The sequence below is a fragment of the Macrotis lagotis genome, chromosome 2 (assembly GCF_037893015.1).
Source record: "Macrotis lagotis isolate mMagLag1 chromosome 2, bilby.v1.9.chrom.fasta, whole genome shotgun sequence".
Lineage (NCBI taxonomy): Eukaryota > Metazoa > Chordata > Mammalia > Peramelemorphia > Peramelidae > Macrotis > Macrotis lagotis.
This window is the reverse complement of record NC_133659.1, coordinates 203,381,137-203,596,180: the sequence shown is the minus strand read 5'-3', so window position 1 is coordinate 203,596,180 and position 215,044 is coordinate 203,381,137. Positions and strand designations below refer to the sequence as shown.

At 40.8% G+C, this 215,044-nt stretch overlaps 6 protein-coding genes and 1 pseudogene across 17 annotated transcripts; 3 read left to right on the top strand and 4 right to left on the bottom strand.

Moving 5' to 3' along the window:
- Nucleotides 1-1,728: 1,728 nt before the first annotated feature.
- CDK3 (cyclin dependent kinase 3) lies at nucleotides 1,729-8,555 on the top strand. 2 transcript variants are annotated; one of them, XM_074224527.1, is made up of 8 exons: nucleotides 1,729-1,801; nucleotides 1,914-2,038; nucleotides 2,322-2,399; nucleotides 2,512-2,632; nucleotides 2,723-2,893; nucleotides 2,997-3,098; nucleotides 3,367-3,570; nucleotides 8,330-8,555. In XM_074224527.1, exons 2-8 carry the CDS (start codon nucleotides 1,923-1,925, stop codon nucleotides 8,453-8,455), a joined length of 918 nt encoding a protein of 305 aa, XP_074080628.1. In that variant the 5' UTR covers nucleotides 1,729-1,801; nucleotides 1,914-1,922; the 3' UTR covers nucleotides 8,456-8,555. The 2 variants fall into 2 exon arrangements, with proteins under 2 accessions (XP_074080628.1, XP_074080629.1); XM_074224528.1 differs by lacking the exon at nucleotides 8,330-8,555 and adding an exon at nucleotides 4,071-5,414.
- A 240-nt stretch (nucleotides 8,556-8,795) lies between these two features.
- EVPL (envoplakin) lies at nucleotides 8,796-50,549 on the bottom strand. The gene is made up of 22 exons (XM_074224526.1): nucleotides 50,299-50,549; nucleotides 46,522-46,621; nucleotides 44,051-44,205; nucleotides 43,754-43,880; nucleotides 33,015-33,140; nucleotides 32,247-32,285; nucleotides 31,828-31,989; nucleotides 30,968-31,075; nucleotides 26,995-27,090; nucleotides 25,411-25,536; nucleotides 24,082-24,228; nucleotides 23,070-23,224; nucleotides 22,526-22,623; nucleotides 20,640-20,812; nucleotides 17,292-17,470; nucleotides 17,004-17,142; nucleotides 16,555-16,748; nucleotides 16,148-16,298; nucleotides 14,676-14,759; nucleotides 14,433-14,543; nucleotides 14,219-14,311; nucleotides 8,796-13,419 (listed from the first exon to the last, which is right to left on the bottom strand). The coding sequence occupies exons 1-22, from the start codon at nucleotides 50,379-50,381 to the stop codon at nucleotides 9,967-9,969; spliced, it is 6,099 nt and encodes a 2,032-aa protein (XP_074080627.1). The 5' UTR covers nucleotides 50,382-50,549; the 3' UTR covers nucleotides 8,796-9,966.
- On the bottom strand, nucleotides 27,106-30,022 carry LOC141510865 (small ribosomal subunit protein uS13-like; annotated as a pseudogene).
- Nucleotides 50,550-56,077: 5,528 nt separating the features above from the next.
- SRP68 (signal recognition particle 68) lies at nucleotides 56,078-133,194 on the bottom strand. The gene is made up of 16 exons (XM_074224525.1): nucleotides 133,020-133,194; nucleotides 125,886-125,952; nucleotides 124,377-124,490; nucleotides 114,729-114,924; nucleotides 112,534-112,616; nucleotides 111,772-111,881; nucleotides 110,917-110,999; nucleotides 110,539-110,679; nucleotides 91,343-91,441; nucleotides 82,674-82,738; nucleotides 82,268-82,427; nucleotides 75,133-75,227; nucleotides 73,975-74,104; nucleotides 72,380-72,455; nucleotides 70,673-70,725; nucleotides 56,078-68,891 (listed from the first exon to the last, which is right to left on the bottom strand). The coding sequence occupies exons 1-16, from the start codon at nucleotides 133,156-133,158 to the stop codon at nucleotides 68,664-68,666; spliced, it is 1,839 nt and encodes a 612-aa protein (XP_074080626.1). The 5' UTR covers nucleotides 133,159-133,194; the 3' UTR covers nucleotides 56,078-68,663.
- Nucleotides 133,195-150,833: 17,639 nt separating this feature from the next.
- Nucleotides 150,834-153,625, top strand: GALR2 (galanin receptor 2). The gene is made up of 2 exons (XM_074224524.1): nucleotides 150,834-151,240; nucleotides 152,469-153,625. Exons 1-2 carry the CDS (start codon nucleotides 150,834-150,836, stop codon nucleotides 153,235-153,237), a joined length of 1,176 nt encoding a protein of 391 aa, XP_074080625.1. The 3' UTR covers nucleotides 153,238-153,625.
- Nucleotides 153,626-154,637: 1,012 nt separating this feature from the next.
- On the top strand, nucleotides 154,638-159,915 carry ZACN (zinc activated ion channel). 3 transcript variants are annotated; one of them, XM_074224521.1, is made up of 10 exons: nucleotides 154,638-154,730; nucleotides 155,092-155,157; nucleotides 155,361-155,482; nucleotides 155,574-155,618; nucleotides 155,838-155,944; nucleotides 156,237-156,406; nucleotides 157,643-157,767; nucleotides 157,973-158,183; nucleotides 158,824-158,988; nucleotides 159,559-159,915. In XM_074224521.1, exons 1-10 carry the CDS (start codon nucleotides 154,691-154,693, stop codon nucleotides 159,747-159,749), a joined length of 1,242 nt encoding a protein of 413 aa, XP_074080622.1. In that variant the 5' UTR covers nucleotides 154,638-154,690; the 3' UTR covers nucleotides 159,750-159,915. The 3 variants fall into 3 exon arrangements, with proteins under 3 accessions (XP_074080622.1, XP_074080624.1, XP_074080623.1); XM_074224523.1 differs by having other exon boundaries at nucleotides 158,824-159,605; XM_074224522.1 differs by having other exon boundaries at nucleotides 154,658-155,157.
- A 1,077-nt stretch (nucleotides 159,916-160,992) lies between these two features.
- Nucleotides 160,993-181,556, bottom strand: EXOC7 (exocyst complex component 7). Of its 9 annotated transcripts, XM_074224512.1 has the most exons (21): nucleotides 181,367-181,555; nucleotides 181,085-181,150; nucleotides 178,674-178,858; nucleotides 178,320-178,425; nucleotides 176,159-176,381; nucleotides 175,796-175,963; nucleotides 172,554-172,646; nucleotides 171,312-171,380; nucleotides 170,037-170,182; nucleotides 169,577-169,729; nucleotides 168,203-168,301; nucleotides 167,708-167,770; nucleotides 167,118-167,184; nucleotides 166,240-166,278; nucleotides 165,561-165,626; nucleotides 165,125-165,245; nucleotides 164,697-164,792; nucleotides 163,700-163,763; nucleotides 161,683-161,724; nucleotides 161,440-161,573; nucleotides 160,993-161,179 (listed from the first exon to the last, which is right to left on the bottom strand). In XM_074224512.1, the coding sequence occupies exons 1-21, from the start codon at nucleotides 181,424-181,426 to the stop codon at nucleotides 161,077-161,079; spliced, it is 2,163 nt and encodes a 720-aa protein (XP_074080613.1). In that variant the 5' UTR covers nucleotides 181,427-181,555; the 3' UTR covers nucleotides 160,993-161,076. The 9 variants fall into 9 exon arrangements, with proteins under 9 accessions (XP_074080613.1, XP_074080615.1, XP_074080616.1 ...); XM_074224514.1 differs by lacking the exon at nucleotides 181,085-181,150 and having other exon boundaries at nucleotides 181,367-181,556; XM_074224515.1 differs by lacking the exon at nucleotides 171,312-171,380.
- Nucleotides 181,557-215,044: the final 33,488 nt, after the last annotated feature.

Here is a 215,044-nt window from a genome sequence, read left to right as displayed (position 1 = left end):
TTGATGGATGTTTCTGGGATAGAGGCCTAGCAGTGGTATTGCTGAATCAAAGGATATGTAGTTTTATAGCCCTTTGGGTATAATTCCAATATAGCTTTTCTTTTTAACAGTAATTAATTTTTTCTGAACTTCACAAACACCAAATACAATGAACATTTCCATATACAAAGTAGAACAGAAAAAAAAGGCTATTAAACATATGGCTCAGGTATAGTTGATGATGGTTATATCTATCAGGTTTAGAACAACCTTTATTTGACTCTATACAGAACAGGTGTAACTCTCAAGGGACTAAGGAGCTACATGAACAAATAAAGAAATAAATAAGACAGTTGGTCAATTTGAATCTCCCAGGCTATCAGACACTATGGGTTGACCCATAGTGTATATTCTGGACATGCACTGTTAGAGTAACTCAGCAAAAACAGGAAGGCATGGGCAAGGACCAGATTTTGGGGAGACCTATCCCTTTTGAAATGTATTCTAGCCCTCCAGCTGCAGGAATCATGTCGATATTCCTCAACCTTCTCTGTGGAGCATTCTGTGGAGGAACTCTTCCTCTGGGAGCTCAAAACACAGGAATTTTCAAATTTGAGTATTTTCAAACTTGGAATTACACATGAAATAACCCCAAGGCTAGCAAAGTACTCCCAAGAACTCTCATTGGTTTGGAAATGAGGACCCTTCTGCAGTGACAATTTTCTGCTCTTGGGGTTATCCGGGAGGGAGACATCATCTGTTCTGGAAATCCAAGGTAAAGAAAATGACCCCCTCCTCTCCAGAGTTTTGTTCTTCTTATCACTTCCCATGGCAGGGAAATGGTTTTTGCAGCATCTAGTCCCCCTGAGTAATTGAATTTGAGACTGATTGGCAGCAGTCACTGGCATCCACTCAAGGGCTTCTCATGCCCCAAAGGCAGGGGTGTGTGTGTGTGTGTGTGTGTGTGTGTGTGTGTGTGTGTGTGTCTGTGTGTCTGTGTGTCTGTGTGTCTGTGTGTCTGTGTCTGTGTGTGTGTCTGTGTGTCTGTGTGTGTGTGTGTGTGTGAAGGGGGAGGGGAAGAAGAGAGGGCACAGCAGGTCAAGTGGATTAACTTTCCCCTTTTTCATGGAGGTTTTTCTCAGTTGACCTTGGTAAGGGATATTCCCCCAGAATCAAGAGCTCCACAATGCAGGGCTGGGGTGCTCGTTGCCCCTTCCTCTGCCAATGCGGCTTCCCACAAGCCAGGATGTGGCGCCTGCCCCCAAGGCAGCCATACGGAATACTTATTTTTAGTTTGTTTTTTTTTGCAAGGCAGTAGGGTTTAAGTGGCTTGCCCAAGGCCGCACGGCTAGGTCATTATTAAGTGAGATGGATTTGAACTCAGATCCTTCTGGCTTCTGGGCCGGTGCTCTATCCACTGCGCCACCTAGCCGCCCCCAAAAGGTATAGATTTTGGAGTATTTTTTAGTTTTTTGCAAGGCGATGGGGTTCAGCAGCCTGCCCAAGGCCACACAGCTCGGTCATGATTAGGTGCCTGAGGCCACATTTGAACTCAGGTCCTCCCAGAGCCGGTGCTCTCTCCCCAAGGCCCAAGGGGAAGGGGCCCAGGCAGGCGAGGAGCTGGAGGGGGTGGGTAGGCCCTCGGGCCGGGCTCCTGGGCCTGCTGGGGTCGGGGGTCAGGCTCAGAGCCTGGGCCGCCCCTCCCCCGGCCAGCTGCCTCCAGGCACAGAGGGCGGCCTTTGACCTCTGACCTCTGAGGTTGTTCCCAGCTGCCCCAGGGGCAGGCCCGGAGGCAGAGGGAGTGCAGGAGGCCACGGCTCTGGTAGGGGCGGGCAGGGCAGGGCGGGCAGGGCCAGGGGAGCCCGACAGGAGGGGGCAGGGTGGGCGGGGGCAGCCCCTCTGGGCAGGGATGCTCAGGCAGGCCCTCTCCCCAGGCGCCCGCCATGGACGTGTTCCAGAAGGTGGAGAAGATTGGCGAGGGCACCTACGGGGTGGTGTACAAGGCCAGGAACAAGCAGACCGGGCAGCTGGTGGCCCTGAAGAAGATCCGCCTGGACTCGTGAGTGGGGCCTTCCCACGGGGCGCTGCTCCCCAGGGCCGGCCAGCTCCTCCCTCGGGGCCCCCTGGGCCTCCACCCCAGACTTCTACCTCCCTCTGGGCTTCCCTGCGCCTAGGTCTGAGCCCCACTGCAGACCCATACCCAGGGTCGGGGGCCACGGGGGAAGGAGGCCCTTCAGATAAAGAGGACCGCCGGGCAAGGCCCTCGGACCCGAAGCTGCCCCCTGGGTTCCTACCCTTCCCCTCGTCCGGTCTCATCCCCTGCAATTCATCCCTTACTGCAGGGAAACTGAGGGCGTCCCCAGCACTGCCATTCGGGAGATCTCCCTTCTCAAAGAGCTTAAGCACCCCAATATTGTCAGGTAAGTTGGAGGGAAGAAGCCCAAGAGACTGGATGGGAGGGCCGAGCTGCAGGGCCCCCCTGACCCGCCTCCCCCCGGCTGGAAGGAAATGTGACTAGAGTCTTCCCACCAGGCTACTAGATGTGGTTCATAGCGAGAAAAAGTTGTACCTGGTATTTGAGTTCCTCAGCCAGGACCTGAAGAAATACATGGACTCGGCTGCAGCCGCAGAACTACCTCTGCACCTTGTCAAGGTACCTTTCGATGGGGACCCCCTCCCACCCATCCAGACGCAGCCATGCTGCCACTAATAATTCAGCGACCTTGTTGCCCTTGTGTCCTAGAGCTACCTGTTCCAGCTGCTCCAAGGGGTCAATTTCTGCCATTCTCATCGGGTCATCCACCGTGATCTCAAGCCCCAGAATCTTCTCATCAATGAGCTAGGTGCCATCAAGCTGGCTGATTTTGGGTTGGCCCGGGCCTTTGGCGTGCCCCTACGTACCTACACCCATGAGGTACTATGGGGTTAGGGAACAGAGCTCTTTTTGTATGTGGGCTGGACTGCTGCTTGACCATCAGAGCTGCCCAGAGTGGCACTGGCTTCTTCTGCCCCTACAGGTGGTTACCCTCTGGTATCGCGCCCCTGAGATTCTCCTGGGCTGCAAGTTCTACTCAACAGCTGTGGATGTCTGGAGCATTGGTTGCATCTTTGCGGAGATGGTAAAGGGGAACAAAGGAGGATCTTCAGGAGGGTGTGTTGAACTAGGCTCAGTCCTCTGGTCAGCCTGCTGGAGGGTTGAGCAAACTAGATGTACCTCACAGCTACTGAATCCCCCACCATAATCCTGGCAATGGGTTAGCTGAGAAGGTTCACATTGTGATCTTCCCCAAGTCCTAAAAGCTTACTCTGTTGAATTCTGCTTGGAGGGGTTGGGAGTAGAGAAAGTTGGCCCTGGGGGTGATAAGGAGTCCTCTTCCCTCCCTTCAGGTGACACGCAGGGCCCTGTTTCCTGGGGATTCTGAGATTGATCAGCTGTTTCGAATTTTTCGGACCCTGGGTACACCCAGTGAGGCCATGTGGCCAGGGGTCACCCAGCTGCCAGACTATAAGGGCAGTTTCCCTAAGTGGACCAGGAAGTCGATAGAGGAGATTGTGCCTAGTCTTGACCCAGAAGGCAAGGACCTGCTCATGGTAGGTGAATGAAGGGTGGAAAAGAAGGTGTTTGTTTCCAGCTATTCCTCCAGAATATGGTCCAGATAGGATGAGGGGGTTGTTCTGCTTTGGCAGGAGCCTATCCAGTCAGCTTAAGCTGATTCTTTGTCTTCTGCAGTTAACTTGCTCTTTCCTGCCTTATCAATTAGAGCCATTCCCCCTCTACAACATAGCTAATTTTTGAATGACACTTCAAAGTTTGCCAGGCTTTATGATTGATGCTCATAATGATCCTTTTAAAGGATTATTATTCCCCATTTTACTGATGAGAAAACTGATACTCAGAGCTGTCAAGTGATTTGTCTGGGGTCAAACAGCATGTAAATATATGAGTCAAGATTTGAACCCCATATTCCTTTTTTAAAAATTTTTTTTCTATTTCTTTATTTTTCCAACTATATGTAATGATAGCTTTCAACAATCTTTTTTTTTTCATTTTTCTCCCCCTCCCTCCCTTCCCTCTCCCCTTTCCCTGACAGAAAGCAAGGTAATATAGACTCTGTATCTGTAATCTTATTAAACATGGATCCATATTAATCCTGTTGTAAAAGAAGAATCACATCTAAATGGAAGAGGAAAAAAAATGACATAATTCATAAGATGACTTTTTTTTTTTAATTGAAGATAATAAGATTTGGTCTTATTTAAACTCCACAGTTTCTTCTCTGGATGTGAATGGTATTCTCCATCACAAGTCTTTTAGTATTATTTTTGATTATTGTAATGCAGAAATTGTCAAGTCCATCATTAGTTAATCATCACCCCCATGTTGTTAGCGTGTATAATGTTCTGGTTTTTTTCCTCACTTCACTCACTATCAGTTCATGCAAATCTTTCCATGCTCTTCTGAAATTCTGTCCCTCATAATTTCTTATAGAACAATAGTTGAATCCCATATTTCTTGGCACCAGATCCACTATGTTGAACCTTATTCCAATTCTCACATTTAAAATCTCTTGTAGAAAGACTTCCCTAGTCCCACATGTTCCAAAATATTTGCAGCAGCTTTTTTTGTAGTGGTAAAGAATCGGAAATTAAGAGAATGCCCATCAACTGGGGAAAAGACTGCACAAGTTGTAGTATATGAATATTATGGAATACTAGAATGAATTACAGGAACTGAGGCTGAGTGAAGGGACAATCAACCTTGATGGATGCAGTTCAGGGACTAACAAAGGATAATGTTATCCCATTCAGAAAAAACAAAATAAGATTTAAAAAAAAACACCTTCAGAATCTGAATATAAGGGGAGACTAGATGGAACAGTGGATAAAGCACTGGCCCTGGAGTCAGGAGTACCTGGGTTCAAATTTGATCTCAGACACTTAATAATTACCTAGCTGTGTGGCCTTGGGCAATCCACTTAACCCCATTTGCCTTGCAAAAAAACCTAAAAAAAAATCTGAAGGTACACTACATTCACTTTTGTTTGTTTGGGTTTTTACAAAGCAATGGGATTAAGTGACTTGCCTAAGGCCACACAACTAGGTAATTATTAAGTTTCTGAGGGTAGATTTGAACTCAGGTCCTCCCGATTCCAGCCACCTAGCTGCCCCACTACATTCACTTTTTAAAAATTTCTCTTATGTATTTCTTTCTTATCTCATGGTTTTCTTTCTTTTCCCTTAGTCCTAATTCCTCATGCTGAAAATGACTAATCTGTAAATATGTTAAACACAACAAATGTGTATGTGCAATATTTACCTGACTGTTCACTGCTGAGGGGAGTGGGGTGGAAAGGGAGGGTGGAAGGAAATTATGTAATATAAAAATATGCATATGCATGTGGATGAATGTTGAAAAACTATCATAACATGTATTTGGAAAAAGAAAATAAAATATCAATTAAAAAAAAGAAAAAAAGAAAGACTTCCCTAATTAGCAACATTGCACTCTGATCCTTGTCTGGAGCACATATGCCCTTGAGTTACACAATTAGCAATCTACATATGTTTATTAGTTACCAAGTCATTTTGCACTTCAATCAAGTACTTTGTGAACCTTAAAAGTACCATATAAATGTCAACTCCAATCATGTTGATGCATGCAGTTTCTTATCTTCTCAACTTAATAATTCCTTAAGTGTAGAGATCACATTTCCTTCCTCTGTATAAAAATGGATAACTCATATTTATACAGAATTTTAAGATCTTTAAAGCCTATATATATATATATATATATATATTATTTATATATACATAATATACATCTATATGTATATTAGAGACTGGATATGGATTTGAATCCTGACTTTGGCACTTATTACCTATGTGACCTTTAGGCAAATAGCTTAACCTTTCTGAATTTTGATTGTTCAAATCATTTAGTAGTGGCCAACTCTTAATGACCCATTTTTCTTGGCAAAGGTTACTAGAGTGCTTTGCCATATTCTTCTCTGGTGGATTAAGGCAAACAGAGTTTAAGTGACTTGCCCAGGGACATACAGCTAGTGAGTCTGTGAGACTGAATTTGAACTCATCTCTTTCTGACTCCAGGCCTAGGGCTCTTTCCCTTGAGCCACATTGTTGCCTTTATCTCAGTTTACTCATCTGTAAAATGGTGATAACAATAGTAATTATCTCACAGATTTAGATTTGGAAAGAACCTTAGAAATCTTCTGGTTTTAACCCCCTTATATATTTTTATGATGAACCATTCTGAACTTCAGTTTCCTCATCTGTGAAATAAGAACACTAAAGGTATTAACAGTGTATGTAAAGTACTGGGCAAACTTTAAAGTATTATCCATTTGATAAATGTTATTATTAATGGTTTCTAAGGTCCATGCTAGCTGCCCAAAAGTCCCAAAGAATTAAGCCTGAGGGAAGCTCTTTCTATATCAGTAATGTAAAACTCTAGGGAAACTGAAGCAGAAACTGGTTGGACCTGGTGTAAGCCACAAGAGCCACCCTCAAGGCCCTGCCTTCCCTTTTGGACCTTCAGACTCCACAGGTTCACCATCATATTTCTGGAGACAATGACATTTAAAAAAATTTATTTTTCTTTTTTTGAATTTTATAATTTTCCCCCATCTCACTTCCCCCCCCACAGAAAGCAGTCTGATAGTCTTTATATTGTTTCCATGCTACACACTGATCAAAATTGAATATGTTGAGAGAAAAATCATATCCTTTTTTTTTGTTAGGTTTTTGTAAGACAATGGGGTTAAGTGGCTTGGCCAAGGCCACACAGTTAGGTAATTATTAAGTGTTTGAGGTCAGATTTGAACTCAGTACTCCTGACTCCAGGGCCTGTGCTCTATTCACTGCGCCACCTAGCCGCCCTCTATATCCTTTTTTTAAAGAAATATTTTATTTATTTTGATTTTTTACAATTTTCCCCCTATTCTTGCTTCCTTCCCCCCACCCCCACAAAAGGCAATCTGTTAGTCTTTACATTGTTTCCATGGTATACATTGATCTAAGTTGAATGTGATGAGAGAGAAATCATATCCTTAAGGAAGAAAAATAAAGTATAAGAGACAGCAAAACTACATAATAAGATAATGGTTTTCCCCCCTAAATTGAAGGTAATAGTCTTTGGTCTTTGTTCAAACTCCACAATTCTTTCTATGGATACAGATGGTATTTTCCATCACTGATACCCCAAAATTGTCCCTGATTGTTGCACTGATAGAATGAGTAAGTCCATCAAGGACTTACATTGCTGTTAGGATGTACAATGTTTTCCTGGTTCTGCTCATCTTGCTCAGCATCAGTCCATGCAAATCCCTCCAGGCTTCCCTGAATTCCCATCCCTCCTGGTTTCTAATAGAACAATAGTGTTCCATGACATACATATACCACAGTTTGCTAAGCCATTCCCCAATTGAAGGATATTTACTTGATTTTCAATTCTTTGCCACCACAAACAGGGCTGCTATAAGTATTTTTGTACAATTGATGTTTTTACCCTTTTTCATCATATCTTCAGGGTATAGACCCACTAGTGGTATTGCTGGATCCAAGGATATGCACATTTTTGTTGCCCTTGGGGCATAATTCCAAATTTCTCTCCAGAAAGGTTGGATGAGTTCATAGCTCCACCAGCAATGTATTAGTGTCCCACCATTTGTCAATTGGGGAATGGCTTCTTGTTTTTTATTTTTTATAGATTTAATTCAGTTCTCTATTTTAGAAATGAATCCTTTATCAGAAATACTAGTTGTAGAAATTGTTTCCCAATTTACTATATTTCTTTTGATCTTGGTTACAGTGGTTTTATTTGTGCAAAAGCTTTTTAATTTAATGTAATTGAAATCATCTAATTGGTTTAATGTAATCAAAACTATCTAGTTTGTTTTTAATCATGTTCTCCATCTCTTCCTTGACAATGACCTTTATCTTAAGAAGAGCCTGTCCCAGCTTGAACTGGGTGGGGAGCAGGAAAACTCTTTGAGGAAGGGGAGAGGTTGGTTGACTCACCCATAGCTGTTGGGAAGAGACTTAGGATAGCTCAAAAGAATGGAGAGAAGTCTCTCTATAGGTTTCAACATTTCTCATTCCCAAGTTGGGTCATATCCTAATTATTCCTTGCAGATTAATTTCTATTCGATGTTCCCCCCACACAGCTTCCCTCCAAAATAAATCCTGAGATTAATTGGGATGGCCTTCTATGAATTTTCTGGATCTAGGCCCATGCATCCTGCTTTCTGCTCTCATCATCCTCACCACAATCCTAGGATTGGGGAAGTAGGCAGAAAGGGGCCATTAACATGCATATCTCTTTCCTTTACAGCAACTGCTGCAGTATGACCCAAACAGACGCATCTCAGCCAAGGCAGCTCTGACACATCACTATTTCTCTACCTGCAAGTCATGCTCAGCCCCACGCCAGTGCATGCTGGAGCATTTTTGTCATTGAAGGGGATGGGCATCCAGTTTCTACCCTCTTCCCTCTCCTTCTCAGACCCAGTACCCAAAGTCCCTTCTGCAGCTGCAGCTCTACCTATCTTTCCCTAAGGCTGGGGAGGAATTAGGGGCAGGATGGATTTTTATGGTCACCTGTGGCCTAGGGACTGTGAGGGGCTAGGTTTGGATTAGTCCCTCTACCAGGTTAGTGAGAATTCCCATGTTCTTTGTTGGGTTTGACAGAGTCACTTCAGAGAGGAAGACACAGCTGCTTCATAAGGGAGGGAGAGGTGAGAGAGCAGCTCCCTTGTACCTACAGACACTGATGGGTGGTGCTCTGAGAAAGGCCATTTTTTTTATCCACTTTTCTGCTCCTTAGAAATTGATCTTTTGACAATCATTGACCTAGCCCAAACTCTGCCTTCAAGTCAAGAATTCTGCTCCTGCACCCCATCCAACCCCCTTCCTGTTCTTTTGGGGTTTAAACTGTTTTAAAAAAGTTTAATTCCATTTAGAAGAGTTGGAGGAGAGGGGAGCTTTTCCATAGATGGTCAGTAGCAAGTATGTGTGTGAGATTAGATGTGTTTTCAACAGTTAACTGTTTCCCTATGATATAATTGTATTTATTTGTCCTGGATTTAAGAATAAGAAATAAAAATGACATTTCTGAGCTTTGTGATGTCTGTCACTTCAGTGTAAAGGGTCCATAGGGAAAGGAAAAGCCAGCATGACTCACTAGAGGACTAAAAGTAGTCCCTTGGTCAGGGATTCTTGAGTTCTGTGAATTTTTAAAAAAAATATATATTTTGATAGCTTATTTCAATGTTATTAGTTTTCTTTATTGTTCTAAACATTTTAACTTACACATTTAAAAATGTTTTTTTCCAAGAAGGGAGCACAAAAACAATTAAGATTGAGATGTATGAGGAGGAGATATTCAGGGAAGGTAGGAGGTCACCATTATTTCAATTTGCAGAGAGGAGCAGCAGGTCTGACCTTGGGCTTTTCCAGCAACAGACCATGGCTTCCTTGTAACTTAGCCATTCTTTGGAGATAGTGTCAATCAATTTGAGTTTGTGTTCCCTCTTCTGGATCTAATCCCAGACAACTCATCTTAGGCCCAGAATCAGAGACAACAGAGCCTCTCCCATCTACTGAGCTGGGAGAAGTTTTCTCAATTCTCAGCAGGTATCCCCCCACACCCTTCCAGATAACTCTATCCCATGTTTCAAGTAATGACAGCCCAGTCACTGTGACAAGGAGGGGTTTATTACATGCATTGGGGTGGAGAGTGCAGACAAATCACACCAAGCTCTGGGGCTAGGGAAATGTGGTCAGTTACCCAAGGAAAGGGAGTTCAGATACAGAGACCTCTCTTCATGAGAAAACTTTTGAACATAGAGCAGGGATCTGGCTGACTTTAGAAAAGAAAAGAAATAAATTTTATTTATCTAAAAAAAAAGATATATGATCTTTAACACACACTTTCCTGCCTTCTTGGCATGTATGAAGTGTGCGCTTTTGTTAGCACAGAGAGCGTGGCAGCCGAGAAGGAGAGGCTGTGCGGTAAGAACAGTAGTTCTCTTGGGTCGCAGGGAGGAGTAGTAGCCCAGACATTGGGTCTTTCCGGCATCGGGCCATTGCTTCCTTGTAACTTAGCCGCTCTTTGGAGATGGGGTCGATCAATTCTTTTTCATAACTGGATTCATCCTGGAGAAGCTGAGCTAGCTCTTCATTGATCATGCCAGCCAGCAAGGCCTGGGGAACAGGAATACGGCCCGTCCTCTTGGGGTCAATGAGTCCTCCAGTGAGATGTTGAACCTGCAAGTGAGTCAGGGCACTATCTCGGGGCATCCAACCCTTCTGGATAGCCTCACCCACTGACAGCCTCTTTCTTGTGACAGGGTCTTCAATGCCAGTGAAGGCCTTCTGAGCATTGAGCAGCCTCTGAGTAGAAGTGTTCTCGATCAGCCCCCTGTCAATGGCCTTGTGGATGGAGTAGCGTTCCCGTGTCAGGAGGTCCACAATACCTCCTGTGGCTGCCTGGGCCTCAAGCAATTTCTGCCCAGTTATGGGGTCCAGCATTTTCTTGACCACAGCAGTCTTGATGTTGCACTTGTTGTCAGTAGTTGTGTCATAGATACCTGCGATGGGAAAGGTGTCATCACTGAGTCCGAGTGAGGAACCAGGGGAGAATATGCTAGTAGTTTGGTAAGTCAAAGCTGGAGAGGAAAGGGGTGATTTGGAGATGATAGAGCCAATGGAGAGTGGGGAAGTTTTGGTCTCTCCAGCCACCAGGAGAGCAAACTCAGAAATAGGAAGTTGACCATCCTTATAGAGATGGTACTCCTCCTTGGTGATCCTTCTGCAGCGGAGGGCATCTTCAATGGAGTATTGTTTCCCACTCTTCTTGTCAAGAAGAACAGAATCCTCTCCACAAGGGGTCATAGTGGTGATCTCTTCCCAGTCACATTCCAGTTCCTGCAGCTGGATATACTGTCCCCGATCTATGATACCTCTTTTATAGGCTTCATATGGTGACATGTCTTTCCCTGTCTCTGGGTCTAAGATGGAGATTTTAGTGGAAAGGTTAGTTTCTCTCAGTTGGGTGTCCTGATTCATCTCTTCTTGTTTAACTTTTACCTGGAGGTCCCTTAGGCTCCTCTCCTTCTCATAGATCTGATCCTTCTCACGGAGAATAGCTGCCTCCAGATCAGAGAGCTCCTGGCCTCGTCGGACTCTTTTCTGCCGCTCACTTTCAGTCTTCTGGCTGAGCAATTTGGACTCCTCATGTAAGCACAGCACCCTCTCCTGCTTCTGCCTCTCAAGCTCCCTCATTTCCTTCTCAAGCTTTGTTCGCTCCTGGCTGGCCTGGCTCAGGGTTTTCTGAAGGTCTGCCTCTTCCCGGGACCAGGTTCTTTTCAATGCCTCAGCCCTCTCCATCCTCTCTTTGAGTCTCCTCACATCCTCCTCCCTGTTTTGTCTTGCAGTACGGTCTTTATTGAGCAGCTCCCAGACATGGGACCTCTCATTTTCTAAGACTTGGTCCTTTTCCACCCGGATAACTTCCTTGTAGATGGTCTTTTCTTGAGACTTGGTCTTCTGGAGGACGTCAATTTTAGCCTGCAAGTTCTTGCACTCCCGGTGTAACTCCATTACCTGGTTCTTCTCACTGTCTAGATCCCGCCTCAGGGCCTCTGTAGACTTCTCCAGATCTGGGTCCTTCTCCAACTTGACCACTTCCTCCATGATGATTTTCTGTTGCACTGCAAGAGGCCGCTGCTCCAGCTCCTGGATCCTTAGGCTCAGTTGCCGCATCTCCTTCTCAATTGCTAGCTTTTTGTCACGGTCCTCTTGGAAACTGAGGAGGTTCTCCTTCTCTTCCACCATGGCCTGGAACTGCTGCACCTCACGTTCCAGCTTCCGCCTGTTGGCCACTTCCTCATCTAGGCTACGGCTGAGGCGACTATGGTCCTCATGGAGCTTTGGGTCCATCTGAGTAACTACCACTTCCTTGACTACCACCTTCTCCTCAGGTTTCCTCCTCTCCAACAGCAGGTACTTGTTCTGAAGCTCATAGACCACATCTTCTGTTGCTCTCCTCTTCTGGACCGCATCTCGCACCTCCCTCCGGAGACGTTCTGCTTCTTTTTCCAGCACTGGGTCATTCTCATAACGTATCACTTCTTTGTTCACCATCTTGGTCTCCACCTTAGATCTCTCTCTCTTCCACTCATCTCGCTCCCCCTTCAGTCGAATGAGTTGCTCCTGAGACCGGCCATTGGTGTTGACCAGATCATTGAGCTGGGCCTTCAGTTGATCAATTTCCCTGAGGATCTCTGGGCTCTTTTCATGTTTTACCACCTCTTGGATCACTTCCTTGTATTCAACAGTTGGCTTCTGGGCCCGGAGGATGGTCAGCTCTGGTAGGGTTCCCTCCACCTCCTTCTCAACAGCACTTCTTTTGTTTATGGTGTCCTGAAGTTCAGCCCTGATCCGAGTAATCTCCTTCTCTGTCTCCGGATCCACTTGGAAGATCTCATTGACTCTCTCCTTGAATTCTACCTTTGGCTTCTGCTTTTCTACCATGCTGTACTTGCTGTGCAGGTCCTTCAGCTCCTTGTTCAGCATCATGTTCTTCTTCTTCTCCTCCTCAATGAGGTTTCTTAGTTTGACAGACTCTTTAAGGAGGCCAGGGTCCTGCTCCACTTTCTTAACCTCTTTCACAATGATTTTGGGCTCCATAGAACTAATATGCTGCTCCAGCTCCAGGACATGGGCCTGCAACTTTACCACTGCTTCCTCTGCCACCTTCCTGCTGCCAGCATCCTCTTCAATCTGCCGCTTCAGAGCCCAGGATGCCTTGACCATTTCGGGGTCTTTCTCCAACTTGACCACCTCCTTCACTACGACCTTTTCCTTCACCTTTGCCTCCTTCTGTTCTAGAGTCATCAGTTCTCTCTTTAGCTGCTCCAGCTGGGCAGAGATAGTGGCATTGTCTACCCTAAAATGTTCAATCTCAGCATTGATCTGGGCGGCCTGGCTGTCCAGGGTGGGATCCCTCTTGATCTGGGTAACTTCCTTGGTCAGCAGATGGGGCTGAATGCTCTTCTTTTCCTTTTCCAGCTGGGCTATCTGTTGGTTTACCAGTTCCAGGTCAGCCTTCATGCTGGCCCACTTCTTGCCTTCCTCTTCCACCTGGTGTTTCATTTTGGAAACGCTGCTCTCGAGTTTAGGGTCCCGGTAGTACTCTACTATTTCTTTTTCCTCCAGTCTCTCTATAGGCTTCTGGGTTTTCAGAAGCAGCAGTTGCCTCCTCTGCTCCTCAAGTTCCTGCTGCACTTGGGCCACTCGCTTCCTCTCCTCCTCCAGCTGTGACTTCAGTGCCTGAGTCTCTGACTCTCTGCTCATCTGGGTCTGGTTCTCAGAACCCTGCTTGGGATGATGAGCCAGCTGGATAGTCTCATTGATTTCCTTCTGCAGAGCAAGAGGGGGAAAAAATGTATATACACACATACATACATATATATGGAGAGGAAGAGCATGAAGGATCAGGGAGAAGAATCTTCCCTTCCCTTCCTCACTCACCCCAACATATCCTCTCCCTGTTGCCTTAGGTAAAGTATACCTAAAGCCCTTAAACATTGAGAAATCAGCAAATTAGAGAAAATTGAGGCCAGGTGGAATACTCTCCAAACAGGCTGGGCAAATGCTCATGATACCAACCAAGCAGAGCACTCCCATCCAACTTTCCAAAAAATATAAACCCTAACTTATCCCCCCCCATATTATTCATTCTTTATGTAGAGAAGTCTTAAATTGATTGGTCATAATAGGAAAAGAGAGTTCTATGTTGTACTTTTAAATGACAAGTTTTCCTGTCCCTCTTCAGCTCCACACCCCCCCCCCCCCCCCACACACACACACCTTGGGCAGTGTGAGTCTTTTCTGGGATAGATTGGGTTTTCTGTGGGGAAAGAGGCCTGATCCCCCATAGGAGGAGAGCCTATAGATATAGGGGAGTACCTGTAGATTGACACATTCAAATCTACCTCTTGTGGGAGCAGCAGGCCAAGAAGGGGAATATGTTTCTGTGAAGTGCCATCAGTAGGGAGCTCCACCTCATTTCTCAGCCTATCTGTATCCCAGCTGTAGGGGTTGGGAGACAGGACCACTGAGTGGTCAGGAAGCACCCTGAATTGACAGGGGAGGCCATCACATGAATGGGTACATTATCTCTGTGCCAGTAAAGGGACCCTAAGGAACATCTTGGTACCTTTTCCAACACCTTCTTGGCAAACTCCAGTTGACTCAACTGCTGTTGTTTTTTAGCAGCAACCTCAGTGTAGCGCTTTGTTAGTTCCTTCTCCTAAAGTTGGGGAGGGAAGAAAACAGGATGGAGTCAGTTCTTTGAGTGGCCATTCAAAAGCCTTACAAATCAATGGAGAAACAGAAGAAGCAAAGTCATGGAGACTGGGACCCATCCTTACCTGGGCCTGGATGCTGTCTTGCAAAGGAGAGATCCGAGGTCTCTTGGGAGCAGATGCAGCCAGTGTGGGGTCCAGGAAACAACGATACTTATCTCCCTGAAGATCATAATCCTGTAAGGGAGGAGAAGGGGAAAGCAAAAAGTCAGATAAGGGGAAGGGGAGGGCATCTTTCAAAGGAGAGAGAGAGGCTTATGGATGGAGGAGGGAGGGAGAGAAGGAACAAAATTGAGGAAATACACTTACTTGAAGAGCAGCTTGCAGGTCCTGAGATAGGTGGAATACTGTGTTTTTGTCTTTCTCTTTATTTTGAATTTCCTGTACCAGACGCTAGGAAAGAAAATAGAAAAGTCAGCAAAATCTCAGGGCTGGAAGGGATTTGCCTCCTGAGCCAAGAAGAATCTCTTTCCTTTCTTCTCCTCCTCTACAGAACCCCTGGAGCAATGAGCAAAGGGAACAAGGTCCTATAGCTGGCAAAGACATAATGTTCTTTCCCCTTCATTCTTCCATCATCCCACCAGTGGTATCACTGTATGGATAATGACTGGAAACACTTCATATACCTCCTATGGAACTCTATCTAAGCATCATGGAACCAGAGAATAATAGATTTAGAGATTATCAAATGTAACCCCACCTTTTACAGATGAGGAAACAGAGATCCAGAAGTTAAGTGACTTGCCCAAGGTGGCCACAGAGCAAGGATTAGAACCCAGATCTTCTGTCTCAGAGTCTAGAATTCTTTCTAATTCAATAGCTGAAAACTGGCACTAGCCTTCTCCCAGACCTTAGACTACATAAATTTATAGATTCAGAGTTGAAAGGGCCTTTAAAGATTATGGAGTCCAACTCTCTCATTTTACAGAGAGAATAAGTGATTTGTCCAGGGTCACATAGCTTATAAGTATTTAATGCAAGATTTGAACTCAGATATTCTTGAGTCTAAGTCCAACACTGTCCATTGTACCATTGTGGTGTCTCAGACAGGCTTGAATCCCCTGGAGGGCACTAGAGCACTTTCCTGGTAGTCTGTGGCTTAATCTATATCTCAAGGTTGGGAGTGAGGAAAGGAGAGAAGGAAAAAGAGGAGACATGAATTGGAAACTTTGGCATACACTAGGAATTTGCTCAGTCTGTGGAAGCTGTCCAGCCTTGGAAGATAGACAAGACCCTTCTCCACCTCCAGTCAGAGCTGGACCTTGGAGAGGTCTCTTTCTTCATTGACCGACTATCTTGCAAGAGTTGGACCGGGCCATGTCCAGTTATGGACACTAGGGGGCAGCATGTACACACATACAGAAACTTGGCTCAGGTTCATAGATAAGTTCGACAGAAATTTAACCCTTTTTATTTCTCCCTTCTCTCCATCCTCATCCCCCCTTCATTTTATAGAGAGAGAACTGAAAAGCAAAGGAGTCAAGTGATTTGTTCAAGGTCCACAGAGCCAGGATTCAAACCTGGGTCTCTTACTCCAAACTCTTTTCATTGCTCATTCTGCCTCTTACTGACTTCATCCAGACTTTGGGAGCATGGAAGAAGCCCTGCCTCTGTACAGGATTGGCCAACGGAGGTAGTGCCAGATAGCCTGTACTTGAAGACTTTCACCTCCTTGCAGAGCGCAAGGTGCATAGCTATGAAGCTCCAGCCCAATGTTGTAGCCACTCCACCTATGTCCATCTTTCATTGAAGAGCATCATATCACCTTAGTCCCCTCTCACCTTCTGAGCTTGCAGCTTATAGTTGATTTGACTGGGCCCATCTGTGGGCCCCAGTTCGTTGCGGGGCAGGTGCTCCATCCAGGAGTGAAGGTTTTCACTGTAATTCTTGAACTGTTGGTAGATGAGGCTGATATCTTGCACTGCCTTCTCTCTGGGGAATGGGGACAGGAGAAAAGACAAGCTCAAAATAGATAAGGAGAATGAATCAGGTGGTCTTTACCTTCCTACCCAAAGGAATAAGCTAGGTTCAGCTTCCTGGAGCAGATGGGACACTTGCCCATCCCTTCAGACTGGGTTTAGGGAGTATCCTGAGTGCTAGGGGTAACAGAAACTTTCAGACTAAGGCAGTAGAAGAACATATAGCTAGTCTCTTCCTTCTTATACATCACCCAGCCCCTATTTCTCACCGAAGGTCCAGCTGGTCGGCTACAGCATGGTAGCGGTCAGTGAGCTCCTGCACCTGCCGCCTCTGGCGGGGCAAGTCTTGGCAGAATTCTCGAAAGTTGTTCTGTAATGCCCCACAGCCATGTTCTGTTGCCTTCAGCTCCCGGTGCAGGCTAAGGACGCAGGACTGTTGGTCCAGCAACTCCCGTCTTTGCCACTAAAGGAGCAGGAGCAGGTTCAGACCCCACATGCTTCCACACTGCATAAGCCTGGGTCCCACTGGCCTCCTGTTGGCCTCCATCCCAACATACTTTTGCCATCCACCCCCACACAATCAAAACAGGCTGTTTTTTTGCTAACCACTCCCACACAACCAAGGCAACCTTTTGCCAACCACTCCCAAATAACAAAGCTAGGCTGCTTCCCCCAGTCTCATTTCTATACTTTATATTGCCCACCCAGACCCCCTCACCTGCAGCTGACTGATTTGCTCCTGCAGTGCTCCAGGGCTGGCTGCAATGGGGGCCTCCTGGACCAGGTGAGACTCAAAACCATGAATCACCCTATCTGATGCCTGGATCTGTTGTTCTAGAGCACGGGCTGCTTTTGCCCTGGGAGAGAAGAGGGGGAGAAGGTAAAACTCATAAGTGGACACTAAATGCTTCTTCCCAGGGATCCTTACTAGCCTTACCTCCCCTTCCCTCTTCACCCCCCCCCCCACCTTGTCTTTTCCAGGCCAGTTCCTCATTAGGATACTCACTTTTCCCCATAGAGACTGCAGAGGACTTGCACATCATTGTATTTGTTCTTGACATTGTTAAGAGTCACTGGAAGATGAAGCACAGTGGGTCCAGCTGGCTTAGAGGACAGGAAAGACTCACATTCCTTCTGGGTGGCCTCTTTTTTGGTTTCTAGGCTCTGCAGCCTCCGGGTGGTATTCTGCAGAGAGAGGGATGAATGTTTACTGTGGCCTCAAGAATTCTTAAATCTGTAGCATAATTATCATTTACAGCTTCACCATTCAGAGCCCCATTGGCACTGGAATTCTCCTCCCCCCCCAGCCATTTTACCCAGGATAATCAGACATTTCCCCAGAGAGCTGGTGGGAGGGGGAGTAACCAGACATTTAAGAGAGCTAGGAAAGAAGTTGCAGGCCTAGGCACCAATTAATTCTGCTTCAGAACACCTCAGACCTCATTTGGAGCATTGGGGCTCAATCTTATGTTCCAGAATGACATGAATAAGCTAAAGAGTGTCACTGAGAAGGGCAACCAGAGCATCAACCCCGCCCTATCTCCCTCATTCTCAACAAATGACTTCACCTCCTATTTTACTGAGAAGATACAACTTGCCTGTTTGAATGCTTTCAGACCCAACTTTCAGCTGCCACTCTCTCCTCAAACTTCCCTTCTCAAGTTGGAATGGCTCCATGGATACCCCTCTCAAATTTGGTTGGCATTTCTCCTCTGCCAAAAAGACTAAAGTATTTTTAAATGGAACTTAAGGTATCATTTTAAGCTATTATGACCTTGGAATGTTCTTTATAAGTCTAACTATAATAAACATTTTCCTGGTAGCCTGCCAAGTTCCAGGAAGATGATATAGTATTTGATTCTGCTGACTATGATCTCTTTCTTTCCCCCTCCCTTGACTTTCATGGCATCAAAGTTGGAACTAAGATGGGGCTGCTGGGATTTTGTTTCAGATCCCAACATTGTGGGAGGGGAGGTGTACTTTCTCCACTATCCACTCCTGGAGAAACTGTCCAACTCCCACGGTCCCTTTCTCATTCCCCCAGATTTCCACTGGAGTGGATTGTCCTTGATATGCTATCTGATTTAGGAATCCATGCTATGTAGCATTCCTGGAATCATCAGGGGACCAGTCACAGGGATAAGTGGCAAAAAGGTGATGTACTTGACTGCCAACACTTTGTCTTTCCTTACTTTTTTCCTTTCTCTTTTTCCTTTCTTCCTCCCTCCCTCTCTTCCTTTCTCCCTTTGTTCTTTCTTTCTTCCCCTCCTTCCATTCCTTCCTTCTTTCCTCCCTCCCTTCCTTTCTTCTTTTCTTAATCCCTTCATTTTTTCCTTCCTCCTTTTCTTTCTTCTCTCCTTCCTCTCCCTTCCTCCCTCCTTTTCTTCCTTCTTACCTTCCTTTCTTTTTTTTCCTTCTCCCTCTCTTCCTTTGTTCTTTCCTTCTTCCCTCCTTCTCTCCTACCTTCCCTTCTTATGATTACTCCCATGACACTCTGGGACAGGAGGTAAAATCGATCTACACCCTGCTTCCCCCCTCTACTTTCTGAATCTTCCTCTGCCACCATCACTCCATCCTATCCAGATCTTTATTGCTCTCTTTCATGGACTCCCAGGTCATCCTTTCTCCTCCCCAGGAAGTTTAGTATCTGACAAACAGTCTTTCCCACCCCAGCCTCTGTCCTTGTCAAATCTATGGCCTCGTAGTTCTTCAACACCATTAACTCCCACAGTCTATAGCTACACATTCTTCTTCACTCCTACACAGTAATGGGCCTGCCTTAGAAACTCCATTCTCATTCTTGTTTTACTGAATTTCACCCAGGGGTAAAATGTCTAGTTACAGCATTGCATGACACTTCAGTCTTCTGATTCCTCTGTTTCTCTGACAGTCCCTTCCTTTGGCTTTTCTTCCTCCCACTCCTAAATGTAGGCTCTGCCCTCAGTCTTTGTCCTTTCTCTTCCTCTGTTCTCTGTCACAGTTCTCTCTCATCGGATTACTTGCCTTCAACTAATACTTGATCCAAACAGCCTCACCCCACTTTCCCCTTTGGATTTTAGAACCTCAGCCAGCCTTCCTTCTAAGCTCTAATTCCACTTTTCACCTCTACCTGGATAACCCTCTATCACAAGTGTTCTTAATGTGGGATTAAGATTTTAGTGGATCTGTGGACTTGGATGAGGAAAAAATAATCACACCATTATTTTCATTAACCTTTGGTTTCCTTTGTCATCTTTTGTATTTTATGCATTTAAAAATGTTTCCCCAGAGAGTTCATGTTGGGGTGTTGGTAAATGCTTAACAACCAATTCTCTCAAATACTTTTAAATTTAATGTGCTTTACTATTAACATTCTTTCTCTCACTTTCTTAGGTCTAAGAACTATCAAAATAATAAATCATGCCCCTAAATTTAACAATTATCTCTTTCAATCCAGTTCAAACTGACTTCAACACAAAACTGGGTCCTTGTTACAAAAAAAGGTTAAGACACCTTGCTCTGGCACTTCCTGAAGCAAAACTCATCTGCTGCCATCAAGCAAATTTTTCCTCCAAATCTTCCCATTTCTATTAACACCAGTCATACCAACCTGAAATCTGGTTGACTAATTCAACTGCTCTTCTCTCCTCCCTATCTCCAAACAGGCACCAAATCTTGCCAATTGTATCTCTAAAAATTTTTTGGCATTGGCTCCCTCCTTCCATTCCTTTCTCATTGCCACCACTGTAGCTCTGATCTTCCTTATATCTCCTATTGTAATAACAGGAGGACTCCCCAACTCCAATGTATCCTATATAAAGCATTGGCAAAATAGCATTCCTCAGCTGCCATTTCCAAATTCCCGAGGCTGGCATTCAATGTCTCAAACAACCTTTCTGACCTTATCTTCTTTTACCCACCAAATGGACTACTTACTTTTTGTGCTCATACTGAATTTGCTTTGCATTTATTCACCTCTGAACATGCCTTTATTGATTGCCTGAAATCCCTCTCCTTATTGTCTTCGTATAGAAATCCTATTCATTTTTCAAGATCTCATTCAAATGCCACCAACTTCATGAAGTCTTCTCTGATTCACCCAATCAGATATAATTTCTCCCTCTATTCAATTCTCATAATACTTTTTAGTACTTCATTTATGGCACATTTCATCTTTAAATGTAGTTTGTATATGTGCCATCTCTTCTGCTTGACTGTGAACTTTGTGAGAAAACAAACTATGTCTTATTTATCTCCCCACAGAACCTAGCATAATGTCTTTCACCAAGGAAGCATTCAGTAGACATTGGTGGAATGAATGACTGCTTTCCATCACCCAGTCCTTCCAGGATAGAATTCCCATAGCTTCACTTACCTCCTGATTTTGGATACGAGTGTTGAGGTCATCCAGGGGGGCACTGTGGTTCAGGGGGGCACGGACCCAGCCCAGAATTTCATGTTCTATCTGGTTCAGGTCACTATCCAACTGAGTCAGCCGGGTCATCAGCTTCTGGGCATGGGGGTTGACTGAGGCAGAACTTGAGGGTGCTGGTAGAGGGGATTAGGATGGAGGAGTTTGGGTGAGTGAGAGCTTAACTCTCAGAACCCCCTTCTTTCCTAATCCCTACCCCCCCACTTTATTCTCAAGGAACAGTCACACCCTGTGCAAAGGTAGGAACAGAACCCCATACTTGGAATAATAAAGCATGGAAGGGATAAAGGAGAAGAGTCTCTGGGGAGATAGGAATATGGTCCTGTATCTGCATGGATGGGAGCAACAAGCACAGGAAACACCAGACTATACAAATCAGTCTGTGGGGGAATAAAGTAGATGAGGGAAAAAATCCTAGTGTGATTTTCCGAAGTGGTCACTGTGGAAATTTGTTTTACCTGACTACAGTTGTTCCCAGAGTTTTGTTTTTCTTTTTCTTTTTTGAAATGGGACAAGAGTGGCACAGTAGCAAAAGCAAGAAAAGGAAAAAAAAAGAGGGTTGCTGAAGACACTTTTAAAAAAAATTTAGAGAAGACCAGAAAGAAGCACAGCTCTGAAAACTACAGCAGAACTTAATGTTAGACTTGATTTAAAACAAGCTATACTTAGTAGATATCTAAAGTGTCATGTACAAATCTCTTTTTCTATTCTGTTGTGTATATAGAAAATGTCCATTTTATTTGGTGATCATTAGGGTAGAATAAAAATAAATAAAAATGAAAAGGCATCTAGGTGGCACAGCTTCAATATGTTGGTAAATGTTTAACAACCAGTTCTCTGGGAAAATAATGCCACAACACACTTTGAAGTCTAATCTGCATTATAATATTTTCTCCATCTCTAAGTCTAGATAATCAAGAAACAATAAATCAAGCTCTGATTTGTAGTGTTTGCCAATTTCTGAGATGTAAATGCTTACAATGAAAATTTAACAATGGGCTCTCAAGCTCATGGGAGCTGGCTTTCAGGTGGATCACTTAACCTAGAATTAGGAAATTGTTATTGAGTCATTTAGCCTTGTTTGACTCTATGTGACCCCCATGGACCATAGCATGCCAATGCTGTCCATGGAATTTTCTTGGTAAAAAATACTGAGGGTTTTGCCATTTCCTTCTCCAGTAAATTAAGGCAAACTAAAGTTAAGTGACTTGCCCAGGGTCACACAATTCATAAGTATCTGAGATCACATTAGATTTCAGGTCTTCCTGACTCTGGGCCCAAGTTCTATCCACTGACCCACCTAGCTGCCTACAGAGTCAGGAAGATCTGAGTTTAAATCAGATTACAGTAGCTGTGGAACCATGGGCAAGTTACTTCTATTTATCTCAGTTTCCTCATTTCTCAAAATAAAAATAAAAAATAAAATGGGGATAATAATAGCTCCTGTATCCAGGGTGGTTGCAAAGATAAAATGTAATAATATTTATAAAAAATACTTCATAAAATTTAAAATGCTCTAGAAATTCTAGAAACAAAAGAGTTACAGTATGCTTGTAGTCAGGTAAGATAAGTCTAAAGGAAGTCAAGATGCAATTTAATGGAGAATTGTGAGTAGTTTTCACCTAGAGAGTCAAGGGTGGAGCTGGAGGCTCTCAGAAATGATATACCTGAGTGTCCATAACCTTTGCCTCCTTCCTCTGCCAGAAAGCGGACCTAGTCAGTCCCCTTCTATCAAGCTCCCCTCATGTCTTATGTATCCCACTGAAGAACCCACTCCCTACATGTGCTCCACACGCTAGACAGCACCACCATCCCCTGGGCCCCCATACCCTGTTTGTTGGGCCGCACTAGCTCGCTGGCACTGCTCATCAGACTGCGTTGGAGGTCCTTACATTTTTGTTTCTGTGTCTGCAGCTCAGACTCTAGACTGGGATGGAAAGGTAGATGAGAACTCCCCTCTTTCCCACCCTTTCTTCCCTCCCTCCTTCCTCAGTGCCCTTGGGGGGCAGCTGGCAGGGCGCCCCTTCTTTTCCCCAGTGCTGATAAAACCATATCCTGATCCAGACAAACTCAAAGGAAGATGAAGAGAACTGGGAAAGTGTACTAGAGTAGAAAGCCTTCAGACATCAAGAAGACTTTGGCTCGAGCTTAGTTTTCTGGGTCTGGAAAATAGTGCGCCCACCTGGTTGACCAAAGGGAAGGGGCAGGGGCGGGAAATAACTTGAGGTGCTGAGAGATTATCGGACTTTGGCCACAAGACCCCACATTTTGAGGGGTGGGGGGGGAAATGTTAAAAGGTGGAGAGGTCAGAGAGCTGAGGAGATTAAAATCTGCACATCCCAAGAAGTTACCCCAATGAGGACCACCCCATACCTGCTGAGCCTAGCCATGCCATCCAGGTCCGGTGGTGGGATGCAGAAGCAGGCAGCTGGGGCTCTCTTGGACTCCCCACAAGGGCCCTCCACCACCCAGGTGTGGGGGTCACTGTTATCCTTCAGGGTGTAATTCTCTCCCCTAAATAGTTGCACCTAGATGAGGAAGAGATGTTTTTGTCTGTTTTAAACAGGAATATGGAGCCCAGTTTCCTCAAATAGGACACTATGGTTTTCACCTCCAAGTCCTAGTGCTGGCTCTACTACCCTCTCACCTTTTCCCTTTATTTTTTCCTGCTGAGACTCTGTTCAAACCCAGCTATATGCAGGAGGCCTTTCCTGGTCCCCCTAGCTGCTGCTGTCTTCCCTCTCAGATCATTTGTCCTCTCCTTGTTCTGTAGCTTGTATATAGCTCTTTTTTTCACAGCTGTCTCTCTCATTAGACGTGAGGTCCTTGAAGGTTGGAATGATATTTTTGCCTGTTTTTCAAAGTATAGATACTTATTAACTGACTGACCCAAGGCTGTTTCACTGTGCTAGGTCAACCCCGGAACCTGCTCTAAGTGGTGAAGGGAGTCCTTGATGGAAGCTTCTATGGATCTATTTGGACAGAGTCAAACACTAGGCAGAGCCCCTTGAACACAGTGCCCAGTGCCTTCCTAAAGCTTCTGAAAATTCCTGGGCCAGTTCTTTGGGGGGGACCTTACCCTCCAATCACTAAAGCTAGGGGTAGTAAGGGTCCCAGGCATTCTGGGGACTTCTATAGGAAGCTTTTCTCAATTCCTCTTAATTCCAGTATCTTTCCTCTGTTGATTATTTTCTCTTTGTGTGTTGTATAGACTGTACTGATTTGTTTGCATATTGCCCCCCCCCACTGGATTATGAGCTCCCTGAGAGCAGGGACTATCTTTTGCCTTTCTAGTATTTCACCCAGTGCCTGGACACTTAATAAATGCTTATTGACTGACTAATTGGCCGACAGGGTGTAGGTACCCCAGCACCATTGCCCTTACACTGCCAGCTTCCCAGTCACAGATGCTCTCCACCTGGAGGGGCTTCGTGAGATGGGTTCTTCGAAGAGGGAGGGGGGCAATCTCCTGGCTTTGTTTCTTCAGGTCCTTGATGGTCTTCTCCAACATATTTAGCTGCCTTTCTTCACCCTATTGGAACAGGGAAGGGGAAGGAAAGCTGAAAGTCTCAACTTCCCCAACCTGGGAAGACTTGGATTAAAAACCTTCAAATTTGGAGTTGGCCTCCCTAGGACAAAGAAGGTTAAAGGCTGTTCCTGGGAGAGAGTCTTCTTTCTCCATTTTCTTTGCTAATTCATCATCTATAGTATCTTGGGAACCTTCCAAGAGTCAGTCTTTTGTCTCTATAATCTCTCATTTGATGCTCTTCCCAGAACTTGCTGGGGTCTATTTCCTTGGCTCTGCCAATAATTCCCAGCCTCTCTCCTGAGCTCCGGCCCCATATTATAAATGACCCATTGGATATCTTTAACTGGATGCTCCTAGACATTAATCTTTTTTTCTCTGATTCACCCTTTATACACCTGACAGAGTGATTTTTCCTAAAACTGAGCTTTGACCATGCCACCCTCCTTCTCCCTTCCCTCTCCAATAAACATTAATGGATCTTTCTTAGCTCTAGGATCAAGTATAAAATCTTATGTTTGGTATTTACATCTTTTCACAACCAGGCCCCCCCCCCCCACCTTTCTAGTCTTTATACATTATTCCCCTACACACAGGGGACAATTAGGTAGCATAGTAGACAGTGTGCCTGGCCTGTAGTCAGGAAGATTTGAGTCCAGATCAGACCTCAGATTAACTGTGTGACCCTGGGCAAGTCACTTAACCCTGATTGCCTCAGTTTCCTCATTTATAAAATGAGCTGAAGAAGGAAACAGCGAACCCTACAGTATCTTTGCCAAAAAAAAAATCTCAAATGGAGTCAGGAAATGACTGAATGCCCCCAAGAACAACTCCTCCCTATTCTCTGTGATCCAAAAGACCTTCCTTGCTCTTCCTCACCCAATTCTCCATTTCCTATCTCTGAGCCTTTGTTATCAGCTATCCCACATGCCTGACACATCTCATTCCCTTCTTAATTCTACCTTTTGTAATTCATGGTTTTTTTATTCTATATGATGGTTAGGCAAAGACAATTTTGACTTTGGATGAATAAATCCCTTCCCTTCTTTGGGCCTCGGCTTTCTCTTATATAAAATAAGGGGAATTGGTTAGTTTATCTCTGTTATTGCAGATATCCTCTGACTATATGACCTTAGAGCTTCACCCTGGGGAGCTAATGGGATGTAACTGGGGGACTGACTGTCTTACCTCCAAAAGCCCAAGCAGGTCAGACAGTGCTCCAGGAGGATCTCCATGAGTAGGGTGGTACTTAGTGTTCAGGTCTGAGCTCAGTTTCTTCAGTGACTGGTTGACAGCATCTAAGTTATCTTGAAACTGAGGGTTGCCCAGAAGATTGTCAACTTCTAGTCTTTGGGATTCTTCCCAACACCACCCACAAAAGACTATAATCTTTCTGGAGAATTTAATACCAACCAGAGCTAGGAGGAATAGACAACTCCCCACCAGAAAAAAAGTCCAACAAAATATTTTTTCTCTTCATATCCTAGCTAGTTAGCTTATAAAACTATTCCCCTAAACCCCAATTCATGGGATCCCTCAAAAATGAATTCTATTTAATTAAATATTCTTGACTAACTGAAAGTCAATCAAAAGTTGCTTTGTGTTTCAACCTCATTGAGAACCTTTCAGAAGTATATGAGGAACAACATAAAAAGAGAATCCTCAAAATCAAAGAGAAACAAAACTGAAAAAAATGCACAAGAATAGTTTTGCTACAATCCTCAATTGAAGATTGGTGACAAGCAACTAGAAGCAGATAGATAGTTTAGTGGATAGAGCACCAAGGCTGGGATCAGGAAGACCTGAGTTCAAATTCAGCCTCAGACACACCAGCTGTGTGACCCTAGGTAAATCACTTAACCTCTGGCTCAATTTCCTCAGCTGTAAAATGGGGATCATAATAGTCCCTACCTCCTAGGGCTGTTGAGAGGACCAGCTGTGATAATGTTTGCCAAGCAGCCAACCCAAAACCCAGCTTCATTTAAAAACAGTTTAATAGATGCTTGTTTCTTCCCCCAATCTAAACCAAGTTACAGTTGGAACTTTTTATGGTTCTAATTCAGGCATGAAATCTTCCAACTATCCTTGATGACCTATGAAAAATGACTTCACCTAATGACCTCACCTCAGGTTCATCACTCTGACGATCTTTGTCACAAACCTCTGACTTGCATGCATATTAGCCTCCAAGATACACTCTGAAAGGATCTTTGTTTTGGAGTAGGAAGAAGAGGAGAAGCATCCACACCTGTGCTTTCATCTTCATAGGGAGCTTGCACTTTGGAAAATCCCTCCTTTCCTACAGACTAACTACTCTGGTGCCCTGAGAGGTTGGATGTCTTGCCAATGACATAATCAGTATTGGTCAGAGAAAAGAACTGAATAAAGGTCTTTCTGTTTATCAAGTTCAGCCTTTCATCCACTAAGCTGCAAGATCTCCTTGGAAACTTGCTTTAAAAAAAAATCAATAACCCCCTTATTTTGTTTTCTTGTGTCTTCTGCAGTCTCAGAGGGTAAGGCAGCAAACAAAAAAAATTGTAAAACTGAGGACATTCATCAGATGACTTCTCCTTAACTGTGGTTTTATCTTTACTTCATGCCATCTAATTTTTGACTTGAGAATTTAAAAAGATTATAACTTGAAAAATTTAAAATTCCATGGTCATGTTCACATTAATTCTTTAAAAATTCTCAATTTGGGGGTTTCTTTTCAATGACCAACTATGTTCTCCAGTTATCTCTTTGCTACCCTCCCAAAACCGGGGCACTTACCCTGCGGTATTCTTCCACACATTGCAGCTGGCTCTCCTGACAAATGCATAGGTTCAGGAAATTCTGCCATTCAGTCTTTAAGGCCTCCTGGTGAGCCTGGGGACACACAATGAGCCTTTAGAACCCTATGACTGCACCTCAACTCTAACTCTGCCTCTCTCAAACAGAGGTTCTTTTTATTTTTAAATAAATATTTATTTAATAAGCTAATTAATAAGTAAAATTAAGTTAATAAGGTAAATAAGAATTTTTTTCTAATTAAATGTAATGAAAAATTTTAATCTTCACTTAAAAATTTCCTCCTTCTCTTCTCCCTTCCCTAAGTAAGCAGTTTGCCAGAAGTTATAGAGTGCAGTCTTGTAAAATATTTCCAGCTTGGTCATGGTTCATGAAAAAAGAAACAGACCAAAGGGGAAAAAACTACAAAAAAATTAAAAATAGTATGTAAAGCAGTACTTCATAACCTTTTCTTGCTTTGTTGATATTATGAAGCCCCTTGACAGTCTGGTGCCAAACTTACAAACCCCTTTCAGAAGGGGTCTAAATAAGTGAAGGAAATGTTAAATTTCAGTTAAAGATGAGTGAAAATAAAGATGCAATATTTTTTCATTCAAGTTCACAAATTCTCTGAAATCTATCTATAGACCCATTAGAGGTCCCTGGATCTCAGGAGAACCCCTAAAATAGAGCTTTTTGTGTCCTTTTTTCTACTTCCACCTTTGTCTATCTGTCCTTTCCGCATATTTAATAAATTCCAATTAGTCCAAATTCTTTCAGTCGGCATTCAAGATTTCTTATGATGTAGCTACATTCTCCTTCATTTCCCTCTTTATTATAGCTAATAAATAATACCATGAATTTTCCATGGTCTTTTGAAATGCATTCCAGACCTTCCTATGTTTTTTATTGTTCTGTTCTCCATTTTTTTATATAAACTATTTATTAATAGACAAGGCCAGTGAAGATGTTTACTTCTTCTTGGACACATACCCACAGTGTGACCCCTGCAGCCTGTAGTCTTGGTGTGCTGGCCTGGGACCCTGAGACCCCAGAAGTGTCGAAGCCCCTGATGTGCCCAAAGCTTCTTCAGTTGCTCCAGATCTTCATGCAGCTTATTGTCCAGACCGTTGGTCAGAACCTGGCCATATTTTCTATCCTTTACATCCTTCTGCCTGTTGAGGAACCAGTCTGGAATCTTGTATTGCTGTGGATTCTTGCATGATGGTGATCACACGCCCCACCTCATCTTCAGTGAGCTCACCAGTCCTCTTGGTGAGGTCTGCTTTCCTCAGTCCTACATGAGCATATCTTTGACCCACACCCTTGATGGCTGTGATGGCAAAAGCTATTTTCTGTTTTCCATCAATGTTAGTGTTGAGCACTCTCAAAATGTGCTGGAACTTCTCAGGGATTACAAAGAGACATGGCTGCAATGGTGGCTTGAGAGCCTTCTCTGGAAGATCTGTTCTCCATTTTTAGAAAGCTCTCCATCCGCATTCCATCCATTGATATCTTACTCTTTCAGTGCCCATTTGGGCAGAAGGTACCAAAAAAGGTGAATTTAGGCTTGACATCAGTCAAAATTTCCAAAGTATTAGAGCTGGCTGCCCCAAGAGCTGGTATGTTATAAGAGGGATTCCTTTGTGTATGGATTGGAATAGATGACTACTGAGGTCCCTTCTTAATCTTAAATTCTGTGATTCTATGTTGGATCAAAGACCACATTCATGATGGTGCCTCCAACCCACCCCAACACACACCCCACCACTTCTGCTCCCTCTTAAGTCTGCAAATAGTACTTGATAGTACTCTATCTATGTAGCTCCATTCACCTAAGGTTTTAGAGCAAGATGGAAATCACCAGGCTATTCTGATTCAAGACCTTTGGGGATTTGAGGCAGCTCTGGAATAATATAATTTCCCCTTCTCTTTTAGGAACAACATGGTAGCAGAGTGGATAGATCTCTGGGCTAGGGGCTAGGAGGACCTGAGTTCAAAGCTGACCTCAGACACTAGCTGTGTGATCTTGGGCAAGCCACTTACCCCTATTTGCCTCAGTTTCCTCCTCTGTAAAATGAGTTAGAGAAGGAAGTGGCAAACCACTCTAGTATCTTTGCCAAAAAAACTCAAATGGGGTCACAAAGAATCAGACAAGACTGAATCAACTGAACAACAACAAACCCTTTCATACTGAAGGATGGATTCTTACAAGAGAGAAAAGTAGCTATCTCTTATACTTTATTTTTCTTCCTTAAGGATATGATTTCTCTCTCATCACATTCAACTTAGATCAATGTATATACCATGGAAACAATGGAAAGACTAAGAGACTGCCTTCTGTGGGAGGTGAGGAGGGAAGCAAAAATAGGGGGGGAAATTGTAAAACTCAAAATTAATAAAATCTTTCTAGACAGAGAGAGAGAGAGAGAGAGAGAGAGAGAGAGAGAGAGAGAGAGAGAGAGAGAGAGAAGAGGGGTAGGAAATCATAATGAAAGGTAGTCAAGGATTTGAAGACCTTGGCAGTAAAGAAGAGAGATAATAGCCACAAAGGTGTATGGAGACACTGTTTCTACACCTAAGCAGTTTCTATCAGGATGTCACAGCTTCCCTACCAAGTGACTTCAATTCACTGTCTCAGCCTTTGACAGCCCCTGGAATCACAGCCCCAGTAATGTCTGAATCAGAATACCCTAATGATTGACATCTTGGACATCTCTCTCATCTCTACTCATACTCTTTGGGTAAAGGGTCTGCACTAATGCAACTATCATTTTTTTTTATATTTTCTTTTATAGTGATTTAGGTTCATATTTGCAGGGCAGCTAGGTGGCACAGCAGTTATAGAGGATAGGACCTAGAGTTAGGAAAATTCCTCTTATTGAGTTCAAATCCAAATTCAGTCACTTCCTAGATGTGTGTGATCTTGGGCAAGTCATTTAACACGGTTTGCCTCAATTTCCTCATTTACAAAATGAACTCGAGAAGGAAATGGCAAACATTTCCAGTACCTTTGTTACTCATACTCCATATGGGTAACAAAATAAAAAATGACTGAAAAACAGCTGAACAATAACAGTGTTCATATTTTTTCTCCAGGATTAGATTGTTGCTTCCCCCTTAAGATGGAGAGTTCTTTATAGGCAAGGGCTATTTTGTTTTTCCAATATCCTCATGAATATACAATTATGATACACATATTTTATATATATATGTATTTGTGAATGTGTATGTTTGTCTGGATATGCGCGCACACACACACACATACATATCCCCACTACTTAACATGCACATTGTAAGGGTTTAATAAATGCTTGTTGTAAGGACAACCCTGACAGATCTGCTATGGACAATGCCATCCATATCCAGAAGAAAAACCATGGAGTCTGAATGCAGTTCAGACTGCAAATAAGTTCATTTATTTAAAACTTCTTATATGTTTTTCTTTCCTTTCTCATAGTTTTTTCCTTTCCTCTTAGTTCTAATTCCACTTTCACAAAATGACTAATATGCAAATATGCTAAACAGAAATACATGTACAACTTTTACCAGACTGCTGTCATGGGGAGGGGGGAGGGAAAAGAGGGTAGTAGAAAAATGTGAAACTCATAAATTTGCAAATGAATGAATGGAAAATAAAATAAAATTTCAATAAAAAAAGAAAAGAAAAATAAATGATTGTTGATTGATTGATTGATTGATTTTAAACTTAAACAGATCTAGTTTTATTTTATCGTTGTGACTCCTCTATTGCCTCACATAGCCTTTTGCATGCAGTTGGCACTTATGAAATATCTGTTGGTCTCTGTCTCTCTCATTCATCCATTTATTCATTCCCACCCTCAATTCTTCTCTAATTTCTCCTTTTGGGAAGCCATGGTGAGTCTCCTTAACACTAACCCCAATGGAACTTGGAGATAAAGAGGTAAAGGATGGAAAGTTTTTTTCCTTGGGGTCCATGAGACGTCCTTCCTACCTGGATGGGCCCCACAGCTGGATGCTTGAGCTCCACCATTCGCTCCCCATCATCTTCTAGCTGGTTGATGCACTGCTCCTGGATCAGCAGCTCCTGGTTCTTGAAATGCTGGGAGACAGACAAGGGTAGATATGAGGAAAGGGGTTGGGGGAAGACCTTGGAGATCTTGGCAGCAAAGAAGAGAGATAACAGCTACAAACATGTGTGGAGACACTGTGTGTGTGTGGAGAATCAATTATCAAGGTTGAATCTCCCTAAAATAGGGAATAGAACACTACCCTAAAAACCCTTTCTCCTCTAACAATTTCTGTCCTTACCTCTATCCAAATCCAAATTTCCCAAATCCAGTGATGACTCCTTGACCCATAATTATAACTAGGGTGAGGTGAATGGACCTCTGTCCTAGAGTCCTAAAATCTAAGGGATGCCAAAATCATTTTTGGTCCTTTCAGCTTCACAGAAACAACTGATATGAGCATGATAAATTCCTTGAGGACAGGGACTGATTTCTTTTTATATCTCAACACCCAAGATAGAACTTGGCAGCTAGTAAGTGATTAATAAATGTACTGAGATTGATCAATAGAACTGAATTAGAAAGATAGTTAAAATGAAAATTATCAGATGGTAGCTACTTCTTCTAAGGTATCAGGTAAGCTCTTTTCTAGCCAACCCCCAATCTCCCACCCTACCAAGGAGGCTATCACTTCATAGTATCCTGGGTTCCTGAAGGTATCCTTGGGAATGTCTGTCCCTCTGTTCTCAAATGAATTGAGCTCTCCTTTTGCGTAGCTCACCCCAAGTTTGTTTTGTAACAAATTCCTAGGTGTAAAAACTGCTAGTTATGACTTGCACCTGACCTCATATTCTTGGCGTACTCCAACAGGGTCAGCCATGTTGTCACTCCAGTCCTGCTGAAGGATGCGACGCTGCTGATCAGCCAGAGAATTGAGCTGCCGAGTACAGTTCTGCAGGTGGGTGTAGAGGCTGCCTAGACTCTGCCCTCGCCATGTGGCTGCCTTCTGTGCTCAGAAGGAAAAAATTCCCACCAAGGACAAAAAAGAGGAGATTCACAAAGACAAAGATAGAAACACTTAAAAACGTGTCAGGTTTGGGACCCCCTTCATCTATTACCCCACAATCCCTTTTGATTCCCAGGAGAGATCAGTTGCCTATGGACCAGCTCAGTCCCTTGTCCTACCCCGTCTCAAGAGTGACTCCTGCCCCCAGAGCTATCCCTCCCTTCCCCACTAGGCCTTGTTCTGTTCACCAGTCTCACCAGTAGGTCTCGATATTGGTTCTTGATGGCTGCAGCATCCTGAGGTTACCAGGGTGAAGAAAGAAAGAAATAAAGGAAATTATTGAAAAGCTAGCCCTGGGACAGCAAGGATGGGGATCAAGGTGTCATCTGCTTGAGTCTCTCTCTGTGACCTGATCTACCTGAGAAGTAGGATCTCCTGTTCTTATCCACGTAGTGATATGTATACCCTTAAGAAGACACCTCCCAGTTTTCTAGAACTTTACCATGTGAGATCTCAACCTGGAGGGAGCAGCTAGCTGGCACAATGGCTAAAGCACTGGCCATGGACTGAGAAGGACCTCAGATAACTGACACTTACAACTGTGTGACCCTGGGCAAGTCACTTAATCCTCATTACCTTAAAAGTCTGATACTCAGAGAACTCAGGATCATAGAGCTAGAGTCTAAAGGGACATAAAGGCATCAAATTCAATCCTCTTATTTTTACAGATGAGGAAACTGAGGCACATAGAGATTAAATGACTGCCCAGGAACACACAGTTCACAGATACTGAGATAGATTGTGAATCTTTGTTCACTATGGGGTCATCTCTAAGTAGAAGGAAAATGGCACAGGGGAAGAAGGGACCACACTTTCAATTGTCCCAGAATGGCATTACCTCATTTAAGTAGGGGTCCCGTCATGGGCAGGGAAGGTGGATAGTGGGTGCAGGGGGAGATGGGGTGAGACCCTGAAGGTTGGACCAGAAGCTGGAGGGAGGGTTCTGGAAAGACAGGCTCACCCACCGGGCCACTGAAGCAGCGAAGCTGTTGTCCATAAGCTTCAATCTCCCTTTGCAAAATGTTGTGTTCAGCGATTTGCTGCTCCAGTTCTGGCATCCCTGAACCATATTGCCCCTCGCAGATCTGTTTCTAGAGACAGAAGCAGGGGCTGGGATTCAGAGAGGGTCCAAGGAAGAGCTGTCTGTAAAGTGCCTTCCAGCCCTAGCTTCTCTTTCCCTCCTGGGGGTCTTGGGGTTTAGATTCCCAGATCATCTAAAACTCTCTCTTCTTTGATTTCAACTACCATTACTCACTTGAGGATGATAACAGTAAAAATGGGCTAGACTTGAACATTGCAGCAGTGTTGCAGGAAGAAAACAAAAATAATAACAAACTGGCAATAATGAGGCTTGGAGAAAAGATTGGCCACATTTGGTCACTGGGAAGGTGGAGGCGGGACTGGGTAAACTGGGTTGTTGTCGAGAGCAGGGTGATCTCCCGTCTCTGCCAAAGGCACCAGAGTTCTTCCAGTCAACCAGATGGGAAGGCTTGGCTTGTTGGCAAAGAATTGGAAGGTACCTTAGAGATGATCAATTCCAGATCTCATTTTACAGATGTGGAAACTGAGGCCCAAAGGAGTTAAATGACTTGGAAACTTAAGCAGGAGATAGGAGAGCCAGAATTCAAACCCAAACCTTTTGATTCATCCTTGCCTATCTTTTTTCTTCACCTATCTCCAATTAGTAACTCCTACAAAATGAGATGTTTGTCTAGTGCTTAGCTGAGCCTCCAAAAAACTGGAAATAATATTTGAACTGCTCATGTCACAGGGCTATTGTGAAGAAGTATTTTGTAAATCTTAAAGTGCTATTTAAATTGTGAGTTATTATAATAACAGTAGAAGTTGTACTTTAGAATGCTGGAACCTGGAACCCTGAAATCCAATCAACTGGTGTGTTTATACAGTTCTATGGTAGCAAATCTATACTTCCTGCTCCCTTAGGTCCCTTTTCCTAAGTCGAGGACCTCTTTTCCCTTCTCTGTTTCACAGGATCATAGGAGCCTAGATTTAGAGCTGGAAGGGACATTAGAAGCCAACAAGTCCAAGCCCTTCATTTTATAGATGAGGAAACTGAGGCACAGAGAAGTAAAGTCATTTGTCAAAACCAGTACAAGTCTAAGGCAGGGTTTGAACCTGTCTTCCTGATTCTAAGCCCAGTGCACTACCATGGTACCACTTTAATTTCCTGTCTTCCCCGTGTACTTATATCAATTCATCTCAGCCAGACTACCTCCACTTCCTTTCCCTCTCTGCTCTACTTTTAGACACTCTTTCCTGGTGCTTGCAGAAATTTGGTTCTCTGGAATTCATTCTTTCTCTAGGGCTCTGAGACACAAAATGACCAGGAGGAGTTGTTATATTCCTTCCTGTCCATTCCAGAATCTCTCCTTGTCCCATCCCTCTGCAGATACTTCCTCATGGTTCATTTACTTCAGCCACCTTTATCCTCCAGTTCAAGTCTTAATTAGTATAATCCACCAGCCTCCAGATCATTACACTCTCCTTTTTCAAGGAGTTGAGTCTTTTTTTCTCCATTCCAGTTCCTTTCCTCACACTTGAGGACTTCAATATACATGTACCTTGTCTTCCCAGTTCATCAGTCTCCTTGACTTCTATCATCTATGTCTTCATATCACCTCGTTCACCCACAATGCAGCTAGGTGGTGCAATAGATAGAGCACCAGCCCTGGAGTCAGGAGGACTTGAGTTCAAATTCAGCCCCAGACACTTGGTTCTTACTAGCTGTGTGAACCTGGGCATGTCACTTAACTCTGATTGCCTCACATCCAGGGCTGTCTCCAGTCATCCTGATTCATATCTGACCACTAGATCCAGTTGACTCCAGAGGAGAAATTAAGACTGATGACTTAGCATAGCACCCCCCTCACTCCAATCGAATTCACTAGCTTGTTATGGCATCACTGCCCTGATGTCATGGTCTTCTTTGAGAATGAAGGACAAACAACGTTACTCACAAAGATAGTTATACCATAGATCTCAAAATTAGAACTATTTTCCCTCCATGATTTTGACCTCTGAAGCTTCCTTTTTCTCCTCATACTTTATGGATCTTCCATTTCTTCCCTCTGCTTCATGCCTCCTAACCCTATTCTTTGTTTTTTTTTTAAAGATTTTATTTATTTTGAGTTTTACAATTTCCCCCCATTCTTGCTTCTCTCCCCATCCCCCAAAGAAGGCATTGTGTTAATCATTACATTGTTTCCATATAACCCTATTCTTTGAAATCACTCTAACCCTCCTTTCTTCCAGTTCCACCAATTTAGGGTTTAGCCTCTTTTTTCTTCTATTAATAGCACTGACTCTATTGGTTTTTTTTTTTTTGTTTAGACTTTTATTTTTATTTTTTAAATTTATTTAATTAGTATTTTATTTTTCCCTGGTTACATGTAAAAACAGTTTTAAACATTTATTTTTAAAACTCTGAATTCCAAATTCTCTCCCTTCCCATTCCCCCACCCCCCTACTCACATTGAAAAAGCAAACAATTTGATATAGGGTATAAATGTGTAGGCATTGATTATATTGTTAAACAATCCAACCCTATGCTGCCTTCTGTTTTTGATTCCATAGTCCCAATGTTTTGCAAAGCCTCAGTTTTGGATTAGTGTGTTGTTTTTAATTAAGTTATGTCCTCCTCTTCAACACAGTGAGAGTAACCTCAAAAAAACCCCTCAAAAAACCCAATTGGGGTTTTCTTGGCAAAGATACTGAAGTGATTTACCATTTTCTTTTCTTCTTCAGTTCATTTTGCAGATGAGGAAACTAAGGCAAACAGGGTAAGTGTCTGAAACCAGATAAGAACTCAGGAAGATGAGTCTTCCACACTCCAGGCTCAGCACTCTACCCACATCACCTAACTGAATTAGCATACCTATCCAACTACCCACACCCCTACATACTTTAGGATCATAGCTTTTTAGATCTAAACGGGCTTTACTCAATCATGGGTTTAAATGAAGAAACCAAGGTTGGAGAGTTCAAAAAGGTAGCAAAAGAAAGGGTTTTAGAACCCAGGTTTTCTGACTCCAAATCCATTACACTCTACTTCCCATTACATTCCACTGTTTCCTCATTTAACAGTTTGGGTGACTGTTCAGCAGTTATGAGTATACTCAGCTGTACCATCTACATTCCTCCATTTTGTCCATATAGATATCTTGAGTAGCTTCACCAAATACCATGCTAAATTCAAATTAAATGGTGAACTTGGCACAACATATTCTTAGTGAACCCATGCTTGGTTCTTTTAATCACCTTTGTTTTCTAAAGACTCAGAAACTATACGTTTAATAATTCACTCTAGAATTTCACTGGGCAGCTAGGTAGCTCAATGGATAGAGTTCTGGCTTGGAAACAAAAAGACTCCTCTTGATAAGTTCAAATCCAGCCTCAGATCCTACTAGCTGTGTGACCCTGGGCAAGTTATTGAACCCTGTTTGCCTCAATTCTTCCTCTTTAAAATGAGCAAGAGAAGGAAATGACAAACTATACTGATATCTTTGCCAAGAAGATCCCAAATGGAATCACAGAGATTTGGACACAACTGAACAGCAGCGGAATTTCATTTGTGGATTAATCTCACATCACTTCTCTACCTCCAAATCACCTGTGATAGAATTGAACATTTGAAGATTTTCAAGTCATATGATCATAGATTTAAGATGGAACGGGGTGGGAGTGAGGATTTTAGAGGCCATAGAGTCCAACCACTGCCCTCTCTCCTATTTTACAGATGAGAGAACCTGAAGCACGGAGAAGATAAATGACTCACTCAAGGTCACACAGTTGGTAAGTGTCTAAGGCAGGACTTGGGTCAGCTAAGTGGTACAGTGGATAGAAGACCAGGCCTGGATTCAGGAAAACTCATCGTCCTGAATTCAAATTTGACTTCAGATATTTACCATCTGTGTGACCCTGAGTAAGACAGTTCACCCTGTTTGTCTCAGTTCCTCATCTATAAAATGAGGTGGAGAAGGAAATGACAAAACACTCTAGGATCTCTCCCAAGAAAACCCTAAATGGGGTCACAAAGAATCAGACACAACTGAAACTGAACAACACCAAAGGCACAACTTGAATTTGAGTCTTCCAGACTCCACATACAGAAATTCAACCATATGAACCATATGAACCATATAACAACTTCTAAGTCATTCACATAGTGATGATAATTGATTGGATGAGATTCCCCAAGCAACATTAGCATATAAGACCCTTGAGGTCTGGGGTTGTCTTTTGTATCTCCAGGGCCTGGAACTTAATAAACATTTATTGCTAATTGAGTAAACACAAATTGTGAATAAAGAAAAACTTTTAGAATTACCCAGAATTAGGGTTAGTAGAGGGGAAGAAAAGGAGCCAGCAAAGGAAATCTAGAAAGAAGAGTCAGAGGAATGAGAAAAGAATCAAAATAGAGTATTACAGTAACTATGAGGGAATTAATAATCAATTAAACTGCAAATTTGAATAAAACCTATATACAAGCATTTCTTGTGCACAGAACCATGAGGTGAGTTGAGCACTGGACTAGAAGTGAAGGACATTTGGATTCAAATCCTGTATTTAAACATTTACTAGCAGCCTGATTCTGGACAAGTTATTTAACCAGTCTGAGCCTCAATTTTCTCATTTATCAAATGGGGGTTGAACTCTATAGACTCTAGGGTCCCTTCTAACTCTAGCTTTATGATCCTATAACCAGGGGTGGGATTCAAATAAATTAAAAACTGATTCCCTGCCCTAATGACCATTTTAAGTATACAAAAATATATATCAAATGGTATTTAATATTTCATGTATTTAATATTCAAATAAGAACAATAAAAGAGGTACATAAAGCTAGATTATGTTATATTACTCACAATAAGTAACTGTGACTACAGCAGCCAATGATGGAATATAGAGAACCAAAACTCATTCTACTTATTCTAACTTTTTTCTTCTACTTCCATGGCTTCTGAAATAGGTGATAAGATAACCCTTGAAATCTATATTTCTATTGGTTCATTATATCCCAGCTTCCTATTGGTTTCATCGTTCAGGGAAAGCCAGCATTCACATAATATCTTGGGGAATTTGGGGCATAACAAAGCATTAACAAACAACAGTTTGTCACTGCCTGGCTGTTTGGCACTTTTTTATATGTTTGTTTACTGAAGCAACAAAAATGAGGGAATTAAAATACAGTGTTTCATCAAAGGTATAATGAGTTTTAAGAAATGAATAAATAAATATTACAAGTATAGTTCAGTCAGTTTTTTTTAACCTATGGAAAGAATGAACATTACTACTGTCCCTTAAAAAACACTGTTGCACTGATGAATGTTAAAAAAAAAGAAATGTAAATTTGTGATTTCCACATTGAGCAGCTACCCAGGCACCCACCTTAGAGAGGAGCCTGATTACAATAGCTATTTTAACAAATGGTTCACCAAACTCAGTATAAAATTAGGTATTGGTTCTGCCAAACCAGTGTGAACCAGTTGAATCCCTTCACTGTCTATCACCAAAGAATATGTCCCATTGCTGCTGTAGGCATTGTACCTGGGGTAGATATGGAATTCTAACCAGCTCATTGTTCACTTATTTCTTCTGCTACACCCAAGGAGTGTTGGAGTCAGCTCCATCCAGGTCTGAGAACTGATAGTTAAGTTTTCCATATGAGCATTTTCACCTCAGAAATTGGCAAACATTCCAAATCAGAACTTGATTTATTGTATTCTTGATTGTCTTGACTAATAAAGTGATGGAGAAATGTTAATAATGTAATTAAAATGAAAAGTGTACTTTTTTTCCCTTTCAGAAATCCAAGTGTTGGATATTTAACAGCACACCCTACCATACCTGACCCAAAACTAGAAACTCATCTACAACACTGAGTCTTCCTCATTCTAACTCCCTGCTACTAATAGTTTTGTAAGAAATCATACAAGAATGCTGATGGGGGTCTTTTGCAAATACTCATTATCTAATCTCAATTCATTGAGGTTACTCTCATTGTTGTATCACGTTCCTTCTTTCCAGTTGCACTCTATCACAGCTCTATCACTGGCTATTTCAAATTTCTGCTCTTTCCTTAGCCTCTAATATGACCCTCTTAGCCCCCTCACCAAATATCTTCTTTACTAAGAAAAATGAAACCATTTGCTCTAGGTTTCTTCTTCTCTACTTTATAACTTAAAGTCTCATTGCTATCTTCACCTAACCTCTCCTCCTTTGCTTTTAGTGTCCATTAAAAGGCAGTCCCTCTACATGTACACTCATTTCTTATCCTTCCATCTGTTCCAAAAGTTTGCCCCACCTATGATATCTCTGTCATTTTCAATCTACTGGTCCTATCTCCACATCTCCATATTCAGATAGACCCTACCTTTAAAATTCTTTCATTTGATCTTGGCATCCCTTCAAACTATTACCCTATCTCCTTCTACTCACTAAAATATTCTAAGAAAAAGTATTCTACTCTTGCTGCCATCATACTCTTTTTATTAATTTTTATTCTGAACTTAACACCAAATAAAAAGGGCATTTCTACATGTATGGTATAAAGGGAAAAGATGATATATAAACACTGGACCTGGCGTTAGGAAGACTTGAGTTCAGATCTGACCTCAGACACTTACTAGCTGTGTGATCCTGGGCTAGTCACTTAACCCTGTTTGTCTTAATCCAGAAGGAAATGGCAAACCATTCTAGTATCTTTGCCCAGAAAACCCTATGAACGGTATTGGTATGATATGATTCATTTGCTCACAAAGAGTCAGACACAAATGCCTGAACAGCAACAAAATTAAACCACAGATCTTAAATTACTATGGATTGTAGAGTTTGCTTTTCTTTATAAATACATAATAAATTCAACCCTGTTTGTTTGTGCTTTTTTTCTATCCTTCCTTCTGTTCATTTTTTTGTATTAAAAAAGCAAAAAAGATTTCTTCCATCCCCTTCTCTCCTCTCTCCCTTCCTTCTTTTCCCTTCTCCTCTCCTCTTCTGCTCTGTTTTCTTTTCTTTTTCTCTCCCCTCCTGCTCCTCCTCTCCCTTTTCCTCCCTTCTCTTCTTCACTCCTCTTCTCCATAACCTATCTATATATCCCCTCAATTTCTTACCTCTCTCTCCCATTACTGGAGAAACAAAAGAAAGAAAAAGGTTTGTTTTTTTAAACCAAATATGCATAGTAAAGCAAGATAAATTCTCACATTTCCACCAATTTCACATTCATTTCTCAATTCATTTCAATCCATCTATCGATCCTCTCCCACTATCCTGAAACTATAATCTCCAAGGTTAACAACAATCTTTTAACTGCTAAACTTGACTACCTTTTCTCACCCTCATTCTTCTTGACCATGTTGAAACTTTTTATGCTTTTGTTGGCTCCTTCCTCTTGGAGGCTCCTTTCCTCTTGACTTCTTTTCTCTCCTGGTTCTTCTCTTACCCATCTCTCTGCACACTCCTCAGTCTCCATTTCCTATCTCCTTAGTATGGCTGTCTCCCCAGGCCTAAACTACTTTCTTTTTTCTCACTATACTCTCTTAATGATCTCACCTGCCCCTCTGAGTTTAATTAATTATTATGCCAATGACTCCCAAATCTATATATCCAGCCCTAATTTCTCTCCTTAACTCCACTTTTGAATAATTGATTTACCAGCTGGACACTTCTTGAATATTTCATTGTTGTTGAAACTTGTCGGTCGTGTCCAATTCTTTGTGACCCCATCTGAGATTTTTCTTGGCAAAAGCCCTGGAGTGATTTGCCCTTTCCTTCTCCAGCTCATTTTACAGATGAGGAAATGGAGACAAACAGGGATAAGTGACTTACCCAGGATCACACAGCTAGTAAGTGTCTGAGGTCATATTTGAACTCAGGAACATGAGTCTATCTAATTTCAAATCCAGTACTCTAATCTATTTTGCTACCTAGATGCCCTAGATATTCCATAGGCATTTCAAATTCACATATCCATTATCTCCCATCAAACTTACTTCTTCCCAAGTCTTTATTCCTACTGAGGTTATCAACATTCAATTTATAAACTTGGAATTGTCCTTCATCTTTCCCTCCTCTTTCCCCTATATCTGATCAGCTATGTTTTGTCTCTTTTATTGTACATTTACTTTCCTTTCCTTTGGTCCTCACTCTAATTCAAACCCTTATTCAAATCTGGACTATTATGATAATCTCCTAATTGTTTCTCCTCTTTCCAATCCACTGTCCACACAATTGCCAAAATGATCTTCTGAAAGCACATATCTGACCATATTGATCCCCTGCCAGGAAAAAAAATCAACTGTCCATTACCATTAGGATAAAATACAAACTCCTCTGCCCTTCATTTCTGCCCATCTTCTTCCCAGGCTTCTATAGTCTGGCTCCTATCTACTTTTTTTTAAAGTACTAAAAAAAGTTTTTAAAATATAGTTAAAGTTTTTTTGTTGCTATTTTGAACTTCATGAACACTAAAAATATCAACATGTGAGTGTACAAAGAATAGAAAAAAGAATTGTACTCCAAATTATGAATCTCCATTGTGTATAACTTGTTTTCACACTTAGTATGTTAATGCCAAAACTGTGCTTTGTATGTTTCCCTTTAAACTTCTTTCTGACTTATTTGAATTGATGCAAAGTGAAGTGAGCAAAAAACGGATAGAACATTGTACACAGTGATAGCAATAGTGGATGATGAGCAACTATGAATAGTTTGCTATTCTCAGCAATATAATGCTCCAAGATAATTCCAAAGGAGTCATGATTAAAAAATGCTATCTCCAGAGAAAAAACTGATGGAGTCTGAGAGCATATCAAAGCATACTATTTTTCACTTTCTCTATTTTTCTCTTTTTTCTCCTTTTGGGATTGTGTCTTCTTTCACAATATGACTAATATAGTAAAATGTTTTGTTTGAACATGTATAACCTATATCAAATTGTTTACTATCTCAGTGAGGGGGGAAGTAAGGGAGGGAGAGAGAAAATTTGGAACTCATAAAATTTGTTTTAAAAAAGGAATGTTTAAAACTCTTTACATGTAAATTGGGGAAAATAAAATATCATAAATAAAATATCATAAAAAATAGCATCCAGTGTACTTAAAAAAGCATCATTAATATTCTTATCATTCTTTTTGTCCTGCTTCACTATCATTACCCTTTCCTTTCCCCTTCCCCTTTCCCCCCTCTGCCAAATTAAAAAAAAATATATCAAAGTACACACTGGCCATTTTCAAAAACATTCCCCCCTCCCTATCAAAAGTACCTTCCTTTTCAACCTTTCAACCTTCATCTTACTTTCCTTTAAGAATACTCTACAATGTGCTAGTAAATGTTTAACAATCAGCTCCCTGGGAAAAAAATAAACAATAATCCCCACCACACACTTTTAAGTTTGAAGTGTATTATTATCATGTTCTTAAGCTTGCCAATCAACAAAACCACAAATCAAGCCTTACTTTGTAACCTCTGCTGATTTCTAGGTGTCAAAATTCAAACTGAAAACTTAATAACCCGTCACATTCCTCAATGATCCTGCCTAACTGGTCTGGCCGCTGATCCCGAACATGCTGCTGTCAATACCATCTGTCCTTTATGGCAAGAATGCACTCCACCCTGACTTCTGTCTCTTATAATGTTTAGCTTCCTTAAGGGTCACTGAGGTGGCTAAGGTGGCACAGTGGACAGAGTGTTGGGCCTGGAGTCAGAAAGACTCATCTTCCTGATTTCTAATCTGATCTCTGACACATACTAGTCTCTTGACCCCGGGTGAGTCATTTAACCTTGTTTGCCTCAGTTTCCTCATCTGTAAAATGAGCTGGAGAAGGAAATGGCAGATCACTCTACTATCATTGCTGAGCAAACCTCAAATGGGATGACAAAGAGTCAGATATGACTGAAACAACTGAACAAAAAAAGAAGTCTTTGGTTCACTCCTAATTATGTGTTCTTTTCTTCTTTAATTTACCTTGTATGACTTCTTTGTATATGTGTTTTATCCCATCCATCCCTTTCCTTTAGAATGTAAACTCCTTGAGGGCAGGGACTGCTTCATACTTTGTCAGTATCCAGAACAGATAGCACAGTGCATATAGTAGGTGATTAATAAATGTTTGCTAAACTGTTGAAAAGTAGGTGCTTGAAAAATACTCAGGGCAAAGACTGTGTCCAGGTGATGGATATAACTCCTAATAATAATGAGCATTTCTAAAGCACTTTATTATTCCATTTGATTTACACAAGGCTGGTGCTTTACTAATATTGCTCTTTCCGTCTCCCAACCCATCTTGTTATCAATAAGCCTAGTTAAGCAAGACGAAAGTACACACCGACCATTTTTACAGAGGAGGAAACTGAAGCAATGACTTGCCCAGGGTCAGTAAGTATCTGAGGTAGGATTTGAATTCGGGTCTTCTAGCCTCTAAGTCCAGGAGCCTATTCACCCTAGCTTCCTGCGTGTCCAGGTGTGATGGAGATAGGGAGGAAGCAGGCAGGTAGAACATCTCAGAAGCCAGGTGCGGGTCAGCCGGCGGCGGCGGCGGCGGCGGCGGCGGAGGAGGAGGAGGAGGAGGAGGAGGAGGAGGAGGAGGAGGAGGAGGAGGAGGAGGAGGAGGAGGAGGAGGAGGAGGAGGAGGAGGAGGAGGAGGAGGAGGAGGAGGAGGAGGAGGAGGAGGAGGAGGACAGCCCTTACCTGCTTCTGCTCCAGCACCCGAGCCCAGTCCACCTTGGCGGCTATGTCGGCCGGCAGCACAATCTTCTCGTAGAGCTCGCGGTACTCGGCGCACTCCTGAGTCACACGTTCATGGAGCTGTTTGATGCTGCCGGTGGGGAAGGTGGGCACGGCCGTCAGGGAGCGGGCAGGGGCGGCACCTTCCTACCTGGCTCCCTCATTGCCCACAGAACCCGAGGGTCGATCCCTTCCCACCCCCACTTTTCCCCTTTCCCAGGGTCAGGGTCCCACTCCCCCTTGGGGGACCTCCCGGCTCACTCTTTCTCAATCTCAGCTGCTTGTGGATGTTTCAGTCTCTTGGCTTTGTCCATGTCCAGGAATAGGTCCTTTAGCAGCATCTCAGCTTCCTTTAGGTCCCGACCTGTCTCTTCTTGGTACTGGAGGGCTTGGTTTTGTTCACTGTTTGTCCTGTCCTGTGGGGACACATTTTTGGTACCCAGGCTATCTCTGCCATCCTTTCCCCAGGCTACCACTCTGTCCCTGGATGCCCTTGCCAATTTAAGTCCATGCCAGCCACCTTGGTGCCCATTGCCAGGGTCTTCTAGAGACAACTTGTGCAGAGAGCGCTCCCCACACCTGCACTTAGGAAGATCAGATCTGCGTCTGCTCCTTACTTAATGACTCTGGGCGAGTCATTCGACACCTCTGTATTCTCATAATACTTCCTTCAAATCCTAGCTAAAATATCACTTCTACTGGAAACCTTTCCCAATCTCTCTTAATTCTAGTATCTTGTTTCCTATTTATTCTGTGGTTTGTACATATTTGTTTTCTTCTTGTTTTTTTCTATTAGAGAGTAAACTCTGAGGGCAGGAACTGTCTTTTGCCTTTCTTGGTATTCCCACTGCTAACACAGTGAACTTATCAAATGTTAAATTCACTGACTGGTGGTTATCTAATTCTCAGATAAGATGCTCTGATAGGATAATGCTTTGCAAACATCTAAATAAACAAATGTCTCTTCTTATTACTTTCTCCTCCTGTTTTTGGATCCTCTGAAGGTAAAGTGCTAGACTGTGCACCTCAGGTAAAGGGGACCTATAATCATTCAGCACTGATAAAAAAAAAACCCCTTTCAACTTGATCTGGAGACTTCCATTTCTGGAATGGCTGAGGAACAAAGAGAAGTACAAGGGGCGGCCCCAGATGGAAAGCACCCCCCCAGAGCAGGTGGGAAAGAGGCAAAATGGTGCAAAGTGAAGGATCTGAGCTCAGCCTGGGGCCCATCTTGGACCCCAAAGTTGGGCCTCAGTTTACTAATTTTTATACTGAGTTCTTTTAAGAGGGGCAGACCAGGTCTTTCTTCATCTCCCCTAGTTGCTAGTGCCTTCTCCCTGAGAATACTTTCCATCTCTTCTGTGTATGGGCAGCTGGGTGATGCAGTCAGTAGAGTGATAGGCTTGGCATCAGAAAGACTCATCTTCCTGTGTTCAAATCTGATCTCTGACATTTACCAGCTGTTTGATCCTGGGCAAGTCACTTAGCCCTGTTTGCCTCAGTTTATTATCAGAGAGTCATTGAACAGTTATTTTTGTTGTTACACATGTATATATATCTATATATTTTATCAGACATATGTACATCTATTTGTATTTACTTATATATGCATTTACACATATATGTAGTCAGCTAGGTGGCATAGTGGATAGAATGCCAGGCCTAAAGCCAGAAAGACTCATCTTTCTGAGTTCAAATTTGACTCCAGATACTTGTTAGCCATGTGATCTTGGGCATCACTTTATCCTTTTAGCTCAGTTTCCTCATCTGTAAATTAAGTTGGAAAAGGAAATGGCAAACCACACTAGTAACTTTGCCAGTAAAACCCCTGTACATGTATGTTTGTATGTATATATATGCATATAGATTATATACAAAATGTGTGACTATATATATATGTATATATATATATATATTCAATAATAAAATGAGGCTAACAGTGTTAAAGTGACTTGCCCAGGGTCATACTGCTAGTAAGTGTAAGAGGCTAAATTTGAACTCAGATCTTCCTGACTCCAGGTCCTCTCTCCAGATCACTATCTAGCTGTCCTACCTGATTCATAGGCAGCACTTAATAAGTGTATGGTGAGGGATAAAGGGTGTTGGACTGGACAAATTTTTAAGATTCCTCTCAGCTCTAATTTTGTCCTGTGAATCTCCCAGAGAGAAAAATCTTTGGATGTTAAGACTGAAAAGTACCATCTGAGGAAGAAGGGCTCTTTCCTTCATCAGGCTTCCAAGAAGTCTTTGGATCTCTCCTTTGACCTAAGTACATTTTACAGTGTATTTATTTGTGTGTGTGTGTGTGTGTGTGTGTGTGTGTGTCCTATTTTGCCACCAGAAGGTAAGCTTCTTGAGGGCAGACACTTTCATCTTTGTATTACCCAATCCTTAGTTCAGTGCTTCTTACTCATAGGATAAGGACTGGATCTGGCAGGGAAGGTTATTACAAAATTACATAGAGACTTGAAAGAACCATAAAACAGCTTGTCTGGGGTCACAGAGCCCTGATGTGTTAAAGGAGGGATCTGACCCTGGAACAGCTTGCAAACCATAGCTATCTGCATATAGATAGTACTTGCTTCATAAATGTGTGCTAATGGATAAACACAAGAATGCTCCAAAACACACACACACACACACACACACACACACACACACACACACACACACACATCCCTCTCCCTGACCTTCCTGGAGCCCTTGCCCCATACAGACTGTCCAAGCCTCACCAGTTTCAGTTTCTTCTGGGTCTCCAGGATGTCCCTCTCCACTTGGTCAGCATTGGCTTGCATTCGGGTGATGAGCTGAGCTAGTTCCTGGGTAGAGGCCCTTGGGGGAATCAGAGGAAGAAAGAGGACAGGGAATGAAGGAATTTGTTAGGCTTAATTATGTATATATGTTATGAGAATTGCTCTTTCTTTTTCCTTTCTTCCTTTTCTTTCTATCGTCCTTTCTTTCCCCCCTCATTTTTTCCTCCTTCTTCCTCCCTCTCTCCCTCTTCCCTCCCTTCTTTCCCTCCTTCTCTCTCTTCCTTCCTTCCTTCCTTCCTTCCTTCCTTCCTTCCTTCCTTCTTCCCTTCCTTCCCTCCTTCCTTCTCTCCTTTCCTCCCTCCTTCCTTCCTTTCTTCTTCCCTTCCTTCACTCCTTCCTTCCTTCTGTCTTCCTCCCTTCTTTTCTCTCTTCTTTCCTTCCTCCCTTCCTCCATTTTAACTTCCTTCTTTCCTTTCTATCTTCCTCTCTTCTTCCCTTCCTTCCTTCTTTCCTTTTTTTTTAGCATGAGCGGAGGGAGAGAAAATAAATGCTTGTTAATTGAAAATAAAATAAAAATAAGCTTTAAATGTTCCATTTCCAACCCTTATAGAAGCTGCATCAACTTGGCAGAGTTCAGATTCATAGTGGTTTGGGCAGATGTCAATGGGTCAGATCATTGGACAGAAACAGTGGTAGTCAGATCATTATTGGCCCCTCACTAGGGATTAGGGGTTTAGCCTAAGTATGTTTGTACCTCACTGCCCTTTGAGGGAATTGAGGCTGGTCTGGTATAATCTTCTTGTCTGGGATCCCTTCCTGGTCTGGATCTTGATTATTTTTCCCTCACCACCACAACCCAGATGACTCATATTACCCCCTGAAGGCTCAGCAAACCAGATCTCCATCTGTCCGCAGGGACCCTAGAGCAGGGGAGGAAGCTATCTAGCTCCCTTAGTTTTCCCCATCCTGGGCCCAGCACGACCCCACCCAAATTCCTCCTACTTCCTTGGGTGGGAGGGATAGGTAGACAGTGAGTCACTGACTCACTGAGAAACCTCTGGTGGTGAGTCCTTCTAGGATGAGCAGATGAGTTTCCCCAGGGACAGAACTTGAATGTTCTTTCATCTTTCTCCTCTTGTCATCTCAGAACCTTCTCTGAATTTAAAATCCTGAAGAGAGAGAACCCTCCACTTATCTGAGCTTTTATTTGTCCACACCTACCAAGGACATTGAAAGTATAAGCAAGGGTGGCCTGGGGCCCTGGGTGGCCTTCCTGGACTTTTAAGGGATGTGCCCTTCTGGCCTGCAGGGAGTTGTCCCTCCCTGGGCATTGGTACCATCAAGGGACAGACAGGACTCTAGCTTGGAGTCTTATCTGGAACTTTTTATGTTTAATCTAGATAGACACCTGACTCCTGAAGTGGTTACCTTGATTCTTATCCCTGTAATTAACCTTTCATCTGGAGGTGTCATCTTGGGGCCTCCACCTATTCTGAGACCCAGGGTACAAGATAGCTTGTCACTTTGATGCCAAGTAAAAAGAGGGGAGTTCATCGAGGTCTGGAAGCAGACTTCAAGAGCCCAGGTTGACTACTCATTGCCAAGACAGTCCAAAAAAAGGCTCCACTATCATTTTCTGTCTCTGATTCACAAGGATCTGAGGCAGATATTTTTAATTTGAACCCCTTGCACACCCCAACTTGAAAAGCATCTGTAGATGGATTCCAGTGGTATATGACCTCAGATGGGGAAAAAATTGCATCTTTATTTTTATAAATTTTTGGTTTCTTTTGTAATCTTATATATTTTATGGTATTCATTTTAAAACATCATAGTGAGAAGGGAACCACAGGCTTCAGTACACTATCAAAGAAGACACTGGTACAAAAACAGTTTAGAACCCCTGGTCTAGGGGAGGAACACATCTGAGAGCAGCTCCTGATTAGCTAGGAGCAATCCTCTAACCCCTTTTCTTCCAGGACTTATATGTTTCCTCTTTTGTATGATAGGATGTCTGACACTCACTCACCCTGTGGGATTCAATTGGTGAGGTGGGCAGAGGAGAATAGCCCAAGACCAGTTTAGGTATCATCTCATGGCACAGAGGACAGTCCCTCAGGATTGATTCCCTTTCTCCCAGAGATCTGGAAAGAAACCATTACCCAACCTAACCAGACATTAGAAGGGCAACTGCCACATCACTTGTAACATCTCCTCAGATCCCAAATTCTTCTCTGGTCCTGGGTAAGAACCAAAAGTTTTAGCCTTGTGAACAAAGCTGTACTTTCCCTGATATCCTAAATTCAATATCTTCCCCTAGGACTTAACATAATGGTAGGCCTTCTTAACCTTGTGTCTGGAAACTTGATTTAAAAAAAATACTTTGATAACTGCATCGCAATTGGTTTCAAATAAAATGTTAAGAATATAATAGAGTATGAAACCAATGTAGTAGGTTTCCCCCGTAATCCTTTGCACTTTATTATCTTAAGAAAGGCTCCAAAAATTTCACTTGTCTGCCAAAGAGGTCCAGGTCCCAGAAAAAGTGAAATATTCCTTGGGCATGGCAGGCAGATCCCCTGAGCAGGTCAAATACAGAAGGATCCTATATACACTAAAATAATCATTGCATCATTTTTTTATTTTTTGTGGTAACAAAGAGCTAGAAGCGAAGCAGGTACCTATGGCCAAGGGAATGATTAAACTGTGGTACATAATTTTAATGAAATACGTGAGCCCTGTTAAGAAAAGATAAATAAGAAAGAATTCAGAGGTGTATGAGAAGACATATGGACTTGATGCAGAGGAAAGGGAACTAAATGAGGAAAACAATACACAATGACAGCATTGTAAATAGAAAGAACAACATAATGAAACCGAGCTCCCAATAGTTTAATTATAATGATCAAGCTTGGACCTGGAGAAGAGTTGTAAAAAAGGTGCCTCCCTCCTTTCATTTGCAGAGGTTTAAGACTGGCCATGGAATATTGCATCAACTATTGGATTCAGTTATGTGTTGCTTGGTTTTAAAGGGTTGACTTTTCTTTTTTAAATATTTGTTATAGGGAAGGTACTCTGTACTGGGGAGGAGGGGGATATAATCGGAAATGAATGTATCATAAAGATGAAAAACATCCATTTAAAAAGAAAGACATTATTGGTCAGTGATAGGTCTACCTATACCCACACTTTTTTGGGGGGAGGGGGTGAAAGGGAACAGATTTCTTTAGACTCCTGGGGCAAATGAGAGATGGGGCCAGGAGCTGCTGAAACCGGAAAGATTCTCCTCGAGAATGGCCTTCCCTATTGATCAGGACCTTCCCTCATACTCCTGTGTTCCATTTGAGGGCTAGGGGAAAGTTTCTAACCTTCCTCCGATTGCTTTTCTTGAGTGCGCATATTGAAGGGAGCCATTGGCTGCCCACCCATCCATCTCGTTAGCCCCCACCTTGGTACCTGCCTGTCACCAATTTCCATTTGGGAAAGAATTACCCCTTAAGGAATATCACCTCCACTCCACAAACCTCAGTGTCCCCCTCTGTAAGTGTGCACAATGAAAGGGCACGTCTCCCTCTACCTTTGCCCAAACTCAGAGAGACACGACAGGTTCCCTGCCCCAAAAGTTCCTTCTGGCCTTCGGGGCTTGGGATGCCTGACTTGGGCTCGGTCCTGGCCGCCTCCAGGCTACCGACCACCCCGCTCTCGCCTCCCCAGCCCACCGCCAATCCATAGCCGCCTACCTGGCCCACTCCTCACCTGCTGTGTTTGCTGGGGGAGCCCTTCGGAGAGCCCTTGGAGACCCCCTTCGCAGGGGAGCCTTTACTCAGTCCCTTAAACATCGTGGTGGAAGGAGGCGCTGGCTCAGGCTCCGGGGGCGGCTCGGACGCGGGTCGGGCGCAGGCTCGGGCGGCAGCTGCGAGGGACCCCGGTGTCTGCGGACCGGCTGTGGAGGGCGGCGGGTCTGGCCAGGCAAGGAGTTTCTGGGAGGCTCCTCCCTGCCAGGTGAGCGTAGCTGAGCGGCTCCGAGCTCCTGCCAGCTCCACCTCAGCTCCACCCCTGCACCCCTGCACCCCTGCACACACACACACACACACAGCCACCCCTCAACTCCACCCCTACACACACACACACACACACACACACACACACACACACACACCTGACTAGCACAACCAGTTTTGGAGGAAAGTACAACCCAGAGGGTGCGGCTGTAGGGCCTGCCTGACTCCCAGAGAATGTTTGGACTTGTTCCACCCACACACACCCAGAGAAAGAGAAAGCCACCCAGAGATCAAGGGAGGAGGGGGACCCCAATCACAGGAAAGGGGGGAGATGTTCAGAGACAGGGAGGAGGACAGGGACGCTGACGGTGCAGCCGGGAAAGTCCTGTCAGAAAGAAAAGATTCTGTCTGGGAAATGGGTCCAGAGAAATGGACATGTAGAGATGAAGACAGTCCTTCCCTTCATCTAGTGAATATATATACTCATTATATAAACACACACACACACACACTCACTCTCATCTCAACTGATCATCAGAGCATGTATGGAAACATCTTGGTCTTCCTCTTTTCCCACAAGCCACCAAATATCTGCCAATGCCCCCAATCCCTCTGCTCCTGATTATCCCAAGCACTCGTCTCATTTAAATAAATTTAGGGTTAAAGACTCCTAGATTCTCTTCCCATTTGAAGTGATAAAGTATCCAAATTTCACAGATCCAGAGAAAGCCAGAGCTGCCTAGTGACCTTGGAGAAGACCTAATCCTGCTTCTTTCAGATGGGGAAACTTGATTCATCAAGGCAGAATCTTTTTTTTTAGGGTTTTTTTTTTTGGTAAAACAATGGGATTAAATGACTTGCCCAAGGCCACACAGCTGGGTAATTAGTAAATGTCTGAGGTTGGATTTGAACTCAGGTCCTCCTAACTCCAGGGCTGGTGCTCTATTCATTTCACCACCTAGCTGCCCCCTTTTTTCTTTTTTGCTATGTCTTCCCACTAAGCATGAGGAGCTTGTCCCTGAAGGCGAAGAGGCATTTGTCCAGCAACCTGGGAGTTAAGCAGTGTTTGTTACATATTCTAGAAAGAAAAGAAACAAGTAGTACCATGAGTCCTTGGAACTGTTACTTAGCCACCAGACCTTCCAACGATAGAACCATTGAAGCTCAGAGATGGAAGATCCTCAGCAGTCATCCAGTCCTATCAAATCTCTCTACAATATTCCTAATAAAATTATCATCTACTCTGTAATGGAAAACATTCTGTAATGGAAAATCCCACTACCACCTAGGGCAGCCTATGCTTTTGGGTTGCCTGTAAATTGGTAGGAATTTTGAGCAGAAGTCAACATCTCTACCATTTCTGTCCACTGTTTATCGTTTTGTCCTTTGGAACCAATCAGAGAAAGTCCTCAAATCCCTCTTCCTTGGGTCATCCCTTCATGAATGTGAAGTCTTTTTTGTTTTTAGTTTTTTTGCAAGGCAAACGGGGTTAAGTGGCTTGCCCAAGGCCACACAGCTAGGTAATTATTAAGTGTCTGAGACTGGATTTGAACCCAGGTACTACTGACTCCAGGGCCTGTGCTTTATCCACTACGCAGTCTTGTTTTTTCTTACATTGGTTGTCCCTCTCCTAAACTGACACAGAGCCAGTTTGGAAAGCCTCATAAACTTCTACCCTGACCCTACACCATAACTATCTCCATCCTTAGACTCTCTGGATACCAATCCAAGAACTAGTCCCAAGAAGAGACTCCAGCTCCAAATTAACATTGAAACTATCTCACAGGATCACCTAGAGATTGGTATTTCAGTTTCCTTGCAGAAACAGACACTCTCATTGAACTCCAGGAGGAATTAGGTAGTGGTAAAAAGGTCTACGAGATCTATATCTGGTCATTGGACCCAGATGGCTCCTGAGAGAAAGTGAGGTTGGTGACTTTACATAGACATTTATCATTCAAATTCTATTCTTTTGTTTTTCCATGACAAAAATGGGGAATTATGGCAGGAAAAATGCAGATAAGGGGGGGTTTGTTACTGCAGTGCCTTCCCTCTGAGAGAGCCTCCAATTTATCTTGTTGATATCTTGTTTGTATAGAGCAGTTGGAATGTAGTTCCTCTCATTACACAATGGGTACCCTTTAAGAACAGAAAATTTCTTTGGTTTTTCTTTGTATTCTAAGTATTTAGTACTGTATCTGGTATTCAGGAAGGGTATAATAAATGCTAGCAGGCTGAGGCAGTACTTATTAAAATGACATAGTTCTGAATTTTAAAAAACAGGAAAATACATTAATGGAAAAGAACAGAAAATTCAGAATTAGAATAAAAGGCAAATAGAAGATGTATTTGACTAGCTCAAGGTTATGAAACAGTGGGAAAAAAGCCCTATTCAATAAAATTCATTGGGAAGAGTGGAAAAAAGCTTGGTTAAAATGTATTAGACCTACACTTCACCCTTTCTAGTAGGGTGAAGTATAGTAAATTCCAGCTATTAACAAAAACTTTAATATATTCCTTTAAGATCTAAACAAAACATTTAAAAAGAGAAATAAGAAAGAAATTAAGGACTTGAGTATAATTTTTATAAAATGAAAGAGATCTATGAACCCCAGGTTAGGAATCCGTGATCTGAATTATTTTTTTTTTTTAGGTTTTTGCAAGGCAAATGAGGTTAAGTGGCTTGCCCAAGGCCACACAGCTAGGTAATTATTAAGTGTCTGAGATCAGATTTGAACCCAAGTACTCCTGACTCCAAGGCTGGTGCTTTATCCACTACGCCACCTAGCCACCCTCATGATCTGAATTCTTAAAAGAAAAGATAATCAAATTACAATGAGTATTAGGCAGTATGTTGCACTTTATGGCACACCCCCAAAATTTCATAGGGGATATGGTTAGACTATGTATGTGAAGGTAGACACATTTAGTGAATGCGTATGGTTCAAGTACAAGTAGTAAAAGAGAAATTCGAAACTCAAATCATTCTGCCACCAGGTACTTCCTATTTAGTTTCCATTATAAGTTGCTTGATAGAAAGAGTCTCTATTGTTCATAGTTTAATTAGATGCACAATCTCTGCCAGTTTTGGCTTCCTTAGATCCATGGTCTCTGCCAGACAGAGTACTGGATGTGTAGTCTCTATTAGATGATACTCTTTCTATTGTATAGTGTTCACTAGGTGCTGCTCTGCTGATTTTTTTTTTGTTTACAGTCTTCCTAATGTTGAGCCATCTCAGCAATACTGTTATAAATCTAACTTGATCAGATATATAATGTATATAATATACACATAATACATAATAATATATATTATATAATGTATATAATCTTTAAAAATATTGATGCAGCATCTTTGTTAATATTATTTTTGCATTTATATTAGGGATATTGATCTATGATTTTTTTTCTCTGCTTTATCCCTCCCTGGTTTAGATATTAGGTTTATATTTCTTTTATATTTCTTTTGTAGAAGAATTTTAATAAGATTCCTTTTCTATTTTTGCAAAAAAATGTGCATGCTATTATAATTAATTTCTTTTTGAATGTAAGATAAAACCCATTTGGTCCTGTATTTGTTTGTTTATTTTTCCACTTCAGAAGTAGCTTTTTGCTCAATTTTTTTTTATGAGATTGGATTATTCAAATTCTCTCTTTTTGGTTTTTTTCTCCTAGGTAGTTTATTTTTTGATAAAGGTGAATACATTTCATTTGAGTTAACAGTGATTGCCATATGATTGAGCAAAATACCTTCTTTACTCTCCATTATTCCTTTTTCATTTGTTATGAATAATCCTTTTTCATTTTCAGCATTGGCAATTTGATTTTCCACAACTTTAAAAAATCAGACTAGTTAAGTTTATTATTAATAATTATTTTTTGTTTTTAACTCCTGGTTTTATCAATTCAATTTTTTGTTTATTTCTTCAGTTTATAAAATTAATACATTCATTAATATAATTATGTTACATTTTAAGTATTTCTTGTAAACAAATATTGTTGGGCTTTGCTTTCTGATACATTCTGCTATCCTCCTCGCTTTTGTGGCTAAATTCTTTTGTCTCAATCCTTACCTACTCCTTAGTCATTGAATGGGTGTTGCTTCAGACAAACTGAGACCTGGGAAAGACCTTAATTTAGAAAGGCCAAGGTCACCCACTGCATCCTGGGCCATCACCAGCCATCTTGACTTATATCCTACCACTAGATTTGGATGATTCTGGAAAACTGCATGAGGCTGACGACTTTGTAAAGCTCTGCCTCACTTAAATCCAATTCATGAGAAAGAGATCACCTTCATGATGTCATGAGTTCTCTTTGAGAATGAAGAACAAACAACACCAAATCAATCCCACTAATTTTCACAATTTTGGTTGTTAGATTTATTTTATTTTTATTTTATTTTTAAGTTTTTGCAAGGCAATGGGGTTAAGTGGCTTGCCCAAGGCCACACAGCTAGGTAATTATTAAGTGTCTGAGGCCGGATTTGAACTCAGGTACTCCTGATTCCGGGGCCAGGTGCTCTATCCACTGCGCCACCTAGCCGGCCCCGTTAGTTTTATTTTTAACTCTATCATGTCCTATGATGTTTCTTCTCTATCCCCACCTCCTCTTTTTAGGGGATAAGAAAGTGGGGAAAGAAAAGGAACGATCTATTTATATCCATTTATAAGTTGGAACCCTTTCATCCCAAACCTCTTTCCTTACCCTTCTTCACTAAACTTAATCACCTCCTCTTTCTCTTTTTTCTCCCTTACCTTCCCCTTTTCTTACACCCTTCATATTTGAAGGTTTTCTTTGCTTGTGATTCTTCCCTCTTTGACCCCACCATTCCTTAAGGTCTTTTCCCTCTTCTCTTCATCCATTGTTCTGTTTACTTCATTTACATTTCTCCTTCAGTTTTTCCTCTGCCTCACTCAGAAAGGAGGGCAATGTATTTGAGACCCCTCAATTACTCTCAACCTGGTTTTGCCTGTCTCGCTCCCTTTACACTTATATAATTTTCTCTCATCGTAAACTCTATAGAGAAGGAACTCAACCTACTCCCCATCAATCAGCCTGGAGCAAGGAAGGTGAGCTTCTTTAGAGCAAAGACTGTCCTGCTTTTCCATCTTTACCTCCAGTGCTTAGCACATATAATATGGATTGGACTTCTAAATTCCCTGGTATGGGGAATTAGAAACTAAGGAAATTCCTTCTACCAATAAAGGTTAGCATTTTCTCAAAACTTAGTCTTTGTGTCTAGAACACTGAGAGCATAAATGACTCATCAAAGGTCATATACCCAGTTTCCTTTTTTTATCTTTTCCAATCTGATGAATGTGAAGTGGAACCTCAGGATTTTCAAAATTATAATTTCTCTAATTAGAGATTTGAAGCATTCTTACCCCCATACAACTATTTGTAGCTTGCTGTTCTTTAAAAAAAAACTTTTAAAATATTTTAATTCCCTATAAATCCTTAATATCAGACTTTAATCAACAAAATTCACTGCAAAAATTTATTTTTCTATTAATATTTTTATTTGTACTCAAACTTTTCAATTTTTATATCATCAGAATTGTCCATTTTCTGTTCTCAGATGATTTCTATCTCCCCTTTCATTCTTCTCTATGCTACACTATAATCTCTTATATTTAAGTTGTACAAGCATTTGAAGCTTATACCATGTGGTACATGTCATTGGTCTAGCCCTAATTTCGGCTAGACCAACTTTTCCCAGAAATTTTTGTCAAGCAAAGAACCCTTACCCTAACAGGTGAAGTTCTTGAGTTTATTGAACCTATAGCAGCAGGTTTGGTTGCTACTTTGTCTTTTTTTACCTAATCTGGTCCATTGGACAATTTTTAACTACTACCAAGGAATCTTGAAGATTCCTACTTTAAGATCTTCTTCTTAACTTTCTTTTTCATTATCTCTTAAGATTCTTGATGCTGAAGGTGAAATTTGTTATTATTTTGTCTAATTCTAAAATTAGAATTAGACTCAGCATTTCATTGATGTGTGTATGTACATCTGTGTATATGGAAAGATTGGTTATTCTGTGGCTTTATTTTATGTCCTATTACTTTGCTAAAGTTATTGTTTCAACTGTTTGTATTTGAATCTCTGGCATTTGATTGAAATGTCATTCTATCTAAAATTAATGTATTCTTATATTTATTATATTGGCATGAATCAAGAATGTATAATTAATATCTAAATTTTTGATTCATGCATAAATTGGATTTAAATGAGGCAGATTTGCACAACATCTTCCAGAGTCATCACAGTCCAGTGTCAGGACAGAGTCAAGATGATTGATTCTGGATGTCCTTGGTATCTTTGATGTCTGATCAAGCTCTAAGCTTCAGTTGCCTTCTTGGCTGCTGGAAAAAAAATTATTCTTATCCCTCCATTCCACCAGGTGAAGTCTTCACATGTTTGGGGTAGACACTCCCCTAACTTATCGATGTATTTGAGACCCCTCAATTACTCTCAACCTAGTTTTGCCCGTCTGTCAAAATGGTTTACCTGGGTATGACCGTTGTGCATGTTACAGCTTCTTGGAGCCTCGGGTGAGAGTTAGGTGGATCAGGTAAACAGCAAGGGTGGAAAACAGCCCTCACACCAGAGGTACTATCTTTCCTGAACATACCCTACACTTCATATCTAAATAATTGTCTTCTTTTATTTCTGCAAAAAATTGAAATTAAGTTCATGAAAGTTTTGAGAATATATTGGTGTGTGGATTCCCAGATATTTTATAATCCTGTAGTTATTTCAATGGAATTTCTTTTTTTCTGTCTGCTCCTGCTAGGTTTTATGTAATCACTGGTCCAAAGTCCATTGGTATGGCACTCTATCTTTATTGGAGATGAATGCATGAGGAATGGGATGGAATTGTTGAGAGCTAAAGAACTTTAGTTCTTGTTTGTTCTTCTGCAAATTTCAAATCACTTTGGGAACTTCTGGCTTCCAGCTTTGAGGATGATGGAAGAGGCCAATTTTAATTAAGGTTTTCTGAGAAGCCATAAGAGGAGTTGGTATTCTTTATCATGTCCCTAACCCTAGATTGTTAGAGACTGGACAGTTTCCTCTCGAGTGCGATTTAGGACTCTTAGGTTAGTTGGGTTAGGTCATTCTCAATGGGAGCTCCTTTACTCTGTATTATTTGGTACATATTCTCATATATCTCTTCTCTGATTTCTGTTTTGCTATGATCTGTTAAGTGAATTTCTTTGCTGTTCACTATATGTGTTCATTGTGGAATTGGTATTTGGTGGGAAAGGAGACAAATTTTGGATAAAAACTTAGACACTTCCTTCCTTTCAAAAATTCAAAAGTTAGATTGTATCTGGTCATTTTCCTACAGTGACAGTATCCTAAGGGAGCAGGTAGGTATAATTCTGATCCCATATACTTTTTCTCTGAGGAGAACAGACTAGCCTCTGGCCTCAACTTCTGACTTCTTATCCAGGCAGGAATAAAAGTCTTCCTTGGAGAAGACTAGGTGGGGGAGAAGAGGCTAGATATCTATTGTCTCCCTTTAAACTACACAGTAACATTCCTATGATACATGTGGCATTGTTCCCACTATCATATACTCCAACCTCTATATAATGGGTCCTTCTCTGTTGTCTAAAAACATTCCTTTCTCCCTTATGCTTATCCTCACTATATTCTACTGCAATGGACATGGACATATATAGATTTGTTTTTCCTGGTGATTTATACAGAGCATGCTCAGATATTCCTTACCTGACTCCCTTACTCTGCTCCCAAGACCAAATTAGGTCTTGTGTGACCAAGATGTTTTTACTATATGATGACAAGAACTCCTCTATTAGCAACCTGTCTATGGCAGTCATCAGCACATGGTTGCCTGTTTCCCTTTGGGTTTATTCTTTGTTAATCTTAAGCTATTTCAAGTTGGATGTGTCTCAGGTGTTCAGAATATCTGGAGAATACATCAGTCAGAGCCAGTATCCATTGGCAGAGTCAAGGGATCATCTGGAGCAGGAGACATAATGAGGACAGATGAGGCAAGGGATAGTGATAGGGAGAGTGGCAGTCACTCTTCTTTGTGGCAGAGAGAAATGCTGTCTATGGGCTCTAGAGAGTAAGTCTCTGAGCTCAGCAGAGAGGTACACTTAAGGAAAACATTGTGAGGAGTCCATGAAGAGGGAAAAGATTTCCAGAACAGATACTCCTTTCCTGATTCTAATAGATTCTCTGTAAGTGGCCCTCATTACCATTGTACTTTACTCTCCCATAGGACATTATGTATAATTATGGGAAAATTCACCGGAGTTTTGGGGAAAATGTACCAGCTGTACAGAGGTTTCACCACTACAGTCAAAGCTTAACACCCAACATTTACTTTTTCCAGGGGATGTTGCCATTACTGTAGTACTTTCCTTCAAACCATGAGAAACTCTTTCCTTCAGTCATTCCAATTCATTGTCCTCCCCTCAGTTATGGACTCCATCTCACAAATGGATTCACTGAGGGTCTGCCAGGACTGCAATTTTTAAGAGTTCAGTAGTATTTCAGATATTCATTCTCTCAGAGTTTGAGACAGACCCTCCTTTTGTTTGTGAACCCCCAAAGTACAACCTGAAACCCAGGCTTCATCTCTGGCATGTAGTGGTCCTTGGCAGGATGGATACCTGGGTAGCACCTAGGATTGTTTTTTGTTGGCAGAAATCAGTATCTGACATATATTTGTCTTCACTGTTAGAACTGTGAGCTCATAGAGTCCAGACACTTTCACTTTGGACTTCGAGTATCTTCCAGTTCATGCTGCACTATCCAGCCTCAGAAATTTACTAGCTGTGTGACCTTGAAGAGGTCACTTAAGGCAGACTGCTTCAAATCCAAGGCTATCTCCAGTCATCCTGGTTTATATCTGGTTAATGGATCCAGATGGTTCTGGAGGAGAAACTGAGGCTGGTGACTTAGCACAGCAACCTCTCACTCAAATCCAATTCACATGCATGTCATCATCTCTCTGATGTCATGGTCTTTGGGAATGAAAGACAAACATTAAGTGGAAAATAGGTGCTTAATAAAGGCTTACTGGTTGTCTTCTCTCTAGTTTGGGAATCTTTTTTAGTATCAAATTTGTTTCACAAAAGCAATTTGGTAGATACCCTCTTTATTTTTGCAAACTACGTAAAATGGAAGTTATTTGTTCTTTAAAGGTTTGATAAGAGTGCATTTGTAAATCTAGCTGGGTCTGATTTCCTCCTCCACCAACCCCCACTCTCTTCTTTGGAGATTTTATTACTTATTTTCTAAATGTCTTATTGTTAACTTGAGTATTTTATATTTTTGCAAGTATTCATCTATTTCTTTTATAAGTTTTGTTGTCATATAATTGGGCAACAATTTCTACTTCATTTGTTACAATTTCACCCTTTCCATTTTTATTTTAGTAATTTGGTCTCTCATTTTTTGAATCAAAAGGGCTAATTCCTCAGAAGAAAGTTTGTAAAAATGGATGACTGCTATTCATTTCTGAGATTTATAGGAGCATAAAGATTATTGTCAGAGAAACCTAAAAAAGGATCATTAATGATTATGAAATCTGGAGCAAGAAACTGGATGCCAAAAAGGCACAAGTTAACACTGAGGTCAAGGGATGATAAAATGAAAAGTTGATCTGAGTGCAGGTCACGTTGGTGGTACCTGAGAAAGGATTTGGACTATTGGACCACAGGGATCATGGACTCTTAACAAGGGATGCTGTAAACCAGATGTGAATATATTTACTCAACCAGGCATGGAGGTGCATACCTGCTACACCAAGAAGAGGTTGAGGTTGGTAGATTGCTCAAGTCAAGGGTGGCCGAGCTCTAGATGGTTAAATTGGCTGTCTTTGTGTGTGAGGTTATCCTCCAGAGCAAGGAAAAGCTTCCTGTCAATCAGCAGTGAGATCGGATTATGAGTGACTGCTGCTCTTCCAAGTCTGAGTAAGACAGGGAAAGTGTCTATGCACACATATGGAAGTGTGCACACATATACAAAGAAACATATTTATAGAGTAAAAATATTAACAGCTAACATTTATACAGAACTTGCTTAAGTGTCAACTGTGTTAGGTGGTATATGCATTAAGATTTTCTTATCTAGTCCTCACAATTCTTCGAGGTATGAGTTATGGTCTTCATTTTACAGATGAGGGGACATCCCCAGGTCCATATAGCCAGTGCAGTGACTTACCTAGGGTCATAAAGCTAAGTGTCTGGGGCTGGATTTGAAGTTTGTTTTGACCCCACCCCAGGCCTGGCATTTTACGATACCACCTTGTTGGAAGGAAAAATGGTAACTGAAATTCCCAAGAGTTTACAGACAAAATCGAAATGTGGATCAGGGCAGCTCTTAAACAAATTTGGTTCTTAAATAACTGATAATGTTCAGAGAAATTCCACTGATTGGCTGCAGCTGAAGCTCTTGGGCCAATAGAAATCAGGTTAGCCCCACTTTACTGAGTTCAGTTGTTAGCTCTGGTGAAGATCCGAGCTCTAAGGACTTGCTTTTCATCTGTTCCCTTGTTCTTTCACATAAGTTCAGCAAGGCAGGAAGATTTCTTTCTCTTCTCACACCCATTAGCAATGACATCCTATAGTAGAAAGGGCAATTCAGGTTCATTGTATTTTCAGAATAGATGTGAGGTGGTCCTTTTATTGGTGGACAATCAGGAAAGGCACCAAGTAAAGGTAATGCTGAAACTGAATTTTGAAGTCAACGAAGGATTCTAAAAATTGGAGTAAGGTGGGAAAGAATGCCATTCTAGGTTTGGGAGACAACTAGGGCAAAGGTGCAGAAAGAGGCAGTGAAGAGACAAAAATCATTGTGAGGGAGATTTAGCTGGAATGTAAGAGGGGAGTTATGTACAAGATCAGAAAGATAAGGAACGAGGGGCCCAGGCTGTGAAGGGCTTTAAATGCCAGAGACATTGGGCTTCTATAATTGTTAAGTTTACAGTATGGAACAGCACTCTGATCAGTGGATGTCAGCATTTAAATGGTTTTGCTAGCAGGGTGGCATGACTTCCTGAGTTGAACTCCCTGCTGATGACAGAACATAGAGCTTGGTTTATTTATAGTATGAAGTTTTGCATTTTACAGCACTACTCTGCCAACTCTTTTAGACATTCTCATGATATTCCCCAATGAGGCCCCAATATTGAGTACTTTTCTGCCTAAGTGGAAGCATTCACACAGATATATACTCCTTCCTCCCCAACCTAGGACCTGAGGGGAAATTAGAGAGGGTACAGAATGTATTAATGACCAAGCACTAGCAATCCCTAAATGAGATGAGGTGGGAACACCCCCATGATGAATGGATGAGATCTAGCACAAAGACTGATATTTGTCCCCTTTGTAAAGTTTTGCTGAAGATAAATGGTCCTGTTCAACTTTCATTATCTGTCCTATGAAATTGAGATCTATAGCAAAGGTAAATATTATTTCTGCTATGGTAGTAGAGAAGTATAAAGTTCCTAAGATTGTCCTAACATGCTACAGACTGTCACCATGTCAGGAAAATAACCCTCCATGTAAGTACAAAGATTACTAATGACCATGTTAATTTCCTCCAAGATTATTTCTTCTGAACCCTTAAAACTGCAAGCTCCAAGGGGGCTTTGAAGGAGGAGGCTCTCTAGATAACCTTTAAGAATGCTCCAAATCAGGGCGGCTAGGTGGCACATAATTACCTAGCTGCGTGGCTTTGGGCAAGCCACTTAGCCCCACTGCCTTGCAAAAAAAACTAAAAAAAAATGCTTCAAATCACTACTAAAGAAATAACTCAGTGACTTCTCTTCTGTCTCATCTCATAACATCAAATTGGCAAAAGAGGAAAATGTTAAATATTAGAGAAGTTGAGGCAGCTAGGTGGTGCAGTGGATACAGAGCACCAGGCCTGGAGTCAGGAGGACCTGAGTTCAAATCCAGTCACAGGCACTTAATTACCTAGTGGTGTGACTTTGGTCAAGTTATTTTAACTCCATTGCCTTTCAAAAAAATAAAACCAGAGGTTTTGGGAAAAGTCTCATTAATGCACAAATGATGGAAGTATAAATTGACCCAGCTATTCTAGAAATCAATTTGTAACTATGCCCTCAAAGGTAATAAACCTTGACAAACCAGCCTTATACCCTAAAGTGATTAAGGAAAAGGGATCACATGTACAAAAATACTTATAGAAGCCCTTTTTGTGCTGGCAAAGACTGGAAACCAAGAGGGTGCCACCATCAATTGGGAAATGACAACCAATTATAGTAATATTATAATAGAATGATATTGTGCTGTGAAAAAAATCACAAAAGGAATATATTCAGAACAACTTGTAAAGACTTGTTTGGACTGATGCAAAATGAGCAAAACTAGGAGAATGTGTACCATTAAATATTTTGAAAAATTAAATAATATTGCAAAGATTTTATTAAAAACTCCCATCAATGCCATGACCATGATTTCAAAGGGCAGACAATAAAGCATGCTACCATCTCGTGATTGGGAGATGGACTCAATATACAGAATAAGTCAGATATTTTTGGACACAGCCAATGTGGGTATTTGTTTTGCTTGACTATACATATTACAAGAAGTTTTTAACCCCATTTTTTGGGGGGAGGGGAAGGAGATAGGGGAAAACAAATATTTGAATTGAAAAAATAATTTTTAATACTAGAGAAAAATATCTTGTTTCCAGGTAGGAATTAATTGGGCGTCATCTCCCTGGAGCAGTCAAGAAAAATTTGAAGGCAGCTTTAAGGAGGATAACTTTGGAATGTTCTTTGGCTTTGAGCCTAGCCAAGGAAGTAGAACAGGGAAATCTAGGACTGCCCTGTGGGAAAACCAGAGGACAAAAGCCAAGAAACTGCTTTCTCCCCAACTCAAGCCGAGTCCTCTCACCAAATACAACTGGGGAAAACTGTCATGTCGCTTAATATCTAACCTCACAAAGGGATCTAAACTGGGCACTTAGAGGGAATGGTAAGGTAAACTAGGTGGGAGGAGAAAAAGGCAATAGAAAAAAAAGGAAGGCCTGCTGGCTCCTTTCCTATACCACAAGCAGTAGTCCTTTCATTGGTTGAGGGAGTATCACTTCTTCCTACCAAAATCGAGCATGAATAGACTAAACCTTCTGTGAGAATGAAATACCCTTCTCCTAGCTTTACTGAACCCTAAGTGGCCACATGTAGCATAGGAAAAGTGAAAGCCAGTACATATCACAGGTAGATTCCTATAGGTACCCTACTTAAAACTGCTATTCTTTCCCTTAGAAAAAAAGGCAAATTTCAACCATAGCAAGTTTATAGCACTGTCCTAAAATTCCTAGGAAAATCACATTTTTCTAAGTCTTAAGTGCCTTTGTGAAGACTGCAGCCCAGAAGCTCTGCTTAAGGCTTTCAGGCTAAGGTTATTTCATAAGGCTGCTCTCTCTATATCTACCCTGTTACCAACTGCAACTAGGATAACTAGTGCTTGGATGTGTCCCAAAGGTGCTGAATATAAAAAAAAACTTAAAGGATGAAGGGACTTAGGTGTCTTGACCTCCTTCCTACTCTCTCTATCTTGAAGGATAAAGGTTAAAAGTTCCAGTATTTGAGAACCTAAGTATACAAAAATAAAATGGCTAGTTTCCCTTTTTCATGAGTAGGTAAAGGTCTGACAATAATCACACCAATAAATAAGAGTAGCTCCAAGATAATCTTATCTGAGTTGCAGAGAAAATTTAAGCCCTAAGACAAGAAGTGGAAAAATCTAAAATAGCCAAGCCATAAGGGGCAGCTAGGTGGCACAGTGGACAAAGCACTGGCCCTGGAGCCAGGAATACCTAGGTTCAAATCCGGTCTCAGACACTTAATAATTACCTAGCTGTGTGGCCTTGGGCAAGCCACTTAACCCCATTTGCCTTGCAAAAACCTTAAAAAAAAAATAAAATAAAATAGCCAAGCCATGAGAGTAAAATCAGAGTAAATGAATTTATGCTAAAATAAACATCAAAACAACTAAAAAAAATAAAAAAAATCTTTTTCTCTATCTCCACAGCTTTGACAGAGGAAGAACAGGAGGAAATTCAGTAATTTATTCTTCTTTTTAGGATCTACTTGATCTGTTCTTATATCTAGAAATGTGAATTAAGACATTAAGAATATAATTAAAATTTATTAGCAGAGCCAGCTGAAGTTATACAAGTTGTTCCAACTGGTCTTATTTAGACTAGCCAAGGCCTTACTAGACAATCACTCCCATAGTATGGCTCCTTCTCTTGATGAGAATGAGAAGACAAGGGACCTACTTGAGGGCAGAGATGACACTTGGCCAGCCAGTCTGATTTAAGCTGCAGAAAGGTAGATCTTAAGAGTGATAAGAGGATAGAAACTAGTTAGCAACTTCTTCTCAACTCCTCTCTAGAGTCACAAGTCCAACAATTAGGTCTATGCCTGGACAATATGACACAAGGTCAGAGTTGAGATGAACCAGAGGGCTCTACAGTATGGGGGCCAAAATAAAGATTTTACAGAGTTAAAACTTGGTAGAACAAAATAAATCGCCCAAAGCTTTCTCTACCAGAGGGATAGAACCTCTCAGGTACAAACTGAATACATAGGACAAGAGACACTTTAGCTTCAAAAAGAAGCATTTATAGTAATTTCTGGGTTATTCTTACCTTTGCTTGCTAAACCCCATTCTTACTAAACAGAAATAATGGTTGGGGATATTTAGCTTTATGGACTTACCTGTCTCTCTCTTAAGAATGCTTTTCAGAGTGCCTTTGGGAAAAATGGAAACTCCATGGGCAACATGGCCTACTTTTAAGTTAAGTTCATAAAACCCAGACTTTTGGGGCAAGAAAACTGATATTAAGTTAATGGAGCTTAGTAAAATCATCTGCCTTGAAACATGGACAACATATTCTGCAAAATCAGTTTGTCACAGCATGGGACAACCGATGAAAAAAGCAAAACCAGTTCATTGATGGCATTTGAGAAACTCTAAATAGTAATTCTCAATAGCTTAATAATACTAAGAAAAATAAAGTTCCCATGATAATTGTATCAGCATCTGATGTTAGATTAATTTTTCTTCCCTTAATCATGATCTTTGGTTTTAGATATGTTCTGTACTTTCATCTGCTTGGGATATAGGATCATGTTTAATCCAGATCCACCCTGGCTTCCAGAACAGTGCCTGGCTGGGCATTGCAGCTCTCTATAATGTATTATCAATGATAACCAGTTTTCATGCCTTTCACTGATCAAAATGTATTCCATTCATAAATGTGCAGCACATATACCCATATACCAAAAAGGTTTTTCAGAGACTGATATTCTAGATTCTTCCTGTTACTATGGGAGGAATTCTGAAATTCCCAATCCAAACTTTTTGTTCTGAAAACTTTTTAGAGAACCTGGTTTTTATTCCTCTATAATTACAACCAGAACATGTCTTTTCTATCTTTGGATATTTTCCTGGGCCTCTGGTATTTCAAATTTTCCAAATTTATGTTCACTGAATTTGTTCACTACTTCATATAGAAACTTTCAAATAATTAGGTTTTCTTTTAGACTTAAAATTTTTTTTATTTATTAAGGTAATGGGGTTAAGTGACTTACCCAGGGTCACAAAGTTAGGTAATTATTAAGTGTTTGAGGCCAGATTTGAACTAAGGCCCTCCCTCCTGTCTCCAGGGCTGGTGCTCTATCCATTGCACCACCTAGCTACCCCTAGACTTTTTTTTTTGGTTTTTGCAAGGCAATGAGGTTACATGGTTTGCCCTGGATTACACAGCTATTAAGTGTCCAGATTCAGGTCTTCTTGACTCCAGTGGTAGTTCTCTCTCCACTGTGCCATCTAACACCTACTCAATTAGTTTTAAAGTAAAATTTAGCGATAATGTATGTAGATGCCAAAAATTCATAACTGAAGGAGAAAAAAACTAAATTACCAAAGTGAGCAGGACAAAACCGAGATGGTTTTCTTTTCAAGGAGGCTGATGGTCATCAGTTTTCAGGACAGACACAACCTTCAAGTTCAGGTAATAACATTGGTTTGCTTGAAGACCTTAATGCTAAGCTATGATCTTAAGACATGAAAGAAACTCAAAAGTCAAAGTACTCAAGTACAAAGTACTCTGCTGTGGGTGATAGCTGAGTGCTTCATAACTAATAGAAAAAGTACAGATGCCACATCGGGCACAACCAGGAAGAGAGAACTCAACCAGACCAATGTTTTATTTTAAACAGGGGAAAAAAAAACTCTCACTTGATTTAATGTAAAACTGGAAAAGGAGACAGGACATCAAAACAATGTACATGAAAGAAAGAAAAAGTTAGGAGGCACAGCAGGCAGAGAAGGGTTGGGCCAAATCATCAGTTGACTTACCTCAACATTTTCCTAACAGAACAAACAAGCATTAAAAGACAGACCAGGATAAATCATTACCTTCCCCAAATAATGTGTTTAAAATTTCATTATTTGATAAATTAAATGAAAAGATAGCAGTTAACAACTGCTACTTCAGAATAAATCTTGCTTGCTTGGGAACCCCATTCCTCTTCCCTAAACTGTATATTTCAAAGATTTAATTAAAATGAAAATTAACACCAGCAGATTTAGGCATATATTTTAAAAATTTAAATGGAGACTGAGTTATTTCTCTTCCCCCTCCACCCCTAAGTTATACTTTTCTCCCTATTCTGGGAGATAGAAAGTTCTTGGTGGGTCAAATCCTACTGCTGATGGTACCAGAATGGTTAGAAGACAATGAATCAAAGGAACATGGAAGTCACCCACTTAGGACAAAGTGCATGTCAAATTCATAATACCAGAAAATTTCATTCCCTACTTCCTATTCCAGTGGAAGCATTTTGTTTGGTTTCTAAAATGTCATCATATAAAACAGTCCAGGGGATCAATATGGGTAGCTCTGTGCAGAATGCTGATCCTGAATCCATTCACGACAAAGTCAATCATAGGAACAACTTGATTGCATCCAATGACCAGGAGATGTACATACATTTACATTTGGCTGCCTTGGCCTCTTAAAACAATTCTGTTTGATATCCAGTGACACTATGTGATAGGCTGATTAGGCTATCTGGAGAGAATGAGCCCATGCTAAATATTTTCTTGACTGCCTTTTAACACTAAACACAGTAGTACAAGCCCTTGCCATGGTTCATTAAAAATTCTAATCCTTAGGACAATAAAATTCCATTTAGAGCAAATTACTGTGACATTAAGAGGTAAAGAAGAAATTCAGGTGTGAATGTTGAAATGGACAAGGAAAGAAACTCCACACTGACAAATACAACAGTAAGTTGTCTCTAGAAATGTCAAGACAGAATTTTTCTTTAAAGGTTCCTCCAATACATCCTTATCTATCATCATCAATATCAATTGACCAGCTCTCCTTGTTAAGGTGGACACACAATAGGATATCACCCTGGGAGTAAAAATCAAGGTAGAAACAAGGTTTAATTTCAGGAAGATATCACTAAACAGTAAATTAGGTTACCTAAAAATGTATTATGATGCCCACTACCTTTACCTTTAATACAAGGTTTGGTTTCATCATTTCAGAACTTATGTCCTTTAAAAATAAAGATCCTTTCTTATGCTACAGTTCTTTATAACTGAGTTGGGGTGAGGAAGTAAGGCAGGACCAATATTTTATACATTTTCATAGTAATGATAAACGTCATTTAAGGATTCTAGATCCTCACCAAATACTCCCATCGGAAGGTCAGGTTGATTTAAAATTCATTTTACTGATGGGAAAAAATATGATCCTAGGTGTGGTCCACGATTGGTAGGTACTCTCCCTGAATGCATTGCTGATTAAAATATAAGTTCCAAGAGTTTCATGGGACAGAATGGCATCACTCCCTACCCAGGTCGTAGGGGAGATAGAATGAACTCACACACAATGATCAGGAAAAGAGTTTGGTTTCCCTCTAACACACTGGTTAAGTATGCGAGTGCATACATACAGAGGACATAGGGAAGATGTTAAGATCCCCACCCTGGGCAATTTCAGACCTGAATTTAATATTCCAAAGCTTTCTCACAATACAGAGTAAGAATCTAAATCCCCCCACTGTAGAAGAATAATTAATTAGCTCCTGAATCCAAAAATGCCCTTAATATATCCAGTTAGGCCACTCTTGGTCTTCTGCTCCACCTTGTCCTCTAGTGGTGGAAAAGCCACGTGGTTGAGGGCCAGATCAAAGAACAAGGGCTTACAAGGGATGGGTTTGAATCCTGGTGGAAAGTGAACAAGGTTGGCTTGCTTGCTGACAAGAGAAGGATCCAGGTAAAAAGTGTCAAATCGTTCAACAAGAGGCTGAAAATCAAACAAAAATCAAATCCTTAAGTGTTATTATGAATAACAACCAGTATTCCATCTTTAAGCAATCTAGATCAATGCTCTTCAAAGGGAGGGTGCTGGCATGAACTCAAGAGGTATGAAAAACCATTTCAGTAGAAAGATAAGTTTACATCCAACCCACCCCATAACAACCAATTCAATCCAATCCTATCTACCCTTCACCAATTATCACCCAATTCTATTCCTTCCCTCCACTGTATAAATTAGCCAGCCTCTCTATTTCTGTGAAATGGAGAGTCAGCCTGAGGAGCAGTTAAAGACTAATCATGACCCTATACAACTGCCATTGGGAAAATTCCTCCCTCCTCCCAGAATGCCCCCTCTCTTTCTCCCTATCCGTATATCACTTTAAAACTTTGGCAGGTTTTGTACTTTAGGATAGTACAAGGTGTTTTGAAAAGAATAGATAAAACACGGTTGGGTTATGATTAACACTGCAGATCTCATTATATTATCTTTCCCCAAAACCCACCTCTCTTCCAAACTTTCCCATTTCCTATTTATGTTGATGGCATTATTATCCTTTAAGATACAGGTTTATATCCTTGGGGTTATCCATGACTTCTCATTTTCATTCATCCCACATAGCCAAGCAACTACCTAATCTCTACAATATCTCTCATACCCACCTAGCCATCCATCCACTCATTCAGCCCTTTCCATTTATACAACCTGTATTACCATATTTTTTTTGGTTTCTCTGGCTAAAATCTTTCTCCTCTCCAGGCTCTTCTCCATACATCTACCAAAGTGATTCTCTAAAACATAGGTCTAGTCATGCTATTCCCATCTCCTGTTCAATAAACCTCAATGGTTTTTTTTGCCTCTAGGATCAAACATAAACTGTGTGGTTTTGAATTTAAAGCCCTTCATACACTGCCCCCCCCCAATTACTTCTATGCTTGTGTGTCTGAGTTTGTGTGGATATCTCTCTTTCTGTATTCTACAGCCCAGTTACAATGGCCTTCCTGTTATCCCTCACACTCAAACAAAAATTCACCTAAAATATCCAAAATGGATAGGAAAGCAGGGCATAACATCATCCATTAAGCACAATTGAAATCAGAGACAATTTGTTCTGACTTATTGCTTTTGCATTGTGTGTTTGTGTATGGAATATCTACACAGGAGAAATGTAAAAGCTGTTCCATTCTCTATGTTCAATGACTCAATCAACAAGTATTAAGCACCTACTACATGCCAGGCACAGTATTATATTTCAATTAAAAAAAAAGAAATTCACTCTTATGCTGACCATAATGATCAAATTGAACGAATAATTCCCTAGAAAATATATTTTTCAAAAATAATGAAGTATATTCAACAGCATTGTTCACTAGAATATTAATTAAGCAATGAACAAAATAGAAATATCAATAAATATTAATATTTTAATAAGTAACTGTACTGATAAAATAAATTTTTATATTTATTTAATCTTTACCACATCCCCTTTAATTTCTCTATTTCTTATAATGTATGTTAGTATAGATAGGTATGTAATTTATAAACAAAGATGGATTTTTGGAAATGCATGCTCAAAAATTTTTACATACATTCAAAAGAGCTTGAAGACCACTGGTCTAGAGACTTAATTGTAGATTACAGAAATGATTATTTCAGGGCTTTGATGAAAGGTGACAAAATGACATCTCACATTCTGGTATTAGTAAGTAGCTAGTTACATAAACCTGGACTCTCACTGCTTCTACAAGAGTAACAAAGGCTAGACTTACCTTATTGTCCTTGACTTGGGAAGGACATTCAGTTTCATGGGGGTCATTTGTATCTGAAAAATTCAGAGGGGAATAATAAAACTTTAAAGTGCATAGGTTATACACATGAGGCAGATCCAAGGTGCTTATGTGTGATATGAACTAGTATAGCTTCTAGTCCTAAATCCCAAGATAAGTGGCTCTCTATGATGTAGGAGGTATTGATCCAGTTTCTAATAGGGAGGAAATATATTTAGCCCAAGGAAAACTAGCATTTCTTTGAAAAAAAAATTAGGACTTTATTTTTGTATATCCTCCATATTCCTCCCAGTTAGGTTAAATCACACAAAGTAGGGGCACCTAGAAGACATACCCTGAGATTCATTTTGTAACAAAGTTCAAAACATATCTATATGTCCTGAAGGAATTTTCTGAACCAACAGGAAGAGCAGGCAGCTCTCCATTGGCTGGAAGAAGATTGGTTATACCCTTAGAGGTCTAGAAAACTCTAAACCCTGGATTAACAGTTCTAAAAGCCATCAATTCAAGGAAGGGAGCTCCCTGGCAGCAGAGAAGAGAGTTCTCTATGGATTCAAGATAGAACTGGTTTGAGCAGTTAAGATAGAAGCTAAGCTGAAGATAGAAGCAGATCTAAGAAGCCCAACCAAACCACTGAAACCAGAGGGAAGTAACTTGAGAACGTCAGAAGAAAAAGCATAACTGGGATTCTGCAGTACAAGAGATGGGAGTTGCTTTGGCCATGTGTTCCCTACAAGTATGCCTTACTATCCTTGCTCTTTGCATTTGGGTCCAGTGTTCCCAATAGAAAAGGAAATTCCAAGGTTTACAAGAGGTAGAGAGGGATACTCTTCCTATTAAGCTATCTTTTTTTGTTTTGTTTTTACAAGGCCATGGGGTTAAGTGACCTGCCCAAGGTCACATAGCTAAGTAATTATTAAGTGCCTGAGGCTGGATTTGTGCTCGTACCAAACCACAGAAAGAATACCTGAGACAGAAGTTATCTAACTTGTAGGTGTGAATTGGTGGAACAGTCTTGTGTGTGACACAAAGTAAGTAGCTTAATAAAAATCTGCTAAGTGAATGAGATGAACCAGCAAAATAACTTCTCTTCTCAGACTTCTAAATTAAGGGTTCTTAGTGTTGGGTCTAGGCTTGGGTTTTTTGTTTTCAGATTTCTTGAAAATTTTGATAGGGGGAGGCTAGGTGGTACAGTGGATAGAGCACAAGCCCTGGAGTCAGGAGTACCTGAGTACACCTAATACACCTAGCTGTGTGGCCTTGGGCAAGCTACTTAACCCCATTTGCCTTGCAAAAACTAAAAACTAAATAAATAAAAAATAAAAAAAATTGATAAATGCATTTCAATATTATTAGTTTTCTTTGTACCTTGAGGCAACTAGGTGGTACAATGAATGGAATGCTAGACTTAGGAGTCAGAAAGACCCAAGGCCTCAGTCACTCACTTAATAGCTCTGAAACCCTAGGTGAGCTATTTAACCTCTATTGGCTTTAGTGTAATAACAGCATAATGATAATAGTAGCCCTGCCTCCCAGGGTTGTTGCAAGGATCAAATGAGGTAATACTGAAGGCTATATAAAATGTTGCTATTACTCTTATTATTTATATAGTTAATAGTATTATTCAGACATAAAAAGCTTATAAAACACTTCTTTTGCAATACAATCTTTGAGAAATATAAAGTTTACCTAAGATAGCAGCTGCCTGTAGAGAATATTTTTCTGATTTCACCTGAGTAATCAGCTCCTGGACATCAGGTAATTCCTATGGTATTTTAGAAAACATTAGTCCATGATGAGAGGAGGGTTGGTAAAACAAAATACTACAGTATGGCAGATAAAAAGTCAGAATGGGCACTACTTAGAAATAACATCACTGAATTTTTTTTTCATTTTTCACTCTCTGCTCCTATTTACAACTTCATTTTCTTTCACACAGAAGTCAATTCAATGGGATAATCAAAAAAGATTTTTCTTCCTATCTCCCTTCTTTTGGTTATAGAAATAGAAAGGATCTAATGAAACCTAGAGTAAAGCAAATACAATGTCTCCAGTTATGCTTCCCATTCCTGTTAAATTTCCCACAATCTTTTTTCTAATTTATTCTACATACTATTGCCAGATTAGCCTTTGTGAAACATTCCTTTTAATGTGGTTCAAGAGAATCAGGAAACAGTAAAAATCCTTAATCAAGGGCATTATATGTATAAATTCCTCTACCTGACATGGAAAGTCCCAGTTTCTCTACCTAATGTTCTCTCCAATGAAGTCTAGCTAGACCAACTCCCTCCTATCTGCTTCTATCCACAACTGACAACTCCAAAACCCCATTTCTTCTAAGAAGCTTTCCTTTCTTCAGACCACACTCAATTCTTACTGCACTAGTTTGTACCACAAATTATTATACAGCCCCTTCATAGTTCAAAAATAGTTTGTCTCAGGAAAAAAACCCAATTTGTCTTACCAAAATAGCTATATCTTATCTATGTTATGTTTTTGTTTGCTACTCAGCAACAAATATGGTTCTAGGCCCACAAAAATGTGCAGTGTTGCCTGACTTGCCTAGATAGCTATTATATAATGTACTGTAAGAATATCATAATCATCTCTGTGCAGTTGCAAAACACTATAATCCCTCTCTTTCACAAACTGAGTCAAAATTTCCATTGTTTTACATTGCTTTAAAGACCCCAGAGCTAGAACCAAATTCCTCATATCAAGTGGTAAAGCTTGCAGATGGCTGTACCTGGCATGATTTTAACCAAAAGAATGGACTTTCCCTTCTACAACTCCAACTCCTCCCAGTTTAGGAGCCTAAAGCCCAAGAATAGCTCTGCCACTGGGTCACAAGCCTGTAGCCCACAAGGGCTTATTATTCTTCGGTTACCTTTCAAGTCCAGCTTAAAAAGGAGCCCAATTACTTGTGCCTAGCAATTGGGGTAATTATATAGTAGAGTAATAGTGTCCTGGAATCAGGATAACCTGAGTTCCAATCTGACTTCAGACAGTAGTTGTAAGACCTTGGGTCAGTTACTTAACTGTCTTCCTCAGTTTCCTTGTCTTTAAAGTTGGATAATAACACCTATCTTTCTAGGGTTATTGTGAGGATCAAATGAGATCATTTTAAAGCGCTTTGTGTAGAAGCTGGCACATAGAGTTATAGAAATGTTCGCTATTATTATTTTCTATTATCATCATTCACATCATCATCATGTCCCCATAAAAAGTCCCACTGAAGCACTTCTCATTTCTCTCAAAAACCAGGAGAGAATAACAGCTCCAACCTTTAGACTGTTTTGGGAAGACCCTGCTTGAGACTGCACCTCGTTGGCATATTTTAGGACTCGGTCATATAGGACAAGGGCTTCACTCCATTTCTTCACCAGCACGTAAGATTGAGCAATGAAGAAACACCTGGAGGAAAACAAAACCACAGGAATCTAAAGCAATATGTACTTAAGTCCATAGTTCTCCCAACTTTTCAGGTTAATTTTTAGCCATGGTAACTAGTATTCTAGTATCAGAACAAGGATTATAAATACTAAGTTTGCAGCACTGACCCCTCAAATACTAAGTCCATGAATTTGAATCACTGGTTCAACAAATAAAAGAGGGTGGTACTCGGGACCATTCCTTTCTCCCAGTCAAAAATCCTGATAACTGAACCTTTTCAGAATGATGTGATAAGCCTCCCTGGACAGATTATACTAATGAAAGAAGCATCACTGATATCAAACTGTCTTTAGAGAGTTAAGTTTCATTCACATCTTAGTACAGATTTAATCAGATCTTCAATTAGTGAGTGCAGCTGAGTTTTCGGGTTGTGAGAGAGTTTTGATTTCAGATAGAGGGAAGGGAAATTTTGAGAATTGGGAAATTGTGGCCAAACAAATATGGGATTTCTGAAGGACAGAAAAGTTGTAGTAAAGAGAAGTCCCAGGAAAGGTGGTCAAAGAATGGTGAAAATAAACTTTACAATTTTTCTTGGAGTCAGGGGTTAGTTTGCTCATTCTCAAAATAAGTACCAAGAATAGTTTGAAAGGCAGCAACAATTACTTTCCCCAATTCAGATTATTATCCCTATTTATTTCCTATTCCTCCTTTTCTGGAAGTAAGAGGAAAAAAAGGAGGCTGGAGGATATAAGAACATACACACTGTTCCCTCGATTATTTGTAAAATACGGTATTGGTAAAAGATGGAGCATTTATAATAAATTCTTATGAAAATAAACGAGGAGTTAAAAAACTAAAATGTACTATTCTAGTTACTGGGCAAATTTTCCTCACTTATCAATTTATTAGCAGTTATCAATTTATTTATAGAAAGAAATGACCTTCTATTCTCATATTACCTGTAAATAAAAACAGTACAATTTTCTTGAGATGAAGTTAACATCCTTTGTATTAAAAACAAGACCACTGAGGCTGATATTTGAAATTACCTGTAAGCCTTGTACACCAACGTCTTGAGTCCTATCTCTTTTTTGAAAACTTTGTCCTCCTCTAAGCCAGGCAACTGGAGCAGTTCCACCAGATTCTGCTCAAAAGGAAAAGAGCTTAAATTTAGTTTTTAGGAGTTTTTAGTTTGTAGGAAAAAACAATCTGGACTCATAGCTTCATTAAATATCAATATTCTCATCAAAAGGTGGAATTTGGTGATGTCTGGTATGCCCTCTTCTCCCCCTATTTGCTCACTGCAATCCAGAGGCAATATGGTATAGTGAAAAAAATACTGAATGTTTCATTTATTCAGTTTGAATTCTCTCAATCCCTCCTTCCACAACCCACTAAGAAGGCAAGAAATGATTCCCCAATGGAGATTTCTCCATCTGGCATTTCAACACAGAAGAAACCATGAATCTGAGCTAAACTCCTGCACACCGCACCCCCCCAAATCCCAAACCAACCATGCCAACATGCTAAGTCATTCTTTTCATGCTCTTGAAAACCCAGGCCAGGAGAAACTGGCATATTTCTTGCTCACCACTGCTCCTACCAGACCCTCAACTCCTGCCTCAATCACTCAATAATCTCTCCTTTGAAATTCACTAAATCCTTAAAGATCTCCTTGCCCAAATCTTTGTTGCAGGCATTTATTGACCAGCAGGCTACCCTCTCTCATTTCCTAATTACATTAGTACTTAGCTTAGTGTTCTTCTCCACCCTATACCTACCCTCATCCTGAACAATTCTGATATTCATACACTGGGGCAGCTAGGTGGCACAGTGGATAGAGCATCGGCCCTGGAGTCAGGAGTACCTGAGTTCAAACCTGGCCTCAGATACTTAATAATTACTTAGCTGTGTGATCTTTGGCAAGTCACTTAACCCCATTACCTTAATATTCTACTTTTATTATCTGAAATTGTGAAATTTACCCTGGATCAAAATCTCTTTTCAACATTCTCACTACTTTGTGAAACCTGCCCTTCATCTTCATCATGTTCTCTGGTTCATCTATTTTTTCTTTTTTCTAACAGACCATCACCCCACTATTCTGGCTTCACTTTCCTCCCTTCAAGTCTTGACTCAATAGTTAACCAATTCAAAAAAGTATTGTCTTCCACCCTGAATTCTTTGCCCTCAGGTCCTATCATTGTTCTAATCCTCAAGCATACCTCTATTACCTTGCCCCACTCTCCCATCCCTCACGGCATCCATTTAACTGGGTTCATTACAAATTCATGTCAATTATCTTACAACTCAGTCATTTATCTTTGATTTATCTCTGATTTTTCTTCCTCTTACTGTACTTTCCCCAAACTTTGTTTTTTCCTTCAATGCCTGAACAGCACTCTCCAAGCCTAATAGACAATCTGACCTATTTTATTATGAAGATTAGAATAGCTAGCTCTTTTTGTACATAAAGAATTGGAAATTGAGGGGAAGCTCCTTAATTGGGGAATGGCTGAACAAATGTGGTATATGAATATAATAGAATACTATTGTTTGGTAAGAAATCATGAGCAGGTGGATTTCAGAAAAACTGCAAAGACTTATGGGAAGTGAGGCTGGGTGAAGTGAGCAGAACCAGGAGAACATTGTATATATATTAACAGCAACATTGTGAGATGATCAACTATTGATAGACTTAGCTCCTTTAAGCAATACAAAGATCAAAGATAATTCTAAAAGACTTGTTATAGAAAATATCATCCATATCCAGAGAAAGAACTATGGAGTCTGAATGCAAACCAAAGCAAACTTATTTTCACCTTTTAACATTTGCTTTATTTTTTTTTCTCATGGCTCCCCCTGCCCTTTTTGTTCTAGTTCTTTTTGCACTACTGCGGACTTGACTAATAAGGAAATTTGTTTAACAGTTGTTTACATAACCTATATCAGACTGCTTGCTGTCAAGGGTAGGGGAGTAGGGGAGAGGGAAGGAGAAAAATGCAGAATTCAAAATCTTACAAAAGATAAATGTTGGAAACTATCTTTACATGTAATTGGAAAAAAATTAAAAAAATTTAAATAAAAAAATTAAGTTAGCCATTCATTCCATTCTGAGCTCTCATCATCTTATTTACATTTTTTGACCCATCTTTTCTTACTTTGCTTCAGTCCTAAGAAGAATAGAAGCCCCTTCTTCATGCCAAAAGGTTAACTCCTCTACAGGTTCACTTGAACTCATCTTCTACCTCTTTCAGGAGAGGACTTGACTCCCAGTCATTGAGGGGAGCAATCTTAATGAAGAAGGGGCCTGGCATCCATCCATGGTACCACCAACAACTGATAACCAATTGCCATCAAAATAAGCCCAGGAGCATCTCCCCCCACCAGCCCTACCTCCTTAGCTGTCCAGCAGTGAGGAAACCTGGCAAGCTTTTGGTGCTACAGTTCACCTCTCTCCTCAGCAACCACAGGTACTGAACACCCAGAAAAGAAAGTTCATCACATTCCTTGATACTATCAACTAGTTCAAAGGAAATAATTCTATCTATGGAAATTACACCAAAGAAGATATATTACTGTCTGTTTCACTCACTTGTTGCTAGGGCCCCTGGGCCTTCCCATATCACTTGTAGTTGGAAACTTTCTATACATGTTGTCTCCCTTAACAATATGTGGTGCAGGGGCTAGAGTTCTGGGTCTAAAGTCAGAAAAACTCATCTTCCTGAGTTCAAATCCAGCCTCAGACATTTCCTAGCTGGGTGGCCCTGGGCAAATCTCTTAATCCTGTTTGCCTCAGTTTCCTCAACTGTATAAGGAGCTAAAGAAAGAAATGGCAGCTCTCTCATAAATCTTTGAAACTAAGGACTTTAACTAAATTTTCGAGAGACAGAACCCATAGAGAGATCCATTGAGGCAGTTCTGCTACTCAAGGAAACCTGGAAAAGAGCAGAAAGGGTCTGCTCCCCAGGGTTGGAGGGGCGGCCAGTGGGAGGGGTGGCCCACCAGAGCGAAAGAACTTCAGCCTCCCTGAGGCAGCACCGCTGTGGCTCACAGAAGTGGGGGAGTTTCCTGAGCTATGCCCTGCGGAGCACCCAGCACAAATTGGGGGAACAGCAGGGGGACCTCTGCCAGAGAGAGCATGTGAAGCCCAGCCCTCAGGGCACACAGCTAGCACAGTGTGGCCACTGCATTCCAGATCCAGGAAACATAAGCAGGCAGAGCTGGTAAGCAGGAGCCCCCAGGGCATGAGCCCATTGAGCTGAGGGAGGGAGTGAAGAGAGAGAGACTGCAGAGCTCTGTCCTCTGCCCCTGGAACAGGACTCTGGGGCTCTGACCACATTCAGATCCTGATGGCAGTCTAGGCCCCTCCATAGAACAGCAGGGGGCCCCCTCCACATCAGCCCCATAGCAGAAGGGGGCTCATATGGTCATTGACAGACCAGGAGGGAGGATAGAGCCTCACATACACTGAGACCCTTGTGGGAGTGTCCTAAAAGCTCAGGAAGCACCCCCAAAACAGGCCTAGGCTGGGAAAATGAGCAAGTAGAGAAAAAAAGAGGAACACCCTTGAGACATACATTATGATCCCAAGAAGGATCAATATACTCAGTCTGAAGATGAGGAAACACAAGCTCCTGCATCTAAAGACTCCAAGAAAAACAGAAACTGGGATCAGGCTATGACATAGCTCAAAAAAGACTTTAAAAATCAAATGAGGGAGTTACAAGAAAAACTGGGAAAAGAAATGAGAGATGCAGGAAAAACATGAAGATGAAGTCAGCAGCCTAGTCAAGGAAATCCAAAAAAAGGCTGAAGAAAATAGCATGCTAAAAAACACCCTAGGCCAAATGGATAAAACAGTTCAAAAAGTCATTGAGGAGAAGAATGCTTTAAAAAGCAAAACTGGCCAGATGGAAAAACAGAGACCTCAAAAAACCAACCCCTAGGAATATTATAGCCAAGTTCCAGAACTCCCAAGTCAAAGAGAAAATATTACAAGCAGCCAGAAGACACAATTCAAATATGGAGCTGCATTCAGGATCACACAGGAATTAGAAGCAACTACATTAAAAGCTCATAGGACTTGGAATATAATATACCGGAAGGCAAAAGAGCTTGGAATGCAAACGAGAATCAACTACCCAGCAAAAATGAATATCCTCTTCCAGGGAAAAAGATGGACTTTCAATGAACAGGGGAATTTCAAATGTTCCTGTTAGAATGGCCAGAGCTGAACAGAAGGTTTGATCTTCAGATACAGGACTCGGGTGAAGCATAGAGATTGGAGGAGAAGGGGAAAATATGAGGGACTTAATGATGATGAACTGCATGTATTCCTGCATAGAAAAATGACACTGATAATACTCATATGAACCTTCTCAATTAGCAGAGCAGGTAGAGGGAGCTTTTATAGATGAAGCACAGGAGAAAGCTGAATTTGAAGATAAAATATGATGTAAAAATGGAGTCAATAGAAAAAAGGGAAATGTAATGGGAGAAAGCAAAAGGAGAGGGGGAATAGGCTAAGATATTTCATATAAGATTTTTCATTATTACAATCAGTTATTGCAATGATATGGAAGGGGGAAGACAAGGGGGAATGAGGGCACCTTTGCTCTCATCAGAGGTGGCTAGGAGAGGAAACAGCATATATGCTCAATGGGGTATAGACATCTGGAGTAAGAAGGGGGGGGGACAGGGGGAAGGGGGGGGGGGATGTGAGCCATGGAGGAAAGGGTGGACCACGGGAGGAGAGCGGTCAGATATAACACATTTTCTTTTTTACTTCTTGCAAGGGGCTGGGATTGGATGGCCTGTCCAGGACCATAGGGCCAGGTGGATTCTGGGCCTAAGGGGTGGTATAGGGGCTCAGGGCCTCTTGGCCCCAGGACCAGGGATCTGTCTGCTGTGCCACTCAGCTACCCTACAGCAGAGTCAGAGTGAAAGGAGAGAGAAAATATAGTACATGGTAGTGGAGAAATATGAAAGGAGGGAGTTGTGATCAACGATGGCAATGGTAGAAAAATATGGAAGTAACTTTTGTGATGGAATTATCATAAAGAATGTGATCCACCTGCAACAGAGTTGTTGGTGTTGGAACAAAGACTGAAGCACATTTATTATTATTATTTTTTTTGGGGGGGTGCAGTGCAAATGGGGCTGGGTGGCCTGCCTGGGGCTGCATAGCAGGGTGATTGTTGGGTGTCTGAGGCTGGATTTGGACCCAGGTGCTCCTGGCTCAAGAGCCAATGCTCTGTCCGCCACCCAGCCACCCCTACTATTATTAGTATTTTATTTTATTTTGGGTCCTTTTTTTCTTTTTCTTTTTTGATTTTTGCAGGGCAGTGGGGTTGGGGTGGCTTGCATGTCACATGGTTGGGTGATTGCTGGGTGTATAGGGCCAGATATGGGCTCGGGTGCTCCTGACTACAGGGCTGGTGCTCCGTCCATTTCGCTACCTGGCCATACCTACAATTATTATTATTATTTTTTAAATTTTAATTTTTTTCTCTCCCCTTTACTTTATTGCTCAAGTGAGTCTATATTTTTTTGGGGGAGGGGGTATTTTGTTTACTGTTAAACAAGAATATTTTATTAATGTATAAAAAATTATTTGTACAAAATGAGAATAAATAAATATTAAAGAAAGAAATGGTAACCACTTCAATATCTCTGCCAAGGAAATCCCCAATGGATCATGAAGAGTTAGATACAACTGAAAAATGTCTGAACAACAAAAATTAGAATGTTAACTCCTTAAGAGCAGGGACCTCAGGGACTTGTCTTGCCTTTCTATTTGTATTCTCATAGCTTGGTGCAAAATAAGTGCTTTTTCATTCATTCATACTATTGCCTTAAAATAAACACCATACATATACACATAATTTATTTGACCTGCCCATACCCTCAAGCTACTTGTTCTCTCTCACTTTTCTCTTTTACTATGAAACTACTAGAAAAATATCAGAGACAGTGCCGCCTTGCCTCATATTTTATGTTCTCTGACCAGTCCTTTGAACACGGAGGCTTCAGGCTGCCATCTAAATGATCACAGTAATATTCATTAGTCAACTAGACCCATTCATTCTAAGGCCATATCTTGAAACTATTGTAAGGGTCCCATTAGCTACATATTCTACTTCAAGTCTTTTCCTTCTTCAACCTAGCCCACACACCCTGTGAAAATCATCTCCCTGAAGCACATGTCTAAGTTACTCTCTACTGCTCAAAGACCTTTTATGGCTCTGCTGCTGCACCTTGGATAAAACCCAAGTCCTCACAGTCTGCATCCTAGTAACTTTTTCAACCTTAATTCAGATCCCTACTGCTCATATACTCTGTGTTCTAGCCACATTGGACAATAAGTTGTTCCCCAAACTAGCTTTCTCTATTCTCAACTTTAGCATTTACAAAAGCTATGTTTCTTGTCCAGAAAGCTCTTTTTTTCCCTTAATCTCATCTTCCTTTGGATGTCATTTTCTCCAAGTCACCCTCCAGTTGATGTGTTCTTTCCCTCTTCAACATATTTTTAGAATAGTACCCTACCCTCAGTAATCCTCCCAACCCTAATAAATGTCATGCTCCTGAAGAGTAAGGACTAATCCATGTTTGTTTTTGTATTCTCAATAATGTCTTGTCTGTAGTAACTATATAATTATTTACTGATTTGAATCAAATGGGGCCTAACCACTTCTGCTAAAAATGATCTCTCCCTCATCTAAACTATAACCTCATGTTGTACTTATATTATAGGTAAATGTTATGGTGGTCTTTATGCCCCAAATATGGCACTTACCAGCTGAATGACCATTGGCAACCTATCTGAGCCTCATTTTCATTACCTGTAATTTGGGATAATACTCATATGGCTGTAGTGAGAAAAATACTTTGTATACCCTTAAGTTCTAATGACTATCTTCCCAATGAGAATACGCTCTGGGAAGGCAATCAGTGACCACAGCTTATCTCCCTTCTGGATCTCTAGAGCACCCCATAGAGTGTTTAAGACTGTTTTAAGTCTTACACAGATTTAATAAATATTTGCTGCTTAACTGGAGCTCACCAGTTAACAGGTGTTGCCTGCTGGCTTTTATCCAACTTTTATCATGCTGTTTTTATCTAATAAACCCAGAGAACCCTTGAAGGCTGTCTAGGTCTTTCCTTCCCTATCTCAAATGTCACCTGGAGGATGATGTCATAGAGGCGGATCAGGTCCTGGGGTCGAGGAGAGCGCTTGCTGTCATCCTCTGGCGGCTGCTGCTGCAACAGGGCCTTCTGCAGACCCTTTGCCATGCTTTCATTACGTTTGATTGCAGTAGACAGCTTGATGAAAGTCAGGTAACTAGAAGATACCATATAAGAGTTCAGAATATGCTCAGTGAAGGTCATTCAATAAAACTTGTTATTAAGGGAATGGAATAAAAAAAGATTGATAATATTTCCTATTCACTAAATATAAGCCACATGCAGTAGTTTTAAGTAGTTAAGTTTCCCAGAAACAGATGCAGAAGAGAATCTTTCAAAAGTAATAAACTAACCTTAATATCTTCCCCCCTTTGCCCTGTCCCAAATTCAGAAACATCCCTACCTGTGTAGGTATTGCAAATTAGAAACTTTCCCAGACTCTCCATCAAGACTGTTCTCTCTTTGTTTCTGCAAAAATTAGAAAAAATGAATCAGGTAAAACAGTTTTTCCCAATCTTACTGGAAAGACCATAAGATTACAATTATAATCCTTTTTGGGGAATGGTGACATTGAATTGCAGGCACAATAGAGATTAGTATACTGTTGTAGCTCTAAGATTAATCAGGAAAAAAAATACATTGGAAATAATGGTAAAGACACTTGGAAAATGGGCCTGCACCACGGGGTGATTTTCTTCGGTAGGATGATGAGATAAAAAAATATAATATGTATCTACCAATCTCCAAGACACTTTCCCATCTTCCTCAAAATGATTTTAAGTCGAACCAACCTTCTCTTCTCATTCTAACAAACCCTTTAAATGTTCTGGACTTATATTGTACATATTTCTTGTCTTTTTTTTAAAGTGGTAGTTGTAGGGAGGGATAACTGAGTCTCACACCTGACTAGAAGTACAGAGGCTACTCATAGTGTGACCCTAACACTGATTAGTACAGTGTTAATCTACCCTAACTTGGGCTGGTTCATCCCTCCATGGGCAGCCTGATGGTATAGTCTGGGCCAGACTCAATGTGAACACATGATTGGCTTCAGCCCTACTGTAGCTCAAACCCCAAGCAATCCTCTAGCTCCAGTCTTTCCCAGTATTATGGATTATAAATGTGTGCCACTAAGTTCAGATCATAATAGACCTTTTTCATTCATAACACTCCAATCACTGACCAATAAAATAAGGTCATGGCTTGGCTATTATCACAACTGTTCAACTTCTAAGGACCCTGGAATTCTTAGTAGGTTTCATTCTCACTAACACTGCTAATTTTCACTTGCGCATCAACCTTTTCAGTTTCATTTCTCTTCATATTTCATTTATATTCTAAAGCTAGTCATTTCACAATGCTCTCATTTAGTATCCTAGAATCCCTCCTTCATATTCTGACTTAATGGCATTATTAAATTCCAAACCTAAGTAACTTCATTATCTGATTTCCCTGATTGCAGGCTGCTAAATTTTGTTGAAAGGAAATCATGGGCTACAGCCATCTGCCTCCACTACAAAATCACACTATCTAACCTGAGATGGATTCTTACTATAGCTCTGAAACCGAACTACTCCAAATGATTCGCTAATGTTTCCTCATAGTCATGTGTTCTTGGACACATCATTTAATCTTTGATCTTCGTTTTCCAGATCTGTAAAATGAAGACCTTGTCCCCCTCAAAAAACTTTTCTAATCTCCTCAAAATTCTAACCAAAAGATCTAAGCTACTGCATGGAAACTTCAAACTCTTAACACTTCTCTGTATCTTCACCCAACTCTTCTTTCTTCTAATCTCACAAGAGACAGGCCCCCTTCCCTTGGAAAGATAACCCCTACAAAACGTGCTCTCAGTTCTACCCTAGATTACCTTTTCTAGGTCTTTATACTAGTCCTCTTCCTTCCTTCCTAACTTGTGTATTTTCCAATTTCTTTTTCCTCTCTAAATCAAAATATACTCAGGGCTCCTCTTCATCAAAACAAATAAAATCTTTCACCAAATATTCCTTTTTTTATGTCACCTCTTGAGTCACCCCATTTGCCTTCTTCCATTCTCAAACATCATTCTATTGAAACTACTCTCTTAGGTTACCAAAAACTTCTACTAGACAAAAATCAATAGCCTTTTCTCAGTTTTCATTTCCCTTAAAGCTTCTAATGACGACTAATGGCACTAATGACCAGCCCTGCTTTCTCTCCCCATACAACCTTCTTTTATTAGTACCTTATTGCACTGTCCTGGATGGCTCATAGGGTATTAGACTTGGGAGTCAGAGACAATTGAATTCAAAACCTGCCTCAAACATTTATGTCTGTGTGACCCTGGACAAGTGACCTAACTTCTCAGAATCTAAATTTCCTTATTTGTAAAATGAGAATGGTAATAATAGTACCTACCTTACAGGGAAGTTGTAAGGATCAAGTGAAATAATATCTAGAAAACACTTTATAAACCATAAAAGTTGGCTATCATTAGTCAATAAGCATTTACAATAAGCTTACTATATGCCAGCACTGTGCTAAGAATTAAAGACATAAACAAAGACAAAAAAAATTGTTCCTACCCTCAAGAAGCTTACACTCCAATGGGTAAGACAATATTAAATAATCTCATACATATTGTACATACAAGATATATAGAGTAGATGGATGCATATATCAGAGAAAAGGCACTCGCATTAAGGTGAACTGAGAAAGTCCTCCTGTAGGAAGTGGGATATGAGACAAGATGATGGAGAAAAGATAGGGAGCCGCCTGAGATCTCCTTAAAACAACTTTATGGCATGTTTCAAAATGAATTCTAGAGCTACAGAACCCACAAAAGGATGGAGTAAAACAGTTTCCCAGCCCAAGATAACTTAAGAGTACTATAGGAAAGGTCTGTCTCACTAAGGTAAAAGGGGAGTGCAACCCAGTGCAGGTGGAGAAGCATGCAGGTCTCTAACTCCAGGACAGATCAGCAGCTGAAGTCCAGTGGTCTCAGCTTAGCAAATGAATAGCATAGTGGGCCAGAGGCTCTGGCATAGTCAGCTAGACTAGACCATGGGATTCCAAAGAAACTTAGAACCATCAGCACCACAAGTCCCAGTGGAGTAAGTCAGTGGCCAGGCCCCCTGTGCGAAAAGCTTGGGATAGTGCACCCTGCATCCCAGGAGCTGAGTCCAACTTTAAAAGTTGTGAAATGGGGGTACTAGGTGAGTAGTGGCACTGGCCCTGGAGTCAGGAGTACTTGAGTTCAAATCCAGTCTCAGACACTTACTAATTACCTAGCTGTGTGGCCTTGGGCAAGCCACTTAACCCCATTTGCCTTGCGAAAAAAAAAAACCCTAAATAAAAAGAAGAAAGTTGTGAAATATGTTGGAAAATAAGCAAAAAACAAACAAAAATCCCTGATCACAGAAATTTATTTTGGCAACAGGGGAAGATCAAAACACAAATTCAGAAAAAAAAGACAACAATGACAAAATGCCCATATGCAAAGCCTCAAAGAAAAATATAAATTGATCTCAGGTCCAAAAAGTCTTCTTGGAAGAGCTCAAAAAGTATTTTAAAAATCAAATAAGGGGCAGCTAGGTGATGCACTGGATAGAGTATCAGCACTTGGGTCAGGAGGACCTGAGTTCAAATCCATCCTCAGGCACTTAATAATTACCTAGTTATGTGACTTTGGGCAAGTCACTTAACCCCACTGCCTTAAATTTAAAAATAAATCAAAGAAGAGAAGTACCTTGAAGGGAAAAGTAGAAAAAGAAATGACAGTTATACAAGAGAAATCAGGAAAAAAGTCAGCAGCTTAGGAAAAGAAAACTTAAAAATTATAATTGGGGGACAGCTAGGTGGTACAGTAGACTGGAGTCAGGAGGACCTGAGTTCAAATCTGGCCTCAGACACTTAATAATTACCTAGCTTTGTGACCTTGGACAAGTCACTTAACCCCATTGCCTTGCCAAAAAAAATAGAATTGGACAAATGGAAAAGGAGGTACAAAAGTTAACTGAAGAAAATAATTCCTTAAAAATCAGAATTGGGCAAATGGAAGCTAATGTTTCCAAGAGACATTAAGAATTAATCAAACAAAATGAAAAAAGTTAGAAAATTTAAAATATTTCACTGGAAAAACAACTGACCTAGCAAAGTGACCTAGGAGAGATAATTTAAGAATTACTGGACAACCTGCAAGTTGTAATCTAAAAAAAGAAGATGGTATATAATTGTTAATATTACATTATACTGTAAATTTCTTGAGGGCAAAAACTTTCTTTTTTGTATTTAAGTCCTCAGTACTTAGCACAATGTCTATCTTCTAGAGAGCATTTAATAAATCATTAATCATTAATGTCTACTGACTACCACCATTGCGATTATGTATAACACTGTGGGAAATAAAAAAAGATAAACAAGACAGTTTTTGTCCAGTTTAGAATCCAGAAGGGTCAATGACTAACAAATAAATAATTAAAATATAGAATTAAATGATGACATACTGAGCTTTCTTTCTCCTGTAATCTTAATGATGACTTACCTGAGGGCTTTGTCCTTAGTCTTTTCTTCTGTCTTTCTGCTTAGCCCTAGGTGATCTCATACACTCTCTGACACTGACTACTGCTTTTGTGCAGATGGCTCCCAAGTCTTTATCTCTAAGTCCTCTCTCTTTCTCTTGATCTTTAAAGATATTTACTTCCAAGATCCAAATGTTTACTGGATATAACTACTTGGATGTCCCACTAATATCTTAAAGATCATTTATTTCCCCCCAAAATATAATCCTCTTGGCTCCTATACCATTTCTGTCAACAGCCCTATCATCCTTCCAGTCATCCAAGCTTGAAAACCTATTGTTTTTTTTTAAAGGAGCATGGCAATTTTATTTTAGATAGAAAAGCATTATCTTATAAAATCTACATTTATTTTTTCTTTAATTGTGGAACACACTTAACACTCAGTGTCTTTGGAATTGTTTAAAGGTTCTTCCCTCATGAAGTGAACATTTTAATCTATGCAGAGATTTATATATGTTTTTGCTCATGGTACCAATTGTATCATTAAAATGAGCATGATGGAAGAGTAGTATATACAGTAGAAGTATATTAATGAATCTGACTTCTATTCCCAATTCAGCAATGACACATTTATAGCCTTGAGTTACAATTATTTGGTAAAATGACAACATTTTTACCATGGAAATAATACTTAAAACATGCTTCAATTAATAATAATGCTTTTGAAAAATTATGACATGCTTGCAAAGTTCTTCTGAAGAACTCAACAAAGCATTAGATAAATATCCAATATATTGGTCCCCAAATTTTTTGACCAAAGACATTCTGAATTCATTTTTGAATAGTTTACTTGCACCTTTCTTCTTGAGGCACTATTGTTTCATCTAATCAGTAATCCTTTAATTCTGCCTCAGAAAGGCTTTTCCTATCTGTCCTCTCATTGATTTCCACTGCTGTCATTTGAGTCCAGTCTCTCACTGCCTTTCACTTGGACCTCTGTAATAGGCTTGTAACAAGTGGCCTTGCTTTCAGTATTCTCCAATCAGGGCCCAGCAAGATTTATTTCTCAACATGTTAAAAAAAAAAGTAAAAATTTTTTCTGCAATTAACTTAATGAAATCCAAGTTACAAAGCAATCAAGGCATTCTACAATTTGGCTCCAACCTATCCTTTAAGCTATTTTTCAACTTTAGGCTTTATATATGGTTTACATCTCAAACTATCTTCTTTCTATTTCTCAGACATCCTGTGCTTTCTTTTCTCTATCTTTCTTCACTTTCTTCTCTATGAATGTCTTGGGGATGGGGGGAGGAGTTGTTGCCTCTCCCATTCAAAATGTTAAACAATTAATTAATATAAATGTATAAGAACAGAACCATTCTCTAATAGGTAAGTAGTCAGAAAATATAATTAGACCCTTTTCAAAGGTTTGCTATTAATCCTGATATGAAAGAATGCACCAAATCACTAATAATAAAAGAAATGCAAAATAAAACAACTCAGAGGTTCTAACTCATACCCACAAGATTGGCAGAGATGAGAAAACCAAAACCAAAATTCTGGAATATAGTATTAAAAGGTTCCTTTGTGAGTATGAAAGGTTGAGAAACTAGTAAGTCACTGTGATTTGGATGGGTTTGGGACTGACTGAATAAATGAAAATCTAAGTAGTAGTTTGATTAATGGACTTATGTCAACCTAAAGAGGAGTGTCCCAGGGTTCTGGTCTGTTCTTCATTTTTACCGATGGCTTGGAGAAAGGCCTAGATGTCATGTTCATCAAATTTTCAGATGATATAAAACTATAAGGGATAGCTGTAGTGACACAAACAGAGCCAGGATCCAAAATGGTTAGAACAAATCTGCTAAATCTAATAAGATAGACATTTAAAAAGAATAAATCTTAAGTTCTACATTTGGTTTCAATCCTATATAAAAACATAAGGTGGGGGTAATATGGAGATGTTTGAAAAAAGATTGAGGGTTTTTTGCAGACTACAAAAGTGTAGTGTAAATCAATGACATAAAATGGCAGTCAAAAAAATAATGCAGTCTTAGGATGAATCAGAGATTACATCGGAAATATTGTTCACTCTGGATGTTACATTTTAGGCAAGACATTAAAAATGGAGGGGGTTGAAGGAGGAATTAACAGTGAGTAGAACAATTTAGTTGAAGATTCATGTAGAGCAGGGGCAAGGAATGTCTGACCTGTGGGCCATGTAAGGCCCTCAAAATCATTTGGTCTGGCACTGTCATGGCAACCATAGGCAGAACTCAAAATTCAATAAACCTAGGGGATTTTTAGAGATGAAATAATTAAATATAGCAGGTGAATGATGTTATAAATATCCAAATGGTCCTTGGGAGGAAAAAAGGTTCCCTACCCATGATGTGGAGGAATAACTAGAGTAGATAGAGGGAAGATTCATTTTGCTTCATTAAAGGCTGAGTGTGCAGAGAACAGTTAGTAAACTATTCCAAGTATGAGATAGAAACATTTCTAAGAATCATCAGGAAGGCAGGGTTAAGATGATACCCAAAGAAGCAATGTGAATGAGTTCCTATTCACAACTCTTCCAAAAAGATATATAAATTGCACAACTACATCCTGATGCAGAAATCCAGGATCTGAAGACACTGGGGTCAAGGAAGAAACTATGGCACCCAGGGAGAGGCTGCTCATCAGCAAAAGAGGTCCCAGACTCATACCAAGGTGCTGGGACAGTTGTCAACAGTTAGCTTTGTTATCCACTACCTAATTCTGAAATCAGACACTGAGCTGACTAAGAAGGGAACCTGTGCATTACTCAGGTGCTTTCCTGGATCCTAGGCTCTGTACTGAAAAAAAAAAAAAAAAAAAAAAAAAAAAAGGAAATTCAGAAGCTAGAGGCTGTAATGGCATGACTCAGACCAAGATCTTACTATCAGCCTCCAGTCCAGACTGCAAATGAACAACCAAGGTTGGAAACCCAGACTGAAGGAGAGGTCTATAATTGTGATACTTTGACCAGTTTTCTAGCAAGCTAACAGAGGCAGATTCTATTAGCAGTGTACTCTTGCATAGACTCAAACCCAGGTTAGGAACTTGAAGAGCTCAGACCAAGAGGGACAACAATGAGACTTTACTTTGGATCAGATCATTTAGGGACACTGAATAAACAAGGTTTCAGACTGTCCCTAAATCCTGGAATAACACAATAATCAATACCACAAGAAAGCAGTGACAGAGTCAGCCCAGTTCTTCTCACAAGAAGGATGGCAGAGTCTAGCCCTAACATCAAGTGCAAAATCAAGAAGCAGGCTAGAAGACTGGATGAACCAAAAAAGAATCATGCCATATGAGTTATTTTGGTGGCAGGATCTTTAATGAAAAAGAAGACTTCCAAGTATTTCTGATTGAAAAGACCAGAGCTGTGGAGAAACTTTGAAGTTCAAACATAGAAATAAGAAAAGAATAAAAAAGGTAAACAAGAATGTAGAATGATAAAGGACTAAACAAGGATAAACTGCTTACCTTCAAACGTAAGATGATATGTGTCCCCTCTGAACCCTACTTTCATCAGAGTTCAGAGAGGAAGTCCAATTAGACAAGGCTTGGGAGTATTATGTTATGTTTTGATGAGCAAAAGAAAAGAATGGAATTGAGGAGAAGAGAGAGTAGAGGATAACATGGGGGTGGGGAGAGAAGGGAAGGTTAAGGACTACTGTCTTATATAATGAGTTAGACATCTGTTTAAATCATGATATGGAGTTAGTGGGGAGTGACACCTGAACCTCATTTTTATGTGACCCAGTTAAAAAAAAATGAACACATACCTTCATATGCATACTTATACACACATAAACACAGTATTGAATATGGAATAAATTCTGCATAACATAAAATAAGAAGGAAAGAGGCACATGGGGAGGGGAAGGTGATGAGAATAAACTCTAGATGGAAAAGAAGGGAATCTGAGATCTATAAATGTGATATAATGCATTTTGTTTTTATCATGCTCTCAAGTGGATAGGGGTGGGAGAATAAGAAGAAAAGTACATTTTGGCTGATTAAAACTATATAAATATATATATTAGGTTTTTTGCAAGGCAATGGGGTTAAGTGGCTTGCCCATGGCCACACAGGTAGGTAATTATTAAGTGTCTGAGGATCGATTTGAACTCAGGTATTCCTGACTCCAGGGCCAGTGCTTTATCCGCTGTGCCACCTAGCTGCCCCAAAATATTGCTTTTTAAATAAAAAAAAAATCAAGACTTGGTGATCAACTAGTTATAGAAGATTATAGAAAAGGAAAATAAAAGTTTCTAAGTTTTGAGCTTAACTGATTAGAAAAACTTTCAAAAGAAACAGAACCAGAAATAAAAATCTTGGAGATAACTTCTAAGAGAAGACAGAGGAGGCCAGAAGAAAGGGCAGGGTAGAACATAAATTCAAGCAAACCAGAGGTTATGAGAACATGTGTTCTAGGATAAATGAATATTCTAGCTAAAGGAATACATAGTGTGTTATGTATACTAAGAGATCAACAAAGGAATACATGTTGGAGGGGGTCTGCTACTATTTATTTTACCTGATCTGGCTTGAGCTCTTCCCGGACAGCTTGAATAGTATCCCGACATTCACTAAGCAAGGACTCAAACAGACGTTCCTTGGTTTCTTCACTTTCAGCCTATAAAAAAAGGTACGAGATAGAAACATAAGCTTATCAAGACAATTGTAACAGTATTTAGAGAAAAAACAGCTTTAGAGCTCTATGCTTAATTCATGCAAATACATCATTAGAACAACTAAGAATGTCACTCCAATTGGTACTGTTTTATATTATATACAATTTATCTTTTTCTCAATATTTATGTATGTCTTGAAATGGCTTTTAAATGTGAAAGGGTGAATAAGTATATTGAAGTCTACATGGGACTCGATGGACAAATTTAGTGCAATTCTCCTTACATATACCTGCAAAGAATTTTCAAATGAATATAACTATATATCAAGGTTCTCACCTGTACATCTGTCTGTCTGTTTCTTTCTTGTCCCTGCCACAGATTATATCCAGTGACTATGTATTACTTATTTCCAATACAGCATTAAGCCCTGAGGTTCTATACTGCTCTCCTAGGTCTAAATAAGGGACAAATATTGTCAATAGGCAAAACTATATTCTTCTTGATCACAAAAATTAAGCAGATTAAGAAAATGTCCCTTGTTGGATGACCATGAGGACAGACAAGAAAGATGATTATGGAAGCATTTTCAGCAACACTGACTGAACATGCAGCCCCCCTGAACACCTATAGGGCAAATGAAAAAGTGCTTCATTAAGTGAACCCCTGCCAAACCACATTACCATTCTAAAGAATATGACTGAGCAGATGGGAATAAGAAGAGAGGAGAAAGAAGTTGGGCTTGTATTACTGGCTGACCCACTGTGAAATGAAAAGAAACAACATTCCATTTCGATATTTAACTTCCCACAGAAACTGGAATAAAATCTTTAAAGGTCATTTGACATTCAATTGACCTTCCACAAACATTTCCATGTTAAAATTAGAATAGTCATTAATTTTAAAGATGGGAGGGAGAGAGGAAAAAAAAGGAAAACACTGTTCTTTTAACAACAATAAGGTTTATTTTCTAGTTGTTAATTTTAGAAAAATAAATGATATAAACATAAACATTCTTCACCTACTTAGAATTCACTGGCGTTTTGGCCACAAGTAATAACTTAAGATATTTGGGCCATCTTTCCAAACCTAGTGACTCAATGGAATGCATGCTACTTAATCAAATCTACAAGGTAAATAGTGAAAGTTAATCAAGAGAAAATTGAAGAAATATACTTTGCACATTATGCATTTTATTTCTCATTTCAGAACTGACAAAGTACTTTCAATTATTTATTAATCAAACCCACTATTCAAATGTTACCAATAAAAAAAATTTCCTTGAGTTATACAGGCTTGTTTGTAGTAGTTTTTAATGGATTGTTTTTGTTGTTGTTGTTTTTTAAAGGATGGTCCTAGAGAAGGAAGAAATGGGTAAAGAGAAAAAACAGGAAATAGAGATGATATAAAATCAGAGATAGCAATAATTGGTTAATCATTCAATTCTTTGTGACCCTATTTGGGGATTTTCTTCACAAAGATTCTGAAGTGGTTTGACATTTCCTTCTCCAGCTCATTTTATAGATGAGGAGACTGAGGCAAATAGGGTTAAGTGACTTGTCCAGGGTCACATGGCTATTAAGACTATGAGACTGAATTTGAACTCAGGTCTTTCTGACTCCAGAACTAGTGCTCTGTATATTGTACCACTCAATTGCTCTTAATAGGTTTAGCATTGTTTAAAAAACAAAAATAAAAAGGTTTAATATTAGCAGGGCATATGAAATGTTGTATCAGTCAACATCATTTTTAAAAGTTGGAGCTGGAAAAATCTAAAAAAAATTACTATTCTAAACCTTGGGGCAGCTAGGTGGCACAGTGGGTAGAGCACAGGCCCTGGAGTCAGGAGTACCTGAGTTCAACTCAGGCCTCAGGCACTTAATAATTACCTAGCTCTGTGACCTTGGGCAAGCCACTTAACCCCATCTGCCTTGCAAAAATCTAAAAAAAATTACTATTATTTTAAAAGTTGGAGCTGGACTTCCTCCACTTCTTTGAGGAGATATGAAAATGATGGGGGCTTTTCTGATATATTGATTACTTTTTTAAAGGATGGTCCTAGAGAAGGAAGAAATGGGTAAAGAGAAAAAACAGGAAATAGAGATGATATAAAATCAGAGATAGCAATAAAAAATTGCCTTCTTTTCTTTTTTTCAAAGAGGTGTTAGGGATTGGGGAGAAAGGTATAAAGGTGCGGTGGGAGAAAAGGTAAGTTTTGTTTTACCAGTTTAACAAGAACATCCTCTATGCTTATGTCAACAAGAGGCTAGGGCAGGGCTCAGAAGTAAAAATTCAGATTAAATATTTTAGTTGCAACTGTCATCTAATAATCACTTTGAATAAACAGACTTAAAATGATTTAAACAAAATTCCAAGTTTCACTGAGCGTTTAAATGGTAGTCTTAAAAGAAGATGAGAGAAGTGACAGGTAATTGACCAGTTTTATTTTCAAAACACCCACACTGTAAACTAAATCAGAGACTACTATTCCTAAGAGATGCCACTACAGGCACAGAAGAGTAGGGCAGGGCAGGGCAAGGCAGGGCAGGGCAAAACTGTCTTCAAAACAGGAAGTCTTACCTTTATTAGGGATCTTTCATTACTTTTTTGTAAACCTATCTTAAAGATCAAGGGAATAAATGAAAGGACAACAGAGCAAAATAAGCAACAAAACCCACTTTGGAGGGCATCCTGCCAGTATGTCTTAAATGTAACTAATTATGAACACCATTTAAGGCTAGGTTTTCCAAAAATTAAGTAACAGACTGGTCAGTAGCAGAATGAAGGAGGCATCATGGTCCTGCTGGTCTATTTTTCCAAATGAGAGAAAGATGAGAAAAAAATGAGAGACAAGATGGTGACAAAGAGATAGAAAAACCAAAGGTCTGTATTTTGTGCTTTATTTAAACCCTGAAAAGATCAATTTTAGGTCAATTTGAATCAATCCAGGATGTGCTTTTCTACAGTTCAAAACCATTTTCTAGACTTTCTTTTTTAGGCTAGTCAATAAAAAGGAACATCAAATACTCAAGGAACCGTGCCCTTAGATTAGAGACCACCTGGTTTCTAAAGCACATTAAGTTCCTAATTTGTTTTCCACAGAAATTGCTGGAAGGTGGCAAGGTAAAGAATTAGTTAAGTCTGACTGCATTCTGAACGCTACACACAGAAGAACAGTAGAGGGAAGAAAGTGAGAGACAAAAAATAAAAGGCAAAACACACAGGGAAAAATTGATAGGGGTGTGTATTCAACTTTCAGGTTAAAAATTTTTTTTGTAAAATATTCCTTGTTCTCTTCTCAATCTGAAGAGGACAACTGAAGGTAAAGAAAGAAAATATTTCAAAATATTACCACAAAGCTATCTGCCAGTAACAGTTCCATTGAAGTGTATGAAGTGTAACCTTAAGTAGTAGGATAAAGAGGGTGTGTGTGTGTGTGTGTGTGTGTGTGTGTGTGTGTGAGAGAGAGAGAGAGAGAGAGAGAGAGAGAGAGAGAGAGAGAGAGAGAGAGAGAGAGAGAGAGAGGTCTGAAGCCTGGTTTCAGAGTCTGCCACTAAATTCTGGCAAACAACTTGTTAGATCAACTTTTCTATTTTTTTATTCTGTCTACTTAAATTATTTCTTCCTTTCATTCTCCTGTGTATAGTCTGGAATTATTATTTGTAGATTTTAAGCACATAAAAGATCACAGAATTCCAACTCCAACTCTAAGGGAGTTGTGATAGCTAGCCCAACTCTCTCCTTTTTATAGATGAGAAACTGAGTCATAGAGAGGAAGACTTATCCTAGATCATGATGACAGAAAGGGCCAGAATTGAGAATTTAAATCTATATCCTGATTTCCAAATCAGTCATAAGACCTGTGATTCCATATGATATGGAAATTCCTTCTACCAATGCAAATGAACAACGTATCTTCTTAAGAGAGTTTCCTAGGGTTACTCAGCCGCTAAATGGTTTGTTCAAAATCACATAGGGAAGACAGTTTGGAGGCAGGACTTGAAACCAGGACTGACTCCAGGGAAATTTCTGTACCACAATACTGGGAATTTTGTTTAAAAAAGAAAAAAAAGTTAACTTCCAGAGGAACCCTAAGGGATTTAGTACAGTCAGTCAAATTTCCTACACTTCCTATGACTTGATACAATGATCAAAGTTGGTTATAACAGTAATATCAAGGCAATGCAAGGAACTCACAGAAAGATTTAGTTTTGTTCCTAGAAATGACAGGAATCCTGGGTGGAAATGGAGATAAAATGACTTACTCCTAAAGTCTATGACAGAGGGAAGGAAATCTACAGGCATTCCAGTATGTACTCTAGATTTTGCAAAAGCAGATTTCAAAGGGCTCAGAGGAAAGGGAACTAAGATCACATGAAGTAAGAGAAGTCAGCCTAGGACGGATGAGAGATGCTCAAGAATGAAAGTCTGAAGACATAAATTCCAAAGAGGAGGAAAATGGGATTTGTCTGAAAAGACTAAGTTAGATAACATAGTAAGTTTACCAACTTTAGAGTTTAAAAAGAAATGTACTAAAGGCAGACAAAATAACAAAAGGTAACGTAAAACAAACACAGGAATGTATGACAATCTTTAAGTATAAGAAGTACTAAAGTCTAGAATGAGTTAAGGCCATATTGGGGGAAGTAGGGATTAGGCACAAAGAAAGAATGAAACTGTGTGTGGAGTTGGCAAAAGGATGATGAGTAACAGCAGAGAGAGGACAAAGTTGCTCAATTTTGACTGCTTTAACACTTTTCCCCCCAAGGAGAATAATAACCTTTGCACTGGAAATGATGGGAAACAAGAAGTTGATATGCACAGTAAGTAAAAAAAGTCCTAAGAGGGGCAGTTAGGTGGTGCAGTGGATAGAGCACTGGCCCTGGAGTCAGGAGTACCCAAGTTCAATTCTGACCTCAGGCACTTAATTACCTAGCTGTGTGGCCTTGGGCAAGCCACTTAACCCCATTTTCCTTGCAAAAACCTTTAAAAAAAACATCCTAAGAGCATTTGGCTGTCAATAAACTCAAGTTTCCTTGCCTATATATATGACATTCTCAGGACAAAAGAACAGTGTTCCAGTGGAAAATAAGGAAGCTGACACAAGATTGAAGAAGAGCATATAACCCAATTTTCAAAAAGGGAAGAAAAGAGAATCTACATACTAAAGTCCTGGAGCTTGATTTCAGTTACCAGGAAAAATCTAAATGCATCATTAGTGAAATAGTTGTCGAACTTCTAGAAGGGAAGTGATGATTGCAGAGAGCCAGCATTGGCTTCATCCAGAATAGGTCACCCAAGACTCACTTCATCTACTTTTTTGACAGGGTTAATTAACTAACCAATGAGGGGAGACGATATTGATGTAGTTTATATATTTCTTAGCAAAGTTTCTGAGAAAGTGTCTCATAGTATTTGATGGACAGGTGTGGACAATAACATTATTTTGGATTTAAAAATGGTTAGATGGCTGAATTCAGCAGTTATTTATAATTCACTGTTTGAGATTAATCTAGTAACATGAAATCCAGTTGAGGTAGAAGTCAAATATTACACATGGGTGCAAAAAAATCAGCTTTACAAGTACAAGAGGCATAGTTAGAAAACAATTTTTCTGAAAAAGATCTGGGGTCTTTTGTGGACTAAATAAGTGAATAGGGTAACGTGGCATCCTATTTTGGACTGCATTAAGGGATACTGTTTCTAGGGAAAAGGTGGTGATGTCCTGCTATACTTCATTCTTGTTAAATCTCATCTGATCATTAAGACATTTATAGTCCAAGTCATATGAAGGTCTATTGAAGGAACTGGGTATGTTTGTCTGAAGAGAAGACATAGAGGCACAGGCTAGATGCCTTCAAGCATCTGAAGGGATGTCATGTGGAAGACAGCAGGGAAAATAACAAGTATTGTTAAAAAGTAGAAAGGACTGCTTTGAGAAGAAATGGCTCCCTTCTCCTCAAAGGGCTTAAATCAGAGGTTAGATAATCACTTGTCAAGTACTTTATATCAGGGATTCTTTTTGTGCAGGAATTAATTAGATGACTTCTGAGGCCCTTTAACACTCAAATTCTATGATTTTAATTCTACATGACAGAACAGGACTTGAGTTCTTAGACAGAAGGCTGGTCTCATATCATTATTTCAGATTCTTTCTCCATCAAGTCCTGCCTTTTTGCAAAGTTTCTAATCCTTTTACTGTGTCTTCATGTGGCAGTGCTCTCCCAGCACTTGATTATTTAGCTGTCATTTTCTGTACCACTTCCAATTCTGTTATCATTTTCTTCATGTGTGTGAAATGGAACAGAACACAGTATTCTAGGCAAATAAATACACAGAATAGCTTGTAATTATTAATGTTTTCTCCAATTTTCTACCAGTACAATTTGACTGAGACACAGTTTGAACTGGTAACATAACCCTAAAATGGAGTTAGGAGATTAAAATAAAATATGCCAATTAATACTATAAGTTATTATTTTGGCCCCAACTCCAAGGAATACATAAAAATGGAATAATAGGAGTCTACAAAAAAGAACTCATGTCAAGAAAACCCCAATTCCATTTATGGCTATTCCATTTATTGATTAAATAAGCAAACTGTTTAACGAAAATGGGGCTATTTCCACCATTTGTAAAAACAATAATGGCTTATTCTCCCCTTGTTTTCTTTTGCCTCAAAATAATTTTGAGAATAAATGAGATCAAATATGTCATATACATTTAAAACTAAGAAAGGCGTTACAAACTTCTTATAATTATGGTAAACCTAAAGGAAAGACAATGGGCAAGTCACTTAACCCCAGTGTCTTGAAAAACAAAAAACAAAAAAAGACTGCTTATAGAACACTGTATACAGTAAAAACAACATTGTGTGATGAGCACTTATGACTTAGCTCTCAGCAATATAGCACTCAAAGTCAAATCTGAAAGATGTGTGATAGAAAATGCCATTCACATATAAAGAACTATAGAGTCTGAATGCAGATCAAAGCATGCTATTCTCATTTTTTTTGTTTTCATTTTCTTGTGGTTTTTTCCCTTTTATTCTGATTCTTCTTTCAACAACATGAATAATATGGAAATATGTTTAACGTGACTGTGCAATTTTAAGCTCTATTAGACTGCATGCTGACTTGGGGAGTGAGGAAGAAAGGGAAGGAGGAAGAAAAAAGTTACAAAAATGAATGCTAAAAACTACACGTAATTAAGGGAAAAATATTGTTAAGATTTTAAAAAAGACTTCATAACTAAACACACTGAAATCAACTATAATCATCATATAGACAAATTTACTTTTGTACAAAAGAAGCTTTATCTACTAAATCAGAATTAAAAAAATTTCTGAAGAAATAATAAAGCATTCGCTTTTTTCAAATTTAAATCAGATTTCTTTTGATTTTTAAGATATTTGCTTTAAAACTTGTAAAGTTAGCAGGGAATAGAAATGAAATGTCTAATTAGATGAGGTATTACTATAAAATAATGATGATATTTGTACATTGTGGACATCATTCTTAGCTCTTTTATTTGTCCGGAGGAAAAAAGTGTTTTTTCATTCATTCTCTTTCAATCCATCAATCTTTAACAAGTTTTGACAAAGCTGACTATAACACTGACAGATATCAGTTTTTCTTTCAGTTAGTATAAACTTAAAGCTTAAGGGTAAAAATGCAAGTAGGTTTGATAAATTTGGGGTTTTTTTAAGTTATACCTGGATTCAGACTATTGAAGTAATTAACCAAATTAACATAGTAACTCTAATAGATACTTTAACCTTTTATTTCTCCAGTCCAACTCAGTATTAGCAGAAATAATTTGTTTAGTAGGAAAAGAAACAAATGAAATAGGAAAGTTAATGTAAGAATAATCAGTAAAGAAATTATATGAATGGATTTTTGCATACAGTTGTTCTGGCTGCAAAACTTCCTTGCCTGCTTATGCAGCAAAGAATATAATCCAAGGAGAGAGAAAATATATTTTGCCCTAAACCCTAAAATTAATGAAAAATATCATTTGCTGATTCCTCTCCTGTTAATCCACTTGCTTTTCTTTGCCTTTATTGATTTTTGAAGACCTTGAACTTGACTTACATTTTCTTTTTATTGATATTTTATTTTTCCAAATACATAAGTTTTCCCACATTTATCCATATGCATATGTATATAAGTTAAAAAAAATTTCCTCCCCTCAGTGGTGAATAGTCAGGTTAATATTGTACATACATATTTGTAAAAAAGTGAATATAGTGTTCATCAGATTCTGAAGGGTTTTTTAGTTGTTTTGTTTTTCATCTTCTGGATGGGCATAGCATTGACTCAAATTTTCAAATCCAAGATTTTTGCTTGCTACTTTAAAGGAACTGGCTTTTTATAGAAGTTGGGCTCTTCTTGCTTAAACCAAGGTAGCCCGAGCTCCCCCCACCTCCGCCTAAATCTACAATAATCACCTGCTCTTCCTTATACTAAAAGGCAAATTGTACTTGATCCTTTGCCTACTCAGGTCCTTCTTGCTTTAACTAGGCTTTTAACTTAGTCTCTCCTAAATTGTAAGCTTCATTGGTCTCCAAGCTCTGCTATGATAACGTTCATTGTTGGTGTATATGAATTTTGCAAAGGATGAGTGCCTTATACTTGAGATTTAATCAATATAGGAACTCCCAATGCAGAAACTGCCTTCAATGCAGGTAGACAAGGCATCTCTAACTTGAAGTCTTAAAAAAGTTGTCTAGGGTACTGAGAGAATTATTTATTCATGGTCTCACAGCCAGGGTGTGTCAGAGAAGGAACTTAGCCTTTGCATCGACAATACTGTAGTCCTTGTGCCTATTATTTTCTTGATTTTTCATTTGAGGTAGCTAAGTGGTAAAATGTGCTGGACTTGGATTAAGGAAGGTTCATCTTCCAAAGTTCAAATCTGGCTTCAGATATGTGTAATCCTGGGCTTTAATTCCTTCACCTTCAAATGAGCTGGAGAAGGCAGTGGCAAACCACTCCAGGATCTTTCCCAAGAAAATACCAATTGGGGTCTTGAAGAATCAGACATGATTGAAATACCTGAACAACAGTTTTCACTTTTGAATCATTTCAGAAGTCTTCCCTTACCTTCCAGTGAATTATACATGACATTCATGTACCAAAATTTGTTTAGTCACTTCCCCAATCAATGGGCATCACTTTATTTCCAGTTCTTTGTTACTACAAGTGCTGCTTTAACTATTTCAGTATGTATAGGACCCCTTTCTTTCTCTCCCCCCTCCCCTTTTCTCACTTTCTCTCAGATTAGAAACAATTTTTTAAAATTATATTTCACATATGAGTACAGTATCTATGGAAAACTCAAAAGTTTATTTCTTCTCTATTGAATGAATGGGGAAGAGAGGTTTGCAGAAAAGTTTACCGAAAAGTCAAAAGGGGTGCAGAAATTTTAAAAGGTTGGAAATCGCCACAGGAAGTCCTATCATTCATATGCAGGACTCATAAATATAACTCAAGGCAAGATATGGGATCATTTATACCATCACAAAGAACAAGAAAAATAGGAAGGAATTTTAATCCGACTTCTGACCAGTTTCAAAATATCATGGGAAAATGAGAAGCATACCACATTTATCATTAATAGACTGAGATCAGTTCTACCACCTTCTATGCCTTCTAAGCCTTAGACAAATGGCTTAATCTCTTTGGATCTGTTTTCTCCTCAGCAAAGTCAAGGCCAATAAATTCTGGCCTGCAGGCAAAATCCCTTGCCTGTTTTTGAATGGTCTTTCAGCTAAGAATGGCAGGGGTTTTTTTTGTACATATTACATTTTTTTATATTTTACATTTACAAACTAGATTTGGCCCTTCCTAAGTCACTTTTCATATCTAAATCATCTGATTTTTTTTTTTAATTTTATTTATTTAAAGCAATGGGGTTAAGAGTAACTTGCCCAAGGTCACAAAGCTAGGCAATTATTAAGTGTCTGAGACTGGATTTGAACTCAGGACCTCGTGACTCAGGGCCTGTGCTCTATCTACTGCAGCACCTAGCTGCCCTCTAATTTTTTTTTAATGTATTTAAATATCTTATTTTTCTTCAATTACATGTGAAATTTTTTTTAACATTCATTTTAAAGCTTTTGAGTTCTAAATTCTTTCCTTTCCTACTTCCCCCAAAGAGAGCAAATCAAAATAGATTATACCTGTGAGGTCATGAAAAATATACTTCCATATCAGTCATGTTGTGTGGCCTTGGGCAAGCCACTTAACCCCATCTGCCTTGCAAAAAAACTAAAAAAAAAAAGTATGCTTCAACCTATATTCAGATAGCACCAGTTCTTTGTCGGGGGGGGGGGGTAGATAACATTTTTTATTCTTCTTGGATAAAAGTACTTCTTGGGGGCAGCTAGGTAGCACAGTGGATAGAGGACTGGCCTTGGAGTCAGGAGTACCTGAGTTCAAATCCGGCTTCAGACACTTAATAATTACCTAGCTGTGTGGCCTTGGGCAAGCCACTTAACCCCATTGCCTTGCAAAAACTAATAAAGTCCTTCTTGGACTTGTCCTGGATCACTGTACTGATGAGAATAGCCAAGTCATTTGCAGCTCATCATCTGCTAATACATCAGCTCATGTAAGTCTTTCCAGGTGGTTTTTTTTGAGAGTATCCTGCTCACTTCTTTTTTAAAAAATATACAATAGTATTCTATCACAATCACATTGCACAACTTTTTCAGTTATTCCTCAATTGTTGGGCACCTTTCCAATTTCTAACTGTCACCAGAAAATAACTGCTAAAAATATTTCTGTATTGTATATAGGTCCTTTTCCCTTTTTATCTCTTTTTGGATGCAGACCTAGTAGTGGCAGTGGTAGGTCAAAGGGTGTGCACAATTTTATTACTTTAAAGAATGGCTCAATCAGTTCACAACTCTCCACTAATACAGCCTTAATGTCTTATTTTCCCCACATCTCCTCCAACATTTATCATTCTCCTTTTCTGTCCTATTAGCCAATCCAAAGGGTGTGAGTTAGTACCTCAGAATTGTTTCAATTTGCATTCCTCCAATTAATAGCAATTGAGAACACCTTCTTATAAATAGCTTTGATTATTTCATCTGAAAATTGTTCATAGCTCTTGATCATTCAGCAATTGGGGAATAGTTCCTATTTTTAAAAATTTGATTCAGTTCTCTCTATATTTGAGATATGAGATGTCTATCAGAGAAACACGTTTCAAAATTACTTTCACAGTTATTAAACGTATTTCCCTCTGTCCTATCTCCCCATTTATTCTATTCTTCCTCTCAATTTACCCTCCCCCTTCTATGACATTCCCCCATCCCAATTCTTTCATCCCCATCCCCCTTCTAATTTCTTAGAGAATAAGAGATTTCTATTCCCAAATGAGCAAATATTCCCTGAGTCAACTCTGTTGAGAGTAAGGCTCATACACTATTCCCTACCTCCACCAAATTCCCCTTCACTGTAAAAACTTTTTCTTCCCTCTCATATGTGAGATAATTTACTACTGTCCTTTACCCTTTCTCCCAAGGACATTCCTCTTTCTCAGCCCCTGACCTTATCCAAGCTCTCTAATCCTTGAATGCAGAAGCTGCTAAATCATGTGCTTTCTAATTGTGGCTCCATAATAGTTGATTATTTCTTTCTGGTTGCTTGCAATATTCACTTCTTGACCTGGGAGTTCTAAAATTTGGCTATAATATTCCTGGGAGTTTTCATTTTTGGATCTCTTTCAAGAGGTATTGATGATTCTTTTAATTTCTATTTTACCCTCTAGTTCTAGAATATAAGGGCAGTTTTTCATTGCTAATTTTGATCATGGCTTTCAGGTAGTCCAATAATTTTTAAATTATCTTTCCTGGATCTATTTTCTAGGTAAGTTGTTTTTCCAAGTGAGATATTTCACATTGTCTTCTATTTTTTCATTCTTTTGTTTTATTGTTTCTTGATTTTTCAGAGAATCAGCTTCTAATTGCTAAATTCTAATTTTTAAGGTGTTATTTTCTTTAGTGAACTTTTATACGTCCTTTTCCATTTGGTCAATTCTGCTTTTCAAGCCATTCTCCTCATTGGTGTTTTCTATCTTTCAGTCTTAAGTTGTTTTTTTTTAGGTTTTTGCAAGGCAACGGGGCTCAGTGGCTTGCCCAAGGCCACACAGCTAGGTAATTTTTAAGTGTCTGAGACCAGATTTGAACCCAGGTACTCCTGATTCCAGGGCTGGTGCTTTATCCATTGTGCCACCTAGCCACCCCTTAAGTTTTTAAGGTGTTATTTTTTTCAGTATTTTTGTGTCTTCATTACCAAACTGTTGATTCTTTTTTCATGGTTTTCTTTCATCACTCTCATTTATCTTTCCAATTTTTCTTCTACTTCTCACTCGATTTTTTTTTTTAGGTTTTTGCTAGGCAATGGGGTTAATTGGCTTGCCCAAGGCCACAAAGCTAGGTAACTATTAAGTGTCTGAGGCCGGATTTGAACTCAGATACTCCCGACTCCAGGGCCGGTGCTCTATCCACTGCGCCACCTAGCTGCCCCTTCTCACTTGATTTTCAAAATCCTTTTTGAGCTCTTCCATGACCTGAGATCAATTCATATTTTTCTTGGCATTGGTACTTTGACTTTGTTATCTTTTGAATGTGCATTTTGATCTTCCTTATCACCACAGTAACTTTCTATGGTCAGATTATTTTCTGCTGTTTGTTCATTTTTCCAGGCTATTTCTTGACTTTTAACTCTTCTAGGGTAGCGGGTGCATTGTCCTATGCTTTGGGGTATTTATGCTATCTTCAGGGATACTTCTAGGGATCTGTAAGTTTTCAATTTTTCGAAGGAGGTATGAGCATTTACTATTCTCCTGGTCTGTGAGTGACCACAAACACTCTTTTCAGCCTGGAACTGCAATGAGGGTCCCCACTCCACTAAGGCTGCTAGTTCTGATGTGCAAGTGTTCCTTCTTGCTCTAGGACTTCCTCCCAGAGACAGCAAAAAGACCCCTGTAATATCCTGATCAACTGTTCAACCCCCTTACCATCTGTGGACTCAGAGCTCTGGGAGCAGCTGCTACTGCTATTGATTCAGTGGCTCCCTAAGGCCTGCACCTGGTTTGCTGGGGCCCAATCTACGCAGGCATGGTCTATAATGGACTGGGCTCTACTCTCACCCAGGCACAACAGACATTTTTCTGCTGACCTTTTAAGTTATCTCTTGCTGAAAAATTATTTCACCCCTCCTTTTGTGTTCTCTATACTTCAGGAATTGTTTTATGGCATTATTTAAAGGTGTTTAGAGGAGCTTTGGGGAGAGCTCAGGTGAGTCACTGCCTTTTCACTGCTATCTTGGCTCTAGCCTCCCTTTTCTCTCTCTCTCTCTAACTTAAGAACACTCTCTTTAAATCAAAAAGGTCTACAAGAATATACTATTTAATAAGAGGAAAAAAGAACAAATTATTTCGATTAATTAAAATCAAATTTACATTAATTTAAAAAACACACCTATCTCCACTACCACAGTCTGACTCCAAAAGAAAGAATTCCACCATAACTGAGACAGGATAGTTCCCAGAAAAAAAAAAAATCACACATAGCAGAGGTGGGTAATTTCAGGTCTATGGCTAAAGGAGCACAATGAAAGTATGCTTTCTGGGGGCAGCTAGGTGGCACAGTGGATAAAGCACCGGCCCTGGAGTCGGGAGTACCTGGGTTCAAATCCGGTCTTAGACAGTTAATAATTACCTAGCTGTGTGGCCTTGGGCAAGCCACTTAACCCCATTTGCCTTGCAAAAAAAAAACTAAAAAAAAGTATGCTTTCTGATCACAGGTGAAATAAGATTTCTCAATATAAAGAATTCTGTACAAGTAGGTTGTCAGAGACATTATCTTTCCTACCTCCCTTCTGGCAATTTAGGCAGTCCTCTTGAATAAATACTCTTTATACCAGATATTCTATGGTTTAGTAAATCTACCCTAAACATCATCTGTTTCATCCAAATTAGGTTCAACATAATATAAACGATATTGGGACACTTAACTGGTAGCCCTGGTAGCAATCACCACCATGTAATATTATGATCTTCAAATATAAAGGTCAACCCTATGAAGAAATACAAATAGTATGGCTACAATAGGAAAATATTTTAGTCTGAATATATTCTTTCAATGACGAGATAAAAGACTAATTTTTCCAAAAAACAAAAGAATGAATGGACACCAAAGGAGAATTACTTTCATGCTCCTCTAGATAACAGGAAGAAGAAACAAACTGAGCCACTGCACCACCTACTGGCCACAGGGCACTAGCCAATACCAGTTGTAGGATCAAAGCTATGGGTAACCTTAGAGATCTCCTAGTACAACTCCTACCTTCTTGAAGGTCCCAAGAAATAAAAAATGGCTTCCTCAAGGTTATGCAGGCCATTAGGACATTCTCTCACCTTTCCTCTTTTTAGACTAAATATTACTGTTTCAATAAATTCCAGGATTCTTATATGAAGATTATCAACCATCCCTAATATTTGACACAGGATGTCCTATACATCTTTCCCATTTTTAAGTAAGTTACACAAAAAAACTGTAAACAGTGGGTACCCATCAGATGGGGAAAGGCTGAACAAACTATGGTATATGAATGTGGTACAGTATTGTTGTATTATGAGAAATTTTGCATATAAGTAATTCAAAGAAACATGGGGAAGATTTGCCTAGCTTTAACAGTTAAGTAAAGCAAAATCAGGAGAACACACCCAAGGACTTAAAACAAAGTAAAAGAAAACACTTGCAAAGGGCAGATGAATTCATTATTTACAATGTCTAATCCTGGTCCCTTGAGATCAAACGAAATAAAACTTTTTGATCCTCTAAGTAGTGGCGGGGAACTATGAGAGCAGAATGCTGCAAAAACTCTAGCCACAGTTATTTTGTTGCTTTAAAAAAATATTATTGTCACAAAGAAAAGATTTACAGAATAACAGAATGTGAAAATAGGAAGCTACCACAGTATCCAACTAGTTCAAACAGGATTCTCTACCATAATGTATCACATCAACTAGTTATCTGCTTGAATGAGAAGGAATCCATAACATCTCTCAAGGCAGCCTATTTCACATTACTGGCAGTTCAAATGAGGAAGAAGGTAATATTGGGAAATAACTTTAGTTTAATAAATAAATAAAGGCATTTATAATATTAAAAAACAAAAAATGGCACTTTTGATTTTATGTAAGATGATGATTTTTGGATCCAACTCCAGGCATTTTATTTCATTTTTGGAAATCTGATTCACTCTAAAACTACAAGCTTTATGCAAATAATCTCTAAAATTCTAGCTCTAGTTCTAACTTTACTTTTGGGTAACAGACCTACTTCTCCCAATTATCTACTAAACATTTCCATTGGAATGCTTCACTAGCACCTCAAATGCTTCATGTTCAAGCAAAGATTATTCTCTTTCCTACCCTACATTTCCTTCTTCTAATTTCACTACTTTTTGTCAGTGGTATTACTACTGACCCAATCTCCAGTTTTTGAAATCTCTCAGATTAATTACTTCTCCTTTACCTCTCATTTTCAATTAGTTACCAAACCTCCAATGATTCTATCTCTACAGTATCTTTTCCATCTATTCCCCTTTTCTAATATTGGCTACTCCAATAATGATCTTCATAAACATTTGCTAGATTATTTCAATATGCTCCAATTTGTCTTCTCATTCAAATCAATCATTTTTTATTTGAATTTAAACATCAAAGGGGAAAAAAAGGAATATTTATACTTATTTCCATTCACATAGAAGAATGTAAAAAGATTTTCTATTAAACTATAATATAACGTAATATAATATAATAATATAAATCTCCACATTTTATTAATTCTCCATCCTTCCTTTCTACACTGGTTATAATCTTTTTATCTTCCCTTGTCTTTCTCCTTTTCAAATTTTAATACAACCAATCCAGTAATGAGGACCTCTGTTTTTCTTACGTGATTTTCTCAATACCCTTTGAAGATATTCAAGTTCTAAAGGGACACTTAATTATTTCTCACCCTAATAGAATGTTAGCACTTTATCATCAAACAGCTCTTTCCAATTACTCAAATAAATGTACCTTTCCAGATGTCTCTAAATTCCTTTCAAAATTCCTACTGTTCTGATTTTTTATTAGAAAGTCCTAAAATTCCTCTATTCCATTAAATGTCCATCCCCCCCCCCCCCTTTAAGTTTCTGCTCCATTTGTAAGGGGAAATTATTTTTGGTTATAAAGCTTATTTTATCTTTTAGAGGCATGTATTTTTTTGTGTTTTTGTTTTTGCAAGGCAATGGGGTTAAGTGTGGAGGTATGTATTCTAAAAAATCTTTTTTTATTTATAATAGAAGCTGCCAGGTTTTATGTGATCCTGTGGTCCCTTGGTATTTGAACTGTTTCTTTCTGCATATTTTCTGTATTTTTTCATTTGATATGGGACCTTTGGATTCTGACATTTCCAAATGTTTTCAATTTGGCATTTCTTTCAGGAGGTTATCAGTAGACTCCTCCTATCTTCACTTTGCCCCTTAATTCTAATACAGTTTGTGCAATTTTAATTTATTGTTATTTCTAGAAATAATAGTCTTGGCTACAGAAATAATTAATTTTCAAGAACTACAATATTTCTTAAATTATCTCTTTCTGACCTATTTTGCAGAACAAATTTTTAAATATCAAATAGATATTTTCTTTATTTTTTGAAATCTTTTAATTTTGTTCTAATATTTCTTGCTGTCTTTATGGAGGCACTGATTTCTTTTTGGTCTATACTAGTTTCAGAAAGTTTGCTAATTTGGGAATGTTTACCAGAATTTCCTCTTTCAAGCTATTTGCCTTCCAATTTTTAATTCTTTAGTTTTTGCTTCATTTATTCAAGTATTTATATGTCCTTGTGGAAAAGACATTTTTTCTTTAAGCCTATGATTGTAGTTGTTATGGTGTTACTCTCATCTTCTTTTTGGTAATCTTTACATTTATAATAATTCTAGATACTTTTGGTGTTTTTTTTTTTAAATTTATTCATCTCTTTAGTTTTAGTTTCTGAATTGGAGCTTTTTGTTCAACCCAGGTTCGAACATCTACTGTCCTTTTGATGGGGTGGTCAAACCTGTTTGGTCTTGCCCTAGGTTACTGGGCTTTTTGGTGTTCAGAGAGTTCTGTCTTCAAGGCTCTCTATGGCAGCTAGGGAAAAGTTACTAGGGACTTTAGTACTTCCGGGGGTTAGGGTATTTTTGTCTGGGTACTGCTTCTAGGCACTTTTTTCGGAAAACCAATCCATCCTTATTTCTGGTACTAGACTACATTTTCTGGAAGATTAGTCTTACTAAGTACTAACGTGATGTTTGAAATGCTCCACAATGTGGCTCTACCCTACCCTTCTAGTTTACCTTATACTGATCCTCTTTATTTTATGCTTGAGCCACACCAGACTACTGTCCTCAAAAGAAACCCATTACATTTTTCACCTCCATTATCTTTGCACAAATTATTTCCTTTATTTCAAATGCTCTCCCATCCCTCTGTTTGATAACTAAATTTCTACAATCCTTTTAAGAGTTCAACACAAATACTGCTTATTCCTTGAAGCTTTCCCTGATCCCTTAATTGACAATAACCTTTTTCCTGAGACCTCATGTAACATGTTGCTTGGCAACCTTCTAATGCATTTCCTATATACATTGTTGTTTTGATTATTTATGCTGTTTTGCTTAATTCCTCTGTTATAATGGTAAGCTGCAGACAGAAGATTCAGTTATCTAAATTTTGCACATCTTTCTCCCTAATCTTAATGTTTAACAATTTTGTTAATTCAGGTATCCCTTATTCTATAGAATAATAAATTCTGACAAAGTTAACTATAAAGTAAATTCTCATGTTTTCGTTGATGTTAAAACAAGAGAAAAATAACTCAATAAACTGGGCTGAAAATGTATGGTGAGGGCGGCTAGGTGGTGTAGTGGATAAAGCACTGGCCTTGGAGTCAGGAGTATCTGGATTCAAATCCGGTCTCAGACACTTAATGATTACCTAGCTGTGTGGCCTTGGGCAAGCCACTTAACCCCATTTGCCTTGCAAAAAACAAAACAAAACAAAACAAAAATGTATGGTGAGAAAGAAGCAAAAGCTGATATGTAGAGGATTTCAATAATTTGCAATATTTTCTTAAAACTTTTCTCATACTTAACAATGTTGTTATTCTATATTTACAACTCCTAGTCAAAGGAGAATGAGGATGCTAAATCTGAATAAAGCATAAAAATCTTGAAATTCAGGTGTGATAAATCAGTTTCCTTTTTTTAGTCTTTGAGCCTGACTAATTTTATCATAAAAGCTTTACCAAAGCAGTTTAATTTTTGTTGCTGTTGTTCAATCATTTCAATTGTGTCCCCATTTGGAGTTTTCTTGGCAAAGATACTAAAGTAATTTGCCATTTCCTTTTCTAGATCATTTTACAGATGAGGAAACTAAGACTAACAGAGTTAAGTAACTTGCCCAGGGTCCGACAGCCAGGAAGCATCTAAGTCTGGATTTGAACTCCAGTCTTCCTAACTCAAGGCCAAGCACTCTATCCACTGCCCCACCTGACCAAGAAAGTTTAATAGGGTATACATATATGGATTCAACAAAGTTAAAAATTACTTTATCATGCATAAATCTTCTATCTACTGTCATTATCTTGTACATTCTGATTTCTATATTTTATCTCCTCATCTCCCATTATTAAAAAGTAAGTTCTTTGAAGGCAGGGCCTGTTCCATTTTCTTTATGCTGACTACAGCGCCTGATAGAAAATAAATGCTTACTAAATGTTTTTTTTTGTTTTTTATTTTTCTTTTTAGGTTTTTGCAGGGCAAATGGGGTTAAGTGGCTTGCCCAAGGCCACACAGCTAGGTAAGTATTAAGTGTCTGAGGTCAAATTTGAACTCAGGTACTCCTGACTCCAGGGCCAGTGCTCTATCCCCTGAACCACCTAGCTGCCCCTACTAAATTTTTGAAATTAAAATGACCTTTAAATATGCCCCTAAACTCCCCCCCCCCCCCCAAAAAAGAAGGAAAAAAGTGGAACTTTCATCTTTACCTGATTAATAGCTGCTTCATTGTCGGCCAAACCCAGTAAGAAGATCCTCACTTTGTCAATCTTTACTGGAACAGTTCTTCCTCTCCACTCTACTTCACTCATGGTAGCTGCCTGCTTGGCTCGAGTCTGGGTGATCAATGACTAGGAAATAATACCCCCCCAAAAGTAGTTTAGTTTTTGTTATGAGGAACAAGAAATGATAGGTAAATGGGAGTATGTTACTTTGTATTGGATAATACTTATATATTCTGAAAACAAGTTTGGATACATTGATAAAATACCTACATATGACAGATAAAACAAGTTCTTCTATAGTACACACAAAGCAATTGACTTACGAGAATCTTAAATATTAAAAAAAAACCCATAGTGAATTACCTCCAATTTCTCAGCCAGAAGACCCTCAGTACCACCAGATCTCAGTCTCATTTGCATCAACTCACTAATAGCTGACTGGTCCCCTTAAAAGAAAGATTTAAAGATCTTCAAAATTCTACTCAGTGGTTTCAATAATTCTCTGGATTCAAACAGATTTTAAAAGAATTTTATACCACTAGATAGCAAATACATTTAAATGTTTCAAGCAATAAGATTGAACAATTATATTCTTTAAAAAATGGGCCCATACTCAGTGTACAGCATTTATTGAGAATGGTATAAAATTGTAGTCAAGAAAGAAAATGGGGGCTGCTAGGTGGTGCAGTGGATAGAGCACTGGCCCTGTAGTCAGAAGTATCTGAGTTCAAATCCGACCTCACACATTTAATAATTACCTAGCTGTGTGGCCTTAGGCAAGCCACTTAACCCCATTGCCTTACAAAAACAAACAAAAGAATATCTAGCATGTAGAAGATGGCTAATAAATACTTATTAAAAAAATGAAATTTACTTCTGTATACACTAGCATGGTTGATTTCTTTTTTTTTAGTTTTATTTATTTAAAGCAATAGGATTAAGAGTGACTTGTCCAAGGTCACACAACTAGGCAATTATTAAGTGTCTTAGGCCGGATTTGAACGCAGTTTCTCCTGACTCCAGGGCCAGTGCGCTATCCACTGCATCACCTAGCTGTCCCAGCATAGTTGATTTCTACATTTATCTTGGAATGACAATATGCCAGTGACAGAGGGGAAAGTTTAAATAATTTCCAAAAGTCACTAGGATTGAATTACTACTACTCCTGCTGATGTGCCTCAAGTTAATAAAAATAGATTGTCTTAGTTCAATACTTACCAATATTATAGGCACAATAGCGTATGTTGGGTGAAATCTCTTCCACTCGCTGATTATATAATACAGCCTGTTCCTCAGTAAAAGCACTAGCTAGTTTTTCATAGATAGTTCTGGGGAAAAAAGAGAAAGTCATTTAAATTACTGATACTATCTTATGCTGAAAAAAAAAAATCAAAGGAAGAATAGTGGCTGCAAAAACTATGGAAATTCTTTTGGAAAGGTGTTAATTCATGGCAGAAGTCTTTGTACCAACACTGCAAAATTGTTATTTATACTTAAAATAATCTGTGAGCTCATCAAAATGAATGCTCCCTCCAATAATGTTGCTTACAACTGTCCATTCCTACCCCTCCTGTAAAACATTTGCCCATGCCCTCCCTTAAGTTCACCACATAAGAGTTCATCCAATGTGACAGAGGTCTTCTGTCCTCTGACATCACATGGATATGAGAAAAGAACATTATTGTCCATAAGCTATTCCTTGCTCTTCCCACATGACTACAGGCTGTCCCTTGCTCTTGCCAACATAATCATCCTATCTTTTTTGAAAATACATTTCTCTGATAACATCCTTTTCTCCATTTTTTTCTTTATAAGGGGTTGGAGGCTGCTCATTCTTACAATGCATGCATTATAAATTCAAAGTTGCAAAGAAACCACTCCAACAGTTGTAGGATCAAGTACAAAACTGGATATGAAATTATGTTTTCAATTTAATTATAACAATCTAAAATAAAAAGGTGTTAGGAAAGGAAGACTCACTTGCATTTGTTAAAAGCCTCCATTGCTGCCTTCCACTCCTGATGTTCAAAGCGCAACATCCCTGTTAGGTAAGCCATGTATGCCTAAAAGTTTACAGGGAATGAAGTTTAACTTCATCAAAATGTTTCACAAAATCAGTGCTGAAAATGAATATGTAATTAATGGTGCAACAACTGGCATGAATCACTCATTCTTTATTAAAAATAAAAAATCTAATCCAAAGATGTCATGAAACCTGGAACATATAACTACACGGCATTTATTATCCAATTTAGTATTCTGTTGTCTTAACAGAAAATAATTTTTTAAAAATTTACCTTAGGGGCAGCTAGGTGGCGCAGTGGATAGAGCACTGGCCCTGAAGTCAGCAGTACCTGAGTTCAAATCTGGCCTCAGACACTTAATAATTACCTAGCTGTGTGGCCTTGGGCAAGCCACTTAACCCCACTATCTTGCAAAAAAAAAAACCCATAAAAAATTTACCTTAACACTTATTTCTGAATCAAATTTATAAGAATACAAGTTACTCCCCAACTGATAAACAGTCAAAAGATATGAATAGGCAGTTTTCAGATGAAGAAATCAGAGCTATCTATAGTCATATGAAAAGTGCTCTAAATCAGTATTGATTAGAGAAAAGCAAATTCAAACAATTCTGAGGTACTACCTCATATCTATCAGACTGACTAAAATGACAAAAAAGGAAAATGATCAATGTTGGAGGGAATATGGGAAAACCAGAATATGCATTATTGGTGGAGTTGTGAAAGGATTTGACCTTTCTGGAGAGCAATTTGGAACAATGCCCAAAAGGCTACCCTTTGATCCAGCAATACCACTAACTATGTCTGTATCCCAAAGAGATTATTTAAAAAGAGACCCACATACACAAAAATACTTAAAGCAGCATTTTTTTGTGGTGGCAAAGAATTGGAAAATGAGGGGATGCCCATCAACTGGGCAATGGCTGAACAAATAATGGTCTATCAATGTGATGGAGAACTATTGTTCTGTAAGAAATCATGAGAGGGGGCAGCTAGGTGATATAGCAATATAGCACTGGCCCTGGAGTCAGGAAGACCTGAGTTCAAATATGGTCTCAGACACTTAATAATTATTTAGCTTAGTGTGACCTTGAGCAAGTCATTTTAACCCATTGCAAAAATAAAATAAAAGAATGGGCAGACTTCAGAAAAATCTTGCAAAAACTGATAGTGAAATGAGCAGAACCAGGAGATCATTGAATACATTAACAGCATCATTGTGTGATAACTATGATGGATCTGGCTCCTCTCAGCAGTTCAGTGATCAAGGACTATTTTAAAAGACTTGTGATGGAAAATACCATTCACATTCAGAGAAAATGAAGACCAAAGCACCTGTTTTCACTTTTTAAAACTTGTTTTACAGTTCTTTCTTTGTTTTCCTCATTTTTTTTGGCCTTTTAGTTTTTTCTTTCATAACATGACTAATACAGAAAAATCTTAAACATGATTAATATATAAACATAAACAAAATATAACCTCCATCAGATTACTCTCTGGAGAAGGGGGAGGGAAAGAAGGGAGGCAGAAAAATGTGGAACTCAAAAGCTTACAAAGAAATGAATGTTGAAAACTATTTTTGCGTATAATTGAAAAAATAAAATAATATTCAAAAAAAATTTATCTTACTACAAAGTGGCCTTAATAAAGTCACAAATATTATTTTATAGTAATCTGAAGATAACCACGAAACAGAAATGTTTGTCTTCTCTCTCTCTCAAAAAAATACACACAAAAAGATCAATCACCTTTATATCTGGTTATTTCTTATTGTCTTATCAGAATGCTAAAAGAAAAAAAGTTTTTTATAACCAGATAAAAAGAAGGTACTATCTCTGAAGTCAGTTATTTAAGTGATCATCAAAAATCCAAGAAACTCAATGTAAAGACTAACAGACTGTCTTCTGTGGGGGGTGGGAAGAGGGAAGCAAGAATGGGGGAGGGAGAATTGTAAAACTCAAAATAAATAAAATCATTAAAAAAAATCCAAGAGACTCCAATTATACTTTCTAAAAAAAGTAAGAACAAATCATTTCCTCTAAATGTCAGTTAATAACATGTGAAATTCTATTCAGTAAAAAATAAAACAACCCAAACCAATAGTTATCCTTTCCTCTACTCAATAAAGCAAAACTGGATGTTGACATTAACCTGAGCCTCTAGTTTAGTCTTGGCATCCACCCTATTACTTTCACATAAGCGTTCCAACTCCTCAGCATGTTTCACAGCTTTTCGAAGTCTAGATAACAAATGAAACCGTTTTCGAGGTTCAGTATTTGCTTCTTGTTTAAGCTGCATGGCATAGCTCCAGGCTCTTTCAGCATCCATCAAAACTAAAAGCAAGTATCTAGACAGAAGAGACAAGGTGATAGAGAAGTGAGGGAGAAAAAAAGGAAAATTAGGGAGAAAATAAGGCAGGAACATCAGATTTAAATATATTCCCCCCAAAGTCCCCTTCTCAGATTTTTACACTTCCCCCTCAGGAAATTCATCTCTCCTTATAGTTTCAAACAAGTGCCTCTCAGTCACTGACAATCATATATTTCACTAGTCCTGACTACACATGTTTCAGCTATATCTTTTTATCTACCTAACTAGAAATTTTCATTAGGATAGAATCATTCTCTGAAATGCAAAATAGTCCAAATGCAAATCATCTTTCCCTTCAAACCAGTTTTCTCCCAACTTTTTTCCATTACTAATACCACTAATACCACAATCCAATCAAAAATTTATCACCTCCAAAAAAACCTAGCTCTCCTTTATACAATTTAGCAAGCAATTATTTCTTACCTAATGTATACACAGAACACTCTGCTAGCCAAAGGGGAAGAACATACAAAACTTAGATAAGAAAATGCCCTTCCTCTAGGACTCAATACAATTTATCCTGTCTATACCTAGTTTGTACATAGTTTTTGACACGCTATCTCACAGATGAATTGTGAATCCTTGAAAACAAGGACTGGATTTTTGCCTTTTTTTGGGGGGGGGTATACCTAACACCCAGCACATTATTAGACACTTAATAAATGCTTGTTGACTTGACTTACGCAGCTTACTAGCAGAAAAAGGACAAATACACAGACATTATAATACAAAATAAAACAAAAATCCATTAGAGATGTACAAAGGGGAAAACATTCACAGGAGAGGTTGTGTTCAAGTTGGGCTTGAAGTCTAGATAGGAAGAGTAAAGTAGAAAGAAGGAAAAACATTCGATCCAGGTAAAACATCAAAGGCAAAGACAGTGAGGCAGGAATATGCAGAACATGTCTGGAAGTACAGAGAAGTCCATGTTATCAAGAACAAGGAATTCAAGGTATAAAATGGAATGAAGAAAATAAAGTTTGATGGCAGAGTATAGAGGTATTTGAACACTCAGCAAGAGTAACTTTTACTTGGTAGACAGTACGGAATCAGTGGAGGTTTTTGAGCTGGCAACCAGATCAAAGAATCTAGGGTCCATCATTTTTACACAAGAAATTGAGGTATAGTGAAGTTAAATGATTTGCATTAAAAAAAAAAAGATAAGGTTGGGGGATCAGCTAGGTGTCACGGTAGATAGAGCACCAGCCCTGGAGTCAGGAGAACCTGAGTTCAAATTTGGCTTCAAACACTCAATAATTACCTAGATGTGGCCTTGGGCAAGCCACTTTAACCCCATTGACTTGCAAAAATCTTTAAAAAAAAAAAAAGAAGATAAGGTTGACTACATTATGAAATAGATGGCCAGGGATGCAGTATAAGGAAAGAAAAAGTAAAAGGTCTAAAGAAGGACTATTTGTTAACCAAATAATAGAGACAAGATATACAACAGATTGGAATGACTGCTAGAACAAAGTCCCAGAAGAGGTATAAGGAAGAAATTAAAGACAAGGGTAAATGAATTAGCCTTATGGAAGAATAGGAATATTTATTCTTCTATGACTGCAACAGAGAAGTGACTACTCAAAATTTTTGAAGATGGCAGGATCTAAGGGCACTTCCTTTAGATTCTAGTCTCAACCTCAGTGAAATAGAAATCAAAGTTGCAAACAGAGGGGCAGTGGGGTTGAAGATCTTATAAAGGCAAAAAGTCTGAAATAATCACTGTATGTAATGAGCTGAAGAGTATATGATGAAGTAGATGGGTTGTTGAGCAGTAGTAAAAACCTAGTTGACATCTACCATAAAATTATAGTGGGTAAAATTAAACTGATTTCATGACTTTTTATAGATTCACTCAGCAGTTTATGAGAACTGAAAAAAATTGAATAATAGCTATTACCTAGGAATGATGAAAGCAACTTGAGAATAAAGTGCGAGAGAAGGTGTGAACCAATTAAATAGCAGAGTAGTAGATTACTTAGTCCAGAATGAATAAAGAATGAAGTGGGGGGGGGGGGGGCGGAGCCAAGATGGTGACAGGAGAGGATCTTCTCTTAGGTGCTCTCTCTCAAAACCTATAAACTAAGGACTCTAACTAAATTTTCGAGAGACAGAACCCACAGAGGGATCCAGCGAGGCATTTCTCCAACCCAAGGTAACCTGGAAAAGAGCAGAAAGGCTCTGCTCCCCGGGGTCAGAGGAACAGCACATGAGAGCGAAGTTTAGCCTCCTGGAGGCAACCTCAGGGCCCTGGGAGCTGCAGCTCATGGCAGGGGAGCAGTTTCCTAACCTACACTCGGGGAACACTGGACACAACTTGAGGGATCAGCGGAGGGACCTCTGCAAGAGCAAGTGCATGAGGTCCTCAGGGCACTCAGAGAGCAGTGTGGCCAGCAGCCCAGATCCAGGAACCAAACAGGAAGCAGGAGCCCCTAGGGCATGAGTGCTGAGCCTAGGGAGTGGAGAGACTGCAGAGCTCTGTCCTCTGTCCCTGGAACAGGACTCTGGGGCTCTGACCACATTCAGATCCTGATCGCAGTCTAGGTCCCCCATAGAACAGCAGCCCCCCCCCCCCCCAGCCCCGTGGCAGATGGGTACGCTTATGGTCATTCACAGACCAGGAGGGAAGACAGAGCCTCACACACTGAGATCCTGGGGGGGGGGGTGTCCCTATAATACTCAAAAGCTCAGGAAGCACCCCAAAACCAGGCTCAGGCTGGGGAAATGAGTAAACAGAGAAAAAAGGGGAACACCACTGAGAAATACTTTGCCTATGATCCCAAGAAGGATCAAAACACTCAATCTGAAGATGAGGAAGTCCAAGCTCCTGCATCTAAAGACTCTAAGAAAAATGGAAATTGGGCTCAGGCTATGAAAGAGTTCAAAAAAGACTTTGAAAATCAAGTGAGGGAGATAGAAGAAAAATTTGGAAAAGAAATGAGAGAGATGCAGAAAAAACATGAAAAAGAAGTCAGCGACTTAGTCAAGGAGATCCAAAGAAATGCTGAAAAAAATAACATGTCAATAGGTCAAATGGATAAAACAGTTCAAAAAATTATTGAGGAGAAGAATGCTTTAAAAAAACAGAATTGGCCAGATGGAAAAAGAGATAAGAAAGCTCTCTGAGGAAAACAAATCCTTCAGGGTGTAGAATGGAACTGAAGGAGGCTGCTGATTTTACGAGAAATCAGGACACAATACTTCAAAACCAAAAGAACAAAAAATTAGAAGAAAATGTGAAACATCTCGTTGAAAAAACAACTGATATGGAAAACAGATTTAGGAAAGATAATCTAAAAATTATTGGAATACTTGAAAGTCATGATCAGGAAAAGAGCCTTGACATCATTTTCAAAGAATTACTACAGGAAAATTGCCCTGATATCCTAGAAACAAGAGGGCAAAATAGAAATGGAGAGAATCCACAGATCTCCCCGAGAAAGAGATAAAAAAAACAACCCCCAGAAATATTATAGCCAAGTTCCAGAATCCCAAGTCAAAGAGAAAATACTACAAGCAGCCAGAAGGACACAATTCAAATATTGTGGAGCTGCAGTCAGGGTCACATAGGACTTAGCAGCAACTACATTAAAAGCTCGTAGGGCTTGGAATATAATATTCCGTAAGGCAAAAGAGCTCAGAATGCAGCCAAGAATCAACTACCCAGCAAAACTGAACATCCTCTTCCAGGGAAAAAGATGGGAGTTTCAATGAACCAGGGGAATTTCAAATGTTCCTGTTGGAATGGCCAGAGCTGAACAGAAAGTTTGATCTTCAAATACAGGACTCAGGTGAAGCATAGAGAGTGGAGGAGAAGGGGAAAATATGAGGGACTTAATGATGATGAACTACATGTATTCCTGCATAGAAAAATGACACTGATAATACTCCTATGAACCTTCTCATTTAATAGAGCAGGTAGAAGCAGCTTTTATATATGAAGCACAGGAGAGAGTTGAATTTGAAGATATAATGTGGTGTAAAAATGGAGTCAATGGCTAAAAGGGAAATGTAATGGGAGAAAAAGGAGAGGTGGAATAGGCTAAGATATTTCATATAATAAGAGCTATTGCATTGATATAGAAGGGGAGAAGGCAAGGGAGAATGAGGGAATCTTAGCTCTCATCAGAGGTGGCTAGGAGAGGAAACAGCATATATACTCAATGGGGTATAGACATCTGGAGTAAGGAGGTAAGAAGGGGGATGGGGGAAAGGGGGGGATGTGAGTGATGGAGGAGAGGATGGACCATGGGGGGGGGAGTGGTCAGATATAACACATTTTCTTTTTTACTTCTTCCAAGGGGCTCGGATTGGATGGCCTGTCCGGGACCATAGGGCCAGGTGGATGCTGGCCTAAGGGGTGCTATGGGGGCTCGAGACCTCTTGGCCCCAGGGTTGGGGATCTGTCTGCTGTGCCACTCAGCTACCCTACAGCAGAGACAGATTGAAAGGAGAGAGAAAATATAGATCATGGTAGTAGAGAAGTATGAATGGAGAGAGTTGTGATCAGCAATGCCAACAGTGGGAAAATATGGAAGTAACTTTTGTGATGGACTTATAAAGAATGTGATCCACCTGAGACAGAGCTGGTGGTGTTGGAACACAGACTGAAGCACATTTTATTTCATTATTATTTTGGGGGGCTTGCAGGGCAAATGGGGCTGGGTGGCTTGCCTGGGGTCACACAGCTGGGTGATTGTTGGGTGTGTCTGAGGCCGGATTTGGACCCAGGTGCTCCTGGTTCCAGGGCTGGTGTTCTGTCTGTCACCCAGCTACCCCTACTATTATTATTATTATTATTACTATTTCATTTTATTTTGGGTCTTTTTTTTTGCAGGGTAATGGGGTTGGGGTGCCTTGCCCGGGATCACACAGTTGGGTGATTCTTGAGTGTCTGGGGCCAGATTTGGGCTTGAGTGCTCCTGGCTCCAGGCCAGTGCTCCATCCACTGCGCCACCTGGCCACATCTACTATTATTATTATTATTAATTTTAATTTTAGTTTTTTCTCTCTCCTTTATTGCTCATGTGGGTCTATATGTTTTTTGGGGGGAGTATTATGTTTACTCTTAAACAAGATTATTTTAATAATGTATAAAAAAATCATTTGTACAAAATAAGAATTAAAAAAAAGAATGAAGTTAAAAGGAAAGAAAAGATTAGAAAAATAGGAAAGAAGTCAAAAGACAGTTAGGTCCTGATACTGGCAACTATTAGTTTTAGTATGAGGGAATGAAAGACAAGACTGGCAGTTGTAGTTGGAAATGGTAAATTTCTATGAAATGGTGAGCTCCAAAGTGTGATTATGCTGACATATAATTGAAGCTGAATGGAGAAATACAGGGAGTTGGGATCTGAGCAACTATTAAGATTTCAGAGTCATCAGCACCAATACTTAAGTCCTTAAAGACAACAGCAAGGCGTAGAATAGAAAGGACCAAGCCAGGTACTAAATTCATTTAGATAACTGAGAGAGTAATCTAGAGATCAGTAGTTGATGACAACAAAATGGGAGAGATGGATTTCCTTTAGAGAAGGAAGGTTATTGAAGGATGATGGTAGAGGAATGATGTGGGGAACAAGAAGCAGGTTAATTCCCTCCTCCTGAGCATGGAAGAATAGATGAAGATATATCTATAATGTAGTAGGTTGTAAAGCATTTGGCCTGGGGAAAACCAGGTTTTAAATGAAGTAAGTAAAAGTCATTGATTGATGAAAGTTCAACAATAAAGAGGAATTTTATGAGGAAAGAGTCAAAGATCCCACATTCTAGGGCCTGATCATAAAAGTAATATAGGTTTGCTATTGTTAAGTCATTTTTCAGTGACCCCATTTAGGTTTTTTTGGGGGGTTTTTGGCAGAGAAACTGAAGTGGTTTGCCATTTCCTTCTCCAGTTCATTTTACAGATAAGGAAACTAAAGCAAATAGAGTTAAGTGAATTGCCCAGGGTCACACAATTAGTGTCTAAGGCCAGATCTGAACTTAAATGTTCCTGACTCCAGGCTAGACATTTTATCCATCTCACCACCTATATGATACAGGTTTAGAAGGAAGTAATATGGCATGCAGTTTGCATCTAAAATAATGAGGGTGGATTACAAAAATGAGGAAAACAATATGCTCAAAAATCAATCAACAGATATTTATTAAGCGCCATCACCATACCAGTTACTGTGCTAGGTTCTGGGTATACAATATAAAGAATGAAATAATTCCTATTCTCAGATATACAGTATAAACAAACTTTCACTCATATAACATGTGTATATACATAGTGAATATGGAAGGTTCTTTAGAAAGGAAGGCAATAGCAGCTGGGGAGATCATAAAAGATTTTATGCAGAAGATGGTGTCTGAGCTTCATCTTAAAGAGGCAGAATTAAGAAGATAAGTTCCAGGTTATATTAAACAGAAGGCAAAGAGATGAGGCAAAGTGCCCTGTGAATGAAACAGAAAGGAGGCTAGTTTGGTTAGTTCACAGAATATTGGAAAGAAAGTTTTGGGTGAGGTTGTGAAGGGCTCTGAAAGCTAAAACGAGTTTATATTTTCTCTTGGAGGCAATACGAAGCCATTGGAGGTGCATGGGGGTAGAGAACAGGGTAATTATATGGTCAGATATAGATTTAAGGAAAATTATTTTGGCAGTAACATATAGGATGTATTGGAAAGGGGAAAGATTTGAGGCAGGGAGATCATTAGGAAACTGCAATAATCTAATCAAGAAATGATGAGGGCCTGAACTAAGATGACAGTTGTATGAGTAGAGAAGAGTGAGATTCAAGAGATGTTATAGAGGTAGAAATAGTAAAATTTGGTGATGATTTGAAGAAGATTGAGAAGTCCATGATAATGCCAAATTTATAAATCTGGGAGACTAGAAGATTGCTAGTTATCTTCGACAGAAAAAGACAAGTTTAGAAAAAGAAAAGGTCTGGGGAAAGACAATTAGTTCAGGTTTAGATATGCTGAATTTAAGATGTCTCCAAACTATCAAGTCTGAAAAGGTAAATGAGGATGTGGGACTGAAGCTCTAGGGAGAGATCAGGTCTAAAATATAAAAATCTGTGAGTTACTTACTAGAAACGACAATTAAACATGAGAGCTAATGAGACTAAAAAAAAAAAGAATATACAGAATAAAAAGAAAAGAGAATGAAGGAGAGAATCTTGGAAAACACCTGTTGGGGCGGCGGCTAGGTGGCGCAGTGGATAAAGCACCGGCCCTGGAGTCAGGAGTACCTGGGTTTTACTAATTACCTAGCTGTGTGGCCTTGGGCAAGCCACTTAACCCCATTTGCCTTGCAAAATCCTAACCCCCCCCCCAAAAAAAAAACCTGTCAATAGGGAGAATGATAGGGGAAATGAGTCAGCAAAGAAGACTGGGTAGAAGGAGAATCAGGAGAGGTTAGTGTTATGAAAACCTGGAGAGAAAATGATGATAAATGTAAAATATAAGGTAGATCAAAAAAGATGAAGTCTGAGAAAAGGACATCCGATTTGGTATTTTAAAAGATTATTGATAAATTTGGACAGAGCAGTTACACTTGAGTGATAAAGCTGGGTGGGATGCAGTGAAAAGAGGGATAGTGTTTTTTTAAAAAGAAATTTGGTTTAAAAAGGAAAAGACATTAGCTTAAGGAGTAAGGGTATAGTGAAGAGGTTTTTTTTTAAAGGATATGCTAGATTTTGGCATCTTTAAAGCAGAGAAAATAAAACAGGAAGTTATTGAAGACTTGAAAGAGGGGATGAGTAAAGGTGTAAATTACTAGAAATGATAAAGAGGGGATAGTATCAAGTGTACATATGTAGAGATTGGCCTTGCAAAGAAGGATGACAACCTCTATCAGAGGAGAACAGGAAAAGAGAGCAGGAGGTGATGACAAGGGGTTCTAAAATGAAGAGAATGGGATCCGAGGAAGCACACTCAAATAGTCTCAGTTTTCTCAATAAAATAAGAGACAAGATCCTCAGCTAGGGGATGAGGAAGAAGCAAGGGAGGGTTGAAGAAGTATGGAATAGTTTCTTTGGGGAATGAGACAGAGAATTAGAGAGGAAAAAGCACTTATCAGGGTTAGTTGAGGTTGAGTAACAATGAATTTTTAAGTCAGCATGGTTGTGAAGACATCTTCTAGCTACATTCAGTGATAAATTGATAGTAAGAGGAACTAAAAAGCATTCATTGTTCAGAGTTCTAAAAGAACTTCGACTTGATGTCTACTCTGTCACCAAGTACTATCAAATCTTTAATATCTGGATCTGTTTCTTCCTCTACATTTCTCTCCACCACTGCCCAAATCCAGGCTCTTGTCATTTTATACCTCAAATTCAGAAGATACTTCATGGTCAACACCTTTCTGGCTTACTCTCTCCCCAAACTATTGCCTGCCAAATTAATATTCCTTAAAACACCTCTAAAGGTCATATGACATTATTATGTAGTAAGAAATAACAAAAATGAGAAATTCAGAGAAACATGAGAAGATTTATGTAAAATAAGCAGAATCAGAAGAACATTATACATAACTACAAAGAAAATGAAAACTCTTGCGTGAACAAAAAACAATGAGGGCCCCAGAGAACAGAGCGGCCAAACGTTAGATACAAATAATATGGGGGTTGTTTTTGTTTAAATATTTTTGTTACAAGGGAGTATACAAGGGGTGGGAGATATATCTACAGAAATGAATGACATAAAAAACAAAACACCTCCATAAAAATTTTAAAATAAGCCTACAAAAATCTTTAAAATAAAAGAGCCTATATATGGTGCCCTATTATCTAGTATACCAACCAAATAGGCCTTCCTTTTCTTAGCTTTTGAAATCTTCCAGTTAATTATTTTACTTTTCCAACATTTTCCACTACTCCTCAACACCACCTTCTAAAGGTGTTTCTTTATAGTTCACTGCTATATACTATACTTAAATGTGCTTCCACACCTTTGCTCATGCTGTTACCCTGTTTATCCTCTTCTTTATACTAATTTTTTTACACTTAACATCAAGCTTAACATCCCTGTCATAAAACCATCTTTGGCTACTACAACCCACATTTTACTTCCTTCTTTGAATTCCTATAGCATTTACAATAAATAATATTCACCCTACAACTTCATGACTTAATGTTTTGTTCTCTATTTAATGTAGTTTAACGCTCTTTACCTAGACCGCAGGCTGTCTAAGAGCAAGGACTTCTATTTTGGGTCTAGCATAGTACTGCTGACTTATGAAAGTACAAAAAGTGCTAACATATATAACTTTATCCAAATAAATAAGAAAAATTTGTATTTATTTTGTCTTTGAAAAATATCTTTGTTTTGATCTATTAGATAACTAATTTAAGATTAAGTTCCCAAAGCCTGATAAATACTAACCATATCAATTCAAAATAAAGATTTTAAAAGCAGTTATGATACCAAAATACTTAATACCTGTTGTCAGATAGAAGCTCTTCAGTTACTTTTTTCCCCGTGAATTTGTGTCTATTCCCCATCTTAAAGTTGAGTGTTTTTCGAAGACGTCTTTGCCTACGGGAACAATATCCCCTAAAAGTAATCAGAAAGAATCAAATACAGTTTGTTTTTATAGCAACAACAATGTTCTCACATAGTTGGGGAACTAAGCTAAACCATTTTATTTGAGATCATTATTATACTTACAATATCAGGAGAAATATGTTTACTTATATAATTTGCCTTTTTAACATAATAGTTTGCACTTATATATTGCTTTACAGTTTGTGAGGCACTTCCACATATATTATCTCATTTTACCCTCACAACAACCCTGTGATGTATCAAAGATGAGAAAACTGAGACTCAAAGAAGTTAACAGACCTGTCCAGAGTAACATTCCTAAAGAAATGTTTGAAGAAATATTTAAAATCAGGTTTTCCTGACTTCAAGGACAACACTTTATCCACTCTACCTCTAAAATACAGAATCTTTAAATATGTAATCATTACTAGTTAATAAGATACTTAGTTGACAAATTTTAAAATAAATTCTGGGCAAACACATTCAATGTATCATCACAATAAAATACAGATACAGACTAAAATATGCATCAATATCTGTCCACACTGACTTTGTGAAGAATGTGATATGTAATAAAGGCCAGCATTCAGCTAAAAATATCCCTTTAATCCTCAATACTCATCAAATATTATTAAAGTAAATGGAATTGATCAGAGTACAAGTAGGATTTTTTTATTCACTCCTCTCATTTTATTAAAATCGAAAGTCCATTACTTTATTTCTACAGTTTTTTTTTAATACATACCCAAAGTATTTAATACATGGCATCCCAAAATTAAGCTTAAGTTTAAAATTGCACTAAGTCTTTTAGGGATACATTGTACTTACTAATTAAATTGAATGATATTTATGATTCCACAGTATCATACTGTCTTCCAAAAACAAAAAGATGACGTTCAAGTTTTGCTACAAATAAACTTTAATAACACCCCTAAGACATCCCTAACACAATATTCAAAATACCCCAAAGCACTACATTTTCCTAAAAATAACTTGAGGTCATAATCCTGAGCAACTGGAAACAGGGCAATGTGATGAACAGAATACTGAACTTTGGCACTGGAGACCTACAACTGAAATTAGACTACAGTATACATACTGTGTAGCAATTAATCTCTAAGCCTTTCTTTTGCCATCTATAAAACAAGGATCATAATACTTAACATGACCTCACTATGAAAAACTATATAAAGTATTTTAATTTTAGAAAATATCCTTTAAAATGAATCTATAATTCCATCAGGTTGAATGAGTAAGCCTCTTTTTACTAGATTTATGTACAGGGACTAATATTCAAAATTAAGTTTTTTTGGGGGGTGCAAAATATATTTTGAAAAACAAATGTAGGCATATTAAAGTGATACACATTTTCTGTTAACATATTTAGAACTACCTTATACTAACCTGTATCTCTGAAAATCTCCATGCCGTAAACCGTGTTGTTGTTGAGATTCCTTAATAATCTGAAGGACTGGAACTAAGATTAAGGAAAAACTTATAATGATACTTCCAAACAATGTGTCCCCAGTATTTTAAATCCATTTATAAAAACCATTTTGACATGTCATTTTTTTTGAAGAATAAAGAAAGTAAAGGAAAAAAGTGTAATGTCCCACTTTTAGGTTCAAAACATTAACCCAACAAGTATAAGAAGGGAGAGGTGTATCTAAATGTCATTTTTTTATATGAAAAAGAATGAGAGGTTTTAGGTGTCTGTAAGCTAAATCGGAGTTAACAAAGTATACTAAAAAAGGCTTCATAACCAGAAGTATAATATCCAGAATGGAGAAAATAATACCACTGGTACTCTGTTAGACTATTAAAGTTCTAGATACTCGTATATTTTTAAGAGGAATATTGACAAAAATGAAAAGCAGTTTGGCACAATATTGGGGAAAGTGCTATCTCTGACACATAACATGATCATGAACATGTCACTTTATTTTGCTCTGCTCCAGACTTCTATTACTTGCTACTATATATACATGAAAGGAGTTTCAAAAGTGGATGCTTCCAAACTAATGAAACACAGATATTAAAAAATTTATAATGAAGCTCAGTTCAAAACTATGTCATAGAGCTACAACTGTGAAAATTGAAGACATTTAACTTGAAAGAATAATTCAAAGGAAAGATGTGATAGTTTTCTTTAAATGCCTGAAGTGTTGCTATATAAAATTAGATATTCTATGCAGTTCTAGAGAAACAAGGACTTTAATACTGGAAGTAGTTTGACTAGATTTGCAGGCAAAGAATATGACTCTCATTATGTCATTTTTTTACTTCTTTTTCTTTTACTCCAAGACAGTAGCACCTGGGTGATGAGAATGTAAAAAGGGACTCTTGTCAAATATCCTCAAATTTTTTTCCAATGAAATATAAAACAAGGTTCTTAGATGAGAGGATAGGAGAAGGGGGAGCCATATATGGGATGTTTAAGGAAGGGATGAAAAGATTTAAAGGAGATACAAGGAGGATACAAGGTAAGGGGGGAATAGTGAGTTAATCTGGCCTCAGACACTTAATAATTACCTAGCTGTGTGGCCTCAGGCAAGCCACTTAACCCTACTGCCTAGCAAAAACTAAACAAAACAAAACAAAAAAGAATGAGGTTACATAAATCTGTAAAGCTAAATCAGCACAGTTTCATGTTTTTCTTTGGTTTCATTCAGCAGTAGTACTGGAGGCTGCTGATGTTGGAAGTAATTCAGAGTAACCTAAGGCTGAGTTTTAGAAGGGTAAGATCAATGATACAAGAGGGTAAGGTACTCAAGAAAACTGGACAGTGTAGACTTTGAAGTGATACACCAAGAAATCAAGATAAGGAAGGGAGGAAGAATGTAGCTTGTACAGAGGTGTTGCACTGGGAAAGAGCTGAGGGGTCAAGGAATTGGGGAACACAGTGTAAATGAAGAAAAGAGTTTAGGGTTTCAAGTACAAGGAAAGATGGAATGACAATTGTTATCAGATAAGGGAATTTTAGAATTTAGGAGAATGAAAGTAGTGCATTTCTAGGAGATGGCAAGCTCAAGGGCATGACTATCTGTATACATGACTGAAGTGAAGAGCAGAAGCAGGTGTCTGGGAATACATTCCGTTAACTGCAAGATCTAGGTGTTTGATTAAGTATTAATATGTGTGCTGAAGTTCCCCCCCCCCCCCAAATAATAGAACATAAGTTGAGAATAAAGACTATGAGCCAGACACCAATTCACTGAAAGGAAATAGCTTGGAGACAACAGCCAACAGAATTGTAATTAAGTGGTAGATATGGTATGAATAAATCTCAAAGGAGGAGGGGTTAAAGAACAATAGTGGTAGAGGAAAAACCTGGAATTATGGCAGTGAGGATAAAGGGATATCCCAAATCCTTTATCTTAACAAGGTAAGTGAATGATAAATCAAAGGGCAGTCAGTGCTAGAAAGGAAGCTGGGAGAATATGTCATCAAGAGGGAAGCAAGTCTTAATAAGCAGAAGATGGAAGAAATTGGGAAAGAAAAAAAAATGTAAAATGAAGGCTTGCTACCTATGGATTTCCAGATAATGGAAGGGATGGATAGTTTAAGTGAGACACTGAAGAGGGCTGAATGATTGTCTTTCTCTCCCGAATTCTACTTCCACATCAACTAACAATGGGATATTTTCAAAAAACTGTTCCATGGGCATCTCAGGAAGATGGGAAGATTCATTTATCTGTAGGAATTGACTTAGATGATCTTCGAGGTCCTTCTCAACTCAGATTCTTTAATAAACTCAAGTGGGCCAGTAGATTTTTATTTCTGTTAAATATTCCTACTATGAATTGATTTTGTTTATTCTGTCCATCCTCTTTAAAGTTAATATTCAAGAATAAACTACAAGGTTTATTTCTTTAGCACTCTTTAACAAACCCCTGAAATGCTACTTTGTAACTTTTCTTAAAAGCTCCTTATTTTACACAAAAGAATCCCTATGCAAAATAGCTTATATATATATGTAATTTTTGCATATTTAAACACCCAAAGAACTTATTTTTAAGAGAACAAAATCCAAACATAACCAATTTTTCAATCAGACTCAGTGCTATCATTAGGATTACAGTGCTGTATGCATTAGGATCAAAGATTTAGAACTGGAAGGGACCAATTTCATTTTATAAATGAGAAAACTGAGGGAAATGTTAAGTGACTTGCTCAAGATTGTACAGGAAGCAAGAAACAAAGCTTGGATTTGAACCCAGCTAAATATTAACTATTACATCTGGCTTTTTGTAATTAATTCCCAAATCAGAAACTAATTTATTCACTTGTATTCCTTTTGTTTATCAAAGAAATAGGGAACTGCACTTAGACAGTTGGCTGGGATTTCCCAATAGCTCATTCCTTCTCTCCCCTTCCTCATCACCAACTTGGAGAAAATGTCTAGTGGTATATACATAACCATCCTAGTCTCAAAGAACAGGTCAAAAGAGATGAAAAATCAGGCTGGCCAGATGCAAAGGTGCTCAGGGAAATGATCAGTTCTTCCCAGGCCATCCATCTCCCCTACATTAGTGACTTTTTCCTCTTCTCCCCTTCTTGAACCTTTTTGAACCAATTTAACTCGACACTGAAATTCTCTCTAAAATCCTTGCCTCCTTATAAATATTGCCAATTATGTTCAGTCACGCCTTGGATCACTCTTACCATTCCTCACCTTTGCTCAACACATAATGGTAAAGGACTTGGAGAAAATCATACAATCATTTTAAGTTCACAAGCTTGTTATACAACTTCAATTGGCCCTTCAATTACTAGGTAACCCTACTACATACAATTCCTTTATCAAATGACTCTCCATGGAGGCCCTTCCAAACCTTTTTATATCTCCTCAAACCTTCCTTGGCTTCCCCACCCCACTTTCTCAGCAGAGGAACCTGTCATATTTTACAGAAAAATTGAGACCATTCTCCATGAAATCCATCTTCCTCATCAACTATCTTTCAGATGTCTTCTGCTACTGTCCTCCTTCACCCATTTCACATGAAATGGGTTTACTCTTTACAAAGGCTAACCCATTTACTTGTTCAAATAATCCAATTGAATCCCATCTCTTTCACCAGATTGCTCTTTCATTTAATTTCTTTCTTTTTTTTTGCAAGGCAAACGGGGTTAAGTGGCTTACCCAAGGCCACACAGCTAGGCAATTATTAAGTGTCTGAGACCAGATTTGAACTCATGTACTCCTGACTCCAGGGCCAGTGCTTTATCCAATACTCAGCCTAACTGCCCCTCTTTCATTTAATTTCAGTCTCTTTTTCTATTGACTCATTTCCTACTGCCTACAAATATGCCTATCTTCTCATCCTGAGTAAAAAAACCCTCACTTGATATTTTCATCTGTTATCATCCTATTGTCTCTTCTGCCCTTTGTGGATAAACTCCTAGAAAAAGCATCTACAACAGGTACCTCCATTTTCCTCTCCTCTCACTTAAACTCCTTAAAATTGGACTTCCAATTCCACCAAAATTGCTTTCTCCAAAGTTACTAATGATCTCTTAGTTGCCAAATTCAATGGTCTGTCCTAAATCTTCATTCTCCTTGATCTCTCTACAGCTTTGCTGGATCCTCCTCCAGATAACACTCTAATCTTAAGTATCCTTCAGGGTTCTATCTTGGATCCTCTTTTTTTCCCTCTCTATAAAACTTCATTTGGTGATCTCATTATCTTCTATGGATTTAATTACTATCTCTCTGCTGATGATTCTCAAATATACTTTTCCTGCCCCATTTCTCTGCTGATTTTCTTCCATTTCCAACCACTTTCCAGATTTCTTGAACTGGATGTCCAGAAGATGTCTTAAATTCAATTCCCCTCTAAATCCTCTCTTTTCCTACCCCCATCTTCATTATTGCTGTAAAAGACAACAGCATCCTCCCAATGTTTCAGGTTTTCAACGCAGAAGTCATCCTGGAATCCTCACCATCTCTCATTCCTATCTTCATGCTGTTGCCAATTTCACCTCTGTCCCTGCCAGCATTCTAGTTGGCCCCTCATCACTTCATATCTGATTTACTGGGGCAGCTGGGTGGTATAGTGGATAGAGCATTGGCCTTATAGTCAAGAGGATGAGTTCAAATTTCACCTCAATCAACTTGACACTAACTAGTAGTGTAATACTGGGCAAGTCACTTAACCCTGATTGCCTCTCATCAGGGCGATCTCCAGTTGTCCTGATTCATATTTGGCCACTGGATGCAGATAGTTCTGGAGCAGAAAGTGAGGCTGGTGACTTAGCACAGCATCTTCTCGAAGTCAATTCACATGCTTGCCATGGTATCATCTCCCTGATATCATGGTTCTCTTCAAGAACAAAGGACAAAAAAACATTATCAGCTTTACTACAATAGCCTACTGGTGTCAAAACCTGCTTCCAGTCTGCCCCCATTCCAATCCATACTTCAGTCAGCTACTAAAGTGATTTTTTTCCCTAAAGCATAGGTCTGACCAAGTCACTCCTCTACTTAATAAAATCCAGGAACTTCCTATTATTGCCTCTAGAAGCAAAGACAAAATGTTGTTTGTTATTCAGAGCCCTCCATCACTCACTTTTCATACTCTCCTACTTTTCCCCTCTTCTTATTCCTTACACCTGGACACTCCAGTGACACCAGTGTTCCATCTGATGAACAAAATACTCACTTCTAACTCTGGATATTTTCTCTGGATGTCCCATGTGCCAGCAATGTTCTCTATCCTCTGCTTCAGTCACTGACCTCCCTGGCTTCCTTTAAGTCCCAATTAAAATCCTATCTTCTATAGGAAGTTTATCCCAGACCCCTCTAAATTTTAGTTTCTTCTCTCTGTTATTTTCTATTTGTTTTGCATATAGCTTCCTTTATACATGTTTGTTTACATGTCTCTCCCCTTTGGGCAGTAAGCTCCTTAAGGGCAGGAACTATCTTCTGCCTCTTTTTGTATTCAGCTCTTATCTAGCACACTGTAGGCACTTAAATACTGATTAATCTATTAGGAGGAAGCAATGAATTCAAAATGTAGGTGCCAACATGCTAAAATATTCAGTTTTGCTGTAGCCATTAATCTGAAGGTGTATTCAGATATTCATTTTCTTCAAGCTGGTCTTTATATGTTGTAATGACTTCTCTAACTTCCATTTCTATTTCTTGCATAATTGGGAAGCTGACTTTACTCAGATTGAAGGTTCATCAGACTCAATTCAAATAACATTACAAATATTACAACATTCAAATTTTTCCTCTTTAAAAGGTCTCTCTCAACCAAACATTTGAATTTATACACTGACTTTGACTTTTTCCTAGTCTCATTTATTTCATATTTTGAAAAAATTCCTTCAATCCCCACAAAAATCAAAGTAACGATTATAGACAAACATTGTAAGTATAATCTTAAAAAATTTGACACCCCCCCAAAGATGCTTAACTCACCAGGAGATTTAACTGGCTTCAAATCCAATTAATTTGAAGTTCCTAATGCTATTGACCCATGCCTTTTCATTTAATTTTAATGTACAGCTATTCTATTTTTTAAAAAGGAGAAAAGGGGGTGGCTAGGTGGCATAGAGCACCGGCACTGGAGTCAGGAGTACCTGAGTACAAATCCAGCCTCAGATACTTAATAATTGCCTAGCAGTGTGGCCTTGGGCAAGCCACTTAACCCCACGGCCTTGCAAAAAAAAAAAACCCTAAATAAATAAACAAATGGATGAATGAACTAGGTAAATAAATAAACAGGGAGAAGAGGCCTTAGATTCTGTCAGCACTAAGACACAGTGAAATTACTTACACATGCCTTCACACCAAATGTCAACTTTCAAATATCACAATGGATCTTTCAAACACTTGATAAAAGGCTACAATTAATACAGTAACACATCAATTCAATCCTAATATTTCAAAGAAAACCGGATGTTTTTTTTTCTGCCAAACACATCAGAGTTTCCCTATCACCTACCCCCAAATATACACAAGACGTCCCTTTAGAAGGCTTTGAAACCTTAGGCTGACTGAGGTGAGCTTCGATCACAGCCGGGAAAGTGTCAACTTCTGTCTCAATCTGGGTGGACTGGGATCCAAGCCAACACCGTCTCTGTGACCGAACCATTTTCTGAGGGTAAGGCTCCAGAAGCAGGTGGGCAAGAGTCCTGCCTTGCTATGCCCGACTAAGGGCTGGCATTCATGAGCGAGCCTCGGGGAGAGCCGGGTGTTCGGCTCGGTGGGGAGAGGAGCAGAAAAAGAAAAGCACGTGCGGCGGCCCTGCTCCGCTCCGGGGCCTGGGGGAGTATAAGGGGACCCCTCCCCGCCCCGCCTCCATCTGTGCCCCTCACCCCCGGCCCAGGAGCGCGGCCCAGGGCAGAAGAGAGGCAGGGTGGCGAGCAGAGGAAGGCCCTGGGCGGGAGGGAGACGAAGAAGCCCTCGGGCCCTCGCTGCGGGCCCCGGCCCCCCGCGGCCCTTCCTCCCCCGGCCCCGGCCCCGGCCCGCCCGAGGGACACGTCGTCACTGCGGCCCGGGGCCGGCGGAGCCCGTGCCGCGCAGGATACTCTCCAAGCCCAGGCTGTCCCCGAACCGTCGGCTCCCCTTCGCCCCGGCGGGAGGAAGCTCATTCTCCTTGTTCTCCTCTCCGCCGCCGCGTCCGCCGCCGCCGCCGCCGCCGCCCGGGACCTGCTTCTCCGCTGCCATGTAGCCGCTGCGCCGCGGAGCAGGACGGGAAAGAGGAGGAAGCGCCACCGAGGGGCCCGTCCGGGCCGGCGCGAGGGCTGATGGGACAGTGGCGGGCCGGGAGGCGGGGACGGAAGTGGCCGGTTCCGCGGCTGCCGCGCAGGCGCCGTGCGACCAGCTGGAGCCCAGAGGGCGGACACCCGTACCCGGAGAGGCCGGATGAGCAGGGGCGGTGCAACCTTTGACCTGCTGCCCCAGGAGGCAGACACGCTTTGACCATTCGTTTTTCTGCGTTCTTTAGTCCGAAGCTTTTTTTTTTTTGCCAGTGTACCAAAGTGGTTTGCCATTAATTCTCCAACTCAATTTACAGATGAGGAAACTGAGGCAAAAAGGCTTCAGTGACTTGCTCAGAAGCTTGGTGTAGAGAACCGTTCTCTTTGTGATTTACCATCCCCGCACCCGCGATGCCTGGGATTTCGTCCTTTTAATAGAGAAGGATAAATTCTTTAAATCTAGAGAGGGGAGACACCTTTGTCATTGAGGCCCAAAGAAGTTAGGTGATTTGAGCTCAGAATGAGGACTGACCCTGCCTGTGCAGCCAAGTTTAAATGCCCCTCCCCCACGAAATCTCACTGTGTCCCAGGCAGTCAGGAACTTCCACTTATCCCTACAGAATTTTATTTTGCATTTCTCTGCTGTCTACCAGACTCAACCAGCCTTTACTCTGGTTGTCTGGGAGACAAACAGAGCAGGTTAGAGATAGGAGTCAAGAATCAGAGAAGTTTAATTTCAAAGTGAGGACAATGGCTTTGCAAGCAAGGACACAACGTGCCTGCACCTGCTTTAGTGTGACGGAACCTGGATTTATATTCTTGTGACAAAGGGTCCAACAATGTGGTGAGGTACGACAACAGTGAGGCAAGGGTGTCTAGTGGCAAAAAGTCTTTCATAGGAGGGTTTCATACCTGGGTCTGTGGGTACTTACCCAAGCACAAGAACATCAGTTTTGTAATTTAGTTGCAGCAGTGATTATTCAGAAGGTGGACACAAAAGATGTTATGCCATGCTAAGTTCCCTTGCTGGGTCTTATTTCTACAAAATAGGGTATTTCTTATTATCTTGACACTATAAATGACTTTATCATGTAACATTGTAGTTTATAGTCACACTAGCCTCTTCCCATGTGAGTAGAGCTCCAAAAGTAAGAGATTGTCTTAGGTTTTATCTAAAGTTTGAATAACTTTATATATTCCCTAAAACCTATCACAAAGTATTAAGGGGGCATAACCCCCATGTGAGGAATAGACTGAAAGTACAAATGAGGAATCATCTAATGCCAAGCAAGGCTACATGACAGCACTAGTGCCCAAAGGTCCATATGGAAAAACCATGTGAATTCTCATTTTTCTTTTTACTCTCTCACTTCTTTATTAACTCTTTCTCCAGGGTAAAAAATATTCCAGCACACGCTGAAATAGGCTCAGAAATTGCCAAAGTTGTATAAACTAAACTCTTTCTCAAAAGGACTCCTTGCCACTACCCTGTGAATCAAAGAAATTTCTCCTCCTATGGATTTCCCCCTCTCAATTTTGAGCCACAAATTCATAGGCTTGTACTAGATACTATTAATGATAATTTTTTAGCAAAATCAATAGACAAGAGAATGCAGATTGTTGTAGTTTGTCCTTTGTTTTTGGAGAGTACTGATGACATCACAGATAATTTCTCGACTTGCTTGTGAATTAGACTTAAATAAGGACTAAGTTGTACAAAATTATCAGCCTCGTTTTCTCTTCTGGAGTCTTTCAAAGTCCAGTGGCATGTCAAAAGTCAAGATGATTGACAATGACCCAGGATTCAGTGGATGACCTTGGCATCTTTCATGTCTGACCAAATATCTGACCAAGCTCTAAACTCTAAACTCTAGCCTAAGCTACCTTCATGACCATTAGAACAAATTGTCCAGGAATTCTGCTGTGGGAAATCTTCACATGCTTAGGATGGACATTCCCCTAGCTCATGGATGCTACTTGAGGCCTACTGGTTATCTTCAAACTGATTTAACCCTCTGCTGAGATGGTTGACCAGAGTATGGTTGCTGCATATGTACAGTTTTTTGGAGCCACAGATGTTGAGAGTTGGATAATAACCCAAAAAAGGGCTCAGCAAGTCATCACACCAGAGGTGTTGGTCCTCCCTGAACACCCCATACACCTCAGAGAAGATAGACATTCCATTTTTGGACTCTAGTTCCTTACTCTGTGTGATTCAGGTATCAGATGAGATAATATCTCTAAGATTCCTTCCTGTTCTAACAGAACCTATAAGTTTACTTAACATGTTCTATGTTCATTAGGGAGCTGCTAGGTGGTGAAGTGAATAGAGTGCTGGGTCTGGAGTCAGAAAGATTCAACTTTCTTGAGTTCAAATCTGACCTCAGATACTAGCTATTCAACCCTGAATGAGTCATTTAATTCTGTTTGCCTCAGTTTTCTCATTTATAACATGAGCTAGAAAAGGAAATGACAAACCACTCCACTATCTCTGTCAAGAAAATCCTAAATGGGGTCACCAAGGATCAGATACAACTGAAAAAAGTGACTGAACAATAAATGTACATTATGTTTGAGTTTTACAGGCACCTAAAGGCCCTCTCCTCCAAATGCCTCAAAAAGTAGAGGAAGAAAGGATCTCTAAGCCTACTTATATAAGCCTTAAGTCATCTCACTTCTGGCTGTCTGGGTTTTGAATTCAATTGAGATGTTTTGAGGCTTTCTAAAAATGATGTTATACTCTGAGGTCATGGAAAAGGAAGAACTGGAATAATGAAAAGCTCCTTACCTTAATCAAAAGAGGTGCTAGACTCAAATCCTATTTAGATAATTGCCATGAAGGTGACCCTAGGTAAGTTACTTAACTTCCCTAGGCCTCAGTTTCCTTATCTGTAAAATGAGAATGTTGAACTAGATGACCCCTGAGGTTGCTTCCAGTTCAAGAGCTATGTTCCTAGGATTCCATGAGTACTGATGTCAGGAGAGACCTAAGAAATCTTGTGCCTAGTCAAATTCTGGTGGGAGGTAGCAGCAACTGGAGCTATGCAGAGGACAGCCAGTCTTACTAGGAAACTGTGTTATTCCCCTTCAAAAAAGTTCAGCTTTGTCTGTGATGGAGAATACCATCTGTATCCAGAGAAAGGACTGTGGAGTTTGAACAAAGACCAAGGACTATTACTTTTCATTTGGAAAAAAAAAAACACCTGATATCATATTGTCTGATCTTGCTATCTCTTTTACTTTATGTTTCTTCCTTAAGGATATGATTTCTCTCTCATCACATTCAATTTGGATCAATGTATACCATGGAAACAATGTAAAGACTGACAAACTGCCTTCTGTGGGGGGTGGGGAGAGGGAAGTAAAATTAGGGGGAAAATTGTAAAACTCAAAATAAATAAAAATCTTAAAAGAAAAAGTTCAGCCTGTGTTCCCTTAAAGGTTGGAGGTGGGGTGCCACACTCACAGGGCCTTGAAAATGGTTGCCTTAGAATGGTTGCTCCACAGGCTACACTGAACTCTAATGTGAGGTTCTGGTTACAGGGAGGATATACCCCTGACTCTCCCCCTTGCTTCCCTCCCCAGCTCTATTCCCAGGTACAAAGACACTATAGGTTACTTCCCTACCAAGGAATTAAAAATAATACTAGTGTGCCACACTGTTCCTTTGAAGTCCTTTTCATATAGAGTAGTCTATCAAAGAAAAGGTCTGAAAAAGTAACTTTTTTTTTAATGTTTTTGCAAGGCAAATGAGGTTAAGTGGCTTGCCCAAGGCCACACAGCTAGGTAATTTTTAAGTGTCTGAGGTTGGATTTGAAATCAGGTACTCCTGACTCCAGGGCCGGTGCTTTATCCACTGCACCACCTAGCCGCTACAAAAGAGTAACTTTTTTAAAGGAAAATATTTAAACTAACTCCAAAACATATAAGATATTACTGCTATTACTACTGAACATTTTGATACCTGAAAAGATTAGAAAAAGAATTTTGATTTAATAACAATTACTAAAATTAAAAATAAACATATTTTAGTTATGTTCTAAAGAAATAGATTCCATATAACCTTTGAGTAGTTTGAAAAGAAGATGAACTGTTGTATAAATATAAAAACTGAATCACTTTGTAAAAGATGTAAGATAAAGCTTCAATTTTATATGAATGCCTTGGAAGGCAAAAGAACTTTTACTTATTAAAAACTGGAAAATATGAGTATAAGGAAATAGTTTTAAGTACACAAAACATCATGGTGGAGTTTTTAGAATTATGAGGCACTAAAGTCTCCCAGTTCATTTTTACATTGCTGTTTTATGCATTTGCCAAGAGTTATGGTTTTCATATTGATTAATATGATGTACATAATGAATTTAATAATAATTTAGTCTCTAGAGATCCTTTTCACAGGCAGGTTGTGAAAAACAGTAAAAACAAAGTAATTTATTTTAATCCTGCATTTTTTTGTCTGTGTTAAGTGAACTGTTGAACTGTATCCAAGTCCTAATCTGTATTGTACTGCACAATAATTATGTATCCTCAAGACTATACAATCTATTTAGTCATTCCCACAGGACTCAAGGATACCTGTGTTTTATGGTAACAAGTGATGTAATTGTTGAATTGTCCAACATGGTGGGCTTATCCTGGAAAGATCAGTCAAGACCCCCGCCCCCAAATGCATGTATATGTCCTCTGTCTGAACTTCAGCAAAGCAGAGTCCAAGGAAGGAGTAATACATGATTTGCAAATTGGTTCTTTGCAAAAAAAAGTAATAAACCACTATCTAGTTACTAACCCTCTGTCTCTGACCTGCTCTGTCATGCTCAGGTTAGAGACTGATCAATAAAAATTCAGTTATTAAATTAAAGGTGGTATAACTGTTGAAATTAAGGTAGAGTAAAGCACAAGGTTCCAAACACAAACATGATCAATTTATTAATAAAACATGAATTTACCAATGAATAAAATCTCAACTTCCTTAGCAATGCTAAGACCCTGAAGGAGAGAAATAGCTCTCTTTGATAATTTTAGGGTGTGCAGAACAAAGGAACAGTTAAGTATTACAGTGGATAGAATGCCAGGCCTGAGGTCAGGAAGACTTGAGTTCAAAACTGGCCTCAAACATTTACTAGCTGTGTGACCCTGGAAAAGTCACTGAAAAATGACTGAACAACAAATGTACAGTATATAAGCCTACTTATATGAGCCTTAAGTCACTTCTGGCTATCTGGGTTTTGAATTCAATTAAGATGTTTTGAGGCTTTCTAAAGTGTTCTTGTAGGGTGAAGTACAAAGGTACCTCAGATTTCTCATCTGTAAAATGAGCTGGAGAAGGAAGTGGTGAACCACTTCAGTATCTTTGCCAAGAAAACTTCAAGTGGGGTCATGAAGAACATGGCTGATATGACACAACTATACTGGAACAGAGAACAGGACTTTGTGGGAAGGGGATAAGTTCTAACTGGTGAAAAGAGTACAACATTATATTTGGAGAAATTAAAATGATAAAGACAAAGGATGGGGGACAATATGATTGATTAGAAATTAGCAATGAGAGTCTCTAGCAGGGGCAGTGGATAGAGCACCGAACCTAGTCAGGAGGACCTGAGTTCAAATCCAAACTCAGCACTTAATAATTGCCTAGCTGTGTGAGCTTGGGCAAGTCACTTAACCCAATTGCCTTGCCAAAAAAAAGTCTCTAGCAGTAACTCCTCCTTCCCTTCTGTGACTGAGAAAGTTCATTGTTTTGAATCTACATGCAATTTTAGAGATAGTGGACCAGATTTATTTGGCTAACAAACGAGGTATCCTTGAAGGATAGCTTAATGGTATAAAGATATTAGACTGGAATCCCTGATGTCCACCTGCTTCCTTCAAAGATAACAGATGTATGTGACACAAGAATAGAACAGTGATTACCAAGAGAACTAGATTTCTGAACTTAACTCATTACAAGTCAGTTGTATTCCTGAAAAAAGTTCAGAGGCAAAGAGCCATGACTTAGGCAATAACAAGATTAAATAAATTAATTGTAAGTAGGATCAATTTTTAAAAAGAGATAGAATAGGGATAGTTAAGTGGTGCAGTGAATAGAACACCCAGCCCTGGAATCAGGAGGACCTAAATTCAAATCCAACCTCAGATTAATTAATAATTACCTGTATGTGTGAGCTTGGGCAAATCACTTAACCCCACTGCCTTGCCAAAAATAAAAGAAAGAAAGAAAGAAAGAAAGAAAGAAAGAAAGAAAGAAAGAAAGAAAGAAAGAAATAGCTAGACAAATACATAAATAAATAAATAAATAAATAAAAGGCATAGAATTAATCTGATCATTTCAGTGATAAAACTAAAAAAGGAAAAACCAGCTAATTAACCAAATATTGAGGTATGAGTTTTAAATAGACTATTGATTTAAAAGGGGAAATTTGATGAATTGTTACCTTTTAAGTGAAAGGGGAATCACTGAGAATCAGAATTCTAAAATTTAAGCCATTGAAATACATAGGACTGGGGTGGCTAGGTGGAGCAGTGGATAGAGCACTGGCCTTGGAGTCAGGAGTACCTGAGTTCAAATCCGACCTCAGACACTTAATAATTACCTAGACTTGTGGCCTTGGGCAAGCCACTTGACCCCATTGCCTTGCAAAAACTAAAAAAAAAAAAAATACATAGGACTTAGGAGAGGAGACTGACAAAAAACAACAACAGCAACAGCCAGGGTGACAAGAAGACTTTGCCTGCTGGTTCCTAGCTGACTGAATGGAGACTCTAGTTCAAGTTTTTTCTCTTCCATACTATCCAAAGCTTAAGGTACATGAAGCTTGTCAGAAGAATGTGTTTTCCTTTTCTCCCCCACTGAGATGGAATAGTAGAAAAGGCAGAGATAGGCACTGCTGTTGTGATGTTTTGTATTAGAAGAGCTTTTTAGGCTAGTTTTGTCCTACTCTGAGAAATCAAGCTGAGTAGTTTGCTGAGAACTCTGTTCTTATTAGACAATGTAATTTCAAAGTGAACAAATACCTGGTTGGTCTGGGCTACATTATGTCCATGCACCACCAATCTGAGAGTTTTGCATTTCTCTGATTTAAAGGGAACTGTTATATTCATTTTGAGGTAATAGTTTTTAAATCAACTTAATTAGCCTCAAAAGGAGAGATATGGGATTATTGCTATTAGGATGGGTGGATCAAACAAGATTTTTTTTTCCTAAGGATGGGAGAGATGTTTGTGGGCAAGATGAAAGGAATCAGAAGATTGTAAGAGTCTGAAGATTAAAGAGTGGAGATGAAGGTGGACCAATTTGGTTGAGAAGACACGATGGAATTGGATCAAGAGTGCACGTAGAAGACTTTGACAAATATTAACAAATGTGAACATTTTCTTATACAGAGGACAAATTTTTATATATGATATTGAATTTCTATTACATATATCTTGGATTTTTTAAAGTATTTATTTAGCTCTGTAGTGTCAACACTACTGTCTGTATGTACTTCTGAATCTTCTGCTCCCTTCTGTGTATTTTTAAACAATTCATTGATGCCTTCATCTTTCCATTTTACTTCATCTTTTTCTTAGGAGGCCAAAGGTGATTACTGCTATCACTCTTAATCATCTTCCATAAGTCTCTCCCAACACTCTCCACCAAGAAGTCCCACATTGTTACAAATAAGTATTGCCAAGCAAAATAATTACATGGATTATCCATGCTTGAAAATACATGCCACACTCTATACCTCAAGTCCATCACTTCTAGGCCAAAAGGTGGCAGGCATAACTCATCATCAGTTTTCTGCAGTCATGATTTATCATTGCTTTGATCATAAACTTTTAAGAGTTTCTATGCTGAGAGTAACTAAGTCATTCACAGTTGATCATAAAACAGAATTATCTGTCATATACAACATTGTCCTATTTCTGTTTACTTCACTTTGCATTTGGTTCTTATAAATCCTACCAGGTTTTTCTAAAATCATCTTGCTCAATATTTCTTATGATACAATAATATTGCATTATAATCATATACCACAACTTGTTCAGCCCTTCTGCAGTTGGTGGGTATCCCCTTAATTTCTAATTATTTGCCATTACAAAAAGTCTTACTATAATTTTTTATTATAAATAGGTCCTTCCACTATCTTTTTTTATTTCTTTGGGATATAGACCTAATAGTGATATTGCTAGATTAAATGATATGCATAATTTTATAGCTCTTTGGGCATAGTTCCAAATTATTCTCCACAATGTTTGAATCAATTCACAACTTCAACAACATACATTCCCTCCAATACTTGTCATTTTCCTTTTCTGCCTCATTAGTCAATCTGATAGGAGTGAGGTGATATCACAGAGTTGTTTTAATTTGCATTTCCATAATCAATAATATGACTATAGATATGCTTTTTCTCATAGGACTACAGATGCCTTTGATTTCTTTATCTGAAAACTGCCTGTTTATATCTTTTGAACATCTGCTAATAATTGCTCCATATCCACAATAGTTCTACATAGTGTTCCTAGCCCTACCATCACTTCTGTTATTTTGAACCTTCATTTGTAGAGTACAAAAGATTAGTACTGGGAAAATTGACTACTGGTCAAGATTATTTACCATTTCAGAATGAAGATCTTCACTATTGCCATTATACCCTCTTTAAAGGGAACAATTACTTCCTAGGATTGAAGTCCCAAAGTGAGAATGACTAGCAGTCCTTCTATATTTCTCACAGGGTTTATCATTGCTTGAATAGATTTTTCCTTAGCCATTCTAAGGGATAAGAAGAACAAACTTGCAGAGTTTCCCATTTTAAATATGAGGAAATGGCAGATGAGGAAATTGATGGACCTGAGATTGATGACATCTTTGGAACTTTCATTCATCAAATTGCCAATGACCAAATTAATTGCTGGGCTTGAACCCTTGCACAAAAATAAGGGAATCCTTCTTAATTTCATACCTTTGAACAGCACACAGATTAGACAGATAGGGAAAGTCATGCCCTAATAGAGTAACAATTTTTTTTGTTATAAAAGCATTTATTTATACAGTTGAAAACAAATAAATGTTTAGGTGTAGTATATTATAAAAGAGAAATCAAATAAAATATTATCTACTTCCTTCATTTTAAAAAAAATTTTATTTTTTTTCCAATTATATACAATAGCAGTTTCTATAACTTTTTTATTAAGGCTTTGAATTTTACAATTCCTCCCTTCTTCCCTCCCCCATCCCCCCACAGAAGGCAGTCTGATAATTTTTACATTGATCAAATTTGAATGTGTTGAGAGAAAAGACATAGCCTTGAGGAAAAAATAAAATATTAGAGATAACAAAATTATGTAGTACATAAAGACAATTTTTTTTTAAATTGAAGGTAGTCGTCTTTTTGGTCTTTGTTTAATTCCAGAGTTCTTTCTCTGAATACAGATGATATTCCCTGTTGAAGATATCCTAAGATTATCCCCAAATATTGCACTGGTGGAATGAGCAGGTCCATTAAGGTTAATCATCAACCCCATGTTGCTGTTAGGGTGTACAGTGTTTTTCTGGTTCTGCTCATCTCATTCAGCATCAGTTCATGCAAGTCTCTCTAGGCTTCTCTGAAATCCCATCCCTCCTGGTTTCTAATAGAACAATAGAGTTCCATAATGTACATATATCATAATTTGTTCAGCCATTCCCCAATTGATGAACATTCACTAGATTTCCAATTCTTTGCTACCACAACCAACTGCCATGAATATTTTTGATGTACTTCCTTCTTTACAACTAAAACAAGAGGCTTTTTTGTTTCCAGGGAAAAAGTATAATAGGTCATTATATTTTTTCACTATAATAAAATAAAATGGTGTAGTTGGCTGGATCTTGCTTCGGCCAACCTCCTAATAGCATAGGTTTAATAATGGAATAAAATGAGAAACTCAAAAGTCATTCAATAGTAAACAAAAAGAGAATTATTTAGCCATAGGATATTTAATAAGTATGAGCCTTGAGTATCCCTCAAGTTAATTGATCTGAGTGAAGTTCCCTTGACTGAGTTATTCCTGTGATCTACAAGCCAAACCTCAGATATTATTTGAGTTTTACAATTTTACAATTTTCCCCCCAATCTTACTTCCCTCCCCCCACCCCCACCCCACCCACCATGGAAAGCAATCTGTCAGTCTTTACTTTGTTTCCATGTTGTACATTGATCCAAATTGAGTGTGATGAGAGAGAAATCATATCCTTAAGGAAGAGACAAAAAGTCTAAGGGATAACAAGAACAGACAGTAAGATATCTTTTTTTTTTTCTAAATTAAAGGGAATAGTTCTTGAACTTTGTTCAAACTCCACTGCTCTTTATCTGGATATAGATGGCACTCTCCTTTGCAGACAGCCCAAAACTGTTCCTGATTGTTGCACTGATGGAATGAGCAAGCTCTTCAAGGTTGAACATCACCCCCAAGCTGCTGTTAGGGTGTACAGTGTTTTTCTGGTTCTGCTCATCTCACTCAGCATCAGTTCATGAAAATCCCTCCAGGCTTCCCTGAAATCCCGTCCATCCCTCCTAGTTTCTAATAGAAAAATAGTGTTCTATATACATATACCACAGTTTGCTAACTCATTCCCCAATTGAAGGACATTTATTTGATTTCCAATTCTTTGCCACCACAAACAGGGCTGCTATGAATATTTTTGTGCAAGTGCAAGTTTTTACCTTTTTTCATCATCTCTTCAGGGTATAGACCCAGTAGTGGTATTGCTGGGTCAAAGGGTATGTTCATTTTTGTTGCCCTTTGGGCGTAGTACCAAATTTCTCTCCAGAAAGGTTGGATGAGTTCACAGCTCCACCAACAGTGTAATAGTGTCCCAGATTTCCCACAACCCTTCCAACAATGATCATTATCCTTTCTGGTCATATTGGCCAGTCTGAGAGGTGTGAGGTGGTACCTCAGAGAAGCTTTAATTTGTATTTCTCTAATAATTAATGATTTAGAGCAATTTTTCATATGGCTATGGATTGCTTTGATCTCCTCATCTGTAAATTGCCTTTGCATATCCTTTGATCATTTGTCAATTGGGGAGCGGCTTTTTGTTTTAAAAATATGACTCATTCTCTGTATATTTTAGAAATGAGTCATTTGTCAGAATCATTAGTTGTAAAGATCATTTCCCAATTTACTACATTTCTTTTAATCTTGGTTACCATGCTTTTATCTGTGCAAAAGCTTTTTAATTTAATATGATCGAAATCATCTAGCTGGTTTTTAGTGATGTTCTCCAACTCTTCTTTAGTCATAAACTGCTCCCCCTTCCATAGATCTGACAGGTAAACTAGTCCTTGATCTTCTAATTTGCTTATAGTATTGTTTTTTTATATCTAAATCCTGTAACCATTTGGATTTTGTCTTGGTAAAGGGTGTTAGGTGTTGGTCTAATCTAAGTTTCTTCCATACTAACTTCCAATTTTCCCAGCAGTTTTTATCAAAGAGGGAGTTTTTATCCCAATAGCTGGACTCTTTGGGTTCATCAAACAACAGATTACTATAATCGTCTCCTGCTTTTACACCTAGTCTATTCCACTGGTCCACCACTCTATTTCTTAGCCAATACCAAACAGTTTTGATAACTGCTGCTTAATAATATCATCTCAGATCAGGTAGTACTTTTTTTGTACTTTTGTACTTTTTTTCATTAAGTTCCTGGAAATTCTTGACTTTTTATTTTCCTATATGAATTTACTTACAATTTTTTCTAACTCATTAAAGTAATTTTTTGGAATTTTGATTGGTAGGGCACTAAACAGGTAGTTTTAGTTTTGGTAGAAATGTCATTTTTATTATATTAGCTCTACCTATCCATGAGCAGTTGATATTTGCCCAGTTATTTAAATCTGATTTAATTTGTGTGAGAAATGTTTTATAATTGTTTTCAAAAAGTTTCTGAGTCTGTCTTGGCAAACAGACTCCCAGGTATTTTATATTATCGAGGTTACTTTGAATGGGATTTCTCTTTCTAGCTCTTCCTGCTGTATCTTCCTAGACATATATAGAAAAGTTGAGGATTTATGAGGGTTGATTTTATAACCTGCAACTTTGCTAAAATTGCTAATTGTTTCCAGTAGTTTTTTGGATAATTTCTTGGGATTCAACCTCAGAGACCCTTGACATGACTTTTCTTTGATATTGTGCTCAGGTAATAAGGAAGTCACATCATTTATCTGAGCCTTAAGACTCCTAATCCAATAAAGTCTTAAAGGGACATTTCAAAACTTTTTAAGGAAAAACTAGTCTAACCTGCATGGGCAAAGTATAAAGTTATTATTCCTACTACAAATGGCTTCAAGAAATCTAAGTGTAATGGAAGCAACTAAATGTTGGCTCCCACATGTACATTCAAAAAGGCAGTAGGGATAGTAGGCACAACTCTACCTATTATCTTCTAGTGTAATGGGACTGACCACTGAGTACTATAATTCTCAGACTATGTGAATAATCCCTACCTATCCAAAACATGGAGTTTTTGTGAGCCTTATTCCAGACATTAGTCACTGAGGGACTAATATAATAAGGTGATGAAAATTATTCTGGTTGGTTAAGAACTGGTGATGCAAACTGAGCTGGAATAAATTGGGCATGTAAAGGGTTCAAGTAGACAATCTCTTTCTTTGTTCTTATTCCTGGTTTTCAAGTGAGGAAGAGCTATTATGAGCTCCTGAATGAGGTGGGGTCCTAGGCTGTCTTATCTCTTCACCTGTCTGCTATGCATCCCTGAAGACATTATATCTGTTTATTTTGTTTGTTCTTTCTTATCTTTTTTCTTTAATATTTTATTTTTTCCAGCTACATACAAGGAGGTGGCTAGGTGGCACAGTGGATAAAGCACCAGCCCTGGAGTCAGGAATACCTGGGTTCAAATCTGGTCTCAGACACTTGATAATTACTAGCTGTGTGGCCTTGGGCAAGCCACTTAACCCCATTGCCTTGCAAAAAACCAAAAAACCAACTACATGCAAGGATAGTTTTCAACAGTCATCCATTTGCAAGTTTTTGAGTTCCACATTTTCCTACCATTCTCCCTCCCCCCATAATGACAACAAACAATCTGATAAGACTTGAATATGTACAATGGTGTTTAACATATTTCCATATTAGTCATGTTGTGGAAGAGGAATTAGAACTAAGGGTTAAAAAAAAAAACCCCAACAAAAAAACATTTCTTTCCTTATCTTAAGTGAATGGTTCCTTCACTTGATGGTCCGAAGATGGAATGTACCCAATTATGACCCTGTGAGTTGCAAAACATTGGAGAAGCCCTCAGAAGTTCCCTCAGCAACTGTAGTAGGTAGCAGAGACCAAGAGAGATTTTAACAGCAGAAGCTAAGTCCATCAAGGAGTGAGTTTTGAGGATAAATCTGCTTGACTCCACCCAAAAGTAAATTGATCTATCAGTTAAGACATAGCATCTCCAAGAGATCACCTTCTCCATGAGCAACACCACATCCAGAAGGGAACTTTGAGGAAATAAATGATCTCCTAGGGCTGAGTCATGAACTATCCTTCCACTCCACACATTGCCTATTTATGTCTTAATACTTCAGGGCTTCAAGTTTGAGCCCATTTTCTTTAGGAATGTTGTGTTTTCCCTAGGGTGTGGGAAGAGGGAATGTTTAGGGCCAACTGCTTTAAATTTGGGCCCCCTCTTCCCATACCAGGAGTGAGTTCAAATCCCAGTTTGGGCAACATTTTTGCAATCTTTCTTCATGCTATGCTTTCTTGGAAAATATTCCTTTATAAAAGCTAATTGATATCACCTGGTTGATTAATCTTGGGAATAACACACTAGATGGGGGCTCATGAGCAATACTATTAGAAGAAACAATTCCTCAGACTTATTCCTAGGACTCTGAAGGGAGTAATGATGAACTACCTCTTGAAGTCTCAACTTGTTAATGTGAGTGGGGAGTTGAAAGAATGAACCTGGAGGGTACACCTATATCTTCAACTATAACTATAGAAACCTTACAAATAAGATTAATTATATACCAACTTATTAATAGACTGCATGATAACCTCCAACAAGGAGGTATATGTTCTATTTTTTGGATAGCTGGCTATGCTTCAGTGAGATCAGAGGGTGGGAATCACATCTACGTCCTTTACTTGTATCATTGTCTTTGTCCTTTTGGTCATGATTTTTTGAAAGTCATTGTGCCTCTTTTAATTCCTCTCAAATAAATGAGATCTACATCCTGGTCCTTGACTCCTGTAAGGGTCATATCTCCATAACTAAGGATGATAACTTCCTCATCCTGATTGATGATGAAAAAAGACTTCAATTTCAGAATGAAGATCCTTCTATTCCAAAAGCACAAAAGGAGGGGAATGTGAAAACATGAAAGCTTGTCCCTTTCTGTTGTACTTCTAGATCTTGATATTACTGAAAAAAAAGGGCTATAAGCAGCTTAGAAATTGTTAACATTTACTATGGAAAATTGACTTTTTCTTGTAAGAATCCTTTCTGCCTTTAAACAGAACTATAAAAAGGACCTGTTTAGCCTACAGTTTATTTTTTCATTTAATTTCTTTTATTTTTTTTTTTCTGGAAAGTCTTATCACACCCAATTCTGCATTACTCTTGACTTTCTTTCGATCTTATTTATCCTCCATCTGCTCAATTCAGTTGAAATATTAATTGTACTCAGAATGTACTCAAATGTACTCAATATGTACTCAAAAAAAAGAACTTAGCTGTTGAACCTAATGAAATGTCTATGATCTGTTTTTTTCCCCTTCATTGTCACAAGAAATAAAACTTTGCCTTGAATAGGCAAAGCAATAAAGACCACTGAGTCATTTTCACAACAATTCAATGGCCACTGATTAGAACTGAACCAATCTACTGAGATGACAGTAAAAATAATAATTATATCTTTTTATAGCACTTTCCTCATAGCAGACCTATGAGATAAGCAATGCAAATATATATTTTTATTTTTATAAGGTTTTTATTGATATTTTCTGTCTTACATCACTAAAGTTATCCCAGCTATTACACACACACACACACACACACACACACACACACACACACACAACCCTTATCAGAGAGCAATTCCTATGGCAAATAGTATTTTATAGAGAGGAAAATACCCAGCACAACTGATTGAAAAATTGAAAAATTGAAAAAGCCCCAAAACATGTGCAATGTATAACACCTGTGGAACCCCCCACATAGACAAAAGGGTAGTTTGGAGATGTCTTCTCATCTCCATTCAAGTCCAACTGTATAATTTTTCAACATTTCATTTTTGATTTTTTGTGTAGTTGTTTTTACCATTTACAATGCTACAATTACCATATATTTTGTTTTCTTTGCTTAGCTTACTGCACTCTGTATAAGTTCATATAGATCTTTGCAAGTTTCTCTATATTCATCACACATCATTTCTTCTAGCACAATAATGTTTCATTACATTCATGTTCCATAATTCATAGCTACCACAAAATATGTTGCTCTAAATATTTTGGAATATATGGAGACTCTCTTTTCAATGGATTCCTTGCAGTATAAGCCCAGTAATAAAGTGTCTGATTTAAAAAGTATAGACATTTTAGTTCCTTTATTTACACAATTTCAAAATATTTTCCAAAATGGTGTACCATTTCACAGTTCCATCAATAATGTATTTATGTGTCCATCCTTCTACAAGTCCTACAACATTAACTGCCACCAATTTTTGGTCATTTTTGCATAGGCAGGGTATGAACTGAGACCTCAGGATTGTTTTGATTATGTCTCTCATTATTTGTGATTTGGGACATTATTTCATGTAGTTGTAAGTACTTTGCAGTACTTTTGAGAACTATTTGTCCACATCCTTTGATCATTTATGTTTTAGGGAATGGAACTGTAGATGAGGAAGCTGAAGCTCAGAAAGATTGTCTACAAACTCTGAACACAAATCTGCTGACTTCAAGACCAGTACTTTCTATTAGCTCTCACTATTTACCTGATGCTCCAATATTCAAGATATCAGACTTGTTGCTCTTTAGTGAGCAACAACACAGAAAGTAGTTATCCCTCTCACCCAGCTGTTTGAAGGTTGGTGATTATGTCATTAAGGGTAACAACTGACATATTGGGAATTTTCCCCAAAATAGAAAAAGAGAAAGTAGGTGAGACTCCCACAATTTAATCCAATGCTCTTATTTTATACATGAAGAAGATGAGTCACAGAGAAGTGATTTGTCTAAAGTCTTACTGATTGTATAAAGAACTTGATTTAATACCACATCATCTGGTTATACACACATACACACACAGAGAGAGAGAGAGAGAGAGAGAGAGAGGAAATAGAAGGGAAAAATTTTGAGAACTAAAAAAGAAGGGTAAGATTCCTTCCTGGGATGAGGAGAGAGGCAGATATGTAATTAGAGCCTACCTATTTATGAACATGGACACTTGAACAAACCCATTTCCAGAGACATAGAGTCTTCCAGGCTCAGTCAGAAAAAGAAAGCTCTGCCTAAACTGAGGAGACTCTTGGCATTTATTTAGAACCTACTATCTGCCAGGCACTTTACAAATGTTATCTTATTTGATCTTCACACCAACTCTCTGAGGCACCTGCTAATGTAGTCCCAGTTTGGGAACTAAGCTAAAGGTAAAATGAGTTACCCAGGTCACACAGCTGAGGTCAGATTTGAACAGCTAGCTCTTCCATTGATGCAGCAATTTTTCCCCTTCTTCGGGTGTTCATTTTAGAACCAGTAAAAATTCCAGGGTCCCAGGGCAGTTAGGTGGCATAGTGGATAGAGTACCGGCTCTGGAGTCGGGAGTACCTGACTTCAAATCTGACCTGAGACACTTAATAATTACCTAGCTGTGTGGCCTTGGGCAAGCCACTTAACCCCATTGCTTTGCAACCCCCTCCCCCCAAAAAGTTCCAGGGCCCCCCTATTATTTCTTTTTAATACTTCAGCATCAGGGGGTCATATTTCAGGTCAAAGCTACTAGGAACTGGAGAACAAGGATTCCTGCAGTTAGACCAGGCAAAACATTCAAACAGGAACCCACCTTACAACCCAGGCAAGAAGAGGTGGAGTAGTGAGAGACCTAACTGTGGGGAGAGGCTTGTAGCTTCTCCTCTCTTAATTCAGAATTTCTCCCTGCTAGCACTTTCCTTGGACTGCTAATAAAAAAAAAAAAAGAAGCAAATCGCTTTCACTTCAACAAAATCTGAGCCTGGTGTCTCCTGAGAACTGAAGATCCCCGAATGGAGGGAGAGGAGGAAAAGAATGACTTAGCCCTTTGACTGCAGCAGTGATCCCACCTCGCATCCTCCCTTGAGGTAGTGAGAAACATCACTCTGTGGGGACGTTTCCATCAGTGTCAAATCTCCTTGGAGACCGGGGGTCACTCCTTGATTTTCCAGCTTACCCACTCAGCCCGCGGTCCTCCTCCCCAACAAAGTCGGTTTCCTTTGCTCCTCCCTCTTTCCCCCCTCCTCCTAAGTCGCATCCCCCCATTGTCTCCAACCTTTTCTCCCCAGCTGGAGCTGCCGGAGGGGTTCTGCAGCAGCTGGACTGTGGAGAGGCGGCAATTTGCAGCCTTAGCTAGCTCCAAGGGGCTGGGACCTGGGACCCCCCAGACCAGGGAGCAGGATGGAACGAGGTGTCGACGGATTCCTAGGTTTCCCCTGCAACGTGAATACCTCTGCCGCCCTGGAAAACGCCAGTGAAGTGAGCGGCAGTTGGGAGGGTTGGCAGCCGGAGGCAGTCATCGTCCCGGTGCTCTTCGCTCTCATCTTCCTCGTGGGCACGGTAGGGAATTCGCTGGTCCTGGCGGTGCTGCTGCGCAGCGGCCAAAGGAGCAGCACCACCAACCTGTTCATTCTCAACCTGGGAGTGGCGGATCTCTGCTTCATCGTTTGCTGCGTGCCCTTCCAGGCGACCATCTATACCCTAGACGGGTGGGTGTTCGGCGCGCTGCTTTGCAAGGCAGTGCACTTTCTCATCTTCCTCACTATGTACGCCAGCAGTTTCACCCTAGCTACCGTCTCTCTGGATAGGTGAGTAATAGGGGTTTGCAGGTGGGTCGGGGTGGGGGTGGGGAGAGAAAATCTCAAGAATTCTTCCCCTTTTCTTGAAACCAAGACCGAGAGAGTGGAAAGATTGAAGGAGGAAAAACAGGAAAGGGGAGAAGAACGTGGGAGAGATTAGAGTGAGCAAAGCAAGGAGGCGAGAGCAGAAAGAAAGGAGAGTAGAGATGGGTCTGGGTCCAAGAATCCTCGTTCTTAAAGAGCCTGGAGGGGTTTCTGCAGGTGACAGACACCAGGGTAGTGCAGCAGAAGGTGCAGCTGCAGGGCAGCCTGTGAACTTCGAGTGTGCTCCTCGTTCTCTAGTTTGTCTGAGGACCTGAACCCCTTGCGAGAAGTCCCTAGGGTCAGCACTGTCTGGAGCTGTCATTATTAAGAGTTCAGACGTGAGTTGTTACACAGGTAATAGAGAAGCAGAGGAGGGCAGACTCGGCCAAGTTTCTGTTTGCTGTTTCGTAGCGCCGTGCTCTGGGCTGAGCCAGAGAACGCAGGAGAAGAGCTTCTCTCTGGGAGCTGAAACATTCACCCAGGACCTAATTCTGAAAAATGGATCAAAGAAAGGGGGACAGGGTGGCAAGAGACCTAGACGCTTCAGGAGTTCTTGAGGAAATTCCAGAGTGAGGGTCAAATGGTCTTCCCTCCTGCCGGGGCCTTTACTGTCTTTGGGATGGGTTCCCAGAAATGTCGACTGGCTGCCATGGCTCAATCACACTGGCTCAAAGCCCAGAGTCTAGGGCCCATGGAGAACGGCGCTCCAGGCTCTATGAGTTTCACTAGACGTTAACCGAGTGCATGTTCAGAAGACTCTTAAATTTACAGGAGGCTGCCTCAGATATGCCGGTAATTGGGACAACTCATAGGGTTTGGAATTTGTTTCTCAGGATTGAGATACAAATAGGAACTTGGATTCCGTGTCCCATTGCAAGGTGGAAAATGCTTTTAACTTTGAAGTCTGACGGACAATTGGGTGACAAGAGCCACTTGTCCTAGTCAGGAACTCTAGAACTATATATTTATTCCCTCTAAGGGAATCTTCATGTGTGCAGATCTGACAATGTGCGTTCTATTTTCCCGTATACTGTATGGAGCCAGCAGCACCTCACCTTCTCTTCTGTGACCATGCTCCCTCAGCCCCATCCCCAGCCTCCAGCAGTTCCCTAACACTGACTTCTCTCTCTCTCTCTCTCTCTATCTTCCGGAGATACCTGGCTATCCGCTACCCATTGCACTCCCGAGAGTTGCGGACTCCCCGGAATGGACTGGTGGCGATAGGCCTCATCTGGACACTGGCGCTCATCTTCTCCGGGCCCTACCTCAGCTACTACAGTCAGTCGGAGCTGGCTAACCTGACCGTGTGCCACCCCGCCTGGAGCGCACCGAGGCGTCGGATCATGGACCTTTGCACCTTTATCTTCAGCTACCTGCTGCCGGTCCTCGTGCTGGGCCTGACCTACGCGCGAACCCTGCGCTATCTCTGGCGGGCGGTGGATCCAGTGGCCGCTCTCACCGTCTCCAAGCGCTCCAAGCGCAAAGTGACGCGCATGATAGTCATCGTGGCCACCCTCTTCTGCCTGTGCTGGATGCCCCATCACGCCCTCATCCTCTCCGTCTGGTTTGGCCACTTCCCTCTCACTCGGGCCAACTATGTGCTGCGCATCCTCTCCCATCTAGTCTCTTATGCCAACTCCTGTGTCAACCCCATTGTCTATGCTCTCGTCTCCAAACACTTCCGCAAGGGCTTCCGCAAGATCTGCGAGGGGCTGCTGTGCCCACCTGCTCACATCGTCTCCCGTCGCGTGCGAGTCGCCCCAACAAACGCTCGCCGGGGCAGCCTGCTGGTTCACGACTCCGTAGCTATGATCCCCGTTTGCAAAGTGGCGGGTCCTACCATTCCGGCTCCTGAACGTCCTCCTCCGAGAGGCTCAGTTCTGAGCCCCCTACCCGGCCCATCCTGGCGAATGGAGGACTAAGGTCCCCTGTACTGACCGCCCATTCATTGTGCTAGGAGCTGAATCTGTAGAACAGGGATTTGCCTGGAAAGACTTACAGAAGCCGATGTAAAGTAAAAAGTACTGTGAACAAAGTAGCAGCACCATTGTAAGAGGATCAGCTGCGAAGGGTTTAGCAATTTAGCGATCCAAAACAATTCTGAAGGACTTAGGATAAAAAAAATGCTATCCGCCTCCAGAGAAGGAACCGCTGGAGTCTGAATGCAGATGGAAGCATACTCTTTTTAAAACTTTAAAAATTTATTTTTTTTGGTCTCTTTCACAGCATGATAAATATGGAAATGTTTTGCATGACTACACATGTATAAATAACCGTTATGGAATTCCTTTTCAATAGGGGTTTGGAGTGGGGAGGGAGCAAGGGAGACAATTTAGAACTCAAAATTTTAAAAACGAATGTTTAAAATGATTTTTACATATAATTGGGGAAAAATAAAATTCTAAATTAAAAAAAAAGTGTCGTTTTGGAGGGAGCCGGAGGGAGGGAGCAGTCGGGAGATAATAGTCCTAGGAGTTTAATTAAAATGCTCAAATTGTCACAAATACTGTGTGTTCCGCCTTTGTCGAAGTGGGGGTGGGTGGGCTCTGGGGGTTTAGGGACTGTATAGAAGGAATCTGGGGAATTATAAAGAGGGCTGCCCATTCTCCTCCTACTATACCCTGGAGTCTCTCCACTCCTCAACCGTTGAGGTTCTGAAAGTCTGGAACTAAGATGCCCGCAACTGTGTGGGACCTAAGCTATTAGAAGACTGGGTAGCACGGCAAACAAACAAACAAACAAAAGCCAACCAGTTTAGCTGTCAGGGAGTCCGAGGATGGGAGAGCTGGACAAGATATGCAACAAGAGGCCACTTTCCGGCACTTGGCAGGTCTTTGTGCGCCTCATGTCTCTTACAGAGATAGTTGAGGACAAATGCGCAGGACTTCGAAGAAACTATAGTGTTTAAGTGCGTTTAAGTTCATTGATGAAAGAGGCATACATTCCTTAGTGAAACTAGCTGAATTGGACTGGTCTGGCTACCCCCATCCCCGTCCTTTCCCGCCAGCTGCTGGAAATCACTCAGCAGATCATATAAACATTGATTCCAACAGGTCAAGATTTGTGCAGCTCTTCAAGTAATTTTCATCAAACCCCCCTTCTCTCCAGGGTTTGGAGAGTTTCATGTGAATCCCAGTTCTGCAAAGTCTGCACTAGTCTGGAGTGCCAACTATCAGCCAGAATGTAAGCACTGCCATTATCAGAGAACCTAGACTAGAAATAGAGCCACTCTCCCAATCTCCTTGGCTACTAGTGCCCACTCTCAGAACGTTAATTGCTTACAGGAAGGATGTGCACGCTTGCCAATAATACTCAAGCTACATCCAAAGCAGTGCAGGTTTCTTTTTTGTCCACCACGTTTCTTCATGTAGCTCCATGGAGCCAGGTCAAATTCGCAGAGGCCAAGGAATAATGTGTGAGTGCCTGGTGTCCAAGACCAGCCTCAGTTCCTGAATGTAATATTAGGCTCCAGGTGGAGGGTCGGGTGGCTGGGGAGTTTAGGTAAAAGGACAGGTGCAGGGGCAGGCGTGACTGGCCTTGGGCTTTGTTTTCGGCTATTTGCGGAACTGAGGGAGGGCGGATGAGCCCCAAACTCGGAGCAGTTTTTATCTTAGTGAACAGAGGACAGTTCTGTAGCCCAGCTTTTCCCCACTACTAGCAGCCTCCCAGGAAGAGCGAACACAGTTTGGAGTTAGCGGCAGGGGGAGACCAAATTGGCGTCAAGACCTGGTCCCCAGGCTCCTTGGCAAGGATCAGGTTCAACGTGTCCCTTTCAGGCCTCTGCGGAGCCTTCCTGATGGCGATTCTGCGATTGCTGCTCGAGTTCTCCCTCCTGGGTTCCGGTAGGGTTAGACCCAATACCCCTTCTTCCCGGTCCCTTCCCTGGACCCCATTATCCCTCCTCCGGTTCCTCGCACCCCATTTCCTCGACTCCATCCTGAGGAAGGGGGTATGTGGAGAGGAGGAGGGTGGGATCTACTTCTGGGTGGCCAGGTTCATACTATCAGTGGCCCCAACCACTGTGCTCGTCTTTCCATTTGCGCAGCCTGGCTGCCCCACGCCTGCCTGGACTCGCTCCTGCCTGGGGCCAGTCCTCAGATCCCGGACAACGGGAGTGCGCCCCTGATCGTTGACGTGCACGTGTTTGTGTCCAATGTCTTCGATGTGGTGAGGAGGGCGCCGACGCGGGGAGGGAAAGCGGCCCCCAGCTCCTGGCTCCAGAGGCGATGACGCCGTCTCCCTCCTTTCTCCCTGACAGAACATCTTGCAGTACACCGTGTCCTCCGCGCTGCTATTGAGACTGGTGAGAGTGGAAACTGGGGGGGGGGGGCACGACCAATTAACGGAAAAAGGAAAGGACGGGAGGAGGCCACCCTGGCTGCTAGATTGGGCTTTAGAACACATCAGAAGCGCGGGCTTCCTGCCAGGCACTTTGCTTTGTTTTCGAATACAATAGGGCCTCTCTCTGCCTCTCCAAGGGGAGCAGGAGCTGCGCAGCTCAGCCCCCCTCCTGTTTTCCTAGTCTTGGTTCGACCCCCACCTGGCCTGGCACGAGAGTACAAACTCACGAAACTTCATCACCTTGCCCTCAAACTTGCTGTGGATCCCGGACCTTACTATCCAAGAGGCGTGAGTGGGAATCCTTGCCCCAAGTGAATCCTGGTCCTCACCCAAAGCCCCAAGTTCCCTCCATGGACTTTACATATTCCTTAGACTCCGTCCCTAAGGTCTTCCGTGACGATCTAATCTGATTATGTTTAGCGTAATCGCGGTCGTTGCTCACAAGAAGTGGGGGGGGGGCAGGCGGGGAGTAAGGCCCCTGGATCTTTCCAAGCTTCCAGCCCGCTGCTTCGAGCCATGAAGTCCGAGTGGAAGCAACCAAAAGGACTGGCCATCTGCTGTTGGACTCTTCTTTCCCTAGCCTCTCGGTAGAGTGGAGGGAGCACAGCCCACGGGCCCGGGTAAGCAGAGAGGGTTTCGTAGAGCTCTACATTGCACTCACCACCCAGACTAACTGCGATTTTGAACTTCTCCGTTTCCCCAGTGACAAAAGTGACTGCAACATCAGTTTCTATGCTTTCAGCAACACAGGTATGGGGAAATGGATGGGAGGTACAAGAACAGGGACAGAAGAACTTACTCTTGCATCAGTTCTGTTCTCACTCAGTCCTTCATTCCTCTCAGGATTAGAGTTCTTCAGCCTTGCACAGTATTTTCCTGGATTTGTGTTTCCCTTGGTTCTGCTTAGGCATCCCAGCTAAAAATAAGAATCCTTTTAACTCCCAGTGTCAGACTACCCTTAACCTTGCATTTGTTACAGGATCAATTCTACTTTTCTGGTCCAGTTTCAAAACCATGTTTCCGTCAGTTCCACATCTAGTTTTAGGCCTGGTATCTACATGTCTTCTACCATCTTCCTGGTCAAAAATTTAAATTTTAAAGAATATTGAGATACTGCTAACCATTGTATGCCTTCTTCCCCATTTCTTTCTGTGAAAAGTGAAAAAAAGCTGACTTGCTCAAGATCAGGAAAGTGTAGAGGGCAGTGACTCCAACCACTTTCATCTCCAATATCACTCTTCTGTTAAAATTATGCCAGTACTATGAATTAGGATGGTAGCATAATGGTCATTCAAAAGAACTGTAATGACTTCCAGAGCAGCTAGGTGGCACAGTCGAGAGAGCTCTGAGCCTGATCAGGTGGACCTGAGTTCAAATTCAACCTCAGACACTTATTAGCTGTGTGACCCTAGGCAAGTCACTTAACCCTGATTGCCTTACATTCATGGTCATCTCCAGTCATTCTGATTCCTATCTGGCCACTGGACACAGATAGCTTCAGAGGAGAAAGCGAATCTGGTAATTTAGTACAGCACCACTTCACTCAAATCCAATTCATGTGCTCATTCTAGCATCACCTTCCTGATGTTATGGTCTTCTTGGAGAATAAAGGACAAACAGCTTCAGGAACTCAAAATTAAAAACCCTTTTAAGTAATTATAGTAATATGGCCCTAGCTGCTACCAATACAAAGCACTTGAAGGTTTGCAAAACATTTTACATGTTCTATTGATCGACAACACTGTAAGACTGTTTTATTATGACACCCATTTTACAGATAGCCCCTTAAAAACCGAATGAGTCTTTTAGGGTACCTCCCTCCCCAGAGCTTTTTCCTTAAGTCCTTGCCTTGGATCACTTACACCTGTTTTCAATATCTTGACCTATCCTCCAAAGCAAGGGCCTATTAGGACCCAGGGATGAAGCATTGCCTTCCTTGACTTACCACTCCCCTTCTCCCCACTTTTCTTCCCACCTCCCATATAGTAGAAGAGTTAAAGTTCCATCCCCATGCAGTGAATGAGATTGTGAGTGTGAAGCGGGAATATATGGTTCGAGGCTTAAAAGCTCAGGTCCCAGATCAGCAGCTGGTACCTTGCTTCCAGGTGACGGTAAGCAGTAGAATACCAAGCTGGGGGGGGAGGGGATTGAGAAGTAGGACTATGAAATCCTATTTTTACTATATCCTCCTAGGAATTTACTGCATTAACCTGGAATTACTGGGAGGAGGAAAGCATAAAGGGAGGGAAGCTGGGTCATTTACCTAGAGCAGGTGCTTTACAGATTTTTGAAAAACATTACTTTTTCTTCCTTTAGTTAAGTTTAGAGAACACAGCTGTGAAGACAACAATGGCTTTGGTGGTGCCAGGAGTAGCAATTCTCCTAGCAGATATCTGTGGCAGCCTCCTACCACTGAAGACTATTGAACGTATCTCTTACAAGGTGACACTGCTCCTTGGCTACCTTGTCTTCCATTCCTCTCTGGTGCAGGCCCTCCCCAGTTCTTCCTCCTGTAATCCTCTCCTAAGTAAGTCCCTTCATCAACTAGAATGGGAATTTCTTCTTCTCTGGCCTCCCAGCTCATCCTTAGTTCCTTTCCTTCCTGACTCCACTGTCCATGGCTTCATGTTCTTACATCTAACCCAGTCAACCTAAGGATAAAACTAAAATATATATATGAAACTGCTTATTATCATCAATCCCTTTCCTATTCTTCCCCAGTTTCTAGTAAACTTGGTGCAGAAATTCTCCACCAGGAAGGGAAAATTGTTGCACTCATATTTAAACTCAATATAAGGAAACACTTCGAGTTTTTTTGCAAGGCAATAGGGTTAAGTGACTTGCCCAAGGTCATACAGCTAGGTAATTATTAAATGTCTGAGGCCAGATTTGAACTCAGGTCCCCCTGACTCCAGGGCTGGTGCTCTATCTACTTACTGTACCACCTAGCCACCCCAGGAAACACTTTCTGAAATATAGTCATCCAAGAAGCTAATGAACTGCCTTTGGCAGTAGTAGGTTTTTCTTTTACTAGGGATCCTCAAGGGTAGACTAGATGACCACTCAATGGGGATGTTAAAGAGGGAATTCTCTTATCAAGTATAGGTTGGACTGGGCAGTTTCTGAAATTCTAGTCTCTTTTGATTGTTTGTTTCCCCTCCTTCCAGTTTCCTACTTCACAGTGCTACTGATACTACTCTCTCTCAGCACCATGGAGACTGTACTAATGTGTGGCTTACTGGCTAGAGGTAACATCAGCCCAAAGATCAGACCAAATCCAGTCCCAAGAGAGGATGCATTAGACACTGTAAATCCAGGATCCAGATCTGAAGGTAGGAGAAGGCAACCTACCACAAAGAGAAAACAAGAATCTTAGAACCATATTTCGTGAAGTTACAAAAGCATGGGGATGGCTTTGTTTTGACTATGGTCCTTTGAGCTCCATTCCAGTTTGAGCAGGAAGAAGCTTAGCACCTTTAGTTTTCCTTAAAAATCAACCAGAAACAGCCAATTCTCTTTTTAGAAATGAAAAATACTATGTGGACTATTCCTACTCTTGGATGCCAGAGTGGACTCATATTTCCAGAAGTGATACCTCAACCAGGTTCCCTAAGGAAGTTCTCTAAAATAATAACTGAGGGCTTTCTAGTCTTAGATACAAATACCTAGATTCAGGATAGCTGTGGCAGGGATTTTTTATTCAGATATGTATGCTTTAGTTCTTGGAAAGGGATTTAACTCTATACCTACCCCTTCCACCCCCCCACTCCCCTTTTATATCCCTCCTAAAAGATTCCAGGGCCACCAGGAGAGCAGTCTGGTCCCTTGTGTTCATTTTTCTATTTCAGGAAATGGTTTTGCCATATGAAGGGCAACTCCCACTTTTAGTGTTTCTCCCACAGAACCCCAAAGGAGAGTTGAGGGGCCAAGGAAGACTTGGGCTGAAGCTATGGATCACATCTTCTTGCTGATATATGCAGCTATCATTGGATGCAGTCAATTCATCTTTGTCATAGTCTGGTTCTGGTGGGAATGCAAGTCCGAACCACCTCCTGCTAAGGATATTCCCCATGGAGGAAAGCCCAAGATCTAAAGGGGCAATACCAGAAACTGGATTCAAATTTCTCAAGAACCAAAAGTCCAGACAAGTAGAACTTAGTTTTCCAATGCAAAATCAGCTCTCTTTAACCCATTAGTCTGGAGTATCCCTGCCCGCCCCCCATCAGCATGCAAATGACTAGAAAATAAACCATTTTGCTCCATGCTTTTGTAGGTGTTCTCCTTGGGAACCGCACAGATTGTCACAGCACTTTATGCTGTCAACTCTGGACCTCACAGAGCTATACCATCTAAGGAGGATCTGACTTCATTGGTTTTAGAACGAGGTGGCAGGGCTAAACCACTGGCCACTTGGTGGATAGGTCATGCATCTCTGTCTTCCCTGCCCCCCTTAGTAGGACCGTTTGTGAAAACCCTCCCTAACCCAGTTTCCATGGTTTCTTTTGTCCAGCCTTCTCTTTCCCCAAATGAGAGCTTTCCCAGTGTGGTCACAGTAGCCTTCGGATCCTTGATATTGCCTGACTATTCTTCCTACCCCACCTCCTCCCCACTCTCTACCCAATCTGCCCAGGTTGTCTGCCTGATTCTGAAGCATGAGGCATTTACACATGGCAATGAGAAGAACATCACGCACAATGAAAAGTTCAGTCCATACAGTACATGGCAGAAAAACCATGTATACAGTACATAGGGTTGGGAACATCTTTTTAAGTCTTATTAGAGGAAAAGCAGGATGCTTGGTACTGACAGACAGAATGAAGTGATGGGTTTCCTCATGTCCTGGGTCCTTATGGCAACTAAAGGTAATGATAGGAGAAGTGGAGAATGAGAATGATCCCTGCCACCTCTTAATGCTTATTGTTAAGGAGAGGGAAAAGGGTGAAGAGAGTTCCTTCTAATCCAAGAACTATGGAGGGCCTTAGCTTGGGATCATAATCCTCTCTCTTCTACTAAATGCTCTTGACAAAGCTCACAGAAGGCAACTGGGCAGGATGACCTTAGTTTTACCCTCAGATATACAACAAAAATCTGAAAAGTGACAATAGGATCTGAACCCATAGCTCAGGGATTCTACTCAAGCCACTGAAGATGTCCTATTCTTCACAGACACAAAGCCCACAATAAGCAGCTAGTACTCTGTGGCTTTTGTCTGCTTTTTCTCCTTCCCCTAGAAACAGTTAACAGCGCCAAGATGGAAAAGGAAGGGACACGGGCCCAATTAAAGTAGGACTCTTGGGAGGAAGCAGAAAAGGACTTCAAACTCACTCAACCAAAGAGCAGTAGAAACCCTATTTTATCTGTCTGATAACTGGGGTAAGGCCTGCTGGAGGCTATGGAGATGTCACAGGGACATGGCAGAATCAGGCTGATGTGTCAAATAGGCGCTCAATCATGTCTGCCACCTGCTCCACTCGGTACTTGATGTACTTCTCAGGATTCTTGGTGAAGGGTACGCTGGCATACCTGCACAGGATAATCAAAAAGGGAAAACAGTTGTAGAGATCCACCCCTTTGGATTGTGGGACTCCGTCCTGAGAATTTCCAGGTTTCGGTTTAGCACTTTGGTGCTTCTGAATGACCCAGAGCAGAGGGTAGGGACAATGGTTTTCCAGCCCGTCTCCCTATTCCCTTTCTTGGGGACATGAGCTGGATGAGCTAAGCAGGAATACAAAGATTCAGCTTGGAAGGTTGTAGGGTAGAGAAAGGAAATAAAGAGGTCCTACCTATGCAGGAAGGCCCCATAGTTCTCTTTGACAATGGTTTTCTGAGCCTGACGGATCTTGTCTCTCTGCTCAGTGTCTGGGATGGCCCAGGCTTTCTGGATTTTGCAGAGTTCCTCAAGGCCATCATTGAAGCCCTAGGGAATATTATGACAGAAAAGTCAGCTGAGAAATAGGACAGTGACCATATGGCTCAAGTTCACATGGCAGCAATAGTTGAGAAAAGAGAGTTGGGTTGTGGCTCACCTTAAAACGCTCCTTGATCATCTGCCTTTCCTTGTCTCGGAGCTAAGGGAACAAGGAAGAGAAAAGATGGGTGAAAATGTTTCACTGTGAAAACAGGTATCTTCCTGGTTTTATTTAATCATTTCCAAAATAATCATTCCTCTAATTTTACTTCTTGGTTCAAGTTCCCATCCTGATGAAAACTTTTAGGGTCTCTTTATTGCAATGAAAACAAAGGATACATCAGAAAACATGTCATAACAAAACAGTCACCAAGGTATCTTTTGTTTTGATCTGGTACATGCCACAGGACATGTGAAGCTCAACCAGACAGGCCAGCTCTGCCTTGAACTAGAGATTGATCAGAGTGGATCCTAAACATTGGGGATCGCATTGTTATGTATTTAGGAGCAAACAAACAGAGCTGGTGCCCTTTAAAATGCACTAATCTTTGCATCAAACTCCTTTGATTAGGGTCTGATATCCAAAATACATAGAGCACCAACACACATACATAAGACCAGAAGTCTTTCCCCATTGGATAAGTGGTCAAGCGATACATAAAATTCTCAAAAGAATAGTTGCAAATGATTAGCAAAGGAAAGGTTGCTACAAGTCACTAATAAGAAAAATTACTGAAGTTTTGCTTCATCCTCAGTAATCTGCAAAGATAACAAAAGATGGAAAGAGACAATGTTGGAGGGGTTGTGGAGACAGACATACTAAAGTAACTGCTGGTGAAATTGTAAATTATAACCATACTGGAATTTGGAATTATACTAAGATAGTAACTAAAATGTCCACCCCTGAAGTCCAATTTGTTAGACAGAGTCCCAGGAAGGTCAAAGATAGAAAAATCCATTGTATACCCAAATATTTAGAGCAGCACATTTTGTAGCAGCAAAGAACTAGAAACCAAGTAGATACTCATCAACTAGGGAATAAAGAACCACTGTAAACAATGAAAAACATGGGGTGGCTAGGTGGCACAGTGGATAGAGCACCAGCCCTGGAGTCAGGAGTACCTGAGTTCAAATCTGGCCTCAGACACTTAATAATTACCTAGCTGTGTGGCCTTGGGCAAGCCACTTAACCCCATTGCCTTGCAAAAACCAAAAAAAAAAAACCCAAAAAAAAAACCCCAAAACCCAAAACCAAAAAACCCCCAAAACAATGAAAAACATGATGAATAGAGAGAAGTATACACTAGTGCAGAGTGAGATGACCAGGAAAACCAACTACACCAAGATAACAATAATTTAAGTGGAAAGAACAAGAGAAACCAAACAAGTCAAATGATCAAGGGGATATGTGGCCAAGAAGAGGTAGGGAACTCCAGGGATGGAACATGCCTGCACAGTCAGGCTCTACTTTATTCTTTTTTTATTGTTTATTACAAGCAATAGCTCTCTGGGCAGGGAATCTGGGAAGGTATATTTGTAAATGAAAGTGATTTTAAAGGCATACTACCAAAGGAAAGCAATGAAAATTTAAAAGAAACAAAAATATATTGAAAATAAATTGAAGGGGGGGGCTAGGTGGCATAGTGGATAAAGCACTGTCCTTGGAGTCAGGAGTACCTGGGTTCAAATCCGGTCTCAGACACTTAATAATTACCTAGCTGTGTGGCCTTGGGCAAGCCACTTAACCCCCTTTGCCTTGCAAAAAACCTAAAAAAAAAAAGAAAAAAAAAGAAAAAAAAAGAAATTGAAAAACCAGTCTGGGTTTAGTAGACCCTAGTCATGTCTTAATATACCACAATGTGAGTCAAAAAAGGGTTGGTTTAATTCCTCTGCTCAGTGGCCACATTGAGGTCTACATTGGTCACTCAGACTGCTTCTAGGTACCTTTTCCAGAATTTTCTCTGGGAAAAAAAGTCTAGTATGACCAGAGAGCCTCCTCAATTAATGCACATTTTACTCTTAAGCTGGGGAGGGAGGTGGATAAAAAAAAAATTTAAGTTTCTGTGCAAGGGCAAGAAGACATCACATCAGCTGAACATAGCCCTGGAGCAGCATATACATTTTGTCCTACTTACCTTAACTCCCGGTTGGAATATAGGTAAATTCTTTTCAGAAATGTATTCGGTTACCTTTAGCCAGCTGTCAAGACATAAGAGTAGAAATATAAGACCAAGAGAAGGGTAGGGAGAAAGATACTCAGCTCTTAATTTTTTTCTTCCTCTAACCAGGTGTGTATATGTGGGGAGAGGTAAAGGTGGGCATAGGAGGGAGAATGATCTCTCTTCTTTCTTTCATTTTTTAAAAAAATTCTGCTCCAAACAAAACCAAAGGCAATTTTGGGGGCTTTTTTCCCCCTTTGGAATTTTAAAGAACAAAGAACATAAAATGCTCAACAAATACTAGAATACAATTCTAAATTACAGCTAATTAAAGTAGAGAAGTATACAAGATGGGAGAGAGAGGAGAAAGAAAAGGGAAAGGGGAAAAAAGAGACATCCAGAAAAGATGAAAGAGGAAGGAGCGATAGAATTAGGGAAGAGATTAAGACCAAAGTTTATAAGATTCTTTGACCCATTTTTTGTGTTTCTCTTTCTAATATCTCCCATCTTGTTTCCTTAATTATTTCTTAAATATATTGTTTTTGAACTCTAATATAAACTGTATATTGGTAAACTTTGTCACATTTCATTAGTCACTGGGACTGTAAATTATCCCAGACCTCTAAAATCTAATGAGTCCATTTCTGTTTACAACTCTTCAACCACTCTTATTCTTAAAGCTTTAGAGATTCAACTTTGAACAGAATAGTCAAACCACATCAGTCCATTTAGCTATAGAGGGAAAGTGATTCTTGAGGTTTAAGTATCAGTAATCAAGCCAATAACATCCTCAAAGTGGGATGAAACCAATGAGTCAGATAGAGTAGAGAGGCCCCCTCCAAGGTAGCTGTAGTTTTCTTATATGTTATCCAAGGATAAAAGCTGAATATGAAGAATAAAGAGTCATGGGACAAGACAACATAGAACAGGAGGATGGGGTAGAGTAGAGGGTGAAGGACCCAACTCCTCTGACCTGCGCTGGTATGTCTGGATCTGTTGTTCAATGTGCTCTCGGTATGAGCGCTCAGCTGTCTTCTGAGTCACTGCCACCAGATGAATGAGTTCTGACCTTTGGAGCAAAGGGGGAAAACTTCAGCTTGGTTGCTATCCTGTCAAGCCTTGTCAAAATAGCCACAGAGGAATCTTTTATTCTTTTCTTGCCAGGCAGGAGGAGCTAAAGTCAGTTTTAGGGACCCATTCAGATTTTAAGAGAAAAAGTCTTCAACACAGACAGCTCTGTCCAGTAGTCACTTCTCCTCACTTGTATATACAATAAAGAAGATCTCAAACACCATATTTAAAGAAGGAAAAAACCCAGGTAGATAAATGGCTAGAAGGTCCAGACATGAAGGACAAAGACATGTGAGTGATGCCTCAGGTTGGGAGTGGTGACACACTTACTTCTCCAGGGACTTGAGGATGTAGTTGTAGTTATTGTGCAGAAAAATGGCCCTTAGAGCTGGATCTTCATATACTTTGGATTTGCTGAGCAGGTTTAGCTGCAGGTTGCCAAGAACTTTACCTGCACAAATAGGGTTGGGCCAAGCTCAGGGGGCTTGACTAATAGCATGTCAGGAAATCCATAAACCAAACCCCTGCTCAAGACTCTCCAGCAGGGTCAGAGGCTAACATGACCCCAACCCCAGTCACACCTCAGATCTTGCTATACTAAGGATCATGATCCAGGGATTTAACTGGGTTCCTTTAGGCCTTGGGGACGCAACCCTCTTTAGAAGGGCTGTAAAAACAAAGTGTAGAGTATACAAGAGAAGGAGAAGCCTTTGAGGCCAAGAACCCAGGAACTGATGGGAGCTGGAGGGTCAGACAGAACACTCACAGATATAGGTGCTTAGTAGTCGCTTGCTGAATTCAGAGTTATAGCTGGTAGCAGAGGAGCTTGTCTCTGTAAAAAGAAAAGACTTGGACAAGTTATCCTAATGCAGAGATGTCTGGCCTACTAAAAGGGTGGGAGGGAGACATCAAGCTGGTCCAACTTTCCCCTCCTAAGCCAGGCCCTTCATTAGGGATGGTGGGGCAAAGAACTGAACCCCGGGAACAGGTAACCTCCAAAGAATATGGCAAATGCTGGCAAAGTAGGGATATGAAAATAACTTTAGACCACATCTGCTACTCTGGGCAAAGTAGGGAGGACCCACACACCCCACTAGTCCTGGATGCCAATGGAAAAGTCTGGGCCAGGGTCCTTTCTATCTCCCCCCACCCCCCTTCATCCAACTGCTTGTGCAAGCTATCATAAGGTCCAAGGGACAGAAGGAGAGTGAGGGGAGGAAGTAGTGAGGCCACAGGCAGATTAAAGTGTGGGGACCATTATTGGGCAGGGAAAAGATACCAATGCTGCTGTCAGGATGAGCTTAAGGAATCAATATCTAGAACTTCCCCCTTCAATTTCCATCCACAACCTCAATAACTAGCCCAATCAGTTGATCAATACAGAACTCCAATTGTCCCTACAGGGAAGAGGAGAAGGGAGGAGGATCCAGATCCCCACTGCTTACCTCGGGGGTCTAAAGGAATATTGTATGTGTCCCCAAGGACTACGGAATTAAGAGGCAGAGCAGACAGAAAAGGGAGGCAAAGGAGAAAAGAGAAAACAGAAAGATGCAAAGTGCAAAAAAATTGGTTAGAAATGGCAATTTCAACCAAAAGCAAGCAGACATCCACTACCCCAAGAAAACCTGAGCACACACAGCTTAAGAATGTACTCTCTGCACCCCAGGGAATAAAACGGAACTTAGAAAGCTAGTTTGCAAAGGAAGGGAGAGAGACATCACCCTCCTCCCCCAGCTAAGGGAGAATTGGGGGACATACTCATTGGGCCCTGATATCTTCCCAACATGCCCCACCCCCTCCCACCTCTTATGGGCTAGACCTGACAGGTCTTTAGTCTGTTTCTGGGAAAAGATGCTGAGGAAACCCAACTCCTTAAGCACTGAAAGGGCAAACTCTCTAAATACGTCATAAGCAGAATAGGTGGACAAGACAGGGAAGAGTAAGGAGAAGAAGTGGAAAAACATGGAGGCAGGTGAGACCATATGAAACCCATCTGGGGACATATGATTGTTATTGTTAAAAGTCAAGAAAATTAAAGGACTGTCAGACCATAATGTCAGGTTGGGTCAGGACAAGACAGGATGCACAGTCACACCTCTTTGACCAAACTCTTCTGGCTTCCCAATCCCCATTAAAATTGCTTGACTGGGTTGCTATAGTGAAAACATCCCCCACCCGATTCTTCAAGCCAGAACTGCCTAGAAATGAAAGCCCTCTGGTGGACAGGGCCCTATGCCCACGCTCTGTGACCAGAGGGAGATGTGACCAGCAGAAAGACTGTGGGTGATAAGGCAGGGAGATATAGCTCAACTGAGAATGATACCTTGTGAGGCCAGCATGGCACCAGCTGTTTCCTGGAAGTCAAGAAGCTGCTGAAGGAAGAGGATGGCCTATGTAGAGAGAGAATGAGGTCAGAAATAAGAATGTTAGGGTTCAAAATCCTGACTGTCTATCTGCTCCCCCAAGTCCAGACTCACAGGACTAATGAAGATGAGTACTGATATAAGCCTGCAAAACAAAGGGCTCAGATTTAAATGATGCACTCTGAGGCCTGCCATGCAAAGGGATACTGTAGCAACTATTGCTGTCCATTCCCAACACTGTCAATACTTAGGAGACACAAAAGCAGAACCCTTCAAGCCAAATGTTCAGGATGCCCTAGGATTAGATTTAGTCCTGATATTTCTTTCTTTCTTTTTTTTTTTTTAGGTTTTTGCAAGGCAAATGGGGTCAAGCGGCTTGCCCAAGGCCACACAGCTAGGTAATTATTAAGTGTCTGAGACTGGATTTGAACCCAGGTACTCCTGATTCCAGGGCCGGTGCTTTATCCACTGAGCCACCTAGCCACCCCTAGCCCTGATATTTCTAATAGTCCATCCATTCCAAACACAAGTTTATCCCAGAAGCACCTACATTGCTTGTGAGTTCATGTACAGTGCCATCTTTAGGCATGTTATACTCCTTGTCCGGGTCATTCTGTAGAAATAAGAATTTTACCAAGCAATTAAAAGAGTGACAGACCTCTTTGAACTGTTTCCCATAGCAATTTTCTACCTCACATGTCTCTCCCTCCCTCCTCCTGCTTCCTGGGGCCTGCTGGCAGGAGGTGACTAGGCCTGCAGGAGCTGAGAAAGTCCACCCCAATTTCTCAAGCTAGGGTCCTGAAACCATGACAAAGAAAATATTAGACAAGCACCTCCTAGCCCCATAAGTGTTTTAAAAGGGTTCTGGAAGTCAGTCCTGAGAAAAAAGGAAATCATTTGGTAGTATGTTCTAAACTGGCAGCAAAGAAGCCCATCTCTTTCTGCCTTCATCTAATTCTCTCCTTCACCTTTGAGTTCAGCTGGTCTCCAAAACAAGTTATCTAGATATCCTTAGTTAACTCCCCACTCATAGAAGAAAAGGTACCTTGATATTATCAGCAAAGTCCTCCAGGGCTTTGGCACCAGTGGTCTCCATGGAGGTAATGAGTCCTGGCAACTTGTTCTTGGTACTGGCAGCTGTTCCCTATGGGGAAACTCTGGACAATCAGAAAAAAGTCCACTACCTTCCAGTAGCTGAGCACGACCCCTTTTCTTGTAATTCTTTGGAAGCCTGGTTCAGTTGGATACTCTCATCTCTACCCTCTCTCTCTAGGTTCACTGGCAACAGGCTACCTGCTCCCACCATGCAGAAGATGGGGGTAGAGGGGAAGCTGGTCCCTAGCTGGAAAGCTGAAAAGTGGAATGAAGACTGATAAGAGTGGAAAGAATACTAGATTTAGAATCAGAATTCCAGCTCTGTCACTCAAGTGACCCTTAGAGTTGTTGGATGGATCAAATGATGACATTTATAAAATGTCTTTTTTTTATTTGTTTGTTTTTGGAAAGCAATGGGGTTAAGTGACTTGCCTAAGTTTACACAATTAAGTAAGCATTAAGTGTCTGAAGTCAAATTTGAACTCAGGTCCTAACTCCAGGGCTGATGCTCTATCCACCTAGCTGCCCCTATAAGATGCCTGTTTTTTTTTAATTAACCTCCAAATTCTATCTCATATAACATATATTAGATGTTTTTGTCCCAGGCACTTTGCAAAGTTCTAGGGATACAAAGATTAAAAAGAAAATAGTTCCTACTCTCAAGAAGCTTATATTCTATTGGTGTAGGGAACCACCTGTACAGACCCAAATTAATGCAAAAAAAATTATACAAAATAAATACCAGGTTTGTGAAATGTGGGGCTAGGGTTGGAATACTAACAAATGGAGGATCAGGAAAGACCCTAGGGCAAGAGGGACATATGGGATTTTAAGGAAGGGTTTTTAAGGAAGGGTTCTTATCCCTTCCTCCCCTCCAAGTACTCTTTGATCTCAAATGGATCTCAAATGGAACACTTCCTCTCCTCCCCATTTCCTCCTCTAGGAAGGCTTTCCTGGCTACCTTCAGATCTCAACTCAAAGTCCTACACTCTACAAGAAACTTTCTTCAGCCCTCCTTCTCTCTGAGATGACACCCAACTCATCCTGCTCTATCTTGTTTGGATATAGTTGTCTTCATGTTGCATCCCCCCCTTAGACTATGAACTCCTGGTGACCTGGGATTGGGTTTTCTGGTCTTTCTTGTTTCCCCAGACTAGGCTATAGTAGGCACTTAATCTATGCTGGCTAACTTGGCTTAGAGATTTATTTGGAGGAGACTCAAGGAAAAAGAAACATGAGAAGTCAAAGCAGAGGCTGAGTGTAAGGCCCCTACCTCCTTTGCTTCCTCCCCCTTCCCTCCCACAATCAGCTTCTTGCCACATACCTGCAATACTTGATCAAATTCAGGCTTGGTTTGCTTGAGGTGCCGCAGGATGGGGAAGACTGTGAGCACAGCTGAGTAGTCATGTCGGATGATGGCCTTCCGGGCAACTGACACAATGTTCTCCCCCTCCATCATAAGTCCATCCAATGCATCCTAAGAGGGAACAAAGGGAGGCAATTCAGCGGAGTTCCAGAATGGGAAGAAGTAGGGTAAAGAGGGAGTGGGGCATGTTCTAGTGGAGAATAGGGCTAGGACCACACTTTTAAGACATGGAAATTCTGGAATTCCACATAGGTTCTCTGGGGGGGGGGGGTCCAATGATGGCTGGGGCATAAAGGGCTATGAAAAACAATCCTATTACAAGCTTCAGAAAATCTAGACAGAGCTCTGAATGGGAGGTAGTGTGGATGAGATTGGTGAGCAGGGACCCAGAGAATTCATGTAGAAGCAAAGCTAGGACCTGGATAAGGGAGTCAAAGGTCTTTTTTTGATGGTGCTCAGGGATGATATCCGTCAGCAGCTGGTACTCGCTCTGTGCCAACTTGACAAAGGCACTGACGCAGTGGATGTAGGCATCAATTTCCATATCCAGCATATCATCCCTCCCTGTGGGGATAGCATGGTCCCTGAGTCACTGGCTTGGGGAGAAACTTCACTCCCAGCCCAGTGTTCACTCTGGAGTGAGTTGCCCCCCAGGCCTTCTGCTTACTGCCCAGACCAGCAAAATGAGTGGAGTCAGCCCCCCCTCCCATATCTGGAAATTACATGGATATTGAGTGTAAGAGGAAAAAAAAAAAAGGAAAATGAGGAGAATCCTCTCTCTCTCCCCCCTGCCAACTATGACCTCAGACAGAAATGTGTATACTCTGAACATGAACATCTCCATCTCATAAAGATACAGGGAGGAAGAGATATCTCATTCTCTTTTACTGAAAAGGCTAGGCCAGGTCCTACTCAGCTGCCAAGCACTAAGGACCATGAGTAGTCTTGGTCAGGAGGAAGCCCTAGTGGATAGTAGGGGGAAACATTCATTATAGGAGAATTGAACACAGCTCCTTTTTTCTCCTGAAGAAAGTGTTTCCTTTCCATAAGCTGATCCCCTCCCAGAATAGTTACCAGTCAGACAAGCTTCAGGGAGAGCCTTGACATGGCTCCTCCAGCAAGGAGGGATGGAGTCAGTGGCAAACATTTTGCCCCAAGTAAGCCAAGTGGCCTGGTGACCAAAACCTGAGAAAATACATTAGCTCTGCCCTCCATTCAAAAAGGATGGAGAAGAAGGGAGAAGAGAAAGGGTCTCAACAGCAGCCAGCAAGAGTATTCTCCCAGGCAAGAGCAACAAGATGGCCTGTGAGAAGCCCTGGCACTCAGAGCTGGGAGTGAGAGGTACAAGTCCATGGGATTCAAGGTTGGGACTGCTGCCCAGAGCCAAGGGACTATGGTCAGATGGAGAGCAGCTGTCATCTTGCTCTGTTCCTGTTGCCAAGTCTCCCTGTAGCTCTGGTTTCTTCTCCACCTCCATCTCCATCCCTGGTCACTGAAAGGTGTCTTTCCACTCTCCTGAGGCAGCAGTACCCCCATCTGAAGGGTAGCAAACAACTACAGCCAAAGAGAGAGGACAGTACAGGATAATGGCCATCAAAAGCCAAGGGGTCCAGGTGAGATGTTGGCCCCAGAGTAGGAGATGCTACAAAGGAAGCTGTCGGCAGCTGATTATGGGGTTAGCCACAGTACTCACCGGCCAGTGGCCCGTGCTTGTCGTTCAGGGCCTCGGACAGATGCTTAACTCGGAAATCATGCTCGTGACCTAGCGAGATGTTGGCCGCACAAACACAAGCAGCGGTTTATCCAGGGGACTGAGTGGGCTGTCTCTTAGGGGAGGGGAACCCCTCAGTATCCAGCAGAACAACACTTGATGGGGGGGTTGGGGAATAGGGAGACTTGGGAGAAGGCTCTGAGCCCCTCCTATGCCTCAAATTGCCATTGGAACAGCCTTTTCAAGTCTGACCAGCAGTGCCCCATGGAATCCCCACTAATAGTTATATCTTTCCCATTTCACTCCTAGCCTGGAGGCTAAGAAGGAAAATTAAGAATGAGGAGAATGGGGGTGGCTAGGTGGCGTAGTGGATAAAGCACCGGCCTTGGAGTCAGGAGTACCTGGGCTCAAATCCGGTCTCAGACACTTAATAATTACCTAGCTGTGTGGCCTTGGGCAAGCCACTTAACCCCATTTGCCTTGCAAAAACCTAAAAAAAAAAAAAAAAAAAAAAAAAAATGAGGAGAATGGGGATTTGAGAAGCTGGAGGCACTCTGATATCCCTGAACCTAAGGGAACTTCTTCATCTTTGCCCCTCAAGCTCTTTACAAACATATAGAGAGAAAACTTCTCTGCTGTCCAAAAAACTGTTGCTGTAAGTTTGAACAGGCACAAAAGCCTTCTTGATGCCACCTTGGCAGAGATGTCCCACTTTTGGGACAGAGTCAGTACTGCTATGAGCAGCTAACCAGGTGGAAATGAGGAAAGAAGCCCTAGCAAGTGATCTGGTCACATTCATCTTTGTTTACCATTCACCTCCCAAAGGGGTCTGGGGTAGTTTAATTCCTGCATTGTCAATCTCAATGTGAAAGGGCTGCTCCACTGGTAGAGAACTTTTTCTTGAGTTCAAACAGGAGGAATAAGAACAGACAGGGAAGGAAGGGGCAGGGTGTCCTCCGGGAGGGCAGAGCTGCCGTCAGCCAGACAGGTCTAGACCAAGTGTCAGGAAAAATGACACCATGCCAGCTGAAGCCAGTGTAATACCAGTACACTGCAATTCCCACCCATGTTCCCCTCTTATCACAACTGTAGAAAGCAGGGTTACCCTTACAGCCCAGGGAAGGGTTGGGGGTCCCAGAATGGTCGGAGGCTCTGCCCTACCAAATGAATAGGATACACAGTGAAGGAATGGGTGGAAAGGAGACGGAAATACAGGTTGATTACCTTCCAGAGGAATGAGGTTAGAACCCCCCTTTTTCCCATCTAGACCATGCTGAGAATACTGTTTCAGAAGGTTCTGAGCCTTACGAATCGTCCCTGTCACCAGAGCCACACAGAGAGGAGACAAGAAGACCTAGGAAATGAGTGAGAGAAAACAGCAGCAGCCCTCCACCAGTCCCAAAGGCCCACAACACCCAGTCTGACAACAGTAAGCATGCCCAGGACACATCTTCATCTAGAGTGTCCCTGTCACTTCCAAGGGTGGCACCTGAGGCTTAGGGATGTGAGATAAGGTAAAGGAATATTTTGTCCCAGAGTCAAGTCCTTGAAGTTTTAGGAGGAGACATTAAAGTGTTCCTTGATCCCAGATCTTCCTGAAACTGGAGGTAGAGCAGTTGAGGGAAAGAATCTGGGCAAAGTCCCATCATGAGAGGCAGAGAAGATGATACCAATCACTATGTGGCACTTTAACCAGAACAGGCATGGTGCCTGGAAAAGAAGAATGGCTACTGAGGAACCTGTCTATCCACAGTAGAAATAGTCAACTGGGAAGAGCCTGTTTGCTGGATCTCCCAGAGGAGGCCCTCCTGAAGGTCTTTGAGTAGGCTCTATTTGAAGTCAGCCATTCTAGAGAAGGTTCTCTGAGCATGCTCAGTGCTAGTCCTCAAGATTCAAACAGAGAAAGGGAAGCAGAATCTAGGAGTTAGTGAAAAGGATTGAAGCAATCTTGGGAGATGAAAGCCCAAGGTTGAAGGTAGAGGGGCCAAAGGCCAATCTAACAGTGGCCATGGGCCTCCCTGGAGTACCAAGTCACTAAAACTGCCCAAAGGAACTTGAAAAAAAGAAACCTAGAAGCCAAGAGAAGATGGAATAGAAGCCATAACCTGGGAAGCAGAGAAAGGACTGACAAGTGGGGTATACATTCTTGGCATGGGAGAAAAAAACAAAACACAACAGTTAGTGTCAGGTTAAAACAACACAAACAATATCATGAAGCCAGCTTTCCTGGGTCAGACATTGCTGTGTGAATAAGACACTCCAAAAAAAGAAAACTTTGGAAAAGTCAAATAAAATGTTAAAATGAACAAAATAAACTGATAAATAAAATGAGTATATGGGTAGGTGGAGAAGGAGAAAGATTCAACACTAATTTCTTTAATATTCTTCTTTCTTCCCTAGGAATTTCTCTTCCCTGACACTGACTACCTTGGAATCAAAATGCTGGCTGTGGCAGGTTCCTTGGTTCTGGCTACTCCTCAAACAGCTTGGCTCTTCCTAGTAGCTCAGCAATAAGTGTAGCTATTAAAAGATGAACTCTGCTGCCTGTGTTGTCCTGTCCTTCTCCCAAACAAAAGCCATGCTGATAAGTCAATCAGAATCAAGTCCAGCATCCAGGAACAAAACAACTAATTGGGAAATAAACTGCTACAACAGCATGGACCAGGAGACCAGGACTCATCAGATGATCTGCCAAGACTATCAGGGCTACAAGAACAGCTGAGTGGACACAAGTTCCACAAGTGGTGGTGTTAGGGATTGTTCCATTTCATGACTTCCCTAATTCCCTTCCTCACAGTTTAGAATACTTTAGAACCCAGGTTCCTCTGTAACCCTGGGATTCAGTAGCTGCTGGGATGCCTCCTGAGAATTGCTCTTGAGTATCATCTGGAGTTTCTCCTCTGATGCTTACAAGTCAAGATTAGATTATGTTTTCACTCTGGCAATGGGGTCAGGTCACTAAGAGAATCCAAGAAGGATGTAGAGCTGCCTACAATCAGCAAAATCATGGTTCTAAGGGTCTGGCAAAGAATGAAAGAGCAAAATGCACTGGGTGGGGGGAGAGAACAGGTAGAGGACAAAAGTCTATCTTTATGGGGGGAAAATAGAGATGTGATCTCAGGATGAAACATTTAGTTCCAATGCTGACAGAGACATGACTGCAAGACTTAAGCGATACATTATTTTACTGTTTGCAGTGAATCCTGAGAGGGTTGTCCTAGCAAAGTTATATGGGAGGGAAGCAGGTTTGGAGTACCAAGTTGTAGCTTTCTAATTTTTCAGGTCAACTCCAATGCTGGCATTACCATGAGCCAGTTTACTCATTTCAGACTTAATAATATGATACTGCAGAACTCTGAAAAAGAGGAGTTGGTAGTCTTTTCTCTCTCAAGTGTAAGAACTGAGACCCTCATACTCAGTATGGGCTTAAGGTTAAAGATAAGGAATGAGACTGAAGGCTGGGTTGAAGTCTTGGTCTAACCAACAAATCTTACATCACACAAAGCTGTTGTGAGGGTAGCATTTTATAAAACTTAAAAGTACTATATAAACGGGAGTTATTGCTATCACTCCAAAATCTAGTGCTGTGGGAATGGTAAGAAGGACTCTTCAGGGCTTGCTGGGAGGAAATTTGACTTTCTGGAGCAGTTAGTAGGGGCAGGAGATACAGAAATCTGACTCCTTGAGCCCTGATGGTATAGCAGAATCCTTCTTCTGAAATATTCCAGCCTCACCTTGGGCCATGTGTGAATACCTTTGAGCTCAAGGAAAAGTTTATTGTGTCAATAATGACAAGGATGGATGAGCTGTGGTCGACATATAGAAGCAATGATTCCTTAATGTAGGCTGCTTAGGATACAGGGATTATAAGAATAAAAGGGGGACAAAAAAAAAAAAGGAAACTGATCCCCTAAGATACCAGCAATTCCATGTGCTAATCTTTACCCTATCTTCTCCCAGAGTCCCTCAGGATACAATACTAACTTTGAGATGAAACCTAAAGGCTAAATTCACTTTCTCACTAAGGGAAACTCAGGGTGATCTGCTCTCAAGAGCATGTCCATTGAGCAATAGTTCCATAGAGGTTAGGAGAAAACTGCTTGGCTTCAGAAATGAAAATGTCCCTAAAAACACCAAGCAGATGATGTGTGAAGGGGAACCAGAAAGATGGCCTAGTAATTAATGTTCTATTCTCTTTTAGAGTTCCTAAGACTTTTTGGGTTTCCAGCAATCTTCTGACTTCCACTCTGAAGAAGTTTTATGTATAACTGGCTCTTACCCTTTAGCTCCTTCTTAGGTGAACAGACACCTGCTTTTCTCCTTAGGTATCTAGGACATATCACAAAGACAATCTTCCTAGTAGCAGCTAGATCATCTCTACTAGACAGCACCATTCCAGAAGGAATACTCAGGTAGAATAGGGAAGTAGAGACCTTGTCCTGTTAGATGAGTCACAACAGACTCACCTGGTCGTTTGACTGGTTTTTTGGTGGGTGTGTCTTTTCTTTTATTGGGAATAGCAGGGGAATAGGGAACACCAGAAGAGGAGCTGCTTTTTCGAAAATGCTCTTTCAAGCCCTTGATTGAGCGGTCCAGTTGACTGGAACGGATCTGATAGTAAACATTCATGAAATCTGAGGAAAGACAAAGCAAATAGAGGCTTAGTGTTTAGGGACCCTGATAAAGGCTTTTCAAATAGTATCTGCCTCTCAAGGCCAGCCTGCTGCTTCTCAGATGGCTCACACAGCCCCCCAAGTACAGAGATGGTGACTTCAGTCCCCCACAGCAGAAAGCTCTGCAGCATCTAGAGTCTGTATGGGTTCCCTTACCTTGGTTCCTCCCATATTCTACTAGCCAGCGGGAAATTCGAATTACATCATGGAGTACACTCTCAGAAAGATGCTCTAGAGTCATGTCATCCTGAGCCTCCATGTCATCTTCTCCACCAATCAGGTCCAGAATGAGCACAGGAGAGACAACTTTACTGTGCCGAGTCATCAAACTTCGGAACTCAGACTCCAGGGATTCTTTTCCCCGCTCAAACAGAAACTTCTGCAGGAAAAAGAAGAACCTTTAAATTCCCTAAGGATAAAACCAGCCAACTTCATTTCTGTATTGAGGCCAACACACAAGTCATACGTGTTCTTCCCTACCACTCTGCAAATCCAAGTCGTTTCCCCTTCTCTCTCACTCTGCAGAGAGCTTCAAACTCACTCAGATACATCTAGATCCAACCTGCCCAGATGATTCTGTCCTCTTCCATGGTTCCTCAGTTTCCATTCATATAGAAAAGCCAGAGACAACAGGGACACCAATAATATAATTACTTGGTGTTAATCTATATCCACTTCTGTTTTTTTATTCATAGTCTTACAAATAGATGGGAAACCCACTGAGAGTAAGGTCCAAATTTCCTGCTTTTTGGGGGTGCTTCTCATTATTTTCTACTGTATTTTTGTTTTTGTTAACATTTCCCAATTACATTTAAAAAAATTTTTTTTTTTGGGGGGGTGGGGGAAGCTTGACAACTCTGCTCTAGAGTATATATAAAGACTTTACAAAAAGGATGAAAACCTCCTAGGTTTGAAACCAGAAAGAATCTCAGATAATTATGGCTGGAATTGGAAAGGGGGTGGAGGAGGAGTGTCAATGAACTTGGATGAGAAAAAAAAATTGCATCTTTATTTTTTCTAACCTGTAACTTAAATTTAACAATTTCTTCAATTAAAATGGTAAGAAGATATTCCAAAAAGGGATCTTTTAGGTTTCATTAGACAAGGAGAAGGGCCTGTGATACCCCAAAAAGTTAAGAACTCTTAAGCTAGTCCTCCCTTCATTTAATTAATAAGCAAACTGAAGTCTAGAAAAGTTAAAAAATGTCTTGACCAAAATCATACAGAAAATAACAAAGTCAGGATTAGAACCCAGGACTCCTAAATTCAAATCCATGTTCTTTCAGGGACAATAGGGACAATAATCACTCAGAAGAAATGGAGTGCAATCTGCAACCCTGGATGGAGAGGTAGGGATCTTTTGAAGGAAGCTCCATGTGTCTACCATCATCTCTAAGTACAGGACTTTATAAACTGGGATCAAAATATGCTCGACTAACATTTTATATTTTTATTTACTTCTGTATATGATATTCTAATTTCTCATGTTTGGGAAGAAAAGATATAGTTCCCCAGTCTATTGTATTTTTTTAGGAAAAGAAATGACATGGGAGGTAGAAGGTGGGAAGGAGAGAAGGAATCAATATGGATGAAAATATGAATATAGCTAAATAGCAAAACAGACACTCAGCATCAGGGGCAGGTTACAGTTTTAAAATTCCTAAATATGAATTTTGAGATCTTCTCTCATCAAACTACATTCTGGCTCACACCTTCTCTCTGTGCTGGCATGGTTTTAAAAACACTCACTGTCTCACCAACAAACTCAACTTTATCAATTTCTAGGCCTTTGCTCAGCACTTTACACAGGAGTGACCAATGAATATATATTGAATGAATGTTGACAACATTTATAGGCAGCACAACGTAGTGGATAGATTGATGTATTTGGAGTCAGGAAGATTCGGGTTAAAGTGAATCCTTAGGCACTTACTAGCTTTATGACTCTAGGTAAGTCATTTAACTTCTTTGGGCCTCAGTTTCCTCTCTGAAGGTACTTTGTGGCTATATGATCCTCTGACTATTAATTACAACTTTCTAAAATGCTACTTCCATTCTTTTTTACAGTCTTTACATTCTTCAAATTCATATCCTCCAGGAAGTGTTTCCAAACCAATCCCAGCCTAGTTTTGGGTCACATCAGTTGGCTATAACTTGGCATACCTCAATTAGTAATAGACAGGTTCAAATGTTGGTAGCTAGGAACAGTTCACTAGACTCCTTTTTTTTGACCATACACTCCTTAAAAGCAAGGACTGTTTTTTTCTCATGTTTCTTGATCAACACTAGTGGACTGAGAAGAAAGAAGCCCCCTTACCACACGGTTCAGTTCTGGGCTGTCAGGGTTGTTGTCCTGAAAATACTCCACTGCCTTCTGGATTTTGGCCATGCATCCCAAGTATTCTTCCAGCCTCCCTGTAGGGCTATAGAAGAAAAGGGCCCTGGTCAGCTATGGAGGTAGTTATGAATCCCTCACAATACTCAGCAGTCCTGATACTCAGGAGTTCCTGTGGCAAACCAAGAAGGGCTGTGCTCTGCTGAGCTTAAGAGGAAGGAGATTCAAGATGTCATGTTCTGAGAAGGGAATCGATATTGTAAATAATCCCAACACACAGTCCAGATTCGCTGGTCCAGGTAGGAATAATGGTATGAAAAGCTGGGCTTGGCTCACCCTTCCCTAATGATCTTCTCTGTGTCACTAGCCACATGATAATAGCTGATGACATGGTCTAGACAGGACAGGGTCTTCTCCACATTCTCTTGTAATCGCTGTAGGTTCTCTGTTTGCTTATGCACAGGGATGATGGAATTCTCCAGCTTCATGAGCCGGCTCTCAAAAGATGATAGAATAGAAACCTGCAGGAAAGGGGGAAGCTTGGAACATGATCAAGACTTATAGTGCTTTATATAAGTTTATATATAGCATTTTCCTCTAAAAATACACGAGGTTGACAGTACTAGTATTATTAGACTTCAGGCAATACGATAGTAATCTAGTGGGAAAAAATGTTGAATTTGGAATCTGAAGACTTAAGCTCCTAAACTTACTGCCTGTATGACCATGGACAAATGATCTACTTCACTTTTCTATAAAATGAGGGGATTGGACTGAACAACCTTTAAGATATCTTTGGCTCTAAATTTTTTGTAGTTTTTAAGTTTCCAAGACAGTTTCCCCTCCATAATTTAAGACCTCCCTTTCCTTCCTCTTTATCTATAACCTCTGCTCTAGAAAAAGCAAGTCTAATTCCTTTATAAACTCTTTATTCTCTTCAAACTCTATAGAAACCATTTCCTATTCTTGGAATAAACTCACTTTAATTTCACCTCTATGAGGCTTATTTGGATTGAACAGAAGTATGCCTCATAAGACATTTGCTCCAGATATCCTGGCAGTATCTTCAAAACCCACTCTCTGCTTCTAACCTACAGGAAATACACACACACACACACACACACACACACACACACACACACACGGGAATAAGTCAGACAGTCAATCAATAAATATCTATTAAGTGTTTACTCTATATGTGCCAGGCACGGGAAAGACAAACTTCCCCTACCAATGCAGATCAACATGTTTTCTGCAACTTACAGTCTTAGAGAGTAGTTTGGAACACTAAGAGATTGAGTGACTTGGCAGGTTTTCTCAGTTTCTCAGTTTCAAGACTAGTTTTCTATCCATCATACTCCACTGCCTCTTGTTACATATGTATATAGTTATTTTATATAAATTTGGAGGTATAGAAGTATATAGTTATTGCCTTACATACATATAGTGCCTTATTACTATCCTCTTCTGCATATGTACACAATTACAGATAAGTCTATTCATTCCTGTGCCCATTTTTTTCCCCTTTTTAGAAAATAAACTTCTTGAGGGTAGTTGTCACCTCTTCTCTATATTCTATAAGGTCTAGTACGAAGTTTAACAAGCAGGTTAAAACCCCCAATTGGTATTTATTTAAAATACCTGACAAGGAACTAGTAAGGAAAACACCACCAGAGAGAGAATAAGTCATGTCTGGGTCCTAACTTAAGAGGTGGAAGAGTTGGGTAAAATGATAACCGTGCAACCAGTGGGTGGTGGCACTAACCCTAACAGAACCAAAAATGAGAAGAAAATTTCAGAATCAGAGAATTATTGTAATAAAAGAATGCCAAAACTGCCAGAGGCCTTAGAGATCAATGAGTCCAACCCTATCAGGTTCCAGATAGGGAAACTGAGGCCACATAAACACTCCTGGGAGATGTAATCCACTAGGTTCTCCAGAAGCTCACCCATTCTATTTTAGCTTATACATATACACACACACATCTATATGCACAAGTATATGTACATATAACCTCCAACATTTATCTATATACACATATATGTAAATATAACCTCAAACATATCTATATACATATATAACCTCAAACATCTATATACACATGAATGTGTACATATAACCTCAAAAAACATATCTATATACACATGTATGTATATATAACCTCAAACAAACCTATATCTATACATGTATATATAACCTCAAACAAACATATCAATATACACATGTATATATATAAAACCTCAAACATATCTATATACACATGAATGTGTACATATAACCTCAAACAAACCTATGTCTATATATACATGTATATATAACCTCAAACATATCTATATAAACATGAATGTGTACATATAACCTCAAACCTATATCTATATACACATGTATATATAACCTCAAACATATCTATATACACATGAATGTGTATGTATAACCTCAAACAAACCTATATCTACATATACATGTATATATAACCTCAAACATATCTATATACACATGAATGTGTACATACAACCTCAAACAAACCTATACACATGTATATGTACATATAACCTCAAACAAACCTATATCCACATACACATGCATATGTATATATAACCTCAAACACATATCTACAGATATGTCTTTATAGATATGTGTATATATATTGATATGTATGTTTGTATGTGTCTCGAGTTAGATTGCAAGCTCCCGGAGGAGGGGCGGCACTTTCGGGGCCCTCGGGGGCCGTGCCACACGCACTCACCATGTTCTTGGTGAGCTGGTCGCTCTTCTCCAGGCTGTCTCGGATGAAAGACAGTGTCTCCTCCTCCTGGGGACGGATGGACGGATGGATGACAGGGGCCGGGGGGGCACAGGGAAGGAGAGTCCAGCGTCCGCTCGGGTCGCGAGTCCGGGCTGTCCCTGCTCCGGTTCGCGCCCCCCCCCCCCATCCCCTGCCTTCTCCCCAGGACCGACCCCACCTCCGCGCCCCCCACTCCTCCCTCCCTCCCCCACGCCGTCCTCCCTCCCGTCGCCGCGGCCTCACCTGCTTCAGTTTGTCCTCTATCTCCCGCCGCCGCACGGACGCTTCCTGCGGGGGAATCATCGCCCCTGCGAGCGGGACCGGCCTCGGAGACCCGCGACCCCCGCCGGCCTGCGCCCCTTACTCCATCGGCCCTTTCCGGAACGGGCTGCCTCGGCCACCGTCCGGAGCACACCCACTTCCGCCCGGCATCCGCCGCTCGCAGACCCTGGGACGACGCATGCGCACGCTGCCCCACTGGCCCCTCCCTGCCTCGCTGAGACAGCGCATGCGCGCAACTCTCTTGGCTGTGTGCTTCCTGGGAAGTGTCCACATGAGAACAGTTTTCTCTAGCCGGGAAGCCTTCTTTTGAAGGGAAAAAACATCTTTGCAGAAACTAAGGTTTTGATATCGCAAATCTGCGCATACCACGGGGGTCGCCGTGGAGGCCAGAGTTTGGCTGAGGGGCACTTGCCCTGCCAACAGAAAGGGCGGGACAGGTTCTCTCCGCCCGCCTCTGCCTCTGGCCCGGGGATTGGTTTTGGGGGGTGGAACCCTCTTTTGGGCCCGCTCCCTCCTGTAGCCCCGCATTGGGGGTCCGGGAGGTTTCCGAAAGCTTGCAATTGTTTAACCTCGCCCGGCCTCCTGAGTTCTTGTCTTGATACAGCTTATGCTCTTGTCTTTGGGAAGTTAGATTTTTCTAACCCTTTAAGAAACAATACAGATTATTAATAAAAAAAAAGTTTGGGTTTTTTTTTTTGCAAAACAGTGGGGTTAAGTGGCTTGCCCAAGGCCACACAGCTAGATAATCATTAAGTGTCTGAGGTCGGATTTGAACTCAGATCCTCCTGACTCCAGGGCCTAGCTGCCCCGAAGCTTTGGTTTCTTAAAAAAAAACAACTGTATTTAGGTAGTCACCAAAAAATCTTTGATTTATAAAAATTATGTATTCAAGTATCACCGCTAGTCCTCTTAATTTGTACTCTCTCTGGATGCCATCAATATACAGACAATGCAATACAGAGCTTTAATGATGGAGCACGGGACTTAGATGTAGAGAAAGCAAATCAGAATAAGTAAAAAAAAGTAAAAAAGAATGGCAATAGATTTTTTTTTAACAGTTGCCCGTTAGCATAGTTAGTTCAAGGAGACAAAAAATTGAGAAGAGAAAATTTAAGCGTTTTGACCTTTTCCCACAATTCTTAAAGGACTTGCCTCTTTTCTTGATACTTTGATCCCAATAGTCCTCTTAACTGAAGGAGTGTAAGGAAAAGGTCAACATCTCCATTAATGGTCAAGCTCAGTTCTTTAAGATGCCCTTTGGAGATCAGTTTCTTTCTTTCTTTTTTTAATTTATTTTTTCTAATTATATACAGATAGTTTTCAACATCTTTTTTTTTTTTTTTTTTTTTTAGTTTTTGCCAGGCAATGGGGTTAAGTGGCTTGCCCAAAGCCACACAGCTAGGTAATTATTAAGTGTCTAAGGCTGCATTTGAACTCAGGTCCTCCTGACTCCAGGGCCGGTGCTCTATCCACTGTACCACCTAGCTGCCCCCTCAACATTCATTTTTGTAAACTTTTCTTCCTCCCCCCTCCCTAAGATAGTAAGTAATCTGATATAGGTTATACATGCACAATCATGTTGCAGTTATTTCCATATTCGTCATGCTGTGAAGGAAGAAAGAAAACAAAAGGGAAAAACCATGAGAAAGAAAAAAAAAACAAAAAAATTTTAAAAAGTGAAAATAGTGTGCTCTGATCTGCATTCAGATTCCATAGTTCTTTCTCTGGGTGTGGTTGTCATTTTTTATCATAAGTCTTTCAGAATGGTTTTTGGTCACTGTCGTTGAGAAGAGCTAAGTTTATCATCACACAATGTTGTTAGTATGTATCACGTTCTGCTTCTGCTCACTTCACATAATAATAGTTAATGTAAGTCCAGGGTTTTCTGAAATCCACCTATTCATCATTTCTTTTCTTTTCTTTGTTTTTAGGTTTTTTGCAAGGCAAACAGGGTTAAGTGGCTTGCCCAAGGCCACACAGCTAGGTAATTATTAAGTGTCTGAGATTGGATTTGAACCCAGGTACTCCTGACTCCAGGGCCAGTGCTTTATCCACTGCACCACCTAGCTGCCCCTATTCATCATTTCTTATAGAACAATAGTATTCCATTACATTTATATACTAAAACTAAAAAAAAAAAAATCCCCTCAATTTCCAATTCTTTGCCACCACAAAAAGAACTATGAATATTGTTGTACATGTAGGGCTTTTCCCCTTTTTTATGATCTCTTTGAGATATAGATCTAGTAGTGGTGGATCAAAGGGTATGCACAGATTTATAGCCTTGTAGGCATAGTTCCAAGTTGCTTTCCAGAATAGTTGGATCAGTTCACAACTCCACCAACAATACGTTGGTATGTTAGTTATCCTTTCCAACAGTTTTCATTTTCCTTTCCTGTCATATTAGCTAATGTCATAGGTGTGAGGTGGTACCTCAGAGTTGTATTAATTTGCATTTCTCTAATTAATAGTGATTTAGAGCAATTTTTCATAGACTATAGATAGCTTTAATTTCGTCACATGAAAACTGCCTATTCATATTCTTTGACCATTTATCAATTGAGAAATGACTTGTATTCTTATAAATTTAACATCCCAGGTCAGCATTTTATTTTTGTTCAATTGTGGGGTTTTGGGTTGATTTTTTAAAAAAAAAATTTTACTCTTTGTGACTCCATTTGGCATTTTCTAGGCAAAGATGCTGGAGTAATTTGTCATTTCCTTCTCCAGTTCACTTTACAGATGAGGAAACTGAGGCAAGCAGGGTTAAGTGACTTGCTCAGGGTCACACATCTAGTGTCTGAGGCAAAATCTGAACTCAAGTCTTCCTGACTCCAGGGTCAACTTTCTATCTACTTTGCCCCCTAGGGTGTCCAAAATTTTTGTTTGATCATTTTCAGATTAGCATAATGAATGGAAGACATACCCCTAATCTCCACAAATTGGAAAGGAAACTTTGTCTTCATGAGATGCTGAAACTGAGGGGCTATGGAATGACAGGTGTACTAATATACTTGAAGCTGTGAATTGGTACAACCATTCTGTTGTTAGAGAATGCCATATTTAGAATGCCAGTTCTTGGAAGGCAGGAACTGTTTCACTTTTATCTTTGTATCAATATCCCTCTGGTTCTTGGTAAGCACTAAATAAATACTTGATTTCTTGATATATATATATATATATATATATATATATATATATATATATATATATATATATGTATATATATATTTGAAGTATACAAACCCCTAACCCAGAAATCTCTTTGCTAGGCATATTTCTTAGATCAAAAATAGAAAGAAGGGTCCCATATATGTCAAAATATTCATTTTGTATATTGAATATAGCTTTGGGGTCCTGAATTCCTAGCCCATTATCACTGCTATGGAGACAAGAGACTCAAGCAGATGTTATCCATTAGTTCACTAATTGCTGATAATTTTTGAATTTGGCTTTCTAGGACTTTATATGTTAAAGAATTTTGGGAAAGAGAAACTGGAAGAAAAGTTTATTTTGTTTTATAAATGATGTGGATGGGCAGGGCTGTGCAAAGTGGTCATTGTTCTGATGCCTATTCCCTTCCCCACTCTTTTACCCCTCACTTTTTGAGATTAGTCCATTTTAAATCATGTTGAAATCATACCCCTAATTAAGCAAAAGTTTCCATAATAGCAGAGAGAGAGAGAGAGAGAGAGAGAGAGAGAGAGAGAGAGAGAGAGAGAATAACATTCTCATAGATCCAATAGAGATAGATCTTTGAAGCAAAAATGAGCAAGCCTGGGAAGGGGGTCGATTAGTCACCCTTTTGCAAGAAGAACCCTATAACCCAAGTCTCAATGGTCTTTTCAGTGGCATATGGAAATCATACAATTATTTTCCTTACAAGTGAGTCAATCCTAACTCTCCATAAAAGACTACAAACAGAATTTTGTCTTACTTTTAAAATTAATTTTATTTTTTAAAGGTAATTTTAATCTGCTTTTTGCTTAGAATTCTTAGTGGTGTTTTTTTTTTAAATTTAAACTGGTACCTGGAGCAGATTTTTTTGATGCTGACTAGGAATGTTGTATATTTTCCCTTTTGTTTTAATTTTTTTGATGCATGGATTTTGTTATAGTTTTTGAATATTTCCTGTTAATTTTTATAATGGTGTATTTCAGAAAACTTTGTTCATTTCAAACTTTATTTTTCATGTTGCCAAATGTTGTCATCAAACTTGATAGTGACAACCTTTTCTCCCATAATCTGTTCACTGCTAACAAGAAAATACTTTTATGCAAAATGTTTTCTTGATGCTTTGTTTGATGAGACTTCAGATTTATGTAGCTATCAGTCAATGTTTGACTTATTGTATGCTATTTATATTATAATTTGTCTGTTGGAGCCTCCCGGGAAAAGATACTATTTTTCATCTTTCATTTATGTCTATTTCTGTTTCATTAATATAAATTTGCATATTGGTTTTGCTTATATACTATATATTAATTACACAAAGCTTTCCTTTTTGTCTTAATGTGTTACAACTTTGCATGCTTACTGCTTAAGTTACTGTTATTGGCTTAAGTAGGATATAGGCTGAGTTCTCAAGAAATGACCCAGAGAGTCCAACTCACTCTTTTCCAACAGTTCCAGAAATGATTCCTTTTGGGTCTATTCCATCTAAACTTCTAACATCTTGTGCAAAGATGATGGTGAAGACTGAGGAGGTGGACAGTAATATTGTCCTGGAGAGTTGTTCAACAATTATCTTTAAATCATGATTTTTACATCTTTATATCCAACTCTAATCTCTCTCTTCTGAGAGTCCTGCATTACCAAATGCATTTTATATATCTTTAATTTGATGCTGAGGTATCTCAAACTCAGCATGTCTAAAACATTGTCTTTTCCCTAAATCTTCTGCTCTTTACATCTTCCCAATTATGCAGGCTCACAATCTCATAGTTGTTCTCAGTTCTTTCCTTCCACTTATTTTACATACCAAATCCAATGTCATTTTATTCTTTTATCATCTCTCATTTATATCTTCTTCTCTGTCATTGCCACCATTCTGGTGCAGGTTATCAATTTTTGTTTGGATCATTGCAGGAGCTTTCCCTAACAAAAGGGAAGCTTTCCTAAGTCTCTCTGACTTAAGTTTTTCCCCTATATTAATCCATCTTCCACTCAGCTGCCAAAGTGGTCTGATCCTGTCACCTCTATACTCATTAAATCACATTAACTTCCTATTACCTTTAGGATCAAACATAAAATCCATTTGTTATTTAAAAATCTTCACAACACAGTCCAAGGAGGGTAGGAACCTTTTGGTTTTCTTAAACTTTACTTCCCTCTATACACTACTATCTTGCTTTATGTAAATATAAATTTACATTATGTAAATTCAACTTTATGGAAAGAATTCTGAAAGAAATGCACATATCTCCTAAATACCCATGTTAACTTTATTGTACAGTACTGTGTCCGTTCTTTCTCCCCTTTTCTTCCCTTTGACTCCATGCTCCAAGGACTTTCACTCCTCAGTTCTCCCCCTACAAACTCCACCCCCCAAAAAAACCTTCAAGTGAAAGTAGAAGAGAGATCTTTACCACCAGAGCTGGGGCTTGACTTCAGACCTCCAGTACTTAGAAAGGAGATCTAACATCTAACAGTACTGCTGTGTGTCTGTTTTCTATCCCTATGAGCTCAAGTACCCGGTATTCCAGCCCCTGTGATTCCTTCTGCCCTCTATTTCCAGTTACCCATGTGTTCTTTTTTTAAAAACTATTTATTTATTTATTCATTCATTTATTTATTTATTTTCATCCATTTGTATGGACATATTTCCAAGTTACAAATTTCCCTCCACCTTCCCTTCTCACCCTCCTCCCCTCAGCAGGGAACAATCAGCTTATCATTTTACATAGATATTTTGTTACACATATTTACAAATTAGTAATTTTTGGCATGAAGAATTAGGATTAAGGGAAAGAGATACATAAGAGATGATTTTTATACAGTGTTCGCCAGATTTGGAAGGGTTGTTTTTTTGGTGTGTTTTGTTTTGTTTTTCTTTCTCTGTTTAGGGATAATATAGTCTATAACCAGTAAAATACAGTTGTCCTAGCTCTCTGGACTGTTGAGAGGAGTTTCTTCCATCAAGGTTGTTCATCACATAATGTTGTTAATGTGTGCATTGTTTTCTGGGCTCTACTCCCTTTGTTCAGCATAAGATTCTGCTTCTCTAGAGTCTGATCATTTAAGGTTTCTTATAGAACAATAATATTCCATAGCATGCATGTACCATAACTTATTTAGCCATTCCCCAATTGATGGGCATCCTCTCAGTTTCCACTATAAAAAGAACTGCTATGAATATTTTGGAACATGTAAAGATTTTTCCCATTTTTTACAATTTTTTTTTCTGGATATAGTCCTAGAATTTGAATTGCTGGGTCAAAGGATATGAACAGTTTTATTGCTCTTTGGGCATAGTTCCATATTGCTTTCCAGAAAGATTGGATCCATTCACAACTTCACCAGCAATGCATCAATGTCCCAATCATCCCACAACCTCTCCAACACTGATCATCTTCCAAAGAATTGGAAATTGAGGGGATTTCCATCAATTGGGGAATGGTTTAATAAACTGTGGTATCTGTATGTGATGGATCATTATTGTTCTATTAGAAACCAGAAGGGATGGGAATTCAAGGAAATCTGGAAGGATTTGCATGAACTGATGTTGAGCGAGATAAGCAGAACTTGAAGAACATTGTACAGCCTAACAGCAACATGGGAGTGATGATCAACATTAATGGACTTGCTCATACCAACAGGGCAACAATCAGGTACAATTTTGTAGTATCTGCGATGGAGAGTGCCACCTGTATCCTGAAAAAGAATTGTGGAGTTTGAACAAAGATCAATGACTATTACCTTTAATTTTAAAAAAATGTTATCTTATTATGTAATTCCGCTATGTCTCATACTTTATATTTCTTCCTTAAGGATATGATTTCTCTCTTATCACATTCAACTTAGATCAATGTATACCATGGAAACAATGTAAAGACCAACAGACTACCTTCTATGGGGGGGTGGGGGGAGGGAAGCAAGATTGAGGGGAAAATTGTAAAATTCAAAATAAATAAAATCTTTAAAAAAATAGAATAAGTTAAAAAAAACATTGATCATCTTCCCTTTTTTGCATCTGGGATAATCTAATAGGTGTGAGATTTTTACCTCATTATTGTTTTAATTTGCATTTCTCTAATCAATAGTGATTTGGAGCTTTTTTCCCTATGATTATATATAACTTTAATTTCTTAATTTGAAAACTGTCTGTTCATATCCTCTGACCATTTATCAGTTGGGGAATGACTTGTGATCTCTTAAATTTGATGCACTTCTCTAGATATTTTAGAAATGAGACCTTTATCAGAACTCCTGGTTGTGAAGATTGTTTGCCAGCTTCCTGCTTTTCTTCTAATTTTGGCAACATTAATTTTATTAATACAAAACCTTTTAAATTTAATATAGTCAAAATCATTCATTTTGCAGTTTATGATGTGCTGTAATTCTTGTTTGGTCATAAATTTATCACTTTTCTTTTTCTTTTCTTTATTTTTAGTTTTACAATTTTTCCCCTAATCTTACTTCCTTCAGCCCCCACCTTCCACAGAAGGCAATTTGCCAGTCTTTACATTGTTTCCATGGTATACATTGATCCAAATTGAATGTGATGAGAGAGAAATCATATCCTTAAGGAAGAAACATAAAGTATGAGATAGCAAGATCAGACAATAAGATATCAGTTTCTTTTTCTAAATTAAAGGTCTTTTGGTCTTTGTTCAAACTCCACGATTCTTTCTCTGGATACAGATGGTATTCTCCATTGCAGACAGCTCCAAACTGTCCCTGATTGTTACACTGATGGAATGAGTAAGTTCATTAAAGTTGATGATCATCAACCCCCATGTTGCTGTTAGGGTGTACAATGTTTTTCTGGTTCTGCTCATCTCACTCAGCATCAGTTCTTGCAAATCCCTCCAGGTTTCCCTGAATTCCCATCCCTCCTGGTTTCTAATAGAACAATAGTGTTCAATGACATACATATACCACAGTTTGTTAAGGCATTCCCCAATTGAAGAACATTTACTTGATTTCCAATTCTTTGCCACCACAAACAGGGCTGCTATGAATATTTTTGTACAAGTGATGTTATTTCTTAGCCAATACCACATCCTGTAACTATTTTGACCTTATTTTGGTATAAAGTGTGAGATGTGGATCTTTTCCTAGTCTTTGACATACTATTTTCCAGTTTTCCCAACAATTTTTGTCAAATAAAGAGTTCTTATCCCAGAGGCTGATATCTTTGGGTTTGTCAAATAATAGATTGCTGTAGTCATTTACTGTGGTTTCTTTTGAACCTATCCTAATCCACTGATCCATTACTCTATTTCTTAACCTGTACCAGGAAGTTTTGATGATTGTTACTTTATAGCATAATTTTAGATCTGGTAGAGCTAGGCCACCTTCCTTTACATTTTTTTTCATCAGTTCCCTTGCACTTCTTGCCCTTTTGTTGCTCCAGATGAATTTTGTTACTATTTTTCTAGCTTGGTAAAGTAGTTATTTGGTAGTTAGCTCGATAAGGCACTGAATAAGTAATTTAATTTGAGTGGACTTGTCGTTTTTATTATATTGGCTCGATCTAATCATGAACCTTTGACATTTTCCCAATTATTTAGATCTAACTTTATTTGGGTGAGGAGAGCTTTATAATTGTGTTCATATAATGTCTGGGTTTGTGTTGGGAGGTAAGATTCCCAAGTATTTAATGTTGTCTACAGTAATTTAAATGGAATTTCTCTTTCTGTCTCTTGTTCTTGGGCTTTGTTGTTCATATATAGAAATGCTGATGGTTTATGTGGGTTTATTTTATATCCTGCTACTTTGCTGAATTTATTAATTATTTCAACGAGTTTTTAAGATGATTTTCTCGGGTTCTCTAGGTATGCCATCATATCATCTGCAAAGAGTGAAAGTTTGACTTTCTCATTGTCAATTCTGATTTCTTCAATTTCTTTTTCTTCTCTTATTGCTACTGCTAGCATTTCTAATACTATATTGAATAGTAATGGTGATAATGGGCATCCTTGTTTCACTCCTGAATACCCATGTGTTCTTGAACTATGCACCAGCCTCTTCACTCCACTGGCAGGAGTTTCCCTCTGTTTTTTCCTCCTTCTCTCTTCAAATTTGTAGGCAAACTTGCATCACGTAAAAGTTGTTTTACATTGAGGTCAATGGAATGCTGTGGAATGGTCTATTTAAGTAAAGTGAGAATTTCCTTACACTGACCTACTTACTGATCCTCACACACAGCCCATCTCCTAATTCTATTCCTTTACACTAGTAGTCCCTCACTTCTAAAAGCTCCCTTCTAACCTCAGTTTCTTAGTGTCCCTGGCTTCTTTCACTGTTCAGCTCATGTGCCAATCTCCATAGAAGGTGTCTTCCCTGCTGCTAGTCTCTTCCTTCTAAAATTTTCTTTTTTACTTACCCAGAATCTATCTTTTATCTACATAATTATTTGCATTTTGTGTTCCCTGCCAGGATGTGTGCAGTTGAACTCAAGGATTATTTTTGCTTTTTCTTTATATTTCCAGCACCAATAACTGGCATGGAATAAGTGCTTATAATAAAAAGCTTGTTGACTGACTAGAGCTCAAATTGCTATCATATTCAACAAATTTATGAACTATTTAAGGGTAAGTACTTTGGGGTTGAATTTATGCACTGAATGATAATGACTACCTATATCTGAGATACCTTCCCAGCAAGCTTGAAATTCTCAACAGGTAGTAGATATCATAGATCTGGTGATTTCAAATCCAGAAACTCACACAGAAGGTTCAGCTGATTGGTTGAATTTAATCATAGCCTATCTGAAATAATAACAGGATACCGAAAGTAGTAAGTTATCAATACCTACAAATTCTGGCCATTCAGGAATGGGACCTGAGGTATTTGTCTTTGATGATAAAAAATGTAGAGGGGGCAGCTGCATGGTGCAGTAGATAGAGCACTGGCTCTAGAGTCAGGAGAACCTGAGTTCAAATCTTGCCTCAGACACTTAATAATTACTAGCTGTGTGACCTTGGGCAAGTCACTCTTAACCCCATCGCCTTAAATAAATAAAACTTTTTTTAAAAGTGTTAAATAAAAGAATATAGAGATCAGTTGAATCATAGCAAGAGTATAGGTATATTCTGAATGCATAAGTGGGATGTAGAATATCCTCAAAGAACAACCCACAGAATCCAGTTCATCCATTTCTAACTCTTTCAGAAATGACTGAAGAAAATATTCTTATGTGAAAGAATTAATAGTCAATGGCATCATTACAGAATCTAGAAGCCCATAGGCATCATATAGAGCAGAAGTGGGGAATGTTTTTTTCTGCCAAGGGTCATTTGGATATTTATTACATCATTCAAAGGCCATACATATTAACTTTAAAATTAGCATGCTATATTTAGTCAAAAATTTAACTAATTCAACCCCAAAAAGCTCCTAGATTTATTTAATTATGAGCTCCATCTGTGGTTCCTGTTCCAGTGTCAGCCCAAGTGATTTCACAGCTGGATGTTTGATAACCTGATTGGTACCAAAGAAGAAGAAAAAGATATGAATTATGAGTCATTGAATAATATAATTAAAATGGGCTAGCCTGCTGTTTTATGGATTCAAGATATTTGCCCTATCTAGTATGCAAATAATAGATTTTAGGCTTAGGTTTACCCAATGAATGTTATTAGTTTCCTAAACTTGGCAGTTTTGTGGAGCAATGGACAGAATGTCCAGACCCTGGAGTTAGGGAGATCTGAATTCAAATTTGATCTCAAGCACTTACAAGCTATGTGACCTTGGGCAAGTCACTTTATCTTGTTTTTCTCAGTTTCCTCATCAGTAAAATGAGTTGGAGAAGGAAATGGCAAGCTACTTTATTATTTCTGCCAAAAAAATCCCAATGCATTGTTGTGCTATGGTTCCTGGGGTCATGAAGAGTCAGTCATGACTGAAATGACTAAACAACAACAAACTGACTGAGAAAGACAAAGAAAAAACTATTTTCATATACCCAACTGAATTTTAGCAATTTGAGTATGTTTCCCAAAGTATCTCAAGGGCATTTACCACTTTCTAACTTCTATTGAAGAAAGTAGGCAGAAGTATGAATTATATGGAAGTTTTTGTTAGTATCAGATTATTGTCTTTAAAAATGCAGTAGAAGAACATAAGAAGAGAGACTGAAAATATTGTACAAAAGCCGATGTAAAATTGTCAGTTGAAATGTGCCAGAGCTTCTATTAAGTATTTAGTCACACAGGACCTTAACAATGAGTGAGCGAGAGAAAATAATTTAGCCTATCTAAAGACACTTTGAGATTTAAGGACTACTCTATTATTTGATGATTTATTATTGAAAATTTGTTCAAACTCAAACTGCTATTATGAGACCACTGAATAACTTAATTCATCCAAATATGACTGAAAAGACTCAGGAATAGAAGGAAAAGCAAATGCCAAATTGTCCCAAGACTTACAAAGTCATTTGGAGATAAATGGAAACATAATTGTGAGCAAGCTTTCAAAGACTCAGTCATCTGTTTTACTCATGCACCTGGCATAGACATATGTAGATTCAAGCAAATCTTTTGTCTTGCACACAGATGCCAACCTGGAGGACTTGGGAGCAGTCATGTATTAAGAAAGTAAAGATAATTAAAAGCTACTTGCATTCGCCAGGAGAAACTTGTAATTGTTGTTCAATTTTGTCTAAGTCTCTATGACCACATTTGGGGTTTTCTCTTCAAAAATACTGGAGTCATTTGCCATTTTCTTCTCCAGCTCATTTTACAAATGAGGAAACTGAGGCAAACAGGGTTAAGTGATTTGCCTAGGGTCATGCAACTATAAATGTCAGAGGCTGGATTTGAACTCAGGAAGATAAGTCTTCCTAACTCCAGATCTGGCATTCTATTCACTGTGTCACCTAGCTACCCCAGAAGACAGCAGTCACTGACATCCCATTCAGAAGCTATAGTTCTTAACCTTGAAGTTGGCTGTAACTGAAAAGTTCAAAGGCTACATATAGAGTAAAAATTCCAAGTGTGTATTGACAACAATCACTGACATTCTCACTAGTGATAATAATTAGTGTATTAATATTATTATCCAGTTATAAATTAAACATCTGCTATAGTCCAGGGAAAAATATGCATGCCGTGTTCCAAAGATCAGGTGGGATGATGAATCTATGGTGATATTTGAAAAATGGTATGAAAGCTATATATCTTAAGGTTTTGGGTTCCAATTAAATGAAAATATAACTAAGAGTTTAGGATTAACACTCGTGGCAGGCTAGCAGTGAATATAAATTTTGTTTCAATGAACCAAACTTCTTTACCTCAGTAGTCTGTAAATAACTGGCAGTGAGCATAGGTAGCTGATGAAGTAGTCAAAAACAGTAATACAAACTACAAAACAAGTAAGTAATGCTAAAGAACTCAAGTTCCACTTACTTGAAAGCATCATACCATTAGGACAATAGCAAAAGTTGCAGCTGTACCTTTTCTGGATTTAATAATCCATATGCAGATGAATTTGAGATCAATTTCTCTAATGCTAACTTAGGTGGCACAGTGGGTAGAGCACCACACCTGGAAAGAGGAAGGCTCTTCTTCCTGAGTTAAGTTTGACTTCAGACACTTCCTAGCTGTGTGACCCTGTGCAAGTCACTTAACCCCAGTTTCCTCATCTGTAAAATAAGCTGGAGAAGGAAATGGCATACCATTCCAGTATCTTTGCCAAGAAAATGCTTAATGGGGTCATGAGGAGTCAGACATGACTGAAAATGACTAAGCAACAAGAACAAAACTTTTCTCTTGACCTCCAGTCTCACATCTTCAATTGCCTCAGACTGGATGTTTCATAGACATCTTAAATTCAGCATAGTCAAGACTAAGCTCATTCTCTGTTTACTCAAACCCTCCCTTCTTCTGAACTTTCCTAATGGTTGAGTGCACTGCCATTCTTCCAACCTCAACTTCATCTTCAACTCCTCATTTTCTCTTCCCCAACTTCTCCCTCTGCTTCCAGGTCCCTCGATTTTACTTTTATAACATCTTCTTTATGTCCCTATCTCTCCTCTGAAACTGTCTCCTCCCTAATAACCCTATGCCTGTACTAGTTGGGTGGTTGATTTCCTTTTCCCAATATTGTCCTTATTCTAACCCATCATCCACTTAACTGTCAAAATGATCTTCTTAAACGCAGGTATGACAATATCCCTCCCCTGTTTAAAAACAAAATAAAACAAAAACTCTTGTTGCTCCTTGTTCATTAAAATCTTCTGGAATTTAAAACCCCTCATAACCTGTCCCCTTCCTACCTTTTGGACTTTCTTATACTCCACAATCCAGTGATTCTGGCCTGCTTGCCATTCCTTGCTCAAGACAGTTAATCTCTTAAATGCAATTTTTTACTAACTGTTCCCCATGCCTGGAATGTTCTCCCTCATCATCTCTGCCTTCTGATTTCTTTCAAGTGTTAGTCAAAATCCCTCATTTTTCAGGAAGTCTTTCTTAATTTCTCTTAATTCTAGTGCCTTCTCTTGATTGAATTATGTTGGTATATTCTGATAATTTATTGAGTATATATTTTACTTGTGCACAGATGTTTTCATATTGTCTCTCCCATTAAATTGTGAGATCCTTGAGAAAAGGTACAAGTTTTTGACCTTCTTTATATTTTGAGCACTTAGCACATTGTCTGACATTTGGTGGATATTTAACAAATGCTTATTGACTTGATCTCATTTGATTTATACTGGCCTTATGACCAATCCATGCATAGTATCAGGACACAGTTGGTGCTACTCAAAGTAAATCTCTATGGCCTTGAAAATATGGCATTATGATTTTGATTTTAGGACTCTGGCGCTATTAAGAAACATGTTTTAGGGGCAGCTAGGTGGCGTAGTGGATAAAGCACCGGCCTTGGAGTTAGGAGTACCTGGGTTCAAATCTGGTCTGACACTTAATAATTACCTGGCTGTGTGGCCTTGGGCAAGCCACTTAACCCCATTTGCCTTGCAAAAAACCTAAAAAAAAAAAAAGAAAAAGAAACATGTTTTGCTGGTTCATGATATCATTAGATCTCACTTGGAAGTGTAATACTTATTCCCAGTTTGTACAAAGGAAAACATTAATTTATCCTGTTTGGTTGGAGACTGTAAACATTAGGCAACAAGTCAACAAATGAAGTCAACAAGTGGAAGGAGAGCTTACCACGTGCCAGTATTGTATTAAGCATTGGAGATACAATAAAAGCAAAAAAGAAAGACTACCTCTCTCAAAGAACTTATATTCTAACGAAGGAAGACAATACATAAAAGGAAGCTGAAAGAGAGCAAAAGGGAAAGAAAGTACCTGACTGGGGGCATGGTGGAAAAAGAAGTCCAGATAGTCAGGAATGGAACCTAGAAAGGAACAAAACAATGAATGAACCTGGATAACTTGGGCATTTCCTTAAAAAGGAAGGAACTGATCAATCAGAGGAGGGCCTCAGGGGCAAAGGGAATGTCTAGCATAAGAAGGTTACTTGCTGGGAAACAAGCAAACCTTTGGAAATTTTCTGACTTTTTAATCTCCAAAAATAGATAGGAAGATCATAAACCATAATGTTATGGTGGATGATCATTTTATCAGGTATGCAAAATGGTCATCCAGGAGACAAAAAGTATCTATAGTTGCTAAAACTTGATCAGTATTTGTCAATACACATGAATTCCCACCAAGTTTCCATTCTGACAAGGGCAAAGATTTTTTTGAAGCAGGGTAACTGGCAGTCATGTAGACATCTGAAATTACATCTTACCAATCAGAAGGAGATCCCCAGCCCGAGTGTTTCAATCATACATTGATTAGCATGTTAGGAGCTAGGAGACAAAAATAAAAATCTCATTGGAATTATCGTGTATTCCTAGTATGTGAAAATGTCTCTGGGGGGAATAGTGTCACCAGACTTATGTTTGGGGAAGAGATGCATATACCTCTTGACCTGTGATCTAAAGTTTCAGAGAATGGAAATGATGTAGATATTCACAATCCATTTGTTTCTCAGATGAGAGAGAAGCTGAAGGAAACCATGACTTTAGCTTGGAAAAACTATGAAAGAACTAAAGAGGGCTTGATGCCTGAATCTGTTGTCAGAAACTGAAAGAAGAGAAATATTTTGTGATTCCATAAAAGGAAGAAAGGCTTCGTTATTGGTGAAATACAAAGGAGGTAACTAACACATTCTGGTAAAAAGTTCCAAAAAATCAAGGAGATTAATGAAGAAATATGGGTTATTTATAGGTTATTTGAATATATCATTCTGAGCATGCTTAATAAGCTTATACATATTAACTTTTCCAACCCAGGAAGAGTTTAAGGTTCATTATAATAACATACAATGCATTTGGAGGCAAGTCCAGGGTAGGGGGACATATCAAAAAGTAACATACAAGAAATTGGGAATTACCTAATCCCTAACCAATAGGGACTTTAGAGAGGGAGCTAGAGTTTCAGGGGCAGAAATAAAAATTGCTTATTTTTTGTTTCTGTGTGTATGTGTGTGTACTGTGTGTGTCTTGCTTCTCTATGTATGTCTTTAATGACACACATCCTTCCTGCAGGAATGTATTAAAATTTTAAGTTACTTCATTTACCCTGGAGTCTTTGTTTTTCTTTTAAAATTTATTTCTAACAATTATGAGGGTTTGTCTTCGAACTACAACATTAGAAGGAGAACCAGCACCACCGAAGTGCTTCCTGCTGAGTTTCAGCAGTCAGTTTATTGGATGAGTATCCTGCCCATCTGATTGTAAGCCTGGAGACTTGCTGTTTTGAAAATGGGTGAATGAATTGTCAGGGAATCATAGCCATCAATCACTCCGTAAGTCTGTGCACAGAGTGAGGTGAAAAAAAATTGGACTTAATATATTGCCTTGTAGTAAAAATCTTTCAGTGGGGCTGAATGTGTGAGTGTCTGGGAAAAGGCAGAACCCACAGAACCTGAGAACATAGGAATGGAATTTGGATCCATTATTTTGCTGATTCCAAAGAGAGGAGTCACAATGAAAAAAAAGAGAGACTATTAAGAGTCTGACAAAATAGGAAAGATGGGGAAATAAGGAAATTAGAAAATTAAGGTACTGATAAGGAGGGGAGAAATTCTCCTCTAGAAAAGTCCCTGAGGGAGGATATTGGGATAATAGAACATGTACTAGGAGTAAGGATAAAAGAAAATTCAAAAGATAGATGGATAAGATTTATTTTTATATGTGAGTGTTTAAATTGTATGTCTTTTGAAGGAGCCAAGATGGCAGAATGGAGGCAGGAACTCCCAAAAGCTCTCCCTCCAAACCACTCCAAATGCCTTTATATTATTATTATTATTATTTTTTAGGTTTTTGCAAGGCAATGGAATTAAGTGGCTTGCCCAAGGCCACACAGCTAGGTAATTATTAAGTGTCTGAGGCTGGATTTGAACTCAGGTACTCCTGACTCCAGAGCTGATGCTCTATCCACTGCACCACCTAGCCACCCCTCCAGATGCCTTTAAATAACGAATCTAACCAAATTCTAGAGAGGCAGAACACACAAAAAGAATAATGAAACAATTTTCCAGACCAAGAAAACTTGGAAGATCCATGGGAAAGTTCTGTTATGCAGGGGTTAGAAAGGGCCCACAGAGCAGCCCAGGCCTGTGGGAGTGAACTGGCTCTTGGTGTCCAAGAACAATTCTCTGGGGGCCTGGGTCCCTGGGGGCCCCTGAGTCCATGGAGGCAGTGGCGGTTTCCAGACCTCTCAGCCCAGGGATTGTCAAGAATTGGGAAATTCAGCAGGAAAACTCTGCCTGAGAATGAGAGTCCAGGCCAGGGTAGACCTCAGCACAAACCTGACCCCAGGAACTAGAAGCAGGCCTGGGGAGACACCCAGTAGACCCAGAAGCTACTTCCAGAGTGCTCAGCCTTGACAGTAAGGAGTCACAGGAGATTGCAGAAGTTTCTCTGCTATACCTGAAGTAAGACTCTGTAGCTTTGCCCATGGTCAGATCGAGGTTGCAGTCTGGGGCCCCATCTCCAAGTGGAGCAGGGACCCTCCTCATGATTCCAGGACAGAAAGGTCATCTACAGACCAGAGCACAGGTCAGGAGAGCAATCAGAGTCTCTCATAAGACCTTGGAGGAATTGAGGTCCCTGGGGGATGTCCCTGAAAACAGCTACAAAAATCCTCAAAATCTGCTATCCACCCTGGAAGCAGAGTCCCACCTTAACAAAAAACTAAAATCAAGTCATAAACTGGAGAAATTAACAAACAAGAAGAAAAAAAATCTGATCATAGACAATTACTTTGGTCCTGTGGAGGATCAAAATACACATTTAGAAGGTAACAAAGTCAAAGCTTCTATGTCCAAAGCTTCCAAGGAAAGCATGAATTGATCTCAGGCAATGGAAGAGTTCAAAAAAGATTTTGAAAATCAAGTAAGGGTAGCAGAAAAATTAAGAGGAGAAATGAGAGTGAAATAGGAAAATCATGAAAACCAAGTAAGCAGCTTTGTGAAGGAATTAAAAAATTTACTGAAGAAAATAGCATCTTAAAAATCAGTGTGTGTGGGGCAGCTAGGTGGCCCAGTGGATAGAACACTGGCCCTGAAGACAGGAGGACCTGAGTTCAAATCTAGCCTCAGACACTTAATAATTACCCAGCTGTGTGACTTTGGGAAAGTCACTCAACCCCATTGCCTTGCAGAAAGAAAAAAAAAAGGAAAGAAAAATCAGTGTGGGTTGAGTGGAAAAAGCAGTCCAAAAGACCAATGAGGAAAAGAATGCCTTAAAAAGCAGAATTGGTCAGATGGAAAAGGAGATACAAAAGCTCTCTGAAGAAAATAATTCATTGGGGGAAGCTAGGTGGCGTAGTGGATAAAGCACCGGCCCTGGAGTCAGGAGTACCTGGGTTCAAATCCGGTCTCAGACACTTAATTATTACCTAGCTGTGTGGCCTTGGGCAAGCCACTTAACCCCATTTGCCTTGCAAAAAACCTAAAAAGAAAAAAAAGAAAATAATTCCTTGGGGTAGCTAGATGGGACAGTGGTTAGAGCACTGGCCCTGTAGTCAAGACTACCTGAGTTCAAATCTGGCCTCAGATACTTAATAATTGCCTAGTTATGTGACCTTAGGCAAGTCACTCATTGCCTTGCAAAAACCTAAAAAAAAAATAATTCCTTCAAATGCAGACTGGAGCTAAAGGAAGCTGCTGACTTTATGAAAAATCAAGAAGCAATAAAACAACTCCAAAAGAATGAAAATATGAATTATCTCATTGGAAAAATAACTGACCTGGAAAACAGATCTAGAAACAATTTTTTAAAAATTATTAGAATACCTGAAAATCATGACCAAAAAAAGAAATAATCTAGGAAAATTGCCCTGATATTCTAGAAGAAGCAGAAGGTAAAATAGAAATTGAAAGAATCTACTGATCACCTCCTGAGATTGCAAAATGAATATGAAAGCCAAATTTCAGAACTGTCAAGTCAAGGAGAAAATATTGCAAGTAGCTAGAAAGAAATAATTCAAATACCATGGAGCTACAGTCAGGATAGCACAAGATTTAGCAGTGTCTACATTAAGGGCTTGTAGGGCTTGGAATATATATTCCAGAAGGTAAAAGAGCTTGGATTTTAACCAAGAATCAACTCCCCAGCAAAAGTGAACACAAAGCTGAACATACTCTTTCAGGGGAAAAGATGAACATTCAATGAAATAGGGGACTTTCAAACTTTCCTGTTAGAAAAACCAGAAGTGAACAGAAAGTTTGATCTTCAAGTACAGGACTCAGGTGAAGCGTAAAGAAGGTGGATAGGAAGGGTAAATTATGAGGTACTTAATGATGTTGAGCTACTTGTATTCCTGCATGAGAAGATGATACTGATAACTCACATGAACCTTCTCATTTATTAGGGCAGTTAGAAGGAGCATATATAGCCAAGGTACAGGAGGGAGTTGAATTTGAAGGTATAATATATTAAAAAGATGAAGTTATTGGATGAGAAGGGACTGTACTGGGATAAAGAAAGGAGAGGTAGAATGGGACAAATTATTTCATATAAAAGGAACAAGAAAAATCTTTTGCAACAGTGTGGAAGAAGGTGAGGGGGAATAAGTGAGCCATTACTCTCATTGGAAGTGGCTCAGAGAGGAAATGACATATGCATGCAATTGGGTATAGAAATCTATCTTACCCTAGAGGAAAATAGGAGAGGAAAGGGACAGGCAAAAAGGGATAGGAGGAGGGAAAGGGGGGTATAGGTGATAGAAGAGAGGGAAGATCATGGGAGAGATTAGTCAGATACAATACACTTTTGAGGAGGGACAGAGTGAAAGGAAAGCTTGAATAGAGTAAATGGGAGTGAGGTGGAAATAGGATGGAAGGAAATTCAACTAGCAATAGCAAGTGTGGGAAAAATATTGAATCAATTTCTCTGTTGGACTTATGATAAACATACTATCCATCCCAAAGAAAAAGGTGATGGTGTCTGAATATAGAAGCACATTTTTTCACTTTATTTTTCTCAAAGTTTCTCTTTCTTTGTTGGGGAGGAGTATGTCTTCTTTTGCAATATGACTATTGTAGTAATATATTCATAACTACATATTTTTAACTTACACTAAATAACTGACTTGTTCAATGGGGAGAGTGGGGGTGGGAGGAAGGGAGAGAATTTGAAAGTCAGGAATTTGGAAGTGAATGGGGAGACTTGCTTCTGCATGTAGCTGGGGAAAAATGTAAAAATAAAGATGTTGGTGATTATTGTATCAAAAAAAAGAGTAGTAAAGATAGAACAGCTCCATTCACCTTCTTCTTATGTAACTTATTAATAAAAATATTCATTATAATAAAAAATAAATTGTGTGTCTTTTTCCTATCTCTGCATTAGACTGACTTTTTCCAGTTGCCTGTTATATTTTTAGTTAGCAAAGTCAGCATGACCTGCTTCCTCCCTCCATTTTCTTGTTACCATGTTATTAAGAAAATAGAATTAGTGACTGGTAGAGAGAGGAAAGGGTGAAGATGAACAGAGAGATTAGAAAATCTTGATAAATCTGAAAGGGTAAATCATTACCCAGGAGGTAATGAGGAAACCTGGAGTGGAAATTCCTCTAGATAGTGCTCGATAGGGAGGAAGATACAAATTTCTCAAGACAGGAAGTAATATGAAACATTTTTGTAGATAATTTATTAGAATGTGGCTAAAGGCTGAATAGATTTATATATGTGTGTGCATGAGCTGGATGACAGTGGAGAGATCTATCTTACTCTCTGTGGAATGAGAGAAGGTCTGCCCCCACACACTCCTCCCTGGTTCTCACTCTATAGAGCAAAAAAAAGTTTAAGCTTTCCTTACAAGTTTGTACACAGATCAGAGAGCCTATTCCTCCAGAGGGGAACCAATAGAAATTAATTTTGCATGTGATAAAAATACAATAAAGGGGTGGCTAGGTGGCACAGTGGGCAAAGCACCAGCCCTGGAGTCAGGAGTACCTGGGTTCAAATCCGGTCTCAGACACTTAATAATTACCTAGCTGTGTGGCCTTGGGCGAGCCACTTAACCCCATTTGCCTTACAAAAACCTAAAAAAAAATACACTAAAGAAAATTTTCATAAAGTAGTCTGAGCAAAAGAAAGTTTTTATTTGCTTTTCTTAAGATAAGGGTAGACTCATGATCAAAGAGCTGCACCCAAAGGATAGTCAAGCAAGATCATATGGCCTAACGCAATTGCCTCCTCCTCCCCATCCTCTCTCTCTGTTGACTCATTGTTTAGTTTTCAGAGTTATGTTCTCATGAAAATCTACCCCAGCAACAAAGAAAAGTATACAATATTTTCATAAAATATTACCTCACCGTATAGATGGTGAGAATAAACTTCAGGATTATAACTATCTTAATGAAGTAATGTCTAAGTCTAATAAAAGTAGGTTTATCACAAAGTTATGAACTTGTCTTGGAATGCAAGGCCTTTCTAGGAACAGTCTACTATCCTCCCAGTTAGTCCTGCCTTAGCCTTGCCTCGCCTGACAGTGCCTTCCCTTGCGTTACCCTTTCCTTGCCTTGCCGTGAATTGCCTAGCAGTGCGTTGTCGTGCCTTAGCCTTGTTTCCCCTTGCCGTGCCGTTCCTGCCCTTACCCTTGCCTTGCCTTGCTTTCCCTTGCTTTTATTGCCTTCCGTTACGCTTTGCTTGCCTTCAGAGCATTGCCTAGCCTAGCGATGTCGTGCCTTAGCCTTGACTCGCCTGACCGTGCCTTGCCTTGCGTTACCCTTTCCTTGCCTTGACGTGCAATGCCTAGCCGTGCGTTGTCGTGCCTTAGGCTTGTTTCACCTTGCCATAGCCTTGCTTGCGTTGCCATGCTTTGCCTTAACTTCCTTGCCTTCCGTTACTCTTTGTTTGCCTTCCGTGCATTGCCTAGCTTTGCGTAGTCGTGCCTTAGCCTTGCTTTGCCTTGCCTTCCTTTCCTTCTGTTAGTCTTTCCTTGCCTTGCAGTGCATTGCGTAGCCGTGCGTTGCCGTGCCTTAGACTTGTTTCCCCTTGCCGTGCCGTTCCTTCCGTTACCTTTGCCTTGCCTTGCCTTGCTTTCCCTTGCTTTCCTTGCCTTCCGTTACTCTTTGCTTGCCTTCCGTGAATTGCCTAGCCTTGCGTTGTCGTGCATTAGCCTTGCCTTGACTGACCATGCCTTGCCTTGCGTTACCCTTTCCTTGCCTTGCCATGCATTGCCTAGCCCTGCGTTGTCGTGCCTTAGCCTTGTTTCACCTTCCCATAGCCTTGCTTGCGTTGCCTTGCTTTACCTTAACTTCCTTGTCTTCCGTTACTCTTTGCTTGCCTTCCGTGCATTGCCTAGCCGTGCGTTGTCGTGCCTTACCCTTGCCTTGCCTCACCGTGACTTGCCTTGCGTTACCCTTTCCTTGCCTGGCCGTGCATTGCCTAGCCGTGCGTTGCCATGCCTTAGCCTTATTTCCCCTTGCCGTGCCGTTCCTTCCGTTCCCCTTGCCTTGCCTTGCTTTCCCTTCAATTCCTTGCCTTCCGTTGCTCTTTGCTTGCCTTCCGTGCATTGCCTAACCTTTCGTTGTCGCGCCTTAGCCTTGCCTCGCCTGACCGTGCCCTTCCTTGCGTTACCCTTTCCTTCCCTTGCCGTGCATTGCCTAGCCGTGCGTTGTCGTGCTTTAGCCTTGTTTCCCCTTACCGTGCCGTTCCTTCCCTTACCCTTGCCTTGCCTTGCTTTCCCTTGCCTTCCTTGCCTTCGGTTACTGTATGCTTGCCTTGCCGTGCATTGCCCATCCTTGTGTTTTCGTGCCTTATTCTTGCCTTGCCTGACCGTACCTTGCCTTGCGTTACCCGTTCCTTGCCTTCCCGTGCATTGCCTAGCCGTGCGTTATCGTGCCTTAGCCTTGTTTCCCCTTGCCATAGCCTTGCTGTTCCTTGCCGACCTTTCCTTCCGTTACTCTTTACTTGCATTGCAGTGCATTGCCTAGCCTTGCGTTGTCGTGCCTTAGCCTTGCCTCGCCTGACCGTGCTTTGCCTGGCGTTACCCTTTCCTTGCCTTGCCGTGCATTCCCTAGCCGTGCGTTGTCCTGCCTTAACCTTGTTTCCCATTGCCGTGCCATGCCTTTTGTTACACTTGCCTTGCCTTGCTTTTTCTTCCCTTCCTTGCCTTCCGTTACTCTTTCCTTGCCTTGCCGTGCATTTCCTAGCCTTGCGTTGTCGTGCATTACCCTTCCCTTGACTGACCGTGCCTTGCCTTGCGTTACCCTTTCCTTGCCTTGCCGTGAATTGCCTAGCAGTGCGTTGTCGTGCCTTAGCCTTGTTTCCCCTTGCTGTGCCATTCCTTCCCTTACCCTTGCCTTGCCTTGCTTTCCCTTGCTTTCCTTGCCTTCCGTTACGCTTTGCTTGCCTTCAGTGCATTGCCTAGCCTTGCGATGTCGTGCCTTAGCCTTCACTCGCCTGACCGTGCCTTGCCTTGCGTTACCCTTTCCTTGCCTTGACTTGCATTGCCTAGCCGTGCGTTGTCGTGCCTTAGCCTTGTTTCACCTCGCCATAGCCTTGCTTGCGTTGCCTTGCTTTGACTTGCCTTCCGTTCCTTCCGTTACTCTTTGCTCGCCTTCCGTGCATTGCCTAGCCTTGCGTTGTCCTGCCTTAGCCTTGCCCCTCCTGACCGTGCCTTGCCTTGCGTTACCCTTTCCTTGCCTTGCCGTGCATTCCCTAGCCGTGCGTTGTCCTGCCTTAACCTTGTTTCCCATTGCCGTGCCATGCCTTTTGTTACACTTGCCTTGCCTTGCTTTGCCTTGCCTTCCTTTCCTTCCGTTGCTCTTTCCTTGCCTTGCCGTGCATTGCCTAGCCTTGCGTTGTCCTGCCTTAGCCTTGCCTCGCCTGACAGTGCCATCCCTTGCGTTACCCTTTCCTTGCCTTGCCGTGAATTGCCTAGCAGTGCGTTGTCGTGCCTTAGCCTTGTTTCCCCTTGCCGTGCCGTTCCTGCCCTTACCCTTGCCTTGCCTTGCTTTCCCTTGCTTTTATTGCCTTCCGTTACGCCTTGCTTGCCTTCAGAGCATTGCCTAGCCTAGCGATGTCGTGCCTTAGCCTTGACTCGCCTGACCGTGCCTTGCCTTGCGTTACCATTTCCTTGCCTTGACGTGCAATGCCTAGCCGTGCGTTGTCGTGCCTTAGGCTTGTTTCACCTTGCCATAGCCTTGCTTGCGTTGCCATGCTTTGCCTTAACTTCCTTGCCTTCCGTTACTCTTTGTTTGCCTTCCGTGCATTGCCTAGCTTTGCGTAGTCGTGCCTTAGCCTTGCTTTGCCTTGCCTTCCTTTCCTTCCGTTACTCTTTCCTTGCCTTGCCGTGCATTGCGTAGCCGTGCGTTGTCGTGCCTTAGACTTGTTTCCCCTTGCCGTGCCGTTCCTTCCGTTACCTTTGCCTTGCCTTGCCTTGCTTTCCCTTGCTTTCCTTGCCTTCCGTTACTCTTTGCTTGCCTTCCGTGAATTGCCTAGCCTTGCGTTGTCGTGCATTAGCCTTGCCTTGACTGACCATGCCTTGCCTTGCGTTACCCTTTCCTTGCCTTGCCATGCATTGCCTAGCCCTGCGTTGTCGTGCCTTAGCCTTGTTTCACCTTCCCATAGCCTTCCTTGCGTTGCCTTGCTTTACCTTAACTTCCTTGACTTCCGTTACTCTTTGCTTGCCTTCCGTGCATTGCCTAGTCTTGCGTTGTCCTGCCTTAGCCTTGCCTCTCCTGACCGTGCCTTGCCTTGCGTTACCCTTTCCTTGCCTTGCCGTGCATTCCCTAGCCGTGCGTTGTCCTGCCTTAACCTTGTTTCCCATTGCCGTGCCATGCCTTTTGTTACACTTGCCTTGCCTTGCTTTGCCTTGCCTTCCTTTCCTTCCGTTGCTATTTCCTTGCCTTGCCGTGCATTGCCTAGCCTTGCGTTGTCCTGCCTTAGCCTTGCCTCGCCTGACAGTGCCTTCCCTTGCGTTACCCTTTCCTTGCCTTGCCGTGAATTGCCTAGCAGTGCGTTGTCGTGCCTTAGCCTTGTTTCCCCTTGCCGTGCCGTTCCTGCCCTTACCCTTGCCTTGCCTTGCTTTCCCTTGCTTTTATTGCCTTCCGTTACGCTTTGCTTGCCTTCAGAGCATTGCCTAGCCTTGCGATGTCGTGCCTTAGCCTTGACTCGCCTGACCGTGCCTTGCCTTGCGTTACCCTTTCCTTGCCTTGACGTGCAATGCCTAGCCGTGCGTTGTCGTGCCTTAGGCTTGTTTCACCTTGCCATAGCCTTGCTTGCGTTGCCATGCTTTGCCTTAACTTCCTTGCCTTCCGTTACTCTTTGTTTGCCTTCCGTGCATTGCCTAGCTTTGCGTAGTCGTGCCTTAGCCTTGCTTTGCCTTGCCTTCCTTTCCTTCTGTTAGTCTTTCCTTGCCTTGCAGTGCATTGCGTAGCCGTGCGTTGTCGTGCCTTAGACTTGTTTCCCCTTGCCGTGCCGTTCCTTCCGTTACCTTTGCCTTGCCTTGCCTTGCTTTCCCTTGCTTTCCTTGCCTTCCGTTACTCTTTGCTTGCCTTCCGTGAATTGCCTAGCCTTGCGTTGTCGTGCATTAGCCTTGCCTTAACTGACCATGCCTTGCCTTGCGTTACCCTTTCCTTGCCTTGCCATGCATTGCCTAGCCCTGCGTTGTCGTGCCTTAGCCTTGTTTCACCTTCCCATAGCCTTGCTTGCGTTGCCTTGCTTTACCTTAACTTCCTTGACTTCCGTTACTCTTTGCTTGCCTTCCGTGCATTGCCTAGCCGTGCGTTGTCGTGCCTTACCCTTGCCTTGCCTCACCGTGACTTGCCTTGCGTTACCCTTTCCTTGCCTGGCCGTGCATTGCCTAGCCGTGCGTTGCCATGCCTTAGCCTTATTTCCCCTTGCCGTGCCGTTCCTTCCGTTCCCCTTGCCTTGCCTTGCTTTCCCTTCAATTCCTTGCCTTCCGTTGCTCTTTGCTTGCCTTCCGTGCATTGCCTAACCTTTCGTTGTCGCGCCTTAGCCTTGCCTCGCCTGACCGTGCCCTTCCTTGCGTTACCCTTTCCTTCCCTTGCCGTGCATTGCCTAGCCGTGCGTTGTCGTGCTTTAGCCTTGTTTCCCCTTACCGTGCCGTTCCTTCCCTTACCCTTGCCTTGCCTTGCTTTCCCTTGCCTTCCTTGCCTTCGGTTACTGTATGCTTGCCTTGCCGTGCATTGCCCATCCTTGTGTTTTCGTGCCTTATTCTTGCCTTGCCTGACCGTACCTTGCCTTGCGTTACCCGTTCCTTGCCTTCCCGTGCATTGCCTAGCCGTGCGTTATCGTGCCTTAGCCTTGTTTCCCCTTGCCATAGCCTTGCTGTTCCTTGCCGACCTTTCCTTCCGTTACTCTTTACTTGCATTGCAGTGCATTGCCTAGCTTTGCGTTGTCGTGCCTTAGCCTTGCCTCGCCTGACCGTGCTTTGCCTGGCGTTACCCTTTCCTTGCCTTGCCGTGCATTCCCTAGCCGTGCGTTGTCCTGCCTTAACCTTGTTTCCCATTGCCGTGCCATGCCTTTTGTTACACTTGCCTTGCCTTGCTTTTTCTTCCCTTCCTTGCCTTCCGTTACTCTTTCCTTGCCTTGCCGTGCATTTCCTAGCCTTGCGTTGTCGTGCATTACCCTTCCCTTGACTGACCGTGCCTTGCCTTGCGTTACCCTTTCCTTGCCTTGCCGTGAATTGCCTAGCAGTGCGTTGTCGTGCCTTAGCCTTGTTTCCCCTTGCCGTGCCGTTCCTTCCCTTACCCTTGCCTTGCCTTGCTTTCCCTTGCTTTCCTTGCCTTCCGTTACGCTTTGCTTGCCTTCAGAGCATTGCCTAGCCTTGCGATGTCGTGCCTTAGCCTTGACTCGCCTGACCGTGCCTTGCCTTGCGTTACCCTTTCCTTGCCTTGACGTGCATTGCCTAGCCGTGCGTTGTCGTGCCTTAGCCTTGTTTCACCTTGCCATAGCCTTGCTTGCGTTGCCTTGCTTTGACTTGCCTTCCGTTCCTTCCGTTACTCTTTGCTCGCCTTCCGTGCATTGCCTAGCCTTGCGTTGTCCTGCCTTAGCCTTGCCTCGCCTGACCGTGCCTTGCCTTGCGTTACCCTTTCCTTGCCTTGCCGTGCATTGCCTAGCCGTGCGTTGTCCTGCCTTAACCTTGTTTCCCATTGCCGTGCCGTGCCTTTTGTTACACTTGCCTTGCCTTGCTTTGCCTTGCCTTCCTTTCCTTCCGTTGCTCTTTCCTTGCCTTGCCGTGCATTGCCTAGCCTTGCGTTGTCCTGCCTTAGCCTTGCCTCGCCTGACAGTGCCTTGCCTTGCGTTACCCTTTCCTTGCCTTGCCGTGAATTGCCTAGCAGTGCGTTGTCGTGCCTTAGCCTTGTTTCCCCTTGCCGTGCCGTTCCTTCCCTTACCCTTGCCTTGCCTTGCTTTCCCTTGCTTTTATTGCCTTCCGTTACGCTTTGCTTGCCTTCAGAGCATTGCCTAGCCTTGCGATGTCGTGCCTTAGCCTTGACTCGCCTGACCGTGCCTTGCCTTGCGTTACCCTTTCCTTGCCTTGACGTGCAATGCCTAGCCGTGCGTTGTCGTGCCTTAGGCTTGTTTCACCTTGCCATAGCCTTGCTTGCGTTGCCTTGCTTTGCCTTAACTTCCTTGCCTTCCGTTACTCTTTGTTTGCCTTCCGTGCATTGCCTAGCTTTGCGTTGTCGTGCCTTAGCCTTGCTTTGCCTTGCCTTCCTTTCCTTCCGTTAGTCTTTCCTTGCCTTGCCGTGCATTGCGTAGCCGTGCGTTGTCGTGCCTTAGACTTGTTTCCCCTTGCCGTGCCGTTCCTTCCGTTACCTTTGCCTTGCCTTGCTTTCCCTTGCTTTCCTTGCCTTCCGTTACTCTTTGCTTGCCTTCCGTGAATTGCCTAGCCTTGCGTTGTCGTGCATTAGCCTTGCCTTGACTGACCATGCCTTGCCTTGCGTTACCCTTTCCTTGCCTTGCCATGCATTGCCTAGCCCTGCGTTGTCGTGCCTTAGCCTTGTTTCACCTTCCCATAGCCTTGCTTGCGTTGCCTTGCTTTACCTTAACTTCCTTGACTTCCGTTACTCTTTGCTTGCCTTCCGTGCATTGCCTAGCCGTGCGTTGTCGTGCCTTACCCTTGCCTTGCCTCACCGTGACTTGCCTTGCGTTACCCTTTCCTTGCCTGGCCGTGCATTGCCTAGCCGTGCGTTGCCATGCCTTAGCCTTGTTTCCCCTTGCCGTGCCGTTCCTTCCGTTCCCCTTGCCTTGCCTTGCTTTCCCTTCAATTCCTTGCCTTCCGTTGCTCTTTGCTTGCCTTCCGTGCATTGCCTAACCTTTCGTTGTCGCGCCTTAGCCTTGCCTCGCCTGACCGTGCCTTGCCTTGCGTTACCCTTTCCTTGCCTTGCCGTGCATTGCCTAGCCGTGCGTTGTCGTGCTTTAGCCTTGTTTCCCCTTACCGTGCCGTGCCTTCCGTTACCCTTGCCTTGCCTTGCTTTCCCTTGCCTTCCTTGCCTTCCGTTACTGTTTGCTTGCCTTGCCGTGCATTGCCCATCCTTGTGTTTTCGTGCCTTATTCTTGCCTTGCCTGACCGTACCTTGCCTTGCGTTACCCGTTCCTTGCCTTCCCGTGCATTGCCTAGCCGTGCGTTATCGTGCCTTAGCCTTGTTTCCCCTTGCCATAGCCTTGCTGTTCCTTGCCGTCCTTTCCTTCCGTTACTCTTTACTTGCATTGCAGTGCATTGCCTAGCCTTGCGTTGTCGTGCCTTAGCCTTGCCTCGCCTGACCGTGCTTTGCCTGGCGTTACCCTTTCCTTGCCTTGCCGTGCATTGCCTAGCCGTGCGTTGTCCTGCCTTAACCTTGTTTCCCATTGCCGTGCCATGCCTTTTGTTACACTTGCCTTGCCTTGCTTTCCCTTGCCTTCCTTGCCTTCCGTTACTCTTTCCTTGCCTTGCCGTGCATTGCCTAGCCTTGCGTTGTCGTGCATTACCCTTCCCTTGACTGACCGTGCCTTGCCTTGCGTTACCCTTTCCTTGCCTTGCCGTGCATTGCCTAGCAGTGCGTTGTCGTGCCTTAGCCTTGTTTCCCCTTGCTGTGCCGTTCCTTCGGTTACCCTTGCCTTGCCTTGCTTTCCCTTGCTTTCCTTGCCTTCCGTTACGCTTTGCTTGCCTTCAGTGCATTGCCTAACCTTTCGTTGTCGCGCCTTAGCCTTGCCTCGCCTGACCGTGCCTTGCCTTGCGTTACCCTTTCCTTCCCTTGCCGTGCATTGCCTAGCCGTGCGTTGTCGTGCTTTAGCCTTGTTTCCCCTTACCGTGCCGTTCCTTCCCTTACCCTTGCCTTGCCTTGCTTTCCCTTGCTTTCCTTGCCTTCCGTTACGCTTTACTTCCCTTCAGTGCATTGCCTAGCCTTGCGTTGTCGTGCCTTAGCCTTGACTCGCCTGACCGTGCCTTGCCTTGCGTTACCATTTCCTTGCCTTGCCGTGCATTGCCTAGCCGTGCGTTGTCGTGCCTTAGCCTTGTTTCACCTTCCCATAGCTTTGCTTGCGTTGCCTTGCTTTGCCTTGCCTTCCTTGCCTTCCGTTACTCTTTGCTTGCCTTCCGTGCATTGCCTAGCCTTGGGTTGTCGTGCCTTAGCCTTGCCTCGCCTGACCGTGCTTTGCTTTGCGTTACCATTTCCTTGCCTTGCCGTGCATTGCCTAGCCGTGCATTGTCGTGCCTTCGTCTTGCCTCGCCTGACCGTGCCTTGCCTTGCGTTACCCTTTCCTTGCCTTGCCGTGAATTGCCTAGCCGTGCGTTTTCGTGCATTAGCCTTGCCTTGCCTCACCGTGACTTCCCTTGCATTACCCTTTCCTTGCCTGGCCGTGCATTGCCTAGGCGTGCGTTGCCGTGCCTTAGCCTTGTTTCCCCGTGCCGTGCCGTGCCTTTTGTTACACTTGCCTTGCCTTGCTTTGCCTTGCCTTTCTTTCGTTCCGTTACTCTTTCCTTGCCTTGCCGTGCATTGCGTAGCCGTGCGTTGTCGTGCTTTAGCCTTGTTTCCCCTTACCGTGCCGTTCCTTCCCTTACCCTTGCCTTGCCTTGCTTTCCCTTGCTTTCCTTGCCTTCCGTTACGCTTTGCTTCCCTTCAGTGCATTGCCTAGCCTTGCGTTGTCGTGCCTTAGCCTTGCCTCGCCTGACCGTGCCTTGCCTTGCGTTACCCTTTCCTTGCCTTGCCGTGCATTGCCTAGCCGTGCGTTGTCGTGCTTTAGCCTTGTTTCCCCTTACCGTGCCGTTCCTTCCCTTACCCTTGCCTTGCCTTGCTTTCCCTTGCTTTCCTTGCCTTCCGTTACGCTTTACTTCCCTTCAGTGCATTGCCTAGCCTTGCGTTGTCGTGCCTTAGCCTTGACTCGCCTGACCGTGCCTTGCCTTGCGTTACCATTTCCTTGCCTTGCCGAGCATTGCCTAGCAGTGCGTTGTCGTGCCTTAGCCTTGTTTCCCCTTGCTGTGCCGTTCCTTCCCTTACCCTTGCCTTGCCTTGCTTTCCCTTGCTTTCCTTGCCTTCCGTTACGCTTTGCTTGCCTTCAGTGCATTGCCTAGCCTTGCGTTGTCGTGCCTTAGCCTTGCCTCGCCAGACCGTGCCTTGCCTGCGTTACCCTTTCCTTGCCTTGCTGTGCATTGCGTAGCCGTGGGTTTTCGTGCATTAGCCGTGCCTTGCCTCACCGTGCCTTGCCTTGCGTTACCCTTTCCTTACCTTGCCGTGCATTCCCTCGCCTTGCGTTGTCGTGCTTTAGCCTTGTTTCCCCTTACCGTGCCGTGCCTTCCGTTACCCTTGCCTTTCCTTGCTTTCCCTTGCCTTCCTTGCCTTCCGTTACTGTTTGCTTGCCTTGCCGTGCATTGCCCAACCTTGTGTTCTCGTGCCTTATTCTTGCCTTGCCTGACCGTGCCTTGCATTGCGTTACCCTTTCCTTGCCTTGCCGTGCATTGCCTAGCCGTGCGTTGTCGTGCCTTAGCCTTGTTTCACCTTCCCATAGCTTTGCTTGCGTTGCCTTGCTTTGCCTTGCCTTCCTTGCCTTCCGTTACTCTTTGCTTGCCTTCCGTGCATTGCCTAGCCTTGGGTTGTCGTGCCTTAGCCTTGCCTCGCCTGACCGTGCTTTGCTTTGCGTTACCATTTCCTTGCCTTGCCGTGCATTGCCTAGCCGTGCATTGTCGTGCCTTCGCCTTGCCTCGCCTGACCGTGCCTTGCCTTGCGTTACCCTTTCCTTGCCTTGCCGTGAATTGCCTAGCCGTGCGTTTTCGTGCATTAGCCTTGCCTTGCCTCACCGTGACTTCCCATGCATTACCCTTTCCTTGCCTGGCCGTGCATTGCCTAGGCGTGCGTTGCCGTGCCTTAGCCTTGTTTCCCCGTGCCGTGCCGTGCCTTTTGTTACACTTGCCTTGCCTTGCTTTGCCTTGCCTTTCTTTCGTTTTGTTACTCTTTCCTTGCCTTGACGTCCAATGCCTAGCCGTGCGCTGTCGTGCCTTAGGCTTGTTTCACCTTGCCATAGCCTTGCTTGCTTTGCCATGCTTTGCCTTAACTTCCTTGCCTTCCGTTACTCTTTGTTTGCCTTCCGTGCATTGCCTAGCTTTGCGTAGTCGTGCCTTAGCCTTGCTTTGCCTTGCCTTCCTTTCCTTCCGTTACTCTTTCCTTGCCTTGCCGTGCATTGCGTAGCCGTGCGTTGTCGTGCCTTAGACTTGTTTCCCCTTGCCGTGCCGTTCCTTCCGTTACCTTTGCCTTGCCTTGCTTTCCCTTGCTTTCCTTGCCTTCCGTTACTCTTTGCTTGCCTTCCGTGCATTGCCTAGCCGTGCGTTGTCGTGCCTTACCCTTGCCTTGCCTCACCGTGACTTGCCTTGCGTTACCCTTTCCTTGCCTGGCCGTGCATTGCCTAGCCGTGCGTTGCCATGCCTTAGCCTTGTTTCCCCTTGCCGTGCCGTTCCTTCCGTTCCCCTTGCCTTGCCTTGCTTTCCCTTCAATTCCTTGCCTTCCGTTGCTCTTTGCTTGCCTTCCGTGCATTGCCTAACCTTTCGTTGTCGCGCCTTAGCCTTGCCTCGCCTGACCGTGCCCTTCCTTGCGTTACCCTTTCCTTCCCTTGCCGTGCATTGCCTAGCCGTGCGTTGTCGTGCTTTAGCCTTGTTTCCCCTTACCGTGCCGTGCCTTCCGTTACCCTTGCCTTGCCTTGCTTTCCCTTGCCTTCCTTGCCTTCCGTTACTGTTTGCTTGCCTTGCCGTGCATTGCCCATCCTTGTGTTTTCGTGCCTTATTCTTGCCTTGCCTGACCGTACCTTGCCTTGCGTTACCCGTTCCTTGCCTTCCCGTGCATTGCCTAGCCGTGCGTTATCGTGCCTTAGCCTTGTTTCCCCTTGCCATAGCCTTGCTGTTCCTTGCCGTCCTTTCCTTCCGTTACTCTTTACTTGCCTTGCCGTGCATTGCCTAGCCTTGCGTTGTCGTGCCTTAGCCTTGCCTCGCCTGACCGTGCTTTGCCTGGCGTTACCCTTTCCTTGCCTTGCCGTGCATTCCCTAGCCGTGCGTTGTCCTGCCTTAACCTTGTTTCCCATTGCCGTTCCATGCCTTTTTTTACACTTGCCTTGCCTTGCTTTTTCTTCCCTTCCTTGCCTTCCGTTACTCTTTCCTTGCCTTGCCGTGCATTTCCTAGCCTTGCGTTGTCGTGCATTACCCTTCCCTTGACTGACCGTGCCTTGCCTTGCGTTACCCTTTCCTTGCCTTGCCGTGAATTGCCTAGCAGTGCGTTGTCGTGCCTTAGCCTTGTTTCCCCTTGCTGTGCCGTTCCTTCCCTTACCCTTGCCTTGCCTTGCTTTCCCTTGCTTTCCTTGCCTTCCGTTACGCTTTGCTTGCCTTCAGAGCATTGCCTAGCCTTGCGATGTCGTGCCTTAGCCTTGACTCGCCTGACCGTGCCTTGCCTTGCGTTACCCTTTCCTTGCCTTGACTTGCATTGCCTAGCCGTGCGTTGTCGTGCCTTAGCCTTGTTTCACCTTGCCATAGCCTTGCTTGCGTTGCCTTGCTTTGACTTGCCTTCCGTTCCTTCCGTTACTCTTTGCTTGCCTTCCGTGCATTGCCTAGCCTTGCGTTGTCCTGCCTTAGCCTTGCCTCTCCTGACCGTGCCTTGCCTTGCGTTACCCTTTCCTTGCCTTGCCGTGCATTGCCTAGCCGTGCGTTGTCCTGCCTTAACCTTGTTTCCCATTGCCGTGCCATGCCTTTTGTTACACTTGCCTTGCCTTGCTTTGCCTTGCCTTCCTTTCCTTCCGTTGCTCTTTCCTTGCCTTGCCGTGCATTGCCTAGCCTTGCGTTGTCCTGCCTTAGCCTTGCCTCGCCTGACAGTGCCTTCCCTTGCGTTACCCTTTCCTTGCCTTGCCGTGAATTGCCTAGCAGTGCGTTGTCGTGCCTTAGCCTTGTTTCCCCTTGCCGTGCCGTTCCTGCCCTTACCCTTGCCTTGCCTTGCTTTCCCTTGCTTTTATTGCCTTCCGTTACGCTTTGCTTGCCTTCAGAGCATTGCCTAGCCTAGCGATGTCGTGCCTTAGCCTTGACTCGCCTGACCGTGCCTTGCCTTGCGTTACCCTTTCCTTGCCTTGACGTGCAATGCCTAGCCGTGCGTTGTCGTGCCTTAGGCTTGTTTCACCTTGCCATAGCCTTGCTTGCGTTGCCATGCTTTGCCTTAACTTCCTTGCCTTCCGTTACTCTTTGTTTGCCTTCCGTGCATTGCCTAGCTTTGCGTAGTCGTGCCTTAGCCTTGCTTTGCCTTGCCTTCCTTTCCTTCCGTTACTCTTTCCTTGCCTTGCCGTGCATTGCCTAGCCGTGCGTTGTCGTGCCTTAGACTTGTTTCCCCTTGCCGTGCCGTTCCTTCCGTTACCTTTGCCTTGCCTTGCCTTGCTTTCCCTTGCTTTCCTTGCCTTCCGTTACTCTTTGCTTGCCTTCCGTGAATTGCCTAGCCTTGCGTTGTCGTGCATTAGCCTTGCCTTGACTGACCG

Excerpts from the sequence above, each read along its gene's own strand:
- EVPL (XM_074224526.1), bottom strand. The coding sequence starts at position 50,381 with ATGTTTAAGGGACTGAGTAAAGGCTCCCCTGCGAAGGGGGTCTCCAAG. Across the intron at positions 23,225-24,081 it reads GTGACTGGGAAGCTGGCAGT|GTGCAACTATTTAGGGGAGA; the intron begins GTAAGGGCAATG and ends TTCCTCATCTAG. Across the intron at positions 13,420-14,218 it reads CCAAGAAGGTGTTGGAAAAG|AAGGAAATCAATGAGACTAT; the intron begins GTACCAAGATGT and ends CTTGCTCTGCAG.
- CDK3 (XM_074224527.1), top strand. The coding sequence starts at position 1,923 with ATGGACGTGTTCCAGAAGGTGGAGAAGATTGGCGAGGGCACCTACGGG. Across the intron at positions 2,400-2,511 it reads AAGCACCCCAATATTGTCAG|GCTACTAGATGTGGTTCATA; the intron begins GTAAGTTGGAGG and ends TCTTCCCACCAG. Across the intron at positions 3,571-8,329 it reads AAGGCAAGGACCTGCTCATG|CAACTGCTGCAGTATGACCC; the intron begins GTAGGTGAATGA and ends TTTCCTTTACAG.
- SRP68 (XM_074224525.1), bottom strand. The coding sequence starts at position 133,158 with ATGGCAGCGGAGAAGCAGGTCCCGGGCGGCGGCGGCGGCGGCGGCGGA. Across the intron at positions 111,882-112,533 it reads GAGGCTTTTAACAAATGCAA|AACTATCTATGAAAAACTAG; the intron begins GTGAGTCTTCCT and ends TTTTTTCCCCAG. Across the intron at positions 70,726-72,379 it reads ACAGGCAGCTGCTATCTTAG|ATACAAATGACCCCCATGAA; the intron begins GTAAACTTTATA and ends TGAATTTTTCAG.
- GALR2 (XM_074224524.1), top strand. The coding sequence starts at position 150,834 with ATGGAACGAGGTGTCGACGGATTCCTAGGTTTCCCCTGCAACGTGAAT. Across the intron at positions 151,241-152,468 it reads GCTACCGTCTCTCTGGATAG|ATACCTGGCTATCCGCTACC; the intron begins GTGAGTAATAGG and ends TATCTTCCGGAG.
- ZACN (XM_074224521.1), top strand. The coding sequence starts at position 154,691 with ATGGAGCCAGGTCAAATTCGCAGAGGCCAAGGAATAATGT. Across the intron at positions 155,483-155,573 it reads TGTCCAATGTCTTCGATGTG|AACATCTTGCAGTACACCGT; the intron begins GTGAGGAGGGCG and ends TCTCCCTGACAG. Across the intron at positions 155,945-156,236 it reads GACCTTACTATCCAAGAGGC|CCTCTCGGTAGAGTGGAGGG; the intron begins GTGAGTGGGAAT and ends TTCTTTCCCTAG.
- EXOC7 (XM_074224512.1), bottom strand. The coding sequence starts at position 181,426 with ATGATTCCCCCGCAGGAAGCGTCCGTGCGGCGGCGGGAGATAGAGGAC. Across the intron at positions 168,302-169,576 it reads AATTTGATCAAGTATTGCAG|GGAACAGCTGCCAGTACCAA; the intron begins GTATGTGGCAAG and ends GTTTCCCCATAG. Across the intron at positions 161,725-163,699 it reads TATTCCAACCGGGAGTTAAG|CTCCGAGACAAGGAAAGGCA; the intron begins GTAAGTAGGACA and ends TTGTTCCCTTAG.